This window comes from Rhipicephalus sanguineus, chromosome 6, assembly GCF_013339695.2.
Source record: "Rhipicephalus sanguineus isolate Rsan-2018 chromosome 6, BIME_Rsan_1.4, whole genome shotgun sequence".
Classification (NCBI taxonomy): domain Eukaryota; kingdom Metazoa; phylum Arthropoda; class Arachnida; order Ixodida; family Ixodidae; genus Rhipicephalus; species Rhipicephalus sanguineus.
Window position 1 is genome coordinate 143,273,139 of NC_051181.1, and position 252,909 is coordinate 143,526,047.

General features: G+C 45.5%; 5 protein-coding genes and 1 long non-coding RNA gene across 6 annotated transcripts; 1 reads left to right on the plus strand and 5 right to left on the minus strand.

Moving 5' to 3' along the window:
• Positions 1-6,144: 6,144 nt before the first annotated feature.
• Positions 6,145-19,606, minus strand: LOC119396608 (SEC14-like protein 2). Its single transcript, XM_037663893.2, has 8 exons — positions 19,538-19,606; positions 15,657-15,751; positions 14,513-14,591; positions 11,494-11,574; positions 10,532-10,618; positions 7,870-7,979; positions 6,990-7,275; positions 6,145-6,262 (listed from the first exon to the last, which is right to left on the minus strand). The coding sequence occupies exons 1-8, from the start codon at positions 19,554-19,556 to the stop codon at positions 6,171-6,173; spliced, it is 849 nt and encodes a 282-aa protein (XP_037519821.2). The 5' UTR covers positions 19,557-19,606; the 3' UTR covers positions 6,145-6,170.
• Positions 19,607-29,662: 10,056 nt separating this feature from the next.
• LOC119396607 (SEC14-like protein 2) lies at positions 29,663-50,469 on the minus strand. Its single transcript, XM_037663892.2, has 12 exons — positions 50,247-50,469; positions 47,979-48,048; positions 43,077-43,120; positions 42,242-42,304; positions 40,969-41,059; positions 37,950-38,044; positions 37,093-37,171; positions 36,863-36,943; positions 36,331-36,417; positions 34,421-34,530; positions 32,103-32,391; positions 29,663-29,812 (listed from the first exon to the last, which is right to left on the minus strand). Exons 1-12 carry the CDS (start codon positions 50,298-50,300, stop codon positions 29,721-29,723), a joined length of 1,155 nt encoding a protein of 384 aa, XP_037519820.1. The 5' UTR covers positions 50,301-50,469; the 3' UTR covers positions 29,663-29,720.
• A 5,388-nt stretch (positions 50,470-55,857) lies between these two features.
• On the minus strand, positions 55,858-180,425 carry LOC119397613 (uncharacterized). The gene is made up of 40 exons (XM_049416613.1): positions 180,201-180,425; positions 164,299-164,368; positions 161,149-161,192; positions 158,046-158,108; positions 157,354-157,447; positions 156,454-156,548; positions 155,711-155,789; positions 154,451-154,531; positions 153,290-153,376; positions 152,904-153,010; positions 151,548-151,863; positions 150,180-150,282; positions 142,219-143,189; positions 133,137-133,180; positions 132,410-132,472; positions 126,678-126,771; positions 125,307-125,401; positions 124,512-124,593; positions 122,331-122,411; positions 119,895-119,981; positions 118,840-118,946; positions 117,587-117,691; positions 116,850-117,051; positions 115,903-116,026; positions 105,123-105,241; positions 100,403-100,497; positions 99,496-99,574; positions 94,171-94,280; positions 92,074-92,359; positions 86,541-86,599; positions 70,880-70,942; positions 70,478-70,568; positions 70,010-70,104; positions 69,626-69,704; positions 68,507-68,587; positions 65,450-65,536; positions 63,792-63,898; positions 62,633-62,921; positions 61,811-61,937; positions 55,858-56,145 (listed from the first exon to the last, which is right to left on the minus strand). Exons 1-39 carry the CDS (start codon positions 180,252-180,254, stop codon positions 61,846-61,848), a joined length of 4,980 nt encoding a protein of 1,659 aa, XP_049272570.1. The 5' UTR covers positions 180,255-180,425; the 3' UTR covers positions 55,858-56,145; positions 61,811-61,845.
• LOC125759039 (uncharacterized) lies at positions 72,615-79,809 on the minus strand. The gene is made up of 3 exons (XR_007416636.1): positions 79,651-79,809; positions 75,503-75,572; positions 72,615-72,659 (listed from the first exon to the last, which is right to left on the minus strand). It is a non-coding gene; the product is annotated as an uncharacterized LOC125759039 (long non-coding RNA).
• A 6,175-nt stretch (positions 180,426-186,600) lies between the features above and the next one.
• Positions 186,601-223,717, minus strand: LOC119396606 (SEC14-like protein 2). Its single transcript, XM_037663890.1, has 11 exons — positions 223,537-223,717; positions 207,128-207,197; positions 206,394-206,437; positions 206,267-206,329; positions 205,086-205,179; positions 200,117-200,211; positions 198,379-198,457; positions 198,219-198,299; positions 195,744-195,830; positions 192,818-193,243; positions 186,601-186,947 (listed from the first exon to the last, which is right to left on the minus strand). Exons 1-11 carry the CDS (start codon positions 223,588-223,590, stop codon positions 186,853-186,855), a joined length of 1,188 nt encoding a protein of 395 aa, XP_037519818.1. The 5' UTR covers positions 223,591-223,717; the 3' UTR covers positions 186,601-186,852.
• A 13,689-nt stretch (positions 223,718-237,406) lies between these two features.
• LOC119396610 (cAMP-responsive element-binding protein-like 2) lies at positions 237,407-248,987 on the plus strand. The gene is made up of 3 exons (XM_037663895.2): positions 237,407-237,548; positions 240,762-241,034; positions 248,859-248,987. The coding sequence occupies exons 1-3, from the start codon at positions 237,504-237,506 to the stop codon at positions 248,967-248,969; spliced, it is 429 nt and encodes a 142-aa protein (XP_037519823.1). The 5' UTR covers positions 237,407-237,503; the 3' UTR covers positions 248,970-248,987.
• Positions 248,988-252,909: the final 3,922 nt, after the last annotated feature.

Below are 252,909 nucleotides of genomic sequence, written 5' to 3' on the forward strand. Positions count from 1 at the left end.
ACATGCGTCCCGAAGATTACAAATTAAATTAGGACGTTTTCAATTCACTAACTACATTGCGGCTTATCGTACAAGTTATGTCTGACTTTGCAGATTATCTAGGTGATTTGACAGAATTGCGCTTTCTGCTACAGGAGGCTTTACATAGATCTGTCTATTTAAATAATCCCTTAATACATCCGGAAAATTAAACAAAATAATACTACCACGCACACAATGGTTTCGGAAATTCTGAGGTGTTAGTATACTTGGATTATGTAAACATTTCTGCTCAACACTCGTCTGGGATTATGTGGCCGTATACCCCGATTTGCATGAACTGCTGGTCCGATCAACCGCCGGGTCACGAGCGGTAATGTTAAATTCTCGTGGGAGCACTGTTGATAACAATCGTGTGCAAAACAAACGCCTGAAAATCGAAATGAGCGTTTTGAACTGTTTCGATGGCACTCTCAGTGACGTGGCCCACGTATTAATTGAACGTCCTTCGCCTTAATGAGTCAATAAATGGTCTCGCACGTCATGTCCACATAAAGGTTCATGATGCTCAGGGGTATATCAAATGCAAAAAAAATTATGAGCTGGCTATTTAAACTAGTACTTATACAAGTGTAACAGCACCGTTGCTACCATGCTGCATGAAGACACAATCTGACAGCAATAAGAAATTTCCGCAATTAACCTCATCTTGTTTTTGTAGTAAGTGAAGCTCCGAAATTATTGCGAGGAAAACGTGAAACTAAACAACATGATGACTGAGCGAGTACACAAGAAAAACAAATACAACAACTGCGGCAGTATTCTCGGGCGAGCGCTTTCGAGATATTTTGCGAAGCTCAATACCGCATGCGCTTTCGTAATCGTGCGCGGGGCTTGGCACACCGGCAAGAACGCTGTCCGCCGATCGCGGATGCGTCCGATGCAAATAACACTTATGGAAGCGAAGCCATCATATCTTTTAAAGGAATCGCGCGTGAACAACGCAGCCTAATAATGTGAATAAGGTGTCTTGCGTGTCAATTAATACCACAACATGATTGTGAGACACACTGCAGATTATTTTGACCGCATCGAATTCTTTAACATGCTCCTGTATCCAAGCAGAGGAATGTTGCTTTTAAAACCCGTCGGAATGCGGCTGCTGTGGTCGGGAACCGGACCCATCTCCGAAGTTAGCAGCGCGACACAACAACAAACCTGATCACCCCTTTCAAAGTGTGCTCGACGGGCGCGGGCACCGTCGGGGACAGTGAAGAACAAATGCATATAACTTTCTGTCGTTTTACTAGGAACATTATCGATGCTGTTTTCTTCATTCATCTGAAGCTTGAGACAGGCAAAAAGCGAACGTAAACAGAGGAACAGCGCACGAAGCAAGCGCGTGATATGCCGGCGCATCACTGCGAGCGTCGAAGAGTCCTTGCCGTGACGTCATCCACGCCTCCCGCCAGGCGGCGCCACCTCAACTTCTCGGGGCTAATGGTGATATTGACGCGCCGATTAACCGAAACCTGTGCATTGCTGGATTCCTTGTCAGTGTCTCACCCGTTATGCAGATATATGTATCTCTGGGTATGAGCAAATGAAGGGGAATGTTCTCCGATGGGCTAATTTCTTTTGTTAGATACGAGGAAGAAAGGAAGGAGAGAACACGGGACAAAGGAAAGGCAGGGTTGTTAACCAGTCTAAAAGGGCTGGTATGCTGCCCTACACTGGGGAAACGGATAGGGGAGTTTTAAAGATAGAGATAGAGAGAAAGGGAGGGAGAGAGAAAGAGCATGCACGCACAAAGTCATACACCTCACAGCCATGATAACGTCATTAGTCCATAACCGCCGGTGTAGGTCTGGTGTCTTCAAGAATCTGAGCACTGCCTTCGTCGCCTTCACCCGCGATGACCTCTCAGAACGACATTCCAGAATAGTTTCTGCAGTCATCGATCTGTGATCTATGCGAGCTAGAGCGACCGCGATTGATTTTCGCTGCTCATTATAGCGACGACAGTCACAGAAGATGTGCTGTAATGTCTCCTCGCTACCACAGTTATCCCAAAAAGGGTTGTCAGCCATTTCCATTCCGAAGGAGAATGACTTCGTGAAAGCCACTCTTAACATAAACGGCAAAACAGACTGGCATCTTTTCGGCGTAGTCCAGTGTCTGAAGACGTAAAATGTTCGGGCAGTGGTGGTGCTGCTTGTGCAGTCTACTTGCTGTATTCAAAGTGGAGAGAGCGATTTCTTGTGCGGTCACTCGAAGCTGGCTAGCAGCATCAGTCCTTGATAGGGGTACTGTCTCGAGCCTGTCGCCTTGAAGAGCTGATCGAGCAGCACTGTCGGCGTGTTCATTGCCTATCACACCGCAGTGACTTGGCCACCACTGAAATGTCACGTGGTGTGCTTTCGTGAATGAAGTATGGAGGGGATACCTAGTATCGAAGATCAATTGTTCGTATGGTACATGACGCAAAGATTGCAGGGCTGCCTTCGAATCGCTGAAGATTGACCACCGTTGAGGCTGTTCGCGATGGACTTCCCAAAGTGCAGCGCGAAGAGCGGCAAGTTACGCAGCCGTCGATGTCATTGGGTGGTCTGTCTTGAAACTGACGGTAATAGCTTTCGCTGGGACGACGACTGCTCAGGAAGAACACTGGAGAGTACTTGATCCATCAGTATAAACATGTACGTATTCGGAGCACCTCTCGTGCAAAAAGAATCGGAGATGGCTATTTCAGCACTGGTGATGAGAGCTCAGATTTTTTTTTCTGATTGCCGATACGCTGAGGTTGTTGGCTTAGATGCGGGGATGAAGCCTGACGGAAGGTGCGCGGATTAGTTTGAGGAATCGTACAGACAATTAAGCCATAGAAAGGATAGGACACATTATTTGTCTTTTTTTTTTTACTGTAGTGTAATAATTATGACATAAATTGAAAGGCCCCTATACTTTCCTTGGTTTAGTCTCTGGGTGTGTATTGGTGTTTGCGACGTCGTTTCTGCGTGCATCGCTTATAAGTGACACCTGACGATCAGTGAAAAAAAAATTTTTTTTAAGTTTCAGGCAGCGTCCTATCAGGTAGCGTTCCAAGTTCATAACCATTAGTGTTGAACTTTTCTGTTTGTCGAGGCACACCGAAAAAAGACAAATTACTGCATCCCGGTGACTCCATTTTAAAAGGTGACTTTGCGCGAGCTCCTTCTCAAGTATTGCGGGCCATCAGCGCAGGAGCTCTTTTCGAATACCTTACTGCAAGTCGTTAAGATCTAGTTCTTCTCCAAGGTGCAAGTAATTGTAGTTGTGGTGACGAACCTTAAAAATTGATGAGGACGTTTACGAACAGTGTCTTCGGGAGAGTTTACGTCCCCGAAACTCCAAACTTCTTTTTGTATTTTGTGCTATTTAGGGCTCGTGTCGCCTTAATTTATGTACGTCTTATAACTCATTTGGCTACGGATATCTCTAAATTACCCCTGTAAAAGTAGAAGAAAGTTGTGCTATTGTCGTTGAATTCGTGCAACAACTCTCCCCCCCACCCCCAATTCTTCCTTTCCCTGCCCATTCGAGCGCGTTTTAGAATGACAGCAGCGTAGACATTTGGGCGTGTTGGTGTAGTTCCATGTTGGGCTGAATTCGCAGCGCAATAGAGACGGGAAGCTAGAACAGATAATGACAAGCGCATACTCGAAAGTTGAGCAGTATAGGATCAAGCGGACTCCGGTTATACTGGAACGAAAAAAAAAAGATGTTTGGTATTCACTCACATTTACCTGCTGCCCACGTAATGACAACAACCGGAGCCCGAAGGCAATAAACGTCCTTGTGGACAGGGAAAGAACGAAGTCAAACATAAATGTTCCTCCATACAGGCTAGCATTTGCCTTTCAGTATATTGTGGCCCGGCGGCTCATAAACGGAGAAAGCAACATCAATCTGTTTTGCATTCTGTTTTGCTAGCTTCAAACGGTCGGGAATGTTGTGTTCGGCCATCACGTTCTCCGCTTGAGAGCGTCGTTGATGTGGATTACGCAATATCGTGGCATGGGCACTCACCTGTTCTAGTGCTGCTTGTTGGCTTGCGCTCAAGTTTCCAAGGTAGCCGCTCATAGTGACTTGGCGCTTGTGAGGGAGAACCGCGAGCTCCGCCTTCGACTGTAGCTTTCCATCGACTGACTTTCGATGCGATCGGAGAGCCTGCTCCGCTCTTGCCAAGGTGTGCCAGCAGCACCGCGAAGCCGTTACGTCACAGCGTCGTCGCATCTTTCCTTCCAAAAGACTCGCTAATGCCTCGTTACTTCAGTTCCCCCGCGTCCCGTGTTTTGACGTCATATAGGTACGCTGACGCTCCCCTACATAGATCTTTCTTTGCATTCGATGAGCTCTCTTTACATTTGTTTTGTCATTCTATGTCCGTTTAGCAAATATCATAAGTGTTCTCCCTAAACTTTAATACATTTATAAGTAATTGAAGCCAGCGTGTTGACGCTAAGACGTTCATCCTTCTTTGTTTGTTTGTTTGACTTATTTAGCATACCTTGTCTCCCTCATTTTGTTTGCTCATATGGTTATGAAATGTATCGGTGAAGCTGATATAAGAAATGTATTTCGTATACTGTAGATATGAAATACATTCCAATTGATGAATGCACTGTAGTCGCCGACGTTTCGCATTGAATGCATGTGCGCTTAACCCTGACTCCACCAACGTTAGTGACGTCATTGCTTTCTCAAAATGTACGTTCGGTAGAACTGAAGCTCTTTTGAAAGCCAGAAAAGCTAAGTTGAATCGGTGCGGCTTGTGACAGGGGGGGAGAGGCCATTTGTGCTCTTCGTGAGTGTTATTGGAGCAGAAATAGTAAGGCCTCATGGTGCATCATCATCATCATCATAATCATCATCAGCCTGTCTACGCCCACTGCAGGGCAAAGGGCTCTCCCATGTTCGGCCAATCAACCCGGTCCTGTGCTTTCTGCTGCCACGTTATACCTACAAACTTCTTAATCTCATCTACCCACCTAATTTTCTGTCTCCCCCTCACGCGTTTGCCATCTCTTGGAATCTTGTCAGTTACCCTTAATGACCACCGGTTATCCTGCCGACGTGCTACGTGCCCGGCCCATATCCATTTCTTCTTCTTGACTTCAACTATGATATCCTTAAACCCCGTTTGTTCCCTGAGCCACTCTGCTCTCTTCCTGTCTCTTAACGTTACACCTATCATACCTTTCCATCGCTAGCTGCGTAGTCCTCAATTTAAGTTGAACCCTCTTTGTAAGTCTCCAGGTTTCTGCTCCGTAGGTAAGTACCGGTAAGATGCATGCTGCAGCTGTTATATACCTTCCTCTTGAGGGATAGTGGTAGACTGCCATTCATGATTTGATAATGCTTGCCGAATGAGCCCCATCCCATCCTTATTCTTCTAGTTATTTCACTCTCATGGTTCGGCTCCACGGTTACTACCTGTCCTAAGTAGACGTACTCTTTTACAACTTCCAGTGTCTCGCCCCCTATCGCAAAGCGCTGTTCTCTGCCAAGATTGTTCCACATTACTTTAGTTTTATGCATATTAATTTTCAGACCTACTTGCAGTTGGTCCCAAACAAACAAACAAACAAACAAACAAACAAACCTTCATGTTTGTTCATTACTTGCACTATGCAATGAATACTGAGCTGAGGACGCCAGAGCAAGCATTTCACAACTGAAGAGTTATTTCTGATGAAGAAAAACTTAAGATTTCTCTTTGTCTACCTCTACTTAATTGGTACCAGTGCGGTTTCAGCAACGCTTGTAGCCGCCGTCGAAGGCAACTCGGACGTGTCCGCGCCAATTAAGGAGTTCTGTAATAACATACCGTAATAATTGCTGGGGTCTTACAAGCCAAAACCACGATATGATTATGAGGGACGCCGTAGTGGAGGGCTCCGGAAATTTGTAGCACGTGGGGTTCTTTAACGTGCACCTAAATTTAAGTACACGGGCCTCTGGCATGTCGCCTCCATCGAAATACGATTGCCGTAGCCGGAATCGAGTCCGCGCTCCTCGGGTCAACAGCCGAGCGCCGTAATCAGTGTACCACCGTGGCGGCAATCAAGGCGTTCTAACAGAACTGATTATCACGATAAGTTTCCATTATAAAAGAGACCATGAAAAGTTCTACCATAATTTATTGTCAGTCATAGAAACTGCTCAGGGCTGTGCACGTTCACGATGTACGCCAGGGTCTTGTGGTTAAGCCAGCTGTAGGTGTTGTCGAACTCGAGCACATCTGCGCAGTATTTATAGAAAAAAAATCAATAAACCATTTTAATGAAGTAATACCGGGGCTATTAAAGAAAACCTCAAGACTTATTCCGTGAATGACTATTCCTCTGAAGCTATGAAACTTAGTTTCGATGACATAAATGAATCTGCAACAACCGTGTTAAATCAAAATAAGAGGCGCGCAATGAACGTAACCAATTATACCAATTAACCCATTACTTGACAGTTGATTATCGTTGATATGCGCTTTTCTGACTTCGTCCGTGTACTCAATCTTTACGATACGATACGATACGATGCGATGCGATGCGATGCGATAAGATAGATAGATAGATAGATAGATAGATAGATAGATAGATAGATAGATAGATAGATAGATAGATAGATAGATAGATAGATAGATAGATAGATAGATAGATAGATAGATAGATAGATAGATAGATAGATAGATAGATAGATAGATAGATAGATAGATAGATAGATAATGTTAGCCTGGCTGACCGTCTGGTTTGCATCATGACAAAATAGTACAGGCTAAGGGACAACATATACCTTCAATTTTGTTATCTCTCGTACCATTGTCTGCGCTGTTCGTTATGTTGAACGTACACCAACTACGAATGGTTGGAACCGCCGCGCACGACTTGTATGACTACTCGTAGTGACGTTTATCTCGGATGATATTGATAAAACTTTTTTCTTCGTATGAAGCAACGTAATACTTTCCGTACACGTTCCAGGAATGTCGCATTGCCAGCCTCCCTCCTGCGGTACAAGGCTGCATGCGTCGAGTCGTTGAAGGGGAATCAGACACTCCCCGCACGGACTGCGCAGACCGAATGCCAAGTCGCCGGCGGCCGTTTGAAACCGCCAGCTGAGATGAGCGCCTGCCTGTGTAACGTCGACCGGCAGTTCCCAACGCTCCCGACGGCCGATGGTCTTCTGCTGTACGTCGTCGAAGACTGATTCGTATGATCCCGGCATAATCCCTTCTTCAAACCGGCCTCCGTAGTTCACCTGCGCACCAACCGACGGTTGCTTAACTCTGGACTGTACTTTTAACAAGTCCATCTATAGGTTGACAGACAGCTCTCCTGCACTAAGGATGAGGAGTAAAGAGGAGGGGGAAGGGTGTGCTGCAGTTTCAGGAATTAGATGTGTGTTTTGGCACCGAGTTATGGCTTTGTAAAGTTAATGTTTCGGTGTTTGCGAAATGTTTACATTCTTGCATACATTTTATGACATCTCTGAAATTCTAATTCAAAAATATCCTCCATTGGAGTTCTTAAACAGTAGCTTCCTCTCTCAAATGCAACGAATTTTATTTCGGTCGATAAGTATCTACTTACAAAGCAGTTCTGCATCTGACATGCACTTCAGCCATGATAATTAGACTCGGCCTCGAGATTACCTCCTTTAATTGATGCAAATCATCAAAGCATCATGGATACAAGAACATAGCATTTCGTAGTGCGTCTGCGCTTGTAAACCGGTCACACGTGACAAATCACAAATTTCCGAGGCTTCAAAAGCCGATTTCGTTGAGACTGATCAAGTCACCGGTGCTGCCGTAGGCAGAGTAATTCAACGGACTCGACAAAACTGACCTACCTTGTGCCGGCACATCGTGTCTCCGTCGGGTCCCACCATGTTCCCACCATAGTAGGCGGGAAGAATGTCTCCACCCACGATGTCCAGGAGGCGCTCCTTCCAACAGTCACCTGTGAGACATGAACGGATGCAGTCAACTCGACAACGTGCAACAACTGCGGACAAAAGTTAGTTGGAACACGGGGGATGGTGGGCGAACTAAGGTAGGGAGGAAACAGAAAAACAAAAGGCGGCAACGTTAACGAGAAAAGAACCTTTTAAGGTGCCTTACGAAGGAGGTAGGGGAACAAAAGACGAGAGAAAGAAGAGGGATGGGAAAAAACTGACAGGGTGACTTATGCATTCGCCTAAGACGACTCGAAGGCGAAGTCCATTTTTTACCACGAAAGTGTTTTAAGCCGGGGTCCACCAGACGTGACGCATTTCCGTCACGGAAATGCGTCAGCAAAATGAACGCGATCAGATGTAAAAAAACTGAGAAGTAGTTCCATCGACAGGAGTCGAACCCACAACCTCTCGGTTCGCGACTACGGCTGCGGGCGTTTAACCCACTGCGCTACCGTCAAACACACGAAGGAGGCTGCACGAAAGCGCCTTTTATCTCTCACACTTTCCTCTCAAGTGATTTTTGTTCGCGAGGTGGTGTCGCAGTCTGAAAGCGGTAGAGTGAAGAATGTGTGGCCTCCACGATTAACTCCGGCAATGCGCCGTTGCTACGACCGTCCCATTATGGGCGCGTTTCCAATAAAATGTAATTTTGTCAACCTTTTAACATACCGCGATATGACGCCTTTCGCCCAAGCCTCGCTCATAGCATTCATCCATATATACACAGCTCACCGACGCTCACCTGGTTATCGCAACGCGTTCCCCGCTCGTTCTGTGAGAATCATGGCCAGGCTAGAGGGGAGACACGACGCGCGTCGCGTTTCTCTCCGCGTTTCACAAAGCCTTGAAGGAATGCATATCAAGTACCAGTGTTTTTTTATGTGCTTGTTGATGTCATCTTAGGGCGGGATTCACATATTGGTGTTCAGGCATATGTTAACAACTTCAGCAACCGCAAAGGCTAAATCATGATCATGAGCGTTATTCGTCGGGACGGAGACGTGCCACTAGGCGTCAACGTGGGTGCGTCTACGTGAAACGGTGCTATATCTGCCAAACACCGATAGACATCCTACAAGCTCTCATATATCAATGCAAAATAAATAGTCAACTACTTCTGCGAAGACACGTTTCACTTTCGTGTTATACCGACGTGTTATACCGATTACTGTGACGGAGGGATCAGCCATTTTTTTTTTCATCTCAGTCGATGTGTTGATCCTCCCGCGCCCCCCTCCGAAAGCTTTCTGCATCTAACATAGTTTTGCACTGCCTCCAGGATCGGAGGCATTGCAAGCTTTCTGCACCTTACCTGGTTTTGCCCTGCCTCCGTGATCGGCACACCTTTGACCAAGCGACGATGTCACGTGAATACGGCATCAAGTGATGTCACGTTATGTGACGTCACGATGACATCACAAATTTAGGCCATCTGTGGCGTCATCACGTGATGACATTTTGCATCGCTCGTGTTGACGCCGCCGACGGTTAATTTTCGCGTTTGGTGAGGCATCTAAGGCTTTCGCCTTAAAAAGAAATTAGCAGTGTACTCATTAACGCGTATAGCATTTCACTAGTACTCAATGGCTTTCGCAAAGCCTGTCGTCCTCAATATGCACAAAAGTACCTTCACAGCCTTGTGGGTCGACGAGCAATTAGGATGGCGTTCTAGCACCACCTACACGAAAAGCGGCCGGTCGTTTAGCTACCGCGACGCGTTAGAAAGTGTTTGCTTTTATGAAGTAAACCGAGAACGTACCAAGGTTCCTAGGATAAGTTGTTAAGTAACACCTTTCCAGTGCTTTTTCCAATCTAATACTCCTCTCACACGAGTACAATCGTGATACTGCGTGGTTGAATAAAATATTACCCAGCGAAGAGGCATACACAGTAACTTTGTGCAACGTTATCAGCGTTATAACGCTGGTGAGTCAATTAAAATTTGCGTCCCAATTTGTGATTCCTGTTGTCAGTGAAAGGATGAGGCACTGAAAATGTATGGTTTTGTCACCATGCACGGTGCTTTTTTGTAATAGTTAGAGTTTACAAAGACAAATTCGGCTAAGACTGTCATGTATCAAAATTTTAAAACATGAGCAAACATGTTACGCGAAGATAACGTCATACAAATTATTCCCGCTGTGTAACTTTTTGGTTAATGACATTACTTAAGTCCGTTAAACTCCCTGACAGGCCGTTCGAGGGCGTTACTTTCTGTCATGCGTTGCAGAGTTGCAGTGAAATAACACGCTATTTATCGTATTTCGCAGGGTTTCCTTACCAGCTCGTAAAAATTACCCTGCAGATAGTACGTTGCTGAAAACACTGCAGGTAGGTGCCCCTCACATATGCCTGCAAACAAATCTTTCACCCTTTCAAAGTTAGGACTACTTCCCGATATTTAAACGAAAAATTTACTGGCTGATGTCCAGCTGCACCGAGAGGAATGTTTGCTACGTTGTCTCCGCGTAAGGTGATTCATCTTTTTTAAAACCTTGGCGCAGGATAGCTGGGACACATGGCGTATGGTATGCCATCCTACGGATATACTCACCTTTTCCGTAGACTTCGAATTTGTCGGCTGTCCTCTGGGTCATTAGAGTGCGCAAGAATCTCCACAGAATAGGAAAAAAGCTTGGAGCTGCAAAGGTCGCAAAGTATGTCGGTCAGTAACGAAATCATCCCGCACAAATCCTGCACACATTCTCAGATGATCCCCGTGACGATACGACGACAAAGACTGGCAGAAATACAGCTTGACTTAAACGAAAAAAATATACACTATATTTAACAAAAGCGATTTATTGATGGCAACGAATTAATCGCAGTATTTTGAAACATGAGCGATCTTATAAAGACGGATGCTACGTAACTGAACGCTAACCCCTCCTTTCTAGTAGAAACACCAATGCGAACAAAAAAAAAAGTCAGATCTCTTCTTACCATTAATAACAATTGGTGGGGTTTTACGCCTCGAAACCACGACACAATTATGAGGGATACCGCAGTGGAGGGCTCCGGAAATTTTGACCATCTGGTGTTATTTAACGTGCACCTAAAACATTGGGGACATAGGCGTGCGCAGGGTTTGTCTTCAGGGGGGGGGGGGGGTGGGAGGAGGTCCATCGCAACTCCATCCCCCCTACTAAGTTAAAGTATGGGGCAGACTTAGCGCCCCCTCCCCCTCTTAGGGGACTAGGAGAGGGGGGGGCGCTCTGTTATAGACGTCATGACGAAATCGAGCTCTGGTGTAGCACAATGCAGAAACCCTGTGCTAAATTTTTCGGTGGATAACTGCAGCGCTACAAAAGAGTACGTGACAATTGGTGGAAGCTGGATGACAAGGGGGGGGGGGTCACGATATTATTTAGCTGTGACACCTCTGATGGCTTATCAAGTGGTGTACCAATTGTTCGATTATCACTGGTTCATTGCCCTGTTGTTCTTCTAAGGTGCACATAAATTATTTAGAATAAATAATAAAAAGTGGTATAAACAAGACGGCGTGAGACTTACCGTTGATGACAATGAACTTTTCGATGCACTCAGGATACTGGTCCTCCATTACCCTTAAAGTGTAGCCTGCAGCTTTTAGGACTGCGTGGACATGGCGAAGAAACGACCATGTCAGTTTCTGTGCCAAGTGTTTCTTCGAGCTTCAAGGTTAACAACGAAAACAGAATGTTTCTTCAAAAGTAAACTGTGAGGTGATGCGGAAGTCCGTAAACGTTAAGATCGCGCTTATTAATGGTTGGTAACTGAGATTACGAAATCGCAAGTTTTGCTAAAAATTTTATGACAGGCATTCCGATTGACGAATTTTAGCCCTCGGAGAGATCGTTAGACATTTTCTCCTGGAATGGAATCTGGAGGTGGCGCGGTGTAGAGATCACTATCATGCACTATCATGCTTGGAATAAAAACGCACCGTTGTTTCAGTAACCCTTTTTTTAACGAAACACCGCTTCTGGCATCGAAGATCGAGACTTACATATAACACCCATGTATTTCGTAGCACAAATTGGTAATTATTATTACGAAACTGGCATCACTGGAAATTTTTTGCAAAATGGCTACGCCTCGTGAATTGACCCATAATATTCCCTTATTTGCAATGTGTGCCGTAGAATTATTAATTAGAAAAGTCAACTAGTGAATTTTATTTAGCCAACAACTAATTCACGGGGTTTCAGCTCTTATCGACGTCCACCGCGCATAACCGTTTACTTCTTAACACAATTAATTTCTTCCCCTTAGAAAATCTACTTTTATATATTTATGTTTTCGTAGAAACAACCGGTGTGTGTTTACTGAACATATCTCGTGAGATTGTATCATCTGCAGAAGCAGGCTTACGCAGCGTACAAGTCGACCTCATGAGCTGTTCTAAGAATGCTAGCTAATAGACAGTTTGCTGGCTCAAAAAAATAATGCACCTACCAGCCCAACCCAGCACATTTATGCAGTTAAGAAAGATCAAATGCGAGGATAGAAAAAATTTTTGGAGGACTCTTGAGCTTCGTCTTCAAGAGCAGAACGCGATAGCATATCGGGCTCCGTTCGCATCGCATTCTCAATCGCTATCCTGTCTTCGGTTCTCGTTGAAGACCTAAACCGTACTGCAAGGAAAGCCAGAGTGCGGACGCCCTCCGGCTCCTATCTTTATTTGCATCTACCTCGAATTTTCGCTCACGGACAACGCTGATTTTTCGCTCAGAACGAAAGACGCCGCCGCCGCCGACACCGGAGTTTCTGCGAAACGAGCTCTTTAACGCTAACGCCTTCAAACACACCCGAGAAAAACCATACGTAAGCTAAAACCAATATAAGGGACGAATGGACGAAATAATCTGCACTGCGTTGGTTGTAGTAAAGAGTTGTAGGCAGTGAAACGAACTTCGAAAGTAGGAGCCCAAGCACAGTACAAGAATGTTCTAATAGTCGTTTCTCAGTCATAATTTAACTGGAATTTTCATATTCTCAAAAGTACGACTTACGGCGTAAGCGTAAACTAGGAAATTACTTCAAACCTCTTCGAACTTGCAAAACGGCACGGTGAGAAACATTGTGCTTACATTGCGGCCTGAAAACCAGGGGGCCGAATTTACAAAGCTCTCCGTAAGTGTTCTTTGATATTGGTCAGCTGTTTTAACTAATGATGCGCCTAACATCAGGTTTCGTTGAAATGTTTTTTGTCACGAACAGTTCAACAGTGTGAGACGTTTTTGTGAATAGGAGTCCTACTCTGTTCCGCCGATACCCGAGGCAATAAATAATAATAATAATGGTAAGACGTGCGATTCACGCTTTTGTTTATATATCGTGGATCGGAGGTGCCTCGCGATAACCACCACTGGCAAAACATAGGCGTGCACAACAAGGTTCTCCATTAGAGCAAAAGGGGGGTTCACCGTAGCCCCTCCCCCCCCGCCCCCCGTAGATAATAAGCTTCGCATCGCAATGGATGCGAAAGTGAAAATGGAGCGATGAGGCGCTCCTCACAGTGACCTGCCTTTGGTACCCGGCTTTCCGACGATAACGGTGGGAAGTATAAACAATCCTCGCAATGCAAAATTAAGGATCCTCGGTCGCCAGTATTGTCAGAAACCTTCATGGCCATAACCCTGCTCTCTAATGAGTAACGGGACAGTTCCGATCGAGTAGACGTGTGGCGCGGACTTGGCGCCCGAACTTCGATTATTAGGAGGGGGGGGGCAAGGAGGGTCGCCCCCCTGAGCCTCTCGTAAGCACGCCTATGCTTGCTACTTTTGTAGGTTTGAGAAGTGCGCCAAGATACGACGGGTCTTCGAACTGGTTTTGTTGCAGGCCCACGTTATCGTACGTTTCACCTAAGTTTAAGTTTTATTTTGATGAAATTGGTATCTCTGGCCAACTTACTCAGACGCGAATAACCTTTTCAAGCGCGCAGCACTTTAGTGGCCCGCACTGTCATTCATCCAGTGTCTCATGCCGCATAGTCACGCAGTGGTCAATACAGGCCTAAAACAAGCAGACTAAACCTGCTCTAAACCAGTGAAAAATAAACTAACAAGGTCTGAAATAATGTAAACTACAGAAATAACCAAGAATTAAGCGCAATAATTTACCTAAATTGCGAAAAACGATTCTGAACCATCCAGCTGATACCCGCTCCGCGCAAGAGAGGGCGCCACCGCCTCGGAAAGCGCGCCATTGTTGAGGCGGTGGCAAGAGCGCATTTGCAAAGGGAATCGCTGGGTTGCCCGTGCTACGCACTTCCTCGGGTTTCACGGTGGTGGAGCTGCATTAAGCGCAGGATTTAGAACTACACGAAGACTTACACAAGAATGCCATTCGCGCAGGACTTAACGCGGGATTTAAAACTACACCAAGGCTTACATAAGAACGACATTTTTGTTCGGTTTTTTGTTCTTATGCGAGTGGCTGTACGTCTACTAGCGCCAACGCGGACGCAACTGTCAACACATCATTCCGATTTGCGCCCGTGTGCTTGAGCGCGACGCAACAGGCCGCTCCTTTTTATTTTTTTGATTACCTTGCCAAGAGTATACCTGCCGCAAGCCTAGCTTGTCCAGGTCAGCCACAAAATAGTGACTGTGTATTTCCTTGCCCGTCTGGAAAGGAGAGAGCGCAATTAAGAGACGTAAGAACGCACATCTTCAACTTTCTTTCGTGTCAGAGCGAAATGATGAAAAACAATGAAAGGAAAAGAGGTTAATGAGGTTTCAGCTTGCCTCCTTCCCTCTATTAGGGCAGGGGAAAGCATCTACAAAACGGAATAAAAATAATAAACGGCAAACTGATTACAGGGAATGCGCACGGACACAAAACAGTGTTCCCTGGCGCACAGGCTCTCGTGAAGCTGAAACGTCTTCCAAAATGGCGAGGTCCGTATTGCCACAAACGTCTTACGCTGAAAACGTTAGTATAGAAAGTATTTCAGCCAATCCTGATAGCAGACATATAATTAGCGAAGCCGGTCGGCCAATCAGAAAAGGCGCATACGAGCATGAAGTTTCGGAAGGTCTCAGAAATGCTGTGTGGTGTATTGCCGCTGCTAAGATTGAATCTTCGTAGTGCGTTTTTTTTTTCTTTTCTTCTGTGAGTGAGTGCTCTATGGTCAAACTGGCTTAAATGCAAGTACTTAAGCAGCGGATCTAAGCACCTAAAACTCTGGATGTCAGCCTGTTATTTCACCGGTGTGACGTCATTGCACAAGATAAATAAGTAGAAGATCTCATTGTAGCGGCCTTTTTTGGAAAAGTAACATCTGTACGCTACCCCCACCCCCTCACCTACCTCCCCCCCCCCCCCAAGAAAAAAGATTAAATTTTTTTTGTAGCTGCCGGATATAACCAGTGGCCATTGAACGTGTGGGGAGGATGTTCAACTAATTTTGCTAGCAACTGATGACCAATAAGAAAGCAAAAAATCGAATCAGACAAACAGATCGAATAGTAGAAATTCGCGTACATGCACTTCCGCATTAACGATGGCGTAGCATTATTAGTGCAAGCTAATATGAGAAGGAAGAAAACCAACGAAGTCACATAAACATTTAGCTGCGCTTTGTTTTTTAGTTTATGGTGTTCGGCGATTAATAAGTGCCGCATAAAGTTCACTACACAGGACAAGATCGAAAAATTTACAATTCAATCAATAAATAGTTCAATATTTACCTGTTTTGACGAATCCATCTTCATACGCTCGGATAGCTCCATCAGGTAAACAATGTGACGCCTTATGACGGCGGGAGTCACTGCCTGTAAGAAAGCTGTAGAAGATATCCACAAGACAAAATGAACACAATGTTAAACATAAGAAGTGAGCACCACTCGCGTTAACCACGGCCCCAATTCAGGCTCTTTTAATCACATGCAAGACAAATATTCGCACTCTGCAGGCTGTACAAGCTCAGGCTCTCAGTGTTTGCCTTGGCTTGTTAAAATGCGCGTCGACAGAAGCGACTATTTACATTGCACGGTACCAACTTATGCAAACGTACATTGCGATGGAAGCCTTGAGAGCTCATATCCGGCATTTTTCCCGGGCCCATTGCCACCACCTTGCAACATTGCCTTCAGAAAGACCACGGGCATCGTACTGTGCATTGATTGCAAACCATTCCGCGCACCTTCGGTCAGGCTTCAGCCCCGCATCTAAAACAGCGATACGTTCTTTGTGCTTCATTCGACCTGATGTGCATCTCAGCGCACCGGGAATCAGAAAAAAATCTGAGCTCTCATCACCAGTGCTGAAACATCTATCTCTGATTCTGTTTCACGAGAAGTACGCTGATCATGTACATGTTTATACTGATGGATCAACTACCCTCCAGTGTTCGTCCGGAGCAGTGCTCGTCCCAGCGAAAGCTATTACCGCCACTTTTAAGACAGACCACCCAACGACATCGACGGTAGCAGAACTTGCCGCTCTTCGCGCTGCACTTTGTGTAGTCAACCGCGAACAGCCTCAACGATGGTCAATCTTCAGCGGTTCAAAGGCAGTCCTGCAATGTTTGCTATCATCCCTGCGGCACGGACCATACAAGTAGTTGGTCTTCGAGGTTAGGTATCTCCTCCATACTTCGTTAGAGAAAGGATACCACGTGACAATTCAGTGGCTGCCAAGTCACTGCGGCGTGATAGGCAATTAACACGCCGACAATGCTGCTCGATCAGCTCTTCAAGGCGACAGGCTCGAGACAATACCCATATCAAGAACCGATGCTGCTAGCCCACTTCGAGTGGCCGCCCAAGAAATCACTTCCTCCACTTGGAATACAGCAAGCAGACTGCACAGCCACCACCACCACTGCCCGACCACTTTACATCTTCAGACACCAACTGGACTACGCCGTAATGATGCCACTCTGCTTTGGCCTTTATGGCTAAGGGTGACTTTCACGAAGTCATTCTCCTTTCGAATCGAAATGGCTGACAACCCGTTTTGTGACAACTGTGGCAGCGAGGAGACAGTACAGAACATCATCTGCCACTGTCCTCGCAACAATGCACAGAAAAAATCATTCGCAGTCGCTCTTGCTCGTACAGATCACAGACCGATGACGGCAGAAACCATTCTGGAATGTCGTCCTGAGAGGTCCATTGCAGGAGGATCGAAAGGTGGGCCAGTTGGTAATTCATTTTCTTCGTTCAGCGAACTGGGAGCTCGCTTGTGGTTCCTCGCTTCGTCCTTTGTGTTTTTTCTGCGCTCCCAGTTCGCTGAACGAAGGTCCTGAGAAGTCATCGCGGGTGAAGGCGACGAAGGCAGTGCTTAACTTCTTGAAGACATCAGACTTGCACCGGCGGTTATAGACTAACGACGTTATCCTGAATCTGAGATGTGTGTGACTTTGTGCGTGCGTGCTCTCCTTCTCTCTCTCTATCAACCTTTCTCTGTCTATCTAGCTCCCCCATCCCTTCCCCCGTTGTAGGGTAGCATACCGGTCCTTCTAGACTGGTTAACATCCCTGCGTTTCCTCTCTCTCCTTTTTCTTCCTTTTGTGATTTGTGATTTAATCACAAATATCTATCTATCTATCTATCTATCTATCTATCTATCTATCTATCTATCTATCTATCTATCTATCTATCTATCTATCTATCTATCTATCTATCTATCTATCTATCTATCTATCTATCTATCTATCTATCTATCTATCTATCTATCTATCTATCTATCTATCTATCTATCTATCTATCTATCTATCTATCTATCTACTATCTATCTATCTATCTATCTATCTATCTATCTATCTATCTATCTATCTATCTATTAGAAGAAATGTTGACAAACGTGAGAAACACAAGTTTGTTTCACTCGTTTATCGACATCTTTTTCTACCGTATTTTCCACCGGATCCATTGAATTTCACCCTACCATATATATATATATATATATATATATATATATATATATATATATATATATATATATATATATATATATATATATATATATATATATGATGAAGACGACTGTCAGGTTGAAATAAACACTTTATTGTTACTGTGCTTACGGAGGATCTGCCTCACTATATATATATGCGCCAATGAAAGTGGAAATCGGCGCCATAGCTACATGTGGCGTTGGCTAACACTCCCAGGAATACTCACGGAAATGCTCAGTGTGAACAGGGGAGCGACAGCCTTCGTAGCTCAACAGGTACAGTATCGGACGCGTTATCCGAAGGTTGTAGGTTCGATCTCTACCGACGGCGAATTCAGTTTTTGCGCCCCCTTTAATTCCTTTTCGTTGATGTCACAATTAGAACATTATAGTTAAAACGTGACCTCCGCGGTTCACTGCGCAGTTCAGAGCAACGGTGCGCTTCCGGAGCTAATCGCGGAGGCTAATCGCGGAGGCCACGACTTGAAACTACTGTAAAAGCGTTTATTGAACGCTGACGTAAGGGTCGACCAGTAGCTCAACCAAGGGCTCGATTCATGGACCCCGAGCACGAGCGGCGCCCACGAGCAATGCACGGTGAGACAGTCCCACTGGACAGTGGAGAGGATGCCCCACTATAAAGCGTTCCTCTTCGCTACAGTACAAATGATTCATTCATTCACAAAACTTTATTAAGAGTCCTGAAGTCCGGTCTTTTCAGACCAAGGCGGGCCGCATCCATGTCAGCACCGTCAGGCCGAGCCTTATGGCGCCATTGTGGACCCTCTGGACAGTCTGTAGTTGATCATGATATGAACAGCTGGATATCATATTCTGCCATTGAAGCCATTTACCTCCAGAGGTCGGCGGGAGTCGCGGCACAGCCCGCCAGCATGTGTCTGATTTCAATGATGCCATCGCATGCGTCACATTCTGTTCTAATTTTTGCTTTCGGGGTGAATTTTATCTGCAAAATACGGTGTGGGGTACGCCCCGGTATGCAGTAAACGTAGCGTGACTGCCAGAGCCCTGTTCAACTCTGCGTGTGGCAGTGGGAATTGCCTACGCCCCAAGTAGTAGTATTTAGTGATGTCGTTGTAGGTAAGTAATTGATCTTTATGGCCCCCGGAATGGTATTGGGCATCGGTTCGGTTCTGACCGGCACGGCAAGCGAATCCTCGTGCCAGGTCATTCGTCACCTCGTTGACGTTGACCCGAGTCTTGTCCACTTGTCCCATATGTGCAGGAAACCATTGGATTTCAGTTTCGGTAGTTTCGACCTTGTCGATTAGTTTAACCGCAGCCCCAGCGACATAGCCCTTGTCAAAACTGCTAATTGATGTTTTTTAATCGCTATAAATATAAGACCATTTTCGGTTCCTGATAGCTAAAGCAATCGCGACTTGCTCCGCCACCGTTGATTCCTTAGTGAAGATGGTGACGGCGTCCCGTACCGCGCCCTGGCTGTCGACCACGATGTCCCCTATATGCTTTGTATGGCTTCATTGTCTGTGGGTTTCTTGGCGCTGTGTCTGACCAAAGAGACGAGCCCTTCGATGTACATTTCCATTCATTTGTTGCTGAAAGGGTTAGGCATAATAAGACTACGCAGTGTATATGCTATCTTCCGCGTTTTGCACATGCGCGGAATGATGGAACAATTGCTTACCGTGCATGTCTACTCCCATTGGAGATAACCACACAGGGCGACCATCTTTTCCCGGGGGCAGTAATGCGCCAGGGAAGTTTTCTTTCACAATCTGTGGGAAGGAAAACGGGACAATCGACATCCCTGGTATCTTAATATCGGCACAGTGAGACGCGTCGTACTGAGACCAGTAAATTATCGATTTAAAGGAGACACGCATATAAAATAAGACTAAAGCGATGGTTAATGCTGCTAATGCACCTATATGAGCCCTAAGTTTACAATAATGAGCTTCGTTACATTGTTGTCGTGCAAAGCCATTCTTTTTTTTTTTCAGCATAGGGCTAATATTCGCATTGCGCTGAGCCACCTCAACCCTTTCATGTAAACGTGTATCCTTGTGTGGTGCTATGGCAGCGCTACGCAAACGAAGCCACAAAAGCACGAAAAGAAAGACCTGTACAATTCATTTACTGATGATATCACGTATATTACTATTGAATTTGTTTGTTTTTTTTCTAGCTTGAACGGTTAGTACCCACTATGATCGATTGGTCGAGACTTCGATGGAATTAGGAGATCTCATTTAGCTTTGCATAAAGAAAACAAATTCATAAATAAAGCTTAGTAAAGAAGAAGTGAAAATCTATAGTATCGCCGATTTCAGGATTGTTTTTCTCTAGTGTTCACTTCCTTTTCCTTTATTACGCGACAAGAAGTGCCAGATGCTGTAAAGCGAAAGTCACGAAGTACTTTCTATTTTACACTTATGCAGCCATTTTACGGCGCGACAAAACTGCGGTCAGCACAGTGTACTTACCTCAGGCGCATTATAACTGTGAAGCATGTCGTCCACTCCATTCTCTTTCCTCCACTCTAGGTGCTGTCATTAAAAAAAAAAGAAAAGATGACAGCTTCAAAATTGCTGAAAGAGCTCGTGCGCTTTTCACCTGGTTATAGAAAATATATAATCGTCAGCTGATAGTCGCTCAATGCCATTTATTGTACGCATCCAGTGATGAGCCTCCATCACCATTCCTTTCTTTCATCTCTATGGTGCATTTGCTTCACTGCTGGTGGGAGCATGCTAAAACGTTCACTGGTGTTACATGCCTTCTTGGCCACTTGCAAGTAGTAAATTTGATTCCACAGTGAATTTATTTCTCTTCCATGAGCATGCCAAAAGTATATGTATTAAGCAAATGATCTCTTCTATTACATTTGATCTGTCTTGTTTGGTGAGTTCTTCAAAGAAAGAAAGAAAGCGACGTTTAGACGAGATCACATTTCGCTTAAATTACCATGCGTTCATCATCAAAACAACGTTGTACAGCTTTTTTTTTTTAAAAGCGAAGCTATTTAAGCTGTCGGTAACGTGCTCCATCTTAAATAACTATCACCATCATGAACGGGCACGCGCTCTCTTCATTCTATTTACAGTAAAGCTGTTTGTTAAGCTATCGGTAACTTGTGCCAACGTTGCTTGTGCTCCGTAGTGCAAAACTCCTCAGGTGGGCATGCGCCACAGGAATCGAGCAAGCCCCGCTATACCGTGTACAGTAGGTGCGAGTATCAAACGAGAAGGAACACGTGAAAAAAAAAAGAGAGAGAAAGAAAGAGATAGAAAATAGAGAGAAATAGACAAAGAGAGAGAGAGAGAGAGAAAGTGACAGAAGGCAAGAGGAAGAGAGAAATAGAGAGAAGTAAAGGGAATAAAGACATAAAAAGATAAAAAGACAGAAAAACTTAGACAGAAAGAGATAGCGAGAAAGAGGAAGCAATAAATAGAGAAAGAGTGAGAGATAGAAAGAGAAAGAAATGAAAAGAAGCAGATAGGAAAAAGAGATACAAGAAACAGAGAGAGAGAGAGAGAGAAGAAGAAAGAAAAAGAAACATAAAGAGAAACAAGGAAGACGGCCCAGCTCCGCTCTTCCTTCAGGCTTGGCACCCATAGCGCGAAGCTGCCATAGCTTCTTTATACACTTACTTTCCAGCGGTTGCTCTCGCCAGATGGTATAGCGCCAACAAAACGAAAGGAGAGGTAGCAGTCAATGCAGCAGTTGTCAGATTGCCGTTATGAATAGCGAGTGACGCTAGTTGGGGTTACTCACGTGACGGTACATTGCCTCCGCTTTGGTCACATGGAAGTCCTGCGCTGCGTTCCGGTCATCACATGCGAGTGACGTGACAGTTACAACCACTGGTTATGTCTCCGGGGCTTCACTATTTATGCACTACGCTGTTAAAAGCGCGGTACTGGCGTAGTTTCATGCGCGCGTTGAATTTGACTACTAATTGAGAGCGATAGTGTACAGAGACGGCCATTGCCAACTGCGCCGTCCGGTATCCAGAAAGCACGAGCGACAACATACCAGAGGACACAGGTAACTCCGCTCTGCTTTTCAAACTCTCATTATTGTTAAGATGTTTATGTGCGTCCAGCAGAAGTTCACCATTTCCAACGCAAGAATAATTTAACAAGGGATTAATAGAAGAAGAGCGCGTGAACACTGTCGTCCAGGCGGCGTTTATAACGGAATGATAACTGAGACTGCTGCGTCCACGTGTTTTATGTGATTCTAGTGAAAAAGGTCGTTATGATAGAAAAGTAAGCACCCGATATATCCTAGCAGCACCCGAGTACCATCCTTTTGGTAGTCCTTTGTCACTTAGCACAAATAATCATTTGCGCATCACGAAGATGCACCGTGCAGTTCTTCCAGGCGGACACTACACTCGAGACAATTTATCGAAGGCACGTTGAACTGCACGAATTATTTCCGAACGTTCACGGATGGTGATGCCTATTTACAATGACAAGTCAACACAATTAAAGCGAAACGGTAAGACGTCACCAAAGTAAGCTTCAACACCTGCTCTTCAGTCATTTGCTTAGCTTCTCCATGTTTCGATAGTGACAGAAGAGCGCGAAACTGAAGCTACAATAATTAAATCTCTCCCACAATATGATTTTGTAGTTGGAATATTCATACTCTTTCGTTACCTTTTGATCTATGTGGAGCTGCCTGAAATTGCAACATAAAAAATTAGGGAAGTTTGCAGTAAGTCGCGAAAAGCGTGGCACAGCGAAGCGCGGGCCCCTCGCCGCTCGCCGGGCAACCTATTTCTGTATATTTCTTATATAGCTGGGAGGCCTTCTTTCTTCTCTGTGTTCTTTCTGTCTCTTTCTACTATAATATACAACCTTTCTATATACTATAATATAAAAGGTTCTGCTGTGCTCCGCCACCGTGCCTGGATAGCCGAGTGATTACGATGCTCGCCTTCAGATAGTGGGTACCCAGGTTCGAATCTTACCTCGAAAATCATTTTTTTTCTCCAATAATTTCTCTCTTTCTAGATCTTTATTTCTATTTATTCCCCTTTCTTTCTTTCTTTCTTTCTTTCTTTCTTTCTTTCTTTCTTTCTTTCTTTCTTTCTTTCTTTCTTTCTTTCTTTCTTTCTTTCTTTCTTTCTTTCTTTCTTTCTTTCTTTCTTTCTTTCTTTCTTTCATTCTCCCTCTCTTTGTACTCGTTGCATCCCGCCCGATAAATCAGCACACGTGTTCTGAGCGAAGCAGATGATGAAGAAGAGGACGAAAAGAGAGCGTGCCGGTTTCTGATTATGATAATTTCTGTTCGCTCTGCACGGACTAGCGGTCGGTTTAAACAGCTAAACGACTTGTGTGAAACAAGCAGAAACCCTTTCGCGGGGATGAACGATTGCTCAACGTCCGAACCGGTTGCTAGGCATGCAACTAGACCGAGAGGACTTTTTGTGCGAGGCTTGTTGAGCCACTCTTTCTCCTTACGACTATTCACGGCTGCGTAACGAGCAGCTGACTATTTCTTTTAGCGTTTCTTGATTTCGTAAGCGTACACCTTGCTGTAGAATACTGGGCACGTTCTGTAGCGGTTGACCGGTTAGTGGCGTAACGTGGAAAACAGGACCGCAGTGAGATCAAGCCTTCGGGCTGACAAAATCGATAAAGAGAAAACATAAACTTGGTATGGTGAAGAAAGACCCCACAGCCAAACGACGTTTTATTGGAGGCGTTAGTGATCCGAAGCTTGAGCGTTCGATGAGCCTTGTACATTCTTTTTGTGCATTTTTTTCACCACTTTGTTTCATGGTAATCGATATTGTTCTGGCAAAGATGGCCAATAATGACACTTTGTGAAGCCCATTTAAGTCACCATCGTCCATTCGCAAAGTCTTTTTAACTAGTCAATCCATAGAAACCTGTTTTTCTAATTGAAGTAAAAATAAATTAAGCATTTCTCGCCATTTTTTGGCGAAGGCTATCCTTTTCACTTGGCTTTTAGGATAAAAAAAAAACGCTTATTTAATACCGACAAGCGCTTAGAAACAGAGAAGATACATCGGCTAGCCTTGACGTGCTTTTTTTTTAGGGCCTCTAACTTGATTTTCTCAATTAGATTGCTATTTTCAGTTTTATTCAATTAACATTCCTGCCCTTTTCGTTTTCCTTCATCTCTCAGTCATGACGCAGATTGTTTTGCTCGCCAGTTCAAAAGCGCACCATATGCTCCATGACGTCAATGGCTTGGAGGCTTGGTGCCTCAACGGCGTTTTACCGAATAATGTCTTCACTTTTTAGCCACAGCGGCAGTACTTTGGACATGTAATTGCAAAAGTTTTCTGTGCTTAGAGAAAGGTGCGCCTGCTAGTGAAGCGATACATTCTCCTCTCTAACCGGAGCACTTGAACGTCATGAACTTAATTCAGCACTGCAGAAAAGTTCGCTCCCCTCACAGTACGTGAACTGTGCTCAAGGTGTCGTTGGTGGTCATTTTCTCATTCCTTGCTGCTTCTTTCGGAACATTGTCATCGGCACAGCTCATCCGACACAGTATTCAACATTTACACAAGGGCACACTGACACAAAACTGCTGAGTGTGTGTGTTTGTCCGTCACTCTTTCGTCCTGTGTCAAACGCGCCACGCCAATTGCACTTATTGTGACGTATGAAGAAAACCAGCGTGCAGCCATAGTGGAGTTATCGCGAAAGTTCTCTAACGTGTGGACACAAATTTGTCACGTCATGAACATATATTTAATTCTGAGGTCATTTTATGCTTAACTGTTCTTTGCTTTTATGAAACAAATTGCTTGTGACGCAACTGCGCCTAAATGAACTTTTTAAAAGGTAAGTATTTAGCGGGAAACTTGTCACTATAGTGTCTGACCTATGCATTTCGTCCAGCGCTCTCGCGCTATGATTGCTTTTTTTTTAAATATAAATCGTGCCGAAACCACAATATGGTAGCCTAGGACGCTATAGTGGAGAAGTTCAGATTATCCTTAACACATGGTGTTTGTCCACGTGCGCCTACATATACGCAAACGAGCGTTCCTGAATTCTCCTCTCATTGTAATGTGGCCACCACTTCATAAATGCATCCTGCGACCTCGAGCTCTGCATCGCAACGCCGTGGCCCCAGGGAAACCGATGGAAGTGTTTCCCATTGAACCACTTATATCCAAACGGAAGATATTGCTTCTGCACGTTACCCGCCCTACAAACTCGCACAGGTATACAAATGTGCCTCAAAAAGTGCACTAGCGCTATTACCTGCTTTCCATAAATGACCTGACGCGCTGTTATACTTTTGTAAACCTATACCGGTGCGATCAATGACGCAGCTTACCTCTCAGCCATCGAAGCAGGAATGCGTCCGTGTCCGTGGCCCTTCTCACATCCTCCACCACTTTGCGAAACTGCAGTGCGAAGAAAGAATAGTGAGACACCTGTGAGACGTATGGTGTGCCATTTCGATACAGAACTTTGACGCACGCCTTACTGTCGAGGACCACCTAAGCCAGTTGCTCGTTCATTTCAGAAAATCTGCCTTAACAGTCCATACCCCTGATTGGTCGTTCCAGCATGACTGGCTCACTCGCTAGACCTACCAACTTGAGCCTGAATTAGGTTTCTATGCGTTGAAATCAATGTCCAATAATATTAGTGAAAAGTTAAATAAATTTTGTCTGGTCAGGTAACATGATGGAGTTTCAGTCAATGACCAAAGGAAGATGAAAAGAAAACAGACCCGCACATGTATTTCAGGACATATACAGTTTCCTTGATCCCAATCGTACCATGGATCAAGGGTAAACTCGGCAAACCAAAAGTACATCGGTCCTATATATTGTCTGTAGCTAAATAGAAACGCTATTCTTTCCATCTTTCTTTCCCTTTCCCATCCCCCTAGTGTAGGGTAGCAAACAGAATGTTATAATTCTGGTTGCCATCCCTGCCTCTTCCTCTTTTTTTCTCTCTCTCTCCGTCCATCTCAATAATGGCAAGTCTCTTTCATTGTTTGGCACAGGGTTAGCGAAAGACCGCGTTCACAGTATTAATAGGAGAGGCTAATTCCCATTTCGTCGAACTGCCGTCCACCGCACGCGAATGCTGTAAGCACCACGTTCTTCGCATGCAAATCACCGTCGTCTGAAGGCGAGTTAGAACAGTTGAAACGCTCACCTGATCTAATGCAGCTTGCTGGCAGTCGCTCAAGTTTCCCAGGTAACCGCTCATAGCGCGTCGCAGCTACACTGAAGATCACGAACACTGGCCTGCACGCTCGCCTCGGCAATCAGCCACCCGACTGACAGTCGACACCCTGCGTTCGTTCTCGCTCGGAGTGGAGGGATCTCCCTTCTGTCGTTTGGGTGACGTCACGGCGCAGTTCTCGTCGCACGTGTTGCACGAAACGACCGGCCGCAGCATTTTACGCTGCAGTCGGCCAGTTACTGAACTAGAGGGTGCTGTATCAGATGTTATCGTTGGGAAACGTCATGGTCGGCGCGATAACTCTGACACGAAACAAAAACAGAGAAGGGAAAGGCAAGGAAGTCAACAGGGCAAAAAGAAACAAAAACATAAAAAACAAACGGTAGGCTAAGCTACGCAGAAGGGCAAAGGAGAGGGTAGCGGTATATACGGGAATACAGATAGGGAGGGATAAATAGGAGTCAAAGACACATCGCACCGTTGCCGCTGACGGTCACTGCGTCCTGTTAATATTTATTAGCATATTTATTAACTGTTAATATTTATTAGCATATTTATAACTGTTAATATTTATTAGCATATTCATTAACTATTAATATTTATTAACATATTTATGAACAGTTAATATTTATTAACACCTGTGGAATGCGGGTATGCGCCGCATGCGACTTCTGATACCATTCATGTTGTCGAAAGCAGCAGATATACCTCATCAAACGCGAAAAGTGAGCGTCGGCGTCGCCGGCGTCAACACGAGTGTTGCAAAAATCATCATCACGTGATGACGTCACAATATGGCGTCATCATGATGCAACTATGACGTCACATAACTTGACCACACGTGATGACGCCATCGCAAGACATCGTCGCTTGGTCAAAGGTGGGCCGATCATGGAGGCAGTGCAAAACCAGGCGAGTATCGATACATCGACTGAGAAGAAAGCGGAGATACACTTTGGAGACATGCATAAGGGACCCTGTGATTTTACCTGCTTATTTATTTATTTATTTATTTATTTATTATAAATGCGAAGCGTTTCTTAGCGAACCTTTGGCACTTTGAGCGTTTCTATCTACGTATCTATCTATCTATCTATCTATCTATCTATCTATCTAGCCGCCTACGTCTGGGTGCTCTCATGATCGCCTCCTTAACTTGGTGTAGACCAAAATTGGAATTGGAGGGTAAGAAGGTTTGACGAATATGACTGTCTGGTCATTACATCAATAACGTGAAAATCCTGCCGCGTACGTCGTCAAACCCTTTCCTCCGGACACATGTGGCACATACCCGTATACGGTAAGCGGGTATGCGCCACAGGAGACTGACAGTTTATATCTTCCCAAGAACGGCGAGAGCAGACATTGGTAATTTACATTCGTCAGTGTAAAGAAAAACTGACATCGGCAGCGTTGACCCGATGAATGGAAAATATAAGGATCACGGTCCCAACAGGTATCGAACCCAAGCATTTTGCGTGGCAGTCAGGTATTCTACCGCAGAGCCACACCACGTCTTGAGGCTGCTTTAGAAAAAGACCCTATGCAGGCGTAATATCGGTGCAGCGTCAATTGTTGTTGCAGTGCTGGCTACTTAATTTTATAACAAAGCAGTAAACATTACATATGTACTCCTATGATAAAGGCGTCATGCCGGGTTGACGTAAATTGTGTTTCCAGTGTTAGACTTTCATAAAAGTCTAATAAACATTACACGTGTATTCCTATGATTCATCAAGCTATATACAAGCGTTGCTCGACCGCGGAAAATACGTTAACGAAAGTTACGTATGATATTCACATCGTCGCACCGTAAAGTGCACTTCATTTCGGTAATACTCGCGTCTGTGCCCTAAAGCGAGTGCTGACGTTACGTCAGACCATCAGTTACCCTTTAAACGCCAGTGTAGTCGACGTGCGTGGTAAGGCCCCGATGTGCACCCAACTACTACGCTTACAAAAACACGTCGATCCACCTCCTAACGCTGGCTCAAAGCCAAACATGCAGCCTAGACAACTACTCGCGGACTGCTTCGCATAACACCGATTCCCACAAGACGTGGGATCTGCCGAATTTATTTATTTATTTATTTATTTATTTATTTATTTATTTATTTATTTATTTATTTATTTATTTATTTATTTATTTATTTATTTATCTACCGAAACTCTGCAGACACGTGGCCCAATCAGGAGCACCCGATAACCATAAGCAACACCAATTGTCCAGGTCTGTTCTTAAAACCACTACAGTGCATTCGTCACCCTCAGCTGCAATAACTCATGAGGCCGACGTTCCAAATTGATTATCTCTTTTCATAGTCCTGGATCTATCGCATACAACTTCTTATCGTAAGTAGGACAATAACTGGCGAAAAGTGTATTCTTTTAGTCAGGTTGTCTGTCTATAAAAACACTTTTATCGGCTGGACATGTGGCACCGACGAATTTTTCATTTATTGTCACCTAGGTGATGTTTGGGAAACCAGAAAAGACACAATGCAACGTTTATTTTATTGATATAGCACTTGTAAAGACACTGTAAGCGAAAATCCAGCGCCGCCGTGAGTGTGCTGTATACCCCCGAAGTGCGATAACATCCCATCGTGCACCGCGCGCTGTAACACTGTGTGCAAGTGGCTGTACGACTTGTGATGAAAAATAGTTCGAAGATTTCTATTACTCGTGCTTTCTGAAATAGCGTACGTTTAAAGCGTAACATAAAGCTAATGAAAGATATAATGAAACTTTTGTTAGTCCTGGCTTGACAAGGCAACAAAAAGACCAGGAAAAAAATTGACAGCACCGTAATTTAATAGTTCACTATGAAAGAATGAACCTTTATTTTTTTCCAAGTACGAAACACAAGTTCACAACAATGTCGTTTAATGCCCTGTAATGTCCCTGCGCCAACACTCAACCTCCAGTATATACGCTCTGCAAAATGAATCAGGTTTAGACTCCGAACAAACTTGCAATCCTAATATAAAGTTATACGAAGTGAATGCAAAGGCAGAGAGGTTATTCGGAAGACACCTCCCGTTTGCTGCCCTTTAACATGAACAAAGGTAAAAGGTGTATAATTAATTAGAAAGAATACAATACAGATGCACACGTGAACAGTGGAAGACGGTGCGCACACTGTCACAGTCTATTAAGACTCCATGCACGTGGTCACGCGTGGCGTCAGTTACACAACGAGACATCACGCAATCTGCCATTCGTTAATTTTCCCCCTCAGTAGCGGTGCCTTTGGGCCAGTGTGTCGTCATCGATATTAAAGTTTATTTATTTTTCTGAAATTCCGGCAGCATTCACAGAATAAAACAGTAGTCCGCAAATTGAAAGACAGCGTCTTTGTTTACCTTAAGACTAATTTCTTTAACGATATGCTATTTCTTATAGGATATAGACGCTGTAAAAATTGATCACGTCGCAAACTGGTACGGCTGTTTGGAGGTGGTGGCGTTGTCACCTTTCTTCGTTTCTTTTCTGGCTTTTCGCTCTTTCTATCTCACTCTCCCTATCTCTCCTTTGTACTTGAGAAGCGTGGTTGACTAGTACGGCCTAACTTCCCACTTCGAGGTCCTTCTGAACAGTGTGAAGCTGTAGATGTCTTTATTTGGTACATCATAAGGTACGTAGCTCGATGAAGTGAAATGATGGCTAGGTACTCTCGTCCGGTGCTTGCAATTTCACGACGTAGGCCAACTTCTTTTCCATCAGCCAGCTGTAGGAGTTGTCGAACTCCAGCACATCTGCACGAAACACACCGCACAAAAAAAAGGCAACCTGAAATTGTAACATAATTCTAAATTGCAACAGAACTGCACGCTATAGATATAAATTCATGGCCGACTCACCTATATATACCTTTTGCGAGATGTAGAGCGTGTGAAGCTATAAGCGTTATTCTACGAAGTTAACTAGACTGTTTCTCAGTGGTGTTGGGTATAAACGACGTCATCACATAAACGCCCACCTTACATCACGCCATCACCTTCACGCACGTCACAGCGCAACAGCCATCAACCTCGACTTACCCGTCCTCGAACACGAACCGTAACATTTCAAGCCTCATTTTTTTCCTCGGACTGCGGCCGACTGCCAGAGTCTAGAACAACGTGTCCTACCATGCTGCTGCAGTAACAAGTCATTCCGCATTTCCGGACATTATGCGGACATGTATCATACCATAACATCTGCTTTTATTGTGTAAACGTGCTAACAACCCCTTATGTAATACCACAAACGGCGTCTTTAATGTATTAAACATGAAATAAAAGGAAACAAGCTCTATTTGTTTGGTGTTTATGCGCTGGCGTGCTTATCCTATGTGATCATTTTACTACAGATTATTGTACCGTGTCTAATGTGACAGGTAGGACGCCAACTTCCTCATAGAAGCTTTCAAGGTCTTGAATCAACTTGTTCGCGAACCTACTCCAATACCGCAAACATATCTGCCGGAAATGTCGGCGTTGATTGCTGGCAACAATAGACCCTATTCTTGCGCAATGTTGTTGTTGTCCATGGGAGAGTATAAGAATGTCACAAGAAAAAGAAGCCGTGTAGCAATTGTCTCCCGGCACAACGCCCAACCTCTTTGGAAAGCAAGAAAAAATAAGAGATACACTACTGAAGGGAAGAAGAGGAAAACACGGAAATAAAAAATGCAGAGGAAGATACACAGCACTATTTCACGCACACGATCCATCATGGACGAAAGTCCAGCCCAGTATTTTATAGAAATTCCAGCACAGCCTTAAAAGTATCATATATATGGCTGATGCACTGCGATTCGAAAAGAATACATCATTATGTATTGTTAACGAAAATTACCCAACGCAAATCCTTCGGTGTTCTTGGCATTCCCAATAAGAATGGGCGGTGGAAAATAACTGTTTATCTTTTTCTAGATGAAGAATTTGTTTCGAAAGGATTTTTTTCATGTCTAGCAAAAGATAAATAAATAAAGGACATAAATGTGTATTTGGTTTCCCGCGTTTTAATAAGTATTTTTGTGCATTGAACTCCATGTGCGGGAATTGAAATGGTGGTAATTATGGGATCAATAGTCGCACATTCGTGTGCACGACGCGTGGTAAATGAATTCCACTTCGAATAACTCGAACCCGTAAAATTTTGTACGACGATGCATTCAAAGCACTTCCTCCACGAACCGATTAGAATATGGTCGTACAAGAAATGCCGCTTGACCCAATGTTTAGAGAGGGGAATTTTTCGCCAGGTCGTAGACTAGGACCCTTGTAGGAACTTTGATTCCAGTGACATTCGTTTATCGACGACCTGCTATCACATCAAGGCTCCAAGTTCCCCTGAACTTCTATCTTATTTGGATTCCGCTTTTACCTTCCGAGCAAGCTTTAGTACATTGGACAACGCGCCACCTTATGGATATATGAGATCTTTTGTGGTTGCGGATTTATACAAAAGTGTGAATTGCTGGGCCTGTTGGTTCATGTTTGAAGAGAAAAAAAAATACAGCGAAAATGAGGACATAGGACAAAATAAAGGGAATACACATACAGTCACCGACGACTGTTTGTGTGTGCCCTCTATTTTTTCCTGTGTGTAAAGGCATTTATTGCACGCTGGCGTAAGGGTCGACCAGTAGCTCAACCAACGGCTGAATTCACGGTCTCCGAGCACGAGCGGCGTCCACGAGCAATGCACAACAGCGACAGGCCCATTAGATAGCGCTTGGGAGGATGCCCCACTGTATTAGCGTTACTCTTCGCTACATGTGTCTTGATTTTCACTGGTTTTCTTCGCTTCAAACGGGTTCACGCACGCGAGACCATTGGCCGTCTCAGCACCACCCCCTCCCCCTCCCCCTTCCCTCAGAAACGGCAGAGCTTTGCTGATAATTATACCGGGCTAGTCGCTGGCACCGATTCACAGCAGTAGAAAGCACAAACATGAGACAAAGACGCGAACCGACTTGCCGTTTTTTGTTCCCGTCTCTGTTGTCAATTCACGCTGCGTACTATAACGGGACATTGTATAGTGCGTAAAAGGCCGTACATGTTCCAGCCTTGGCGCAGCGCCAGCTGCCTTCCTGAGGTATTTGGCTGCTAGCGTCCACGCGTCGCAGGGGCAGCAGGGATTCTCCGTCGCGCATGCGCAGGCCGAAGCCCACGTCGCCCGCCGCAGTCTGGAAACACCAGTTAAGCTGCACGCCCTCGTGCGACACGTTCACCTCGAACTCCCAGCGGTCTCGCCGACCTATGGTCTGCTTCTGGACGCCTGGCTCGTCGAATAGCGTCAACCCCCTCGTTTCGGGGCCCTCTTCGAAGCGACCACCGTAGTTTATCTGCACACGAGAAGAATTAAAATAAGACGACAGAACTTAAGCTTCATGCATGACGCACTACTATGGAAAGAAATTCGGGCGAAAACTCAATTAGATTGACATCGATTGAAGACGGTGATACTGCTATAACCACAGGCGTACGCAGGGTTGTCTATTTGCTATAACTATAGGCTTTGCTGAGTTTCACTGCAGTCCCCTCCCCCTCCCGCATATTGGTTGAGTCTGGAAGAATTAAGGTTTGCAACAGATGCAAGAAGTGAAAATGAAGCGATGGATGACGGGGTGCTCACAACGGCCTGCCTTTGTCTTCCGCTTTCAGGGATTAGAGGTGGGAAGTAAGAACATCAGGGGTCCTCGGGTGCCATTATAGTCAAAAACCTGCATAGTCATAACCCTGTACTTCAAACAATGACGGGACAATTACATCTGACTGAGTAAGGGAATGTCGCAGGCTCAGCACCCTCCTTAGGTGGAGGACTTCGAGTTCGTGGCCTATCACCGGTAGTGGATGGAGCCACAACATCAGCAAACCAACAAAGGTACACTCGCGGACAACTTTTTTTTTGGCAATGAAGAAAAGGCTACGGGGGTGAAGCTACTGCACATGTAGTGCTCCGCGAAGTAGTCCGGTTTGGCGCGCGTTTCGAACTTAGTTTTGGTTTGTGAACCTTCCGTATCTTCTGTGACGGCCGTTTGATTTTTCGAGCGGCCGTCACAGGGTTAGACAGCCATTTGTTGGTGAAATTCGTCACAAGCTTCTTCAGCGAGTCGTCGGAAAAGCTGGAGGCTCACCTGAAGACAAAGACGCCATTTTGACTGTGAGGCGCACGTAAAGTGTGACGTTTTTACGGGCTCAAAAACGCGAAATGAAACTGCATAAAGTAAAACAAATATAAATATCTCCTTGGTGCGCGCTGACCCTTTTTTCAAACAGCGTCCGGTAGAAAATGAAGCAATGTCTTTTTTTTTTATCCTCACGCAGAAAACATGGACGCAATTGTGGGACTGTGTTATTCAGCGGTAGCACGTGCGTGGTTCGGCTCTGTAGGCAAGAAAAGTAGTCCGCGAAAAAGTTCGCGAAAAGTTCATTGACAAGAAAAGTTGTCCGCGAGTATAGCTTCGATGTGTGGTCGTGGCAAAGCCAGAGCTAAAATCAACCAACTACCTCAACTGAAGCGAGGCGAGGGGTGTGACCGGGCTAGTCGGCATTCCATAGCTACGTGAACGACGCGGGAGAGGCACAAACACAAGGGACGGACGATCGACTGGCGCTGACTTCCAAGTAAAATTTATTAACACAATACATGAAAAACGAAAACAAAAGAGCACGCATGATCACAGCTCATTAATCTCTGCATGAATACGGGAAGTGAAACAGGAACCGAGATAGCAGCAAAAACAGCAAAAAACACCAAGAAAGCCAACCGGACTTACGTCTGTGTTATATGTGTAGAACTAAGGTAATCTACTTCTTTTTCAGTTAGAGCGGTGGAAGGTTTACTGATGCAATTTCCTTTAGCGATAGCCGCAGCCTCAATGATGATGAGCCTTTTATCCTGGTGAGGCCTAGCTAAAATCTGTGTCTCGTCGAATACTGGAGCATATCCGCATTGGGAACAATGAATTGCGAGAAAACATTCAGTTCTTTTCTTTGTACTATGCTGTTTTGTTTTCGTTTTTCGTGTATCTTGCGAATAAATTTTAGTTGGAAGTCGGCGCCAGTCCGCGTCGGTCTCTTGTCTTTGTGCCTCTCGCGCGCTGTCCACGTAGCACTTTAATTTTGCGGAAAACTATAACATGTGCAACTAGAACCGACGCATCCGACAATCCGTTTTTCCGGTTAGTAAAACGGGAATGGAGGAGAGAAAAAAGCAGAAGGCAGGGTAGCCAACCAGAAAAACGTACGGTCTGTTACCTGGCACTGAGTGAATGAAAAGGGGGAGTTGGAAGATGAAAGAAAGATAGGGGGAAGGAAACAAAGATAGTTCAGGCATGCTGGCCTTGGAAGCAGGTAGCCAGGAGTACCGACCTTGTGCCGGCACCGTGGGTCTCCGTCCGGGCCGATCATATCTCCACCCCAGTGGACGGGCAGGGAAGCTGCGCCAACAATGCCCACAAGGCGCTCCTTCCAGGGTTCAGCTGCATTGAAATCGACAAAGCATTTACCACTCTCAAGGACGAAAACACTAAGGAGCAATTACACCTACTGCCACATTACTACATGATTGTTCAAAGAAACCATGAAGTTCTCGCCCAGCATGAGGAAGGATGAATGGCGGAGGCCAGGTTAATGTTCAATAAACTGTATTAGAGTTTGTTGTTAAATCAGTCATATCATATTTGTACAAGAGTTGCAAGACTATACATGTTTTTTTTTTTGCAGATTTATGTGAGCCGATTGAATGTGCTTATTGGATTGCGTAGAGCCTCAGTTGATGGCACAATTAAATATATCGCGAAGTAATCGCAGTGAACCTTGTGCAAATTATTACAAAGGATTAAGTGTGCACTTCAGTAACGTTTGTTGGCAGGCCAGTTGGTGATGCATAGTTCATAAGTATAACAGCACAAACACGTAGCAAGAACACTGAGAAGACGCAGCACTCTGTCCTGTGTTTTCTCAGTGTTGTTACGTGTTTGTGCTACGAACATACTATGTGTACTCACTATGAACTAATTGTGTACGATATCGATTTGACACCATAGCTTGAGTACGGATGGAGGGTATATAGCGTAGACAACAACCCGTGGTAAGCCATCGGATTACCCTTCTGTCACTTTCCACCTTCTGGAATATGTAGTGGGCTCCTTCCAGAGCCCAGACGGTGGCCGTAATTGTCATACGTACTTGCGTCTCTGTAGTAACTGGTAACTTCCTTTAAAAAAGCCATTGAACCCTGTAAAGCTAATAGTTATACAAACAAGGGCAAGGTGTTGCCGTTACTGTAATGGTCAGGCCCGTGATGATGATGATGAATTAACTTTATTGATTGCCCTGCGAATTGGTTGGATGGGCCTGGATCCCGCCTAGGCTTCGGCCAAGGGTTGCTGGCCCTTGGCGGCTTCCTCGGCTCGCTGGACGGCCCAGAGTTGTTGCTCCAGGTCCGAGCTGAGCAACGCAGACTCCCAGCGCGCGCGGAGGCTGTCGCTGTTTAAGGCTGCATCACAGCTATTGTTTATTATGTCTGGACATCCCCATAGTATGTGCTCTAGGGTGGCTGTAGAGTCACAATGTCTACACTTGTCTGTCGTGTATAAGTCTGGGTGTATTACATGCATGATAGCTGGACTCGGGTAGGATCGGGTTTGTAACTGCCGCCGTTCGACAGACTGTTTCTTGCTTAATTTCGGGTGAGGCGGTGGGAATGTACGCCTCTGCAATCTATGGTGTACTGTAATTTCGTGAAATGTGGTCATTCTATCTTCCCACTCCCACTCATCGGTATTCCCTGAGACGGCACTAATCGATGCTCGGTCTGTAAGCCCTCGAGCCATGCGGTGCGCCGCCTCATTACTACCTTCTGATAGTGTGTGAGCGGGTGTCCAAATCAGATGGACACTTTTTTCTTGATTATTACCGAGTTTTAGAATTTGAAGTGCCTCTGGGGAGATTCGGCCGTTTGCAAAGTTTCGTATCGCCATTAGCCATAGCACAAACACAAGCGGACGTGATCGTCAGGCCCGTAGCCAGAAATATTTTTCGAGGGTGGGTGGTGGTGGGGGGGGGGGGGTGGAACTTGCTGAAGGCCCTCACTATTCGAGGAAAACAGCTATTTTCATTACTTATTTGCGGTAGAACACCCCACTCCGCCAAAATTTCAGGGCGAAGATGGCAACCCCCAGTCCTCCCTCCCCGCTCCCCCCCCCCCCCCCGGCTACGGGCCTGGTAATGATACTACAGGCCTGGAGAGAAGCCAAATTTTATATGTTTCTACTCACCCTTTGTGAAGACTTCAACCTTGTCGGTCGTCCTCTGTGTCAAGAAGGGCTTGATCAGCTTCCACATGACGGGGAAGAAGTAGGGCGCTGCGTGAGTCAGTACACTTATTTATTGCCTGCAGATTTCATTATCATTAGAACGTTATCTCACAACTAATCGGTCACTTGCACGTTTCACAACTTTCTCGGCGTTCTACTCGTATGCTGAACGGCAGGGAGAATCCAAACTTGAATTGAACAGCAAGGTTTCGTTTCATGAGCAGGTCGCCCCTCGAGGTCATTTGATGACGGCACATTAATCAAGAGTCAACTTAACAAGTTGGCAAGAGGTAACTTAACAAGTAAGCAACGCAGCCAATGAGGTTTGCGTAGCCTGCAGCTGATATTCCGATAGCGGGACATCTAGCCGCAACTCTAGCCGCAACTCTACCATCACGTCGGGAACTATGAAGCTGCTCTTCAATTAACCTAAAGAAAGATAACAGAACAAATGCCTGCGTGCGAAACATGCCACTTTTTGGCGTACACTCACCGTTTATGATGATGCACTTCTCGAGGCACTCAGGAAAGTGGTCCTCCATCATTTGCAGCATGTCCGTGATGGTCTTTACGGCTGCACTGCCAACGAGATATTGTCAACACAGCGTAGAACACTTCGCGCCCAAAACAGCAACAACAACAACATTGGCAGTATTTCGAAAGGTCCGCTGAACATTTAGTGAGGATTTCACTCCAAATGGCAACACTCGTCGCGCTGCTTACCCTGCCAGCTGTAGACCTGACGCAGGCTAAAATATTCGACGTCAATGACCAGGTAGTGGGTTTCCAATTCCGCAACTGCCTAAAAAAATGAAGTAAAGAAGACAAACAGAAACAAGTAGAATTAGGAAGACAGAGCAGTGACACGTGAGCGTTCGAGTAATGTTACGAATAATAAGAAAAGGGAGAGACAAAATGAGTAAAAAGAAGCCCCAGCATGACTCATACATTGTACTTGTATTTATGAGACTTAAAGAAAACAGATGCTGTGAAGCATAATTCCAAAACGTTTAAGTATATATTCGCAACGATGAACGCTTTCGTAAATTTTTAGTGAACCTCGGAGGTTCACTGTAACCCACGATGATATTTTGATAGTATTATTGCTAAGTAATTTGTGTTTGCTTGACTTATGACATTGACATTGTGAATGTGCTGTGCTCCCTGTATTTCGACACATTCTTTATAAACAGAGTGAAAGTGTAATCGCTATTTGGCAATAGTGAAAACCTTATCTTTTCGTTTGCTAAATGTTTTGTAAACCATTCTTTCTGCACCGCTTACTTTAATTTTGAAGTAGGATAGGTGAGTTCCATACCCATACATCCTGTTTTCTTGTGTCTTCAATGTATTTACGCAATCGCGTTATTATAGAGGTGGGTTTGTGGTGATAACTCGCGAAGAATGGAACAAGGCAACATTTTTTTTTTCTATGAACTCCTTATATACTTCAAACAAAAAATAAGTTCATGAACTATATTGTACTGAAATGTTATGGGCCTTATAGACATCTGCCGTTGTGCACACCTATGGCACGCAATAACTTCAAGGAGTTGCGCGTTCGATAAGACTTGGCTCACCTCTATTGAAGCTGACCGCTTCAATGATTCCGCGTATTCGAGCATATAGACGCAGTGTTTCTGTACGACGGCAGGGGTTAGGGCCGCCACGAACGCTGCACAACACAAGGAACGTCGTAATTAAAAAAAAAAAATCCAGCCAGCTCCACTTCGCTAACACTGCCGAAATAGCGAAGCTTATGCCCGTCATTCATCAGGCTATATCGTACTTCTATGTTTTTCAAGTCTACCCTTCGCTGGCGTTTAACTTCGGCCTCCCTTGCGCGAACATCGCGGTTGGCTCGGCGACGACATGCCCGTTCTCGAGTCAGCGAGAGGCTTCTTCATCGGAAGAACGAGAAATGTTCGCCATTCTGAATGCGCCAACTCCTGAACAGTAGAGAGTTTTAGCAAGTTACGGAAATACTTCTTCTTCTGTGGTTATTAAGGAAAGGAAAAAGGCACCTAATTTCTGTCTGCCTATAGGCGACACGGCGCAGTGCCTTGTAGGGGTGGGGGTAAGGCGGGAATAAAAGAATAGTAGGAAAATAGAGAGAAAAGTGATAGGAGCACATCCATCCAACGAAGAGAAAAGGGGACAGGAAAGATGGGGAAACGGTCACGGGAGTTCAGGGACGGGTCCGCGAAACACAGCTAGAGGCACAGTGCACAACATCGGCGAAGCGGCGAAGGCCCCGTCGATGAGCGGCGCACGGCATAGCGGGCGAGGAGTCCGTCACGGGGCGCCGATCAGCGAGAGGTACGAGGAGTAATCCAGGACATCGCGGCCGGCACGTCCATCTTGCTTGAAATCCAGCGAGCGAAAAACCACGGAAATACCGTACGCAAATACGGTAAAGTGGTACGGTAGCGCTCCTCCTTTCCCGCTGGTTGTGCTTTTGCCGCTCCGCGTGCCAGTGACAATGCATACCCCAAACGACAGGTGTCTCGTGAGCAATGCATGGGCTCACGGGCAACAATGATGCGTGACAACACCACAGTAATTTTTGAAAAAAGCTTTTGTGGTGTTGGGGTGCCTTCACTGGCAAAGGGTCGACGACCTGGAAAGGAGGAGCGGTACCGTCATACGGTAGCGTATTTGCGTACCGTATTTCCGTGACTAGCTAAAACGTTTTTTTTTTTTTTGAATAAACCGCGCAAAAGATCGAGGACGAACAGAAGAAACAACAGACCACAGCGCTGACGAACAGAAGAAACAACAGACCACAGCGCTGTGATTTTTTTCGTGTGATTTAAAAAAAAAAATCACACCAACTTGCCCAGTTAAACGTTCTAATGCAATACTAGCTAAAACTCTCTAGTAGAGAGTTTTAGCTAGTTACACTACACTGCGCCTCACCGTCACCCCATCTTGGCGCGTTTCTCGAAGGTTCACCCCTCGACATCCTCCGCCCTCGCCTCTCGCAGCACGGCGCAGCCCTCCCCTTCCTAGCAAGCCTGACTCTCGCCACTCTGCAAGGCCAAAGGCCACGTGATCATTTGTACGCCGACCCCGGACATGAAAGCTTCAACTGAGAACAGCTTCTATGTTAAAAAGGAAGCACTGAATTTGATTTGGCTCAACGTTCTGAAGTGAAGTTCAGCTTCGTGTCTTGTTGGCGCGATTACGGAAAAGATCGTACTAACGATGACACGAGGTGTAACGCGCACGCATTGATTGGTGTATCGTTGTCTTTTTGTGGTCTAATTCATGTCATTTTGTCTACATCTTGGACAACCAAGTCACCAAGTTAAGTGGCACTGTTCACTCAAACATTTAAATTTGTTACTTCAGCGTAACATGATGTAAATGAGCTTGCCCTGCGTTACAGTCACAAGAGGCGCCGTTTTAAAAGCGCGCGAATTTCTTTCTTTCGAGGTAATTTTTTGGTCATAAAAAGGCACAGAATGTTTAAGAAGATTTATGAAAGTTTCGATTATATAATGCAGCACTGGGACGCACTATGTATCCCTATACTACTTAAAAATGTGCAAGCAAAGTAGAATACGTGTGGGGTAGCGACGCAACAAGAGGAATCTATAATTAACATCTACGTCAAATTATCAAATTAGCTTGAGATCTTGCTACCTACCAAAAGAGGTAGAAACATTCTTTAATATCATTGTTAGGGTAAAAGCATTAAAACTCTAAGCCCTGTGTAATTCCTGTGTAAACCATTGCCACGGATTCGACACGGTCAAGGTAGAGAGTCACCTTCAAGGTTGCACGTAACGCGTCACAAGTAATCAATTACATTTTCTTGTAATTTTGTAATGTAATCGATTTTTTTTTCGAAACTGTAACGTTCTGGGTAATTCAATTACACTTTCTTGTAAATCATTACCAGTAATCAATTACTTTTCCAAAATCAAGTTGTAACCAGTCTTCTGCGGCAGTTCTCATTCCGAAAATTATGCGACCGCTCTGTAAGGACTCCCCGTCCTCTCAGACGGCGGATCCCTACAGAGCCTATTTTTTCACTTTTTCCTTGGCCTTATCTGCAACGCCTTACCCGAGTGCCAGCAACAACGAAGCGCGATGCTTTATAGAGGACATGGGCACTATAGCATCGAATCACTCCGCAACTATACGAGCTGGTGCGCAAGGTGTACCAGCTCGTTATAACACCCTCCTTCACTCCACCGCATGAATTGAGAGAGTGTTCAGTGTAGCAGCGGACGTCTTAATGAGGAAACGTGGAAGAATCAGCGACGACAACTTTGAAAAAGAACTCCTGATGAAAGTTAACGTGTAACACTATATCGCAGAAGCCACAATAAGCCTCGCAGATTTCCCGCAAGCCTCCGGCCCCTCTCTACCATGCAATCCACAGTAATTCGTAGTAGTTTGAGTAAACGTGCGTTATTGTTTTACGGTGGTAAAATTTTGAAGAAAAGTAACGCAAAAGTAATCGATTACATTTCTGTAATTGCTCACTTACTTTTTGAGGGCAGTAATTGATCACTGTAATCAATTACATTTTAAAGGAAGTAATTGCAATCGATTACTTATTTTCTGTAGTGTGTACAAGTCTGTCACCTTTCATGTCGATTCCCGCAGGAATAATCCACATAGGCCGTCCATCTTTGCACGGGTGGAGTATTGCGCCTGGGAAATTCTCCTTGACCAGCTGCGAGAAAGTGCGTTGACAGTATCCACACATTCGACAGACAGCCGTAGCTAAGTAATGGCCATATAAAGTATTTAACGTCACTTATTTCCCGTTGAGGAGCAGAACCCTGCTGAAGCGTTCCGTATACCATTACAGTAAATACGTATGCTTCCGTAGAACCTTTACGTAAATATATCGAATCTATAGGGTAAACGTATATGGTCTCTATATGGATTCCGTAAGGACACTAACTGGATTATCGGAATGTCATGCGGAAAGTTTCAGCAGGGAGCGCTGTCTTATGGGTAGGGAGTTTACTATTTTCTGCATTTTTTCACACGCTAAGTGAAAATAGAATCATCACGCGAAAGGAATGAAGTTGAGCGTCATACACAAGGTGCAACGTTACACGTCATTTAACCATAGTCAAGTCATGTTGCAGATATATAAAAAAATCTGTACCATGGTCTCGTAAAATTTTTGTGAAACGCAACGCAGGTTGCACGAACACGGGGGTACGGGGACAGTTTTGTAATCTAATGAAATAAACAGCATTGCTGGCAACAACGCCAACAGCGCCAAGTCGGTTCCATATATTTACTCAGTCGGACCTGCCCCATTCCAGTTTAATGTGCAAGGTTATGATCATTTCAGGTTTCTGGTGACAATGCCGGCCGAGGGCCCCTAATGATGCATTTTAAGCACTGCTTACTTCTCATTCTTGCCCCCGAAAATACGGGGACCAAAAGCAAGCCGCCGGGAGCAGTTCGTCATGGCTGCATTTCTCATTTTTGTATCCATTCCGAAGCTTTTTTTTTTTGGACACGTCCAGGGGGGGGGGGGGTGAAGGGGAAAGAGGACGCTGCAGTAAAACTTTGCCTCCCTCCACCCCCCCCCCCCCCTTCCAATGGAGTACCCAACGCACGCATATGCTAACAACGGAGTGTTTTATCGCTCGTGATCACCCATAAAGACATCACCGCGCAAAGAAAAGCAGAGGGGCATGCGCAGTTGCGATTGCGTATTTTCATTATAGCTTACACAGATGCGGCTTAGAGATATGAGCAAAATGGTTGCAAGCGTGTAGACAGAAATGGTTCACTCATGTCATCGTCATCTGCTATAATGAACTCTGCTATAGCTGTCACACGTGCGGTGACAGCTATCTATAACGAAAAGACAAAAAAAAAAAAAGCGCACCTCCGGGATCTTGTAGCGTTCTAATATCTCATCAACGCTGTTTTCCTTTCGCCATTCGAGGTCCTGTGAGTAAAGAAAGATGGTGTGCAGGGAAACGTGAAGAAAAGAAACGACGATAATGAAAACATTTACCTCTGAATATTCTAGTAAAGGGAATTTAGTGCCATCTGTTTCAATTCATAATCTATTTGAGATAAAAAGGAAAGCTGTTAACGTAACACGTTATTGGATCTTAAGCAGCGAGAAGGAATGAGGGAGGTTTCCGACGTATAGGTTGTCCGTTGTAATGTGTTGTCCAGTATGCCTGCAGCGCACGACTCGTGGTAAAATATCTGTCATAATCCGCTAGCAACATGAATATTTGTTTAGAGATTAAATTTAGTAGAAGTTAGTATTATGCTGACCTTCTTTATGCATGCCCTGAGAAACTGCTAAAAGGAATGCCCAACGATTTTCGACACATCCATGTCGAGGCCTAATACGCTGAAAATTGTGTCTTACGGTTTCTGATAAGCAAGCATAGATTTAGTGCTACACTGGTCTTTAATTGATAAATGACAGCCGCTGCGCCATGGTTAATTTGCGTGTACTTAACTTAGTGGCTGTTTTGATTCCATGTTTCGACATTGCTGTCTCTCATTCGGATAAGCTTGCCTCTGCGCAGAACATTTGTCTGAAGGAGGAAACACTACAGCCTGCCAAAGGACACTAAAACAAAATCACACATATTTTAAATAATAAAGGCTAAGAGGTGAATGCAAGTTATTTGATTTGGAGTGGGTGCCTCTTGACTTGAATTACACATTCCGGCTTTTGTAGAAAGGTTGGTACTCACGTGTCGGTACATGCGTTCCGCCTTGGGCACGTCAAACTCCCGGGCTAGTTATGCCGTGGAATGTAAGAACAAAAAAAAATCATTGTTGACATGTTTTTGCGGTTCCGAAATTCCGGCAAGATATAATCTAACAGCGCTGTCAAACGGTCACGTTTGATCGCAATCGGGCCTGATCCGAATCGAATTTCTGCATCATGATTGGGTTCTTTACACAAGCTGCGGAAGGGTGCCAATAACTGTTGAGCAATTTTATTACGATCGTGCTTAATCGCGATCATCAGTGCACCGTGTGACATCGGTATAATACAAGGCATCATGGTAACATACAATGATTGTTAGATATAATGGGACGATAAGATATTCATATTTGTACTTTGTACTTATTATGATTAATTTAGTATGTAAGTTTGAAATCAAAACATAGTGCAGTGTTTTCGATGAGTTAAATGCAGCATAGGTTGGTTTTGGAGTCGCTTCGAAGCAAACATCTCGTGGATAGACGACTTGTCACGTCTGTGGGCCAGGATATTAGGTACGCGGTTAATTTGCAGCGCAACAGAATATGCGGGTCATGTTTCAATAATACTCTTTTTTTGCCATGAATTATACAAACTGCGTTGCCTCGAAAAATGTTACGTGTATTGTAATTTCATATCCGTTATTTATCTTTAAAAATTGGACATCACTGACTTCTAACATGATTGATGTGATTGGCCAAACCAATTAACTTCTGCCGATGATCCTGGTCCTGCATGAGTAGCATGGGTCGTAATATTGTGACGAAGTTTCATTGACCCGGTTCCATAAGTTGTACGCGCAGTAGACGAGCTTGAACCAATGAAACGAAAGCAAAATTTCTGCAAAACGCCCTGCACACCACAACTCGCATAACGATGTCTCTCGCCAAAGAAAAGATAAATACATGTTGACTTTTTTTTTGTGGTTACTTAACTTTTGATGGTGAGTACAGCTGTTGCCGCCTTCGCAATGTTAGCCTTAGGACGCTTAGTGAACGCACGAAACTGGCAGCTAGTACAGATGGGATTGCACGACCCATCCATCTACCCGGATCACATGCCGTAGCAGTCATTTTTTTTTTCTTTTATAAGCTCATTTCCTGGGACGCTACCGTTCTAGTTCACGATAGCCTGAATTCGGCGTAACTACGCGAGCAATCCCATGCTACCCTGCGACTCAGTGCATCTACGCTGTTTGTGTTCATGTCTACGGTCCATCCACCTGTTCTATTCGCTACGTTGAATGTTAATGCGTTGATTTATGTAGGACAGGGCAGTTTGTTTCGACGCCAACGTATTATCGTTGTTCTGCATAGAATTCCAGCGCTCGCACGCAGCCGTTAATACTGAATAAGGTTTTCAACAAAACAGAGACTCCATGGCTGCATGTCAAATTTTAATCGAAGAGATTCTCTTCAACTGCTCCGGTGACAGAACTCCCAACCAAGCACTGCCAAATGTCCGCTGGCAGACGAATACAATCAGGCATTCAAAAACTGTGCTTTGCGTGGCAGAAAATCGAAGCGGCAGTAAAAAGACAAGACGTGTTATGCGTTTAGCGTTCCGAATTTCCCCGGTGTAGCTGTTTTACGTGCTAATTTATATATTGGTAAATTTATTAGGACACCCATTTGTCATTACTCTCGTGACAAGCTTAAATAAAACTTAGAGAATTAAAAACACCAAAAATATTTTCGACCACTTTTGTATTATAGCGCTAATATAATGTTCAGTGTTATACAAAATAATCTGATCACAGTTAAGTTGAGCTAGTAAATTAACAATACAACAAACATACAAGTTTACCAATAAGTGGTTGGACCGTAGCCAAAGGCTATAGTTGCAGATCCAATGAAAAAAAAAAAAACAGCAATAATTTCGATTACATAGGAAGATATGTAGTGTACCTGCATATTTTCACTATACAATAGAATTCGTTCGACAATACAACAATGACATGGTTACAGTATGCAACAAACAATACCTAACTATTGTTGCGATGGTCTCCGCTTCAGAACAACAACAAAAGAAAAGGTAACGAGATTGTTGTCTTCATTGTAAACCAATGGCAGCTACAAAAACATTTAAGCCGCCTTAGTTTATGCACCACAAGCATGGGCATCTAGAAGTGATTTCTGCATGTGTTGTCTACGCTTCATTGTTCTGTTTTCTATACGCTCGAAACTCCACGAGCATCCCTTTAAGTGTGTTACGTTCATCAGCTATTTTTCTACGAATCTCACTCATCTACAGTCTCGCATGCGGACCTGCAGGTATATATCTCTGATACATATTTTGATGTTCTCAGCGCAGTCGTTTTAAAGGGCACTTCAACGGTCATTGCATGGGGCGGTATGCACAGTCGTCTGCTCGACAGTTAAATGAAGAGGCTTTGGATCCATTGCAGCAATGAACAATGAGGGAAGGTATGACGTGATGTACATTGTTCTGATGAATGCAACGACGGAAGCACTCTGAGTGCTATCGTTTTTCACGCTCCATCGAGCACTTGTGACCTTGCCTTGAACAACACGCTCGCACCGTTTTAATTGGCACCTTCATTGTATAGGCGAAGAGTATGCCGAAGTTCCGATGCAGTTGCAGAAAATAAAGCGACAAGCCGCTAATTTCGCTCATGATAAGACGTGTTCGCCGTTTCGACGCGACCTTGATCAAGGCGGAGAACTATTACCCCCACAAAGAGGTATTTGTTGCCGGAAAAGCTCGAAGAAAACATGGGATCGAAGACTGGTACAAGTAGTTGGTTACTGGCGGTGGTGATGTTGCCACTGGCGGGGTTAGCCTGGCAGACCTGGCCGGCAATTGCTCCGCCTGAGCGGCTCATTGCATGCATTATGTTTCAACATACGTAAACCGGTCTCCCACAGAAAACGTAAAAGAAAATTTGGCAGATCCCCCGCGTTGTGGGAATCGGTTTCATGCGAACCAGTCAGCGAGTACTTCTATGCTGCATTTTATGGCTTTGAGCAAAGCGTTACGAGGGAAATCGACGTGTTTTTGTAAGTGTTGTAGCTGTGTGCACACCGTGGGCTTACCAGGCATTTCGACAACACTGGCGTTTAGAGGGTAGCTTATCGTGCGACGTAACGTCAGCCCTCACGTTAGAGTACATACGTCAGTATTACCGAAAAGAATCGCACTTTATGGTCCAATCATGTGAACATCATACGTAACTTTCGTTAATGTATTCCTCTGGGTTCGAGCAACGCTTCAAGTTTAATATAGCTTGCTGAATCATAGGAATACAAATGTAATATTTATTAGACTGCTACAAAAGCGGAGCCAACACTGGAACCGTGCACAGACGTTAATATGATATGACGCCTTGTATCGTAGAATACATATGCAGTGTTTATAGCTTTCTTGTAAAATTACAAAGCCAGCACCATAACCACAATTGACGTTGCACCGACACTACGCCTGCACAGGCTCTTTTTTTCTTTTTTCCAAACCAGTTCATAGACCTGGCAAGGCTCTGTGGTAGAATACCTGACTACCACGCAGAATGCTTGGGTTCGATTCCTGCTGGAATCCTAATTTTTATTCTTTCCATGCGTCGGGTTTTTCTTAACGCTCTCGCATTTAAATTACCAATGTCTGTTCTCGCCGTTCCGGGGTAGATATAAACTGTCAATCACCTGTGGCGCATACCCGTACACCGCGGCCCGTGGTAAACGGGTATGTGCCACGCGTGTCTGGAGGAAAGGGTTTGACGACGTACGCGACAGGATTTTCGCGTTATTCATGTCATGACCCGACAGTCATATTCGTGAAATCCTCTTATCCTTCCATGCCAATTTTGGTCTACACCAAGTTAAGGAGGCGTCCATGAGAGCACCCAGATGTAGGAGGATAGATAGATAGATAGATAGATAGATAGATAGATAGATAGATAGATAGATAGATAGATAGATAGATAGATAGATAGATAGATAGATAGATAGATAGATAGATAGATAGATAGATAGATAGATAGATAGATAGATAGATAGATAGATAGATAGATAGATAGATAGATAGATAGATAGATAGATAGATAGATAGATAGATAGATAGATAGATAGATAGATAGATAGATAGATAGATAGATAGATAGATAGAAACGCTCAAAGTGCCAAATGTTCGCTAAGAAATGCTTCGCATTTAATAGCAGCCACTTCATTACGAATCATCCGCACACCTCCCGGAAACACAACCTCTTCACAGCATCCGTGAGGAAACACTCTTTTCTTCATTTGTCCGTTAGTCTCGCCCTTTCGGAGCAAAATCGCTTACAGGACCAAATGTAGTCTGTATGCCCAACTTCATTTCACTCAGCACAAAATGGGGAAGGAGCGCCCCTTACTTTAAACAACCATGCAGGTTTGCAGGCCGATCGTGTTCTTACTCTATACAGTAGGGTTGATCTGCATTATGCCGGTGCCGTACGGGCACTTTTGATCACGATTAGGCCGATCCGGTCGGGTGCTGCTACACGATCACTTTTAATCGTGATCATGCCTGATCGGAATCAAGGCAATCCCAGAAAGCGACTTGGCTGACGTCTTTGCCAAACTCTATCCGGAATTAGTTTTGACCGTGTCAAGAAAACACGGGCCCGCAGCGATAAACGGGATTTATTGGATGGATCTCATAGATACACTGATGGACGTTCATATCACTAACAACTAGCTCCCGTCGAAGCCCTTCCGAACATTGCGCAAAGTCTCGATACCACGTATAGGCTTTCTAGGGATACGCATTGATAAAGCTGAAGTGATGTTGAGGTACGTAGAAACTTATCACAGCCCAGAACGCCTTTCGACTGAGTTGGTGGCATGAAACTCGCGATGAGAACGCCTGTTGAGATGTTTCGCCGGCTCACCTCGTAGCCAGCGCAGCAGGAAAGCATCTGTGTGAGAAGGCTTCCTTACGTCGGCCACGGCTTCGCGGAACTGCACAGCCAAGAATCCGCATTTGTTGATCTGTTCAAAAGTACACTGGCAGACTTATCAAGACGAAAGCCTTAAAAGCCCCATCAAACGCGAAAAGACGATGTCCTGTTACTTCGTCACATGATGACGTCGTCGCAGGGCATTGTCGATCACGGAGGCTGTGCAAAACCATGTGAGATGTAGAAAGCTTGCAATGCCTCCGATGCTGGAGGCAGTGCAAAATCACGTTAGGTACAGCGCACGTCCTGTCCTCTTCCTTGAATCTGTGTTTTCAGCGCTGGGTCTTCACTAAATGTACCGAACCAACTAGCCCAAAATTCTGTTCTCTTAGGTTCAGAAAGCTATCATAGGCAAGGGGGGCGGGAGGGGGGGAGAGGGGAGAGGATTGATACATCAATACATCGGCTGAAAAGAAAAGAAGACTTTTGCCTCCTAGCCGTCTTATGCGATTGAATAAGGGATCCCGTGAGTTTTTGACTAACTGATCGACTAGTATGAAATTGGAAAGTGCGGAGAGGTTCGGCAAGAGCTTATGTATTGCACTAAGTTGCGTGATATTTAAAGAAGGTTGATCGAAGCGATGACAGCGTAAAATTGCTAGGTTGTCTGATACAGTTCCCTGCTTACAAACGGATGCCTTCCAGCACATCAGCTTTATTGCGTAACTGAAATGTTTAGTAAGCAAGTAGCTGCTAGCATTGCTGCATCAATAAATAAAATTAGAAAAACTAAACAGAAATAAACAAAAAGATAGAAAGTACGATATTTGTACTCAGGTACGTATGAGTTTTATGTATTAAATAGCCTTATGAGTGAATTACTTGTCCAGTACATACATTGTCACAAACAATGAACGCCATGTACACGCCCATGTAATACTGAAACGAACGTCATGAAATAATTTAGTGAACTATTCAGCAACCGTCTGCAGTATCCGTCGCGCGAGGCATGCTGCTTCTTGCATTCCGAAAGGCGGCTTTGAGACGTCAACATGTTTTCTTCTGTCTCTTTCGAGTAGCTACAGTGTCGACCGATATTTTTACTAATTGAACTGAGGGAAATTCCAGGAACTTCGTGTTGCAAGTCAGCGCTGTGTGTGCGTCGCCCTTCCTTGTCCCCGTGTTTCACTGTTCCGTGTTCCTTCCACTAACTTCCCTCTCCCAAGTTCATGCCGTTATTATTATTATAGGATTTAACTTAAAGCTGTCTTCTTCCTCCCGTGCCATGCAGAGAAGAGTAGCACATTCCTATTCCCAACGGAGGCCACACGTGCGTTCGTAATGTATGCGCAGCTAGAGGAAAAACTGGTCTAACACCACAAGTGCCTTGCTATGCGAGAAGCCCTCCAGCTCACAACAACACTGCCGAACGACGCCAATACTGCTGTATGCAGTCGAAAGAAACGCAGTCATACTAGGTGAAGCCTCGCCTAGTTAGTTGCTCATATTCAAACTCGAAATAGTTTTTTTTTTTCATTGAATATCTCGATCTTGGGTGTTTTTACTTGCGAATTTTGATTGCGCATTTATAGCTTGTCACGCGACCCATGGGCTTCAGGTGTCCTCTTCAGTCATTTAATGAGTTATTCTCGGAGTGTTCTTCCTTGTATGGCACGTATAGGAGCGAAGCAGCAGCCGGGGCCTCAGCAACGCACGAACACCTCCTCAAACGCATTAAAAACAAAGAAATGAAACAAATAGAATAGTTCGTATTTTACGTTGTTTCCAGTTTCAATGGAAACTTAAGGACCCTTCATGGCCATCGTGAAGCATTTCGCTGAAAATAAAACAAAGGGTGGCAGTACACACACGCGCTCGCACGCATACATGACAGACAGAAGACTTTAACCTCGAAAAATACGGGCAGTGTATAGTTAAAGCTACAGCGGAAAACGCAGAACCTAGTACATGATTTCCTTTGCAGCGCATTTTAGTCGAATTTTTGTTCATCTGAATGATGCATATGAAGAAATTATACGGACGTCGCATTTTTATGGTTGTTAAACGCAAAAAAAGAGAGCAACACCCGTGCACATATATTTAAGCGATGTTAGAAACCCTGGCAGTCAAAAGCAATACGTAGTCCTGCTCGTAGTCCTACACGTCCAACGCGTGCACTATAGTCAAATCGTGGGACTAACGCGTGAAACTTAGGAAATTATTTGGAGTAATTTGTCGCCGGTCAGTGCTGAGACCTACCTTATCGAGCGCAGCCTGCTGGCGTGCGCTCAAGTCGCCCAGGTATCCGCTCATCGTTCCTGCTGTGGAGAGTCCGCGCTCCACCGTGCCAGCCGACCGACTGGCTGCGAACGGCGCTCGTTTGTATCCGGCGCTTAAACACTCGCCAAGGCTGCGGCGTGCCCTTTCCGCGTGGGCGTGCTTACACAACAAGTGAGCTATGACGGTAGCTGCTTTGTGGTGGCGCGGCTATGTCAGCCGTCCACGCAGCTCTAGCCGATAAGTCCAGCCGAGGCTGATAAGTTCACTATCGCCTCCTCAGGCTCCCTCCCAACTTTTGCTTCGAGTCTGACGTCGTGACCGAGCCGTGCTCCCGACTAGGGCTGCAGAAATAATGTCTTTTCCTCTTATCACCCTCTCTCTCTCTCTCGGACAAGACTCACTGATGAAAGGGAACTGATGTCCATGCACTTCATGGTATGATCGGCGTCAGAACCTTATACTTACCAGAGGATACGAAGGAAAAAAAGGCGTTTTAATACGAATAACTTTTCTTTAGCTATAGCACTACTGGTTCAGTTCAGGATTGATGGACGACTCAGCTTCTCCTCTGATGTCACACACACACACATGCGCGGGCGAGTGACGTCAGCACAGCCCATGCGTAAACAGGGCAAACATAAAGGGTGTGATTTCAAATCTGGACCTGTAGTACCTAAGCCCGACGCTATAGTCGCTACGCCACAGGCGCATTCCTCAAGAGGTTGCATATATGGCCTTTAACCATAGGTCGGCAAACTCACTCATAAGTCGACTCACTCAGACTCACATCGAGCCCTGAGCCTGAGTCAGAGTGAGTCCAGGTGTGTAATATTTGGGTGAGCTTGAGTCGGAGTGAGTCCGGCTGAGAAAAATTTTAGTGAGTTTGAGCCCGAGCGAGTCCGGTAGAGGGAAATTCTAGTGAGTCTGAATCCGAGTGAGCCCTAAGCACAAAATATTTTTTTTAGTGAGTCTGAGTGAGCCTACATATGCCTTTCATTTTTTGCCGACCTATGCCTTTAACAAATAAATGCAAAGCATTTCTGAGCGAACCTTAGGCACTTTGGTCGTTTCTATCTACGCATGTATCTAGCCGCCTACGTCTGGGCGCTGTCCTGGTCGTCTCCATAACTTGTAATATACTAAAATCGGCATAGCAGGGGATCAATGTATAACTAACACGCTTCACTGGTCATGACATGAATAACGGAAAACGCCTGTCGCGTACGTCATGAAATCCTTTCCCTCAGCCACGTGTGGCACACGCTCGTGTACCACAGTTCAGGTGATTCACACTCTCAATCAACACATTAAGGGCGAACATACGCATTGAAACGCAAGGCAAGTGAGGGAGCTGAAGACAAAACACCCCTGGTACACGCTGGACTGCCATCCACTCGTCCACGTGGTCCGCCAGAATGACGTTCTCTTCAAATCATATGAGGCTGGGCGATGAGCTCATGCTGACCGAGCATGATGTCAGATTGATTGAGAGCCGCTTTGTGACACGCGAAGAAGCCGCCGCTAAGTGCCCTGACGGCATACGGCTATACTACAGTAATGCGTACGTCGACCGCTATAACGCACGTTGCCTCGACGCTGAGGACAACGTATTATGTCATCCCATATGCGATAACATGACTGGCTGTAAGAACGAGCAGGTACGTGCTACACAGGGATGTCCTGGCCAAGGTGGCCAACATGAATGCAAGTGATATGGGTAGCCTGCCGGTCTCAATTTACCTGAGCATCGGCAAGCCGTGCATGATCACGGCCAACATCGACGTAAGCGACGGCCTCGTTAATGGAAACGTGGACACCTTTTGGTACATCGAGCGTGACGAACACGGCAGCCTCTTGCCAATGCGGAAAGAAAACAGCGCTAAAGACGGAGCACAAGAAAAATTAACCGCAAACAACAGCACTGCTGTTTGTGGTTCCTTTTTCTTGAGCTCCGTCTTTTGCGATGTTTTCTTTCCGCTATGTCATACCAAAACGCCCAAGCATCCACTTTAGCTCTTGCCACTGTGGCTTGAATTTACAGCGTCCACGGTAAGCATTGTCGTCCCTGCCAGGACGATGCACATCACTACCGCACATCCTCAATAGAATTGAAATGAGTGCCCGTGGGACTGCGAGCCGCCACAACCACGACATACGCAAGAAAAACATCTCGTGTAATAGGGCACAGTTTCGCCATGCGCAAGCAAACGCCATAACTATATATGTCACAAAGGGCCACATACGCCCAGGTAGTCTTCGGATACGATAAGCGCCATCCACAGAAGTTGGTCCACGTAGCATTTTCCAGGGCTACAAGCCTCGACGGCTTATATCTCACCAAGGCAAAAGGTGACTTGAGGTTCCGACATGTCGCCGGCTCTATCGACACATTCTGTTGACGACACGACCGGGCTAACAAACAGGCCTCTAGACATCGTCTTGGACCGGGCTACCACCTTCATTTGATGCCACAACCACAACAATCATCCCACGCTCGCCGCTCTTAACGTACAGTCTGTGCACGCGCACGTGCATGACCTCGAAAGCTACGCTCTGCTCACAGAAATTGGCATGTTAGCACTTTCCGAAGCCTGGAGCGATGAGGCCACTGTAATCACGGGATTGCAATGTGTGGTCCACAGCAAGCGCCTTCGTTGCAGGTGCGGCGGCGTGGGCACATATAAGAACACGGCGACGCACAACTTCAACGTAGGCCGCATCGCACTTCGCCGGCCGCCAGACACCGAACATGCACAGACAAGAAGCGGAGTCGGCGAGGTCTGCGTTGCGCACATCAATCACAATAACAAGGACATTGCGCTCGTCGCCATCTACGTGAGAACTGCCAAGAACCTCTCCCACACATGCACACGGGTTCGTGAAACGTGCGTGCATTCTCCATCATAACGAACAAGTATGAGCACTACATATCGGCTTACCACGTCTGGTGTTAGTACCTAATACCTATGTTGCTGTTGGCATCATTACGCAGCTGTAAACAACTGGTTATATAACACATGTGCGACTCTTCAACCTATGTGTGTGCGTATACCATTTGCGCGTATCTTTAGCGCCATTTCGTAACGTTTCGCTCAATGCAAAAAATTACGCCCCAGTCAGCTTCCCGCCGCATGCTTCGCATCACATCGATTCCTGCGGTACGTAGGATCTGCTAAATTTTTCTTGATTGAAAGCAGGCGCGTCAGAGACGCTTGCACGCGTGACATTGAGAGATAGAAAGAGCGGGAGAACACAGGAAAGGCAGGGAAATTAGGCAGACCAAGTCCACTTTGCTACCATGCACGTGACGAGAGAAATGAGGCAGGCAAGAGAAAGAGAAAGATATAAAACGTGTGACATTGAGACGTAGCGGTATGGCCTGCAACGAATGGCTGAGATATCGTTTTTGTAGTGCTGCTTCAGGGTTTCCTTGTAAAAGTGTGGCTCGTCCGCTATGGGCGGGCATGCAGGGATTGCAGTAACCGTTCCCTATTAATACTTCGCCTTGCACTTCAGGCTGTGAGCTACTGTAAGTACTGCCTAATATCGCTCCATTACAACAGCTAATAATAACGCATTTCTCGAAAGCAGACGTTCTTCTCGACGGCCACCTTCATGTAGCACGTATATAAAAAAAAAGCCTCATCGATCCAGGCGATTCGCTGAACTATACTCGCGGACAACTTTTGTCGGCAGTGAAGCGAAGGCTACAGAGCCAAACTGCGCGAATGCTACGGCTAATGAATGTGGTCCCACAGTTGCATCCGGGTTTTCTACCACTTAGACAAGCCACGAAAGGTTGTCTAAGCAGACAAATCAAATGGTATGAAACGCTTATGCCACGCAGCCCCCACTTGTCAAAGCGGTACAAAACGCGCGCCGAGGCGGACTACTTCACGTAGGAGTACATGCGCAGAAGATCCGTCCCCGTAGCTCTCCTTTCATTGCCAAGATAAGTTGTCTTCGAGTGTAGCCTACATGGCGCAATCTTCGATGCGACCGACTCCGGGTGAATCTGTAGATAAGATCACCACTTGTCCAAGAATGTCTTATCAGAACAGGACAATGGCATGATTGTGGGCATACGTCTCCTGCTCGAGAATCAGAAGTAGCTACTCGAACAGTATGTATCGATGAAAGACTCACAGCGATAACTCCTAACTGTCGCAGTTTCCATCTTTGACCAACTGTTTGTCTATGACTAGGGAGGAGCGGGGGGCACGCAGATAAGGACGTGATAGTTCGCAAGGTTAGCTTGCAAAAACAAGCTCACCGCAACGCTGCAAAAGGTAGTTTCGTCATTGCCCCAATGAACGGATATTTATTGCTCAGCTGTAAGTTACGTCACTGTAAGGCCACTATATCGTGTATCACCCTTAGCATAAGCAAGGCAATACTGTACCCATCAGAGTTTTGGACAAGGATCACTAGAGGGAACTATGGCGCTAGTTTCTGTGGAAGCTCCTCGTATGGCTTTTCGGCCAACCTGGGTATTGCGCTTTGCGTTCTTATTCAGAGGATACTTACCTTAATACTGGCCCGTCGTTCTTTGTGGATTGTTGCATTGCCATTGGGATGAATAGCGATTATGTTGTGTTTGGCTGCAAGAATTACACAAAAAACGCCGATTCTTCTCGTTCGGCCCAGGCATAGAGAGAGAGAAAGAGGTTTAGAATGTCATGAAGGTGAGGTAAGATGGTTCTACCCTAACAGATCTGCATGAGCTCATTGAAGCGTCCGGAGGGTGTCGCTGTTAGCGTTACCGACCGTAGGGAACAATTTCTCGTCGTCAATTTTGACCCATTTCTTTCTCTATACGTCGTATGGGAACTCTCTGTATGCTTCACTTGCATCAGGTTTCATTCTTTAGCGGTTACCTTTGTTTCTTGTAGTCTTTTTTAACAGAGAAGCTATTTAAGCTATCGGCAACTCGTACTCCGTCGTGCAAAACTCCACAGGTGGGTGTGCGCCACAGGAATTACGCAAGCCTCACTACCGAGGGTACAGCAGGTGCGAGCGTTAAACGAAAACTCTGCTCGGCGAAGTGGAGCACGTGGAACACGTGAAAGAGATAGAGAGAAAGAGAATATAGAGAGAGAGAGAAAGAAAGAAAGCGACAGAAGAAAATAGAAAATGGAGAGAAATCAAGGGAATAAGGAGATAAAAAGACAGAAAGAGAAAGACACAGAAAAAGAGAGGAAGAGATAGAAAGGAGCAGACACGGAAAAGAGATAGAAAAAACAGAGAGCAAGACAGAAAGAGAAAGGAAGAGAGAAATAGAAACAAAGACAGAGAGTAAGAAAGAGATATAAATAAAGATAGAAAGACATAGAAAGAGAGAGAAAGATATAGAAAGAAACCGACACGAAAAAGACATACAAGAAACAGAGACAAATATAAAAAAAGAGAAGAAAGAAAAAATAATAAAGAGAAGCAAGAAAGGCTATCCAGCAGCGCTCTTCCTTCAGGCTCGGCACCACCAGCGCGAAGCTGCCACAAAATTTTTTTTATGGACCTTGTTAATCACAGTGTGACCGAACTCCCCTCGTGGGTTTGAGCCAGTTATTGAGGCAACGAAAACAACACGCCTTTTACTCAATGCCGACCGCCTCTACACAGTTGTACCAAAACTAGAGCAGCCAGAACGGTGAGCATACAGGCAGATAGTCACACACCTGTGTCGCAATGTGTGTCGCTCTGCCTGTGTCCCCGTTTTTCGCGCTGTGCTCGTATTGTCACGTATGATCAGCGTGGCTAAACCACTTCTCCCATATGCTTCCGTGCATTAGTCTGTCAAGGTATATTATCTTCAAGTCCACCATGTAGGTTAGTCTCTTGCCGCTCAGCCAGCTGTGGGTGTTGTCGAACTCGAGCACGTCTGCAGCAAACGCAAGAAAACGCCTTTCAGAAACGCGCTGGTAGCACCAACGATTGCCTTTGGTCTACGAAGTCTGTTCGATATAGTAGCCACAAAACTACCAAGCTGTCAAGACTATTCGATATAGTAGGCACACGACAACCACCTGCGACACATAAGGATTTTCTCTAACAGCTTATGTCAGCCGTGCTCACCATAAAATCGTTATTTTCAGTAGTGGTCACCTACGTGAGGTTCTTTTTACAGACAAGTACAACGATACTATTTTCTGCAATCCTAGAGAGACCAGTGCGCAGCGTGTATTTTGAGTTTTCATTTTCTAGGCACAAGTTCGCCCGAATAAAGAGCTCCGTATTTCCCAGCCTTGCTACAGCCTTCTTCACCGTCACAACCACGGGACAATACTATCGATAGTGGTGTGAATAATGATGCTGTTACTGGCCGGCCATATTGCCAAAATAGTTGCGATAGCCTACTATCAGCTTCGCTTAATTTATGAGCAATTTTTGGCGAGAGAAATAAATTATTTCCATAGTGTAAATGGGGCAATATGTCCACCAAGAAATTCATACCCAAAAGCTACCAGTCACAGATTTACAATTAACAAACTTAGTTTTGATATTTCTTTTGTTTTGAAATCATAAAATGCAATATAAATTTGAAGGCGCGCAGTTCCACCACGTCTGACGGCTTCCTTTCCGCTACAGCCGAACAGTTTGACTTTATGATCATGTGTCAGCAAAGCACTCTGGTGAAGAGCACAAGCATATTAACTTTCTTGCCCTTCAGCCTCTTCCTCCGGCTTCACTATGTACCATGCGCGCGGGGAACCAAGTTTATTCTGCAATGAGTTCACGCTGTCGATTTTATGCTATCTATAATACCATTGACTTTATTATCGATAGTATTTTTTACCATCGATAGTTCGATAGTGACTCAGCTATTGATAGCATCGATAGTACTATCGATAGTTCTGCATCACTACTAACCAGGCATGCTGGCACATTATGCATAGCCTTGTATAGTATTGTATAGCAAGGGGGTAGGAAAGGGAAGTGAACGTGAGGTGGAGAGATCTGCGGGTGAGATGAAGGAGGGAAAGGAGGAGGGGAGAGAGTACAGAGAGGTAGAGGAAGGAAGAAATAGAAAGAAAGAGAAAATAGATGGAACGAAAGGGAAGAAAGAAAAATATAGGCGAGAGAACGGCCACAGAGAGAGAGAGAGAGAAAGGAAGGAAGACATAGAAAGAAAGACAAAGACAAAAAGAGAGAAAGAAAGGGAAGAGAGAAAAAAAGATAGAAAGACAAAGAAAGAGAAAGAAAAAAGAGATAGAAAAAAAGAGATACACAAAAAGATAGCAAAAAGAGAGAGCAAGCATAGGGGTGGAAAAAAGAGAGAGGTGAGAGGGTAAAAGCCTAGCCAAGCCAGGACCAGCTATGTGCCCACCAGCTCTCCGACAATCGGACAATCTGGGTAATTAACAAAGATTGCTTAATTAACTACTTAATTAGGGAATCGAGTGGAAAATCTCTAGAGAAAAGTTGTAGCACTTGTTCCGAAACGTCGGAATGTTTCATCCATTCTAAGATAACTGCCAATCCGATAAGCGGGCTAATTAACAGGGATTGCTTAATTAACGTTTGAAATAGCAATTCTAACTGATGCTCAATAGAAAAGTTATTACATTTCTTCAGAAGCGCCGCATTATTTCATCTATGCTAGGATAGATTCCCTGTTTAAATTTTTTCCGGTTTTTCTTTAGAATGCGCGAAATTTGAAAAAAAAAAATATGTATATCTGGCGCAAGTTAGCTGAAACACCCTGTATGTGCTGCAAGGCCTGTGTCACGTACGGAATGAAGCGGTGCCTCGTGGCATCCGTAGAAGTGTATCAACGGTGATTGTTTTTCACGCACGCTCTTTACGTGTTAGGCCATAACAAAAAAAGTAGCGTTCAGACACGTACGCTTGCCCCTCGCCGCAGCTGCGGAGACCTAAAAATACGAACCCACCTTTTCGAGGGCCTCTCGCTGACGGTCGCTCAGATCTCCGATGCAGCCGCTCATGGTCGGCATCATTCGTTCGTAACACCGACACTGGCATTCACCGTTATTTGCCAAAGCCGCACGGCCGACCTATCTCCTCCGATGGCCTCGCACGGCCATCGGGGGGACGCCAGTGCACGTGCGTGCAAGGTCGCGCTGACGTTCCGTCACGTCACACCGCTAGCGCCCGTCGCGTGTTTCCGTACCCTAAAGAGCGCGGCAGCTGAACTTCCAGTCCCCGTGACCTGAGTATGACATCATACTACCGCCAATATTTAACCCTTTGAGACGCTTTGTACACACTTGTGAACATCACTTGCTTTTGCTAAGAAAGAGTAAGATGCGTTGAGTTTTCAATGAATTGAACCTCCTGCGTAGTAATTGTGTGTTCATTTTGCAGTGTACCGTTGCATATAATTACTTTTCTGAAGACCCTACCATGTTCGTCGAGTCGTTCGACGTGCCGCTTTCCGCGAACAACGTAGAAAGTATAACTTCTTTTCATTCCATATGAACATAACCGAAAACGAATTTGCAATGTATTTCTAGCCTGAAATTTGATTGTATTTATGCAAAAATAGATCGTTAATTGCTTCAGGATAAATATATATTTATTATAATTTAATTAAGGTTATTTAACATAAAACACATAGATCAATGTATTAAGACAATATTTTTGTTGCGTTAGAATAGTGAGCGCCTTGAAATAATGTGTAAATTGGACGCACTTACAGACGCTTTTTAATAGGTCGCGTCTGAAAGGTTTACGAAAGAAGGGTAATTGTTCGAGGGGCTCGGTTCTTTGCTAGACACGACTAATGAAACCAAAAGACAGTTAGGCCAAGGAAAGCATAGGGGACATTTTTTGTTGTTTTTTTAACTGTATAGTGTAATGATTGTGACCGCAGTTGAAAGGAATTAAAGTGGACGACAAAGCACCCTTTCCGTCGGCGGGATCTGAAACCACAACCTTCGAATTACGTGTCCAACGCTCTACCAATTGAGCTACGATGGAAGGCGCTCCCTCGTCCACTTTATAAGCACTTAGTGTGTTCAATACCAGGGAGTGTTAGCCAGCGCCACTCGTAGCCAAGGTGGTGAGTGTGGAAGACTCTTTTTGGACGAGTAATTCGAAGGGTGTGGGTTCAGATCCAACCGACGGAAAGGGTGATTTTTTCTTCCGCTTTAATTCATTTCACTTTAAGACAGAATCATTAGGCTATACGGTTAAAGGAATAACAAATAATGTCATCTACACTTTCCTTGGCTTAACGGTCTGTAGGTTTCATTAGTACCGCCAGTATTTGAATGAAAGGGAAAGGTTGTGGCTGGCATTGCATTAGTATCGCTATTTTGCCAGGGTCAGTCGTTGGCCTGTGTCACTGTAGGGCCCACGCCGTGCCGCTTCGCGGCTCTCGCTGCTTTTCGAGCGTCGCTACTGCCAGAACCAGAGCCGACAGCGACGTCCCTCTCTACCAGTTACGTCATACGTGATGTTGCTTTTCAGGTCACGTGACTCTTTCGCATGTGACGGAAACCGGAAGTTCCGCTTCTGCATTCATTAGTGTACAGAAATACGCTGCGCGCGGCGGCAGCCTCGGTGAGATTAGAATCGGAGAGCTTCATTTTTTTCCTAGAATTCCATTTCACTCTCCGTTGTTTGCACGCGTCGCGCCTATATACTATAGATAAGCTTCACGTTTTCTGAACGAGAAACGTATGACGTGGCTGGCGCGAAGGCCCTTTTGTGCGGAACAAAAACAAAACCCTATTTGTGATTCCATGTAGAGCCAGTTGGAAAAATGTAGCTGTACTTTGCGGCGTAGCTTTCTTTCTTTTCAAACGCGATAAAAGGCTGAGCACCAGTAGAATGACGCATGCCTCCCATTACCATCAGGGTCGAGGTAGGCAACGGTTGGCCTGGGATATGTATGTCGTCATGGCTTGGAACTCATTCTGAAATCAATAGCGGCTAGTTCCAGCGATGACAGTGGCGCGGTGTCATGCCAACTACAAGGCATCCAAACAAACCATGGTCACAATGAATGCACAAAAGATATATGTTGTTAGACAATATGTTCACAGGGGCGCTTCTTTCGTATCTGCTAAGACAATCAAAAAATGAATACTACCATAAGTCTCAAGAGCAGACAACCGCTTGCACAAATCGCTAGCTTTAGCATTCCTATTCGTGCATTCACCTGCACTGCATATATATATATATATATATATATATATATATATATATATATATAATAAGTACCGTCTGTGCGCACCGGTGGTATTGTGGTTACGCTGCTCGGCTGCTGACCCGAAGGTCACGGGTTTGATCGTGGCCGCTCGGAGCCCTCCCCCACGGCGTGCCTCGCAGAATCATATCGTGTCTTTGGCACGTCAAACCCCAGATATTATTATTATTATTATTATTATTATTATTATTATTATTATTATTATTATTATTATTATTATTATTATTATTATTATTGCTGTTATATTAATTATTATTATTAGTAGTAGTAGTAGTAGCAGCAGCACACAGCACCTGAAAAAGAATGCTATGCTATCATTCAGGCAACCATGTCCAGCATATTATCAATGCTTGTGTCGCCTTCACCCGACAAAGCGCCACGTAATCACAAAACGCCATAGTGCAAAACAGCTGGATTTATCTGGGAGTGGTTGCAACGTAGATACGTGCTTATCTGCTCCTCGCTTGCCAAGAAGACAAGCATCCGTGGAGGATCAAAGCAAGCACAGCGACGATTGGGACCAAAGCAGCTGTTGACACACGCACGCGTCGGTTAATGTTCAAAACGCCATGCCATTTTCGTGACCTCCGTACCACACTGTATCAGAGGCCGCTATGTCTCCCCGCACACTCGCAAACTCCTATCGGCCAACGCTAGATCCCCACTGCCTGGCCCATAGCCCTTTCTGCTATGCATCCTATATTCCTCTTTCTGGCTCCCTCATTCTTTCTCTCTCCTCTGTCTTTCTCTGTTCCAAATATAGAAGTGCTCGACGAGACGAAACGTCATGCTGGGGAACTCCCTCGGACATGTCAGTGTCGCAGGAGGCAACGTTTCGGCAAGCGGTCTTGTCTTCTTCAAGGAAGCAAGCGCGTACGTTAGCGTGTGAATGTATATGCTTTGTACCCTCTTCCCCAACCAGAACAGAAGAGGAGGAGAGGAGAGTTTTCGTTGGGGGAGAGGGTACGAAGCATACGCATACACGCGCTAAGGTAAGCAGCGGCTTCCCTGAAGAAGAGACCGCTCGCCGAAACGTTGCCTCCAGCGACTCCCCGTGTTCAAGAATATTCCAGCTCTTCAAGATTCCATCTTGCCCTGAACTTCAGCCTTAGTTGCAATTCGTCCCCAGTACCACGACAAGAATACACCACCTCAAGCTCAGAAACCAACCTCTACAAAACCTCAGTGAATAACTGCGACGTCAGTATGCACTTTCGGTTGAAGCGGTAACCTGTCTTCTCTCGTTCTTTTTGTCCTTTAACAACCTTCCCGTTTCTTAGGGTACCAAGCTACACGAGCGTCTACGTTAACCCTTATAATGCTCGTTTCCACGCTGTGCTCGTTTTAACCTGTATAACGAACACACCCGCACCTCTACTCTGTTGTCTCTTAGAGTGCGTCAGGCTGTCAAGAGGTCTCTTCAGGTGCGCGTATGTCCACCATGTAGGCCAGTGTCTTGCTGCTCAGCCAGCTGTGGGTGTTGTCGAACTCGAGCACGTCTGCAGCAAAAGGAAGAAAACACGTTTCAGAAGCGCACTAGTAGCACCGACATTTGCCCACGATATACTGTCGTATGCTAGCTCTATACCACGGCGGAAATAACATCACCTATACGGACCTGCGCACTGAGCACAGCATGCGCGTGTCTTCGAAAATTCATCTGAGATTTACGGATGGGCTCAACCCAATAAATCCAGATGGAATATGTACGGTGGCGAAGGAAGACCAGTGCTTCCCACCATCACCATACAGGCCTCCCGCCCAGTGGCGCCGGGCATGTCCACCGGTTTCTGTAATGAGAAGATAGGTACCGCGAGCAGTGCATGGGTTGTGTGGGTGCCCATATATCGCGAAAGTTGCCTCTCCTTTCCGTTCTCTTCTTTCATTACCTTTTCCCTCCCCGCAAGGACGCTGCGCCGTGCTTCCTTATGGGTTGCAGAAATGAGCACCTTTCGCCACATCAATGACACTGTCGCTCAATGGAAGGCAGTGTTTTCCCTGACTAAGACAAGTGCACTTGCCAAAAGGCTCCAGCGACATTTCTCTTTCACTTCAAGCCAACCTCTTCCCCTTAACTTTGGATTTTTACACACAACAATCTTGATCACGGGGTGTCGCTAGAGACGTTTCGGCAAGTGGTCTTGTCTTCTTCGAGGCAGCAACACGTTGCTGCCTCGAAGTCATCAATACGTACACGTTCCCGGTGCATCGCACTGCCAGCTGCCTTCTTGAGGGATATAGCTGCATGCCTCGATGCGTTCCAGTGGCACAAGGGACTTTCCGTCGTTCATGCGCAGCCCGAAGGCTAAGTCCCCAGCTGCCGTCTGGAAGCGCCAGCTGAGGAGAGCGCCCACCTTGGACACCCTGACCGGAAGTTCCCACCTATCACGGCGACCGATGATCTGTCGCTGGACACCGTCCTCGCAGAAAAGAGAATGTGCCTCGCGATCGAAGCCTTCCTCGAACCGTCCGCCATAGTTAACCTGAAAGAAAACGAAAGCTGGCTGTAATGCGCTGCCTTCTCTTGCGATGGCCTCAAAGCAGATCGTTTAGCTGTGCTCTCACTGCTAGCTGCGTACCTGCAATACGATGCTAAGCTTTTGACAAAGCGCACACATCTATTTGTGGCCAATATGTAAACGTAATCGTTGAAGGCAAGTCTGTGAGACATGTTTTATCCCCTCCGTCTTTTCTAACAAGCGTTATGACGACACGGGTCAGACACGCACGTCGAGATGAAGGTCCGAACTGTGTTCACCAAGGACTGTAGCTGTTCCGAAGCCATATCATTGTACTCTCCAGTAGCTATAGTCTCAATGCTGCGTTTACAGGAAATACATTATGCATGTGTGGTTTTGAAGAGCGAAAACTTGACGATGAAACTACATCGATGAAAGCGAGTAGTACTCGATTTCGTCGATGTAGTTCCATCTTCAAGTTTTCGCTCTTCAAAACCGCGCATGTCTCACAAACTAGCCAAAAGTCCACGCTTCTACGGCACATCACGCATAAACTGCCGCTGACGCGACCGTCACCGTGTGTGTATATGTACGTACACGTGCATGTCATGGCTTACCCAATCTCGTGCGTCTTCAAGCGCTTCACTTCAGTACGACCACGAGAGCACTCTACAAATATGCTTTAACTTTGCGTGGCAGCTCCTTAGAGATACTATGCCCGATTATTTCAAATGTCATCTCAAGTAGCCCGCTAGTGGTTTGATCAGTTGAACATACTAACCATGTCTCTGCCGCCGATATACGCAAAAGCAAATGATGGGACGGTCAGTCGTTTAATACAAGAAATTCGTATTTTAGTTCACGGTGTGCGCCACTGGCTTCCCCTGAACCAACCTTATGTCTGCACCGTGGATCTCCGTCAGTCCCTGTCATGTTTCCTCCCCAGATGGCGGGAAGGGAACCGGCATCGACGATGCTAAGGAGCCGCTCCTTCCATCCTTCTATAGTTGGATGGAAAAAAAAGAGTACTGTGTAAACACATTACGTCGCTATAGTGCATGCTTTAATACATTCTGCACATTCGCAATGTCTCGCAAATGGTGCGAAAACGTACGCAATGGCGCAGATATTTCGACCCGCTTTCTTAAGGAGTGAGGGCGCCACAGCGGCACATTGGGCACAGATTTACTGCAGCGGTGGAATTCGTCGCGATGTTATACTCTGAAAACGCCTTAGAGGCCTCATAAAACGCGAAAGTTGACCGTCAGCATCAGCTTCTTCGATATTTGGCGAGACCTGACGACACTTGGCGAGACCGGCGTCGGCGTCAACACGAATGATGCAAATAAAAGTAAAAATTTGGGGGATGGTTAAGCTTCGCCTTTAAGAGTGCACGCGATAGCGATATCCGGCTCCATCCTCATCGCGCTCTGTTTCGCTTGTCATTAGACTCATTACGTTCAGTCGCCCACTAAGTGTACCCACTACGGGTGGCTAAGAGAATGCGCGCACTATAATGTGTGTGGCCTTTGTAATGGGTGGCATGCTTTAAACCAGCAGCACTTACGCGGGTGATACTTTTTCGAAGTTGCGATGCACACACTACGTGTTCGTAAGAGATACGCGTAGTAATGTGCGTGCCTTTTATAATGGGCGGCCGGCTTTAAACCACCAACTCGTTATGCAATTCACATGCTGTGACACCCGATGGCAATGTACACGTGTATCACGTTTTACTGCGATAATACATCTCGCACTGTGACACCTGTACACAGGACGCGTATGTTTGTGGAGTATGAAAGTTAGTTTCAGTGCAGTTCGAAGCACTGGCATGGCTCTGTGGTAGAACACCTCCTTGCCACGCCGAAGGGCTGGGTTCCATTCCACCTCGTGTGCATCATTTTCTATTATTTGCATGCATGGCGATTTCTTGGCTTCAAACATTGATTTTTTCACTCAACGCCGACGACGACACAGAAATTTCTGCGACACGGGCTCTTTAACGCTATCGCGTTAATTACGGTCGGTCAAAAGTCTCGTGAAGTGATTGTGTGTGCGCAGTCGCCGTACCAAACGTCACATGACCTCTGTGTAATATGACGTGGACCTGTGACGTCTAGCATGGCGTCACAGGTCACCAGATTCATGACGTAATAGTGACGTCTGTATGAAGGGGGAGGATCAATACATCGACTGAGAAAGAAGATGTCTTTCGCCTTCGAGTCGTCTTAGGTGAACGCATAAGGGACCCTGTGAATTTTTAAGATGCGCGTGGTGTGGTATGTTGGAGGGAGAGTTGATACCTCCGCCCCCTCTTGGCTACGCCAGTGTCTCGAATCCTGCCTAGGCTGCAGACCGCATCTATGGTCCGGTTACTTCGCATTGTAGTAGCCAGACCACAGATGCACTTCTGTAAAATCTTCATCTTCAAGTGATCGTGCACACTCACAGGAGGCGAGATATTGGTCACCTACTTTACTTCAGCCGCCCAGATTAACAGCCATCATTTCCACTGCTTGTTCAGAAGAGGCAGCGAGCTGGTGCGCACTCACCCCTGCCATACACTTCCACCTTTTCCACTGTCCTTTGGCTCAGGAATGGCCGAACCAGTTGCCAGAATATTGGGAAGAAGTACGGCGCTGCAAGAAGCATTTAGTTACTTATGCAATGTGAATTAAGGGGCACTGCAAGATTTTTTCAGCATGGTCAGAAAACGCTGCCGATCGGTAGTCTAGGCTTCTGAGAACACTCAAGTCAAACATTATAGCGCAGCACGCGGCCTGGAATTTACAACTAAATCTAAAGGTCAGCTAGCAATCGTTCCCTCTTATTCCTACAGAGGATGCCATATACCCAAATGACCGCGCCGAATACCCAAATTCACAGCCATTGGCTTATTTGAGCATCGTGAGCTGCATAGTAACCGAAACCGCCGCGGGAGGCGCCACGTGCTCGCACGTGCGCTCGCGATAACACTGAAAGTAAGCGGCGCGTTCGAAGAAGAAAAAAGAAAAGGTACTCAAGGTCACCCGCGCGTGATATAACTTCTTTCCCCCGTGCCATCCCTCCTTGCTTAGCTTCCAGCGCGCTCGTCGGAACCAGAGAAGAGAGAAAGCAATTACATTGTGCGTCAAATCTCTAACTTCACTCGTACTTGACGGATTCTAAAAACTTTTGCAGTGGTTGATTCATGAGGCAATACACTCCTTTAATGAAGACACGTGATGGTTACTTCGAAAAGTGTTGCAGGGACCTTTTAATAGTTCTAGACCGGAAATCAGTTTCAAAGAAATGGATCAAGAGAGTTGAGTAGATAAAAAAAGTTGGGCTATTTGAAAACACGACATCGTTGAGAACCTTCCAGCGCTTAATGCAAAATGGAAAAGGTGGCCACACGAAAGAACATGTCACTAATGAAGGAATGGCGATCTTCCGCGCATCTTTACTACAAAAAGGAACATCACAACCCGCGTCACGACGGACAGGAGTACATCCCCTTCACGTGCCCCTCAAGCCTGTATGTTAATGAAAGCCAACAGACAATGTGGCCAAGGAAGGTATAAGGTACGTTATTTGCAGTCTTTTAACTGTATTGTAGTAATTATGATATAAATGTGAGGAAATTAAAGTGGGCGAAAAGAAAACTTACCGCCGACACGGACAGAACCTGCAACCTTCGGATAACGCGCCCGATAGTTTGTGAGCAAGGTAATAATTATAGACCTCACTAACAAACTTACTTTTGGTGAATGTCAGAATTTCTCAATCCACGAATGATGAGCAGCAGCGATTACGAGAACCTTCATTTCACCAAGCATCGGGCGCGTTATCCGAAGGTTGCAGGTTGGGTCCCTTCCGGCGGCAAGTCGTCTTTTCGTCCACTTTAATTTCTTCGCATTTATATCATAATTACTACAATACATTTAAGAGACTGCAAATGAGGTCCCCTGGTGTATTCATGTGGGAGGTAGTGGCCAAGTACTACACCAGGGTGGCCAATCCTGCTCTGGTGAGGGAGTGCATTGCTAGCTGTGGTCGCCAGTGAGGCTGCACCCCAGGCCTTTTTACACAATTCCATCATCACGCGGATCTTTTTTTTATTAATCCGGTTGGGAATACAACCAACCCCTATACATAGCCTTCATAGATTACGAGAAGGCATTTGATTCGGTGGAGACATCAGCAGTCATGCAAGCACTGCGGAATCAAGGCATCGACGAAGCCTATATAAACATAATGGAAGAAATCTACAGCGGATCCACAGCCACTATAGCCCTCCATAAAGAAAGCGACAGAATCCCAATAAAGAAGGGCGTACAGCAGGGAGACACGATCTCTCCAATGTTATTCACCGCGTGTTTACAGGAGGTTTTCAGGGCCCTAGATTGGGAAGAGTTAGGGATAAGAGTTAATGGAGAGTATCTCAGTAACCTACGATTCGCTGATGACATTGCATTGATGAGTAACGCGGGAGACGAATTGCAGCTCATGATTACTGAACTGGATACGGAAAGTAGAAGAGTAGGTCTGAAAATTAATATGCATAAAACTAAAGTAATGTGGAACAATCTTGGCAGAGAACAGCACTTTGCGATAGGTGGCGAGACACTGGAAGTTGTAAAGGAGTACGTCTACTTAGGACAGGTAGTAACCGCGGAGCCGAACCATGAGAGTGAAATAACTAGAAGAATAAGGATGGGTTGGGGCTCATTCGGCAAGCATTATCAAATCATGAATGGTAATCTACCACTATCCCTCAAGAGGAAGGTATATAACATCTGCATCTTACCGGTACTTACCTACGGAGCAGAAACCTGGAGACTTACAAAGAGGGTTCAACTTAAATTGAGGACGACGCAGCGAGCGATGGAAAGGAAAATGATAGGTGTAACCTTAAGAGACAGGAAGAGAGCAGAGTGGGTCAGGCAACAAACGGGTGTTAAGGACATCATAGTTGAAATCAAGAAGAAGAAATGGATATGGGCCGGACACGTAGCACGTCGGCAGGATAACCGGTGGTCATTAAGGGTAACTGACTGGATTCCAAGAGATGACAAACGCGTGAGGGGGAGACAGAAAATTAGGTGGGTAGATGAGATTAAGAAGTTTGCAGGTATTACGTGGCAGCAGAAAGCACAGGACCGGGTTGATTGGCGGAACATGGGAGAGGCCTTTGCCCTGCAGTGGGCGTAGACAGGCTGATGATGATGAAATGAGGTCCCCTATACCTTATTTGGCTTCATTTTCTGTTGGTTTTCTGAACATTTTGTCTATCAGTGATTATGCCTAACAAAAAAACCAGCCCTTAAATTTCCTTCTTTCGTTGATTCAAGCCTGAATGTGGAACACGCGGCTACTGACAAAGTAAAATCAGATTCTTTGACAGCGCGATTGACGCTGTGCTCACTCAGGTTCGCCATGTACACACTGTCCAAATTCATGAGAAATGATGTGAAGGACGGCAGAAGACTAGGTCAATGACCTATCCCGGCTATATGCTATTTGCTATGTGCCGATGACATTCTTGGTACTGGTCTGAGCGATCACAGATGATTGAGGATTTGGGTTTATGAAACCTCGAGAGTTGCATTTTTGTAACAGAAACTCACCGTTGATTGGTATGCACTTTTCCAAACACTCAGGGTAGTGTTCTTCTATCGTCTTCAGCATGTCAGTGACAATCTTCATAGCTGCATTGTCAGAAAGCAAAAAGTCAGAACGACGCAGCTGCCCTACACACAAAACAGTGTGGCACCGTCACACCTGGAAATGAGTCCTGCATGCAACCTGAATTTGCAATTGGTATTTAGTTGTATTTTTACATCTCATTATCTCCCAACATTGAGATCTTAACCCTCGTAAACGGAGTCTCTATTCGTGGGCAAGAAACCTAAGAACAACTGTGGCGTATTTTAATGACGTGCGAGAGGACGGCAATATGGTCACACCAAAACTAAGGTCTCGTGACTGAATTTCATGCTGTATTGCAGCGAGCATACAACCGAGCATATTATATATATGCTTCGTTTTTGCTTGACTTTTCGCATTCGTTGAGCATTATGTTCCTAATGAAGAAAAATTCCTTCGTTTTTACCGTCCACGCACTCACTAATGCTCCTTAGACAAGTTAGCACATGCCACCAGACGAAGTGAATGTGAATTTACGGTTGCAGACTGGAAATCACTGTCGGAAAAATTGATCAAGAGAAATTACAATCTAGGAGCTTTACTTCCTAATACTTGCGGCTTGGCTCTAGTTGGCTTATTGGGAAAATATAGTCGCAGCTGTGTGCACTTCATTATTGCACGTGTTTTCCTTCCCCTCTTGCTGTCATGCGCGTGTCCTTTCTGTAATGTTGACCGACACGTGATTTACTCATATACTCCCTCACTTATGGGGTTGCCAGTAAAAATAGTCAACGTATCTTCGTGACCAAGGACGCTACTAATGGCTGCTGCATTCAGAACTCGACAGTTACCGGACGAGTTCTGCGTCGACAAGAATCTAGCGATATTAGCACTAAAAGTAAGCTACGCACGCTTACGGTTATCTACACCGGCGTCTGTTCGCGCTGTGAAATGGCGCTGTTGTTTTTCCGTGCTACGCGCAGTTAAGGAAATTACGTATAATGATGTTAGGAAGCATTCTATGAACAGTCGCCCAATTCGGTCTATGTACATGTATTTTAAAGAAGAAAGCAAGAAAAACAGACATAGATGCTGCTTACCTTGCAAGCTGTACACCTGAAGCAGGCTAAACCTGTCGAAATCTAGCACCAGGTACTGGGACTCCAATTCTTTGTCCATCTAGTAGAGCAAGAATGAAGAAAAGTAAAGTCTATACCATTTGATCATTAAGCTTTCGCGAACGAGAGAGAGAGGGGGGAGGGGGGAAGCTTCTTAATGAAACATGAACCTGTGTATAGTGTATAGTGTGAAGTAGTACACTAGTAAAATACCAACACGACAGCACTTAAATTGTTTGAACGCTTGAGGTTTTAGCGCACTCTTACAAGAAAGTGCAGTGTACTTTGGTGCCTCCTCGTTGATTAAATTTAGAAGCGAAAGACTGGTGTGTATTGCCACACATACACCAGTTGCGCTCGTCTCACCTCTTGCGAGGAGGATCTCTTCAGTGACTCCAAGTACTCCAGCATGTACACGATGTGGCGCAGCACCACGGCTGGTGATATAGCTGCCACTAGTGCTGCGCCAGAAGGAAAGCCATGAGAAAACAAACTTAAAATGTTGCATTGCAGTCGTGTATAGTGAAGCTCAGTAAGGATTCTTTAGCAGCTTGCGATCTTCCTTGCTCAGTTGTTTCTCCTTCTTTGAAAAGGCTCCCAGACACAACGTACCCACGTGCGCGTACAGCGCTAAGACACAGCGATAAGTTCACTATAAAAATTTATGTGCATGCGTGGAGAATGTCTGTCCGCGTGCGATAGGAAACAGAGCTGAATGCGCGCCATGACTGCACAGTTTTCTAGGGGTTACTTGTAACGCGTTACCGCCAGCACTGCTATCATGCAATGAATGTGTCACCGTGCGATTAAGAGCATAAACTGAGTACAGCTTACATTTGATATCGACGCATGACGGAATTATCCAAATAGGGCGCCGGTCCTTGCACGGGTGGATGACAACGCCGGGAAAGTTCTCCTTTATTTCCTGCAATAGTGGACAATGTCGCTTGCACACTGGACAATTTTGCGATGTCGGAATGTTGCGTGGCTCTGAGTGCTTTGTGGGCACTTTTGCATCTGTGGCCAATCGATAGCTTGTATGGCCAAGTTTACACGAGGATTATCAATAAGTGTCTTAGTAATCTTGACAGTTATCTTGGCCCATGAACGCGAAATTAAATCCCGATCCCAGGTCAAAGTTATGACTGTTGAATCAGGAAGACATTGAGAAGTCAAGATGTGAGGCGGCTGTGAAATATATAGCAGCTATCAGTTTGATATCAGTTGTGTACGTACATCAGGTATCTTGTAGCTGTGAAGCAAGTCGTCGACACCGTTATCTTTGCGCCACTGGAGGTCCTGCGTGTGTTGAACAGAGAAAATTAGAACAAAGTAAGTAAAATTACGTTGTGCTGTATATGAGCATTTCCAAGCTCATATAATCATAATAGTTGGGGTTTAACGTCCCGAAACCACGATATGATTATGAGGGACGCCGCAGTAGAAGAAGGTTCCGAAAATTTCGACCACCTGGAGTTCTTTAACGTTTACCTAAATCTAAGTACACAGGCCTCTAGCACTTCCGCCTCCATCGAAAATGTGGCCGCCGCAGCCGGCATTCTATCCCGCGACCTTCAGGTCAGCAGTCGAGCACCATAACTACTGAACCACCGTGGCGGGTCCCAAATTCATATGGACAGCTCATTGAGCAGCACGGGAAGTTGTAGTACAAGCTGCCTACATTGGGGTCCGGCAGTATCAGCGCAGGATCACTCCTTATATTGAATCTAGTTGTTGTTCATGTTCCCAACTTTAGTCAGTTCTTCAGTGAGCAAATGATGGTGTCGCTCTATTTGGTCGTAGACACTGTTTTTGTTTTAAGAAACAAGCTACCACACAATTGCCGGATGAGCTCGTCTGTCCCTACGCTTTGCATGAATCCGTTGCTGCCGACTGTTCTTAGTGAAGTCAGGATTAAGAAATGCGCCACGAACAGAAACAAAACACAGGTTAGGAAAAGTGCGCTTCTGCTTAAAGATAAATACAAGGTATGTTGCACCAAAAAGAGGAACAATGATTAACACCTCTCACAAAGACAACGTGGCAACAGTACGCAGGCCTGAGTCAGTTACATCTACGGAACAAACAAAAATAACACTGCTATATCATCGTAGAAGGTCACGCTACTTATATGATAATGTAAGAATGTAAGTTATTACTTCAGTAGGCTTAGGAAGGGAACAAAACGCCATAGAATATAGTACACAGCGATCCTGTATAACCTTCTCCAACTCCTGCAAACAGGTGCTATTAACAAAGGATGATTAGACCAACTAAATTGAGGTACTGTAGTGAAGAAAGGAAGATGCCGTGTTTACTCGATTGTAACGCGACCACGATTGTAACGCGAGGGGTGACTTTTCATTCGGTCCAGCAAGAAAAAATAGAATTACGGTATTCAATTGCAACGCAAAAATACCAAAAATTTGAAAAAAAGCTCGCGTTACATTTGAGTAAATACGTTAGGAGAAGTCGCGAAAAAGAAAAGAAAATGAAAGCTTGTCAGCTCCGAAAAAAAAAGTACAGCTCTTTCTTTGGAGGTTGGTTGACAAGACTTTCTGAAGTGTCGACTCCTTAGATAAATATAACGGTTCTTGAGGCTCGCAATAAGAAAAGAAGGTACTACGATCACCTTCTTTTGAGGGGACGAAAGATAGGCGTGTGTGAAATAGCTCGAAAGAAAGACGAAGACAAGCAGCCACTTGATACGGTTGAGAATCTGATAAATAGTGAGAAACAGAGATAGACAAGGGAAGGCAAGGAGGCTAACTACAGTGGTCACAAATGTGCGATGGTGACGTTAGTGTGCATCGCTGATCGATCATGCTATTCAGCAATGGCGCGTAAGTAACATGCTTGTGATTCATTCTGTCCATATAGTACAGGTGTCGTCCGTCAGGCTATATAGTCCACATGGAGAGAAACGGTGTGAAAGGCATCTTCGCCAAGGGGCGTTCATAATGGATACTCGCCTTTCGGTACATGATTTCCGCCTTGGCCACGTCGAAGTCCCGCGCTGATTCAGGGGCGCCACATGCGAGGTGGGAAATCAATTAACACGTGCACCTATTGAGGTCTTGCACATGTAGATATTCTTAAGTATAGCTACGCAATCCCCCTTGCATACTGTTTGTCCGAGATAAGTTGTCCGAGATGCGCATGCGCTGGACGCTGCGATGGGCTTTACCGGTTTACCGATGCTGTCTATCTCGCTCGCTTTGAACTTTGGTAACCCTCCGAATGGAAGCCGCTGCAAACGGTACCACATTAAAATATGTCTTGTGGTCCTGTGCAAAGTCATTATTTCTTTATCACTAGTGAAGCGACGCTTCCTTAAAGATCGACCCCTAAAAATGACGCCATATACAACCGCGCATTTTTCTAGCCTGTCACCGTAAGCTGTGGGATCATGTCTGATCTGTCTGCTGCTTCAAAACAATAATGCAGCTTGTAACGTTAATGTTTTAGTACCTTTAATGCGTGGTTTAGTTCCAAATGCAAGCGTATGACTGTCGGTACTGACCTAATCTAGCCGGTAAAGCTGGTAAAGAACTGGCTTTAAAGAAAATAGGGAACGCACTGTTTCGTCATTCTTGCTTTACCACCAACAAGGCAGCATTGAAACAGCTCACGTCAACCAAGAGATGGCAGTAGATTCTCTGCGTGTACTTTATTTTTGCAGTATTCTAGACATTTTTAGATGAACAGGTGCGACCATGTAATGAGTCTTCACTGACAACACAGCTGCATCGCGTTCAGCGGCGACTTGCAGCATGCGTCTGAACGAGAGCCGACGAGCCGACAACAGGCGCGTTGCTATACGCTTAAAAATGGGTAAACTTTTATAAAAGCGGATATTCTTCTTAATTTAATAAGCAATGCTCGTTGCGGTGACCGGCAAGCTTTCAGTGGAGTTAGGTCTATTAATTATTTTTTGTTAAATCCGAACGTGGCGTTATTCAAATTTGCAAGGACAGTTTGCGCACCTAATTATAACAGTACCTGGCGCTACACTTACATTTTTCAGCTTATGTAAATTTTGCTGAACCTGCTGTAAACTTCGAGCTTTCTTTAGCAACACCGCCACCTATACCATCAGTAACACGACTGCCGACAAAGAACATACAGATGTGTTCGGAACGTCGTACAAACGCACAAAAGAAGTCTCCGAGCGAACTACAAACAACATGTTTACTGCTCGCAAGTAAATGTGTAATTCAGTCAACCAGTAGTCGTGCCTTATGCGTAGAAATATACAACAGTACCATACTTCCGCTACAGTTGCGTGCATCAGTGCCACAAAGCATGAATGTGACAAAATAAACGAAGACAAACAATACGCGTCATTAGCAACCCATTGTCTTTTAATCCGAGTTTATAGACACCGTCATACCTATGGCCAAGTGTTTTTTCGTTATGCAATCAGATTGCAACACAAAGTCGTGAGTGGCATTGCAAATAGGCTTCTTCCGCTCTCTGTGCCTTGAGGTTGTTTGTATACATTCGAAGGTGCTGAAGCATAACTAAGAGGGACGCGCAATCATCGAAGGGCTGGATCAACAATAGAGTCAAGACGAGTAACTATATATAGTTCGTGCAGTTAGATTGTTACAGCTGTTTCCAATATTGTTTCGTATGCCTCGTTGTGCTCTTGGCTGTCGTTGTAAGAGAACGCACCTCAACGTTTTTCCTCATTCGAAGGGTAATAATGTAATACTTTAGCTGGGGTGCGCAGAAAGAACTCGAAATTGCCCTTCGCGACGAGTAATTACTGCTGCGCTCAGCGTACGCAGATGTGAAATTATTTCGCACCATACATTCTCATGCGTATGTTGTAGTGACACCCTGAAACGTCTTTACCTTCTATATCATTTTTACCCCGATCCCACGACGTTATTTAGCGTTTAAGAAGCTTGCACATCACAAGTCCTATTGCGTCTAGTTCTTATGTGTAAATGGAACATTATACTTGGCAGACGCATTGGTTCGTCAAGCATGTTGCGTCGAGAAAAAGGCTCAAAAGCGCATTCTTTTTTTTAAATCTCGCAAAGCAACAACACCACTTAAAATCCATTTTCTTCTTTTTCTTCTCAGTCGATGCATTAACCCTGCCTCACCCCATCCGAAAAGCTGTTTGCACCCAACGTGGCTTTGCACTGCCTCCAGGATCGGAGGCATTGCAAGCGTTCTTCACCTCATCTGGTTTGGCACTGGTTCCATGATCGGCCCAACTTTGACCAAACGACGATGTAATGTGATGACGTCACAGTGACGTCACAAAATTTTGGCAATTCGTGACGTCATGTGGAGACGTCATCACGTGATGATTTTTTTTTTGCGTCACTCGTGTTGACGCCGACGGTCGCTTTTCGCGTTTGACGAGGCATCTAAGGCTTGCGCCTTAATAAAATATCATCAGTGTGACACGATCGTAGTAATAATATCTGGAGTTTAACATCCCAAAACCACGATATGATTATGAGAGACGCCGTGGTGGAGGGCCCCGGAAATTTCGACCACCAGGGGTTCTTTAACGTGCACCTAAATTCAAGTACACGGGCCTCAAACATTTTCGCCTCCATCGCAAATCGAGCCGCCGCGGCCGGGATTCGATCCCGCGACCTCCGGGTCAGCAGTCGAGCGCCATAACAAATAGACCACCTTGGCGGGGCTGTGACACGATCGTGTGTATGCGAATCGTTAACGTGCAGGTTCTTCTTTCGTGTAAATGAGCACTTCCGCTTTTTACGCTAGCTAAGATGACCCATTCTTAGGTGTCACTGAGGACTGCTGTACATTGCTCGCGTGCTCATACGTGACACGCGCTCGCATGCTGACACGTGATACACTCGCACTTACCTCGCAGCCAGCGCAGCAAGAATGCGTCCGTGTGCGAAGGCTTCCTGACATCTTTCACAGCATGACGAAACTGCGAAGAACAAAACAACCACCAATAGAACGACTATATAGTACAAGTTTTGTAAATAATGTGCAGTGTCATTATCGGCAAGATCAAGAGCCTGACGTCACGATTACAATAAGATGCGTATTTGGGCCGGTTGGTACATGTTCAACGATACGAGAAACAGCGCGACACACGGGACAGTGAAAGAGACGGACCAAGCGCTGACTTACAACCAAGGTTTTATTCCGTACATGGGGGTATATATAGCACATGCACCGTGAAAGGAAGGAGAGGAGAACAGTGACGTGGAACTTTGTTCACGAATTCTATGAAAGCTTCTGAAAAAAATAATAAAACCATCATCCACTAGACAGATAGGCAATTTCCCTGGTGAGGAGCGCTAACGAAGGCACGCTCACGCACATATCACCTTTTTTGTCAATGCAAAATGCCTCATAAATCTCACGTGCTCGTTGATCCCTGTATCGCCGAAGTATCTTACATTGATCGAACATTGCATGACAGCCGCATACGGAGCTGTGCGCAGCTAGGTGGCTGCCCACAGAACCCCGCATTAGATTGCGATGTTCCCTGAGGCGGTCATTAACACACCGACCAGTTTGGCCGATGTAGCAGCGACCGCATGAGAGGGGGATTTCGTACACCGCGTTATGACAGCATTCAACAAACTTTTTGGCGTGTTTCTTATCACACACGCGAGGCCCTCTGTCTTCTCTGTTCACCTTATTGCACATACCAGAGAACTTACTTTTTGCTGAAAAGACAACTCTGATGCCTGCTTTTTGTGCTACTTTTTTTAAACAATGAGACACCCTATGCAAATATGGAATTACCGCTGTTTTTGAAAGTGGGCTCTTTTCCTGACGACTAATCAGTTTTTTTGGCTGTTTTAAGCCTTCTAGAAGACCTTCGGCAATGGAACACAGTAGGTTGTCCGGGTAGCCTGCCATGCGCAGTCTGCGCACCTGTGAGTCAAAGCTAGTGCACATAGTGTGATGGCATGATCGCGTCAACGCTGCCCCTAGACAAGATTTTGCAATCGCTCGCTTGACAAATTTAGAATGCGCAGAACTGTAAGGCAACAAGCTTTTCTTTCAGCAGCGCCACCACGATTACGTGGTGGCGCTGCTGTCGTATTCCGCGTGGCCTTACTTTCAAGATACTACTGGAGCAGATTTTCTTGGTAAAAAAAAGGAAAAAGAAGGTTATTCATGTATTTACTTGTTTCACAAGACATATCGCAAGACTTGCACCCGCCGCAGTGTTCCAGAGGCTTTGGAGTGTTGCCGCTGAGAACTAAGATAGCTGGTGTTCTTTCATGTTGTGATTATCTCTAGAACTCTGAAAAGCAGACGAAGGTCTTCAGAAAACATGCCTTTGTGTTTGTGCTATTCATTCCAGTCCTATCTATTTGTTTGTTCATACGAGATAGGAATCAAGCTTATAGCCAATGACACGAGGCAACAGCATGAATACAGTGTACAGTGCACCACTTAATCGTCAATAAATTGAAAATCATTTGTAAATTGAAAACGTAGTTGGTCTCTGATTTTATTACGCCTTCAGCTGTCACGTACTGACAGTTAAAGTTAATCCGAGATCTTCATTCTCTGATAAATACATGAAAACACATCACAGAGAGAAATAGATACGCTTATATGGTCAATAATATTGGCAGAACACTAAAGAAAAATAATAAATCAAATCAGACTGATAAAATATTGCTTCAAAAATCGGTTTTCTTCAATCTCGGGTCGATTGATAAATGGAAGACAAAATCAAAGTCATCGATAAATTTTTCAAATTTGTGCCGAAACATCAGCGCCGGTTTATGCCAGAGTGACGTCATGGATTCTAAGTCCTATATATTTAAAGATAAAAATAATTGACCTGGCGCTAGCGATCAAATGCCATCAAAAAGAAGTGACATCATAGAAAGCTGGTGCGGGTATTTTGACGCGGCTTGTCCGTCGATCTATTCAACTTGCCTTTTTACTTGCTTGTGGACCGTTCTGTAACTGTGAAACTGCTCTTGCTCGTATTTCATAATGATAATTCAATAATACAGCTTTAGATATATCTCGTGTTCTATCTTATCTATCCTTTCGTACAGTTTATTTCATTTCAATTGATGTCGTAATTATTACACTATATATATAGGCTTAAAAACTATAAATAATGTCCCCTATGCTTTCCTTGGCTTAATTGTCTGTTGGTTTCATTTGGCTGTGTCTGACAGAGAAACGAGCCCCTCGTACAATTCCCTTCTTTCTTTGTGCCCGTTGAGTCTCTTTGATGGTTGTTTCTTAATTTGCTTTTTTTTTTTTGACGTCGCGGTGATTTTCGCTTGCAAGTGTGCCTGGAAACGCCACTTCTGAAATGACTGACAACGCAGGGGCGCGCAATGTAGTAATTACGATGTAAACGTGAAGAAAGTAAAGTGGACGAAAAGATAACTTGCCTCCGGCAGGGACCGAACCTGCGACCTTCGAATAACGCGTCCGATGCTCTGCCACTGAGCTACGGCGGCGTTCGCTTCCTGAGGTATATATGTGCTTTTCGTCCACTTCCTTCACATTTACGTCATAATTACTACAAATAACATCCCCTATACTTTCCTTGGCTTTGTTGTCTGTTAGTTCTAATCTGCCATATCGTATAGGGACATGTTATACAGCAAGGTGCATTGTTACTTGCAGATTTTTTTTTCCTTTTTTTTTTTGCGGTGCAGACTTGCCCTGGATGCGTAATTCTTGGTGTGCCCGTGCGTATTGTGTACTTGCCGCAAGGCCTGTGTCGCGTACTAAATGAAGCTGCGTTTCGTGGCATCTGTTGACGCGTATCAGATAATCATAGATTGCACGTTAAAGAACCCCAGGTGGTCGAAATTTCCGGAGCCCTCCACTACGGCGTCTCTCATAATCAAATCATGGTTTTGGGACGTAAAATCCCACATATTATTATTCATCATAGATTTTCGGACGCGTTCTTTTTTTTTTTTTTTTCGTGTTCTAGGTCACTACCGGAATGCAGCGTTCAGAAGCGGACGCTTGCTCCTCGTTGCGGCTGCGGGGCTGCAAAAACATTGGGAGCTCTTCGTCTACCGGGAAAATGGGGACAAGCGAAGCTTGGCGTGGGCGTGCCTGACTTACTGTTTTTTTTTTTTTTTTTAAACAGCGAAGCGCTTTCAGCAAGCCGTAATTTGTGCGGCCTATCAGAAAACTATCATCATCATCGTGAACGGGTATGTGCCAAAGAAATTTGGCAAATCCCACTACTCACCACTAATTCACTAATAGAGAGGGAGAGAAAGCTATAGAAATAAAGAGAGAGAGAGAAAAAATATAGGGAAATAATGGGAATAGAGACATAAAATGATAGAAAGACACAGAAATATATAGAAAGAGATAGAAATAGGAAGAAAAAGAAACACAGAAAGAGAGAGAAAGAGAGAGAGAAAAACGCAGAGATAAAGAAAGGGTCGTTCTATGAGAGGTGCTAGCCTTCAGTTCTGGAGTTTGGAGATCCGTGTCGTGACTAACCTAGCTAAAGAGCAGCAACAACTTAGAAGCAATCAGATTAGACTTCAGAATCGTCCAGCGTCGCTGTTTCAAGCCTTGCGCGACTTAGTTCAAGCTTCGCCAATTTTTTTTTCTTTCTTTCTCTCTGTCGCCTTGTGCAATGCTCCCTTCTAACTGTTTCCTTCCTCCATTGCGGGGAATTGGACCCTCAGCCACGTGCTTAGGAGCGCGCAACAATTCTGTTGCTACAGGCAACAACAACGGTCATGCGCGAAACAATGAAATGTAACAATGAACCGTGGCAACGGGAATTGACAAGTCACCTCGATCAAAGGTCAGATTTCCACATCAGAAACGGCTGGTCGTCGACAAGCTCCCGATCGAGATATTATCACCATCATCAGTTATTGGAAAACGGCGCATACATATACGCAAGTGACCGGCGCACTTTCGCATTTCCGTATAACGCTCGCCGGTGCCGTGTTTTGTCGCGAAATGTGCCCTCCGCCGCCGCCGCTGAAACCTGTAATTCATAGAAGCTTCGGTTAATATCCACACACCTTTTCGAGGGCCTCCTGCTGACGCTCGCTCAAGTCCCCGAGGTAGCCGCTCATGGTCGGTGTATATACCTTCGCTCTCGACGTCGCCGCCGACGCTAGCATCCAACGTTATTGCCCGGGACTCGCGAGCGGTCTATACCTCCTCGGTCTGTCTCGTTCGGGGAGTCGCGCGTACGTGCGCTGAGGTCGCCCGGCCGTTGAGTGACGTCACGCCGTTTACGCCGCCGCGGCCGCCGCAGGCGCCGCTTGATTGGCCAGTGGCAGCACCGGCAAGATTGAAATCGAAGGGCCCCTTGTTTTGCTGGCACTCCATTTCACTTTTCATTCTCTTCACCCTTCGCACCTATATAGAGGCGTCGTGTTTGTAAACGAGAAACCAATGACGTCAATAGTGTGCAGACTCGCTTGGGCCAACAAGAGCTTTACAGACGTGCGACTTTAAGAACATTAAAATTTTTGTTAAAGACAACGACACTGTCGGCCGCTGTATACGAATTTTATGTTCGCATAATTTTGACGTATCTGCGTGTATGTCATTATTGGTTACTTTGCGTTGACTGTTGTGTCTATACGTGATAATTGATCTACATCATATAGCCTACGTACCACCCAGTGAATACAAAACTTCTTACTAGGTGACATTATTAACGCTATTTTTGAAACTTTACATCGCAGTATCATGGTGTTCTTCAAACTGTATATTCTACGTGCCCCGTATATACTTTTTTTTCTGGTGCTACTGTAAGAACGCTTTTTAACATGGTCTTTTTAAACATTCTGGGGTTAGTGCGGGGACGTTGCTTTTTGCGTAATTTGAAGCCCTGTATGTCGTACGCTCGGTACATTCGAGAGCTGAGGAGAAGCCAGCGCCTCATTTGTGCGCCAACGTTCAGGCTACCATGTCCAGTATATATCATTAATGTTTGCATCTCCATTAACCCTATAGTACGCTCTGCGTAATCACGAAGCGCCATGACATAAAAGAGCTGTATTCATCTGGAAGCGACGGCGACGTGAAGAGACGCATCTCTGTTCAACTTCGCAAAACGTTTTGTTGGGCTAGTTGCTTCATGACTTCTTCAAGAAAAATTGTAGTTTGATACAACACGAGGACAGGCAGCACCAGTCCCGTATACCTGAGTGCCCTTGTGTTGTTTTGCGCTACAATTTTTCTTCAAGAACTCTGTTCGACGCTTGCCTAGCAAACAAACGCCGGTGAAGGGCCAATGCAAGCGTAGTAACAAATAAGACCAAAGCAGCTGTTGACAGAGGCGAGCGCCACTTGACGTTCAAAACAGCGTGCCACTTTCTTGATCTCAGCGCAGTACGGTATCAGCTGTCGCTATATCTCGCCGCACACTCGAACTTCTTATGTCCAGCAGTGCATCCCCACAGCCTGGCTCGTAGCCTCTCTTTCTATGCATCCCCTCTCTCTCTCTCTCTGTTCCAAGTATAGAAGCGCTCTGCGAGACGAAATGTCACGCTGGAAGACTATAACCTCGGCATACTTTTGCATATTTAGGGCTCGCGTGGGTATCGACACGTCTTAGGTAAACAACGCCTGAAAGTAATTTCGCCTTTCCCTATAATATTTACCACTTGTGAGATTACGGAAGGAAGGAAGGAAGGAAGGAAGGAAGGAAGGAAGGAAGGAAGGAAGGAAGGAAGGAAGGAAGGAAGGAAGGAAGGAAGGAAGGAAGGAAGGAAGGAAGGAAGGAAGGAAGGAAGGAAGGAAAATAGAACGGCAGAAGGCTGGGAGGTTAACCAGGAAAGCTTCCAGTTGACTACCCTACATGGGGGATTAGGGAAGGGGAGTCCGAAGATGAGAAAAAGAGAGAGGAGGGCAGGGGAAGAGAAGGCAGTAAATTCAGTGACGCGTGCGGGACTGCACAAGTCAGAGGCTTCTTCGGGTAAACGTGCAGCGCGGCACAGAAAAAGGACGAAGCGCTGCACGTTTACCCGATGATGTTAATATATCAACTCGCCCAGATCGCCGTATTAAGTCAGAGGCATTCGCACAAGCCCGTCGTCCTCCAGAAGCACAAGAGTGCCTTCTCTGCCTTGTGGGCCTACGAGAGACGGGGACGGTGTCCTAGTAGCAGCTGTACGGAAAGTGGCAGGTCGTCCGGTCGCCGCAGCGCGCTAAAAAGGACTTTTCTCTCCTAGGCAAATCGAGGACAATGGTGATGATGATGATGGTGACCTTTATAAATGGCTCACACCCACTCTGGGGGATTGGCCAAGAAACGGATAATTTATAGGTAAAAGTGGTCACATGTGAAAATGAATTATAGAAGGTTAGAATATATTATTAATGCTAATTAAAAAAATCCGAATCAAAATCGCCCTGATTCAATTAAGGACAATGGAATAGCACGAGGTTATTGTTTTCTTCGGCACCGCAAAAATTGCAGTGCGGCTTGAGATTACTGATATCTCAAGTAACATATTGCTACATGTAGGCTGCCGGAATCCATATTGTCGACGCGCGTGTGCGCTCGACGAAGAGGACGAAGGTCGCTAGCTGCTCGAGCTCGGAGCCGGATTGCTCAGTGCTGCAGCCATTCTTGCAAATATATCTTGTGAATAGCGACTTGTAAAAGCGACTGTCACTCACGTAACATATTTGGTGGAGGTGCTGGGTTTCCTTGTCGCCCACCCGATACCACAAGCCTCGAAGCCTCACCTTCGGACCGATCTCATAGCTCGTTCGTACTCCAGAATGGTACGCTATACCGCCACAACTTTCATCCAGACGGACCATCCCTGCTGCTTGTTGTACCCAAACACCTCCGCTCCGCTGTACTCCACGAACTTCACGACGTTCCAACTGCCGGTCACCTTGGTGTGTCCCGCACATACAACCGAATCCGCCGTCGCTTCTATTGGCCAGGTATCGCACGCTCCGTCAGACGATACGTCGCGGCGTGTGAGAAATGTCAACGCCGCAAAACACCATCGACGCTTCCGGCTGGGTGCCTTCAACCCCTCGACATTTCGTCCGAACCCTTCTTTCGCGTCGGCTTGGACCTACTCGGCCCTTTTCCCCTGTCTTCTGCTGGCAACAGGTGGATAGCTGTGGCCACAGACTACGCCACACGCTACGCCATCACTAGAGCTCTTCCAACAAGCTGCGCCACAGATGTCGCCGATTTCCTTCTGCGCGACGTGATCTTGCAACACGGTGCTCCACGCCAGCTGCTCACGGACCGTGGCCGCACATTTCTATCGAGAGTCATAGCGGACATCCTGCGTTCATGTGAAACGCGGCATAAGCTCACTATGTCGTACCATCCGCAAACGAATGGCCTCACGGAGCGTCTGAACCGAACCCTAACCGACATGCTTTCCTCATGTTTCCTCAGACCACTCCGACTGGGACCTTGCTCTACCGTACGTGACATTTGCCTACAACTCCTCGCGCCATGACACGGCTGGTCACTCCCCATTTTTCCTGCTGTTCGGCCGCGAACCCACATTGCCCCTTGATACAGTCATTCCGTTGCCAGCAGCTCCGACCACTGAATACGCCCTGGACGCTATCAGCCGGGCCGCTCATGCACGCGAAGCCGCTCGTACTCGCCTTCTGACCTCCCAAGAGAACCAACGCCGTCGGTATGATCAACGACACCGCGACGTACACTTTTCGCCCGGTTCTTTGGTTCTGCTGTGGTCTCCGACCCGGCACGTTGGCCTGTCCGACAAACTGCTCTCTCGGTACACAGGGCCATACCGAGTGCTTCGTGCGGTGACTCCCGTCACCTGTGAAATCGCTCCTGCTGACTCGTCGTCTTCATCCACCCCGCATGCCAGCGACATCGTACACGTCGCACGCCTGAAGCAGTACCACTCGCCCAATGACGTTGACGTCTAGATGCGCCGAGACGGCGCCTTTGGGCCGGGGGTTATGCTACATGTAGGCTGCCGGAATCCATATTGTCGACACGCGTGTGCGCTCGACGAAGAGGACGAAGGTCGCTAGCTGCTCGAGCTCGGAGCCGGATTGCTCAGTGCTGCAGCCATTCTTGCAAATATATCTTGTGAATAGCGACTTGTAAAAGCGACTGTCACTCACGTAACAATATTATACGTGACCTGTATGTATCCTGAATTGCGCCATGTGGTATAGTTTCTGATATTTAGTCACTTAGTTGTGACTGTAACTGGCATCCCCCGCGCCCCCTTTTTTTTAAAGAGCGGAGATCTTTAAGCTTTTCGTTGCGCCGGGTAGTGCGCATAGAAACTATCATCATCGTGAATCGGCTCGCGCCCTCTTCTTCCTCTAAGTCCTCCTCTTCTTCTTCTGCTTCTCTCCCAAAACACGTGCGCCGATTTCTCCGGCGTGGAATGAAAGAGAGAAATTCTTGGCAAAAAAGTAATTCCCCGTGATGCGGCGGGATTCGAACCCGCGTACCCACGATCCGAAGGCGAGCGTCCTAACCACTCGGTTATCCAGGCACGCTAGCAGAGCATAGCCTAGCCTTGTATAGTATAGCAAGCTGGTGGGAAAGGGAAGTGAGAGTGAGAAGTAGGGAAAGGGTGTGGGAAGAAAGTGAAGCATAGCATTGAAAGAAAGAGAAAGAGAGAAATGGAGAGAAAGAAAGGGAAGAAAGAGAGAAAGAGAGAGTGAGAGAGAGAGAAATAAAGAGAGAGAGAGAGTGAAAGAGCTATAAATAAAAAGGAAGCGAGAAATAGAAAGAAAGAAGGGCAAGAAAGAGAAAGATAGAAAGAGCGAAAAACACAAAGAAATACATAGAGACAGAAAGAAAGAAATGGAAATAAACAAAGACAAAAAAGACAGAAAAAATCACAGCATATCCACGGAGTGAATGATGATGAGTGGGCGAAGCTGCGGAGGTTCATCGGTAAACCGTGAATCTTCCGTGAATTCTGCCCAGTACATCATCACCGACGTGAGATCGGGCGCGTTTATACTAAAGGTTCGATGAGTTATGACGACTTGCAGCTCACTTTAATTTGACATGTACGCTGTGAATTTTCATTGTTTAGAAAACCATTGCTTTAGAAAACACCTTGCGTCTTTCGTTAAGCAGCTGGCGTCTTTTTCGTTTTGCTTTAGAAACATCTGGCGTTCTTTCGTTTTGTTTTTACAAAACATCTGGCGTCTTTCGTTGGTTTATTTCATCAATCAACGGCGTTTTGAACAAAATTTTTATTGTTTAATCACGCACAGGAGAAATCTCACCAGGCACTACCTTGGAGGTAAACAATGGCTGCTAATGGGAATGAGAGACAGAAGAAGTCGGCTTTTAGCTAACACTTACACTTCTACAGAGACAGAAGAATTCGGCTTTTAGTTAACGCGCACGCTGCGAATTTTTTATTGTTCAACAACGCACAGGAGAAATCTCCCACCGGCACCACCTTGGAGGTCAAAGGGTAAGACTTGTTACTCACTACTACGAGCACGACGAGGGACGAACCGGTGCCGCCTTAAGGAGCTTCGCCCCTAAAACTGAGAGATGCGAGGGAAAGAGAAAGAAAGAGAAAAATAAAGAGAAACAAAGAAGGCCGCCCAGCTCAGCACTTCATTCAGGCTTGGCCGCGCTAGTGGGAAGCTACCTTAAATTTCTTTTTTTGCTTCTGCTTACTTACAAATATATATGTGCAAGCGCTGTGCAACGTCATCGTACTTTATCAGTTGGTCTACAAGTCGCCGTTTTCGCCGTCTGTCAAAAGACATAACTAACGGTTGGCGGCTCCCAGCATTTTCATGCACGCTGAAAAACTATTAAATACCCTATAGAACTAGTAAGGTTGCCTATGTTGGCGGAATGTTTCGGGACAGGCGCAGTGCGGCATTCCTATTGCCGAAATGTTTCCAAGAAGTATGTTTTAACAAGACTGTTTGTTGGCCTAGTTGGTACTTGCTTAGTGACATCTTTTAGCCGCGAAAGAGCACATACACAAAGGTCGTTGTGTGTTTCTTTCTTTTGTGTTGTGCTCTTTCGCGGCTAAAAGATGTCACTTTCCAAGAAGACGGCGCTGGATCCCTTCCTGGCCTTGGTGTTCGTCGTGCCAACCGTCTGTTGAGATCAAAACGTTCAAGGTGGCGCTGTACTTTCCGACGAGAAGTTACGCGAGCCTCTTTCATTGATGGGTATTGCTGGTTGCGCGATAACACCACCTCATTGTTCCTGTGACTCAATCGTTGGTTGGTTGGTTGTTCCTCAGTAACCTGGCGCAACTCACCGCGGGGGATCGGCCATGAAACTGACGGTACCTTGAAAGAGCGGTTGCTTGGGCTAGTTGGTGATTTAGCGTCAACATTTTTGCAGCGCTTGTGTTGTGTACTCTCTCCGCCCTCGTTCTTTTTTGCGCTGTGCAAATATGTCAATGACGGTACCTTGTTCTAGAAATTAAACTGGTCGCTTTATATCACTATCAGTGGCGTAGCCGCGGGAGGGGGGCAGGGATTTTCCCCGGCATTTTTTTTTAATTTTGCGCGTGTATATATACAGGCACACATACAAACACATGTACGAACGTAGGAAAGTATGGTCAGACTCTCCTCCCCCCCCCCCCACCCCTCTCCTAAAGAAATTTCTGGCTACCTCCCTGACAACCATCATCTTCATCTTCGTAGTCATTAACTTGTAGGTAACATAATTTTCTTTTCTGTACATAAGTCTGAAGATGGAGAAGAATCCCTAACACACATCGCTGTAAAATAACCAGAATGACGAGGTAAACGTCCTTTATTTGCTCTGTGATCGTAAGTTTGTGAGGGAAGTGAACAGGCCGTGAAGAAAGTGAGGGAAGGTATCACTATAGCGAGGGGATGGGCGGGCGCGCGGATGTTCATACAGGCCACGTTTCGACGCAGTGACTTGCGCTCAGTGAGTACCGTCCGGCATGTGTACGTTCACCTCGTAGGCCAAAGTCTTGCTGGTGAACCAGCTGTGGGTGTTGTCGAACTCTAGCACATCTGCGTCCAAGAGAGCGAAAGAAACAGTGAGGACAGGATTCGTGATTACGAAACGGCGCCACGAAATAGGACAAAATCACTTAGGAACACACAAAACGCAACGATAGGACGATATTACAAGGGTAGGACGCTGCAGCCAGAAATGCGCCTGCTCCCTTCCTGGACGTCCTGTGTACGGCATCGTCTTTCCTTGATCCTCCGGGAAGCGCGTCAGGCTTAGGACGTATATACGAATAAGAATTCGTCCATGTCTGTCTTTCCCTCTGTAACATTTCAGAGCAACTGTCTAGAATAATGCGCCTCGCGTTCACAGCTCCGAGTTTCAGATTATGAATCTGTATTTCACTGTATACGCATGCCTTCGACTTCTTTTTGAGCAGTAGAGTTTTGGCCTTGTCTGTTCTTAAGAGAGGATATGGGGCGGCTTGTCTAATCAAAATAAGACTAAGAGGAGGGCACGGGTTAGGCAATAATTATTGTTGGTGTTTTACGTACCAAAAGCCATGATATGATTATGAGAGATGCCGTAGTGGAGGGCTCCGGAAATTTCGACCACCTGGGTGGCTTTAACAGGCACCTAAATCTAAGTACACGGGCCCTTGTCACTTCGCCTCCATCGAAATGCGACCGAAGCAGCCAAGATCGAACCCGCGTCTTTCGGGTCAGTGACCGTACACAGCAGCGCGGTTGTTTTGCGGGTTAAAATGAAGGCTGCGACTCCTAGTGTCGCTAGGCGGGTTTATATTGTTATAAAGTACTAAGTAGGTGCATCACTGGGAGCCCTGTGAGCGGGAAAAGCACGTCTTTAGGCTGTGAGGTATGCAGACTCGGCTGAGTACATCCGTCACTTTTCAAGCCGTAAACGAGTACGTTTTCAACGTCGATATCTAGCTTTTCATCGTACGCTTGGCGAGAACTTTCCCCATACTAGTCGTATACGACTGGGCCGCTCGCACGGCCAAATAGCGGAGCCGCGTATTTCTGTGACCTTCGCTATCGACCCTGTTTGTTTGTTTGTCTTTTATTCATGTTTATGACCGTAACTACGCAGCTAGCTCTAAGATTACTTCGTAAAGGATAGATCCCCCGCTCCGACTTTCAAGGTGTTTGCCTTGGACACGACGAAGAGATTGCGAAGACACGTACGTAGCTCTTCTTCAACAACAACAAAAGAAAAAGAAAAACGACAAATAAAAACGCGACAGTGGTCGTTAACTGCCGCGACTGCCAGCAAGCCACTATCACCCAACAACTCGACATCTGTTCAGAATTTTTTTGGAAATCGCATAGTAGCAAGACTTCGCGTAACTTCGCAGACCATTTATTGCAGCGCATTATTTCGACCACCGTCGGTCGCATTCACGGTTGGTGACCGCGCCTGCTGTGGGGCTTTGTTGCCGTCGCTGTGGTGGCCCTCGACGTTAAAACTGCACCGATCCAGTTAGCTTTTACTCTTTCATTTAGCTTAGCATGCACATAGTAACAGTGAAAAACCACTCACTCTTTGCTACCTAAGCAGCAATAGTACGCGCATCCGATGTCACAACGGTGCAATGACTGCGGCGAAAGTTGACCTTACCTTCTTTGTGCAATCTACGTTTTCATCTTTCACTAAAAACCGTCGCCCCGCGAAGGGCACGCCACCCTTGAATAACAACGATCGCGCGGACCGGTTTCCATTTGCTCCGGAGATACATATTGACCTGGGTAAACAAACAAACAAACAAAAAAAGAGAGACGATAACAAGGACTGCCGACGTAGTGCTTGTCACAGTGAGAATGTGGCGTGAGTTTCTTGATCCGTAAAGCTTTAGCTTCACTGAAATCTTCGAATGCAGGGCTTCGTCTTTTTCCTAGTCACCCGCTACGGTAGTCTAGTGGTTATGGTACTGACTGCTGACCCGAAGGTCGCGGGATCGAATCCAGGCCGTGGCGGCCGCATTTTCGGTGTGGAAGCGAAAATGTTTGAGGTCCGTGTACTTAGATTTAGGTTGCACGTTACAGAACCCCAGGCGGTCGAAATTTCCGGAGCCCTCCAATACGGCGTCCCTCGTAATCATATCGTGGTATTGGGACGCAAAACTCCAATTATTATTTTTTTCCTTGTCATCTTTCAGTTATTTGTTTGGTGTTAAATTTTCGAAAGTTGCGAGAGAGACTATGATAGATCCCAATGAACGGCTGCCCATGCATTTTTGATTATATATATATATATATATATATATATATATATATATATATATATATATATATATATATATATATATATATATATATATATATATATATATATATATATATATATATGTGTGTGTGTGTGTGTGTGTGTGTGTGTGTGTGTGTGTGTGTGTGTGTGTGTGTGTGTGTGTGTGTGTGTGTGTGTGTGTTTAGGGGTAAAAAAATCACCGCCTGAGCACTCCGTACAGATGCTTAACCAGCGAAGCTGAAACGTGCAGCCCCGGTGTTGATCACTGGGTTCATCCCGACGGTTCATTAAAGTTGTAGGACCGCCGTCAAAACCGGACGCACGGTTCTCTTTTTTGTTTACTTGGTGCGGCCAACTTGGGGGGTCACGCCGGCGGGGTGCTTCGAAGTGCCTGTGCATCGCCCCAAAAAGTACTTAAGACTCCGGAGATGGGTGAGCCCATCGGATTCCTTGTCGCGGCCAGGACAAAGGTGCCCGGCCCCGCTCGCGGGCGGCGGCAGGAAGGATTGGAAACGTTGTCGTAATGACCTCCCTGTTTGCTCAGCGATGCCTTTTTGGCGACGTATGAATGGGCCGCCTCCGGGCCCACCGTTTGCCGTTCGCGCGCTTCGCCGGCGCCACCCATGAAGGTAGCAGACCAAGCGGCCTGCTTTTTGTGCATCGCGCGGCCGCCGGAGGCTTTCAGGTGTCTCTAACGGCGGACAGGCCCTTGACACTCGGAGACGTGATCGACGAGGAGCGGGCCCACGTCGTGGGGCATCGAGCGCTCGGTCGGCACCTTTGACAATTGTTTGTGCGCTCGCCCCCTTCGGCGTGGCATCCATTTCCACACTTTGCTTACAGTCTGGTTCGGCAGACTAGCTGGAGCGGGAACTGAGGTAAAGAGCTTGTAAGTGGTGTCGCGTGTAACGTTGTGCGCGGAGGGGGGAGAAGCTAAGTGGCCCGAGGGTGGTCGAAGTGTAGTGTCCCTTCGGCAAATGTGTTTGACATACCACCAGGGTCGTTTTTCTCAGGCACGTTTTTTCTTTTCTTTTCTCGTCACTGCACGCGTACACTCAACTCTAGACACGTGTAGCGTCAGCTGAGCCTGCCCTGGCCACAACAACTTTAGTTTACGTTGTTTTTATTTGCCTCTTGTTTGTGTGTTGCTCGGGGCGAGGGGCATGAGCCCGCATAGGTGTAAGGAGGTGGTGACCTTGTCGCGAGTTTGTTGATTTGCTGCATGCACCGCCCAATTACAGGGCAAACAGGTGGCTATTCGCCGACAGTAATGTAAAGGCGGAGCATCAGGGTAATAAAAAGCTGCCCCGGTGCTCCGTCTGGTGTTCTGAACCGGGCTTAAGGTGTTCGGCACCGTCGGCTCTGCCGAATTCGTAGGGTCGCCCTACAGACGGTTCATTTCCAGTACTTCTTTTTCTTTATTTCTTTGTAACATTTATGCTTGTAACTCTTCTTGTAAGTCTGTAAATATAAGTTGTCTTGATTTTCCTCTAAACTTCTCCAGCGTATCTCATTCTTCAAGCGACCAGCGAATCCAACGTTAATTTCTCCCACTTCGTTTATACCACCTCGGGTGGTGCGCCTCGGGCGCCGAGTGTGGAGCGTTGTTTTTTTTTCTTCAAACTTAATTTCACCTCCCACTTCGTTTATATCACCTCGAGTGGTGCGTCTCGGGCGCCGAGTGTGGAGTGTGGTTTCTCATCTTCAAAAGAACCTGAACTTTACTAAAGTTTTGGCAAATTATTGATTACGTGTGCGCAGTATTCTTAATAGGTGTTTGCCACCCGTGTGTTCCCTTCTTCATTTTTAGCGGACCCGTATGATTTGCCCAAATTCTTTGGCACATACGCGCTAGGAGTTTTTGCGCACACTGGACGGACGAACTTTAGCTTCGCCTAACCACGTACAGCTTCAGTGTAAAGGATGGATGGGCAAAGATAGCAAGCAAGTTAGCATGCTTGTGCAAGTATCCAGTTTGCCATCCTGCACAAAAAGAGGTTTATAAACACAAAAAAAGGGGGAAAAAAGGAATAAGAAATAGAAGTGTGCTCCAGTGTAAGAATTTTACCGGGCCTTTCGCTAACGCTAGGAAGAGCACAGGCCTCCTTTCCCTTGGTCGTAGGAGCACAGGTGCTCCTTTCCCTTGGTCGTTCGGTTTATTACATTGACCTTGTGCGACGATTGCGCACTATAGTTAATTACACAGTCAGGCGTCGTATAGCGTCGTTGCTGTAAGCTAATGTGCAGCACTTTCAACGCTTCGTGTGCTGGTATGACCCAATTTTGATTAAATCGCGTTTTCTTGTTTCTTTATAACTGCTAGATGATGCAATTGACTGGTGGCATTTGCTTTCCCTAAACACCTATGGCGCCTCGTGCTTGTTTCAATCCACCGTCGCCAATATGATGGGCAAACGAGTGTTTGCAATTCGTGCGACTTTATGTATCCCGTCTGTTCCCGATAAATGGACGAATTAACATAAGAGACTGTCGTTATGATTACCTCACTCGTGAGCCCTGTTCGGTCGCTCCTGAGTTAGAGAGAACAAATTCTAGATGTCGTTTGCAAATAGTGGATATGCCATTAATAACGTTATCGCACGCCTTCAGAAGCATAGCGCTTGAAAACTCAAAACAGCAGCACCATGGCTCGTCAGCAATAACAAAAATTGTTCCGGGATTATGTCAGAAGCGCTTCCGTACTCCACCGGAATGTGGAAGGGCACATGAACAGCTACTACGTCGGCAGAATAACGATGATTATGATAATGGTGATAATGCGTCTGAGATGATTGGCAAATGCCCTTTTTAGGGAAATCCATCAAGGGTCGGGCGGATCATACGATCTTAAATTTTTCAAATTCTGCGAGGGGTTATGGCGTTAATTTGGAAAAAGAGTTATTCTTAATGAATCCTAATTCTAGGCTGAGCAGTGGTACCTCCCCTTCTTCTTTCTTCCCATTGCAAGATAACCAAGTGGGCTCAGTCCCGGTTAACCTTGGTGCCTTTAATTTATTCTTCCCTTTAAAACTATCTCTAAGCGTTTAGCCTATGTAATTAATGCATTATTGTTTTTTTTTCTTTGTGATGCTTCATAATTGGATATATAATTATATCTTTCAAAATGTTCTCATATATTTCTGTTTCTCACTGCGACACCAACAGATGTTGCCGGAGTAGCAGGTACTGCCTCTTGGTGCTGCAGTGTGTTTTTCATTTAGCCATGTCCATCAAATCCAGAGAGCGTTACAATTACACTGGTTCATACATGTTCCAGGTGCATCGCAGCACCAGCTTCCTTCCTGGGGTGCTTGACTGCAAGCCTCGACGTGCCGGAGGGGTAGCAAAGGATCTCCCGTGAGTAAACGCAATCCAAATGCCAGGTCTCCTCCGACCACCTGGTAGCGCCAGCAGATTCGCGCGCCCGCCTCCGTTACGCGCACGTGCAGTTCCCACCGGTCACGGCGACTGATAGTGCGCTTTTCGACTCCAGCTTCTGCGAACAGAGATCCACCTCGTTCCAAACCTTCCTCAAACCGGCCACCGTAATTCACCTGCGAGCGCAAGCAATTACATGAAGCAATACCCGAACAAACATTTCGGGAGCGTATCCTGTTCTTCATTTTACACGAAAACAGCGCAGCAAACCGAATAAGACAAAAATTTGAGAGTTTTGGTTTGGCGGTAGACTTGTAACACTTTGCTTATTAGTGGTTAATATAATAATATCTGGTGTTTAACGTCCCAAAATCACGATATGATTATGAGGGACGCCATAGTGGAGGGCTCCGGAAATTTCGACCGCCTGGGGTTCTTTAACGTGCACCTAAATCTAAGTACACGGGCCTCAAACATTTTCGCCTCCATCGAAAATGCGGCCGCCGCGGCCGGGATTCGATCCCGCGACCTTCGGGTCAGCAGTCGAGCGCCGTAACCACTAGACCACCGTGGCGGGGCATTAGTGGTTACCGTAGAAGTATACGGGAACTACCACGCTGGTGGTGACATCTGATGATGCAGCTGGAGCCCAACATATTGCAGTGGCTTGTATGTTTTGGCAGTAAGATAATCGTTAACTCGCAAAACTCTTTTTTTTTGACGACAGCACTGATTATTTAATGACGACATATTTTTCATTGTATTGCAGTTCGACAAAACGCCATATATGTTCTGCTAGCTTTTGCTATATACTGCCGCCGAAGGCTTTGGTAACCTGGTGTCCGCAAACGCGTCCAGAAGTTTACAGACAAATCAAAACTCTCTAAGCCAATCTTTGCTTTGTCCATTTCCTATGTGTCCCTGTTCGAAAACCATTTGAGATATACGAAACCACCTTATACGGATTAATGGCCAAAATACAGTCCACCAAGCCAGTCTATTGATTGCCGTGCGTAGGGTATAAGGGAGCACTAGCTGCCACTATACGGCCACCGCTGCCGTAGGAAAAGTTCTTAAAGAGCTTATGTGGGCCGGAAGACACGTGTATTAGTGGGTGGCTTGTACACGGAATGCAATTAAATTGGACGGAAGGCTTAACAAATAAAATGTCCACGAAACATGCTGTTTAGTCATCGCAAACATGACATGTCTGATCATTGCAAAGTTTACGTCATATATAACATATTAAGACTTGACTCCCGCAATAGATTACGTGTAGGGCATACTTGCACTGCCATTCAATCTGGTCACTTCGCTGACTGTATGTGAATTGCCGGGAGAACGAAACAGCAAGCCCGTAAACTAGGAACAATAATATCCATGGCAGCCTATTTCTACAAACTCGCTTTCGCAACTTGACGTCAACACTTCCGCAAAGTTTCGAACAAAAATAGCAAGAGGCAGCGGTGAGTATGAGAACACGAGACTTCAGAGACTGCAGCGTTTAATGTCAAACGTTCTAAACATTTCGCATTAATAACAGTTAGAATTGGCTTCGTTAGTATAGTTTTTTTTTGCGACATAGACTTGCCCTTAAGGCATAATAGTTGTTATGTATATTTGTGTTAAATGTGCGCCGTTAGGCCAGTGTTGTGTAAGAAGTGAAGAAGTGTCTTGTGGAATGTGTTGTCATGTATCCACCGGTCATAACTGTTTGTGTCACTGTAGCGAAGACCAGCTTGCAGGAGATGACGGGTGCGTTCGGACTGTAATCCTTGGCATGTCCATATAAGGTGGTATGCATCTGCTTGCATCACATAGTTGCTCTCGTGACAATCAAAAGCGTACACACAGCAATAAGTTCCAACAAAAAGCACTGACATCCGTTACATCCGCATTGCCAGCCATGATAATCACAATATTTTGCGAGTCACTCATGTCGCGAGATCAAGTACATGTCGTACGTGCTAACTAATTCAGAACCAACCTTGTGTCTGCATCGCGGGTCGTTGCCCGGCCCCACCATGCTCCCGCCCCAGTGGGCCGGCAGAGATGCAGCGTCTACGATGCTCAGCAGAACCTCCCTCCAGCCGTCCGCTGAGAAGGACATGAACAGCTGTAATCAGCTTCCTTCCATTGAACTCGGCCAACATTCCCCAACGTGGAAGATGGCTTATACCGGTGTCACACGGTGCACTGCTGATTGCGATTAAGCCTGATCGGGATTAAGTTTCTGTACTGTGATCGGCTAACTTGCGCAGCTTGCGTAAAGAGGCCAATCACGATCATTAAATTGGATCTGGATCAGGCCTGATCGCGATCAAAAGTGTCCGTGTTACACCGGTGCTACTTTCCTTCTTTAAGTGACCTTGAAATATGCAACACAACCGAATGAATCCAACAGATAATTACGCCAGGGAAAGAATAAGGGCCATTAACTGTTGTTTTTAACTGTAGTGTAATAATTAAAGGGACCGACAACTGCTTTTTCTCGACCCATTTTTTTTTTACGCCGCGCCAGAAAGCTCACCCTTCGCAGTGTTTGTAGCTGCAGTCGTTAATCCCAACAGCACGTAGTTATTTTACAAGCAGTATTTTTCGATCTGAAAGGCTCTAAACACGGATGGAGTTTTCCTCCAGCAACGCTGAGAATTCATAGCGATGCCGCCAGCCCTTCTCGCGATTTGTGAAAGCTATCGTTGTTCTGCTTTCACAGGAGTTCCTGTAACTATGCTTAACCACCTTTATTTAGAGCTTTTCAACTATTTTTCAAGATAACAAGCTGTCACAATAAGATGATGTGACATTATACACCTTCCCTGTATCTATACCGCGTTGTGTGCGCATGCGTCCAAGATGCCTGCGCCTGTGTCATGGGTGGCTTGTCCCGGCGTCGCTACTCTCTCGATGCACGAGCCAAGCCAAGTCATCGAAAACGTTACTACGCATATGCGTGACCGCGCCGAGTAGCAGCGCGCATCATTTCTGAGACGAAGTGTAGGTAGCAAAACTATGTCGCTCCAAAATCTTAGCGACCTGGAAACTGCGTGCAAGGTTGCATGAGCACGCTGAAAAGTTGCTCAAGACGCGCTGACGAGCATGGGATCATTACGTCACGCGAAGGCAGCGCCACTTTAATGCATACTACTAACGCAAGCATATATGTACATTTTAATGGAGTAATGCCTTTTAATATAAAGAAACGAACAATATTTCAGTACTAACAAAAAAATCGCCGACCGCGTACACCTATCAACGGTCACGTGGCCGGTTTCATCAGATCGTTCATGTTTTTGCCGCCAGAGGCGCCACAGGTCATTTTTCGCGACTTTCAATTAACAAATAAAAATATAAATCCACCTCTCACGAAAAAGACAGGGTTGGTTTGAGTCAATGCGACGGATAATCTTTCCATCAGTGGAGTCATTTCATTTCATGTTCTGGGCAGTTGTCGGTCCCTTTAAGTCCTAAATTGAAACGAAATAAAATGGACGAAATATCACCCTTTCCGTCAGTGGGATCTCCACCCACAATCTTTGAATTCAGCTCCCACCTACTGAAAGGGTGATTTTTTCGTCCACTTTAATTCATTTCAATTTACGTCATAATTGTTACAGCTACAGTTACAGACAACAGTTAATGTCCGCTATGGTTATCGTGGCCTAATTGTCTGTTGAAAATATTTGGTTGCTTCTGTCATAGAAACGAGCCCCTCGAAAAATTACCCTTGTTTCCTTGAAATATGCAAACGTCTTTACACAGTTTCTTTTCTTTGTGCTTTCTGCACTTGGTGTTATCGTAGCCTTGTTTTATGCAGCAGTACAGAGTAGGTTCAGTAGGTATGATCACTTATCGAAGTTATCATAATATTTGCTGGGGTTTAACGTCCCATACCCACGATATGTTTATGAGGCACGCCGTAGTGGAGGGCTCCGGAAATTTCGACCACCTGGGGTTCAGAAAACGGCTGGTCATCGATGCGTGCTAGCGTTGCTGAGAGCTGTTGTCTTTGGGAGCTGTAGTGAGGACAATGACACAGGACGTGCGCAATGGTCTCCTCGCTGCCACAGCGAGCACAGGCAGCACAGTCTGCCATTCCGATTCGGTAAACAAAGCTGTTCGTGAAAGACACTCAAAGCCACAGGCGGCAGAGCACTGTTGTTTCGGATCGGGATAGTCCGGATAGAATTTGAAGTTGAAAAGAGCAGATAATATTGCACGTGAACCCAGAAGCAAGCGAAAAAATCACCGCCATATCCACGAAGTGAATGATGTTAGAGGAGCTTGCTCGGAGATGATCGGGTAACCCGCGAATGCTCCGTACACATTCCTCTACAATCATATATAGACGTGACAACGTTGTTATATATACATTAGCCCTCTTCGCTTCGGCCTGCGGGGCTCTCACCGCAGAGTGCTGGCGGCGAGCCCGAGCTGCTGCTGCGCTGCGAGCCCGCCGCGCTGCTGCCTTGGCTGGGGTGTTCATGCTGCGGAGCGACAACAATGTTTTCACTGAGTGAGCTCCCGGCGAAGAGAAAGGAAGCGCGCCAAACGCGAGCGCCACACGAGACGCGCGGCCCTGTCTTCACTGAGTGAGCATTCTTGAAATAACCGGAGAGAGCACAGCTGCGCTCATGGCGGGACTAATGAGAACTAGTGTACACGCCGCCGATAACGGACAAGGTGCGAGCATAAGGAGCAAGCTCCTAAAATTATAAGATGTGATAGCTTCGTGCAATGTCCCCAAGAATTCTAAGTTTTTGTGTGAACTTAGTTCATCCGCGAAATATTGTCCTCTCCACCGACGAACTTCCGCCCCCGTGACTGTGCCAAGCGGTACCCGGCGTTGTGGTCTAGTGGTTATGGTGCTCGACTGCTGACCCGAAGGTCGCGGGATGGAATCACGACCGCGGCGGCCGCATTTCGATGGAAGCGAAGCGCAGAAGGCCCGTGTGTTTGTATTTAGGCGCACGTTAAGGAACCCCAGGTGGTCAAAATTTCCGGAGCCCATCACTACAACGTCTCCCGTAATCGTTTCGTGGTTTTGGGACGTAAAACCCCTACAATTATTATTAAACTGTGTTGAGTGTTTTGTACAACGAAGCGTTAATATTCAGAGTTCTAGACAAGGCGTACTTAGCATCCTTCAATCAAATCTTGACGGCATCCACGACTCCGGGTGACAGAGAAAAAAAGTCCAACTCAGCTTTACGTGCTTCAGAGAAAAATAGATTAATATTCAAGAGCAACGCTGGGGTCATTTCAGGGTTTACGCTTGATACGAGTGTCTTGTTTGTGTTTAGAACAAAAAGTGAATGAATCAGAGTACCATATGCGTGTTTAGAAAAAAATGGTCGATGAGCAAGCCTCGTATCTTCTTACTAACGTGAACCTTTCGAACAAGGGCTCACCATTTATTACCACCAAGCAGCTAAGAGCATATAAAACGACAAGCGTTACTCGACCACAAACTGGAGATCACGGACGTTAAAAATGACCTGCGTAAAGGTATTTCACAGGCTTTTGACCACCTTACCAGCCACTCTACTCGTGCATAGAACCGCTAACAACAGCCCGGCAAGTGGCCAAGTGTTGGATTCTCACCTTTACCGTAGACTTCTACTTTGTCCGCTGTTCTCTGGGTCAGGAACGGCCGTATCAATCGCCACAGGATCGGGAAAAAGCTAGGCGCTGCGCCAGCCGATAAGTATGTGGTTCAATCAGCGTGCGTTGCGTAATGCATATATATACACACATACTGTACGGTGAAGACTGAACAAAATGTCAGCTAAACGAGGCTTTTCCTTTATGTCATATATGGGTCATTTTTGAAGGGTAATTGCCGTCAGGATTCGAGAAACATAGCGATGCCGATCTCCCGAATGACTAAAATCTGGACGCCGATTCTGAAATGTAGAGCTTTTGTTCCAAGGTTATGTTTCAACGTATGGCGGCCGCATGTCGTGCTTCACAAAAACAAAATGCTCGAGATCCGTATGGTCGGTGTAACTTACCCAAACAAAGCGTTTTTAATCGCAATCAGCGAGAAAATAATGCGAGTACCTCTTTGCAAAGTTGACGCTCATGAACATACTTATTAAGAAAAAAAAAACATATCGAACGAAGACAGTCATGCGCGGGCCGGGCCATGTGTTTGAGACCCCTGGCATAAACTGTCTGGAATAATAAGCGAAGTATAACCTGTCGCTAACAAACAATAAATATATAAAAAACATGTCGCGCCATCCCTAGGTCACTTATGGCCCTCCTGCAAGTTAAAAACTGTTATATACTATGTATTGAGTAGGTTAAATGCGATGAAATTCGTGAAGCGATGAAATTAATTAATTGAACGAAGTTAGTGATGAAAGTGGATCAAATGATTGCATGTAGGCAGTTGTACCATAGAATTCAGACTAAAACAAAGAAAACTTGTTCGCGACAGGTAGGACAGTTTCGATATATATAACGAAGCATGTAGGTCGCCCACTTGGCCAATTAAAATTATAATTGATCATGAAAGAACGCCTTGTTACAGTTGCGCCTTTACTTTTAAAAACCTTTAATTGTCGCTAGGCGCTTGATTTAATTTTATTCGGACTTAAGGGTACAGCGAAATTTTCGTGCCGTCAATTGAATAACAGAAATCCATCAAAAAATATTTCACCGACTGGAAGGGAACTTACCGTTTATAGCAACACATTTTTCAAGGCATTCAGGGAAGTGGTCCTCCATCACTTGAAACACGTCCGTAATTGCCTTGACGACTGCGCTGCCGAACAAACAAACAAAAAAAAATACCGCTTGGCAGTACAACTTCTCTCCATTTAAATTGCCTCTTTGGGTGTTTTACGAATTCCCTGCTATCAGACCCATAACCAGGAATTTTTTTTTCGAAGACCGGAGGCCCACTTTCTGAATTCCTTGACTATTTGAGAAAAACACCTAATTTTATTATTCATTTTTGGTAAAACACCCTCCCCCCTCCTCTCCTGACTACAGACCTGCCTGCTATACAGCTGAAAAGTGTGTTAAAATGGATGTATTGGACTGCACAGGAAAAGTATGGGATTCTAAAAACGAGACAAAAGAATAATTTTATCTGTTAGTAAACAGATCAAAATTAAGTTTATCAAAATAGCAAGCAAGAAATGCTCCTTTTTCTACTTTAGTGATGATAAATTGCTCAGGATTTCCTGGCAGCAAACGTGTACCTGCCTAATACGAAATATTACGACCGAGCGTAGCAAGAATGAACCTGAACCATGCCGCACGCAAATCTCGCACAAGAACATGTGTGGCGGGGACTTACCCTGCCAGCTGTAGACGTTGCGTATGCTAAAATTCTCGAAGTCGACCACCATGTAATGTGTCTCTACTTCATGACCTGTCTGAGAATAAAACAACGATCTGATGAAGGCAGAAGACAAATTACCTTTTTAAAAAAAAAGATGCAGATGGCATATCTTTTACCAGCGCTACTGGTCTCAGATGTGCGATGTATCCGGTATCTAGCCGATGTATCTGTCACACAGATACATAATGTGTCTGGTATCTCACACACACGCACGCACGCACGCGTTTGCGCCAGTCCTCATTGTCTTGCATGTGTAATCATGGGAACCGCAATTGAACTTTGCAGCCAGATATCTCGGAGCATGGACATTCTAGAATTCTGCCAATTGAAACCGTGCAGAAACACAACAGCCTTTAACTTTTCAATACAAACACGTCCGCTTACTGCAGTCACTATAACGGTATTTATTCAATCTTTTTTAGTTGGGTGACTGGCAGCAATAATTATAATCTCACTTCGTGTGTCCCTGGATACATAACTTGTCTGCAGAGGTGGTCTTCATGGACCTACCAGAGCTGAATACCGAGAAAAGCATGAATGTTAATTTAGATCACCCTGTATAATTTTACACTCGAATGAAAATATGATGCTCATCAATTTTTTACTACCCTCCGGTTACTCGGCCAATACTTAAAGGAGCCAACCCATTGTTCAAGCAACCAAATACTCTGAACCCTTTGAATATCTTTAAGGCTTTTGAAGAAACATCTGTAAATTGCCATAACCCTGCCTTTTACATCTTTATTTTGATCCGCCATTTCCTCGCCCCCGTAAAACGACAGTCACCTATCAAATTGTTCTTTAGAACCCTCTGTCTCCCTTTCTTTGATTTGACGCCGGACACATGGACTGCACCGCTCACCTCTTTTGACGACGATCTCTTCAATGACTCCAGGTACTCCAGCTGGTAGACGCAGTGACGTTGTACGACCTCAGGCGTCAACGCCGCAAGGAACGCTGCACCCCAAGAATACGAAGCAAGCATTTAGAAGGACTTCCCGAAGAGAAAGTACAGAACTGATTAGCAGTACACGTCACTGAAAATTGTAAGAAAAACAATAGGGCGTTCCCGGATCTGTGCAGATCATTCGTTCAGAACGTGTTTTGACATGGGTCAGCGAACTCTTCTGTTAACCGTGTTATTGCCTGACCAGGTGTTCCGTCGAACAATGTTGTGTTATGTGAGCTATGTTAAAGATATATGTGCTTGTTACGCGCATTTTTACGAGTACTTGTTGCAACCAACGTGCAGGAAATGAGAATTGAATGTCGTAACTTGTGAGGCCTAGTTGGAATTGAGCTTGCAGAGCACAAGATATAAAGAAACGGGTGCATCAAAGCAAGATGGCGTTTCTATAGTGTTTCATTCGCCCTGTAGCGTCGACTGCGGCGTTGGCCTAGTTGAATGTTGGCCTTGTTGGCATAGTTGAGATGCATGTCTCATAATGTGAGACATTAACGCGACGCCTGATGCGATATTGAGCCCAGTAAATTCTGCACTGTACTGTATGGTATCGGTTGAAGTAAGCCTACGCTGTTGTGCCGGAATAGTTTACCTTCGAGAAGACGAATACTCAAGGTTGTGGCATTTCTGTTGACTAAATGTGTTTTCAGCGCACTTCGCTTTACTTTCACATTGTCACACGTCGCCGTATTATCACAATCTGCAATATGAAGACGTTTTCAACCTTTATATGTGCCCCTGTGAGTTTATATATGGCAAGGCATATGTTATTCAACCTGGAATACCAAAGCTCACCTTTTACGTTGATGCCTGCTGAGGCTATCCACATTGGGCGGCCATCTTTACATGGATGCAGGATCGCGCCGGGAAAGTTTTCCTTCACGATCTGAACTTGACGAGAAACATTTAAGAACGTTTGTTCCTGTTGCAGCTTCTTTGTGAAAAAGTTCATCTGACGCAGCGCGAAGCGACTTGGTCGGAAATAAATGACAATAAATCATTATCCGTGGCCAGTTCATAGCAATGCCAACAGCGCCAACATTTCTAAGCAGCGCTGATTTTCGCAGCCGCAGGAAATTATACTCGATCTGAAGTTAAATATTGAACGGCTAGCGTCTCCTCGGCAGCGACAAGGAAACGATTGAATTTGCGGTTTCTTAGTCAAATGGCACCGAAATAAGAACGTCTATGTCAATTCACAACGTCTAATGGACTAAGTGGTGTACGAGGTTCAAAATTTCGCTGGTCACTGCAAGCCATGACGGCTACGTAACTATCTTAAAAGTATGAATTTCTCTAAGTATTGCTAAAGGGAAGGTCAAGCGAAACAATAAATTATTTTAGCCTGATAAATTATACTCTGAAAATTCTAGTGCTGTTAATTTCATGATCATGTGTTCATTAATAGAATAGAAAATCAATGTCAAACGTTTCACTTTTATATTTACTGCCCAAGCCCCTGATGGTGACGTCCCCGATTTAAAAGTGTTCTTTTTTTCATATTTCGGCCACATATGCTCAACGAAATCTCCTATTTACTTCACTTATACCGATTATGAACTACGTAGGCCTCAGAATACGCCATCAAAATCTATGACGTCATGGCTACTGTTGCGGGAACATTAACGTGGCGTCGCCACCCACATTTTCTTTTTGGGTGTTTTTCTCGCTTCCCAAGCGTCGTCTCGCAGCAAGCATGGTATTTTCGGTATCGCCAAAGAGTAATTTACTAATGCGAGATTAAGCATTTTTCTTTTTAGTGGCCCTTTAAACATTTGGAAACCTTTTCAGTGATGCGTAAATCGTAAGCTCGACAGTTACCGGTACGAATTCATGCTTATTTTTTATCACCATAGACGTCAGGCCTACTTATCTATTATACGACACTACGAGGTTGGAAATCATACCTGTGGAACCTGGTAGCTTTCCAGCATGTCGTCTACACCGTTTTCCTTTCGCCACTCGATATCCTGCGTACCGGTCAAGAAGGAAAGAAAGGAAGTGCCACCTTAACTATCCGCAAATGCTGTAGTGGTTATAGTGCTTACAGTGGTTATAGTGATTATAGTGCCATATTGTGTTTCTACAGAATTGCTACTCACATGACGGTACATGCTCTCAGCCCGGCCCAAATCGAAATCCCGCGCTGCATTTCGGGATACCGACCATGCGCGACAGAAAAGTAATTATATTTGGCGTGTGAATGAATTATTTGTTCAAATTTGACCGGCACATTTGTTATTAGGACGCGAGTTAAGAGCGTGGGGTAAAAATCCGTATATTATTTAGTCGATTTTCCCGGTCGCGCTACATGCACTTTTTGTGATCAGTGCCATAGTTTTGCACACTTCTGATTTCTCCTGGCGTAGTCTACATTGGATTGTCATCGCGGCTAGTGTAACGAGCCTGTTTTTTCTGTATGTTTTTTTGCTAAAATGGTCAACATCGTACGTTTCCCATGTTGTGCCTGCACTCTTTGAAGGATTCCAGTCTTACTGATCATCATTTTCGATCGAATATTGTAACGCGAGTGCCACGCTGTCATCGGCACATCAGCACTCAACATGATGGCTGCCACTACGGTGCACACGCACCCTATGCATTCAACCACGACGCCAACGATGCGACAAGATAAGACCACATCTTCTGAAACATTTCTGACGGTATATTTCCGTACCCGCAGCTCCAGAAGAGCGCTTAGAATAGGATAATCTCTAAAGAAGATCACAGATCGTTTGGCATACTATTGCTTGGCACGCCGTTGCTTGGCATACTATTCGTGAAGGCTGCCAGCGAATGGAAAACGAAAATTTGCGAACGGAGAGCACTAGCAGCGGCCCACTGTTTTTTTGTCTATTTTACAGACGAAAAATGCTGGTCACTATATGGGCTTTTCCTTGCAAATCAGCGAATGTAGTCTTGGGTTGTAATGCTGCACTTACTAATTCAGCTCTGTTTGTATGGTACCAAATGCGCGTGATTTTAATTTGCACAATTGGGTAATTGGTCTGCTTTGCTATCCCTCCACTCTCATCGCCCTTCGTAGCTTTCAAGATCCGGAGGGCAAAACTCAGCGGATGTTTCTTTAATACTATTTATTTTGCTGAATCAGTTTGTACGAATGCATCGCCCACATCGGTATTGCCTTCCTTGTTTAGGTTGTCGGGATTTTATTACCAAATCGCAAATGACAAATTGTTCCACATACGCGTTCTAAAAAAAAAGTCATATGCCAAGCGGCCGTGACAGCTGGACAAACGAACCATAATGGCGTCCACCTGACCATACAACATAGCCCGTGTCCGATTCTAAACTACAAAGCAATTGCAGATTTTGACGAGGGGTCTATGCTTGCAGCTGCGCAAGCGGTGCTGGTGACTCGTATGGTTTTCAGCATACCACGGTCACAGGCTTTTGTTGCCTTGATGCCCATTAGGTCATTCGTTATATTAACAAATATAATATCTAAGTTTTAATTAAAAGTACCAGGACGTATTGCACGCCATGTATGATTAACATTCTTGATAGTTTCTCACAGCTTTATAAAACAATATAGTGATATGCCAAAAGAGGTATAGTAGAGTAAATGTTTTCCAAACAACTTAGCCACTTGTGACTTGAACGCCTGCCTTACTATATTCGTCAAATAACAACTTCGTAACGAGAAAAAAAAATACGCAATATCAGATTGTAAAACATGCTTTTGGAGCCAGATACATATCGTTCAGTGACACATTAAACGCCTGTTCCATGTATCGCTTTCAAGCGCTAACGGCGCGGTCTCCATAAGTTTTTTTTCCCGGAATGCAAGAAAGCTTGGGATATCTGATAGCTTCGTTATTGAGTTAAGTGAAATTAAGTGCACTAACCAAATATTTCTTGTGTTTTATTGCAGAGATATTCTTCTTCGGGAGGTCACCATGTTCACTGTGACAGTCTGTTTGTTGCTGTTGCGGTAAATGAGTTATTATCCGGGTGAACCAGGTTTTTTAAAGCTAGTACTCGTCGTTTAATTATCTTTTGTAAAAGTAAAGAGTGACATTGTTCGCTTAAGCAAACGCTGCCCCAGCCGTCGTGTCGTGCATGTGACACACTGGAGTCAAAGGTGCTAATAAATTGCGGCAGCGAAATTCTACTCTCACCTATACTTGCTATAATGAAACAGAATTGTAAACTATAGCTCAGTACACTGTTATTTCTTTCGCATAAGCCCGTTCAACCGATTTATTACACTATCTAGCACCGACATGGTGGTTTAGAGAATGGCGTTGCGCTGCGAAACGTCAGGAGGGCGTGGTTTCGACTCCCGGCCTCGACGGCAATATTTCCTTGGGGGCGGGATAAGAAAAAAAAATGAATACCTGTGACATGTAGGTTCACTATGCATAGTATAGAAGCAAAAGAAAGCACCAACTTGACCGAGAATTATTGTTTTGGAATAGTTTAGATATACAAGTGCACGTTAAAAAACCGCATGTAGTCAGAATTAATCTGCTGTCACTCACTGCGCCATTACTCACAATGATATCTTCGCTTTGACATGCAAAACCACGCATTTTCTTTAAATTTTGTACTATTTCGTAACAACCAAATAGTATTTGCACCTCGTACCACTCACCCCGTAACCAGCGGAGCAGGGAGGCGTCCGTGTCCGAGGGTCTCTTGATGTCTGACACTGCATCGCGGAACTGCGTGACCAATCGCGTAGTCTGCTGAGAATCTTGGCATTTGGCGAATCTGTGCGTAGTGCGTTTGCTCATTCCAAATACAGTTGAAACTCGATTGTACGAATTCATGACTGCAGTCTGATTGTTTCGTTAAATTGGGAAGTTCGTAAAATCGGGAAAGGGGCTTGTCGGTCCTTAAAACTCTAAAATTGTAACGTAGCGACTCCCGAAAGCTATCGTGGCATTTTATTTGCCACTAACAAACCCCTGCGCGTATGTAAAGTGCGCGAGGGCAGCCCGTACTCGGAACATCTTGTGCCCGGGCGATACAGGTGATGTAAACGGTCACGTGAAGCTATGACAAGCAACTGATGTGCAAATTCAGGGAGAACGAACGCTGTGTTTATGCCAGCAGGCAGAGCAAGGAAGTTCTGATATGCCGACCAGTACCATCTGACGCATGAATTTTCTATATAACGAAAGGAACTACCATGTTCCTGTGCTAAGAGAATTTACAGGGGTGACAAACCATTTACCGCCTTTAACGCCACTTGGTACATAAAAGCACTAACGACCGTTATGGTCATTGTTCCTTGCATGGGCGCGGCGTGCAGCCTAGTGAAAACTAGGGTCATGACTAGGGCTATAGCCTAGATGTTTTAACGGGATAGCCTTATAGCGCACTCCCTTAGGAAAATTCGTATGCGTCAAAATTACGAAGAAATTACTCAATTTTCTTGCTCATTTATTTCCGGAAAGGCTTCGTTAAGTGGGGTTAAGTGCCATGATAACTGCCGGGCAATAAAAGTTTTTTCGTTAGATCGGGAAATTCGTAAAACCGGCTTTCGTTAGATCGAGTTTTGTCTGTAATTTACCCGCCGCGGTGGCCTTGTTGTTCTGATACTAGACTGCTGTTCCGAAGGTCGCGGGATCGAATACCGGCCGCGGCAGCCGCATTTCGGTGGAGGCGAATTGCTAGAGGTTCGTGTACCTATATTTAGGTGCACGTTAAAGAAACCGAGGTCGTCCAAATTTCTGGAGCCCCCCACGACGGCGTCTCTCCTAATCATATCGTGGTCTTGGGACGTAAAACCCCAACAATGAAAAGAAAAGTTGATTGAAAATAATTTATCCTGATTTGCGCAAGTGTGTACAACATTGTGCGTTCTACAACCTATTCTGCAAATACGTTCTGTCATTTTGCTCACTGGGTAAAGGTCTTTAGGCGTGTGCATGGAAGCTAGAACTTCACCAGGAATACACACACACACACACACACACACACACACACACACACACACACACACACACACACACACACACACACACACGCACACGCACACAGGCAAGCACACGCACGCTCGGTACTCTATCTGATCAACGCACACAGTGTTGCTCTAAAACCATCTCTATGTGATTGACACACGGAATATTGCACTTTCAGACAACTACCTGATCCAAAGCGACCTGCTGACGGGAGTTTAGGCCACCCAGGTATCCGGTCATATCCGCGCTGTGGCAACCAACCGACTACCAGCGTCTGTTGGTCGCCTTGGCTGTAGAAACGACGTCACGTCGTTGATGACGTCAGGCCATCGGGGGAAACATTAACGACGTCAAAGAGCGAGAGGCGCTCTCCACCTGACAACCGAACACACAGGTGTCGCCTGAGAATTTTGTTTGTTTTAACTTCATAAATTCTTACATATTTTGTTAGCCTTCGCCTTTTTTTCAAATAATTAGATTGTCATGTCGTTTTGAGTTCACTCATAGGACATCTACTCGTGAACCTATTAAGATTGCTATTTTTGAATAAACAGATAAAGAGTCACATGTCTGGCCGATGGAACCAAGGCATTCAGATATACGAGCACTTCTTTAATTATTCGAAATGCGTAACCTACCGGCTCTGTTTCTATGAGCGGCTAAACCAGCGGACAGCGATTCTCGTTCAAAATGTATAAAGCTAACCCGAGTTTAACAGAGAAGCACAAGCGACGCTTTAGTATTTCATTGCTCGTCAACGTCACATTTACTTTTTTTTGTTTCTGTCACAGGTCAAACAGATGCGCTGTTTCCTCTCTCTCTCTCTCTCTCACACACACAAACACACACACACGCACACCAGTATTTTTCAGCAGTGCACATATTATACAACCGCGACTAGACGCAGTTGCTGCTTGTACCAGACAGCTATATACTAGGAAAAACGCGCATACCATGTGGTTTGTATTTTTTTAATTTTTCAAACAAAAATCTTCGTCTAACTGGGGTGCCTCTTGTTCAATTAACAGTGCGATCCGGGTACTTTCAGTTCGAGCACAGCGCGAACTGCCACCTGTAAGCGGCAGATGTCAGCGTGACATGTGTCCCTGACCAGAAAGCAGTGGGCTCCAATCGTTGACAGAACTTTCGCGCAGGGCCGATGGCGAATATGGCTTGAAGGCGCGATAAAGACCGAAATCTGCCAAATTTCTTTCGATGGCAGCATGGGAACTCTCTTGGGGAAAATATAGTATACGCTGTGAGGCTTTGTATTTCACTGTGCTCTGAAATTTGTAACGCTTCATCGGCACATATTATATATATTTTTTATTCTGTCATTGTCGTCGTTATCATCATCATCATCATAATCATCATCTTGATAATAATCTAGGCGAGCGGTTAGGAGAGTCTAAGAGAGGCGCTAAAACCGATCTGATTTCACTGCCTGCAAGAGGGAAACGCATGGGGTCACTAAATAACAACCAACTCAGCGTATCCGCTCTGATAACAACTTTTTCCAACATTTTTTGCTGATTATTCCCATCCCAACATCCTCATGTGTTTATTACTACAATGGAACATCGTTATAACGAAGTTGTGTCGGAACCATAAATTAGTTCATTGTATTCGATATTCGTTATAACTGTTCTAACAAATCTGCTCTAACAAATCGGCACTCTGGTTTGTGCAGCAATTCTAGATACAAGAATGCATTATTCTATAGGCTTCAAATCCGCTACAAACGAGGTAATCCTTACCTGTCTCCTTGTGGTTGCGCTTGCCTTTCTTCAACGCTGGACAAGTGGCGCCACCCATCGCCGTCACATGGGCTTCCAAAGTTTGCCCGTTCTGTTCATACGGTGGCGCAACCAGTCAAATTGCTAATGTGCTTTTTATGCGCTGGCTTGCCGAAATTTCCGCAACTTTATCAGCGCTACGCCCTGTGTTCTTTCTGAGTCTTCGTGCAAGTAGCGCTTTTTTCATCGCGAAATTTATCAAACTATTGAATAAGAATGTGGTTGGGAATTGCCTTTCGTGTTTTCAGCCTCGCGCGAACCAAATATTTCTTCCTTACAGTCGATATCACGGCGGCTGTCATGGTTTCAGTTTCGTTGTAAAGAGAATGTCACCGAAATGAAGCGTGACCAATCATAATTGGTACTTAGTTCGCTATAACCCATAATTCGCTATATCAGTGTTCGTTATAACGAGATTCAGCTGTATCACGTTTTCTGTACGGAAGTAAATAGTGCGGAAGGAACGAACGCAGCGACACAGAATGTGACAAATCAGCACTGCGCAAGCTCGCAAGAGTCATGCATATTTATTTTTGTATTCTGAGTTGCCACATAGTATAGGTATTTGTTTCACCCATTCTCAACTTTGTTTGTTTGTTTGTTTTTGTTTGTTTGTTTGTTTGTTTGTTTGTTTGTTTGTTTGTTTGTTTGTTTGTTTGTTTGTTTGTTTGTTTGTTTGTTTGTTTGTTTGTTTGTTTGTTTGTTTGTTTGTTTGTTTGTTTGTTTGAGCCATGAGTAAGCGTACGCGTTCGTCCAGAAGCGCATGAACCGCATTCGCCATTTTTTTGTTTATGTTTTTACGTGAGGTAAAGTGAGGTTTACGCGTTGATGCAGCACCTGGCTGCGTCTCACTTGTGACAAAAAGTTCTAACGAAATTTGTCACAGGAATTGTCACACTGGGTATCAAGAAAAACAATGTCATTGAGTACAAACACAAAGTTACGTGCTTCAGTCGAGAAGCGCGGAAAATATGAACACTGTGTTAATACATGTACGTATAACATATACACATAAAAGATACATAAACACACACTTCTAATTAACCAGGAATAACCAGGAATACACACAGAAGCACAGTTTTGTAGGCCGAATACTAAGGTAGATATACAGAATATAACTCATAACAACTCGACAACATAACAGACTTAGGTGGTAGAGGTTTCCGACACTTTGCAGACTAAAATAACTAAGTTGCGAAGGAAAGTGGGGCGTGGGAGTGCATTCCGAACAGGGCAGCGATGCAATCGTAATGCTTTCACCCCCTCCCAGACCAGCGCGTTCACAGAGCAAGTGATCCGCATAGCTTCACGATTTTCTAATGACTTTGGAAGATATAGGCCGTCCACTACAGGAACAACAAGACAGACTTAATTAGGCAAGTCTGAAGCAGAAGTGGTACACGCAAATCGTTTTTTTTTTTAAAGCCAATTTCGCTTAGATCAAGCACAAACAACACTATCGCTAATCTAAGCACCCGCCTCACAGACTTAGAAAATCATTGCCAAAATCTTCTAGCTCTCCGAACAGAAGTAGTCGCCCTTAACTCTAAAACAGGCCAACTAACCCATCGCATGTGTGATATTGAAGAGCGCCTTGACGACCTCGAGAACCGTTCCCGACGCAACAACTTGATATTCTACGGTTTTCCTGACACCAACCCGAAGGAAACATACGCTCAATCGGAACAAATAATCATTAACCACTGTCTTAAAAGCTTTGGTCTTACAGTCGGGACTCAAGATATAGAGCGCGCGCATCGTCTAGGACGTTACAGCACTAACCGGAAACGACCCATTATCGTTAAGCTTTCATCTTTCAAAACTAAAGAATCTATCCTTTCGAACGGCCCAAAACTAAAAGGCACAAACCTCAGCATTGGCGAAGACTTCACGCGTCCAGTTCGAACTGCACGAAAACAACTTGTTACCTTTGCTAGGAGCAAATCTGTGCCATTTTCATTACGCTTCAAAACCCTGCACATTGGAGAACAGCGATATATCTTTGACAGTGTGGCAGGAATTGTCAGAGCCGTATCGTAGGGATTATGTCGCCGTCAGCAAGCACGCCATCAGCCCCGTACAAACGCAAGAGCAAACCTTTCATTTTCTGTACTTTACACTAACATACGTAGTTTTCTTCCCAAGCGCGTGCTCCTGTCTAATCAAATGCAATCGTCCGGCAGTAGTATACTGATACTAACAGAAACATGGCTCAGTGACGACATTTTAGATACAGAAGTATACTGGCCGATTTGCCAAATTTTAACGTCTTTCGTCACGACCGCAAAAACGCACGTGGCGGAGGCGTACTCATTGCCACTAAAAAAGAACTATCATGCTCTCTAATCAACACATCTTCGCCACTAGAATCACTATGGGTAATATGCCGTGCCCCCCCCCCCCCCCCCGAAGCAATAATACTTGGCGTATGCTATAGGCCCCCTCGAACTGATCCAGATTTCGCCCGCAAACTTAACGAAATATTATCTCAGCTTTCAAATAAACACCCTAACGCACATATTCTGCTTTATGGGGATTTCAACTTTCCCACCATTAATTGGCTCAATCAGACTTCACCAACTTCAGGAAATACTGAAGCAAGGGAATTTGTCGATGTTTGCCTCAACTTTAACCTTATCCAACAGGTAACCAAACCAACGCGCGTCACTAGTGAATCCTCAAACATTTTAGACCTAATACTAACAAATAGCCCCGAAAGCTTAAAATCTATTGCATACCTACGCGAAATCAGCGATCACAAAGTCATTCATACCACATTTAACTTCACCCCAAAAACACGCCCCATCTTCCGCAAAACAATTCGCTTATATGATAAGGGTAACTATGAAATAATTAATCATGAATTAAGAGATTTCCTGCCGTATTTCGAATTCAATCTCGGTTCCTGTTTCATTTCATTTCATTTCATTTTATTACCTTAAAAGCCCAACATGGGCATTACATAAGGGGTGGGTTTACATATGTTCATTATACAATAATTAGAATAACATGTGTATAAGCATTATTAAACACGGTATGAGTAATATGGGTACATGATTCTGCAATGTATACAAGCAGCCCGAATGATGAAAATGACATCCAGTAGTTTTATTCTGCAAAATGATCGGATATTTTTTGTATGAATGTGGGTGCGCTGGTTAGGGCGGCGATTTCGTGGGGCAGGCCGTTCCAATCTGTGGCTGTGCGGAAAAAGAAAGAACCTGAAAAAGTGGCAGTATGAGTACGGGGGCGGCCCACTTGGTTTATGTGCCGAGTTCGATGTGACGTTCGGCCAGCGGGAATAATGTACGGTGGTTGATTAAGCGAACAATGATAGAACTTATGAAAAAGAGATAGGGATGATACACGGCGACGAGTAGCAAGTGTTGGTAGTCCTAATTCATTTCGCAAAGCCGACACGCTGACATGATATGAATATTGAGAATGTATGAACCTTGTAGCACGGTTTTGTACAGATTCGAGAGCGTTGATTAAATATGTTTGGTGGGGGCTCCATACTGCGCATGCGTATTCGAGCTTAGGGCGAATTATGGTTTGGTAGGCTAGTAATTTTACATGCTTTGGAGCTTGTTTTAGGTGGCGTTTAAAGAAACCGAGTGCCTTATTAGAAGATGAGATGACGTTAGTAATATGTGCGTTCCAAGACAAATCATTAGTTATGGTAACACCAAGATATTTGTAAGAGGGCGCAGCTTCTAATGGTATGTTATTGATTGCGTATGAATAAGCCAGAGGGTTACGTCGGCGGGAGAAGGTCACAACTTTGCATTTATTTGGGTTTAGTGTCACTAGCCAGCAATCACACCATTGTTGCAGACGGTTAATATTTTCCTGAAGAGAATTTTGGTGAGATGTGTTATTAATTGTTTTGTAAATGACACAATCATCCGCAAACATGCGAATATTACAGGTTACATGAGCAGGCAGATCATTAATATATATTAAGAAGAGAAGAGGCCCGAGAACAGATCCTTGTGGAACTCCGGAAGTTACTTGCAGGGAATCAGATGAGCTGTTGTTAATAAAGACAAACTGTGAGCGATTATTAAGGAATGCTTCGATCCATCGTAAGATGTCGGGGTGTACATTAGCCAAAGACAGTTTTAGTAGCAATCGTTGATGTGGTACCTTATCGAATGCTTTCGCGAAGTCTAAAAATATAGCGTCTGTCTGTAGGTTAGTATCTAGATTAGTGTGAAGATCATGTAGAAATGTTGCTAATTGGGTTTCGCAGGAAAACCCTTTCCGAAATCCATGCTGTGAAGGATGAAAAAAGTTATTAGAGTCTAAGAATTTCATGATTTCTGTATAAATGACATGTTCCATGATTTTGCAGGGTACGCTTGTTAATGAGATGGGGCGATAGTTAAGTGGGGAGTTCTTATTTCCTGATTTATAGATTGGAACAACCTTTCCCAACGTCCAATCATGGGGTTCTCTCAATGACAGCTGGCTAATGCTTAAGGACAAGATAACTGACTTGACTAATAAATTCATTACCATGGTGAGCTTTATTGCCAATAAAAATAAACCATGGTTTTCCAAAAGCTTGAAAACACTCGAAAATAAAAAAAGCGCCTCTTCCGAGCTGCGAAATATGATGGAAATGCATGCGCATGGGACAAGTACTATGCTGCGGAAGATGCTTATTATGCTGCAATTAGAAAAGCGAAACAGACATTCTATCACAATGATTTATCTAAAATTCTAAAATCTAACCCTAGAAAATTCTGGGAAGTCATAAACCCGCAACTAACACAGGACATCACACTTACAAACGATAAAGGTGAAGATGTAAGCGACGCTGATTGTGTCGATACCTTTAACATCGCGTTCTCATCCGTGTTCACTAAAGAAGCCAACGTACCGCTTCCTACGCCACCTACTATGACATTACCAGTGATGGCCCCTGTTGCATTTTCCGTTGGTGGCATTTCATCACTCATTGACAAAATAAAACTTTCATCATCGGCTGGCGTAGACGATATTAACTCCAAATTGTTAAAAAATACTAAAGAAATTATTGCAGTGTACTTTTCGATGCTGTTCTCACTGTCACTCGAAACAGGAATTTTACCAGACGACTGGAAGGAGGGAAAGGTCATTCCAGTCCACAAATCAGGTAACAGACAGTCCCCCCTAAATTATCGACCCATTTCCCTAACAAGCGTCCCTTGCAAAATCATGGAACATGTCATATACTCTCACATAATGCACTTCCTTGACACTAACAAATTTTTTTCATTTCTCCCAGCACGGATTTCGTAAATCATTATCTTGTGAAACCCAACTTGCTATATTTGTTCATGATCTACATTCTAACCTCGACTGTCACTTTCAGACCGATGCAATCTTTCTCGACTTCGCAAAAGCCTTCGATAAAGTGCCACATAAACGCCTACTACTAAAACTTCCCCAGTTGAACCTGCACCCGAACATTCTTGCATGGATCACTCAATTTCTTAAAAACCGCTCCCAGTTTGTCTCAATTAAAAATACCCGCTCTAGCTCCCTCCCAGTAACATCCGGCGTCCCCCAAGGATCTGTACTCGCACCCCTCTTGTTCCTAATATACATTAATGACCTTCCCGCCCATGTATCTTCCCATATCCGTTTATTTGCCGACGACTGCGTCATCTACCGCACAGTTACTAACATTTCTGATCAAGCTGCACTCCAACAGGATCTTAACCTCGTGCAACAGTGGTGCGATCTTTGGTTAATGAAGCTTAATCCCACTAAATGCAAACTCGTTTCATTTCAACGCCAGCGTAATCCTTTATCATCCTCATACCTAATTTCTAATTCCACTATTGAACATGTTCAATCATATAAATACCTAGGCGTCACCTTATCATCCGACCTTTCCTGGAACGCACACATCAACAACATCATATCATCCGCGAACAGATCCCTCGGTTTCCTAAAGCGTCATTTGCGTCACGCACCACTAGATATAAAACTTCTGGCATACAAATCACTCATCAGACCCAAACTAGAATATGCAGCGCCCATCTGGAGCCCGCACCAGATATACCTAATAAACGAACTAGAATCTGTACAAAATCGTGCCACTAGGTTCATTCATTCTTCATATTCATACGACATAAGCATATCATCCCTAAAACGTGACATTCACGTCGCTAATCTTTCTGTGCGTCGCCGCATCGCCAGTCTGTGTTTGCTTCACAAATTTTTCCACAGTTCCCTCAATCAAGCACCTTACATCATCCCACCGACGCGCATATCTCACCGCACAACCCATGGTTATTCAATCGCACGCGCACATGCTCGCACTACTACTTTTGCTGCCTCATTTTTTCTTCGCACAGCAGTGGACTGGAATGGCCTTCCCCGTGACATTGCAGCCATCACGTGTTCATCATCTTTTGCGCACAACATAAACGCATATTGTTCGCCATGAAGATCACTCGCTGTAACCTCCATTTGTTAACCCACCCCTTATGTAATACCCCCTCACCGGGGTCTTTAAGGTAATAAAGTGAAGTGAAGTGAAGTGAAGTCAGCAGTGTCTTTTCTTCAGGCACTTTCAAGGATATTTACTTTAGAGCACGTGAAACTTTTTCGAAGTCTTTGGAGATTCATTGTAATGCACGCAATTTAGTTTTGGAAGCTGAAGACATGCTGAAATAGAAAAGTGAAGTAAGTCGTAGTTAATTAATACGACAAAACAAAAATAAGATGAGAACGAGATAATGCTTAAAAAGGACATTTTGAGCATTACTTCCAGGTACAGTACCGCAAGAGTCAGAGTACGGTAATTGCATATGCGGCAGCCTCTTAAAAGGACTGCAAAGTCGTAAAGATAACGGACAGTGAGTCATTGTATTCTATTGTATTTATTTATTTATTTATTTATTTATTTATTTATTATTTATTTATTTATTTATTTATTTATTTATTTATTTATTTATTTATTTATTTCGCGTCATGGATTCCACAGGTTCAACACCTTACCGCGAAAGGAACGTGATAGCGTGGAGCTACATAATTTTGTTGAGACCATATTCACAGATGGATCACACCAAACTCAGGAATTAGTTCTTTTGTATAATCTTATTAGGCAAACTTCCTCGTATTCAGATCATATAAGATCTGAACATCGGCATCCCTTTTTTTTTCTTGTGGCCAGCTGTACTTTTCATCAGAAAAGTAAGCCTGCCTCCGTGCATGATACTGTATATGTTACACTACTCGACTTTGTTTTCTTTATTGTGTTGAAATCAAATTATTCTCGCAGAGCGCCCCATTCCCATACGTTCAGTCAAAGCATGTTGACTGTAGAGTCCATGCATGCGTAATGCAGTTTCTATTTCACGTGACATCTAGATGTAATGAGAGAGTCCTACAACACAAGTTTTCTATATTTCAGCTGTCATCGAAAGGAACTAATCAATGAACGAGAAAGGCGACCACGTGCATTGGTGTGCACCAAGTAATCGACGTGAGTATCTTCAAATGAGTGTGTGCACACAGCTTCTAGAAAACTGCGTGGAATAGTGCCGCTAGGTGTATAGACATTCTAACATTAATCGAGCATTTAGCGTGCGTGCATAGTAATTACAATGGCGCTCGTAAACCCTCTACCTATATACAACGCGCACATTCGACGACGTGGCAGTCTCATTCCGTGACTTCTCTCACGGTGTCCTCTGGCTCGTTTCGCTGCGATTCTGGAGGAAGTAGTTCCACGCTGTAGCTGAGTTCCTTGCGAGTCAGCCAGCTGAAGGAATTGTCGAAGACGAGTTCATCTGCGCAGGTTTCGCAAAGATGCCAGAAAAGAGATTGGTTTGTGCTTTACGTAAAAAAGTAAAAGACAATAGAGCAAGAGGACGGGGAGAATTCGTCATTTCATCCCAACTATCAATAGTACAACAGTAACGATGGATCCAATAAAAAGCGAACAAAAGCTCGCAGGGTCGCTTATGCGTTCGCCTAAACTCACTCGAAGGCGAAAGCCATCGTATTTTTTTTTCTTTTTCTTCTCGTTTGATTACATTGGTCTCCCAGCACCCAAAAGCTTTCTGCGGCTAGCGTGGTTTTACACTGTCTTCGGGATCGGAGGCATTGCGAGGTTTCTGTACCTCACGTGCCTCTGGGATCGGTCCACCTACGACCAAGCAACGCATGACGTCACGACGTGGCGTTACAGGGACGTCATGATGACGTCACATTGACGTCATACATTATGGTGATACGTGACGTCACGATGACGTCATCCCATGATTATTTCTTGCATCTGACGGGTTGACGCTACCGACTGAGACGGTCATTATTCGTGTTTGATGAGGCATCTAAGGCATCGCCTTAAAAATTAGACACGAGTACAAGTACAAAAGTTGTCATGAACCTGGAAATCGCATTCCTTTTGCCTGTATTTCACCCGTAAGTACCTCTATTGGTGAAGGGTATGTTACTGGGGTAGTTGGTGCTGAAGGACATACTGTTTGCTGCGGCCGCAACTTCCTCAGAAGTTCTGATATTCTTGGCATATTCTTAGTTCGAACGTTCAGACACACAGAATATAGACAAGCACATGTCGCATTTCTACTGATCCTGCTCGCAAGCACTCACAAGTCCCGGGTTCGATACAACAGAGGCTGCCGCTGTGGGGCTCACGAGTGGAGGAGGGAAGCCTCTTGGCTGCCACCAAGTCACGTGTCTCCTCTCCATCCCCGGCACTCCCGAGAGGCCGGAACCGCACAGAGAACGCCAAGTCGCCAGACGCCGTGCTGAACTTCCATCGCAGCTCGGATCCAGCGTGATCCACGGAAACCTGAACGAACAGCGACAGTCAGTCCTTCTGAATACGAAGAAGACCAGCGAAACGGAGTGGCCTCGAATACCTAGCACCTCATCCTTAGCGCCCTCGGCGTGGGAAATCAGAATGATTCCCTCTTCCACTGAAATTCGGTGCGTGTTGTTTTATTTCTTCTCTACGTCGTCTTGCGAACCAATGTTCGTCGACCGACTTAGGGATGCAGATCAATCTTTCGAGGAAGGTAGACGCGTTTATCGAATGGCATCTTCATCAGATCGCACCGGTGCGCACCTGGGCGTCCTGGTGCTCCGTTTCGTCCAATAGTCGTAGCGTCTGGATGCCCTCTGCTCACCGGTGCGATTTGTCGAAGATGGCATTAGTGTACCCTCGGGATAGTTGGCCCGAAAGTGAAGGACAATGGGCATTAAAACGTCGCCTTTCTTTAAGCAAAACACGCAAGCAGCCCTCTTTTCTTCGACGTCGGGACACAACATTGGAGAGCACTTGCGCGTGAGCTTCCAGACGATAGACCACAGAAGAGGCATCGTACCGGCAGTGACCAGCAGCATCCGGCTCCAATGGTACATGACCGAGTACCTTCAGTTCCACACCATTTTCTTCGGTACTCCTCTGGAACGGGGCCTCCTGGACAGATCTGCGATCGAGAGCCGGAGGAGTCTGTCACCACACCTTTGTACGCTAGTTTAAGCCGGCTTCAGAAGGATACTACAGAGGAAACCGATTGTACTCGCGGCATTAAATTACTCTTACACAGCACCAAGAACTTCAAGCTTGCCGAGACAAGACGCTTTGTGAGCCAGAAAACACACGAAAAGAAAATAGAATTATAGCGACGCCACCCTCAACTTCCCGCACTAACTCGCCGTGACATCATAGAGTCTGATGACGTCTGCATGGCCCTAGTGACTCTTAATTGCGAAAAATCAATCGCACTGTGTTAATTCGATGCCTTAGCATTGCAAACTTCATGAAATATTATTGAGCTTATGTGACCAAGATACGAAAAGAGACTGAAACCTTCGACGTCACACTGATCTTCAGGTGCTTCGGTTTCGGCGCGATATTTAAAAATAAAATTCTGACCTTCGTTATTTTCTAATAATGAACCTAGCTATGATCACAAGGTTAGCGACAAAATATTTGTAGAAGAATAATTTATCAGTCTAAAGTGATTTATTGTTTCCATTTAGCGACCCTTTATATTTCTGAAACCCGAGAAACAGATGCCATTAGAAAATACAAATAAACTTTAAATGTAAGCTTCAATAAGAACCTGATGAGGGGAACATTTGGCATCATCCACCCGGCAATCGATTATACAAGTGGCTCAAACAACGAAATTTGAAACCTTGGAAAATTACGAATATTTGTTGCGAATTTATCATCGGTTTTTACGATTCTTTCCCTATCACTTACAATATGACTGTAGCATCCGAAAAGTCAAAACAGGGATTAATTTCTCAAATATTGAAATGCAGGGAGAGCGAGAGAGAAAGTTAAGGGTGGAAAGACAACTCTACATCAATGGCTTACTACCCTAGAAGTAAGGAAGGAGAAAGAATGGCATTGACTACAGATGTTTAGAATACGCGAGTGATGTGGAGGGGTCATAGTGCTTGTTTGATCGGGTACTCGAGTCTGTTTGCTTGTGGAATTCAATGCACGCACCTTACAGGGCTTATTAAGAGAGGTGAGGCCATACATTGTAAGGTAGCTGCAGGTATACTGCGGGCTCACCCCGCATTGTGATCAACGTGGCTTACATAGCCAGGACTCGCGCACCAGATTCGGGCAGCGTCCATCGCCGTCGGGTCCCCTCAGCCGGCCGCCCCAGTGAGCGGGAAGACGCTCCACGTCGAAACGAGCGGCCAGTACATCTTGCCAACCGTCTGCGAACCGAACAAATTGCACTCACTGAATCACCCTTGAAGTTATTCATTTATCGCATCTTTTTTCCCCACATGTTACTTTCAAACACTTAAACGAATGCGTAATCAAATTACTGGGGCTTATGTCCTTTAGCAAAACATGGGGTATGAGGGGCTTCAGCTGTCAACATATGACGAATTTTGCCACGCTATCAATTCCTACAATGGCGGCACCTTGAACGAATAATAGAGACCCCGGGATCCGTCTGAGTACACGATAGAGAGAGAGAAAGTAAATAAGAGATGAATGGCTCAGTGCGTGAGGTTCTGGGTTCGTACTCCCGCGTTGGAGGGCTCCATTCCCAGTTCCGCCGGCCACTCACCGGTGTTATGATGGTGAGAGAGGTACTCCGACCTTGCGCGCGGTGTTGTGGCTACTCGAGAAGGTGGATCTCTCCTTTCGGCTCTCTACTTTCACCCCCCCTCCCCCCAACGACGCTAAGGTTCCCTTATGGTTTCCAGAAATAAGCGTCTTTCCTATCCTCAATGTTAATAACAGAAAACATAGCGCGCGCTAGAAGAAGAGGGAGACGAGAAACGGCGTGTGGCACGCGGAGCTTTGGTTTTTTCACTGGAATAAACAGCAGCGTTGGGACGCGCTGCTCTATATCTTCAGGCGTATATATTAGAACGAAGTCTTCGGATTTTACACTCAAACCTATTGTCCATTAGGCTGCTCTGATTTGGGGGAAAAACACGAGGTCTTTAGCACTTGACCTTCATCCAAGGTTCGTGACATGAAGCTAAAGCAGAAAGCCAAAACTAGTATCAGTTTGGCCCTCGAGTTTAGACTTTCGACTGCATGGAACGAGCTATACCGAGCCGATTGTCGCACACAGTCTCTTTCCTTTTTTTTTATATTTCGGTTGAAGCGCGTTTATCGTTCAATCCTGCATAAACAATGCTCACCCTTTCCGAAGATGTTAACCTTGCTTATAGTCCTCTGAGACAGCAATGGCTTGATGATGTTCCACAGCATGGGAAACAAGCTCGGGGCTGAAATACAGAACATAATATATCATCCACGTACCAGTGATCTTAAGCTTACGCAGATACAAGTGGTTGTCATAGCAACATAACTGCCCTTTGGCAAATTCAACGGACAGAACTTAAATTAACCGCAGCCTCCATGGATCAACCTTCTTGGGAAATAACATTGTGCAGCTTTGTTGCACTGTGGCTTTACAGCATACCGTCGTTCCTAATCTGCGGGTTCATGACTTAGCTCAGTTTTACTCTTTCCAAGTAGCTATTTTAACTTTGTTTACGCTTTCATCATTCTTCACAAAAGTCGTCCGAAATACAACGAAAGCAAGGGACCTGTCCTCAGTTTGCTGAATGCTAGTAGCTTCTGCAGGCTATATTCTCATATGTATACGTGCGGTCACGTTTATGCACATTGAACGCAAAACTTTCTGCTTAGCTTCAACGGACGGCTTTAAAGACATAAGTAGCGGTAGTCCGCACTTAAGAAGAACTGATATAGAGTGGTAATGCGGGCTTTTTCGTACATACTGAACTTCGTAAAAACAGCGCCAAGACGGGACAAAGAAAGAAGCGACAAGACCAGGCGCTGACGAACCACAATGAAGCAGACTCACACGTGCAGTGACTCATCCATAAGCATGGCTTCCGTAGACGTGCTCAAAAAAGAGCATGACTAGCTTGATCATTGAATAATCTTTGCGCATGTGCCGTTAGGAGTGCTTGTCTTCATATCATTTTTGTTCTTGTTTTTTCGAGAGTATATATTCCGCTACGGTGAAATAAAACTTGTTAGTCAGCGCCTGGTCTTGTCGCTTCTTTCTTTCTTTCTTCCGTCTTAACGCTGTTTTTCCGAAGTCAAGAAGAACATGCAAGTCAAAACTATCCGCCTTAGAGCCGGCAAGAAAAATTTTAATTGCTTACGATATCAGCCTGCGCCGGCCTAATGATAAGTGGCAGAAGTCGTATCCTTGTTGACAAATTAAACAAATGAAGAACAAACGTTGAGAGAAATACAGAAAAACACGAGCTCATTTAAAAAGATGACTTTGCACATAAACAGGCCACTGCCAGCCGGATATAAGAAGAGGTATTTTTTTCAAATCTAATTTAAACGCTACAGTGGAACCCGCATATATCGAACTCGCTAAAAAACGGGAACTGGTTCGATATATCGTATAATTCGACATAAATATGATAAAGAATTTACCGTATTTTCGATGCGTATTTCGGTGTGGGCTTCAGGGAACTGCTTCATGATAATGCAACGAACGACAATACGCGGGGATTCCCCCCCTCTCCCCCCCCCCCCCCCCACTCCCCGGGTTATATGCAGGTTATATGCAGGGGCGGGGTTCTGGGCGAGAAAGTACAGTATCGATGTAAACAGCGACTCAAGATCTTTGTACGCCCCTGCGCGCACTCGTCGGGCGCCGGGAGCCCTAGTCTGCATTGGCCCCAATGTTGGCGCTGTTTTTCAATCATACTCACCGTACTTCTTGGGATGCTCTACGCAGCGGCGACGTCAGACTTCTTTTCTCTGCGTTCGTGTGTTGATTATCGCCAGCTTTCCGGAGAGCAGTGAGAACAGCTTTTACAGCGGCCATTGCGTTAACAAAGGGAGTTGAGATGTGAACGGCGACCCCGCAAGACGGCCGCGACGACGAGGAATCATGGGAGAAAGCACGCGATGGCAAGCGGTAGTTTCTACTAGCTCTGCGCGGCGCCCTCCTAATGACACCGCTTGCTCTCCCAAATGCATGCTGGAAAGCCCCGTCCGTGAAGAAAAGCCAACTCATTGGGGCGTTTCACTCGGCCCGATGTTCGATATAGCAACTGTCCTAGCTGTCTTTGTTCGATGTAGCCATAAATGTTCCAATGCATTGACGTTAAAGCATTGTCGTGTTCGAAATACTTCGATATAAACGATAATTCTATTCACCGAGTTCGATACAGTCGGGTGTTTGACTGTACGTTTTAATGTCCGAGCAATTTTAAATTTTAATTCGAGTGATTCCTGATCAGTTTCTCTTTGTGTTGCAAAATGTGCACTTATTCGTAATCGCGGTCACCACTTAACCACGTGCCTTCCTCACGAAACGACACAGCAGGCACGTTCATAGTTGCTATCTAATCGATTTCCTAGCTAGGCTGCGTAACCAAAGCAATCTCACATGCGAGCTAAATAATAACCTCTGCATTGTCAAGAACGTCGAAGTGAAAACTGTTCTGCTGGTTGTCGACAGCCAGCAATTATGTGCCCGACAGGTTGCTGTACTTTCTTGCGAATTGCGATCCTCACTCTGCAAACACGCCGTCCACGGTATGTTTACGCTGATTTCAACAAAGCACACATCTCACCGTTGATGACGTAGGCGCTTTCGAGAATCTCCGGGTAGTTGGCCTCGTATAACCGCACGGCTTCAGTGATCGTAGACACCACTGCATATTTCAGTGAAAACGAAAGCACCTGTCTCACGCCAACGCTCTCTGTATGCCGTATTATCTTCCAAATTAACGCCTTATGGCTCTACCTCGTAAACTGCTTGAATAAGCCAGAGGGAATAGATAGCAAGCTGTTTTTAGTCGGTACTTAACTGTAAATTAAAAAAAAAACTCGTGTTGTTGCCACGGATAGAATAAAGATTCATGAAGTTTATGATTGGCCTAGAGATTTTCCATGTCTAAATATCCGAACATTTAAAGGATACTTCAGGTTCATTCGGCAATGGTCTGACTGACCGAGATCAGGCTGACCATAGAGGAGAGGCGGATAGACACACACTTCAAATGCAACATCGTCCCTCCTCTGTCGTGCTTATATCCTTCCCCCCAACCCCCAACCCTCGTGCGCGAACTCAGAATGCTTTGTCGCATGCTTTTTTTCTCGATTCCACTGCGTGCTGCACGCTTGGCGCGCTAGGACATTATCGCACTTGAAGCTAAAACGGACCACTACACTAACGACGAAGCCGACGGCGAATCTTCCCTTGGTGTGTCCCTGTAATTGCTATCGCAATAAAATTAAACAAATGAGCGCATGGTGAAACAATTTTGCGATCTTAGCGATGAAAACATGGCAATAATGAGTACATGAGGTACGATTTAATGTGACTATTGTTTGCTATTCTTAAGTCACTTGATTCGCTTTTGGTTTACATCAAATGAAAAGTAAACATGTGCTGAGACGTGTAAAAAATATTCATAGCAGCGATATCGACTTCTGAGCGACCAACTGCATTTCTCAGACGGCTGCAAACGCATTTTTTTTAATATATAAGGAAAGTAGCGTCAGTCGATCTTTGTTTTAGCAGCTGCTTGCCTCCATGGCCGACAGCGCGGCTGGAAGAGCCAGATCGATTCTTCATTTTTTGAAACGAGCTTCCTGAACCGCCAAAAAAAGAAAAGAAAAGGGAAGCTGGAGGAGCACAACCTTGGCCAGATCACTCAGTTTGCTCACTTGATAACACGGATAATGTACTTAGCTTCTATGCTCTCCTGTGCAAATGGTGAACAGCGTATATACCCGAGAGGCGTACGGCGGGCGCACAGACACTACTGGCAGCTTGAACAGTCGTCGAAGAATAAACGACATCGCGAAGGCTGCACGCGCACCCATGAGCTTAGTCGGAAAACTTTTCACGACCTTGTTTTAAGTGTCCCCAACTTCGCGACCACTTTCACGAGGACTCGACTCCAGTAAACGAAAAAGAGAGGAACTAGCTGGCGTCATTACGAGTGATCCTGCTCCGCGAAGCTCAGGGCAATTCCGCTTACACGTTCGCTTCACCAGGCCACCAATACAGTGTTACGCCGTAATTTAGGTGTATTCTTGCCACCTCACTATCTTCTAACCGTCAGCTTCCCGGGCTTGCAGTAAAGTGGGAAAATAAGCGTATGGTTTCTTTGCATTGAAGAGGGACATAACTGTCGGTTGGCAGTGGTGACATTAAATTTGCATCTTTTCTTTAAAAAAAAATTATGACCAAGTGCAATAGAGTGAAACCACGGGGCTTTACTTTGCATTAGTTACTTCACATGAAGCCAACAAAACAAATCAGGGAAACCATAAGGGAAATGAAACGTTCCCTATAATTAATATGGATACTTAATACGAAACAGGACAATAATGTGGACCGAGAGACAATAGCTTCCCGTGTTGGCCAAGCAAGAAAGCGATCCTAAATTTCTGCATGCTACACATGTGCACGTGAATTAGCGAGGAGCTAGGGACAGCCCCGAAAATACATGAGTCGAGTGTGTCCCACGATACGAGCCACGTGACAACGCAATACAACATCTCGCTAACGTGTGAAGTAACCTTTTTATACTACTGCGAAGATTTATGCACTCGTGAGTTTGGATGAGCATAAGTGCAAGCGTGCGCGTAAATTTTTTTTATTTGGAGGCGGCAGACAACTACCCCACTGCCGTTGTGATCTGATAACAGCTTTCGCTGTACAAGGTATATATACATAGACAGAGGGCTGCTTTATAATCAGGTGAAAGGCATGAAATAGTAAACGTCGACGACACGCTCACCTTCAATCGATGAAAGTTGCCAGAAGGAGAACCCTTCCATGTCTGCCACAACGTACATTGTCTCTACACGGCGGCCCCCGTTCTGCGTGGAGGTTTATTGTTAATCATGGCTGGCCAACTCACGATCAGACCAATTGCTTTGTGAACGTTGGCGCAAGTAGTCATTGGTTGCCCTATCATTATAGTAAACGGTCGAGCAGTTGTCTTCTATATCAAGTGTGACACGATGCCCGCGAAGAAAAAAAACACTAAAAGACAGCGCACGCACGCACAGCGAGAGAGAGAGAGAGCGCGCGAAGTTAGAGAAGTGAGCACCTTTTCCATTGCCGCTATTTACTAAACCAATATTTCTTTTGTCGGCGTCTCTACTCTCTCTTGGGCCTCTTCTTCGACCACAGGCGCCGTGTTGCAGCTCACATAGAACGCGAATGAACATTCGGGCTTCATTATCGTGCAATGCGCCTACATTCTGCAGTGCGTATCTGACGGTATCTCTCAAATAGGACACCGAAGACCATCAATGCGTGTACCGCGTCATATACCAGGGGCATAGAGTGAAGGAAGGAGGAGGGAACTTGCACATAGAATAAACGCATCAACGCTACAGCAGCTCCTCCTAGCACATTAAAGATGCTTCAAGCCTACATCGCCTTACATGACACTTCATCGACATTCGGGTTATAGGCTGGCACAGTGTACGGGCTTGCGTAAGACGCCCCCCCCCCCCCCCCCCCCCCCCCACACACACAAGATCACTTTCCGGTCATTCATAACCGACCTCCCTATGAAACTGACCTGCAGTGAAATTTGTCTCTTCAGCTCCTCTTGCGTCTCAAGTATGTAAATGAGGTGACGTATAAAGTCGCTGCGCGTTGCTGCCTCGAGCAAACCTGCGTATTACAGTGAACAATCGCGTACCCAGATAAGCAAGGATACCGCAGGCAAAAAGCTGAGTCAGGACGAGTATGTTTCAAGAAAAAATGTCTAGGCGAAATATTTCTTTTTTTGTTGTGGGGAGGAGCATAACCTGCTAAGAGGTTATTTTAAAGAAGGATTTGTGTAAGCGAGCAAGGGGTGTTAATTGTCCTCAACATGTCACTAACGCTTTCTGTGAATGTCACTGTGTGTGGGCCTCCTTCTGGTCCTGCGTCTTGGTAGTCACTGTGTTTTTCTTTTTCCGCTTAAAACATGAACCAACTGGCCCCTCAATTCACGCTTTTAACTCTTTTTACGTGGGTTTGTACACGCTTGAATGACAACTTTATGGGCGAGCGCAATGCACGTTTTAAGCTCAAATGTTCTATTCTACGTGGGATAGTCTTTGGAAGCAGAGTAAAGTGTGGGCAACGATGGGCAACGTAGACGATGACTAGTTTGTCGGGTTCGAAGAGCTATTGGAACAAGTTATTTGCGCTTCCTTTTTGTTTTTGTGTTATTTTGTTTCTTTTGCCTGTAGGCCTGCGAATTTATACATTCTACTGCTTTCCCATTCTCTATTCTACTATTCATTAGCGTCCAAATAACGTATCAATTAGCTGAGCTCCGTACACTTACGGGCACGAAATGGTCTTGTACTAAAGTTGCTCACAAGAGAAAACTTCTGCCAACCTTGACCCCTTAGATATAATTAGCGTAATCGAGCAATCAATAGCAGAGAGTGCGCACGAGCAAGAAAGATTTGGCTGCTGCACATCTTTTGTTCACTGCAATCTAATCTGTCCGCCACAGCGGTGTAGCGGTTACGGTGGTTGGCTGCTGACCAGAAAGTCGCGGGTTAGATTCCGGCCGCGGCGGTCGCGTTTCGATGGACGCGTTACGCCAGAGGCTCGTGTACTGTGCGATGTCAGTGCACATTAAAGAACACCAGGTGTCCAAAATTTCCGGAGCCCTCCACGACGGCCTCCCTCATAATCGTGGTTCTGGGCCTGCAGTAAAACCCCAACAACTATTACACTTTCAAATAATCTTTACTTATGAATGCCTACCACTTAGCTCAGCTTGCCATCTCGTTGCTGCTTGTTATTTGTTATTAGGCGTTATTCGCTATTTGCTATTAGGCGTCAGGAATGTCCTCACGTTATTATAGACAAAATTGAACGGAATGAAAGGAGAAGGGTCTGTGGAGCACCAGATGTCATATGAGTTGTGGCGTAATTGCACGCATACCTTTGATGTCCGTGTTTCCAGTGTGTGCGATGTACATAGGCTGACCACCAGGCGCGCACTCTACGAAGCCGCCTGGGCAGTACTTCCGAAAAAGCTGCGCCAAAGCAGTAAACACAGATCAGATCGAATGTTTTACTTTTCTTTCTTCCGCCAACTGACTTAAGCACAACTGCAGCACGTCAACAACGATGCGCAAGGAGCATTGAAATGTGTATTCAAACGGGATGGGACAGCCCTTTCTTCTGCGGTATATTATACAGATACATTGCAGCATCAGCGCGAACAAAAAACGGTGCAAGCTACTGCACATAACTCTTTACCTTTATTAAATATTGTTACGTAAAATGACACGAGGCGTGACTATTTACAAGTGTATTTGCACTGATGTGCACAGCATCGGTCAAGATGGAGGACAGCACCCACAGCAGACCGACAGGCCAGTCCTCTTTGTCGTCTTCTGTATGCAGAATATCTGGCTCTTGGTGGGTTAGCTACGTAGCATTACCCCCGGCGGTAAAAGCGCCGTCTCGGTGCACTTTAAACATGTTCTTCAGAAGGAGGGCGGTATTGTTTGAGCCGACTGACGTGCACTACGTCACTGGGCGTGTTTGCAGGCGGGTTAGTCTCTGAGACGGGAACGATCTCGTAGGTGACGTCCGTTACCTGGCGGACGATACGGTATGGACCCATGTAGCGGGATAACAACTTCTCGGACAGGCCAACACGACGAACTGGGCACCACAGGAGAACGAGGGAACCAGGCGAGAAATGAACGTCGACATGCCTGCTGTCGTAGAGGGTCTTCTGGGTTGCTTGTGAGGCCGACAGCCTAGAGCGGGCGATCTGACGCGCGTAATCTGCACGAGCGATAGCATCCCGTGCGTATTCGCTCGGCGGAGATGTATCCGGAAGTAGGGTGTCCAGTGGTAACGTCGGATCACGGCCATAGAGCATATAAAAAGGTGAGTAACCGGCGGTATCATGACGCGATGAATTGTAAGCGAAGGTCACGTGAGGTAGCGCCAGGTCCCAGTCATGGTGGTCAGATGAGACATACATGGAGAGCATGTCCGTGAGAGTGCGATTTAGGCGCTCGGTGGGGCCATTTGTTTGGGGATGGTAGGAAGTAGTCAACTTGTGCTGCGTTGAGGATGAGCGTAAAAGATCGTCAATTACTCGTGACAAAAATGCGCGGCCACGATCGGTGAGCAGTTGACGAGGAGCGCCATGGTGTAGAATGACGTCGTGGAGCAAAAAGTCGGCAACGTCAGTAGCAGTGCTGGTGGGGAGCGCTCGAGTGATGGCGTACCTGGTCGCATGGTCTATAGCAACGGCGACCCACTTGTTGCCAGAGTTGGACTGAGGAAAAGGGCCGAGAAGGTCTACACCAACACGGAAGAAAGGTTCGGTAGGGATGGAGATCGGGTGGAGGAGTCCAGCAGGGGGTGCGGCAGGTCGCTTCCGACGTTGGCATTTATCGCAGGAGGCCACGTAACGTCGAACGGACCGGGCGAGACCGCGCCAAAAGAAGCGGCGCCGGACACGGTCGTACGTGCGAGATATACCCAGGTGGCCGGCAGTGGGCTCGTCGTGAAGCTCATGCAGGACCGTTGAACGCAGATGTTTAGGCACGACGAGAAGTAACTCAGGGCCATCGGGCAGAACGCTACGACGGTACAGCGTGCCATTCAAGAGGACGAACATGCGGAGTGACGCGTCGTTAGGGGCAGATTCGAGACGGCCAATGAGTGATCGCAAGGAAGCATCGCGACGTTGTTCGTCACCAATCTGAAGAAACTGAGACATGGACATGACGCTGGCGCTAGGCTCGATGACTGATCCGTCTGGCTGTTCAACAGGGTAACGGGACAAGCAATCGGCGTCCAGATGGAGACGTCCAGACTTGTAGGCAACTGAGTAGGAGTACTCCTGAAGACGCAGCGCCCACCGACCAAGTCGTCCAGTAGGGTCCTTCAGTGAAGAAAGCCAACAGAGCGCGTGATGATCTGTCACGACACGGAATGGGCGGCCATACAAGTAAGGGCGGAATTTTGAAACCGCCCAGACAAGGGCAAGGCATTCTCGTTCTGTTATAGAGTAGTTGCGTTCAGACTTCGAGAGGAGCCGACTTGCGTACGCAATAACACGATCAGTGCCCCGCTGCGTTTGGGCCAATACTGCGCCGATGCCGTGACCGCTAGCGTCTGTGCGCACTTCTGTAGGAGCATCGGGGTCAAAATGTGCAAGAATGGGTGGTGTCGTTAGAGCGGTGATTAGCTGAGAAAAGGCGTCAGCTTGGAGAGGACCCCAACAAAACGGGACGTCTTGTTTGAGAAGGTCAGTGAGTGGGCGTGCGAGTGCCGCGAAGTTTTTCACGAAACGGCGAAAGTACGAGCACAGGCCCACGAAACTGCGAACATCATGGACAGAGCGAGGAACGGGGAAGTTCGTTACAGCGCGGACTTTGGCCGGGTCTGGTCGTACACCAGAAGCGTCAACGAGGTGGCCCAACACAGTAATTTGACGAAGACCGAAGTGGCACTTCGAGGAATTGAGCTGGAGGCCAGCTTGTCGGAATATTGATAGAATGGTCGAAAGGCGTTCAAGGTGTGTTGCGAAGGTGGGTGAGAAGATGATCACGTCGTCCAAGTAACACAAGCACGTCGACCATTTAAATCCTTGAAGCAGCGTGTCCATCATTCTCTCGAAGGTTGCTGGAGCGTTGCAAAGACCGAAGGGCATGACCTTGAATTGGTAAAGGCCGTCAGGGGTAACGAATGCGGTCTTCTCACGATCCATGTCGTCTACAGAAATTTGCCAGTAGCCAGATCGGAGGTCGAGAGATGAAAAGAAGGTGGCGCCATGGAGACAGTCGAGTGCGTCGTCGATACGTGGAAGAGGATACACGTCTTTCTTGGTAATTTTGTTGAGGTGCCGATAATCAATGCAGAAACGCCAGGAGCCGTCTTTCTTCTTTACTAATACCACGGGGGAGGCCCAAGGGCTAGAGGATGGCTCGATGATATCTTTCGCTAGCATTTTGGCCACTTCTTTTTGAATCACTGCTCGCTCTGATGCAGACACGCGGTAAGGCCGACGGTGGATGGGTGCAGAGTCACCGGTGTTAATTCGGTGAGTGACAATCTTAGTCTGGCCCAAGGGACGATCATGGATGTCGAAAATGTCACTATACGAGGCTAAGACCTGGGAGAGAGCGTCGGCCTGATCAGGAGAAAGGTCTGATCCAATCATGTTTCGAAAAATGGCGGCGTCAGAACCGGGCAACCGTGAGACTTCAGCTTGGTCCGGAGCAGTTACGGCGACAACGTTGATGTCATCGTCGGTTATAGCTGTGAGTTGGGCGAGCGACATCTGGTAGGGCAACACTTGGGGGATGAGGTCGAAATTGAGGAGCGGAAGGAAGACGGAGTTATCCACTATGGTGGCGATGGTATGCGGCACAGTAATATTGCGCGTAAGCCGTGCGTCTGTTATAGGTGTAACGATGTAGTCGCCGTCGGGAACTGGAGGGGTCGATGACAAACAGACGTACGTCACTGCTCGAGGTGGCAGGCGAACAAAAGTGGTTGGGCTCAAGCGGCTGACGGGCTTTTCACAGTTATCGGCGAGAAGAGGAAGATCGAGGCTGAGTGTACCAGAAGAACAGTCAATTAAGGCCGAGTGTGCCGAAAGGAAATCAAGGCCAAGTATGAGGTCATGAGGGCAACGAGCTAGAACGGCGAAAAGGACGACGGTGTGACGACCGGCAATGCTGACACGAGCAGTGCACATTCCGATTACTTCTACAGTACCGCCATCGGCAACACGTATTGCCTGTGTCGTGGACGGCGTCATAATCTTCTGCAAACGGCGGCGTAGAGGGGCGCTCATAATAGACAGGTGCGCGCCTGTGTCAACGAGGGCGGTCACAGGAACATGGTCGACTTTTACTTCAAGCAGGCTGTGGTGTGTGGGCAGCGTCAGTAGAGGATTTGTAGGCGTCGACGGTATTGCAGCTTCACCTCCATAAGCTGCAACATCTAGTTTTCCTGCTGCGAGCGTCCAGAGAAGGTCGGCGAGGGAAAGCGTCGACGCTGCGGAGAGCGGGATTGGCGGCGTTGCGGCGACGGCGAGCGGGAGTAGCGGCGAACGGGCGAAGTAGCGTCATTGGTGAGAGGTACGTGAGAGGACGAGTAGAAATTGGAGGGTGCAGCGGCTGAACGTGTAGCAGTGGTAGGGCGCATGTAGGTAGGGTAGGTCTGGCGTGGTGGGTTTGACCAGCGGCGACGGCAATAGCGAGAAACGTGCCCTGGCTGGTGACAGGAAAAGCAGATAGGCTGGTCATCGGGTGTTCGCCATTCCGTAGGGTGGCGGAAGGGCACTGTAGGAGAGGATCGGCGAGCGTTCCCTGGGGAGTAAGGCGGTACTACAGGGCGAGTCAGGGGACATGCTGAAGGAAGGCCGAGGTTTGCAAACTCCTGCCTGACCACAGCTTGAATGAGGGCCACCGATGGCTGTGAAGGGTCAGTGGTGTGTGCCGTAAAAACGGGTGGTTGAATGGGAGCAGGACAGGCAGCTTCAATCTCCCGACGAACAATGCGTGTGACATTGTCATAGGTGGGCGGCTGGGGAGCGGCTTCACAAGATGAGGATGAGGCTACGTAGCTATATTTCTTTATTACTACGAAGCTTTGCAACGCGGATTCTTACGGGTCATCTTGTGAATGTTCTCTGCAAAGTGGGGAGATGGAGATGAGAATGTGGCGCTCGTTAACTCACGTTTTTGAAACCTCGGTTATCCCCATATTTTTCCCAGGTTGTTATACCGTGATCATTCATTAGTGCTGCACCCTTTCAACTATAAATGGTTATCGTACACGTCATAAGTATGCAAGTTTCTGCCTTGCAGGCAAATGAATGTGTTGACTGCTTGCGCAAATGGATGTCATTTATAAAGCAGTTGAAGATTGCATGTCAAGGTATATCTCTATAACTTAACGCATCTGAGAAGAAGACGAAGAAAATAAGAATAAGGAAAGTGTTGAATGACTTGGGCAGTTAGAACTAATTCTTTTCTTTTTCTTTTTTTCAAGACATGCGTGTGCGTTGCACGTTGAGCCATCTATTAGAACAGCGAAGCGTTCGTGTGGTACGACTTATACTGTCCCGGCAACGGGCAGTGGGGAGACACTTTCGATTATTTGATTAACTAATAAGCAGTACATCCCGTTTCTGGGTGATTTATAAACTGATGTGAGCGTCACTGAGGACTACTCATTTTTTTTTACTAACGTGGAAATAGGGACATAAACTCTTTGAATGAGCGTTTCCGCGTTTCGGTATGTGCCACTAGTGCGAAAACTAAAGTGACGTGAAGGCCACTCGCTTCCGTTAAACACGCGAGCGGTGTGAGGGGCTCGAACAGTACGCCGAAACTACCCCTGAGGCTTCTTGTCAAGGGAGACACGCGAGCGTTTCCTTAAAACTCGCAAGCTTGAAGCTATCAAAATTGACAGCTATATCACGATGTGATGGAGCTATGAACGCAGTGTGCCGGACAAGCTTGCGTGGTCAGTGCTCGTCAGTAATAGTAAATGGATATCCGATCGCAAGTAGCAGTTTTGTATTTTAAAAAAGAAGCCTCAATAATAGCAGGCTAACTGCTGTTTTCTGGGCACTTCGCAGACATTAGAAGTAATTAAGGTTATCGAGTAAAATGAATAGACACTCACTTCAGGGACTTCGTAGTCCTCCAGAAAAGTGTCCACTTGGTACTTCTTCCGCCAAGCGATGTGCTGCACAAAGCCACGTCGAGAACAACTCTTATCCAACTACTTGCACTAAATATATCGGGGTGTGGGAAAGCTCATGCAAACTTATAGTTTCGTTTTGTTTCCTTTTTTTTTCCTCGCGCGCGTTTCCTTTCTACTTGTAACATGTCATTTATGCTATGCATAACCTTACTGGAAAATCTGTAGGCACAGCACCGTGTTCTGGGGTCAACGAGTATCTTCATGGTTTATAACACTTCACTGTTTAAAAGCAAACCTGAAGTGCGCCTGGTTAACTTTCCTGCCTGTCCCTTCCTCCCTACGTCGCTCTATTTCTCTCGTATTGATTTACTAAACAACAGTACACATTTCATTCTTGAGCGTGTGTCGTGACTCTGTATCTTGGCAGCTCAACTCCGACAGCTAGTTTATCATCACTGACAGTCGTAGTCACAACCACGTACGACTCACTAGTGCCAACTTCGTGGATTGACACACCCGTGTACCCGGGTGCACGCTAAGGAACCCCAGGTGGACGAAATTTACGGAGCCCTCCACTACGGCGTCCCTTATAATCAAACCGTGGTTTTGCGACGTAAAACCCCAACAATTATTAATTATATCGAGCACAGGAAAGGACAGGTTGCTCGACCTTGTGATAAAAGTCACCTCCTTAAATACCACTCACCTCGCGCAGCATTTTCTTGGCATCGTCCAGGTCAAACTTCCGGGCTGTCAAAATGAAATTGTGCATCATGAAAGAGGTTTAAACCAGCTCCGTTGCGAATAATAAAGAGATCCGTAAAGCGAAGGAAAGGTTACCACTAGTTCAATTAAAGCATGGCGCGTTTGTTGTAGTTTATGTTATTTACGTACGGAAATACTTCCGCTTGCTGTAAGCAGCTAGGATGGGACCCATTTTAAACCACAAGCCCGCACCCCTGTCGGTCGCGTATTACATGACATCTGTTATATGGCACGGCACACAGACCACGACACACAGCTCTCTATATAGGCATGTTCTCTGTCATGGTCATCATTGAAGCAGTAAGTTTGTGGCAGGCAGTCTTGGAAAAGTACGACATATTTCAGACACTTCGCCCGACCCAACACAAAATGTTAAAGTGTCCCAGACTATACAGGTAGCGTTACCTTGCAGATGTGTTACAGCGCGAACTACACAACACCCCAACGGTGCTGCCATTCATGAAGGCAGCAAGTCCTTGTGTAACCTTTTGGCCGCATGTGTTTAGTGTCTCAGTGCGTATCTTTTCTCTTCCTCCATCTCATTGTAGGGCTGTTGAGCCGTGGTTAACTTAGGTTGCTTTCGGTGCATTGCTCTTTTTGCGATAGCGAACGCCTGCTGCATTAGGCAAACGAAATAAATAAACAGAAACCGCATTCAATTAAGCACCTACCTCGTAGCCACTTGAGTAGGTACCAGTCTTCTCTACATGGCGGCGATAAATCGGCCACCGCGGCTCGGAACTGCAGTGTTCGTTTCGGCATGAATATTACCCATGTACTATACATGATAAGGAGAACAACACACAGCTGATGTAGTAAAAAGACAGCTCTTTTTCTTAACGCAGGAGATGGTGCATAGCTGCTTTTCGCATTAGCTTTGCTTATTACATTGATTTGCTCGGCAACAATTTTCGTGTTTATCTCTGTCTAAGTAAGCAGACCTCGTATACACAATATACATTGTTATCCTTAACAACATCTGAAAGCTCGCGCAGTGATCGAATTCCTGATTTCACTAAAATGTGACACTGAAAACTCTTTTGATAGCTACAGAACGCATGTACGGGACATTGTGCAATGTGTTCATAGCTATGGTAGGCTATAGCATATAGCATGTGCATCAAGCAATCGGATACGTGAAGGCTGCATTATACAGCCAGCGCTGTCATGTCGCGCGACACAGTTTTTGCGCACAAAGTAAGTCAGCGAAGTTGTCTGTTAGCCCATCATCATAAAGAACTCGTGTAGAAGGCAGGAACCAGCTGGCTTAACGTCTGTACGAACAACGGATATCCTGTTTGATTCTCCGGAAAATTACTCGTCGCAAAAAGCACACCTGGAGGAGATGTTATTAAACACTCCCTTTTCAAACTCCCAACAATCTTCGCCGCTGTATAACTCAGTAGCCAAACGGTTCAATATTCGTTTGACACTTAGCGGTGCACCTTCGGCTTTCTAGTGTGTGTACGTGTGCGTACGCTACTGTACGCCTTTCGCGTAGGAGTGAGCACGTCTCCCTCAATCGCTACACAACTATCACAAAGTAGTTAGGCTGCTTTGAAGCAGGCCAGAAGGCGCTTAAGGCGCAGGATGAAGGCTAAGAATAGACACAGATATATACTTTCAAATGAGTGAAATTCTTCGATGCTCCAGCCCCTCTATAGTCGGGTACAACTTAAGAAAGCAGGAGAGGCGCCGCCCTCCTCCAGCAGATTAGTTAGTTTGGGTTTATTGGCGCAAAAGTGACTTGGGCTATGCTGCGCCAAAAGCAAGGTGTCAGAAGAGTCAAAGGTAAAACAGCAAAACCGGCATTATTCACGAGGAATAGTCCATCTCATGCTCTCGGCCACGTTTCCCGACGGTAGGTTCACCAGCCGCCCGGCTTATGACGTAACTCCAGAGTCGGCGTCTATTGGTACAGGCCCGTATTCATCCGCCTTTGAAGTGGAATTGCCACTGCCTTCTAAATGTGTACGCGACTACAGTAAAATCTGCGAATTCGCTCAAAAAAAAAGAGAGGTTACTGTGCTTTGAAACAAAGGCAAGTGCATGATATGTGCCTCTAATCAGAACAGCAAAGCCGCAAGAAAGGGCTGAAGAGAGGCTACGCGCTTATCGCAAGAATTACCGCGGAGGCAGCAAGACGTAAGAAAGAGGCGTTGATTGAGAGCGGTGGGAATAACAACGCAGATAGCGCTCTATTGTGTGCTACCTCTGTCGACATCAGATACGCTAGCGAGTCGCGTACTTATCAAATTTTGCGCAACAAACGATTGAGCTCCACTGATAATTCGGACCTGTTAGCACCCTTATCTTCTATGCTTGTACTGCGCATCAGTACGACTCACAATGAAGACTCGCCCATTGACGAAATAGCCTTTTTTCTATCATACAGTTACTTGTGTTGATTGAGTTATTGACGAACGGCTGCTGTCTGTACTGGTAACAAGGTGAATGTTTGGGTTCGCTGATTTTGCATACTTGACAAGGAAAACATTTTTCAGTGCGCAGAATGCTTGAATGGAAAAAAGTGACAAGATAGAGCACTCTGTCCTATCTTCTCATTTCTTTTCTTCGTGCATTCTGCGCACTGAAACAGGCTTTCCCTGTCAAGCATGCTGTACTTGTATAAAGTCACCCCTCTTAAGAATGACATAGTTGCCATAACAATTCCCCGTAAAAATAAAAGCTGGATTTGAGAGTGTGGTGTTGGACTGTTTCTCGAAGCGTAGTTTAAGTTACATAAAAATGTTTTTTTTTCCTGAAGTAGCTCACATTGGAAAAGATGGATTATAATTTTTATGAGTCGTTACAGCCGTTCGTCATTATCTTGTTTGATTTTACTTGTTTTCTTTCTCTAGCTAAAACAAACAGTTGTATCACTATGGGGTCAAATCTGCATACCCAATTCGTCCAAAGTATTAACTTTATTTGTTTGCTTTTGTAAAATGTCCGAATAGTACGATGTCAACCAGCGTGACTTCTTTATATATACGAACAACGACTTCGTAACAAAGCAGTCCATTCGCCATTATCGTGTAGCAGGCAATTTTTTTGTCCGTGCCACAAATTTCGCGCACGTATTTTTTAAGCTAATGACGTGAACGTCCTACATACCTCCAGGACCATCATTCAGTTCCACCCTAAAGCTGCGTTCAGACTTTTCTCGATTTTTCACATAGACGTTTACCAAAACTCACGAAAAAAAGACTCAAAAAAGAAAAATCACTGCCTTAAATGTCAACGTGTTTGACAGAAATTTGTTTGGCTGGATTTTGACGGCTTAGATCACGCAAGCCAAAATTTAAGTCAGTCCAGACGTTTCGGGACCTGTTTGGTACTTTCATCAGGAAAGAATCACCCGCCGCTGTGGTCTAGTGGTTATGATGCTTGGCCGCTGACCCGAAGGTCGCGGAATCGAATCCCGGCAGCATTCCTATGGAGGCGAAGTGCCAGAGGCCCGTGTGCTTATATTTATGTGCACGTTAAACTCCGGGTGGTGGAAATTTCTGAAGCCCTCTGCTATGGTGTCTCTCATGATCATACCGTAGTTTTGGGACGTAAAAACCCAATAATTATAATATATTATTATATCAGTAAATAATCCACGAAAACCCTGAGGAACCAAATTGATAGTGACACTTCGGAACTACCTCAAACATTGACTGGTCAGTTCAGCCTTCAAAAGTAATTGTATAGTTGAATTTAATTTTATTTCTTTTTTTTCTTTACAAAAAAGTTTACAAACACTGTGTAGACCTATAACCATAGGCTAGTTTGGGCCCAAAAAAGTAACAATTTTATAATGGCACTTCGGAAAAGCACAACTAAACAAAGTTTTTAACGTCGAATATCGAATAAATAATCAGTAAACACACACATGAAATAACCGTCAGACACATCATATAAAATAACCGTCAAAAAATAAAAAAAAATGTTATAACACAGGAAAGGACAAAAAAAAAGCTATATACATACTACAGATACCACTTGGTCGTAAGTCTTAAACGTTGACATTACATTCAGAGATCTGTTATTTCTTCTAAATAGTGTTCTTCTAGTGCTTTCGTAAAAATGGATGACATTTTTATTTCGAAAAGAATAACACTCCAGAACGTAATACCAGTGAACTGTTACAGACGTTCACATATGCGTTATTAGTCCGTGGAATATTCCAGTTAAAAAAGGTTACTTGTCTAGTAAAATGACAAGGTGCACGAAACAATGACACATTAAAAGGGTGGTTATAAGTTAACGCTTATTAATTCTTTTCATTTTCACTATTGGATGGATACGAATACAGATCAAGCCAGACACATCGTGATCGAGTGCACGGTCAAGCGAATAGAAAACGTCACAATGAAAGATCTGCGCACTCGCGTTCGCCTGCTGCTAATACAAACGCGCGACAATTAAAAATCGCGCCGCTGTTTCTCACCTGGTTAAGCGCGGCGCGCTCGCTGGCACTCAGCTGATCGGCGGCGACAGCGTCCTCGGCGTTCATGGCGGCTTCCGGAGCCTACACTGTGCCAAGGCCAGCATAGCGTGCCGTCCGTATCACCGTCGTCTCGCGTTGCTCTAGCGCGCCGCAGCGGCGCTGTGAGTCGCCGTCAAATGAGACACACATGCCCGCGCAGCGGGGAGCCCGTTAATCGCATCTATCCTTCACAACGACATCATGTCATCGTGGGCCTGGACATCCTAACAGCCGCTCGAGCGTTAGTTTACGTACTTTTAGCCGTCAAATATGTTACGTTTACTTTGTGTTATTACATAATAATTGTTGACGCTTAACGTCCCAAAACAAGAATATGATTTAGGAACGCCGTAGTGGAGGTACACACGGCGGGTCTAGCTATGCAACGTTATGGACTCTTCTGGTGGGATGGTTGGCCCATACCTTGTGTTATAATATAACACGAGTGCTAAGTTTATGACGAACAGCACACATTACTCGGAAAAGGTTCCTTAATGTCTCACTGTTTCGGCATGTTGTTGTTGTTGTTGTTGTTGTTGTTCACCTATTAACTGCGGCTCACACCCAGTGTGGGGGATCGGCCAAGAATTGAGTGGTTTTATAAAATGCTATAAAACTTAAGAATTGGGCAGTTTATAGAACAGAAACGTTACAAGCGCGTGTGAGATCGTTGTGTCGCGTGTAAGGCTGTTGTTGTTGTTGTTGTTCTGTGAGCATTGCGCATGCCCAATTCAGGGGTTTGGCCCAGTAGTGGGTGAATTGTTCCATTTTTTTTGTGTAGTGTATTATTCCTAGATGATGTAGTTAATTAATCTATTGATTTGGGGTGCTAGCTATCACATTTAAGACTGTCAGGCATTCTTGTGTGGTATGCGCCTTCCTTCTTCGTCGTATAGTACAATAAAAGTAGTGAGACATTCTGAAATGAAAAAGCGCGTGAAAATAGCGCGAAAACCGAAATCGCTGTTTGTTTCACGCATTCTTCCTTAATTTTTAGCTGTGAGCAAAATTACGTAATGCTGGGAATATTTTTTTCTTTACCTTACTGTGTATTTTCCTTATTCTATAATTTGCACTATCCGCCGGCTTCTTGGCTCATACCCCGTCGCGGGCAAGCGCCATTCACCGAGGGACGAACGCACGAGCAAACAAATAATCGCGCTGATGTGAATCGCCACATCAGTGTATTTGATACAACGCGGTATTCTTAACAACGGAGACTATAGCGCATTAATCCCGCGAGAGCAGTAAATGACAGCCCGGAAATCTTTATTTTGCCCCCCCCAAAAACAATAATAAGTATTATATAATTGGGAAATAGACCGGGATAAGCAAAGATAACGGAAATAGAAGAAGAACTGGACTTCTCGGCTTTATCTTGAATCTCTGACAATCCAGACAACGGTTTCCGATGGAGGCAAACATGCTGGAGGCCCGTGTACTTAGATTTAGGTGCACGTTGAAGAACCCCAGGACACAGGTGGTCAAAATTTCCGGAGCCCTCCACTACAACGTTTCTCATAATCATATCGTAGTTTTGGGACGTTGAACTGAAACAATTATATTATATTAATCCAGACAACGGCACACACGCTTAATCGTAATGACGGCAACTTCCCGCACGTGTACGCACGTTGCCTACTTCATATTTTAAGACATACATAACCGGACTGTTTGCGCATTATTTCTTTCATTGTGAACACGGCTCCCGCGCTGGGGCCGAAAAGTCTCGCTTTTATGTGAAGACTCGTGGTCTGTGTACATTTGAATTGACCTCATATGTATACAACAGTAGGTACATTTTGTCACTTGATCCCATAGTCTCATTATATGGGTGATACTAAACGAAATGCTATCCGATAGGATTACTTTAACCTCACTTACACGAATCACAAAGCTTTAATGTATGCACCCTAAATATAGGTATGTACAACAGAGCTGTGTTTACACCAACGTCATTTAACGCTTGTAGTGTCAATGTAGGAAACAAAAAAAGAAAGCAAACTAGATACTAATTGTGGAATAAACGCACTAAACCGCATTATGTTCTTGCGACTATTGCCTTACCGAACCCAATGATTTCTTAGTTTGGTATAGGATCAAGAGATTATCAGCCGAGTGGCAGCGGCCTGACTTCGCTTGCATATTCGCTTCTGTCATGTTGCACTACTAAAAAAAAAAAAAGTTTGGTTTAGGCTGGCGAGATCATTTAAAATTATAAGAGATAACAAATCGCAAACCTTGCGTCCGCTCCTCATAGTTTCTGAGAGATAAGAGAAAATGATCGTTAGTGCATAGACAACCAGAACGTTGATCAAAAGTCAATAGTCACTTCAGTTGTACGAAGGACAATTCTATAGCGAAAATAGTTCCGACTCTTTATATGTCAATCATTGCTACGAAGGGTGAACGCACCCAAGGCAGGCCAGCGAGTAACCGTTCTCGTATAATAAGTTTTCTATACTTATTTTTTATGCGGCGTCGTGTTTTCGGTTAAAAGGTATTTGCAATTGCACAATGACACATAGGAGTCTGAACAGATGTACCGTGCTTCTCACACGTGACTTCTATAGAAATTGAAATTCTATAGAAATGAATCGGCCGGCTTCAGCATTGCTGCAGCGTGAGCGACTGCAGAGTCAATGTCCGAGGAAGAGCGAACAGTGTCAGTGCAGTTCGGGCGAAGGGATAATGCTGAGCGCTGTCTTATTTTATTTATTTATATTATTTAGCACATACTGCAGACTACATTTTGGTCCTTGCCGGACGGGCATGTATAATTGTTAATAAAGCCAAACGTATATATACATAACTGCATGTTCATACATACGCATGCATTGATATTCGAAGACCGTAACAGAACTAAAATAATTAAAAGACAAAAAAAAAGTTATTGACACTGCTCCGCGCAGCTGCATGCGCGATAGGACGCTAGGAAATGGGATCGCGCTTTTGATATTTTTTTACCTTTTTGCCCTTCTCGAAAATAAAGTTTTTCACCACCACCAAGAGGCTACAATTCTTAACACTTGGAACGCAGATGTCATGGGCTCAGAAACCGAACACATGCAAAACATTTCCGTATGTATCGAAATTGAATCGTGAGTTGTGTCAATCCAGCACGGCGTGAACCACATGCAACGAAGTCCTGTGATTTGAACAGTCATGTCATGTGTTCCACAGCAAATTCCGTGTAAAAGTAACGTACTCGTTTGATATAACAGCATCGGCGTACTTGACATCATAGTTCAAGTTAGTGGAACATTTGGGGCGCAAAAAAATGAGTGAGTACAAAAAGAAAAGAAGAAGGAACACAGGGAATGAAGTGTATATCACCAGCACGTGTGTGCCATGTGTGTACACCCGGCAGCAAGAGTTTACGGGACATGGGCTCCATTCCAAATAGGAAGTTCTACTCTGTTAGTGAATGACGCTTCTAGTGTAGCGGGTAAATGTATGGGTGGCAATGACTATGCATTTGATAGGATGTTATGTTCCCAGACAAAGCGGGAATATAGGTTTTTTCTAAAGTTTCGCGTCCCGCAAACTATTTCTCTTGGGTGTACGTTCGCAATGTGCCCCTGTGGATTATACTTTCCTCTCCAAGTTATTACGCGGCTCCAAGGCGAGATTTTCTGCGGTTCCAACAAGTAAAGAAGTCGTTTCTTGTTCCTCATGACGTAGGCCGGAGCTGCGTCGTAGCCGTTCACGCTGACGGTCCCCTGCCGCTCGTCGAAGAACTTTCCATCCCTCCTGAGAGTCTCGATGTAGGACAAGTCCGTGTTCTGTGCCATGTCGCCCTACCGTACGCCGTCGTCCCGCTGAGCCGACATGAGCTTGCGCTGCAGTATAACAACACAAATCATAATCTGTCGCAGTCGTCGTCGCAATCGTCGTCGCGAATGTCGTCGCGGTCGTGATAAATAACTGTCATCCGGAAAAGTAACGACAACAAGGCTTCCACGAAAAATGATACTGCCACGCGCCCTTATCTCTTTATTTTTGTGTGATCGGGTTTCACCCACAAAAAACAGTTACACCGTCCGGCGTAGGCCACGCAGCAATGCTGCGGAAGCTTCGCAATTGTTTTAGATTGTTCCATTAAGATTACGCGCAGAACGGGACTAGTCAAGATTATTCGAGAGCTTACGCGAGCACCAGTGCTGGAAAGTTCGATCACGGATGCATAAAAGACGACTCTTTCCGCCGATAATCATATTACAGATGGCCGAAAATTGTGACTGCCACTGTCAGTGTAGCGTGTATTGCTTGTACTTTGACTTTTCATTTCGTGGGCACAAGTTCGCCCAATAAAGAGATTTCTCTTTAACAGCTCGACTGCCGCCTTCTTCATCGTCACGACCAAGTGATAATACCAAAGTGACCTAGTGTTGCTCTTTAGTATTCCTTCTGAGCCACAACGGAACGAACAGCCACCGTAGAATCTGATTAATGTAAACGTTATTCAGAATAAATGTGAAGACGCGACGTGCCACAGCAACCGGTTGCATCACCTGTATGCCTGTGGCGTTGAAACACCACGAACAGTGCCAGCCGGCGAAGCGCGGCCGCGCTCCTTCGACCATCCACGCCTCGGCCACCGTCCCAGTGCCTGTAGCCATCGTCTCGGCTGTGGCACGTCTGCCTTGACGTAGCTTCCCGACGTTGTTCGTGTAGACGGTGCGCAAGAAAGCGACGGTGCACGCGGCGAACACGCGCGTAGCCCTCCTGTGCTCCCAGAAGAAGCCGTAGAGGAACGAGCGCAGAGTCAGGCCGATCGGTTCTCCGTAGCCGTCGTGGTACTTCAGGAAGAGCACGACGTCACGGTTCGGTAGCTCGTCGACGTCGGTCAACAAGAACAGGTCATCGTCCGCGACATTTCCGAGCCGCCGCTGGCCCTCGTGCCAGGTGAAGTTGCGGGAGCGATACTCGGGACAAAACGGATCGCGGCGGTCGCACTCGAACGGTCCCAACGTCAGCGGCACGATCTTGCGGGCGTGTTCACCCAGGTAGCCGCCAAACCTCAGGTTCGATTGCAGGTACAACGGCTTGGCCGCGCCGAAGAAGGTAATATTGGACTCGACGACCACGTAGCGGTCTACCACGTCGCCCAGCTCGGCCACGTGTATCTCGAGCAGGTCGAGCTCGTGGTTCAAAGTGATGCCGTTGAAGACCGCACGCGGCCGTGACCGACGCCTTACGAGACCCTCCGAGTACCACTTGCGGAACGCCGGCGTCGACCAGACAGCGCTGGGGACGGCGCAGTCGGCGCCGTGCCAGCCGTCCCGGCAGACGCACATCTTTGTCCCGAGCCCGGGAACCATTCCAGGTTTGAAGCACTCGATGGATGACGTCACGGAGTTACTCGAAGCGTTCACGTCGCAGGCTAGTCGTGACGTGCCCGACGCCGCGTCCACTCTGTAGGATGGATTGGTCTCGATAACTTTCTCGAACAGCTGTGGGTGCTGGACTGGCTTGTACGTGACGCAAGAGAGAAATATTGCGCCAGGAACAAGGCTGATTGCAGTGCACAGCAGAAATAATGTCAATACTTTCTTCGGTTTGAACGTGGGAACTGAGAGTGAAGACGGCGACGATGAGCTAACCGGCTCTTTCGTGGTCGGCCACGAAGCGCTGGTCATGCTACACGTACAGCGCTGGCCCGCCAGGTAGCAGATCGTTCTTGCAAAGCGAGACAATCTCACGGAGGAGCACTGCCGCATTGTGTCTCGGCTGCACGGACACGTGAACGTCGCGAAGATTATGTGAAGCGAAAATAAAATTACTTGTACATGGTGCACATGTACAACGTGCACATGCAATACTTGTACATGGTGCACAAACAACGTGCACATGCAGTACAAACAAACGACTTCGTTCACCTCAGAATGATCGAATCCACTGTCTGGTTTGGTTTGGTTTAGTTCCTCAACACTATGGCACCTACCCGCTCCGAATTGGCCAAGAATTTGTAATCTTAGCATTTCGACGATAATTTCAAGAATGCACGATGATATTTAAGAAAAATAAAATAAAATAGAATATAACCACCCTTGAATTACTTCTTAATAATATTCTGAATACTGTGCTGTAATGTAGACGTAAACCCTTCATTCTATTGGCTCAAGCCCACTCTGTGGGAATGGCCAAGAATGGGGTAGTTCGAAATAAAATAACTCAAGTAAAAACGAATATTTTTGTTTGTTTATTGATAATGTTTTCGTTGGCTATGGGCGTACAATCGACGCTTTCTCCTGAATATTATTCATGTGGAAAGTACTCACAGTTGTGACGATGTTGATAACAATGGCCACAATTATGATCGGTGATGAGGATAATGACCTTATAAAACCGTCCCACGAGTCTAGGATGAAGTAGGGGCTAAACGTTGTTCTACTCTCGTTGCTGTTGTATGCCCCTCTGAAACGGGGTGTATACAGTTTTTTTTTCATAATGAACATCGAAAAATGCATCACATGCGTATTTTGCTTCAAGGCGCAATATCACTCTTTATTGTACCCCTCACTAGTTATAACTCCTGTTTCTTGCGTAAGAGGCTACATATATACGCACGAACTCCAAGCACGCTAGAAAGATTTCTGTGCTTGCTCACATTCACCAGCACAAAGAGAATGTGTGCTCTAAGTTACTAAAATGTGTGTTACTAAAATGTGTGCTCTAAGTTACTAAAATGAGTTATATGTGTGTGGCATATCCACAAACTTACATATAAGTTTGTCATATTTTATGTTGCAAATTTTGACGTAAGTTTACCGCTGAAGGCGTTGCACCTATCGGAGTAGAGACATTTTTTTATTGTCATGGCAACGTCGGGCCTACAGAGAACAGCTCACGCTCGCGCACAAAACAAACAGTAAGTCGTTTACTGGAAGCACAACGGTGCACAAATCGCTGAAAATAGTCTCATATCATAAATAAATGCTCTGGTAAGCTCGCGAGATGATGGGCCTCTAGTTTTATCAAATTTGAATAGAAAAATTGTCTGCGATTTATAATATTGTTTAGAACAACAGATGAATGATCCGAAGTACTGTGCACTCTACTAGCTGGTGGCGGCACTCGCACATCGGCGTTCGCGTGCCCTGGGGTTAACCTCGCGTTTCGTCGCGCTGCCAAAGCCGATCTCGGAGGCCACGTAGAATGAAGCGAGTGGTTGAGATCTGCTCCGCCAGGTGCCCCAACGTTCGCAGCTTCTCGCAAGAAAACCGTCTGCTGTTTGAATGAACTCCTTCATGATCCCGACACTTAATTGGCCCTTATCTTCTTAAGTAAACATATGCTCCGATATCATATGTATCCAATATAACTTTTAACTTGAACCAGAATCATCCATTTCATGCCAGTTTTATTATTCGCGAGACTATTTTCTGGATATTAGGAAAGGCGGAAGGAAGTGCTTGGGAGAGAAAGAAGAGTGTCATTCGATGCTCGTGCTTATTAAAGAAGTGTTGATGCTTTAGAGTAATTTTTACACTACTGCAGGACAGTTGCATGCAGTTGTTCCGGCAAATTCAAAACAAAGAATTGTGTTGAGAACAAATGGTAGACGATTCAGAGTACTCCGTACTCTCATTATGGGACAGCCCCACGCAGCTGCCCCGATGCTTCAATGTAACGTGTGTACAGACATTGAACTAGGGGACCACACATTGAATTGTGTTCAGAACAAATTGTGAACGCTCTAGAGTACTATATGCACTCTACTATGGGAGGGCCATAAGCTGACGCGGTTGCTTTGAATTGTTTGGAAAAATACTTCGATTAATAAGCGAAGTGGGTGGTCAAAGCAGTGTGTTTAGAAGAAACAGAAGACGATTCGGAGTACTCTGTACTCCACTATCAACTTAACAATGAACGTCTAGCGAAGAAGAGTACGCCGGCCCTTGTTTCTTGCTTGGTTCTTAAATTTAGTATGACCTACCAACATGACCAAGCCTCTACTCTTCCTCCTACCTAGACTGTCTCTCTCGCTCTCGTGCTTTCGTGTTCTTTTTTTGACTACTCCCTTCCCTGTTGTGCTGAGCAGTACTCCCTTATGGTCTATAGAAAATAGTGATACTTTTCCTTATGCTAACTGCTAAACCCCACGAAACCTTTATGAACGCGCTCCGTTAATAATCTTCCCGACGTTGACTTAAGAAACATGGCGTACAACAATAGCACTTCAAGCAGTGGCGTAGACAGGATTTCAATTAATAGTGGTGTGGGCACGGGTGTGGGCAAGGGGTGTGGGTAAGGGGAGTCCCGACTCCTTTGTATCTATGTGCATGTGTGGGTTTGTACGTATACCTGCATATGTTGTTACGCGACACTTTGTAATAATATACACATAAAAATACCAGTACAAAGTGAAAAATTTCCGGGTGGTTTGACTACCCCCCCCCCCCCTACACCTCTGGCTGCGCCTGTTTACGAACAGTATCACTACGCTGAGCCAGATCCACGTATAGCCTTCGCTAAGGAAGACCTCGTAGCATATACAGGGACACTACTTTACGCCGAGCGGTGAACGAGCGCCGCCGCGATATCGGTGAAAGAGACGTAGCGTTGCCTACGAGATTACCGACGCAACTGTCACAGAATCTCAGAGGCCATGGAGGCCCTCGGGGCTGTTGACGGCCTTGGCACAGTCGGCTCTGCTCCTTGCTTTGCCTTCGGTATAAGGTCCGCAATGACGATGGCGGCAAGTTAGTTGCGAAACATGCGAGGCTGCTGAGGCGAAACGTATATATAGCGTCACGGCCACTGCACTAGAATGCCCTAGCAGCGTTCTTTGTGCCGACCTTGCCGCTGAAGTTTACAGTTGTTTCGCTCCCATGCGCGCGATTGAGCTCGCATGTTTAATTACAGGCAGTGGCGGTCTCATTTCTGCTGAAGTCGGCATACGAGAACCAAGAATACGTCGTATCAGTTCTGGGGAAGTCCGCAAGGTGGGGCAAAGTTCGCAAATGAGAAAACTGTCGTAGCCTACGAAGGAAATTCGCACGAACTTCTCAAGACGAAAGTGAATACCTAGTTTCGAAAGAACTCATCCTAATCCAGAAACTGGAGCGAGCTCTTTTCGACTACGAAGCTTTATTTCTCTCTGGGAAAGCCGTGCATGTTAACTTTTGTAGCATAGTGCGACGAACAAAAGGATGATAATTGTCCTGTTTATACGACAACCATGAACGAGGAATTCGGATTAACTTAGTGCATTAGGTGCACGTAATAATAATCACTCAAGTCTGCCTGCTCCACGCATTCACTAACGACCGTCTCTCTTTTAAGATAAAATATCACACCTGTTGTATTGAAGAAGACAATGTTCGCGTGGGTTTTATGTGAAATATCGTAAAATGTCACTCCCGATTACCGGTAACATGGGATAAGTGGCAGATAGTTTGACCTCTTCAAACAGCTCCATTCGAAATGAACTACAGTGCTGCAACGCATATCTAACCCTCGTACGAGGATCAGGACATACTTGTATCCGTCAGAGCTTTCGAGTAGTTCTCTGGCAGTCACTGGCATAGCCAGGGAGGTAGTTCAACCCCCCCCCCCCCCCAAAAAAAAAAAGAAAGATTTTTGGCCTGGCATGTGCGCATATGCAGGCACACATATATAATAAATGTTGGGGTTTAACGTCCCAAAACCACGATATGATCAAGAGAGACGCCGTGGTGGAGAACTCCGGAAATTTCGACCACCTGGGGTTCTTTAACGTGCACCTAAATCAAAGCACACGGGCCTCAAGCATTTTCGCTTCCATCGAAAATGCGGCCGCTGCAGCCGGGAATCGATCCCGCAACCTTCGCATCAACAGTCGAGCGCGATAACCACTAGACCGCCGTGGCGGGTGCACGCATGCACGAACATGCATAAGGGGTAGTTCACACCTCCCCCCCCCCCCCCCCACCCCGTCCCGAAAACTATTTCTGGCTACGCTCGATCCTGCTGGCAGTCAAGCTTTATCCCTCACTTTTGCAATAAAGAGTGTGACAAACTCACGTACTTTGCCAAGATAACTGCTTTAACACACAACTCCATTTTCACGAGTTTCCACACAAAGCGAAGAAACTCGTTTATTCCGCTTGCGCTCGAGGAGAGTACGAGAAATCGTATCGGTGCGCTCGAATCATTCGTGCAAATGAAGTTACAGTAACGCACTGACTCGTCATTCTTACCTTTGCCCTGCATGTGAGTACGGTCCTGTTTTTTTTTCTTGTATGCTACGTTCGTATATTGCATTTGCATTCACTTACGCTTATTTAATCCCCCATATTTTATTGCAGCGTTAACTTTCTACCGACAATTAATAACACCAAGACAGAAGATACCCAGAAAAGATGTACAACATCCGGTTCCTCGCGTGTCCAGCTAATATTCGTTTGTGTGCGGAATGGTAACTAGCCCAGCATTCTGTACGACAAAGTCAGCTTTCCACTTAATAAGCGCTGTTTCCAACATCGACGTATGTATAATGGACGTCAACATGAGGATCCCGTACAGGCTCCGCCAAAAAAACCACACTACAGCTGCACTACGTGCCTTCGGGCATCAAAACTGTTGTGCTGAAGAGGGCAGCACTTTTGAACACGGACTACAGGAAGGCACACGGACACGCAGACAGTGCGCCTTCCTGTAGTCCGCGTTCACAAGCGCTACCCTTTTCATTATGCATTTCCAACTCGCCCAAGAAAGAGCACTCAAAACTTGTGGTTCTCGCGACACGCTTCTTTTGAAAGGACTTTGCCTCCTGCGTAACGTGACATTGCGAGGATGAAGAACCATGGTTCGCTGGGTATTCTACTTCAATCTTTTTTTTTTTCTTTAACTGAATTATGAGGCTCTACGTACCGACATTCTGTTACAACGCGACAAAGACGACGAAAACGCTAGGGCACACCAACGACGGGACACAGCTTTTTAATCGTCCTTGTCGTGCTGTAACAAAATGAACCAGTACCAACTTGCCCAGTTCACTGTACCAAAATGGCGATCTGAATATGAGACACGTCGCACATAGTGGGGACGCCCAAATAGTCTTATCCATCCAGGGTTTCTGTGCTCCTTATGCACGATATACAATCCTTTATTGCTTTCAGCCCTCCTTGATACGCCGCAGCTGCGAGCGATATCGAACTCGTGACCTCAAGCTTAACAACGCAATGGTATATACACAGTAAGCTACTGTATATGAGGTAGTGGTGGTCCCACTAAAGCAGTCGTTATGCTAAGCCCGAATGACTTGTTGGATTCCCCGCCGCGGCGTCCATGTTTTGATATATTAAAGCAAAAAAAAATCCTCATTTACTACTCATATACAGGTGTGGTTAAAACGTTTAGAGGGCTCAACTGCAAGCTCGTAACAAGCTCTGCATTACACAGTCTCCGGACATTGTATCCTATTACGTTACATATATTCAAATATTCTTCAAGTTGGGCAGTGGTTTGTATCGCAACGTATTCCGACGTTGTCACCGACTACAGAAATACAGCTTCCGTGCAAAGCATTGGCTTTGCCAGCGTGCACTTCTCAAAAAACAACTGATGCACCCAGGAGTTTGCGCAACCTATTTACTGAGGCTATGTGAGGCTGTGTGAGGCTGTGTGACTCCTAACGTCAGCTCCTTTATGGCGAATGCTTCGAATACTGCTTGAAATGTAATGACTGTGAGAGCTCCCCGTACATCTCATTCAAAGATTTACTCGCATGTCTACGATGTAAGGTATTTTGAAGCACGGCTGTGCACCAGGAATAAAAACTCACAGGGTCTCTTATGCATTGGCCTAAGACGACTCGAAGGCGAAAGCCATGTTCTTTCGCCTTTTCTTCTCAGTCAGTGTATTGATGCTCCCCCGCCCCCATGATCGAAGGTATTGCAAGCTTTCTGCACCTTACCTGGTTTCTCACTGCCTCCGTGGTCGACCCACCTTTGACAAACTGATGTCTGGCGATGACGTCGTGATGACGTCATCAAGACGTCACTGATTGACAAATTTTGGCAATCTGGGACGTCATCATGACGTCATGTCGTGACATCATCACGTTATGATTTCTTGCATCACTCGTGTTGACGCAGACGCCGCGAGACGCCGACGGTCAATTTTGGTATTTGATGAGGCATCTAAAGCTTTCACCTTAAAATGAAAGAGCTCATTGGTAAGTAATGGTTGTGCGTGACCATCAGTGCAGACTCAATGTTTTATAAGTTCATACTCCATATCGGAACTGTGGTTTCTTGGAATATGAGGCACCCTTCGAATGCTGGTAATGTAACCCTGTATACGTCAGTAGTCCGGGACAGTAAAAATAATGATTAAAACACCTGTCGTGTCGCAAGGTGGTTCGAACGCATCAGTTCTCTATAGTGCAGCTCCGCCTTGCATTTCAGGTGTAACCTGGAGGACTAGCGGCCACAGAATGCTTCGGGCGATCGTCCATGGACGCCGTGTTCGTAAAGGTGACTAAATTTTGTTCTATGGAGCAACAATTAAAGCGACGCCGAATTATTTTCTTTCTCGTCTTCTGGAGGTAGGAGGTCGACGATGTAGGCCAAGGTCTTGCTGTTGACCCAACTGTAAGAGTTGTCGAACTCCAGGACGTCTGCGAAAAGGTGGACGGCAACATGCTCACTTAGGCACCAAGGTGAGGTTGCACATTCGTTTCTAATCACGTCACTTGAATAGACATTTGAGAATATTCAACTGATCAATAGGTCAATTGAATAGCTCCGTGTCATCACTGTGAGTTATACGAGAGTTTTAATTTTTGCTAGCCTATGGCCTATGTAACGTTATTTATTTGTGCTCTTCCGAATATCTTATTTATTTTTACTACATAATTAAAATTCAACGCACCTTACTCAGGCGTGCGACACGCTTTAGGAATCCTTATTTTCATTAATGTTTCCGCAATAGACGAGTTGCGAAAAGTACAAGGCAACTTTTCAGCACACCAGGAATTCATGCAGAACGGTGGTGCCTCCCGTTCTCGCTACACTTGTTATGTGCAGCGTAGCGTTTCCCGTGTTTGGCTATGGCTGGGCTGCATGGCGTCTCCCCACCCCTCATTGCGCATTCATGCACAATGGCGGTGCCTCCCGTACTCGCTAGACCGCACGTAACAGTTCTAGCGAGGACGGGAGGCACCGCCGTTGTGTATGCACTTTTGTTCTGCAGGTAAGCTGCCTTGTGTAGTCGGTTACAATCTCAAAATAAATACTAGCTCCGCCCCCTAAACTGCGGTGAGCCTACCATTCATCTGCGCAAGAGAGTCCTTATAGGTGGTTTCCATTCAAGCCGTAGGTACTTTTTATCTGCTAGTGTAAACAGTACGCATAATATAATTTGAAAGTTCTTCGTCTACTTAAATTATTACGCTTGGCTAAGCAGTGATGTCGTAATATTTGCTGAAATTTGCCAGGAAATTCAAGTTTCGATTGGTATAACCAGCGACACGAGCATGGGTCTAAATGGGAAAGTGTCCAACCTTACACAAGCGGAAGGTGTTTGACGTCATCGAAATGAGCAAATGCAATTGGATGGGGCACCTGTGCAAATTCTCTATAGGTGGGACAGCAACAGCTGTGGGCGGAGCTTGCACTTATTCTTAGGTTGTAACCAACTGTACATAGTTTTTGCAACTCGTGTGTTGATGTGCTATTTGTTAGTGTATTACTGGTCAAACAGCTACCTGAAGATCTTACATCGTCTTATATTTACCACTATTCCTCATCACCTCAGATATGGTTATAAAACCTGCCTGCCTTTCTTTAACCTTTTCCTTCTCCTACATTTCTTCCACACGACTTCACTTAAAAGTGGTACAGTAAATATTTCATTTAATAAACAAGTTTTTCATCATCTCACATGTTCCGGGTTTATCACAGACGAGGCGTCCCCGTTCGGGCACAAGACAGCAGGAGGGCAACCGCTGCTGCTCGATCAGGTACTCGCTGCCCGATCTGCCCCCTAACGGAGGCTCATAGCGTATGCCGAAGGACAGGTCCCCCGTGGCCGTCTGGAAGCTCCAGGACAGCTGCTCGCCGGGCCGCGCCACGCGCATAGGCAACTCCCATCGGGAGCGACGCTCGATGCGCTGCACTGACACGCCCGCCTCGCGGGATAACCTTCGCTTGGCCAGTTCTTCCCTGAACGAGGCTGGAACATCACCGCCAGGGCAAATCTGGGGAGGCAACACGCGTAAAGTCAGCCGCGTGCATCACTGGCACCGAGGCAGACACTCGTTCTACACTCGTTTGAAAAGGAGGAGGAGTATAAAACTTTATTATCAGAATCCGGTGGCCTCGGTGGTGCAGGTCCTTCACGTCAGCCAGGAGTCCTTGTGTCCTGGAGGCGTCCTCGGCTCGTCGGATTGCCCAGAGTTGTTCCTCTGGATGTGAGCTGAGTAGCAGTGTCTCCCGCTGCTTAGCATTAACTTTTGCGCGACCCTGTCGGACCGCCTTTGGGCTGGCCCACAGGATGTGAGGTAAGTCCACCCAATCCTTGCTTAATTTACACATGTCAGGACACTAGAACGGGTAGTAGTGACCGTGAGCTTTGGGTACGAAAAAAATATGGCAGAAAATAGTTGGATTGAGATTAAACAGAAACAATTTTGCATCCTTTAGTGTTTTTTTTGTAATATTGGCTTCAGTCACGTGAACGTCGAAAGCACACAGTTTCAAAATTTCCATTAGATTGTAAAAGAGCAGCAACATTGAGGCGGAGTGACCGCTTCATTTCAAAAAGTAGCGCTGGTATCTTCTCTAGATCCCTTTAAGTTAAATATACATAGTGAACGGGAACGCCATCGGCACCTTAGTGTAAAAAACAAAAACTGGCTAGATGGCTACAGGTCGTCGCCCCGTTCTAAAGGAGATGGAAATACAGACCATCAACATCCTTGTAACGCCAAGTATATTATGTCCATTGGAGAAGCATTTTAGAATACACTGATGATACTATTGTGGCGGTGAGATTTGCCACACACAGATCCTACAATGGTCTCTTTATAGGGAGCATTCACGTGACGTCAACGCGCGCCATTTTGTTGTACCGCTCGCAGCTCCCACTGTGCTTCTATAAATAAACATATATAGATAAAGCACAGCCTTTCACTGTGCTAACTGTACAACGAAATGGCAGCCACGATGATGTCAGTACATGACCGGTATAACGTGCCGAAACGGGGTCACAATTCTTGCGTAAAAGTATTCGACTTACTATATGAGGACATCGAGGATCTCCGTCCGGTCCCACCATGTTCCCGCCCCAGTGCTGTGGCATGAAGTCAGGATCGAACCGCTCCATCAGGCCCTTCTTCCAGTCGTCTGCATGGAAGAGGCAGTAATCTATAGATTATCGAATGTTGCGTCAATAAGAAAGCCACGAATAGATTACCCGGCTCCCTGGCACAGGGAGTGGAGCTCTGAACAAACTCACGTGACTACCACTGCTGTTAATAGAAGTTCATTCAAGATATTCTGCTTGAATGCACCAGTAGTAACTACGGCTGCGCTCGTATTAACAGCCGTGGCACGCAGTGTTCTACACCTGCAATTGGTCGAAATAGTTTGGATTCCTTAGTCCTTCCAGATCGGGCTGCTCACCTGTGCCATAGATGGCCACCTTTTCCACCGTGCGCTGTGTCAGGAACGGTCGAATGAACTTCCAGAGTAGCGGGAAGAAGCGTGGCGCTGCAATAGTAAAGGGTAAATCGTAAATTTTAAGTACGCCTTGCCGAGAATGTGAACATTTGCCATGACGACTACCGCAAGTAACGTCATATATGTTCTCATTGTCGTGATAGTATCAGTCTGTCGATTGTGTGTATACCTAAGGCAATTCGACAAACTGGGGAAGCGATGGAAAAAAAAAAAAAAAGCAATGAGCGCACCCAACTGATATGATCGACATTTGTATGCTTAGTCCTGTCTGCAAGGAACTTGTAGTTTATTGTATTAATATTAGAAAATGGGAAGAGGGTGTGCTTTTTATACAGCGGAAACATGTAATTGACCAACATCTAATGAGAAAGAAAATAATTAAAATCGGGCTTGCTCCTGTCCTCTAGTACACTGTCGTGCACAGCATGGGCGTGCACACGGCGGTGGCAATGGCAGAGGGCGAAGGGGGTTGGGGGGGGGGGGGGGCGGGGGGGACCTGTCCCGTTATTCTTTAAGGGGCAGGGCTATGGCAATGCGTGTTTTTGAAGAGAATGGCGGCCGACGACCCCTGATGCTGCATTCCAAAACTATTTACTTTTCACCTTTACCCTCGAAAAGCCAGGGACCAAAGGCAGGCTGTCGTGAGAAACAAGTCACCTCCTTTTTCTTTTCTTTTTTTTTTGCATTGATTGCGCAGTTTTTTTTTTCTTTCGGTCTCGACGAGTAGGACGGGCGGAGGGGAGGGGGCGCTGCGGGGCAACTTGGCTTGGAGAACATGGCACACGCATACATGGTATATTATCAGAATGAATGGAATAAGGGAATCATAATGACTGCTTATGCTGAACACGATAGCGTTCAGCATAAGCCGCGATTATATTACTGATTCTAATACATGTAATCATATACTGGCCCCGGTGAGGAACTTCAATATGTGGGCACTGCTGAATTTTTCGGTTCGCTTGTATTTAACAAAGCCGTACAGACACTGACCTTGCCTGTGCATAGTTTATACATTGTCAAGTCGCTAGTGATACGCCACTGTATTTAATCTAAACGATATATACGGGGTATAAGTGAGGAGTGAAGGTGCGTGGGACCTACCGTTGATGACGTAAGCTTTTTCGAGGATCTCCGGATAGTTGTCCTCGTAGGCTTTGAGCATGTCCGTCAGCAAGTTGACGACTGCAATACAGAGAATTCTTAGCTGTTTTAACTGTGAGCTAAGTCAATGTGAAAATAAGCTTTAAGCGTCCCTTTACCAGCAGTCGCTAGTTTGCGAGACAGCGTTTTTCAGTTCCTGAAATGGAAGGGATCGTTGGCTCCAGCGACACGCCCGGTTCGTCAACTTCACAGTCAACTACGTGAAGTGCTTCAGACAAAAAAATAAAAAAAATCAGGCAGCATCGCACTAGGGGTGCCAAGCTTGAAGGAAGAGCGGGAGCTGGGCGGCCTTCTTTGTTTCTCTTTATTATTTTTCTCTTTCTTTCTTCCTCCGTTTCTTTCTTTTTCTCTCATCTCTCTGTTTTTTTTTCCTCTGTTTATTTCTATTTATTTATTTCTCTCTCTGTGCATTTCTTTGTCTTTCTCGCTATTTCTAACATTCTCTTTCTTGCCCTTCCTTCTCTCTATTTCTTGCTTCCTCTCCCTTTCTCTCTTTCTCTTTCTTTAGATGATATTCTTTACTCTCTCTCCTTCTTCTTTCCATCCTCCTCACCCTCACTTTCCTTTCCTGCACCTTACTATACTATACTATACTATACTATACTATACTATACTATACTATACTATACTATACTATACTATACTATACTATACTATACTATACTATACTATACTATACTATACTATACAAGGCTATGATATGCTCTGCTAGCGTGCCTGGATAGCCGAGTGATTACGGCGCTCGCCTTCGGATCGTGGGCAAGAGTTCAAATCCCGCCTCACCATGAATTTCTCTCTTTCTCTTTCTTTCTCTCTCTCTGTACTTGTTCTTTCACCCATCAAGGTTAATCCATCCCTCGCCGAAGAAATCGGCGCATGCGTATTGGGAGCAAAAGCAGAAGATAAAGAAGACGACTGAGAGCAAGAAGAGGACTAAGAGAGCGCATGCCGATTCATGATGATGATAGTTTCTGTTCGCACCACCCGGCGCAACGAAAGGCTTACAAGAAGCTCCGCTCTTAAAAATTCTTCTCAGCCACTGTAGAAAACTACGCGCTTTTAACCGCTTTTAACCTCCGCAAGTGCTTTGCGCGCTGTGTAAAGTGAAGACGCATTTCCTTCGCCGCTGTTTGCGGTTATCTCTTCCTTCAAGGTAAGCAACCTGGCACAGCAAAGCGAGAAGCCTTCTGGCGACCGTACCTTGCCACGAGTAAATCTGCCGCATCGTGAAGTTCTCAAAGTCGGCGATGAAGAAGACGGTCTCGATCACCTTGTTATTCTGAAAAGTCAAGTCCACGCACAAACAGTTACAAGGAAGGTCAGTAGTGAGCACGGCACTCTCCCATTGCTCTTTTAGCCTCCCTGTGTTTGGGTATATGGCGCAGTCATTGGGGTATACGGCATCATATGTAGAAAGAAGGGGGAACTATTTCTAGCTGACTGAGAATTAGTTGTAAATTCCAGACCTCGCGCTGCGCTGTAATGTTTTGCTAGTGTGTTCTCAGGAGCCTTTCTTAGGAGCCTTTCAGCGTTTTCTGGCCATGCTGAAAAAGTGTTGCAGGCCCCTTTAAAGTAACACTAAAGAGAAAAGTTAAGGAATCACTCCACTCTGTGAAGGTACATCAGTAGCGAAGCTTTTCAGCATACGACACTGAGGTGACACAGAATCTCGAACCTTAGCCGACGACACGCCTTTCAACTAAATCTGAAAATATCTGTCCAGAAAGTCCTTGTTGAGTTTATCGTATGCTCCTTTAAAGTTATCCACTTGAGTATAGCATTCATACTCGCGTCTTCTTGCCGCATTATCCGTATCTGGCGTGCCGCGTGCGCTTGGTGTTTCGTGCACGATATGTACAAGTAAAATAAACGGAGCCCTATCCATATACGACTTCGCTGTAAAACGATCTTTTTTTCTCTTTAGTACAGAAGCCAGAATTCACCTGCGTCGAAGCGCGCTTGAGGCGATCCATGATACTCTCGAGTAAGTACAGGGCGTGTCGCTTGATGTCGTCCGCCGGGACCAACTCCAGAAAGCCTGCAAGCGATAGTAGTGGTTGTTGTAGTAATAGGGTGGTGTTCATAGTAGTAGTAGGAGGAGTAGGGGTCGCAGTATTAGAGTAAGTAGTAACGAGTTGTAGAAGTAGTAGTAATGGTAGTATTGTTATTGATTGCAATAGTAGTAGTAGGGGTGGTGGTAGTAGTGTTAGTATTGATTGTAGTAGTAGTTGTGAAATAGTCGTAGCGGTTTGTTCAATTATTAAAAAGAAGTAAACTCCAGAAAAAGACACGGAGGACGAAATTCCCCAGCCCTGAATAAAAGCAACGTATCAGTAAAGCCACTGCATCGCTAGTCAAGGTGACTTGTGGCACCCACTTGCGTCACAAAGTTTATCGCGGACGAGTAAGGGCAGTCATATAACTGCAAAAAGCCCGCAAGCAAATACATACGCTTCTAGCTACGCACGTCTCGTGTTAAAACGACAAAAAAAAACGCACGCTAACTCATAACGGTTGCGAAAAATGTAGGAATGAAAAGGAATAAAAAAGTCAGTTCCTTTCGAAAGGCAGCGTTATAATAGCGCGGGGTTAGCAGGAGCTGGGCGGCGGCTTGTCGCTTAATTTTCTATGCAACTCTATCTAAACGTGATGTGCGTCATGCCTCTGAAATGTATTGAAACATTGCGATTCCAGTATTGACAGTGCATGTAGCTTGACATGAAGTGTGAAAGGCGTAAGCAAGCAACTAGTGTATATCTAGTCAGAGATCGCGACTTTCTAGCTTTCTGCTATGTCACGGGTGCGCACCGTAGGCGCTAGTTTGTAAGAAAGTAAAAGGTCACCTTTGATGTCGATGCTTCCAATAGGCAGGAGGTAACAGGCATGTCCCTCTGGCGAGCATTCCAGGAAGCCGCCTGGGAAGAGCTTCAGGAAGAGCTGCGCCAGTCGAAAGCACGGAGGGGAAATAAACAAAAGTAGACTAGGTTAATTATAAAATAAAATATCGTTGTTCTCGGCAAAAGTAGCATATAGAGATGAGTACTGATGATTTGATACCCTGTAAAGTTTGCCAAGAACTTGAGTCTTCTTAAGGAAGTCGCTAATGCAAAGACGCACGCTGAGAAGCACCTGTCCTAAAAATTTTGTCATATTAAGCTCTCATGCTGTGAAAGGACACCAGTCCCTTTTCTTCGCTGGACGTCTTATCATGTCCCTGCTAACGTGGCGGCGGCGGCCGCCATCTTGGGGGGGGGGGGGGGGCAAGGCTTCACTCTTTGGACATAAGTTCCACTCCAGCAATTCTTCTTAAACCTCTTCGGTCGAAACCCATTTCTCAATCTTTCACAGTTCGAACATATACATGAATACTTCAACACTCAGCACGAAACAGATAATTATTCACTTTCTTTCAATCTCAATTGTCTTCGTTTTACTTAATTTATTACCGCAGACGTGCAACGGTAGAGCCACGTATGTTTCACGCTAACGTGGGCAGTGCTTTTCATGGTGCAACCGCGCATGAGCGTGGACTCACCTCAGAGGGCTGGTAATCGGTGAGGATGGTATCGGCGCCCACTTTCTGCCTCCAGGCCATGCTCTGTGCCCATCAGGAATAGGTTGGTTGAGTTTAGGTGAAGCATAATTGGCTTGGAAATTGTACATACATGCATACATACATACATACATACATACATACATACATACATACATACATACATACATACATACATACATACATACATACATACATACATACATACATACATACATACATACATACATACATACATACATACATACATACATACATACATACATACATACATACATACATACATACATACATACATACATACATACATATCGATCTCACACGTTGTAAAGTTACTAGTACAGATTCCATTGCATGTTCTCCTCCTCTCCCCGTTTATAACCTGTGCCATTTGCTGCCCGCTAACCAAACGAGTTTTCTGCCGTTCATCGAACTATCATTCTCCTTTCGTTTTCTTGGTGATCTCTTCCGGGCAGGTGGTCTTCGCGTAACCGGCATTCTGTTTGCAAACGAAATCACCTAGTTTCCGCGGGCGTATTACGCGATCAAAGGACGACGCACAAACCGAGGGAGGAGGAGGAGGAGGAGGAGGAGGAGGAGGAGGAGGAGGAGGAGGAGGAGGAGGAGGAGGAGGGGAAGCTGGTTCTCCTAATTCACCTCCCCGGAGGGCACTAAAGAAAGCCGCGATCGACGCCAGGCACGCAGATGGTGCCAAGGGCGCTCCTCAGCGGCAACGAATTCGTGCCCCGCAGCAACTCCCGATCACTTACTTATTCGTGGAAGGCCGTTTTTACGCAATCGTATACCCAGTGAGGGTATGGAGCGATTAAGCGCGGTCTACACGTCACGGATAGCCTTCAAAGTATTCGGCGAGGAAAAGTCACCGAGCACGTGCGAGGCTCTTGTCTCGTTGAAGCGTCCGACAGATCGGAGATGCTGTCCAGGCACGACCGCCTCCAAACGCTGGCCACACAGTTTGCAATGAGATCGCAGTGAAAAGGAGCAATAGTTATAATCACTTTGTCTCTGTATGCGTGTCTTGGACCACACCATGATCGCACGCACCTTTTCAGCTCTCTTTGTTACCTATAGCGCTTCCCAAGCGCACCTTTACAGCGAAGCAGCGTATGGCCACAGGCGAAACCAATATTCGTCCGTCCTATGCACGCAAACACTCGTAGCGCCCCCTATTCCCTATCCATTTACCCAGTGTAGGTTTGCATGAATGTGTGGTTGAAGGAAAGGAAGAAGGCACTATTTTCTGCAGCCCTTGCGGGAGCACGGCTCAGCGCCTTGGTTTGCATACCAGTTCTTCTAGACTGGTTAAAATCCCTGCCTGTTCTCTCTCTCTCTTGCTAATTTCTAGCCTATCTAGCGCACATGTGCCACACAAATTTGACCAGCCCCACTACACACCACTAGTCCGCTAAAAATGAAGAAGTCGTCCGCGGGCAAAAACGCATGTAGCACAGAAATTGGTCAAATCCCACTACTCACCACTGGTCCGCTAAAACACGAGTAACGGAACACGTACACGGCGGACACCAATCAAGATGTCTGGACAGACGTAACCAATAATTGACAAAGACCTTAATGAACCGTCGAGATTGACCTATTGATAAACACCGGGGCCGAACGTTTCAGCTTCGCTAGTCAACCATCTCTGCAGTGTTTGAGCGGTGATTTTTACACACCCCAGGAGGACCCCGATACACCCAAACCCTACTTTTCCTGAAGACCGCCGAGGTAGAGCTCTCCCTCTGCTAGTGCCCACGGTTTAAATAAAGTAGTCATAAATATTCCAAGAAGCCACAAGCTGCTATAGTTCCCACCTCGCCGCTCCTGAAAACCATTAAACGAGCAGGGGTAGTGGTTTGTAACCGTTGTTTTTTACTAAAGGCGTTAAGGCTGTCTTTCGAATCCGTTAAGCGAAGGAAAGGCTGCAAGCAGGTCGCCTTAGAAACAAGGACTCATAGAAAACAAGTATGAAATATTCTCACTGCGCTCTGTGGGAATATATTTTCAATGTCCTTGTCATTCCTGCACCCGTACTGATGGTCATAAAAGCTGTAGTCTTCTTTGGACGCAGCTTTGATCGCGAGAAGCGCATTACATTTTGAAGCGGTATCTTCTTTACTCCCTCGGCCACCTTCAGCCATCGTTTCACTCTTTTGTAATGAAGTTTCGTACGGAAAGCTACCAAGTTGGTTAGGAATGATTGGCATGCCACAGTTATTAAGTATTTTTTTACAACATACAACTATAATTCTTGCCTAATTGATGGTTCCTAGCTAAAAATTCCTTTCATTGAACGGCGTTCATGGAGCGAGCAAGACGTTATTTTACTTCCTTGTCACGGCGTAAAACCTGCTTTCGCGACCATTACGCATTCTTAGCACGCCGCTACTGGGCAAGGACAATGGATGTACTCATAAACGTCGCCGCAGTACCATACCACTATTTTATCCACAAGAATAACGTTAAAGAAATAGAATTCCGAAAGCGTGCTAGACTCGTTCGGCTGGTGCAACTGAATGTCAATAAGTCGACAGAGGAAAATTCAAGGCTAAAGATGTATATCAGCGACAGAAAATCTTTAAAAGTTCATGAATTTTCCGCACTGCCTGGAGCATGCTCTGTCATTTAAGCGTGATAGACTGCGCATCGAACCCACCTCAACATCAGTGCAGGTCTTCTTATCTACACTTCATGTCCGTCTCAACATTCTGCCCAGATCGTTTTTAAAGAACGCGAAGTGATACACAAAAGATGAAGTCGTATCACTGTGTCATATCATCCAGGACTAACCATACACCGCGCACATACTGAACATGCTCAATTCATTTTGGCAAAGATAATAGTCCTTCTCAAGTTCCTTTCTTTTCTCTTTCTCTTTTTTTTTCACCGAAGTAGGGATCGATATTTCTGCAACTTCTAAAAAACCTACACCGTCAGAACAGATTTATGCAGAAGGTCTAACCGACGCTATCTTCCGCCACGGCAAGCTCGAGCTGGCATAATTGCAATAGCTCGCCCAACAAGGAAGCTTCGCTAAATGCACCTAATATAAACATGGATAACTCACCTCTCGAAGCATGTGCTCCGCCTTGACTTCATCGAACTCCCGCGCTGCAAAGAGAACCAAATTCACCACGAAGGTAATTCCCACCTGATACACAGAGTTGACAACAGCTCTATACGTTTGGAGGATTACATCTACACATCTAAATGTTACACATATTTACCGTCGTGAACTTTCCGCCTCGTGTGACAGCTCGTCGCTGAGACTGGCCGTGTGCTTGGACCTTTCTTTCTTCTTTTCTTTGTAATTGTTTTAGTTTTCCACGAAGGAGGGGATGCACTGTTCGGGGCGTGAGCTATGAATACGTAGCACTTTATTTTTACTTTCTCATTATTTTCTTTGACTTTGTTTATCTCCTCTTCGATCGAGTGACCGTGGTGTACCTCTCAGGAAGCAATCGCTGGCCCACCTTTTTTAATCAATCTGGTGTTCATTTACGCTTACATACAATTGTCTCTATATCTGCTGATAGCAGAGAGGGCGGCCCTAGAGCAATAAGGTCATGGAAACATTTAACTGTGTGTAATCCCGCATCATTCATGAACATCAGGAAGGCCCTGTAGCTGAGTCGTCTCGAATCTACCAGCCGTAATAAACATCCTCGATAAAAGTATGTTCTGGATAGTATAAGTCTGTGTCCTGGATATATGTATGCACTTGGACATAAATATGCCCAAGTACTGACGATTAGCCGGAACCTTCCAACAACGCGTTTTTCCAAGTCTGCTGGTCGTCCAGTGTAACAGGTCCGCTGACGTCAAATTTACTTGCTGGTACAAACAGGATCGGCCACTTTGCTCATCAGTGTCAATGGACCCTACGAGTTTTGGCTACGCTTTCGGTGGCTCTATTCTCAGCTGAAGATCTGAAAACATTTACGCGCGGGCATAAGCGTGCGCAGGGTTGCCCTTCAGGGGGGGCGAAGGTTCGTCGCAGCGCCCCCCCTCCCTATTATGTCAATGTATGCGGCTGCCTTTGCGCCCCCCCTATCGCCCCCCCTACAATGTATAAGGCTGACTTTGCGCCCCCCCTTCTCGCCCCCTTTGCCCCCCCCTGCGCACGCCTATGCGCGCGGGCATCGACTTCATCCGTTCCTCGTGTTCTCTGTCCTCACGCTTTCTTTTTATATCTCGTCTACACGTGGGCACATTTTCGATGCAAATGTATTCATTGGCTACCCGCACTCTAAAGCGTGCACGTAGACAAGTAGTTAGCGTGTTTCTTTAAACATTAGTTATTGTAGGAGCCGTTTTCTTGGATCTTTTTTTCTTTAATCGCGTGCTGAAATGTGCTGGTAACTGACGGCTCCTAGAGATAATTTCAATGCACACTACGAGGCATATAGTTACTTACTGCACTTTAGCTCTTGCATTTCGAATCCCCGCATAGGATGGACTGCTAAGCAGCTGGGAGCACATGTCTCATACAATCAGCTTCTGTTTGCACGGACGCACGGTGCTGTGAAGTTTTCCTTAAATCATAGAGTTACTACACCGTTTGTTTTAGATGCGAAGCAGCTTTTGCTCGGGGCTGTGTCCGGCATCGGTGTTGGCGTCCGCGCACCACTGCGCATGCGCCTTCTCTCTCTCCCACTTTCCTCCATTTACGCAGATGTTCGGTCGCCTTCTCTGCTCTCCTCACCCGCGCTGCAGCCGCGGCGCAGCCTCTCCTCCCACGTGATGCAGCCGCGCCACAGTCAAATACAGCCTGTAACCCACTCTCTCCTCTCCCTCCCCCATTTCATGTGTATATAAGCGCGTGCGCTCGGTCGGCTTCCGTCATTCTCGCTTCGCTCCCGCTCAGATGGGTTGTAACGTCAACATCGGCGTCACTCGTTCACTCGGTGCTAACGGAAAGCAACGCGCAAACAGAACGTAATGATAACACAAACACTAAATACAAACCTCACACACTAACGGAAACGCCTAGTGAATGTAACGGAAACTTGGTGTGCGCCCCCAATGCTGCTTCGCATCCCCTCATGGTTCCCTTGAGTGGGAGATGGTGTAATTTTTTGAATGAGAAAGCCTTGTGTAACTCATCATGCGATGATCCCGAGCGTGACCTTGTAAGGGATACGGTGAGCCATAGCGAAGCAGCGAAAGTTCCGAGCGGCGTTCCGCTCAAGCGTGACTCGAGGAGCGCGAGTTAGGCTCTCGCGTGACTAAAAAAATGTAACGAAAGAAAGAAGGGGTGTTCGCGTGATGGAAAGTGTACAGTAAAATAGCCACACAGGATGTATTTCACCTTCGAGCCGTCTTAGGCGACTGCATAGAGAATCCTGTTCTTTTGCACGCATGACATCACAAACGAAATAGTTTGGCATAAACTGTCTAGCGCCAATTTACAATTCAGTTTCGTTCGCTTTTCTTTTTTTTTAATTCTAGAGGATTTTCTGTAAGTTTATGTGATACACCACAAAGCCGTCAAGCGGTACACTGAACCACTACAGACTCTGCTTGTCGTACTCGCAGTTGCCGAGTTTATTGTTGTTTTCTTTTCTTTGGTGAGACCGCATATTACAGGAGTGAATGGCATCTTGTTTGCATCTTGCATCCGTATCATCATCCCTGCGCTTACTGCCTTACCAATGTCATTTGCCAGGCTAACCCCCACCAGTTGTAAACGCTCTAACCAACCAACTATCGCGCTAATGCACTCTGTGAGGTTTGGACGAGCTGTGCATGTGGAGTTGCCAGAAATAGACTGTCTAGCTACCATTCGTATAGTTATTGATCGAACTGTATGTATCAAGATTAAAGAAGAAAGCCTGTCGGGCGGCCTTGCTGGTTCATCAACTAGCAGAGCGAGACAACCGAACTGTGTGTGTGTGTGTGTGTGTGTGTGTGTGTGTGTGTGTGTGTGTGTGTGTGTGTGTGTGTGTGTGTGTGTGTGTGTGTGTGTGTGTGTGTGTGTGTGTGTGTGTGTGTGTGTGTGTGTGTGTGTGTGTGTGTGTGTGTGTGTGTGTGTGTGTGTGTGTGTGTGTGTGTGTGTGCGTGCGTGCGTGCGTGCGTGCGCGTTTAGTTGCCGTGGACGCCGTAATTTACTGCATAAGTATCTTAGTAGCCTCGCAGTGACTTCACCTGCAAACGACAGTCACTCGGGTGAATGGGCGACGTGACGTGCGTTCTACCGCTTAAGCAGTGCACTCACCTCGCAGCCACCTGAGCAGGAAGTGGTCCGTGTGCTCCGGCTTGGTGACATCGGACACCCTTTTCCGGAACTGCATGAGGGATACGATATCGATCAGTCCGTGTGCTCGCAGTTACCGCAATTATTAACGTAAAATTAGTTCACTTAATCACGTTTTCTCGCTGTCTCGTTTAATGTAGCAAAGTTAATAAGTGCTCTGTACTATTGGCTATTGTAGCTGAGGGAGAGTGACTGGTGTTTCAGCTTCGAAATAAGCGACCAAGCCAGAAACCTGGTGATAAGATTAAGCCCAAGTACGAGCTGTGCGAGACATCATGGTTGAGGGGACAAAATTGATGTTGAACGCCTGTGATTCTTCAACGTGTATCTACATCTGAGAACATGAAGGTTCTTGCGTCAAGGCCCTATCGGCCAGAGTTCATCCTGCAACTTCGAGCACGCCAGTACAATGCCGTGACCACCAGAAATTGTAACGACGCCGTTGTGCTTAGCAAACGACAAGAAAAAAAAACTAGAACCATTAAACCACCTCTAGTGAGGATGTAAGCTCTTTTTCGTACGAAAATTCGTTGATATTCGCCAGCCTGCGTTTGGCAATTCAAGGAAGGCATACGATGTCGCTTAAGGTTTAAAGGAGAGATGCAGTGAGAATTAAAGATGACCACATGGTCTGTACTACACATATGACAGTCCAGACTACAACCACACAGGGGGTACAACCACTCGTTTGTTTGCATGAGGCCCCCTTGCTGTGTGTTCGACAAACATGCAATTGTAACCGGACTCCTGCTAAGACCGAAACATGTCTCCATGCTCTCATATAGTTATCTGCTATTATGTTGCGCCTTTTCCTTTTTTCTATTGTTTCCAATGCAAGCTGTCTGTACCTGTCATGGTTACACGCCTAATACGCGTACCTAACCAGACAGCCAGACTAAACACTTAGCGCAATCCTACAAAATGGCGAGTGCCGCGGCGCCGTTCCCGTTTTATGCAAAGAAGCCAAGGTCGAAGCTGTTCGCCGGCGCTCGCTGAATATCTTTCAACCACCAAACCATAACCACGTACACTCCTTGGAGAACCTTCAGCCCGGGCGCGCGTCCCACTTTCAGCTGCTAGGTGCGCAGGGGCCGACGCCGATCCTGTGGCGCGTTTGGATGCAGAGTATCGGACGAGGATACATTGTGTAAGTAGCTCGAGTGGTTCACCATGATAGTATACTTGGCAACGCTGAACGTTTATAGATTATGTTATATGAATAATAACAGTTATTTATGGGCCTTAACGTGGTAACCAATAACTGACTGTTCAAGAACTAAGCTGACCAAACTTGGCGATACCCCTTTTATTGTGTCCCGTTCCTATTTTAGCTCTAGTGGGCCTCTACGCGTCGTTCTTTTTTTTTATTATTTCTTCTGGCGACGTTTCGGTGGCTGAATATTGAGCCAGGCGTTCGAAATGAAGCGCGTAACACCATTTCGCCGGAGAATAAAGGTTGATGCGATATGCGCAAAACGCACTGAGATCGCCCACGAATTGTCGCGATTCCGAATTGTCACAATCTTCCTTCCTGCCTTCCCCCTCTCTCCAGACGTCAAGGTCTCCCTCCCTCCCTCTCACTCACTCACTCACTCACTCACTCACTCACTCACTCACTCACTCACTCACTCACTCACTCACTCACTCACTCACTCACTCACTCACTCACTCACTCACTCACTCACTCACTCACTCACTCACTTTCCGCCGCGCTTTAAATAAACTCGAGAACGTAATCACCTCGGCTGCTCTTCATGGGTGCGTAAGCGAGTAGTGACCTTGGTGGCGTAAGATGCGTCCTGACTCAGAGGCAGTTTTTTTCGCTCCAGTGTTAGTGACGCACACACGCTAGCGTTAAGCTCTCCAAGCGCGCCAGTCTAATGCCTCGCAAACCGCAAGGCTAGACAATGGGAAAGGTGTGAGCCTTTTTCTTTCCTCGTGCCCGGAACGTGCTAGAAGCAAGCGCGTGCAGGATGTGCCTGCTTGAGCATGATGAAGCGGTTTCCCTTTGTTTTTCGGTCCTCGCGAAAGCGGGAATTACGCGCAGGCGAGGTATTTACCGCGCCATCCACCGTTTTTCGAGGGCAGAAATGCGTATGATACCGACTGTATATTCCTGCCATTTCACCACGTGAAGGAATTCCTCTTTCGTGAAGGCCCGCCCCTGTCTGAGCCGTCTTTTATTAGAAATGCCGCCTAATCAAACAAAAAAAAACAGAGCCCTTCTATTACTGTGAAGACGGAAACAAGCGAAGCTGTGACTATGATGCGTCTGTTATATATAGCGAATATTTCTGTAGTGAATTTTTATATTATTTTTATTCACTATATTGAGCGAATAAAGAATCATTCACTCAAAGGTCCCGGTGCTTCTTTTGAGCGTGACACATATTATTACATCAACGCCGCCCAATGGCCGTCTCAAAATGAAGTCTCGTAGTACGTAAGAAACCCCGTTGTTAGCATGCCGTTCGTCGATACTTCGAGAAACACGTTTGTGAACACGCAATCCTATCCTCATCATCACGCTCCACACCACTCGCTCTCTGCAATACCCTTCTCCTCTAAGCTGAGTAGCGGTCAATAGTACATTCGACACATGGGAGCCACCATCTTGGGCTCTTAAACGAATATTTACTTATATTTGTATGTCGCGACGTGAAATTGACAAGGTCATGAAACGGTTGGCACTAAGCCAACCGTGTTCACGCGTATATGCGTCTACCATAGTACTGACCGTTTAGTTGTTAAGTATACAAAACGGCTAAGTTAACAGCTCAACATGCGGGCACCGACACCCATCCGTAAAATAGTCTATATGCCATTACCCTAAATCGACCCCTCTGCGTGTCCTCAGTGAGTTTTCCTCTTTATATCCATCTAGAGAATGACGACCCCTTAAGTCATCGATTGTGTAAGTATATACAGAACAATGGAAACACGAAGCGGCAATCTCGTGGGCGAGCATCACACGTATCGTTGCATGTCGATCACAACCTAGGATTATAGCGTGTTTTTCTACGTGGTTTCCGGTGTGTTAAACGACGCGTAGAGAAGTCCCCGAACAGCGAGAAGAGAAGAAGTCAAACACGCTGTGCTGGCTCATCGCCAATTCACCCCATCTCTCGGCGTTTGTTTCCGGTAGTCCGAGACGAGCGAAGCTGTACTCATTCACAGACTTGCACCAACCGCGAAGGTCCGCATCGCAAACATCCGTGAGCTGACTGGCCCTAAATTTGTGTCTAATAGTGTAACGTCACCTGCTTGCTCGATTCAGATAGTGTCTTAATACTCATCCAAGGGTAGCACGTGATTTTCATCCTTAAGGATATGTCAAGGGCAAGAACGCAGCCAGGATTTCCTTGAATACATAGAAACCACATTCTTGCCCATGATCGTATCTTTCAATGGAGCCCCATTTGAGCTTGACCATTTCCTGCTACTTTATCATAGAAACGCGTTCTTTTCGCATGTATCTCACTATATTAAGGCGAAAGCCTTAGATGCCTCATCAAACGCGACAATTGACCGTTGGCGTCGACCGGCGTCCCGCGGCGTAGGCGTCAACATAAGTGATGCGAAAGATTATGGTGTCGTCATATATCGCCAAAATTTGTTACGTCATGGTGACGTCATCACAGGACGTCGTCGCTTGGTCAATGGTGGGCCGATCACGGAGGCAACGCAAAACCAGGTTAGGTTAGAAAAGCTTGCAATGCCTCCGATCCCGGAGGCAGTGCCAAACCACGTTAGGTGCAGAAAGCTTTCGTAGGGGAGGAGTATCAATACATCTACTGAGAAGAAAAAGAAGTTGGCTATCGCCTTCGAGTCGTCCTAGGCGATTGCATAAGGGAGTCTGTGAGTTCTTTTTGCTGCATATTGCTGAGGTGTCGGTCACCTGTATTATACACTTCGCTCTCTCTCTCTCTCTCTCTCTCTCTCTCTCTCTGTCACTCACTACGTAAAAACGACGTCTCCTCACTTGTTGCGCATTTTATTACGCCTGTCCTATATATTTGGGCCCGGAGATCGTATTACAGCTCACGTAAGTGATTTATCTCGCTTAGCGATCGGGTCGCTTCTTTCTGTTACATTGCGATAAGTGATGCTCAACTTACATGCACGAGTGAAGAAACAGCAAGCAAACAAAACACGTGTACGTATATCCAAGCACTAGGCGTTCACTTGTGATTTTGGCTCTGCGACAAAAAGATAGTATTCAGTAAATATTGTCTGCGAAAACAACGCTTTCTTTGTCACCTACCATGGAAAGCGAGAGGTGAGCGATTCTCACATAATTCAGGGCTACTGCGCTAGTAAAACACGCACGAAAAAAGAACACACCAGGAGGGGCACTGTCCTCGTGTGTTCCTTTTCTCGCGTGTGTTTTAGTAGCGCTGTCTTTTTTTCTTTTTTTTTTGAGTTCGATTCATACCAACGAGCTCGCCTTCAAAGACCCTTAAGTGCTCATGCTTCATTGTTGCCGAGCTTTTTTTCTTGTTTAATTTTTGGTAATAATTGTCCGAACTTACGCTTTTCTTTAGTTCTTTGGGGTCATTACGTCATCGTTTCGTTATTCTTTTGCCTTGAGAACATGATGTGGGATTGTACTGCATTTTCTTTATTTTCTTATCATGTTCTACGGCCTAACTCTTTCTTGCCTGGTATGGTCAGTAAACTGTATTTTATTTGCAGCCGTGTGGCGCCCATTAAGCGTACGTACAAATACACGCCTGCGAAAGGTGTGTATTTGTACTCGGGCTTGTATGTGTAAGTTCAAGTCCAGAACAGAGACTCAGTCGCAATTCTGTATAAACGAGAAGACGTTCATAAGTGAGTCAAACCTGCCGGCTTCATGCAGATACTTTAGTGACGCACTGCGATGGTTATCATTTAAACCCATGTGCCACATAAACAACATCGAATAGCGCAAAAAGTGAACATTGCCTGTTCCTGTGTACACTTCGTTTCAGTATCCAATTTCTTTACAAGATATCGCTCTGTTCATAAGTAATTAAGTTCACACTTGGACAACACAGGAGAGGACCACATTTACTTAATACAAGTATTCCTAGGAACATTTCTGAGTTACGAAATCCCGTATGACTGAAGATATAACCGTATACTTTTTTTTTCTTTTTTCAATTGCGTTTTTTCTTATGAAGGTAACGTTACGTGTTCCCTTCCGGTGGTTACTTGCTCACTCCACATGCCGTAACGGTTACTCGTGTAACAGATTCAATCTGTGCTGCAATAATGCCCCTGAGCCCTCTACAGTTACAAATAGTTATTGAATTCACATAGTTATGGAAACAAGCGAGTAGATCAGACATCGTTGTCGCACTCTGTCATCCGAAGGGCCATGGATGAGACTGGAGGCTTGCCAGTCGGCTCAACGCCAGCGTATGAAGCAATACGCGCCAGGTCACGTGCGCTTGTATGTTTTGACCGTGATTTCATTGATTGCTTAAAGGAAAAAATTGTAATCACCTTGATACGTTCGTCAAAAAAAAAAAAAGGAAGCTCCGTCAAGAAAAGCGATCCCGGAGCGCCGCATGTCTTGCCATGGAGGCAAGACACGTGGCGCTCCGGCCTATTCCCCATGCACCGAAGCTCAATGATCGAGCGTTATTTCAGAGAATACCGCTGATACAACACCGCCGCCTTCGCAAAAGAAAAACATACTTTCTACCAACACGAGCTATCTCGGTCAACGCTTGACGACTGGCTTCCCGTAACTCCGCCATATTTGGCCAGGACAGGAAGCCACCGTGGTGCGCGTACTGCAGCGCACAGCTGCGCAAATAATGAACTCGCCGCTATTGTCTCCGACGACGGCCGGTCACGCCAGCGAAGATTGCGCTGTACAGTTACAGCAACGCGTTATGAAACCAAAGCCGCGTGACAGCTAAGTCCACCTGTGCCGGTGTGCGAACCTCCGCAGCAGCCTCCGCAATGTAGCTCATTTTATATAGAAAACGTGGACAACAAGGAGAAACAAGTGGCTCAATTTTAAAGATAAGCTGTAATTAGGGTTCCAACAGCGTTTTCGTTCAGCGGTGAAGTTTGATAGGCAGCGGTGTGCGCACTATCTGATATTTAAAAACTACATAATGGGGTTTTACTTGCAAAACCCTCAATTTTGTTATGAGACACGTCGTAGTGGAGGACATCAGATTAATTTTGAACACCTGTTTTTCTTCCAAGTACAGCTGAACCTATAGGTACACGGTTGTTTCTTGCATTGCGCCCTCCTTTGAAATCCGGCCGCAGCGGCCGGGAATTGAACCCGCACCCTCGAACCTAGCAGCGCTGCACATTATCCTCTAAGCTACCACCGCAGGTGATCTTGGCTATAAAGGTTATATAAGTTAACCACGGGTAATTAAGAGTAATGCCAACATGTTTCTTTCGCATACGCCGTTAAATCGTCCCGCCCTTTTTTTCTCTTTTTTTTTTAATGCCGGAGGCCATCTGTAGGCGTTTGTATTGCTGCGGAGGTAAAGGGATGATGATGACGTGCTCCAACGCACCCTGCATGGGGTCTGAGTCAGACCCACAGAATGTGAAACAGTTGTGGAGACTCGCTTATAAAGCAGCTTTACGGTCTTTAACGCATTAGTTGCTGAAGGTGATATGTAAGCCTGCCAAGTGCCAACGACATGGCGCCATGGCAGACAGCGGAGCCAGCAAACGACATCATAAATTGACTCTGCTTTTTTTTTTTAATTGAACCGCAGAAGCAGCGCCGAAGAGGGAAATGGAAGTGAGAGAAAACGCAAATTGTCCCGCCGTTCGGAGCCCACTCAAAAAGCCTCGACATGGCACACGTAAGGATTAGCTAAGGCGGTGGGTGTGACGTCACTTGGACCGCGACAACAGATGCCGGGCACGCTATCCACTGCGCCACGGTCACTTTTTTCTTTTATTTTATCTCTTTCTCTCTGTCCTCTTTCCGAACCCTATTTCCTCACCCCTGTGCAGGGTAGCAAACCGGTTATTACTACCAGGTTAACCTCCCTGCCTCTTCCTTTTCATCTATTTCCCCCTTGTTCATGTATGTGTTTATGCACGGCCGATCTATGACAGCTAAACAAATTAATTGTGGGACAGTCATTTGATCGAGCGGCCACTGTTTATGCAAAATAGTTTTAACGACAAGAAACATAAGCGGGCGGGTAATATAGGCGCGGTACTTTCAACTGGGTTATTTAAACAAAAATAAAAATTAGCCTTTCGCATTAATGTAACGGTCGGTACACATATTAACGACCTACTTAGAAGGCGGTTATGTCACTGAGCTTTGGAGGAAACTCGACACTGTTACGATCGTCTTTCGAGTCTTGGCGTCGTTCTGAGGGAAAGCTTCTCCAGCGCACCTGGACGAAGCTCAAGTGGCCTTGGAATTGTGTTCTTGGAATTGGCGTTTGTGATCGGCCTTCGAGCTCTGGATACGCCGTTGCTAACAGCGTTTCCAAGCAAACCATGGCGGCCCTTTTTTTTCTTTTTTAAAGAACCATGTAGTGGGAAGAGATGCAAGGATCTTTTACGAACGGCTTGCCTGATTCGAGCACTTGTAGGTGGAACATGCCCGAACCTATATACAGGGTGTTTCAAGAAATGTGTCCAACCTTATCAAAAAATCTGGAAAATGCGATATTTGATTGCTGCCTTCAGAATTGGCTTTTCTTTAATAGCAGGGATTTTAAGATGGTTAAAGGAATTATTTGGGACTCTAATTAAAAAAGTTAAATTAATTAACTTTTTAATTGGTGGAGTTAGGTGGTTGTGTCAAATGGGAGAATTGAAGTTCTTCATGCTAGAAACCCAACCCAACTTTAAGATTTCGAAAAAGTGGCATCTAGTAATAATTACGAAGTAATGAAATTCGACCAAATTCAATGGCGAAACCTAAACAGAAGCATGGACGAACGCAACTGCCATATTCTTCTGAGACGTCCAAAATAAGTGAATGACATTTTCTGTAGCGCTAGGCATCTTAAGATGGTTAGAGACATCACTTGAGACACTAATTAAGAAAGTTAAATTAATTAACTTTTTAATTAGTGGAGTTAGGTGACTGTGTCAAATTCGTGAATTGAAGTTCTTCGTGCCAGAAAGCCATCCCAGCAATGAGATTTCGAAAAAGCGGCCTCTAGCAATAATTACGAAGTAATGAAATTCAACCGAATTCGATGGCTTTCGCTGTTGAAAGCCGCTGCATTTCGTTGAATTTCATTACGCCACAACAATTACTAGAGGACACTTTCGAATTCTCAAAGCTCGGATGGGTTCCTCGCATGAAGAACTTCAATTCTCCCATTTGACACAATCATCTAACTCAGTTAATTAAAAAGTTAATTAATGTAACTTTCTTAATTACTGTCCTAAAGGATGTCGTTACCTACCTTAAGATTCATGCCGCTACAGAAAAGCAATTCTGAAAGCCCCGAGCAAATATCGCAATTTCCTGATTTTTTGAGAAGGTTGGACGCATTTCTTGAAACACCCTGTATAGTGATTGTTGGAGGAAGAATAAGGCACTTATTTCTGTCTCCCAGTTGGGGACACGTAGTTGCCTCGTCGCGGAAGTAGCATGTATTTGCAGAAATTTACGCAGAAAGAAGGACGAATAAGGAAACCATTTACTGATGACAAAACTGTGTCTGGCGTGGACAAGTGACGCCTGAACGGAGGCCGACAGGAGGACCAATGACCTCTTAGTAATCACTTGACCCACGTCCCCAAACAGAGCGCGACCTCGTATTCCGGGAACGACTGTAATACGGGGGGGAAGAAAAGTCCCCTTCTTCCGCCTGATGTTCTCTGGCGAAAAGGAAAGGGCAAGAGCACTTCCTGGTCATCGGGACACCTCCCGCAGATGCAGCACTGGGGAGGCCATAATGGACTTGCGCTGGGAAGTGGTTGTCTAATTGAGGAAATACATACAAAAAGAGGAAACGAATAGGAAAACTTGTACAGATGCCCGCAGTGTGATAGCTCGAGCAACTAACACCTGAACGGCGGTCGGGCGCCCACCGGTTTTTGTAAGAGGTTGTCCAGACCTGGAGATTAGCACGGCGCTTTCTTCTACAACCCTCGCGTGCGCACGACTCAGGGCCATTGTGGGTGTGGACGTTCATCTTGAGCATGTGTCCTCTCTAAGGAGGTTAAAAAAAGCAATTCTTTTTAAACCTCCTTGGTCCTCTCCTCCTTCCTCCTCTCGACAATACTGCATCCCGTTCCTTCGTAGATTGCAGAGATAAGCGTCTTTCCAAACCTCAATCCTGTTTTATAATAAAGCTGGGTCTATCGGAGAGGCATTTGGTTGTACATGCGTCAAATCAGAATATATATATATATATATATATATATATATATATATATATATACAATATTAATGAGAACTAACAGACAATAACGCCAAGGAAAGTACAGGGGGTGTTATCTGTAGTATTTAGAATATAAATGTGAAGAAAGTAAAGTGGACGAAAAGATGACTTGCCGCCGGCAGGGACCGAACCTGCGACCTTCGAATAACGCGTCCGATGCTCTACCACTGAGCTACGGCGGCGGTCATCCTCCCGTCCACTTTCTGGGGTATATATGTTGATTTAAACCTAGGAGTGTTAGTCAGCGCCAATCGCAGCCATGGCGGCGAGTGTGGAACACTTTTTTTGCCTGTTGGCGTCACGTAGCACGTGATCTTTTTACGAGCTGGCAGCTGACCAATAATCCCTCGCATAGTACCTGAAGGCATTAAGTCTGCCAGGACGAGACCCTCGCTATGAATGAAGGAAAGCAGATGATTTTTCAAGGGCTCGTTTTATCTTTGTTAGACACAATATTAATGAGAACTAACAGACAATAACGCCAAGGAAAGTACAGGGGGTGTTATCTGTAGTATTTAGAATATAAATGTGAAGAAAGTAAAGTGGACGAAAAGATGACTTGCCGCCGGCAGGGACCGAACCTGCGACCTTCGAATAACGCGTCCGATGCTCTACCACTGAGCTACAGCGGCGGTCATCCTCCCGTCCACTTTCTGGGTATATATGTTGATTTAAACCTAGGAGTGTTAGTCAGCGCCAATCGCAGCCATGGCGGCGAGTGTGGAACACTTTTTTTGCCTGTTGGCGTCACGTAGCACGTGATCTTTTTACGAGCTGGCAGCTGACCAATAATCCCTCGCATAGTACCTGAAGGCATTAAGTCTGCCAGGACGAGACCCTCGCTATGAATGAAGGAAAGCAGATGATTTTTCAAGGGCTCGTTTTATCTTTGTTAGACACAATATTAATGAGAACTAACAGACAATAACGCCAAGGAAAGTACAGGGGGTGTTATCTGTAGTATTTAGAATATAAATGTGAAGAAAGTAAAGTGGACGAAAAGATGACTTGCCGCCGGCAGGGACCGAACCTGCGACCTTCGAATAACGCGTCCGATGCTCTACCACTGAGCTACGGCGGCGGTCATCCTCCCGTCCACTTTCTGGGGTATATATGTTGATTTAAACCTAGGAGTGTTAGTCAGCGCCAATCGCAGCCATGGCGGCGAGTGTGGAACACTTTTTTTGCCTGTTGGCGTCACGTAGCACGTGATCTTTTTACGAGCTGGCAGCTGACCAATAATCCCTCGCATAGTACCTGAAGGCATTAAGTCTGCCAGGACGAGACCCTCGCTATGAATGAAGGAAAGCAGATGATTTTCAAGGGCTCGTTTTATCTTTGTTAGACACAATATTAATGAGAACTAACAGACAATAACGCCAAGGAAAGTACAGGGGGTGTTATCTGTAGTATTTAGAATATAAATGTGAAGAAAGTAAAGTGGACGAAAAGATGACTTGCCGCCGGCAGGGACCGAACCTGCGACCTTCGAATAACGCGTCCGATGCTCTACCACTGAGCTACGGCGGCGGTCATCCTCCCGTCCACTTTCTGGGGTATATATGTTGATTTAAACCTAGGAGTGTTAGTCAGCGCCAATCGCTGACTAACACTCCGAGCCCTTGAAAAATCATCTGCTTTCCTTCATTCATAGCGAGGGTCTCGTCCTGGCAGACTTAATGCCTTCAGGTACTATGCGAGGGATTATTGGTCAGCTGCCAGCTCGTAAAAAGATCACGTGCTACGTGACGCCAACAGGCAAAAAAAGTGTTCCACACTCGCCGCCATGGCTGCGATTGGCGCTGACTAACACTCCTAGTTTAAATCAACATATATACCCCAGAAAGTGGACGGGAGGATGACCGCCGCCGTAGCTCAGTGGTAGAGCATCGGACGCGTTATTCGAAGGTCGCAGGTTCGGTCCCTGCCGGCGGCAAGTCATCTTTTCGTCCACTTACTTTCTTCACATTTATATTCTAAATACTACAGATAACACCCCCTGTACTTTCCTTGGCGTTATTGTCTGTTAGTTCTCATTAATATTGTGTCTAACAAAGATAAAACGAGCCCTTGAAAAATCATCTGCTTTCCTTCATTCATAGCGAGGGTCTCGTCCTGGCAGACTTAATGCCTTCAGGTACTATGCGAGGGATTATTGGTCAGCTGCCAGCTCGTAAAAAGATCACGTGCTACGTGACGCCAACAGGCAAAAAAAGTGTTCCACACTCGCCGCCATGGCTGCGATTGGCGCTGACTAACACTCCTAGGTTTAAATCAACATATATACCCCAGAAAGTGGACGGGAGGATGACCGCCGCCGTAGCTCAGTGGTAGAGCATCGGACGCGTTATTCGAAGGTCGCAGGTTCGGTCCCTGCCGGCGGCAAGTCATCTTTTCGTCCACTTTACTTTCTTCACATTTATATTCTAAATACTACAGATAACACCCCCTGTACTTTCCTTGGCGTTATTGTCTGTTAGTTCTCATTAATATTGTGTCTAACAAAGATAAAACGAGCCCTTGAAAAATCATCTGCTTTCCTTCATTCATAGCGAGGGTCTCGTCCTGGCAGACTTAATGCCTTCAGGTACTATGCGAGGGATTATTGGTCAGCTGCCAGCTCGTAAAAAGATCACGTGCTACGTGACGCCAACAGGCAAAAAAAGTGTTCCACACTCGCCGCCATGGCTGCGATTGGCGCTGACTAACACTCCTAGGTTTAAATCAACATATATACCCCAGAAAGTGGACGGGAGGATGACCGCCGCTGTAGCTCAGTGGTAGAGCATCGGACGCGTTATTCGAAGGTCGCAGGTTCGGTCCCTGCCGGCGGCAAGTCATCTTTTCGTCCACTTTACTTTCTTCACATTTATATTCTAAATACTACAGATAACACCCCCTGTACTTTCCTTGGCGTTATTGTCTGTTAGTTCTCATTAATATTGTGTCTAACAAAGATAAAACGAGCCCTTGAAAAATCATCTGCTTTCCTTCATTCATAGCGAGGGTCTCGTCCTGGCAGACTTAATGCCTTCAGGTACTATGCGAGGGATTATTGGTCAGCTGCCAGCTCGTAAAAAGATCACGTGCTACGTGACGCCAACAGGCAAAAAAAGTGTTCCACACTCGCCGCCATGGCTGCGATTGGCGCTGACTAACACTCCTAGGTTTAAATCAACATATATACCCCAGAAAGTGGACGGGAGGATGACCGCCGCCGTAGCTCAGTGGTAGAGCATCGGACGCGTTATTCGAAGGTCGCAGGTTCGGTCCCTGCCGGCGGCAAGTCATCTTTTCGTCCACTTTACTTTCTTCACATTTATATTCTAAATACTACAGATAACACCCCCTGTACTTTCCTTGGCGTTATTGTCTGTTAGTTCTCATTAATATTGTGTCTAACAAAGATAAAACGAGCCCTTGAAAAATCATCTGCTTTCCTTCATTCATAGCGAGGGTCTCGTCCTGGCAGACTTAATGCCTTCAGGTACTATGCGAGGGATTATTGGTCAGCTGCCAGCTCGTAAAAAGATCACGTGCTACGTGACGCCAACAGGCAAAAAAAGTGTTCCACACTCGCCGCCATGGCTGCGATTGGCGCTGACTAACACTCCTAGGTTTAAATCAACATATATACCCCAGAAAGTGGACGGGAGGATGACCGCCGCCGTAGCTCAGTGGTAGAGCATCGGACGCGTTATTCGAAGGTCGCAGGTTCGGTCCCTGCCGGCGGCAAGTCATCTTTTCGTCCACTTTACTTTCTTCACATTTATATTCTAAATACTACAGATAACACCCCCTGTACTTTCCTTGGCGTTATTGTCTGTTAGTTCTCATTAATATTGTGTCTAACAAAGATAAAACGAGCCCTTGAAAAATCATCTGCTTTCCTTCATTCATAGCGAGGGTCTCGTCCTGGCAGACTTAATGCCTTCAGGTACTATGCGAGGGATTATTGGTCAGCTGCCAGCTCGTAAAAAGATCACGTGCTACGTGACGCCAACAGGCAAAAAAGTGTTCCACACTCGCCGCCATGGCTGCGATTGGCGCTGACTAACACTCCTAGGTTTAAATCAACATATATACCCCAGAAAGTGGACGGGAGGATGACCGCCGCCGTAGCTCAGTGGTAGAGCATCGGACGCGTTATTCGAAGGTCGCAGGTTCGGTCCCTGCCGGCGGCAAGTCATCTTTTCGTCCACTTTACTTTCTTCACATTATATTCTAAATACTACAGATAACACCCCCTGTACTTTCCTTGGCGTTATTGTCTGTTAGTTCTCATTAATATTGTGTCTAACAAAGATAAAACGAGCCCTTGAAAAATCATCTGCTTTCCTTCATTCATAGCGAGGGTCTCGTCCTGGCAGACTTAATGCCTTCAGGTACTATGCGAGGGATTATTGGTCAGCTGCCAGCTCTTAAAAAGATCACGTGCTACGTGACGCCAACAGGCAAAAAAGTGTTCCACACTCGCCGCCATGGCTGCGATTGGCGCTGACTAACACTCCTAGGTTTAAATCAACATATATACCCCAGAAAGTGGACGGGAGGATGACCGCCGCCGTAGCTCAGTGGTAGAGCATCGGACGCGTTATTCGAAGGTCGCAGGTTCGGTCCCTGCCGGCGGCAAGTCATCTTTTCGTCCACTTTACTTTCTTCACATTTATATTCTAAATACTACAGATAACACCCCCTGTACTTTCCTTGGCGTTATTGTCTGTTAGTTCTCATTAATATTGTGTCTAACAAAGATAAAACGAGCCCTTGAAAAATCATCTGCTTTCCTTCATATATATATATATATATATATATATATATATATATATATATATATATATATATAATATATATATATATATATTCTGATTTGACGCATGTACAACCAAATGCCTCCTTCCTAATCACAAGTTCCTACTCATTGCGGCTGTAATGCAGTTGCCAGAGCTCGTGAACGAGCTCCAGTAACATTCCACGAAGAATACAATGCCGGCATGTGTGTTTACAAACTGAATAAAAGCAATGTTTAAAGAGCTTTTAATATTATCTGAGGTTTTTACGTGTCAAAACATATCATCATATCCTGCTTTTGGCACGTGCAACCCCCAGAAAATAACTAATCACCCCATTTCCCGCGATATCTTTCCGCAAGCACTATATATATGCGAAGTGGCCATCTCCGCGGCCGTGGTCGCTGTTATCGTCCCTTTATCGCACCGATCGATATCAAGTGGGGCCGATAACAATAAGAGATGATTAACTCAGAAATCAGCTAATCTTATCGTTTACTGTAAAACAATTCGATGACCCGCTGGTCATAGAGCGCTTCCCTCCCAAAAACGAATTCGCGGGCAACAGTCAGCGTTTTGACGACATTGCGCCGTATGCCATGGGGACGTGGAATACTATCGCGAGCATAAATTTTAATTACACGCAAAATAAACTAATATGGACAAAACTAAACGACGGAGACCTCGGCAAAATCGACTCAGATACCCCAGCAAAACCACACGAGGACATATGTTTTTTTTTCCTTGATTCGAGAATCACACATCCGGATCTTTCATGCTTCCGTCGTTATCTCCCCAGTTCTGCAAGCCATCAAACCAAAGTGACGTGGCTACGCTATCTTCAGAAGCGATTTCGTAGGAAATGGCCCGCCGTGGAGGATAGATACATTGTGTTCTGCTTGCCGTGAGCGAAGTCTAGCGTTAGATCTGTGGCGTTAGTGACGACATGCTATCGAGGTAGCGAGGGAAGAAAACATGAGAGAGAGGACAGGACTGGAGACGCTTCAGCGCCGAGCTGCTGGGAGGGTACGATAAGTAAGCCTAAATTTTTAAAGTTTAACGGGTAGCCGTCCATATATCACTTGTCCAATTGATTTTAAGCTTACAGCTAAAGGAAATATCGCGAAACCTTGTGAACTATGAAAACAACAACAAAGGGTAACGGTCTGCGACAAAGGATAACTCGCGCACCGATAACTCCCTGACAGCATTGCGCATGTGCAAAAGGTGCAGCCGTGCTTTCGCACAAGTCATCTCACCCGACACCACCACGGTGGTCTAGTGGTTATGCTGCTCGACTGTTGACCCGCAGTTGAGGGATCGAATCCCGGCCGCGGCGGCCGCATTTCGATGGAGGCGAAAATGCTAGAGGCCTGTGTGACTTGGCTCGCATTAAAGAAACCCAGATGGTCCACATTTCGGGAGCCCTCCACTACGGCCTTTTTCATAACCCTATCGTTGTTTTGGGACGTTAAACCCCACATTTATTATTATTCCAATAAATAATCGGTGGGCAGTCAGCACGCGTCCACGTGTTCTCTTTCCTTCATCCCGTGTTTGCGCTGTTAATTCCTTCACCCACATATTAATCCCACATGATAACTCGCATAACGATAACTGCCGGACAGTATCGTGCATGTACAAAAGGTGCAGCCGTGCTTTCACTTCTAAGGTCACTCACCCGATCAAGTGCGGCTTGCTGCGCGGCCGAGAGATCACCGACGTAGCCGCTCATGGCTGCTCGCTCGACTCGCGGCCTGCTGCCACGCGCACTCCCCGTCCGAGAAGTGACACCGCCACCGGCACCCGGCGATTCCGGGCGGTGTTGACGGCCTTCGAAGCGCGCTAGCTCTGAGCCAGTGAGCGCGGAACCGCGTACACGCGAATCGCGTACACCCGAGTCGCTGCTCCTGCTGCTTCGAGCCAAGGTCGGGGGGGGGGGGGGGGGAACCGCTTGCCACTCGCGCTTTCCCGACTACCCTCCTTCGTACGCTTGTTTTCTCTTCTCCTTCGTCGAGCGCGCTATTGTTTCGCGCCTTTTCTGCGACGCCGCAAGAACGCGACGCCGATTTACGGAACCGGGAAACTAGAAGACTCAGACCACCACTGTTGTTACAACTTACAAAAGCCGTTATGCTATTTCGGCAGTAAAGAGAGCTAGGAAGAAGTGAAGATTATTAAGCGGAGTATAGCTTCAATTGACTGCCCTGTACTTAGGAAGGGCAAAGGATGTACGAAGGAATGCCAGAGGAGATTATAGTGTATGACGACACTTCAAGGTCGTTGTGACTATGGCAATGTCCAACTCATAAACCAAAAACGTTATCAACGCGCAGTCACAATGTATCGTTCAGTCCGGTTTCTGTAGGGAACAGGGCAGGCGCCAGGATTTTTTCACGCTGAGGTGTGTGTGTGGGGGGAGGGGGGGGGGGTGAGGGGTGCAGGCAAAACATTGGGGGATTGCACGCCGCCTCTGGTAAGAAACTGCAGCCCCGCTTTTGTAGCCGCTGGTGTTGAAGTCTGCCTAGGCCAAAAGAATCTGCAGAAAACTGAGACTCAAGACACGAACAACCGACATCGTGTGCGCAGCGTGTTAGTTGTCGCGCGTGTGTGCGCGGGTATGAGTGAGCAGCACGCATATATGTAACGTGCATAGTGGTATTCTTGGTGGTGTTGCTGCAGATGGGGTTAGCCTGGCATACAGAACATGCTGAGCATCCCATGCGTTGATATCGGGGGTTTATCACTAGGCGTTAATCAGTCTCGTGTTTTGCAGGAAGGCAATCAGTCGTTGAAACTCTGTTCCTGATTGCCGCGGTTCCTTCTTTCGAAGAGGAGTGGACGGGAAGGAGGGTACACGAAGTCTTCGAATGTCTATAGAGTGTAAGGCGTAGGCATTGTTTCCGCAGGGCACGTGCTTTCGCGTGCCTCTGCACTATCAAACATTCCGTGCATTATTTTGCGTGTATGTCTCCGTAAGGCTCAGTAAAGCGTAGGAGCACGCAACACAGCTACTGTATCAAACCGCATTTAAGCATCCGCTTTGTCCCAGGTATTGGTATTGGTTCGTTTGCTGCTGTTGTTGTTCTTGACTTTATTGTTCTTGTTTCCTGAAGCGATTGTCGGAAGGCAGTGAAGGAAGGGGTTTATCACCCGATTTCACGCTAAAACAGGTATTCTCTTTCCTCTCCCCCTCACCCCTTTCTTAAATTTCTCGCATGCTAGTAAAATTAGAAAAAAAATAGCAAAAGTGGGTCATCCGACAGTAGTATCCCAGTTTCAACGCTCTGCTATGCTCTTTGATTGCGGTATTTATTTATTTACTAAGTACGGAGCACTTTAGGGGCCCGGGCTGTCGTATGCTGTCGTACGCTGTCGTCTTCTCATGTAGCCTGGCGTAACGCAGGCAAAACCACGTATAGCATAGCCACCTGTAGCATACTGAGCGCGCACTCTAGCGCCAAGAAGTCTTCTTCCTCTTGTTCTTCGAGCGCCCTGATGATGATACTGTTGAGTGCGGAGCACTTTAGGGGCCCGGGCTGTCGTACGCTGTCGTCGCTTGGCGTAACGCCGGCAAAACCACGTATAAAAAGAGAAATAAAAGAGGAAGTAAATGAGAAATAGAAATAGAGAGAAAGAAAGAAAAAATACGAAGAAAATGAGGAACGAATAGAAATAAAGAGAGAAAGAAAGACAGAAAAAAACGGAAAAAGAGAAAAAGAAAGAGAGGAGGAAAGAAAGAAGGCTGCCCGGCTCTGCACTTCCTTAAGGCTTGGCACCACTAGGGCGAAGCTGCTTTTATTTATTTATTTATTTATTTATTTATTTATTTATTTATTTATTTATTTATTTGCGCTATGGATAGAGAGGCGCGTCGACAATAACGTGCCGCTCTACCAATGACATCATATGTGGCGTTTCTGCTAAGGTCACGTGGCTCTTCTGCATGTGACGGCGATTGCAAGTTCCACTCATCATCATCATCATCATCATCATCATCATCATCATCATCATCAGCCTGACTGCGCCCATTGCAGGGCAAAGGCCTCTCCCGTGTGCCGCTAATCAACCCGGTCCTGTGCTTAGTGCGGCCACTTCATACCCACCACTGCGATCTTTAGGATACGGAAGCACGCGTTTCAGCCCTCCAGATCGGCTCGGTTTAACTGTTCGCGATTGGCTCAGACGCTGAGCACGTCAGAGGTCCTGTTCGATTCGCGCCCGCTAATCGCAGAGGTGTGCTCTAAGAAATAAACAAAGAAGTCCTTCTGGCTCTTTTTTTTTTCATAATCTTTACCAGCCACGCAAACGACTCTTTTTAAAGAGACCCGTGAACTCCATTTGGAGATCATTGTACTCACGTTGGAGAGTCATGGAATCCAAAAGAGAGTAAACGTGTCTCTTTAAAGGGAGTCATATACGTAAGAAATCAGTACTCAGCGAAAAGAGTGACGCATACCCTTTTTTTTTCCTATATTGTGCAGAATCAGCTCTCGTTTAACGAGAATCAGAGCGGCTCATAAACGAGATCAGACGATTAAAATATGTTGCAGAATTTCTGATCTCGTGTCTTGCCTTTTAAGCGTTAAATTTTACGTACGACCGACAACTACAGCATCCGATCTAATCTCACTGCAAATTGCCTCACATTTTTGTTTGAGTGCCAACAAGAAGCAAATGAAGAGGGCAGACTTTTGGGCTAGTTGGTTTGGTACATTCAATGGAGCCATGGCGCTGGAAACACAAAGACCAAAGAAGAGCGTAGGACGTGCGCTTTTAGCGCACGTCCCTGCACGTTTCTTCCTTGGTCCCTGTATTTCCACCTCTGTGGCTCCACTGAATGTACCAAAGGTTCATACGTTTCGGTAGTCACACTCGGACTCCCTTTGGTTACCATCTGCACATTCTTTTAAAAGTGTGTTGTTGTCGTCGTCATTGTCTCCACCATGTTGTGTGTATAATCTGCCTAGTTCTTTTATTTGTTTTTTTTTCTTTCTTTCCTCTAGTTTTAATCCTGCGTAGTCTCTCTCCCTTTCCCCCCCTGTAGAATGAAGAACAAAACCGTTCACCTTTCGCCTGAAGGACGTGCAAACGTCAACAAGTGAAACGCTGTAAGGGAGAAAGGTGTTTCACTTTCAGGCTCAACTGCGCGTTTCCTTCTCTTTGGCGAGCAACGCACTGTAGCATCGGTAAACACACTGGAGGAAAGAAACTCACGCAGGCGCACACTGTTTTACGCATCAAAGAAACGCGTTAGCGCCAACTGCAAGGACACGAGGAGTATAATGCGCGGCGGCACCTATAATCACCCAGCAGTTCCACGCAGTGCCTTCGGTCTACACACCTGTGTTCACAAAGGAAACTGAACTCCCCGCGCTCTCTTGTCGATTAACCGTCGTAAATCGCGCACGCAGTTGCCCACGCTACACACTCCGCGTACAGTCGGAATCACACTTGTCCACAGCGGCCAGTCGGCCGCTTCAGCCGCCATTTTTTTTTTCAAAAATATCCAGACCGACGCCTTAACGATATCAAAGAGTCACAACGCGTGCTAGTTCTTTGGGCTATAATTTAAAAATGAGCGGAAGCTTGTAGCTAACTGGAGATAGCAGCTGCGGGTGGTGCCAGCGTTCGCAGCAGCCACGCGCTCGACCGCTCTAGACAGGTGTGATTCCGACTGTACTAGGCTACGCTTTGATCAGTGTACGCCAGCGTCACCGTTTCGGTTATTCTTGATATCCGAGATTGGTTTCCAAGCAATCCAGTAATGCCGAAATGCGGGAAGAAATTGGGCAAACAGTTAAGTATTCCTCGCCGGTGTCCACGCTGCGACTGCTTTTCAGTTGTCATTGAACGAGCTCTGCGCCACAAGTTACGCATTTTGTTCTTATTGTAGGTTCGCTTACTATGCGATTTGATGGTGATGTAGCGCCAGCGAAAGAAGAGAAATCAAAGCGTTCGATATTTTAATTTCCTCCCGAAATCGGTTCCTGCGCCGACTGCAGCGTCGTACATAATCTATTTACGGCAGCGGATGTTACGCAAAAGGAAGTACCTTAATGTAGATGTTGGTTGGTTGGGAATGACATGGTATAACGCGCATGCTTGCCACGTACTTACCTTCACGACATTAAAAATGGCATATCCGGGAGCCCTTGCTCAGACTGTCTGGCCTTTGCAATGACCATGAGGCTGAAAACAGCGCGTGGAGTCGAGGTCATTGTCTTTTCGGAGTCCCATACGTGTGTCCCACGGGCACTTCTGATCGCGATTAAGCCCCGATCGCGAATGGCTTCGTTCCGCATATTGCGCAAACGAGCCAATCGCGATCTAGAAACTCGATCCCATCCGGTTCGATCCGCGCGGCACCTATTTTATTGCACCTTCATCACGGTGGCCGGGTTTACATACATTTCCGTAAGGCATGTGTCCTTGAAAAAAAGAAACGCTGTCCTTCTGTATTTATTTTTGTTCTTTCTCTTGCTGTCCACCAGGGTGTTCTGCTACTGGTCTGGCTCCCACTATTTTTAATAGCCAAGGCAAATATTACAGCACCAACAGACGTCATTCAGAGAAAATGAACAGCCCACTTTCGGAACATAAGAACCAATCGCAAAATAAAACGTTTATTGATATGGCCTTCAGTGTAGGAACTAGTGCATTGTCCCAATTTTCTTTGAATTTATTGCGCCTGGAGAACTTATCCGCCCCTGTAGCACTGAACCCCCCCCCCCCCCCTCAGCGTAGCCAAGGGGGGGGGGGGGGTTCAACCCCCCCCCCTCGAAATTTTTCAATTTTGCTTGCGTATATATACACGCACACATACAAACGCACGCACGAACATACATAAAGTATGGTTGAACCCCCCCTCCCCGAAAAAAATTTCTGGCTACGCCCCTGCTGTAGCTAACAAGTACACACTGAAATAAATGCTGCTCGTAGCGGCTATACGTCTTAAAATACCGTCAGGAAACCGCACATTCTCAACTATGAAAACAGGAGTGTCTCATACGCCCAGCACCCTCCCCCCTTCTCCCTGATCTGCTTGTGGTGAGTTATGAGGTAAAAAAATTCATGAATGTACAATGGTCTATTTATGATTGGTTTGTTATAATGTGTTATAATGTTGTACCACATTCAGCGTCCTTAACTTTTGCTCGTAGCAAACATTTTTTGTACGAGCAACTCAAGTTTTAAATACTACAGCATGGAGATCGGCCTTTGGACTGGGAAGACGTAACGTATTGCATTGACTGTGTGGTAAAAAAGAGAAGAATCTGAAGTGTGCTTGCGAGAGATACTTGGCTTCAAAGTTTAGTAACAGCCAGGGGCGTTGCCAGATATTTATTGCGGGGGGAGAGGGGGTCCAAACCTTCCCCCTTTTTTTCTCATGTATATTCGTGCGTGTGTTTGTATTTTTAGGCGTGCGTGCATATATACAAATACAAAATGTAAAAATATCGGGCTACGCTAATGGTAACAGCCCTCAAGGAAAAAACAATGTTTAATTTCTCATTGTATGCTTATGTTATGTTATGTGAAACGAAGATTTCGGGCATACAGTAATGGTGAGCACATCGAGAATTGAGTCTTTTGTAAAGACGACTTCATTACAAACAACTCAATCGCATCCCCATTTTGATTTCTCACTTTCTCGCGGTTGTCTTTCGTGACAGATTCAGCTGCTCACTGGAATGGTTATTTGTCGTAAGAAAAATTAGACATACTAACACGTGAATGCTGAATTTCGAATATTATAAACAAAAACGTCAGTGCCGATATGGCGGTAGGTGCGACAAAAATGCGTTACGTTGCCCTCGATTACCTCTCATCACCTTCGACTGCCTTGACCCCTAACGCTGGCCAACACTGTTGGTACTGTGCGTGTAAACGCGGTAGGCTTCACGTACACTCATACGCTTTTTGTTTTACTTTGAAACTCCCATGCGATAAACGCGGAGAAAATGCGTTAGCGTCCCTCTGACTTACCCCTAATTACCTTCAATTATATCGGTAGCTAACGCTAAGCAACAGTGTGAGTATATACAGACTTTGTTGTGCATTGCGTGAGACTTTGCTGGCATTGTGTGAGCATATACAAACTTTGTTCACTTTCTTCCCCATTAACATTTCTTATGCCAGCGCACTTGATGAGGTAAGACGTGCGGTCGGGATAAAATTCGTGGGTAAATCAAGAAAAGGTCGTTTACGCTTTGTGGATGTACTTCCAGTGGCTGAAAGGTATATGAGCGAGTCGATGCCTTCCAGCAATATCTGTACAAAGTTCAGCTCTGGGCGTGCGTTATTTTTTGACATCCACGTCAGTGCGCACATCAACTGGCAGGTGGCGGTGGCGGCACAACCTGGATCTCGTACGCCACGTCCTTGCTACTCATCCAGCTGAAGGAATTGTCGAACTGCAGCACGTCTGCGAAGAAGAAGAACAGGCCAAAGAAAAAAATTACACCATTTCCCACTAAAGGGAACCATGTGGGGATGCGAAGCAGCGCTGGGTGTTCACTTGTGTTTCCATTGCTGTTCCATTTGTATGTTTGATTTGTGTGTGGAGTTGTGTATATGTTGTGCACCGCTTATGTTACCACCCCCCCCCCCCCCCCCCAGCTCAATGTTTCCGTTGCGCTTCGGCTTCGCGTTGCCTCGCAGCTTCGAGATTCTCTTGCCGGCGTTGTCGTTTACGTTCAGCTTCGCGAGCGTCCATAGCGCCGTTGCGAAGGAGAGTGCAACGGGAGCGAGCGCGCGCCGCATTATATACGAGCGCACAGCTGTGGCGGAGAGAGAGCAACAGGAGGAGAGAAACGAAGCGGAGGCAGCGCTCACGCCACCTCATCCACCCCACCTCCTCCCACCTCCTCGCGCTCACACAAGGAGAGGGGGGAGAGTTGGCGCATGCGCAGTGGGGAGCGGACGCGTGGGGGAAGGACGGACACTGCCCCGAACAAAAGCTGCTTCGCATCTAAAAGAAATCAACAGTGTTTTACAATATTGCGCATCATCCCGATCATAGTATATACAATCAATTCAATAAGTGACCATCCGTTTGCTTGAAATTCTTCACTCGAAGAACAGCTAACTACAGGGAACCACCTTCCCAATCTCCCTCACCGCCACAACCAGGCGGCAGCTTGGCACGTAAGGTGTCACGCTGGTGTGTTCAGGAAAGGCAGAGAGGTTAACTAGACTGCGTCTTGTTTGCTACCCTACACATTGGGAGAGAAATTAGGAAGTAAAAGAGGGAGAGAAAGAGGTAGAAAGAGAAAATCATAAGTGCGCAAGTTTCACAGCGCATTCACAGTGCAGCGTTTCTACAGTTGGTCACTCAATTCAGTTGTCTCCAAGAACTGCAGGATGGCTCGTGTGGCTTTCTGGACTGATGAGCAGCGAGGCCAGGCACCCAAGATCTTTCCTTCGGTAAAAGGCCGATCACCAAGTCTCCACAGGCCACATCGGCGAAACGGTGCTTTAACTTGCATTCCGATCTAGGATGTGTAGTAACGTCAGTGGTGTATTATCTCCTCCAACCGAATTCGGCCATCGAACGTGATGGGCGCAGCAGTAAATCAGCGTCCGTGTACACGTCACTGCTGACTCTAACATATTATATGGCCGACCTTTTCATCTTCTCGGCAGAGATCACGTGTTGCGATGTCGGCGGTTTCTGGGAGTGAGGCATAGATATTACGTGAGCGCCGCTTATAGCCTGTACAGAAGGATCACTTCTCGTCGGGGCAGTCGTGGATGTATTAACTACTTAAGACTTAAGTTACGGTACGGGGAACGCGGTGTATGAAAAGAGTGCTTTCCCAATCAGATAGCGTGCGCCGGCATGTAAATGTGCCAGGCCTGTTTGCGCATAATCCGTCCTTGAAAGAGGGAGTCTATAAACACGAGGCTTCCACGTAGGCTAATAGACATGCTTGTACACGTTACAGAAAATAAGTAACCGATTACGATTACAATTACTTCCCTTAAAATGTAATTGATTACAGTTGTCGATTACTGCCTCAGAAAAGTAACTGAGCAATTACAGAAATGTAATAGATTACTTGTGCGTTACTTTCCTTCAAAATTTTATTGCCGTAACACAATAATACAAGTTTACTTAAACTACAACGAACTACTGTGGCTTGCACGGTAGACGGAAGGCTGGAGGCTTGCGTGAAGGCTGGGAGGCTTATACTGTGGCTTCTGTCATATAGTTTTACACGTTGTTAACTTTCAAAAGAAGTTATTTATCAAAGTTGCCGTCGCTGATTCTTCCACGTTTCGTCGTTAAGAGGTCAGCTGCTACACTGAACAGCGCCGTGCTTCGATGATAGGTGTCCGTGTCCTCTATGAAGCGTCGCGATTCGCTGTTACTGGCGCTGGGGTAAGGCGTTACGGGTAAGGCCAAGGAAAAGGTGGGAAAATAGGCTCTGTAGGGACCCCCCCCCCACTTTCCCGCCTGTGAGGACTTACAGAGCGGTCGCATATTTGAGGGACGAGAACTGTGCCGTAGAAGACTGGTTGCAACTTGAGTTTGGAAAAAAAAGTAATTGAATACGGTAATCAGTTATGAGAAAATACAATTGAATTACCCGGAACGTTACAGTTTCGAAAAAGTAATCGATTACATTACAAAGTTCTAGAAAATGTAATTGATTACACGTAATCGATTACTTATTACGCGTTACGTAACTCTGCTTATAGAGCCTCTTCATCGTCACGTGTATCACCTATAATGTCACAGCGACTTCACAACCACTGGAAAAGGACGCGACGTCCCTTCTCAACCAAGCAGCCTATCGTGTTCGCAATCTCCAAATAATAATTATTCATGTCGACCGCGACACAAAGCTAACGATTAACGTTGCAGATATATGTTTCGAGTAGCAGAAAATTTGCCGTTTGAGTGGCTGCACGCCTCAGAGCGAATCAGCACAGATTAAGTGTGACACGAAGGGGTGCCTCCAGCGGAAGATTTCGAAATTGATAGTGACGTGTTTCGCTTGAACGAAAACAGGTGCGGATGAACTGCTCGGAAGTTGAATTTGCACGTGCGTGCACTCTCTGTATATACCGTTCGTGTAAGAGGAAGAGGAACGCGTTATGCTGCCTGAAAAGCTGATAATAATAACAATTCCTTTAGTCCTACGTGCCAAACCACGATATGGCTGAGACACGCCCTATAGTGGGGGACTCCTAATCATCTTACACTACTTGGGTTTCTTCAATGTGCACCCAATATAAGCACGCGGGTGTTCTTTTCATTTAGTCCACATCGAAATGCGGCCGCCGTGACCGGGAATCAAACCCGCGCTCTCGAGCCTAATAGCACGATATTTTATGTGCTGAGTCACTATGGCGGATTGCCCTAAGGAGCTGACGATGACGAGTTCGCCTTCTTCTGAACACCAGCTATATTTAGGACCTTCTTTTCAAGCCTGCAACGGCATTCAGGTGCGTTAGTTATCACTCGACTGAATGGGTAGTTGTTTAGCCCATTTTGTATAGAATGACGTATCTGTGACGTCAGCGCAACTCAGAATGAGTAATGCGAAAGAAACAGATGACGCGGGAGCGCTAACCCCTGCCTTGTTTTTTCTCGTTTGTCGCGTATACACACTCCTCATTGTGTGTACGAGTAAATAAAGCAGAGACGACGTGATTACCGCTAAACAAAGGCCGAGACAAAGAAAGAAAATGCGAACGACGACTGCGCAGGGAGCGTGGTTTCGTCCTTCGCGCTTTCTTTCTTTGCCCTTGTCTTTCAATGGCGATAAACAGGTCATGCGGTAAATAGCAACCAGGCCGAATTCAAGTCCATCTCAAGAGAGAAGCGGGTACACAGGTACCAATAGTAAGACTCGACGATTCGCGTACTGTAGACTTTATTGAGCGTCCGCAATAACTGTTTGCGGTAGCGGTCGTGCGTAGAAAGCAGCAATGAAATATTAAGGCGAAAGCCTTAGATGCCTCATAAAACGCAAAAAAGTGATCGTCGGCGGCGTTGGCATCAACACGGGTGATGCAAAAGACCATAATCACGTGATGACCTCACAGGTCGCCAAAATATGTGACGGCATCATGACGTCACGTGACGTCACCGCGTGACATCGTCGCTTGGTCAAAGGTGAGCGGATCCCGGAGGCACTGCAAAACCACTTGAGGCGCAGAAAGCCTGCAGTGCCTCTAATCCCGGAAGCATTCCAAGACCACGTTAGGTGCAAAAGCTTCTGAGGGGGGGGGGAGGAGTACGATAATTACAGTCGACTGAAAAGAGAAGGTGGCTTTCTCCTTCGAATCGTCTTAGGCAAATGCAGAAAGGATTGTGTGACTTTGTTTTGTTTGTTCTTTTTTGTTTCTTATGTCTGTTTTTTTTTTTGGTGGGGGGGGGGGGTACCAGCCCGACCAAGATGCCAGGTGTAGCTCTGCGATAATGCTTTTAAGTTCCGTTTTCATATTCTTGGCGCCCAAGGGAATGTTTACGCCTTGGACACTCGGTTGGACGGCGAGCGGAAGTTTTTATTTGCCGTCGTTTTGTATCCGCAACACAATACACAAGAGGAGGCTTCAGAGCTCAATGCTTATCTCATTCTCTTTCTCGTGTTTTGAGCAATGCATGCCTCTATCCCGTCTTAGAGCAAATACAGCAGCCGATCACCGATGTTATTCAACATCTGCGCTTTCGGAACGTCGACGTCCAAGCCATTTGTTGGTGCTCGTCCATAGAATACGCATGCCATGAATATGCATGTCATGATGCCATGTGAACAGTGGCGTAGGCAGAAATCTATTTCGGGGTGGGGGGTGGGGGTGGGGAATCACTTCCTTGATCCGACATTGGGCCTGGGGCTCTGTATCCCATGGGGAAAAAATTTCGGAGGGGGGGGGGGAGGTGCACGGGCCCGGTGTGCCCCTCCCTGCCCCTGGCTACGCCACTGCGTGCGAATGCGTGTTGCATTCGATGAAGAAGGATTCACGTGTATACCAGAGAACTATGTGTGTCTCTGAGGGCCAGATTAGATGGATGTTTCCGTTATAAGCGCGTTCTGCTGTCTACTGGGGCCGCCGTTGCCTCGTTGATGCCGAACCTTGCTGTGTTACTCAAAACTTGTTGGAGCGTCGCCTACTGTATAAAAAGGTCCGCGTCTCTTTGGGGAAAACGTTGCAGATAATCGCGCACTCATTTGTTGCGATTATACGGCACCATTGGCTATCGTACTAGCAGCCTCAAATTCAAAGCCAAGGACCTAGACGAACGGCGAAAGCAGCGCTAGGCGTAACATTAAACAGAACAATAGAGAGGGAGAGACAGTGCTGTCGTGTGTATGCCCTGTGCATTGCGCTGTTGAGATCGTACTATCGGAAGCCTAGTCCGGCTCAGTAAGTTAGTTTACTTTCGTCACCTAATTAATTAATTAACGTTGTGAGTGAGTGAGTGAGTGAGTGAGTGAGTGAGTGAGTGAGTGAGTGAGTGAGTGAGTGAGTGAGTGAGTGAGTGAGTGAGTGAGTGAGTGAGTGAGTGAGTGAGTGAGTGAGTGAGTGAGTGAGTGAGTGAGTGAGTGAGTGAGTGAAACAGCATCCGCGAAACACTGAAACAATGAGAGACGCTGTCCTACGTGACTCCTTATCAATGTTCACCACTGCGTAATATTTATCAGTGTTATCAAAGGCTGATCATCAGGACTGTTATCAATGTTATCAATGGGTTTTTCACGTTCTGTTCTCATCAGAGCTTGACCACTGTGGCCGATAATCTAAACATCTACCTATGCTACTGAAGCAGCTAAATGTCGTGGTCACTGTAAGCCGTAGCGAAAATTCCGCGCGCATTTTTCCGCGATACAGGGCTTACGCCGAGTTAATATCAAGGACGAAATACAAGTGGGCACTGCTCGTGAGTACACTTTCCGTTCCATGCCGCGATCAGACGCTGAACACTGTCGCGTTATTCCCCTTACATGCCCAGCACTACGAAGCCCAAGATCTTAAATTTACTGGATAGCGCGGCCGCGGATTCAACACAAGACAGAGAGAGAACACCGATGCACAGCACAAGCGCTACTCGCAACTCGAGTAGCGCTTGTCCTGTACATCGGTGTTCTCTCTCTGTCCTGTGTTGAATCCGCACTATCCAGTATTTAAGGTTATGAATCAACTAGACCAGCAACGAATTTTACGAAGCCCAAGTCTGTGAAGTCTGTGAGTGAGAAAAACAGTCCATTCCAACACCTGGACACCTTGCGGTAAGCATGTTGTACGCTAAGATATGCCGTCGCTCATAATGTAGCAACTTACACGTTCCGCGCTTCGTACAGACGTGTGATCCATGCTCTGGCACCAGGCTGCACGAGGGCACCCGGTGTACCTCGAGCAACTGCTCTTCCACGCCTCCTCCACCACCGGATGGAGGCTGGTAGCGGACTCCAAAGCCGAGGTCTCCCTTGGCCGTCTGGAAGGTCCATCGGATCCGGCTGTCGGGCTGGTCCACGGTCACGGGCATCTCGAAGCGACCGCGCCGCTCCACGGTGAAGTGCTGCACGCCTTCGCGGCCGTAGAGCTTCTTAGAGGCGAGCTCGTCGCGGTACTCGTCCGGCACCTCGCCGCCGGGACACACCAGATGCGGGCAGCGTGGGTCGCCGTCCGGTCCCTTCAGGGTGCCTCCCCACTGGGCCGGTAGCTTGGACAAATCCATGCACTCGGCTATGGCGGCTTTCCAACCTTCTGCAATAGCGGATGTGATAGGTATCAGAGCAGGATCGTCAAAAAGTGCTCTGTATAGGTAATGAACCGTTACATCGGACGTAGCTGTCGCGCTTACACATGAAGAATCTCTATCCTGCGCTCCCTTCTCAAATAAATAAATAAATAAATAGAGTGTCAAAGAGGTATCCCGGGGATGCACACGCCCTTCGACCCCTCAGGCCATAACCTTCGGCAGCTCCAATTAGCTAAACTGCAGAACATATGCCCGCGTGTAATTGATCATGCTTAAACGACCCAACATTTACGCGTGAACATTGTGTTACATCATTTACGCAACGTAAATGATCCAACAATGCGTCAGTGTGACGTGACACCTGACATTACGACCTGATTGATTGATTGATTGATTGATTGATTGATTGATTGATTGATTGATTGATTGATTGATTGATTGATTGATTGATTGATTGATTGATTGATTGATTGATTGATTGATTGATTGTCAGTACGTTTCGTCGAGGGGCATCGAACGCAAAACACGCCTCATAGGAAACGAAACTGTCTTAGGAATGTCGAAGGTTAGAGACTTAGAGTTGTTTCTGCTGCATTTACATCCGTCCTTGGCTTCCGACAATTACCGCGGTATCCTTGCGAATACTAGGCACGTGTGAATTCCTTACCACAACAATAACAAAAGAGAACTCTTGCGTTCAAGAGGGTTATTCGAACAAGCCAGGGCGCACAAAAGCTCGTTGCACGGACGTTTCATATATGCTCCCCCGCCTCCCCCTCTTTTACCAGCGCCACAGTGGTAAAACTAAATTCACAGAGCTGTTGCGTTGCGGAGTGCTGCCCTCTGACGATAGTGACCTATAGCTAAGCGTCGTCAGTTGCGGCCTTCGAGACTGCCAGTCGAGCGGCGGACTTCCTATGCCGCACCGATAGCCTCGGATGCCAACGCATGGCATCCGAGGTCACCGCTATTAATATTGTTGTTTTTGCACAAGAGAAAGGAACAAACAACCCCACGTGATGACCACGACATTGGCGTTATATCTAATGCTGCTCCATGAAATATTCCGCCGACTACTTGAAACTCGGTCTGAGGCGCGTCGATCAGGGGGCTTTAACATGCCGCAAGAGGTGCGCGTCTGCTGCTAGAAAACTCCAGGAAACTTCTGAAACAGATTGTATTGGAATGGAATGCCAGCATATTAACCCAGAAAGACCCGCGGAAGTATTGATCACGATAGGTTCATTAACAGTGGTCTTCATGGGCCTCAAGTTTACCTCTTTTACACAAGGAGGTAACTGTGGCTACAAGGTTTTCTCTCGTATAAGCCGCTCCTACAAATAACTCAGATCCCCAGAGAAGAACCGCGCAAAAGTAGATTTTTTTTTATATCTCCGCGCATTGTCGTGAAGTCACCTTATTCGCATGACCGCAAGGTTATGCTGTGAAGCCAACTCGTGCAGCAAAATTCGCGTGTAACTTGCATCTCGACTTTAGCTTCGAAATTTCTGTAAATTTTGTGTGGCTTATAGGTTGAAAAATACGATATATTTCAGCAGACGCCGCGACGATGCTACTTTTGGCTACTGGCTGCCTTGCAATAAAATTTGATTTAAAACCACGCACACGTTTAGAAAGGCTTCATCACCGCAATTTTTTCTGAAACCTGCAATGTTGCTTCAATGTTGCTTCGATCTGTGTGTGTGTGTATGTATGTATGTATGTATGTATGTATGTATGTATGTATGTATGTATGTATGTATGTATGTATGTATGTATGTATGTATGTATGTATGTATGTATGTATGTATGTATGTATGTATGTGTAAGACATAGTAGAACGCACTTAGTTATTTTTTTAAATCATAGTGAGAGCGGATAGCCAGCATTAGCCAATAGCTAGCAAACACAAACCAACGCTTGTTTTATGCGAATAGATGCAGTAGGCTTGACACAATATACGCCCTTTTTTTAACTAATAATTTTCTAGTGCTTATTTCGTCTTGATTACAGTTTTAGATGTTAGTTTGTGCATTCTACTTTGCACCACTAGATATTGATTTCCAAAGTTTCGCTCACGAAGTTTCTTCTTTTTTTTTCTGACCTAAGGACTCTTTCTTAAATATCAGCTCACATCCCATTTATAAAATGCATCGCGATAATAAGCGTTTCATCCACATCGCTTTTGTACAAGCCAGCGAACAAATAGACTTTCTTCTTTTTTTTCTGCTTAAAAAGTGCGTTGTTTTTCCTCTAAGTTCATTACACAAAATGGGGCGGACCCCTAGCATTTCTCTCACGTGCAAATGCTAAGGCGCCTAGTGAACCTAGTGCACCCACGTGCACTAGTGTATGATCGCTATGATGCACCTTGTGTATGATGGATTCGGCACACCGTCCTTTTCACTAGACTGGACATTTCCGAAACGTGTTAGATAGCAAAAACATAAGTGCAAGAAGCTATTAAAAAAAATCAAACTTTTCAAAGACTTTTTTTTCTTTTACCTTTGCCGTAGATGCCAACCTTGTCCACCGTCCTCTGCGTCAAAAGTGGCCGCATGATTTTCCACAGTATCGGGAAGAAACTGGGCACTGCGGCGAGATGTATGCGTAAATCACGTGGTTAGGCCAGCAGCCATCGCAAGCTTTTCAGCAACATGAATTGTAAGACCCTGCGCAGGTCGTTTGTTTCACATTGAGGAAACAATGTGAGCGGTCTGCCTACTGTCGCGCCACCTGTGCGCAAAAAAAAAAACTATTAAAAAATTAGTAGAACAACACGATAACATGGATGAAGATTAGCTTTACCTTTTCGATCATTTGTGGTACATCGGTCAAATAACTTGATCCGGAAGGTACACTAATGCAGGAAGGAATAAAATTGATCCGGAGATGTCTAAAATTTTAGGCGGGAGTTTCGAAAATTGGTGTGATTGAAGAAATAATAAGGGGTCGTCAAGGGGGTAAGAGAAATTATTTTCCTTCAGGCAAGTATACACGAAATATATTTTGTCATTGTGAACCAAGCTTCTCAAAAAAGAGTAGACCTTGTTTTCATTTGTCGACACTCAAAAGTACAGTTCACTTTTTACATCTCACGTTTGTACAAACGTGACAAGAGCTCACATGCAAAACTAACAACCTGGCGATCTCCTTCCTATTCGAAACCTTCGAAACCTTCGAAATGAGGTTGCGAATGTTATGCAATTTTTTTGCCAATATTGAAGGCTTTTTATCTTCGGTGTCCTTGACCCAGTGTTCGAAGTGCCCTTCGTACAGCTCCCGCGGCTTTAATCTTGCGATACCCATCATACTCTTCGTTTGAAGGTCGGTGAGCTTAGCCACTAGGCGACCTAGCTCTGTAAGGATGCCTATCTCTCAATAGCAGGGGATGCGAATTGAGTGCAACGAGTGGGCTGCGCGGTGAAACAGAGCAAAACGGAGGTGAAATGTGCAATTGGACCCAATCAAAATAAGGTTTATCTCTGGACGTACCGTCTAATAGCGTGCCCTAGCAGAGAGAGAGAAAGAGGGGGGAGGTAGTTAAAGGAAAACATGAAGGAAAGGTATATAGAGGTCGTTATGTTCTCAGGCTTCACAAGCGCGCAGCTTTGGTCAGGAAACTGAAGACGCAGCACGACCGCAAAACGCGTTGCTGATACTTACTAACGTAGTTAACATGTCGTGAGCATCTGGCTTGCCACTCAACCCTGGGGTTGTGAGAAAGAGTGATTGAAAGATGGGAGAGAGCCAACACTGCGCTCACATCGAACGATGCAGATGAGGACTGCGATTAGTCACTAAGGCCTGTAGTCTTCGGAAACTGTGGTAGCGTGTAGGAATGCATTCGCGCACTAGCGAAAGATATGGCCACAGTTCAAGAGCTTTCATCTCAGAAAATATTCACTCGGCTCGCAACGGTTTTTAAAGTGACGCGTTCAGCAGAGCACTGCACGTCCACGTAGCCTCACTATACAAATGCAATTGTATGTACATCACAATATCAATTTCATGAAGAGTCTGACCGATGAAGCGGTCCGTTACCGCAATGCAGACGTAATATCATCCTCCGCGTACGCAGGTATACTCGTTTGGTTGCGCCAGTGGTTGCATTATGATAAAAGGTATTATTATAGGTATCGGTTCACTTCACGTTTGTACAAGCACTAAGTTATCTTCTGGGTCGCCAAAACCTCCTTCACTTATTCTTTTTGTATCCATACTATAGAAAAGTCGACTCTGTAAACGCAGGTCAAAGTGTACCAAAATTTCGCTTCGTTTGGGCGATGCACTAAAGACCAAGTGGCCCGTTCAGCGCAATTATATTTAAGCCCTGTTGTAACCGTACCGATGAGACAGCAAATGAACCAGGGATGCCCCTTTAGGACCTGAAGAAGTGTTGCGGTCGGAACAAGACTTTGAAGCAAAGCCTTCGAGCACAGTTAGTCGACGCTCTAGCGTCACCTGACACGTCACGTGATCAAAAAGTCGCGTGAGAGGGTAGTTCGCATTCTATGCCTCGAGAGCAAAGCGAAGCTGCATTTGAATAGCCAGGACTATTCGCAATACCTATGAAAAATACATATGAAAAATGCGGTTCACAGACCACCACGATTCCTTTCATTAACTTTCTTTTTTTTCTATATTTTGACCTCGTGTATTTCACGCGCTGAGCAAAGGTCACCAGGCTGACATCATTTACACCTATCCATGGTTTGTGTAATGATATAGTCGAGTTGTTTGAATGTCCTTGGTTCTCTTACCAGCACTAGCTACAGCAACGTTTTTAACGAGAAAAGTGACAGTGTGACAGTTTTTTTTTTCGCGATCTCCGTTCTTCTAACTGAAGGTCTACGATTTCCGGCGCGCGCTTCCTTTTTCCTGTTCCTTGTTTATTTTCAGAGTGGCTAGACATTATTGCAGGCAGTTAGGGCCTGTGTCTTGAACGTCTGTTTTATAATTCACGTATAATGCGCTTACCATTGATGACGAATGCCTTTTCAAGGGACTCCGGAAAGTTTGTCTCGTACATCTTGAGCAAATCGGTCAGAAGGTTGAGCACTACGAACAATGAAGAGCAAGAGCGGTTAGCAAAACGACCCGACAGTCCGACGGATGAAACATTGCTAACAGCACACACCTTGCCAGGAGTATAGCTGGCGCACTGAAAAGCCGTCGTAGTCCATGATCACGTACTGGGTCTCGACCTCCCGTCCCAACTGCAATGGGGAGAAGAAGGCTTAAAAGGGGCAGTGATAATGAGTGTGCTCAGCCGATATGCATATCTGCACGGTCTGCATGAAGCGTTGTGCAAAAGAGGTAAGCCTTGCAGACACGAACGCAAGAAGAAAAGCGAGAACCAGATGGCGTTTGTGTCGTCTGATTCCCTTCTCTTGTGTCCAGCGTTTACACGCCTTGCCTTCTTCCATGATGAGTTCCTGTTAGTTAATTCTAAGTTCAACTTTCAGTCACTTTATGAAGCAGTCACTTTATGAAGCCGAAACGTCTGTTTCCCAGAAACGCTTTCATTTGTATGTTTTGAACACATCAACGCTCGTAAACTGTGGACCCTTATTGTGACGTTTACGACTACTGCAGACTTCAAACGGAGCATTCCTGCGAGCAAAGAGTGCTGATACGAATATTGTGTGCGCTGCATACGGGTATGAGCACCAGCTTGTTAAAAGCGTTCCTTTCATCTATATGTCAAAGTGTAGACTTGTAGTGCGCTCAACAGCTCGTTTACATTACCGACACTTAGGTGAAACTGCGCGGATTCTGGTAAGGTACGTAGATGCTCATGACTAAGAAACATGTTCGGAATATGTGCTCTTTCTACAGCCTGCAACCGTTATTTATTTATTAGATGCGAAGTATCTTATGGCGGAGTTCAATGAGGTGGTGGTGTGCGGCGTGACCACCCTTACTGCGCATGCGCATACCCTCTCCACTTTACCCCTCTCCACTTCCCCTCTCCCTTCCCCCTTTCCACTCTTGCTCTGAAACGCGGGCTAGACATGCCGAAATTCTCTCCTGCGCAACGCCGCGATGAGCACCAGCGCATGCGCGTCCCCTCCCCCTCTCTCTCCTCTCCTTCGCTGCCCCCCTCTCGCACGCCTGTCGACCGCGTTCCCCGCTCGCCCTGTGAGAATTAACGGCCAGGCTAGAGGGAAGACAAGACGCGCGTAGCGTTCCTCTTCGCGTTCCACGACGCGAGGTCGGTAGCATGCCCAACGAACGCCAACGGAACGCGATCTTGCAAGTACTCCGGCTTCGCATCGCCTCATGGTCCACTTTAGCGAGAAATGGTGTAATTTTTATTTATTTATTCATTCATTCATTCATTCATTCACGATACAGTTGGCCATAAGGCAGCCATACAGGGTCATGATGGTTATCACGATGGTTGCATCAACATGTGGTATCTAAATTGGCACGTATGCCTCAACTTCACAGGCGTGCTCAAGGTTCTTGGGGAGCGAAAGGGGGGGGAGGGGGCAAATTTCCATCGAACCCCCCTCCCCCTTCCCATTGAACGAATCCGAAAGAAAAAGCAAGCTTTGCAATGCATGCAAAAATGAAAATGAGGCAATGGCGTGGTGCTCACCACGGTCTGTCTTCGTTCCCCTGCTTTCCGGGATTAAAGGTGAGGAGTAACCTGTTCTACGAATGCTACATCGGGAATCCTCGACCGCCACTATCGTCAAAAACCTGCATTTCCATAACCCTGCACACACTGAACAATGACGGGGCAGATCAGTCTGGGTAAGGAGATAGGGCTGACCTGGCATCCCCCTCAGATTATTAGGGGCGGGGGAGGCGGGGGAGGCGGGGGGGAGGGCTTCCCCCTTCCCCCCTTTGCGCTCGCCTATGCTCACCTTGCGCGAGGTGTCCTTCTTGATTTTTTCCTGCAGTTCGAGCAGGTACATGCAGTGGCGGTAAATGTCCGCCTGGGGCAGCACCTGTAGAAAACCTGCAAGGACAATCGCGAAGGTGTGACCGTCAAGCTCGCAGTATAGCGTTCTGACCACTTCGTTGACGTCGTGTATCTTTAGGTTATCTCCTAAATCACACATATCAGCACGCTGGTGTCGTCATCATCAGAGTAATGAGCTGACGCGTGTCAGAGACATCTGTAGGGCAATGTTATGTTAATATCACCAACAACAATATATGCTTTGTGTAAATTAGGTGCACTGTATACCCGCAATCTTTCTGTTCTCATCGCCTCATCTGAGTAGTTTTCGAAATTGGATGCGTTACTCTCTTTTAAAGGGACACTAAAGAGCAAAACGATTTTTCTCACATTAGTAAAGTGGTCTTCCACGATACCAAAAACACCACGCTTTCCGCGAGAAGATGCTTAATAAGCGAGAAAACGCGCAAAAAGAAAATACAGGTGGCGACGCCACCTTGGAATTCCCGCACCATTTGCCGTGACGTCACATATTTTTGACGGCGCCTGCTTGGGCCTACGTAGTTCCTAATCGGTTAAATCGAAGTACATTGTCCTCTGAGGGGGCCAGAGACTTGATAAAACGAGTTTGTGGAAATTTCGTCGAGCCAGTGGCGCCAAAATACGTTAAATGATCTTTGAAATGTTTTACGTCACGAATTACAAAGTTCGGCGCGAAATTTAAAAATGAATCTTTTAAGTTGGTTTTCTCCGCTAATAATAAACCTATGGTGGTGAAATAAACTACACGAGAGTTCTCCGAGCACACTTTATCAATCTAAACCAATTCACTGTTTCTCTTTAGTGTCCCTTTAACGAAAAAAAAAGCATCAAAAGAAACTAAAATTAAGCACGAAACAAGCGATGGTAATAAAGGTGGCTCGTGGAATGTTATTATAAATCTCGCGCTTGTGCGCGTGTCGTGTGCGTGTGTGTGTCCTTTTCACATATATCGATTTTTTTTTTTTTTTCGTACGGCTTACCGCTTTTCCATGGTGCAGAACATGTACTGTAAATCGACAACCGCTTTTTCTATAAACGAGTGTATAATCAATCGCATAATCAAATTTGTGTATCTAAGTTTTCCACTAATTACTTTAAGGTTCATACTACGTGTGACGAATGTGAGATGTGAGAGGCAGCATTACATTTTCTCTGTTTTAATGTCCTCTCCTTTTACCTTACTCTGCATGCGCTGTCAAAGTATATGCTCACCTGCAAGACAACTAGGTTATGCAAAAAAGCTAGCTCTTCAGGTCAACACAGAGTTAATTTGGTCTTGCGCGAAACTAGATGAAACATAAACTAAATAAAATAAGTAGAAATATTAACTGCCCCATTACCAGAGCTACTCTCTTTCAGATACTTTTACAAAATAACGCTAACAAAATGAGTTCAAACTGAAACAGAAACGAAGCAAGAACAGATCACTCGATCGTTGGCTACAGCCGCGCTGTTTCCCTCCAGATTCAATTAAGTAATTAATTAATTAACATATCCATGACTAAATTGTCACTCTTTTTCAAATGATCATTTCGGAACCATTCTGCCCAGTATGAGACAATTTCTCACGAAAATGCCTGAAGATGCCTGATTTGTACAGCTGCTTTTAATACATGCCACAGTGACGTTCATGCCTTTTGCGATTTTGCAAACTTTATGTCCCGCCGCCATCAGTCCCATGCATTTAGGTAGTGTTGCTGTGCCGAGTTGTTTACCGGTCACGCTATAACTAAACTAGCTATAACGATGTTGTTGTTGTGGTTGATGATGATGATGATACTGCCGCTGTTCCAGTACTACATTTACAAACTCTACGGTCACTCAGCAGAGATTTCCCTGGACAAACATGCGTCACCACGTCTACATACAGCTCGAAACATGAGATTTCAACTTGTTGAGCAGTGCTTACACAAGTTAAAGCACGCTACAAACAACCCTGCAGCGACATAACGTGACTCAAAGCTTTTCTTTTTTTTAGTTTTTAGATATGACCATCTTCGGGTAAACGTGCAGCGCGGCACAGACAAGGGACGGGGACACCAACTCGCCCAGATCGCCGTATTAGTTTAGATATGACCACGCACACGTAATTTTCTCGACGAAATGGCAGCATGCAATTCTATGACAGTTATGGAGCAAACACCGTGGAGGTCACCTTAAAAAAAAAAAAACATAGCATAGTATCGTGTGCCCGTAATAATTGTACCGCAATATTTCGTGTAATATTGGCGCTCATATCTTTCTTTCACTGCTATCAACAATCTAAACTGTGAATGACTATTTTATCGGTCGGTTAAGTACCAGCGTAACCCATTCTGCACATCTGACCTTGGTTCGCGGGCAACTGAGCCGGCCTCGAATGCGCGAAGGTCCATCTGATTGCTGGCGAAATGTTTGCGGTTAAGAGGATCAGACCACGCTACAAATTATCTCCCCCGTAACCTTCACAAACGTGAGACTAATTGTAGCAACACCACTGAGCAGTGCTAAGCTTGAGTGCAAAAGTGGACTCGGAAAGAAAAAGTAAGAGAGATAAATAATATGGAAAAGGTAGCGAGGTCAAACGAAAGCTTGGTCTCATGCTTGCTACCTTACAATACGGGAATAGAAAGGCAAGGCGTAAAGAAAGATGGCGGAAAATATTGCGGAGAAATAAGCAAGCATGCTATAGTCGGGTGAAACCTGGGAATAAATTCAAGCTCCTCCCACAAAACCGAGCCGCGTTTGTCAATCACCTGTGTGTCAGCGAGGAGTCATGCGAAGTGGTTTCCTTTCGAACCGTAAGCCATTTTTTCTGTGCTCATGTAAGCACCAGCATATAGAAACGTAAAAGTTCATCGTTCCTACCTGAAATATGACCTTTGACTAAGCAGTAATGATAGAATGTTTGACGAAATTTGCCATGAATTTCAAGTTTTCGACTTAAAACCAGCGACAAGAACATGTGTCTCTATGAGACCACCAATAACGAGGTTTGACATTAGCGTAGTTGAGCTCATTACTCGTCCTCCTGTGTGAAAACTTTTCTCGTGTTCCTACGTTGTATTTAAGGCGAAAGCCTTAGATGCCTCATCAAGCGCGAATGTTGACCGTCGGCGGCGTCGGCGTTAACACGAGTGATGATAAAAATAATCACCACGCGATGACGTCACTATGCTGTCATACACCGAGGTCATCACATGACACCGTCGCTTGGTCAAATGTTGGCCGATCACGGAGGCCGTGCAAAACCACGTTAGGTGCCGAAAGCTTTCGGACGGGGGCGGGGGGGATCAATACATTGACTGAGAAGGAGGAGGAAAACACGGCTTTCGCCTTCGAATCGTCTTAGGCGAATGCATGAGGGATCCCTGTGAGTTTTTTATCTGTGTTTTGAGTAAATTGTTTACGTCTCTCCTCCTACTCCCTCTTGTCGTAAAACGAGGCAGGCATTGTGCCCTTCTCAGTGGCAGTTAGTTGTCAGTCTGTCCCCTCTCTAGTTCCTCTTTGTCATTTGTGTATTTATTATGTACTAGCGCATCAAAATATAATTATGCTGATGGCTTCATGAACTTTAGCAAACCGCTGCTTTGTCTTCTCCCTTTCTTACGGGCAGGATCAGAGGCTAGAGGATGTTTAGCTTCCAAGATCAGGCGGAAATATGACAATCGGTTCTGGTCGAGCGACGATAAAGGGTTCGAAAGCAGCGTGTATACAAACGTCTGGCAAAGATCGAGACAGGATATTCAACCAGGAAGACGAGAGAGAGGGAGGGAGCGGAACATGTCCTGTGTTCACGGCCAGCGACCACGGTCCTTTAGCGCCTGTGATTCCGTCATACCTGACGCAAGGTGTGTATCGTCCTTGTCCTCAGGGCCAGCACGTGGTGAGATCTCGCTTCGTACCGCTCTCGTGACCGGCGCGCGAGACGTTATCGAAACGGAGGGTTTACCTCCGATAAAACTGGCTCCGCTGGGGCGCCCGACTATCAAGAATTGTCGCCCGCCGCACCCCCCTCATAACGGGACCATTTATGCTTTTGCTCAATGGGGGTTTCTTATGTGGCCTCGCTTACGTGTAGATGTATTCCGTCGTTGCATCTTTGAGGTACTCGCGCGTTTCTTCTCTCTCTCTCTCTCTCTCTCCTATTTTTTTTTCTTTTTTTTTCAGAAATGACGGGATGCTATCGACTAAGTCTGAAGGATAAATATATTCCGCGAAATATTTGTTCAGACAAGCGACTCGCTCTCCTAGGCTGCAAGTCGAGTCGCATTCACTCGTGAATCGAAAGGGGCGTGAAGGTTCTACCCGGACTTGTTTAAATAATAGTCGCGGAAGGTTAGTAAACCACATGATTTCGGGATTAAGCGTATTCATATTCAATGCGGAGTGAGCACACCGCTACAGACGCACGTAAATAATGCAAAATGATGTTTCTTGCTAACGCCACGTTAAAAAGATTAGTGTCATGGGTGTTCTTGATCGCGAGCAGTTAGCAGTGCGTGTTCAATATTCTAAAGTTATTTGAGAAATAGTTACGCGAATAGTAACTATGTCATTTGGGGAGCGAGTAGAAGATAACTGTATGCTGAGTATTCTCACATCGTGAATTAATTTAATTAGGTAACGCTTTCAATTCGATTACACGCTAGCATGAGAGGTTCATCTTTTTTCTTCAGCTAGATTAATGTGTCAGCCATGTGGCTAGACTAACCTCTCTAGGTACCATTGAATTTCTCCCTTGTTTAAGACACGAGAGCAGACGGCATAAAAAGGTAAAGAAGTGTCAAGCTGGCTGACACTAACAGCAAACCCGTTTCAAAGGTGACGCTTGTAAATTCCATCAATTCATTCAACCCCGCATACAACAGTGTACATCTCATCCTCCGCTCCTTACAGATGTGACTTACCCTTAATGTCCACGCTGCCGATGTTTATGAGCCAGACGGGGTGTCCTTTCAAGCTGCAGTCCAGGATGCCGCCCGGAAAGTGATCGCGCATCACCTGTAGGGTGAAGAAACGGCCGAGGTGATGAGTTTTATTTTATTTTCTTTTAATTTTTTGCTGGTCACGTCGGCTGTATATGAAGGCCAGAAAAATACTGCGCAGTAACAGTAGATGTATGATCACATAAACATAACACCATATGACCTGTTTTAACATCTTACGTGCCCTCACATTGCATTCATTACTGTTACTCTTTGCACCAAAAATGCCGGCCTTCAGTATTAGCGGACGAAGGTGGTCCGCACGAACCCTCACGCTTGCCAAAATATTTAGGCCTGTGGCCATCAATGATACCAGGGGCGTAGCCAAGGGGGGGGTTGGGGGGGTTGAACCCCCCCCCCCCCCAGAAATTTTTCAGTTTTGCTTGCGTATATATACACGCACACATACAAACGCACGCACGAACATACGTAAAGTATGGTTGATCCCCCCCCCCCGAAAAAAATTTCTGGCTACGCCCCTGAATGATACATCACAAAGCAGTGAAAATCGTTCGACGCTTATTTGAGGAGGCTGTCATTTTTGATGAGTATTGACTAAACCTTGTGCGTGTAAAACATTAGCGGGCTCTGTTGGAACGACAACTTTTGATCACTCCGCACGCAAAGAATTATATAAATACATACTAAGTCGTCTTAGGACTTCACGGAATATCAGGAACTCAGCCACTGCGTCATATGGCCGTAATATTGAGGTGGCTCTCACTCTCAACTGTCTCGCAAGTAGACATACAAAATGGCAAGTACAGTAATACTTAAAGGTTATCACGCCCACTGCAAAAGTGATTTGCTCGTATATGTTGGATCATCGTGTACCTGGCCCCCATATACATCATATATGTAGGTCCCTGTATTAAGGATCATTGCAGAAAGTGCCACGTCACAATACCCTCACCCCCACCCCTTTCTTTAGTATCACAATGCGAGCTGTACCAAAGGAGCCCTTCAGAGGAGCTCAATCAGTTATTTATAAACTGACGAGCTGCCTCAAAAATTCTGAAAAATAAGTGTTTTAAACTGCACAGTTTTGTAAACGGACACGCGCCTACAAACAGCACTAGAGGTGCGAAAGCCGGATGACTCACCTTAGGCACCTTGTAGTCCGTGAGCAGGGTATCCACGTGGTTCTGCTGGCGCCACTGCAGGTGCTGTTTGGGAAGCAAGGCTCAGCAAGGCTGCGCAACAATCGTCAAGGGCACCAACGCGTCTCACCTGTCGATACATTTGCTCTGCCCGGTCCAGGTCGAATTCGCGTGCTGAAAAAAAAAAAACACCCGTTAGCAAAGTTTACGTTTTATTGCGTTAGCAAAGGCTGGCCACTCATCTGTAAAGTCCTTCGCAATAAGGGAATGGGAATGGGGCTTTGAGGGTTGGGTACATAGGTGGCAGGCAAGGGCGCAGTCAGAAATCTTTTTGCGGGAAGGGGTAGGGTGGGATATTTCGAACCGTCCATTATGTGTGTATGCGCGTGCGTTTGTATGTGCGCATGTGCACATGCAAAACTGAAAAATTTCTAGAGCCTTCATTCCCTCACCCCCCCTTCCCCCTGGCTACGCCAGTATTAACAAGAGTTTGGATTCTCTAGCCTTGACCTGATAGTAATTGGGCTGCCTGAAATCCAAGAAGTAATGATGGGAATCGGGTTCCTCTATTTTTTATTTAAATTCGAATCATGTATACTACATGAGAACGACCAATATGGGTTTGGGGGTTTGAACTTCCACCAAACCCCTTCGTTAAGACACGTGGTGGCACCTGGCCTGTTGTCAGCACTACTACAGCCGTACTGCAAGTTGAAAATATCGGGAGCATGCTTGTATCAAGTTGGCAGTATACTGTGGATTCGCTTATGGTTAGATATTCTGGTGGCACTGTGTGTTCGCCCAGCACAAGCCTTGCACCGCTTGCCCCTTCGATGCTCAAATAGAGATCGCAACCACACTCACCTCGAAGAAATCGCAGTAGGTTGGCGTCCGTGTGCTCTGGTCTCCGTACATCCGCCACCGCTTCGCGGAACTGCGTAAAGCAGGACAAGATCAGCAGCGTATCTCAAACGTATCTCAAATTTTTACTCTTCCACTTGCATGGCCTCTCGGTAGTGGCATGCACATAGCGATAGAGAACGGATCTTTCTTCAAGTGAAAGCTACTTATTATTCTAAGTGAACGCTACTTATTAACCTCATTATCGGCTTGCCGGGTGGATGGAAACAACTTTATTGAAAGTCCGGCGATGTTTAATAACCCGGGCTCAGGTCTCCCATGTGGGGACTTCGAGGCCTTGCCTCAACACCACCTCGCGGGCCCGCTGGACTGCCCATTCTTGTGTCTTGAAGTTGGAGCTGAGCAGAGCGGCTGCCCACTTCGACGCGAGAGCCTCCGGAGCTACCGCCATCTTAGCTGCTCTGACAGGGCACTCCCATAACATGTGTGACAGCGTCGCTCTAGTTGCCTGACATAATATACAAGTAGCATTCGGGTACTGGGCAGGGAAAATGTGCCGCAATCGCACCGGACTGGGGAAGGTGTGTGTATCTGCAGTTGTCGTCAGACGACTGCCTGGCGTCGTTTTAGCTTGGCATGAGGTGGTGGCAATATCCGCCTGCCTAACTGGTAGTGCTTGGTGATGTCGTTGTACGTGACCAGGCGTTCTCGCATGTTTTGAACCAGGAGTATTTATTTATTTATTTATTTATTTATTTATTTATTTATTCATTCATTCATTTATTTATTTATTTATTTATTTATTTTGTTTACTAGGCTTACTTTTCCTGTAATGTCCCGCGCAGAGATGTGTCAATATGGATGCATGATTGACCATTAAATGCAATATACACCGTTTACTTTCGCTGCTTGGCCTTAGTCCTTACCACTTTTTCTTTTCTATATTAGAGATGTTGAAACATGGAGATAGGCTGCGTCAGAGTTGGTTATCACAAAATCTCGAATTCCCAATCAAAATAAAAGAAAGAAAAAGAAGACGAAAATATCAATGAACACATGCCGTCATCAGTGGGCACGCACATCAACCAATGTGACGTGTTTTTATGATTATTGAAAATGCTGTTCGCCTTTTCAGGCTGTTACAGGGGCCCCACCATGGTGGCCTAGTGGTTATGGCGCTCGACCGCTCTCCCGAAGGTCGCGGGATCGAATCCCGGCAGCGGCGGTTGCATTTTCGATGGAGGTGTAAATGTTTAAGGCCCGTGTACTTAGATTTCGGTGCACGTTAAAGAACCCCAGGTGGTGGAAATTTCCAGAGCCCTCCACTGCGGCGTCTCTCATAATCATATCGTTGTTTTGGGACGTTTAATCCCAGATACTATTATTAGGCTGTTACAGGGTGGGTAAAAAATAACTTGAGTAAGGTTGATATTTGGGCAAGTTGGTAAATCTTCATCTTAACACAGCGCACACACACGAACACAGAAGAATAAGGAAACGACGACACAAGCGCTTTACACTAAACAGGTTTTACACTAAACGCCGGTTGTGTCCTGAAAGCATTCCAAGAATGTGGATATGGGTTAAAGTTCACGATGGAGAACCCGCAGCAAAACAAGTTACAATTTCTGGACCTGCAATTAAAGTTTGAACGCAACCATTTATGCTGTATGTATAAGCCCAGGACAGCGAAGCCGTTACTAGACTATGGTTCAGGGCATTCCAAACTAATCAAAAATGGGGTGGCCTTCACGTCTTTGCGTGCCGCTCTAACTCGCTCGTGTCATCACGCAGTAGCAGAAAGTTTTTTAGAGCAGATAAACAGATTGAAAGTGGCAAATTACCCTAACTCGGTCCTTAGAATGACAGCAACAAAGCTATTGAAATGGATAAAGTTCCAAAACAAGAAACCTGAAAAAGACGGGGATGATAGCAGGAATAAGAAGCATTTAGCACTTATTCCGTATGTGCACAAAATGTCTCACGGTATAAAGAAAATAGGAAGGCGGTTTGGAGTGAACGTCGTGTTCTCAGCGCCCTTAAAGACGAGTAGCATGTGCGCAGCGGTGCAAAGAAGGTGTGACGGCAAGGGTAACAAAGGGAAAGGAGGGTATGGAATTAGTCATGTAGATGATAAGTGCTTTGTTTCTTGTGCCACGAATGTTGTGTATAAAATACCGTTGTCCTGTGGCGCGTCTTACATCGGTCAAACGGGCAGATGCGTTAACATAAGGCTCAGAGAGCACAGAACGACGCTAAAGAAAAATGAGCATGCCCACTTGGCTGCCCATTGTAGTAAGTACAATTGCTATCCCGTCCTCAAAGACACAAGCGTCATATACAGACATCAAGATCGCACAGTCAGAGAAATCATCGAAGCTTTCCACATCAAGAAGGGGGGAGAGAAAAAAAAACAGCGCTTGTGTCGTCGTTTCCTCATTCTTCTGTGTTCGTGTGTGTGCGCTGTGTTAAGATAAAAAATAACATAAAGCTTTTACAAAACAGTATTTCTAATCTTGACTTCTAATCTGTCTTTAAGTATGTCTACAGAATTAAAGTGAACAAACACACGAGGATCAAGTCTCTTCCAGTTGCGGGAAAAAATGCGAATCCAAGAAGGCAAAACAGCGTTCAAATGGTTGGTTCTCGTTGACGCTTTACCAGACGGTTGCAAATACTGCGTGGGATACAATCTTAAAAGCAAGTAAAAAAAAAGGAACTTCCAGCGCGCTGTCTTTCTTCGGGCAGCCAATGACTGTAGCCATTTCAGCCTTGTCACCGCGAGCGCATCTGAAAGATTCGATGAAGCTTGTGCAAAAGCGGCCACACGCAAGCGGGAGCTCTTACCGCTGTCCGCCTCGGCGGCATAGTGGTTACGGTGCTCGGCAGCTGACCCAAAGGTCGCGGGTTTGATCCCGGCCGCGGCAGTCGCGTTTTGATGGAGGCGAAATGCTAGAGGCCCGTGTACTGTTCGATGTCAGGGCAAGTTAAAGAACACCAAATGGTCGAAATTTCCGGAGGCCTCCACTAAGGCGCGCTTCATAACGATATCGTAATTTTGGCACTTAAAACCCCAGATATCATTATTACCGAGTATGGTGGCGCTTTGTGCTAGCTATCGCTGATGCAGTGTTTTAGTTTCAATAGCGCACTCACCCAATTAACTCTTTTACAATTTATTAGTTGCGTCTGCGTGCCTGCCTGCTTGCCTGCACACTTGTCCACCTGCTGCTTAACTTAGTGTTGTTATCCCAACGTGACGTGCCAAATTCCAGCGCACATCAGGGATGTCGCAATAGTTACGGTACGCACCTGGCAGTTCTGTACCTTTATATTTTACGCAGCTGAACGTGGGACGGCCAATGTCGCCTCGCGGTATTATAAAACAGGCGTTTGGTCGCTTTTGACGCCACGATGTGATGGTGAAATCTTGTTCCTTAAACTGTAGGGGTTGGCGCCCGTTCAACATTTGGCAGTAGGTCGATTATATAACAGTATACCTTCGTTATGTGTGCCCACAGAGTTGTCAAGCTATCAAAAGATAGGTTTTACTTCTAGCTCCTCGGCTATCATGTATTATTCTGATGGCGAAAATAAATTGAAATTGAAATAACGCTCAACTTTAATTCGATACGCCCCCCTTTTTTTTCTCACCGCTCAAGGAGATGTAGCCGGCGGTGAATATAAAACGAACACTGACGCCCAAGCGCATACGCCGGTTAGAACAGTTTCGTTCGACATGATATACTATACTTGGGCTAGTGCTCATTCTTCTTTCTGACCATGTGTACTGACGCCACCCCACTCACCTTGTTGAGCAACAATCAGACAGTACAAACATGGTGAATGGAGCAAAAGAACGGCAGAATTTGCCTCTTGTATTTGCCAGACATACCTCACTCGACAATGAATTCAACCAGCAAAAGTGCGCATTAAAATCGTTGAAAAAATTATTGAAAACTGTGGCCGCATTTTTGTTGGAGGAGAAAATGCTTGAGCCCAACGTACTTATATGTAGGTGCATGTTAAAGAGCCCCACGAGGCCGAAATTTCGGGAGCTTTCCACTGTACGGTGTTCGTCATAATCGTATCGTGGTTTTGGGACGTTAAACCCAAACAACTATGACTATATCATGTTCTGTTATATCTGTGTGTGATAACGCAACTGCGTGTTGCACATGCCGCCCGCTGAAGTCAGAGCATCTTGTTATGTGACATTATTATTTGCGCTTTCTTCTGCACTGTCTCAGAGTTATTTATCCTGCAGTGTATACGATACCAAGAATGTACGCTGTATGTACCCCACACTATCGCCCTAATGTTACTTTGGGAATATTATTTCACATGTTATTTTGAACCCTCCTTGTTGTATGGTCCACCTGTACTTATGAGTCAAGAAGTATATAGCCGGCGCCTTTGCGCCGACATCTTCTTATATCGCATGAATAAAAACTCACAGGGTCCCTTATACATTCACCTAAGACGACTCGAAGGCGTCTTTGACGTCACGTTATGTGACGTCACAGTGGCGTCATGATGATGTCACAAGCTTTAGCGACCTGTGGCGTCATGATGACGTCATGTGGGGACGTCATGAAGTGTTCTTGCGTCACTCGTGTTGACGCCGCCTACGGGGGAGGCCGACGCGGGAAGCCGGTCAACTTTTGCGTTTGATGGGGCATCGAAGGCTTTCGCCTTAAAAATTAAACTACAGGAGTAGTATTATTTTCTCGTCTCTCTTGAATGTCTTGCATTCATCGCATGCCTTTGTATATCTATACTGCTTTTTATATAATTTGGCGTCATTAAAATTTTTACTCTTGAGTACTGCAGCCGCGTGTGTGACGTTTCACTCGTTAGGCTGTTCCTTTAGGCATTTTAGTCCTGCGTTTCTTTCACACTGTTTTCGTTTCTACGGCGCCATAACCCGGCAACTCTCCGTAGAGGCCGTTTTGATTAGACCAGCGATAACTCCCAGGCCGTGAGGGTGTTTTCGCACAGAAGAAACCTTGAATAACCTCTCGTGTGACTGCCCGTCGCACGAATACCAAAGGCTCGCCCTTCGCACCGCTTTAGGCAAATTAGATGCTGCAGAACAGTGTATACGTATGGGACAATGACCTTGCGCGGTCCGTGATGTGCAAACTCTGTGGCCGTTTCTTGATGTCCACCGCTAAAATGACCGCTAGTAATTGACTGAATGTAGAACACGAGTTTGTGTGCGTGTGTGTGTGTGTGTGTGTTTGTGTGTGTGTGTGTGTGTGTGTGTGTGTGTGTGTGTGTGTGTGTGTGTGTGTGTGTGTGTGCGTGTGTGTGTGTGTGTGCGTGTGTGTGTGTGTGCGCGTGTGTGTGCGTGTGCGTGTGTGTGCGTGCGTGCGTGCGCTTTACAAACAACGTCCGCGTATAGGCATTACAAACACATTTTGTAACGTAACGTGCCATGATGATATACGATACCAATAGGTTCTCACCTAATATAATTACCCGATTTGCTCGTGTACAACCAGAACCTGCTGATGATGGCTAACTGTTGGCTACTGTTGGCTAAGGTCAGCTCACATCGGCTATCCGTCGTGATAACTTTTTTTTCCTTGACCGTTTCTGAACATAGTTTTCAAGCGAAGCTTGTTATGTGTTACAGGTTTTGGTGGCGGCGTTGTCGTACGCAAAAAAACCCGGCGCAGAATACGCCTCGAAGTTGTGCCGGTGGCATGCGTATTTGTATGCTCCGTTTTCCTATAAATAATGCTCTCTCGATAATGTGCTTGTCTGCGACCAGCCGTCTCCGATATCGCAATCTGATCTTTTATTGAGGTCGCTTGTCATTCCACATTGCCACATTTCATTCTTGCACTCTTTGTCTTCTTTCAAAGCGCGCGGTAGCCCGACCTGGCATGCAGCCTGGTCGATATCTCTTTGTTCTCTCCCATCACTTCTCTTTCTTCGTCCCTATCGCAGCACCTTCACATACACGACGACGCAACTTCGGGACCTTTCGAAAGAGGCAAAATATTGCGAGCTATATATCGTTATCAACTTCGGCGCGTCACACTCGTTTGTACCTCGATTCGGTTCATTCAAGGTAGGCATAACGACAGATTGCTAGAGTGCGTAGGCTAACACCGGATCGGTCCTTCTGTAAACGCATCGGGCTACGCTCACCCAATCTCCTGAGTATGGGACAGAAAAGGGATGACAAAAGCTGAGATACGAGGCCAACATTAAAAAAAAAGAAGAAAAGATGGGGCAGCTACGCACTAGTGGTGCAAAGTCTAGGAAGCAGCGGGGCTGGTGACATTGCCCTCCTCTTCAGTTTCCTTTCCCACCACTTGAAATACTATACTATACTATACTATACTATACTATACTATACTATACTATACTATACTATACTATACTATACTATACTATACTATACTATACTATACTATACATGTCTAGGGTAAGCACGACCAAGCATATTCTATGTGTTGGTTATTGATCGATTATCGATTAGCTATTGATTGGCTATCGATTGGTTATCGCAAGGTATCATGCATTTAGGTCAGGCTATGGTGACCCAAGCATTTTCTAGAATTGATTGGTTATTGATCTATTATTGATCGGCTATCCAATAGCTATTGATTGGTTATCGATTGGGTATCACTAGGCATCGACGACTATTCTGTAGAGAGAGAGAGATAATAAAACGAGAGAAAGGCAGGGAGGTTAACCAGAATTGTAGCATCCGGTTTGCTACCCTACACTAAGGGGAGGGGGAAAGGGAAAGAAAGATGGAAAGGACAGCGGAGAGAAGAGCAGGCGCGCGATAAAAAAAAGGATATAAACAAAAGGAAGCTGTAGAGCGGGAGTACTAAAGCCTATTCAATAGGCTTTTCTGTAGACTATTCTGTAGGAGCTGCTTGGAACATATCCGCTGTCAGTGGCGCATACCCGCCAAACTCGGGCCGAGTTTTTTGCAAACGCCGCACGGACCAACGGCGAGCTTAAAGGGATACTGAACAAAATTTTCGCCGCCGAGATAAATGGCCCAATTGAAAGATTGGGTGCTGAAATTTGTTGAAACAACCTTCATTTCAGCAAGAGACTAGCAGAATATAATGAATTTAATGCATTTTTCGCAAATTGGCGCGTCTAGCGGCTGCGCCGCGAACTAGAGAGGAAGTGACGCGAAACTGCACGGAGACCGACTCGCCAACCGTGCTCGCTGCAAAATCGCTTACCAATCGACATCGCAAGCCGCGCTCCGCACGAGCGTTTCTTTTCTCACAGACTCCATCCGGGTAACTTGCATCTGGGGATATTTTCCCCGTTTGCTTCTTGAAGATCTCCCTATGTCTGGGTACTACCTAGGAACACGTGCAATGCTCTTTTTATCCCTGCTCGTCGTTTGTTTGCGGGCTGGCGGCGCGCGCGAGGTTTTTGTTGTTGACGTTGGTGGCGGACGGCGCGTCCGTGCTCGCCGGGTGTGCATGATCTACAGTGTTCTAGTATGATCCCATGTAGCCCTGTCGCGCTATTGTAGCCACCATAGTCGCGCTGTCACTTGCCGTCCGTCCTTGTCTTTAATCCCGTCGAACGCCTCGAGATGAGTTTTCTTTGCCATTATCAGTGTAGCTGAGAATATTGTGCGTTTTTGGAAATTGGCATGAACGAAAGCACTTCGCTGATCGTTATACCGGTTTCACACGGGCAATTGATCGCGATCACGACCGATCGGGATTGGGCTCGATCTGGATCAGGTGTACCTACACGGTCATTTTTAATTGTTTAATTGCGATCTGCGCATCGATATCTGGCTCCTAGATCGCGATTTGACTGATGTCTGCGTCAAACTCGATCCGGATTAGTCGGGACCGAGCAGCAGCAATGATTGATGATCGCGATCAAGAAATCCGGTCCGGGTCAACCTTGACTGCGATCAAAAGTGCCTGCGTGTCACCGGTATTACTTGCAATAGCTATTCTGCCCGCGCATGTGATTGAGTTTTAATATAGTTGATGCTAAAAATCTAGGGCACGTGCACTCAAAGTAATGAAAGTGTCCATGCTTCTATAAAAAAAGAGCCGAGCAGGATCCTTAGACGTCAGGTGGTAATAAGAAATAATTGCAACTGCTGGTTACATCACATGGCTAGTGTTCAATATTTGGACATACAATGACAAGGATACGTCTACATGGTGAGTAAATAAAGAGAAGCGAAATGTTTTGAGAAGCAGCATGACTGCTTTCATTCATGTTGTCGCACGGGTGTATCAGTGGTGTGAATGCACCTGCAACTTTGTTTCTACAGTTGGTGGTTGGTAAAGGTGCACCTTTTTAAGACAAGTTTTCCGTTGGTCATGAGACTTTATAACTGGCTTAATGCAAAATGTGAAGTTAAATGCACCATTATTAGATTAGATGGTACATTTAACTTCTAGATGGGTGACACACTTCTATAGGCATGGGATACTTCATTTGGTTCAGTTCAGCCCAGCACTGGAACTTTAACCATTCCACGAATGCACCCCTTCAATTGCTACTGCAGTTTCTTCTACCTACAACTGTCATTTGCAGACTAGAGCAGATGCACACAACCAACATTTGTAGCTGCAAATGCTTGCTCCTTTGTTATACTGAAATTAGTTTTTTTTTCGTGTGTTGCTCTTGTACTTGACATCAAAACAACAGAAATGGGAATGTCACTTGTGTTGTTTGGTTTGTTTCCTGACTGAGAACCTGTGACCTTTGACTATTGTGTTGCTTCATCCCTTGACCTTTGCTTTTGCGATGCTCTGTCGCAAGAGTGTACCTGCCTGTCTGTTGCCGATTCCGCATATGCTGCTTAATGGTTGACAAGTGACACACATGAATGGTTTACCGTGTACTTTCAGCATTTTTTTGACATTCACACAAGTGGGAAAATGTAGTTGTTTTCAAATTGCAGCTGCCCACCTACCAACAAAGCCACATATACCTGTACCCTCTAAACAAGGAAGCATGACGTTTCAGTTAATAAGGCAAGGACCAATGTTAATGGAGTGTGGAAATTTTTTCTCACCATGTCTCCTTTCTTGTTGATTTCTCTTGTCATAAATGCTTGCATCTTAGCTGTTCTCACTTTATGTGTGCTTACTGGTATGAAGTTTATTTTGTGCCATTGAGAGCTGTTTTCACTGAATTTTACCCGTTTTAAGACAGTTGCTAATATTTTCCTGTGATAGCCAGCCCGAATGAGAAGTAGGAAACCATGCAGGACATGTGGTTCTTTTTCATTTGACACTGCAGTGAGCTTCTACAGCTTTTGGGAACCCAACAGCGGTGACTGCAATAACGATTTGTGTGCAGGAGGATCACCATTTGTTTTTGACTGCCTGCACGGGAAGGTAGGACGTAGTATATGATGTCACAAACACAGGGTGGTACGCATTCAAAGGTGTAATACGGGTCTCGCTAAAGAATGTTTAACCCTTTGAGGTGCGAAGCATGAGTTGGCAGTAAGCATTCCATCTTCGTCGTCTGTGTGTACCCTGTCCTCTTCGTGCTGCACCACCTTAATGAAAAATTTTGGCCGCTGTTCAGCCGCACATTAAAAAACATGCCCGACAAGCAATTTTTGATCGGCAACGGGAAGGATATAATTACAGAGCTCGTGCAGAAGTACAAGGAATCGATCGAAAAAAAAAAAAAGATCGGACACAGTGTCACTGACAAAGTACTTCAGAGAAGCACCCTTTTAGTGCGAGGTAAGGAGGCACGAAGGTTGCCCTAGTGCTACCTTAACTCAAGAGAGCACCAAGGAAGGCTTCAGTGAGGGAACCTTGGTAAGAAGCGTTATAGAATACATGGCAAGGCGTCCTGAAGCAGTTATGGCCTCCTCGCTGAGGCAAGGAGCATTTCAGAATACGGGCCTTACTTCAACATTAAAGGCTTGCTAATCTGAAACACTGAATCAGTTTTTATTGATAAAGTAATCAAGGACTTTTACTCGCCTTGGTTTCATGGCAGTATGTTATTAAGAGGGAAAAGAATGGTACGAATTGCTTTTTTTTAACTTTGCACCAAAAACTATAAGTTCTTCAGTGTTCTCAAAACCATGTGGCCTGAATAGAAATTGCCACGAGCTCATAAATTATCTTGTTTAATGGTGTAACAAGTGATGCACTCATTCAGTTTACCATTAATATTGCCATGCTTATCTTTCACTGCATGCATTTCGGTCTTTCCTATAGAGTTGCCTGGTAGCTGTTTCGATGCCATCACCTTTTTCACTGCTCTTTGATATCATAATTCCATATGTCACTGGGCTTATATTTATTGATAGCTTTAATAGCTAAGCAAATTCTATTTATCTATGCCCACCCACTTATCTGTTGTTGTTTCTTTATCCAGTCTTTTGTGGTTCAAGAGATGTTGCTTACTTCTTGCATTGATGCTTTACCTCCAACTTCGACTACAGATTCAGAAATCGGTCTAGTTGTGGTTTCCTCTATGTCTTTTGTTTCTTGTTCTAAGGTGTCGTATTTGTTTTCTAGGGAAATTCTAAAGTATTCTGTTTTTTTTCCTGGCTATACCTGGTTGGCCTGTGCATTAGTGGTTATTTTTTTGTGTGTGTTCTTCAAACTGGGGGCAAGGATTGCACTCACTAGCCTATGATCGCTGCATTTTACATATCTATACCCTGTAGCTATCAGATGAATGAGATCACTAAGACATTTAAACACTTTTTTTTTTCAACGATCAAATGACTGGGACGAACTACCACCAGTCCACAAAGAGAATGAGAACTATGAATCTTGAACTGTAATACACCTGTATGGTTCCATGTCGTACATTTGTTTATGATGTTGGTGCATGTGAATGATATGTTTTTATTGATCATTGTTTAATTCTTATTGTGTATTCGTTAGCCTTGTGCTTCATGTGTTTATTAAACCAACTATTTTTTTTCTATGTTCATTACTTATTTACACACACACAACACACATGCACACACATCCACATATACCGAACAGAATGGCTGATTGGGTGAGTTGGCAATTCATGATACTTGAAATAGGGCGTTACTACACAGGAACTTAAGTATCATATATAACTACTTCTGTTCATTTGCCCTGCTGTTCTGGGCTCAAGGCATGCAGTAACAGATAAAACAAAACTTCTACTCCATTTTGTGATGTGTTTATATCTGCTTACCTATTGCGAAGCAAGTTTTTACGAACTCACTGGAAAGGTAAAGAGCATGCTTGATACTGGCTGTTGGGTGTGTGCCCAATTCTTGCAGATTTATATGTTGCGTTCCCCAAAGCAACTCTGCCTACGCAAAGCCCCAAACCTTGCTTGTGCTTGTATGTAATGTCGTTTGGGTTTTTCAGTACTCCCTGCAAGTCTGCATGGGCAACTTTTACGTTACACTAATATGAAAAGGTCAGTTCTAAAAGAATGACCATGCACATTTGAATACATGTCTAGCTGGCATGACTTCACTGCCACGGCAATAGCAGCTTTGCTGGATGCATTAGGCAGCGTTTTGAGAATATGACACCGATTTCCTCACTCAGCCTTTTCAGACAAGCGGTGAAAAACATAATACCGGTGTCACACAACCCCTTTCGATCACAATCGGGCCTGATCCACATCGAATTTCTTGATCATGATTGGGTCTTTTACTCAAGCTGAAGAAGGCGGCCATCGCTGTTCGTAAATTCAATACCCATAGGGCTCAAACGCGATCGATGTAAAGGCGGTGTCTAGCGTTACGCCCAGACGTAACGATTAACAGTTGCTAAAGTACCGTCCAGGGTGTCGCTCACGGAGCGCACTTGACTCTCACTTTGCCAGCATACGTGGATTGTCACTCAGTATCGCTGAGCCCGCAGCGCATTCACTGTGAACACGCGTCCCGGACGCAACACGTGCGCTCCGCCTCTTTCAGCTACGCTACTATAAGTACAAATGCGTACCCACATGCAAAAAGTTCGTCGTCTACAAGACCGACATCTTCAGAAATTGCGAGGCCCTTTAACTAAAGCAGGGGGCAATCTCGAAGCGTTCGATGGGTGTAAAACTGGAACGGACGGAAAGTAAACACACCTCGGCCGCAGATCACCATCCGCGCGCACACAAACTTCGTATTCGTAGCACGCACCATCAACAAGCAGCCGAGTGGGTGGGTCTCTTAGGGATAAACAGTTGCCTAGGTAGTACCCAGACGTAGAGGGATTTTCAAGGAGCAAGCGGACGAAAAGTCTCCAGATCTCAAGTTACCCGGATGGAGTCTGTGAGAAAAGAAACGCTCTTGCGCTCCGCTGCTGCGCGTCTCTCTCATAACGTGTTTTCACGGTCGGGAAGGTGTTCTCCGTGCGTGTGCTCAACCGGCAGCTAACGACGCCATTGCCGCGCTATCGGCCGTATGTTTGTTTTCGCAAGTGGAGCTTGCGCCCGCGTCTACGAATTTGCCGTTTGTGTTGTGTGCTGGTAAGCAATGTGAACGGTGAAGCACCTGACACAACGCAGAATGCCTCAACGCTGTTCTGCGCTAGGGTGTGCGAGAAGCAGCGTCGGGAGCGACAAGCCCTGTCATACCTTTCCGACAGAGCCGAAGCTTCGAAGGATATGGATTCGCGCTGCGCGCCCATCGCAGCCAACGTGGGTGCCTTCAAAGCGGGACTTTTTGTGCTCCGAACACTTCGAGGATAGTGACTATGAGACGAGCCCTGCTTTGTTGCTGCGCTTCGGCATGTCAGCGAAATGGCAGCACCTAAAGCCTGGTATCAAATTCCAGCCCGTCTGGTGCCACTGTTTGACCGACCACATAAATTCAGCTACATAACTTAGACACCTCACAGAGGTACTGCCTTTTAAAGGTCATCATAAATAACGTTAGCAGCACGTCACAGCCCCTTTTTACAGACCCATCGCCAACGAGCTAAGCAAATAAGCAATAACCTAACTAAACTATTTAATTGAAACACAACAGGACTACGCTGTGCTGCTGTACGCATGTAGGTTGCTGTGGGGACGTCTACGTAATGAGCTGGTCGGCTATTCCTTATCGATATGCCGTGTGACATGAATGATTGAATGAATGTCTAAATTAATTAGTTAATAGGAAGATGAAACAAATAAGGAAAACAATATGACAATGAAAAGTTCACAAAGAGAACGCGAAAAATCTCTAATACAAGTTTGCGAGTTGAAGCTTGTTAATTTGTTGACATGATATCAAACGGCGAGTCGTCATGCGATCACCGTTCGCCTTCACAAGTGGCGTATCTTGCGTAACAGAACGTCTCAAACACACGCGATTCTGACCAAAGGACGTTGCTTAACACATCAGCCTCATGACAATTACTTAGCAGTGCTCAGAGACAACCGCGTCATTGTTCTCCTTTACCACGCTCTTGTTCTTATCGATATCCGGCTCTGAAAGCCACTTTCGGAGCCCTATACAAGGAACCCCGAAGCCAACGAACTTGCATGGTCGCACGTGGAAATCGTGGCATGTTTTTAGAGCACACAAAGGGGGCGGACCCCAAGCGTTATCAAGTGCTTCGGCATAAGACGAGCAATGATAATGTTTTCAGTCACGATGTATCTACACGTAAGAGTGCGCCAGTTGTTCCTTTTACTTCTTTGAAATGATGACAGTCAAAAACCAAGTGCACTGAGCTTCGAGTAAACAGAGAGAAAGAGAGAGGGAGAGGGAGGGGTTAATGGAAGCTCATGATGCTATACTTGCTATGTGCGATGCTTGTGACCCTTTATACTCTTGCTGGATCCCCTAGTATAATTATGTGAATTAAACTTGCAGCTTGCTCCTTCGGATGAGGTGGTTACGATGACATGGTGGTGAATATTATTACAAAGATGATGATGATGATGAGGGGAAGAGAAGGAGGAGACAGAAACGCACTAATAAATAAATTGAGCCTAGATTACTACAGAAAGCTCATAGAACGTCCTCAGCTGACGTACTGTAAGGCCCAAATAAATAAATAAATAAATAAATAAATACAGAAAACAACGCGATAATGTAAAAAGACATTGTTCACGGGATGGTCACCCTTCAAAAAAGTACAGATTTCTCTTCAACTGTAAATATTATTTATTTCTGAGAAATGCATGTAAGCTCACTTTATATTTTTATTAGCGTTGAATAGCAATTTATATTTCACGAAATATTTTCGACCTCTACGACTTCTACAGAACTCGCATTCACAAAGATCGTTGCGCACCTGAGCAATCACTGACTAGATCCGCGGAAGATGATGGATATCTACTGCAACGTTGCAGCGGGAGGATAGAGATGAGCAAACACGCACCCAGTCTTGTTTGATTAAGTCCACGCTGGCTGTGAGAAAAATCGTGCGCGCGAGCTGTGGAGAATGCAGGTGCTCCAACATTTCGGGTACTTTCGAGCGAGCAGCAAATACACCGAAGCGTACGCCGGCGCCCAGAGACCGTTCGTTAGAAAGATGTATAGATTGCACGCTTCCATGAAATGTCATTTTATGGAATCGAGGCTTTTTTTTTCTTTTTTGTTTTTTTTTTATTATTATTATTTCTCAGGAACAAGGTCACGGGTGCTCATAAAATCCTACCAAGAACGAAGGTCGTGCAAAAAAAAAAAAAAAAGATGTTTTGTAGTCTGTACCTTGTTTCGTGTAAATTTGAGTGACACGCGCAAGGTAAGTTTATGAGACTCGTCTGATTAGACCTTTTCCAAGAAATGCTACTGTTCACATCTCCAGAACTTCCTTGGTGTTTCAAATTCGGGGGAAGTTTCTCGTCGCTAACGCGCGTGGTTCATAGATAATGCGGGCGTCGCGCCGAAAGTGCGGGAAAAGGAATTTCGACAAATTCCAAACGCCTATCAATACCAGTTAACGAAATCCCAATGTAGACGAGCATCACGCGTAATCATATCTTAATAACACGGTAATGATTGGTAGCACAGTCAGAAGTATGCAAATAACTGATGCATCGCGAATTATGAAAAGCTGCACAAAACATTACATTTATTCATATCTGCGGCACGTATATATATATATATATATATGTAGGCATCTAGAAAGTTCACATCTTCAGTAAAGCTCTGTATACTGCTTTCAGAGAATTTCAGTTTCGGCTGACGTACAAGAAGCACTCTCAGAACATCGCCAACCGTTAGTATTAAGATTGCATTTTTTTTATTTCCCTCAGTCTGAACCATGATCCGTAAACGTACGCGGTCTGCTGCGATGTGTCAATAAATAATAACATCTGGGCTTTTACGTGCCAAAAAATCACAGTTTCACCGCAAGCGCGAAGCAATGAATGCGATAGCAACATATTGTAATGTTATACGAAGTAAGGCTGGCAGCTAAAACTTTTGGATCCGATCTCGCGTAACCCTACAAACACTGGTGTAAGAGAATACGGCCGCTCCAGGCAGAGAAGTCTCGTCGCCTTCAGAGCGCAGCGCCTAGAGGAGTATGCAAGCCGTACGCTGATGGCTGCCGAAATATAGCGCGCATAGCGATCGCGACTGCGTCCTTAAAATCAAAGTTCACAGTTACTGCTCAAACGACTCCCCCCCTTCCCCTTGAGTCCTTTCATGCTCCTTCAAGACGGGCGGGGCGTTTGGGACGTTATCGCATGCGCCTTCCGAGTGACGGTGATGGACCGACTCATTTGATCTATGCTTCTGCCGCGTCCTTCGCGTCTCCGCTCGCACGCTTTTACCCGCGGTAGAATACGGTGAGCGGAGGGATGCTCTCAATTCGGACTTCATATGGGACATGACGGCAAATACCCGTCGAGAGTGTCCATACGATTGCTATCGCAATAACATCACGATATGACTATGAGGCGCGTCGTAGTGGAGAGTTCCGGAAATTTCGACCGTCTGGTGTTCTTTAGCGTGCACTTACATCACACGAGCCTCTAGCATTTCGCCTCCATCTAAATGCGACCGCCGCGGCTGGGATTGAACCTGCCACCTTTGGGTCAGCAGCCGAGGCGATGTGTTAAGTAAGACGAGTTTGATGGGTATCCAATTATTCAAAACTGCTGCCTCCACGGTCTCAGTGTCCGAAGAGAAAGAAAGAGAATAGTAGAGATGATACAGCAAATTGAATGTGACTCCGCTTTTTCGAAACGGTTAGGGGGCGCCATTCAATCTAGTTAGTAAAGCTGTAGCTAAACACCGACGACTGCATTCGGTATTCAAGATTTTGCCCTAGTAAGATTAAAGCGTGCGCGAGCAAGTTTTTATTTTTCTGCATCGCTTACAAACAGAATAAACGGAAGCGCGGACGTCTGCGCGATGACTTAAATGGACGCCGAAGAGAACCATTGTCAGCTAAAAGTGATGGATGGATGGATGAATGGTTATTGATAAAATATTATTGGAGAACAGTACTCTGTGATAGGCGAGCAAGGCTCACCTGTTCCAGCACAGTTCGTTGGCGCTCGTCGAGGTCTTGCAAGTAGCCGCTCATGTTGTCGAATGACGGCTCGGGCCGGCGGTTCCGCGCGTAGTAGTCCCTCCGCGTGGCTCTACGGACCGGCGCTGCTCTCTCGTGAGAGCGCAAGGCCGCAGCCTTGGTTGAGAGCCGCGCCTCCTCCTTTCCCACATCACTGGGCACGAGCGATACGCGCTTAGTAGAAGGAGGAGGGAAATAGGTGGAGAAGAGAGTAGAGAGAGAGAGAGAAATACGATAGAGAGAAAGAGGGAGAAAGACCACGTAGTACAACGGCACATGTAACAACGTTAATTGCCCGTCGTAGTGTGTACAAATTCAACGTGGGCTTCGGCGAACGATTACGGTGCCCCGATATTTACACATATATTTTCCTTGTCCTTCTATATGTGCTTGTTAAGACACTCGGTGTGCGCACGTGGAGAGATTGCAGTGTGTTCAGTTCAAATCTTTATTTATCTTTCATTGAACAGTGAAAGAAAGGAGCAGTCACAAAAAGCTACTACAGATAGTAGCTTGACTAGGTGACTGCCCCCTTAGAACGACAGCAATTAACGGACGCTGCATAGAACGTAAGTCACTAAATACACATTCCCACAAAAAACGAGGTACACAAGATAAAAATGTTACGTTGGTGGCAGATTCTTCAACGGTGGATTAAAAAGAAGCCTTTGCTTTAAACAGCTTTAACGAGATGAAACAAATCTGTAAAAAAAGTGTAAAAGTATATATAATGTAAGTATATAAAAAAGTAGAATTATTTTAAAAATCTGTAAAACAAAAGGTACGGATAATTATGTCCGTTCGAAAGAAATAATTGTTCTGTCCGAATAAATGCAGTACACATTCAGTGCAGTCACCGCAACAGCAGCCCAGACTTTTCTATTATGCGTACACGGCTGATAAGGCCAAGCAGCTTTACTTAAAAACTAAAAAAAACTATTTGCAATGGGAATGTTACAGCTGCGCTTGACGTTGCCACATGCGGTATACCGCAAGGGGTTCGCACGATTTGTACTATTTGCAGTACGCACGATTTGCTTTGAAACAGCCAATCGGGGGTACTGGACGCTACGCGATAGTCGCACCGTGTACAAGAAACCAATAGTGCCAGTAAAAATAAAACCAATCGCAAATGAATGACAGGTCTGGCCGCTCCCACTTAAGTTTTTTTTTCTTTTTTTTTTTTGCAAATCAGCAAATGTGCACACCTTTCTTGCAGAGATGTCTTTCTCTGTCGAAGACCATGCAAAACTTGAAATTTGGGGGGGGGGGGGGGGCGTTGGGTCGCCTCCAACCCCCCCCCCCCCTGGCTACGCCCATTCTTCACATTCTTCGAGCAAGAGACAAGCGAGAGTCTGTGTCTTGCTTGTTACAGACAGTAACTCACTCACACACTGATTTTTCCCCCTTTTTTGCCATTGATCATACCAATGGAACGACTTATAGCTTTTTAGCGTTCTATATTCCACTCCCTCTATCCCCATCTCACAGTCAGCAACCTTCGGTCCCCCCTTTCCCGAATAAAAATAATTTTCTATGTATCTATATTCTTCAATTCAATATGTAAGCCACGAAGTTAGAGGTATCCGAATGAGGAAAAAGTCGGTGGTCCATTTCGCACTTGCTAGCATATAGCTCCGTGATGGCATGTGTTTCTTAGGTATTCAGTGTAAAAATGATCACGTAGCTCTTTCTCTTTACTCGTAAATACTGGGACAATAATTCGAAGAAATAAGATAGTCTAGAAATCGATATACTTTCTAAAGAATGTTTATTCAAATATACGTGATCTGAAATGAAAGATTTTGGAATGCATGACCAGAAATTTTAAAAAAGAAAAAAAGTGAGGAGGAACTCTAAAATACTGCGTATATAAAAAGACGATTTACTCTTCAAACGATTACGATCGCTGTATAATCCAAATAACGTCTTAACAATGCCTCGCCAACACTGCAGCGCCTTCATTATAATATGTATGCATAGCCTCGAAGGTGTTCGTTACCTGCCCTATTGTTATATTGCATTGCTCGAATTACAAGCGGGTTATATACTTACCGGGAGCTCTTTACTGAGCATAACAGTAGCAACAACTATCTTTCGGAGCCTTCACTATGGATAGCATTACGGCGCGTCGTCTGCTAAGGTACTTCCGGCTCGAGGCCTATTTCTTCGCTGCTTCAAGGTGCCTGCTGCTCAGTGTAATCGGGAAGGAAACAAGTGCACTTCTGCGACTCGTTTGTTACCGGTTGTCCAGTGACTGTGTTCTTGAAATATTTTGCGATTGGTTAGAAGATATTTCGCAGTTTAGAGAACGAAGTGAGAAGTAGAAATGGGCAAACACGAGGAACGGTGTGAGGTGGGTCTCGAGCGCAGCATGCGAGTGTAGGCATATGGTTATGCTTTAAAATACGCAGTAATATATTGAAGAATTAGCTTGATTTAGTATTTTCGAGAGCTAACGGTGGCTACCTCAGAGTGGCTCACACATTATGAACACATGGTGCCAAATGTCAACATACGTACGTTCCTTAGTCACTTAAAGACTTCCGACAAAAGTATGTGTACTCTGCCCCATCGTGTATGCCGATACAGTACACTTACATTGCATATACTGCATTGCCTGCTTTTTGTCAAATTTATAAATAATGCCGAGCGTGTAAAAGGCCAACGGAACAAAACAGCCTCTCAGTTACTGGTATCGTAGGACGTAAAACGACCGAAGTCGCTCTTGAAACAACGAGTTGCATGGTATGGCGTCTCTAGTATTTCAGGGACTTGCAAGCGGGAAGTGTCAATACTTTTCAGTAGGACTTGAAAGACATATGTACGTTAAGTGCGGAGAATTTCACATGCATTGAAACACATTGCCCGAGTGCGCGAGGGAACGACATCTCACGTAAAGGAAGGTTCGGAGGACAAAAAGAAAAGCCAGAAAACTGAGAGAAGTTCATTGTTCGCTTTTAGAGTATGAAACATGTCACAATTGCCATTCACTATATCGAACCCGAGATGGTATCTTTGCCACACAAAAGTAAGTAAATAATTTCACGAATTCGCAACATGAAAACAGATTGGGTGGATATTTCATGGCACTATGATGTGCAACAAATCTTTACAGGTCACAAAACATGCGTGAAAACACCCTTTGCTGCGAAACAACATGCATGTGTGCGGAGGTGCGTGTGACTTGAATGAAGAAATGACCGTTCGCACCTTTACAACAATCTCGTAGTGATCGAATTTGTTATTCAACTAAGCTGCACAGCAGTCCAAAGTACTATGCACTAATTTGTGAGAAAGGGGGACCGCGACTGCTATAGATGGAACGTACAGGAAGCGACGGCACTAGCAACAGTACCTGTTCGGCGGCACGACGTCTCGAGCCGTAAGTCGATGCAGACGGGCGCCGTAGCCCACAATCCTTTGCGAGAGCCACGATTTTGCTATCCACCCGGTCAAATGTGTTACGAGGTTGTACTCTGTGTCTTCGAAAAATTTTTCACAATATTTTCCTGGCATCTCGGCGGAATGCTTACCGAAGGCAACTAAGAGTCGGTTGAAAAAAAAAAACGAAAATTTTCTACAACGACGTTTGTAAAGGGTCCAGAAATTGACGTAACCGTAATTGTAGCTGCTGGCGTTACTAGAAACGAGCTGTGAAAAAATAAATGTGAAAACGAACACTTCTGAGTGGTTTGTGCAAACGAAAAATGTAGTAGCGATTAAGCGGTAAACGCGGGAGAAATGTGTTAGCGTTACCCTTAATTGCCTTTAATTATCTTGACAGCCAACGAGTATCCAGCATTACCCTACAATGCTGCTATTACGCGAGTATGTGCGGGAGCCATATCAGCGCTGCTTTTGTGCTTGTCAACACGATGGGTTCACACGTGCAGTCAGCTTGCGCACAATTCGTCTCGCGACTTTGTTTTGTCCCTCCTATAGTGCTAACCTAAAAAAAAAGAAAAAAGCCCTCCGAGCTACCATACACCGAAGCTCGCCTGAACTTGCGATTAGTCTTTCCGTCGCAAAATACACAGAATGTTCGGGGCAGAGTCCGATGTGTGTGTCTATCGCACTGCAGATCCAGCGACGTCTGTGCCAGGGCTAAACCTCTGTAAGGCGAAGAACGCGTGCTGCTTAGCATCTAAGAAAGGTTGTCTGAGACAGGTTTCAAGATAAGCCGGACGAGGATGCGGTATCAGACAAGTCTTCTGTGCCTGCGTCACCATGAAGACCAGACAACGACTGCTCCAAGATGAATAGAATGTGAATAGCGTTTTTGTGAAAGCGTCCACACCCGAGGAACGAATGAAAGTTAGCAGATCTTGACATAATTCATTCATATTCCTTTCGTTCTCTATCTCCGAAAATCAACTACACTATCTTATGCGGAAACGCCAGCGCTCACATATCTGTTTCGTAATCTCGCATCCGAAACCTGGACGAGGGCCACGTGAGAAGATGGGAAGCGGACGACCGCGCAAGCTCCCCACCATGTTGACGAACAGCACCATACGTGCTGTTCGTCATTTATCTCGGAGACCGCAAGCTCGGATTCGGTCAGCGCCTAACACTCGCGCCCTGATAACACGCGCGATTCGCGCTGATCTTGTGACCCCCAAAACCGTGGCCGCGAACATGACTGCCGCGGAGTCTGTTTCTACGTGGGGATAGCCCGACGTAGCGCTTGAGTCGAATTTGTAGGCGCAAAGAAGACACGGACGAGAAGGGAGACACACACACACAGGGCGCCCTGTGTGTGTGTCTCCCTTCTCGTCCGTGTCTTCTTTGCGCCTACAAATTCGAATCATGCATTACCAACACGCCCAGTTGCTCACTCTCACATAGCGCTTGAGATGCCTGCAAGAAGCGTAGCCTGATACGATCTCGCGATGCTTAGAAAAGATAGATAGGTATAGTATACGGTTAAATCACTGAACTGAGATTGAGTGAAGACATGTGTTGCTGTTATACAGCGGATAGCCAACAGTTAGCCATTATTAGAAAACGGTTACGATCGTTGGACAGTCATAATTTTGTAACACTAGCCGACATTTGCCAGAGTTAGCCATCTTTAGCCAGCATTTAGCCAACACCAACTTGCATTAGCCTACATTAACTGGCACTAACGTAGTACCCGAATAAGTACGGTAGTTGAATTTTGTCGGAAATAGCCGTCGCACCATGTTACGGAGTCTGGGTGGAAGAGGCCCAGCAAGCGATTGTTTTCAAAAGTGCAATTTTTATCCCGGCGCTTCACTGCTTAATGGATACCTAATGTATCTCTGTTTCAATGAGATTTGATTGATTCCTTCGGCTCCGAGCTCATAGCTACCTTGGCATAAACCCGATAAGGTCGCAAGTCGAGTTGAGTCGGCCTGCCGGACCAAAAAAAGTAATCAGGTTCGCGTGAACCGTGAAGGAAGAAAAAAAAAGTAACTTCACAAAGTGTTTTTATGCATTCGCCTAAGGCGAGTCGAAGGCGAAAACCATCTTCTTCTTCTTCTTTTATTATTATTATTATTATTATTATTATTATTATTATTATTATTATTATTATTATTATTATTATTATTATTATTATTATTATTATTATTATTATTATTATTATTATTCTCAGTCGATTGTATTGTAGTAAGGCGGAAAGGCGGGCTAGAGTTGGTTTCAGTTCATGAATGGACGGATGAATAAACTTTATTTTGGTCCCTCGGAATGCGCCCTAGCACCTTGCGGGCCGCTCCCACGTCGGGACAGAAAGACCAATTTTCTCTCGTGCGTCGCGGGCCCGTTGGACTGGCCATTGCTGTGCCTCGAGTCCGGAGCTGGTAATAGCAGCCTCCCATTTTGCGGCGTGATGACTTCTCCGCCACGTAACGCGGTGCACCGCCAGAGCATATGTTCTAGATTCGCTATATCCGCGCATAATGAACATGCATTAGTTGGCTGTATTTCTGGATAAATCTTGTACAATAGCGCGGGGTTAGGGTACAACCCCGACCTGAAGTAGCCTGAGTGTCAGAGCCTGTGGTCTGCTTAATTTTCTGTGTGGTGGAGGGTTCATTTTTCATTTAAAAGCGCACACTAAACGTTGACAAATGAAGAAGAGCCTGCGTTGGTCTTTGGGTCTTCTTCGTTTTGTCATCGCTTAGTGTGCGCTTTTAAATCGAGACTAGATTGTATTGCCCGCACTCAACGCGCGCTATGACCTGAGCGTCACGTGGTGGAGAGACGCTCGGTTATTGGCTTCAGTTCTGTGGCGCGACGCTCCCTCCTGTTTTTTTTTAAAGATGATAGTCTTTCTTGGGGAACTTAAACGCAGAAATTTTGGTCTGTCTGTCTATCTTTCTATTTGTCTGTCTGTCACCCGATTCAGCCACCCGGCCAAAGTTGAACCACTTGCTTACCGCCCAACCCATCTTGAACTGGTACGGCTGTTCATACTTGTGAACGTTGTCGATCAAAAAGTAAGTATTACGCATATCTGAGGCGCAACATCAATAGGTAGTATTAAGTGGTGTGTTCCTTTAATAGAAAATACATAGATACGTAATACTAAAGACCCTAGTTTCTTAAGCTGCGCTGAAAATGCGGCTGCGCTGAAAATTCCATGCTATTCGCGCCGACGAACGCCCTCTGCCACGGAGGAAGGAAACCCTCTGCACAAGCTCATGTTTCCCGACGTATTGCCAGATGGCGTCCATATCTCACGCAGCGCCTCCTCTATCGTCTTTAGACGGCATTTGCAGTGGAGCACGCAGATACGTGGCCAATTTTTTTTTTTTTTCCTTCCTCCAAATGTGTAAAGGTTGACGGGTCGGGGCAAGGAAGCGTCGAAGGTGAATTTTATCAACCCGCCTGCAAGTAAATGGCCGCTTGAGCCGCCCAACTCGCTAAACAGGATGCATTCGCGTTTGTATTTCTTGCCCACGTTAATTAAGCACATCCTCAGAGCCTCGCAGGCCTGCCATTCCATCTCTAAATATTTAAATGTTACTCTCGTTCTCTCTCTCTCTCTCTCTCCATTTCCTGACAGGATATGGTTGTAATTAAAGATCAAGCCCTTGAGTTCCTCAGGTTATATCTGTTTGGCAGTATGCCGTCGTTTTGAGCGCCAATCCGATACGAACTTGGAGTACTTATACGCCGTATGATGGAAATAAACAGAGTCATCGCCTGTTACGCGTACCGGTTCGTATTGGATTGCTTCATTAACAAAAGACTAACGCAGTTGCGTCAGTGCGAGATCGCGATAGTTGGACGTTGCGGCCATGGCAGCTAAGTATGCCAATGCCAGTCCTTCATGCATAGAAGTTATGACCCGCCTAGGTCAAGTGATCGTTAAAACACGCGCAGACAAACACTTACACACACACTCACAAACACACACATATGCACGCACACACGCTCACACACACGCATACCCGCACGTATATATGTACATAAAACAAAGTAGTTTGTCAGATTATACAGATATAAACCTCTCGGGCAGGCTCCATGCATAAGGAGATATCCTTGGAGTGACCTTCCTACAAAGTCAAGTTGCCGAACACTGCATGCTGGCACTGTAAATGATCGAGGCTATAGACTAAAGAAGGAATATAGTGCAGCGCGGTGCACGGAGTCGCAATCAGGGCGTGCATCTAAGATAACGAGGCGTGATAACTGCGGCGCTCAATGCGTGCCAAGTTCAAAGTTTCATTTAGGATCTGATATCGCCCGATCGACGTCGATAATATGTAATCGGTCTTGATTTCATAACGGCACTTGCTATATATATATATATATATATATATATATATATATATATATATATATATATATATATATATATATATATATATATATATATATATATATATGCAGTTTCCGGGTGTCCTAAAGTGTTGTGCCGGTACACTGCTGCGCACATCTGGACGTCGACATAAAAGGCGGGACAACGTCTCCTCCATTGACGTCTCTGTGCCTCTTGTCCCGCAAGTGCGCATGATGCCCGTATATATATATATATATATATATATATATATATATACAATATTAATGAGAACTAACAGACAATAATGCCAAGGAAAGTATAGGGGATGTTTTATTAATAAATGTAAGGTAATTGTGAAGAAAGAAAAGTGGACGAAAAGACAGCTTGCCGCGGGCTTCACAATTACCTTACATTTATTACTAAAACCCCTATACTTTCCTTGGCATAATTTATTGTCTGTTAGTTCTCATTAATATTGTGTATAACAAAGAAAACGAGCCCTTGAAATTAACACTTCTTTCCTTCATACATACATATATATATATATATATATATATATATATATATATATATATATATATATATATATATATATATATATATATATATATATATATATATATATATATATATATGTGTGTGTGTGTGTGTGTGTGTGTGTGTGTGTGTGTGTGTGTGTGTGTGTGTGTGTGGTGTGTGTGTGTGTGTGTTTGCAGAAATTGCGCGGCAAATCCCTTATATGACCTTAGCGGGATGCTGCAGCTCTTGTTTTGCACTAAATGCAGTCTTCCGAGTTTGCGGCAAAAATTGGTGGTGCCGGATCGGCTCCGTGGGGAGTCGGAGAAGAATAAGGTTGTCATAGGTTGTATCGTTATATTTTATGACAACGAGGACGATGACCACAACAGCTACAACTACTGCTATACTATACAACAAAATTGATATCATCGGTGTATATGTTGGTCAGGCCTCCTCTAATACTACCAGTAACGGTAGGAAAAACCACACATTCGCGTAGAAATTCACGTGTGACGAACATAAAGGCGGCTTTCATTCTCATACATTGCCTTAAATTCTCAATAGCGCAGTGCGAGCATTCGAAAATATCTATTAACGAGCGACAGTTCGAAATATTGCATCATATGTAGGCGCTATATAATAAAAGAATTAGAATATAATTTTTCGATATTTTCCGAATCATTCACTCGGCGCATAGCCTCGAAATTTAAACAGCAGTGAGACAGCTTTCGTTGCTTCTACCATGAATATATTGTAAGCTAATAGCACTCTGCGTCGTCACACATTGCCCAGTAAACTCGCTCTTACTGGCTCCGCAAGGTTATATTTATAAAAATAAACATTTGGCGAATGGCATTGTTTGGTGCTATTTATAAAGGCGACACCTGTGTTCTCTCATGGTAATAAATCGGAATACCATTGCTACATATCTGATACAATAGTTGCACCATATGCTATTCGGCTATAGAAAGAATACTGATTTCTCTCTCTCTCTCTCGCTCTCACTCTCTTTGTCATCGTCGCATACGACACGCATGTTTGGTATGGCCGCGAAGGTAAGCTGATATTTGTCGTCTGCCCCCTGATATTGTGGATATCAGGATTACAAAGCTGTCTTATGTTAGCAGCGAGAATGGCTAATGTACATTATTTGCCAACTATAGAAGAAAAAAAAATATTCCATTCCATTCGGCCCCGGTGTGTACTATTCGCATACCCGTTCACTTAATCCCTTTGTTTGTTGGGTGTTGCGGTAGGCTTCGTGTATGTTCCGAACCTGTCCTGTGGGGCATCGGTGAATTAGTTCATTCATCATACCCATCTGCTATGGGCGCACTGCAGAGAAAGCATCTCCGTTACTCAATCAATAACCTCTTTCTTTCCGAAGCTGTTGTGTCAGCGACGGTCCCGTTGCTCATTCGACACCAAAAGCGTAAGCGTGCGCACAGGGGGGCCGGGGTGGCAGCCTCCCCCCCCCCCCAAACCTCATCTTTGCACTGAATTCTGATCGCAGTGTCCAGTTTGGTCACGTCGTCATGACCAAGCAGTGATTATGACACGTTCTAAGTGTGATAATAACAATAATAAAGTTGTGGTGTTCATTTACACAAGCTATTTTTATCAAGACATGGTGTGATGGGGCCACGCTTACAAAGGAACACTGAGTTTGCGCAAGTGATGCATTTTTATTATAACCGGCCAGTGATCCGCATCCTTCTTAATCATTACATATTATATTTAGTTGTAAATAAAAGAAACACGGCGTATTGCTTGTTTGAGAATAGAGTAAGAAGGAACTTTAATATCTATAGGGAACCGTGTCTTGTACCATTGCTAAATTCAGCAAGGTGAAAACGGTGTTACCTTATCAAGCTCAACTTGTCACCACTTTTTGCTGCCTCCTCTTTTTAAAGCGTGTAATGGATGCGAAGGCTACGTCTGGAAGTTTTCTAAGAGGTGCCATCTAGCACTGGGATGGCCAAGGAGTGGGGGAGGGGGGGAATTCAGCCCCCCCCCCCCACCCTCTTAGAAATTTTGCAAATTTGCTTGTGTGTATATATACACGCACACATACAAACACACGCACGAACGTAGGTATAACATGGTTGAACCCCCCACCCACACCGAAAAAAAAAACAAAAAATTACACTATCTGCAGCGCGGTGGACGGCCGCGCTGCGCAGCTCAAACCTGCAAGATCAATTGTGGGCCATCCAGCAAGCCCGTGAGGCGGCGAGGAGACAAGGTCTCCGGTCCTCCTCGGGGGCGGCCTAGGCCCAAGCCACGAATTTGCCGGAGTTCTTCATAAAGTTGCTACCACCACCACTATCTCCCACTAAAGGTAACCATGTGGGGATGCGAAGCAGCGCATGTGTCGACTTAAAGTTCCGTTCATCACGGGCACATTGCTCGATGTTAACGCGCCCTTGATAGGGGAGCACATCACGAATTCACTCTAGTTGCTGTTGCTGTTACTCGTCCCGAACTCTTGTTGGAGCATGGCACGCGGGTTCATCGCCACGCCACGCGGGAGCACGTGGGTTTATCGCGCGTCTGCAGAATATCGTTCCCCGACGTCATCACGTGATTTCTGTGAGAGTGTGAAAGGGAGAGGCCACAGCGTCTTACCCAGCCCCTTACTCAGGCTCGAACGCGCTAGCGCGTGCCAGCGCGTTATGACTGGGATACAACAAGTTAGTTCATCGCGCGTCTGTAGAATCTCGTTCCCCGATGCCGTCACATGATTGCTGAGAGAGTGTAAGGGGGAGAGGCCACAGCGTCTTGCCCAGCCCCTTACACAGGCCCGAATGCGCTAGCGCGTGCCAGCACACATGGTTCCCGAGCGGACGGTCGCCAGTGGAAGGACGGACACAGCCCCGAGCAAAAGCTGCTTCGCATCTAAAAATGTCTGGCTAGGCCCCTACCGTCTAGTTTTCTTTTGCCTTCATCTTTGTGGAACTCTTTTGCCTTCTTGGGCCGCTCTGGTGGGACTTGCCTCAGGAAGTACGTATGGACAACTGTTGAGGCTAGGACGTCAAATAAATGCATGCAGACCTGTTCGACGCAGGGGCAGCCGCAACAAGTTCGCGAATTCAATGACCGTTATCCAGTATGTAAATTCACCTGAAGCAATTGGTTGTAGTTTGGGCTCACTGGGTATCGTCTACTAATATCCTTAGTATCGGGACAGAGCCATGAAAGGTGACGAATGTCCGCCGTAGACGCAGGCGATGGGCACTCGGGAGACGTTGCAGGGGTGTAACTTGCAGATCCACGGTTACACGTGACAGCAGGTGCCATAACGGGCCACTGAATCCCGAAGCTTCCGCTGACAAATTTCCTCCTCAATCCGAATAAGGTTGCGGGCAGGGGCGTAGCCAGGGGGGGGGGGGGGGGTTGGGGGGGGTTGAGCTTCCCCCCCCCGAAATTTTTCAGTTTTGCCTGCATATATACACACGCACACATACAAACACACGCACGAACATACATAAAGTATGGTTGAACCCCCCCCCCCCCCCGAAAAAAATTTCTGGCTACGCCCCTGGTTGCGAGGAAGGGCGCAGGCAGACGGGATTATAATTTGCGCATGTTTTTCGTCGGAGGGCGAACTTCCGGTCTTGGAAAAGATCCCAGGGTAGGTGCAATGAAGGAGATGAAGCAAGTTATTGACCCATTTAAGACTGCCAACAAGTCATCATCGTCATAATCATCATCAGCCTGTCTTATGTCCACCAACCCTGTGCTGCGCGAGTTCATTTCATTTTATGCCTGAAATTTCCTTAATTTAGTCGCTCCAGCTCCATCCACGTATTGTAACATTGTTTGCCTATTCAGAAGTCAACATAATATAGTTCTAAAAAAAAGAAAGAAAACAGAGGTAACCAGCTATTCTCTTGGTAAAAAAATAAATAAACGCCATCCATTTGGGACGTAAATCACCAACAATTATAATATTACCTGGGGTTTTACGACCCAAAACCACGATATGATTATGAGAGACGCCGTAGTGGAGGGCTCCAGAAATTTCGACCACCTGGAGTTCTTTAACGTGCACCTAAATCTAAGCACACGGCCTCAAACATTTTCGCCTCCATCGAAAACACAGCCGCCGCGGCCGGGATTCGATCCCGCGACCTTCGGGTCAGCAGTCGAGCGCCATAACCATTAGACCACCATGGCAAAGCTCCCCAGCAATTATTACCTTTAAGTGTCGTTCACGGCCAGAAGTCAGCTCTCGTACTCAGGTTAAGATCTCCAGTCTTTCGGAACAGACACTGCGTAATTTTCGCTGCTTCGAAGGCGCAGAATTTACGCTCATGATGCAAGCACGTAACCACTGACGTTCATTTTTCGCTCTATAGTTGAGTGATCGGTATAACTGGAGGGATGAATTACTTCGCGTTTTTATGGGCACAAGATAGAAATTAGTAGAAAATTGCGTGAGAGTTTTGGTGACTGACGAAAAATATGTAGTATCTTCGAAGTTGCTGAATTTACGCTTATAAAATCCAAAATAATAATAATAATAATAATAATAATAATAATAATAATAATAATAATAATAATAATAATAATAATAATAATAATAATAATAATAATAATAATAATAATAATAATAATAATCGCGGTACGATGTCCATAAGGCCGGCCAATGATGGCCTTTCTTAGGTGCGGAGCGGCAACCGGCTCAGTGTCTAAAAAACCGGCTGGGCCGGTCTAAAACCGGGCAGGTGGCAACCCTACCAGCGGCGCTATCCGAAGTGATCCTATGGCAGCGTGGCCTGGGAACTGCTGACCACCCCTGTACATGGGCTGAACATGTTTCCCTTCTCCGTTGCAGTGCACTATGGGTTCAGGAAAGCAGGGGAGTGCGTACATCAATCTGGCCAGAAAGAGAGGAGAACAGGAAAAGTAAGAGTGCGAAATATTCAAAACAGAGAGAAAAGGATGGGGTTCGAGATGCGATTTCCAGTTGAATAGCTGAAGGTCCCGCGACCTCTACTCACGCCTCTGTGGGAGAATAAATTGACCAAATTTCAATTACACATTGCTCTGAAACAGAGATAGGATGGCCTAGTGTGGGTGGAACCGGGATTTTTTATTTAGGCGCTGAGGAACAAAAGGTTTTTTTTTTTTTTTTTCAAAGTATGCTCGCTCGTTCTCAGTTTCCCCGTGTAGACATAGTCCGCGAATCAAACCGTATCTAATGCTAATTCATGGACAGACTCGTAGAAAAGTCATACTGCAATTATGCCTTAAAACTTCTGATTTGCCTTAACAAAGCTGCAGAATCACTTGAAAATGTCACACCGTTCTATGGAACTCTAATGTGTGTTCAAAATCCGCGCGCAAATTTAGAGGTGCCAAGATGGCGGAGATCACAAGCTTACGCACAGATACGCCAAGAAGCAATAAGTTATACATTTTATTGAGCCATGATTTGGCAAAACATAAAAGTTCGGAGGAAGTGTATGCCGTATAAAGCTGCTTGATTAAACCGACCTTGAATGTTTTGTTATTGTTGAGTACCAAACTTCCTCGCGCATTGAGCGGCTGAAACACTTCCAAACATATGACGAGGTAAACAGATACACGTTGGCTGCAGAGATGTGACTGCTTAAATGCAGTTGCTACGAAATATGTCACTCGGATAATGCAGATGGAAACGGACGAATACGAGTTCCACTACGTTAAAAAGGTAAGCATCTCAAGCTTCGATTGTTCTAAATGTGACTTCGACAACCATCTTTTTTATATATGTTATGGTACACCTTCGGTTCATCAACGTTGTTCGCACGAATAGTTCTTTTCTGTCTTCCTTGCACAACTGAGCGCTTCCAAGCACTGAATACTGCGGCTCATTCACGTTTCGTTATCGAGTCACTCTATTGATGAAATTTGCGGTCATTTTTTTATCTCCAGCAGCTGTGAAAGGACGTTGTCATGTTGTCATAGTAGAATGGCGGATCTCCTTGCAAAGCGTGTCGTGACATGCTCGCGCTGCCATTTTGAATGACCACTCGATATTTTCTGGTCTGAAAAATCAGCCGTGCGTGCTACACATTTCAGGTTTTCGTTTGTCCCGTGTTATGCTGTTCTCTGTGAGATGTATGCATGTGCCCTCGTGGATCGTGAACTTTCGCGCGCGTCCCTAGATCCGTTTTTTTTCTTGGCCATCTCGCGTTACGCCAAATTATTGCCCACATACACCCGCGTTTACGTTGGCTATTTTATTTTACCGCGACAGGGGTTGCATATGGACGCATTTGGTCGGTGTCAATCGTACATTCTTGTTATGCAATCCATTCAAAAGGCCTTGTTTTTCTCTGTCGAATCCGACTCCCACGTTTCTCTAGCGCCTAGGTACTTTGTTGCGGATCCGGTCGATCCGGTTGCGCCGTGCTGTGTTACGTACTAGAGTGCGTGTGGAGGTCGTGGTGGTGTTGAGAGACCGCGTGCACTCTTCTCAAGCCTTCCCGAACAAAGTTCTTATCGTCATCACTTTCTATCGAAAGTGGTTGCTGTATTCCCTGTCTCCGTTTACCTTTACACGTTAGATAGAGCCCGTGGCGTTATTTTGCTTTTGCAAAAGACAGCGTCACAGCTGCCCCCAGCTGTTCAGAATACCGCTGGTAGAGTTCCACGTATCGCGCAGCTGTCTTAGCTGAGCTTAGCTTAGCTTAGCTTAGTTTTCCGTCGAGTCACGAGAAGCAACTAGGCACCTGGTGACAAGAGCCTGACGTCGAAGTCGTATTTATCCCTAGTGGCAACTGCCTCTCTCCCCTCTCTTCTCTACCACCACTCCGTGACGGTCAGCTGCAAGTAAGTTCATGCGCGGCGCTCACCGCTGTCCTTTGACGTCGTGATCAGCACAGTTGTACTACTACCGCTATCTTTAGGGCGAACAGACGGCTCACAGGGCAACGTCCTCGAACGAAAGAGGTTCGACACTGAAACAACCGAAACACGTATGTATAGCGTATCGCAATGCACCCAGCGACGCGGCTTTCCTTGCTTCTCGATCCCCGAGACGCCGCTTGTGCTTGTTTTTGCGGTTTCGTTCTACGACGCATGTCGCCAAAACCACCGCGCGAGGTCGTAGGTTCGACGCCGACGGCAGTTCTGTTGGTATACTGTGCTCGATCGCTGGCCTTTGTGGGGTGTACGCCAGCCGGTTGTGTACTACAGCCGGTGACTTTATAATCCGAAGTAAACGATGACGCGCCGTCTCGCATCTGCGTCATACGGTCATACTGCGCGTGGCGCTGCGTAGGCTCCGCTGCCGTAGGTAGTTCAGTGGGCAGATCGGCTAGTGCTGTCGAAGGTCCAACTCCGGCTTATTCTAGCTGCTTCGTCGTCACGTTGCGATAGGCGACTATTAAGTTTCGTACCGATCGATCTCGTGATGATCGGAACACGTTCACATGTAAAAAATCTGCTGCGTATTTGCCTGTTTGTCAAACGCGGTTTTTTTCAGCGGACGCCTATTGTTTATCCCCTGTAAAAACCTTCATTGTCAACGTTCCCAGTTGCTTGTCACAATATCCGATGTGCTTCGAGTAAATTTCTGGCTTTATAAATGTAGCGCATATTTTGTGAGCTGCTTAATCTCTTCGCGACCCAGGGAACTAATTGGCTTATCAGACTCTCAGTGGTGAGATAAAGTGTGCACTTTTGCAGCTAGAATAACTGCAATGATCCTTACTGGAAATACATCAGAAGCTACTGACTTGAAGCCCATATAACCTGGAAACTTGCATTTTCTCTGTGTGTGTTGTGCTGAGATTTTTCAACAAATTTCATAAGGCTATACGAACTGTAGAAAGCAGGGACTATTAAGAAAGCAACTGTATGAATCACCTTCTCGCAGATATGTTTGTGTTGAAACACTTTATTTTCTTTACATACATAACTTATGTCCATGATGCCCTAGCCATACCACAGCACATGTCAGAACTTCCTAATTGCCCCTGCAGTGATCTGTTTAATGTGTTGCATGAAGTGGACTGCTCTAGCTTCATCCTGTTCATCTTAAATGAAGGTCGTCTTTAGTAAATCGAATTTCTGGACATAAAAAATAAATACGTAATGATTCTTGCCAACATGAGTGTGCAAAAGATGTATGCTTATTACAAACATATGACAGTATAATGAAAAGTATTTTCATGTAGGGTGAATATACCTTAATTATAATCAAGTTAGTTACTAACTACATTACTCGCGTTTCATCCCTGATGCATGTTGTCATACTTGAAAACATGAATGTTACTGCAAACATTTTTCGCTTTGTAGTATTCAACATCGGGGTCCCTTCGGTGCAATTTGCTTGTCTGTATAACCGAAGGTTTCGGGATCGAATCCCAGCCGCGGCAGTCACATTTTGATGGAGGTGAAATAAATTCTACGGGCTTGTGTACTTCGATCTAGATGCACGTTGCAGAACCGTATGTTGTCAAAATTTCCGGAGCCTTCTTGGCGTCTCTCATAATCATATAGTGCTTTTGGGATGTACAACCCCAACAACTAAGTATTGTTTGTCTGTACAAGACATTAACAGCACGAAAAAAAAACTAGATGAAGGACTAAGCGAGGGGCCACAGACAGGCGCTTGTCTATGTTGACGTCTTGTGCAATGTAGTGCAAACCTTCTCATTAATTGTTTGCCAGCACACTTCACAGATAACATCAAGTATGGCTTCCTTGACATTAGCTGAGAAAGAGATAGTTTTTGAGTGCCCAGTAATTTGTAAAGCCTTGTGTCATGTGCTTCAGCGTATCTATCTGATGCTCCCCTTGTTTTTTGGATAAACAAGTTGAAAGTTGCGCTGTGTGTGTCCCGTCCCATCTCTGTCCATGTCTTCAAAGCGCATCCACATTGACGTCATTAATTGTTTGTGTTTGTCACATGCAGGAGAGTGCAGAGGAGGAGGGCCGCGGCGGAAGACGGGGTCGGCGCAGTTCGGGCAGCTCCGTTGGCACTTCGGCGTCAGGCGGAGGAGGGCGCAGCAGCAGCGGCGGCAGTGGCAGTGGAAGCAAGCGGTGTGATATGCGAGCCAAGCTAGAGCGCAGCCGACAGAGTGCGCGCGAGTGCCGGGCACGCAAGAAGCTGCGCTACCAGTACCTTGAGGAATTGGTGGCCGATCGAGAGAAGGCCGTGCTGGTGCTGCGCCACGAGCTCGACATGGTGAGTGGTGGCCACCCCGGGTAACACACATTCTGGCTTGCCACAACAAATAATTGCCCCTTGGAATGATCAGATATACAGCTGAACCTTGTTATAACAAACACTGATATAACACATTATCAGTTATAGCAAACTAAATAGGAATTTTGGTTGGTCACACTGGCTTTCTGGCCACATTTATGGCCTCTCGTGTAATGTCCCTTGGGACCCTTGAGGTATCAATAAGTGAATAAAAAATAAACAAATTTAAACTCTTTATACAGGGTGCCTCAGCTAACTTGCATCTAGTCTAAAAGAAACAAACATATGCGCTGCGTGTGTTGAATTGGCGCAGCGTTTTTCTGACCTGTATGTAGTACGTCAGGATATTCTTCCTATCCACAAAGCTGGGTAATGAACAAAGATTGCCTAGTGACCTTTTTAGTTCGTTACTCTGGCAAAAAATCTTTAATACAAAAGTTGCGGCACTTGTTCTGAAACGTCGGAATATTTCATCCATGCTGAGATAAGCGCCAATCCAATAAGCGTGGTGATTAACAAAGATTGCTTGATTAACCTTTAATATAGTAACTCTAACAAAAAATATTGAATGGGAAAGTTGTAACATTTGTTCAGCAACATCAAATAATTTTGTCTGTGCTAAGATAGCTGCCCTGTTTAATTTTCTTTTTCAGCTTTTCTTTAGAGTGCGCGAAACTATAAAAATATACTTCGTGCAAGTTAACTGAAACACCCTGTATAATGAAACCGAAAAAAAGGAGAGCCACTGCAATATCTCCTGTTGCAAAGAAACATTTGGCTCTCATGAGGCTCAAAACGCGAAAGGTAGCATAAAAAGCACTATAACTATCGAAAGACCATTCACAAGAACATTCTTTTTAATTGTTTGAAAAAAAGTCCGTAAATTTTGATCATCCAGCATACAAAAAAAAGTGCACTTAATTGATTTCGCCATTTAAATTGAAGTTTGAAATGCCACAAGGATACAGGTAAGGATTACTTTGTTAATAGTGGGCTTGAAGCCCAGGTATCCAATTTGTCAGAGCAGATTTTTATCGCTATTGTTAGAATGGATATCACATATAACTAGAGCTGTGCGAATAGCAAAATTTTGGGTGCGAATCGAATAATTTTTGAATAATTTTCGAATATTTCACAAACATTTTTTGGATAATTCGAAGTGAAATTACAGAAAAAGTTGCAGAGAATCCCTAAGTATGTTCTTGTGAGATAGCATCATGAAAGTGTTTCTTTTCGCTAGGTTGATGAAGCGCTGGTGGGGTCATATTTAATAGTTCTCTTTCTTATCAAGAATGAGGCAATGTAGAGGCCGTATTGTATTTATGTACATGATTTGGTGCAACCAAAGTGTTGCCGACAACACTTTACACGTGATAGGCAGAGATGCCATTTCCTCAGCCTCTCCTCCTCTTTCAACTTCTGTGGAAGCCCAACTGATGTGGCAGAGAAGGGTGTGCTCCCTTCAAGTCCGGAGTTCCAAATCTGCCTTGTAGACGTCGATATATAAGAACATCTGAAATTTTGGATGATAAAAAGCTTCGGCGTCCGATTTTTCGGACTTCCTGCCCAAATTCCAGGTCCAATACAGCATTAATTGAGCCCCCAACTCTGCCACATGTTTTATCTCCATATTGGAACCAGCGTTTTCTTGAGTTAATACATTTGCGACCGTAGCGGAGCTTGAAAGGCAGCTTTGCCGCAATACGGGGTTGTGATGAGGTGAAGCATATTGAAAATCTAGGGACCACTTTCAATCTGACGTTGACTGTCTTTTGCCTAAGTTCGACCGTAGCGGAGCTTGAAAGGCAGCTTTGCCGCAATACGGGGGTGTGATGAGGTGAAGCATATTGAAAATCTAGGGACCACTTTCAAGCGGACTTTGTCTCTTGGCGAAGTTCGACCGTAACGGAGTTTGAAAGGCAGCTTTGCCGCAATACGAGAGTGTAATGAGGTGAAGCATATTGAAAATTTGAAGGGATCACTTTCAACCATACGTTGACTGCATTTGTCTTTGGGAAGTTCAAATAGTAAAATTTCAGTGCGAATCGAATCGAATAGCAAACACTATTCGAAAAATATTCGAAATTTCGAATATTCGCACACCCCTACATATAACAAACTAATTTATGGTCCCGATGCTACTTTGTAATAGCAAGGTTCGTCTGTATACAAGGACATTGTTGGGAAGCAGTGTGTCAATGATGATCTTTCAAACTGAATTGAATATAAACAGAATAGTGCCAGTAGTGAATACTGTCTAATAGTTCTTCAGTATTAAGTTTTAACCCTTTCCCTCCCGTTGACAAGTACAGTCATGAGATTTTGTACCAAAATGTCTGATGACGACTGTACTCGTCGTCAACAAAAATTGGCCCCACATGTAACCAATGACAACTATACTCATCGTAGTTGTGTTTCTTCACACTAGATGGCCACACTTGTCCATGTTCTCTCGGCTTTCATTGTATTGCTATGCGGTGAAGCCATCTTCGGGGTTCCTTACACAATTATTGAAATAAAGGAACCCCACTGAATTGAAATAATGGTAACATTTTATTCAGAAAAAAGAAAGCTCTACATGTCGAGCTAAAAATATATCTCCAGTAAATTTGGTACAATTTCCTCCTTTTTTCACGATAGGGCAAGGGTTAAACATAAATTTTTGAAAGTAATATAATATGATGCTCACAGCCTAGAAATCGTGTAGCATCGAAATTCAAACGGAATGTCAGGAACAAACAAGCAAATTCACAGTGTGTGCGAAATTTGTTAGTGTGAAAGATCATTCTCTAGTCACTAAAGTTTGGCTCCTAATGTGCTGCTGTACTATGTGAGCTGTCATGTTTTACGGCTATAGTATGCCTCTGGGGGTTAAATGTATCATACTTTTGCACCAGCTTGGTGCATTTGATTCTGTGAATTATTAATAAACTATATGAGAAATATCTGTATTTACAAGTAAAAACACTTTGATTCAATATAAAAAAATATTAGAATATTTGCACACTTTTAGTATGGAGAAACACTAAATTTAGGATCATAAACTAGTCTTTCTGAACACTGCCTTCATTAATTTTGGGCTAATAAATTGCTTGTAGGAGAGGAAAACAAGGCCATACTTCCATTCATTGAATTTTTACTGGAAGTTGGTGAGGCAACTGTATTGGTGTGGTGTCGTGGATTTCCAACTACATTTGCCTATTTTACCGCTTCTTTGCTATTACGGGTATACTTAAGTTTGCCAAGTGTGATCTATTTTTCATTCAATGTTTAGCCCTCAAAAAAAAAAATCCAGCCAGCTCCACTTCACGAACACTGTCGAAACAGCGAAGCTTACGCCCGTCCTTCATCAGGCTATGTCGTACTTCTATATTTGTCAAGTCTTTCGTTCGTTGGTGCTTAGCTTCGGCTGCTCTTGCACGAACATCGCGGTTGGCTCGGCGATGACATGGCAGTTCTCGCGTCAGCTCTCGCTGATGCTCACGTCGGGCTGCTTCTTAATCGGAAGAATGTGAAATGTTCGCCATCTTGAAAGCACAGACTTCTGAACACTGACACTGACACGCTATTTTACACTACACTGCACTGCACTGTCACCCCATCTTGGCGCATTTCTTGTAGGCTCACCCCTTGACATCCTCCGCCCTTGCCCTCACCTCTCTCAGCACACGCAGCCCTCACCTTCCTACCGAGCCTCACTCTCGCCGCACTGCAAGGCCACGTGATCACCGCTACCACAACCCCGGACACGAAAGCCTCGACTGAAAACAGCTTCGCTGTTAAAAAGAGTGTTCCACACTCGCTATCATGCCTGCGAGCGGCGTTGACTAACACGCCCTGGTTTGCGTGCACACAAATATCCGATAAAGTGAACGAGGGAACGAGCACCGCAGTAGCTCTATTGGTAGAGCATCGGGCACGTTATCCGAAGGCTGCAGGTTCGGTCCCTGCCGGTGGCAAGTTGTCTTTTTGTCCACTTTACTTTCTTCACATCTGTATCATAATTACTGCTATACACTTAAAACAGTACAATTAACGTCCGCTATATGTTCCTTGGCTTCATTATCTTTTGGTTTCACGAAGGTTAAAACAAAAGTTTGAATGCGAAATAACTTGTGAGACAGATTTATGTGAACACGTGTATATCACCTATGAAATAATGACGGCAAATACAGTAAAACCTGGTCAATTCGACCCTCGTTAGTTAGGATGATTCGGACGTGTTCCCTGGTACCGGCCACCACGTGCATTGTTTAATGGCATCGCACTCTCGTTAAGGGGAGATGCTACTTGAAGACACTTTTTTTTTTTAATATTCACCCTAGAGCAATGAAACTTGAGCTGCTTATAGAACTTTTTACGCTGATTTCAAATATATAATTAGTTTTCTTGCAAGTTGCATACTTTTAGTTCTGCAACATGACAAAGTGAAAAACTTAAGCCTTTTGCCCCCCCTCTTTTCAGACCTAAACTTCAATAATTTTTTACAATTGATAGTTCATAATGTTTCAAATAAAGTGTGGAATGCAAATAACTAATTAGGAAGTCCATACAAAATATGTACTAGACGTGAAAAATTTTAACGTGGGAAGTTCATATTTCTCCTACCCTAGTAAAAGTTTACATAACTTTTTTTTATTACATAATAAGAATATTGAAACTTAAACAAGATAATTGCATTTCTCGTACTTTGGAAAAAAGTTGGGAAAAATTTCATGCAGATCTGAGCACCAGAAGTACCCGAAAAAGGAGGGGCACATTGACAAAAATTGCAAAATTTGTGTTTTGAGAAAAACGAGTTTTAAAGTCAAAATTGCATGTTTATTTATCAATGATGTCATTGAATGTGACGAAATTTGTACACAATAAAGAACAATCCTCCTTGTAGTGGCCACTGCGCCAGCACCATTGGTTTGGCCCTCACGGCTCTTTCGAGCTGACTCCTCGACAAGAGATTTTTTCTTCAGCGCACGCCGACGAGCCCTTGCTTCTCCTGTTAGTTTTTGAGACATTTTTTTCTGGCGTGTGCTGTCCCGTGATGTGCCAAGAGCAATCAGATCATGAGGCGGGAGCACGCCAAGCTCTTCCAGAACACGTTCAAAACTGGAGTGCCCTTGATTAAACCAGAGAACAGCCATGGCAGTGGCCATTTCGACAACATGTCTTGAGGCAAATCGTGTCTTTGACCAGAGGGGCCAAATTTTAGTGTTTAGCGGCTCGGCTGCATTCTGAGTTTTGCCTTGAAAGGGGTACTGACACAAAATTTCGCGTCCGAGATAGCCTGCTGGATCGATTCCCGTGTACGTGCGTGTACCATCTGCAAAATATCGACAGCAAATAAAGCTTGGAAGGTATTTTATATGAATATTGAAGTTTGCGAGCGCGATCCAGCATTATAGGCCGCACCTGATGCATTGACACCCTCGGAGGTGACCCGAGGTGACCCCCCACTTCCTACGTAACCGATGCAGCCGGTACAAGTTATGATGACGTCGTAGCCGCCATTTCTGTTTTGACACGCTTCCCGACGAATCGCTCCTCGCCAGCGGGTCAAACCTGAAGTGATTCGCCACGTCGAAAATTTCTTCCATCCCTGCCGCAAGAAAATCATCGCCATCAGACGACGATGAGCCCGGCGACGACATACCGCGCGGAAATGCGTCGCTGTTCTGTGTGCTCACGTGACCGAGCGTATCACTCGCTAGATGGTGATAGTTGCACCCGGCGGCTTGTCGTTTTTGGAGCTCTGTCAAACCGAAACTGAGGCTGTGTCGGTAATGAGGAGCTTGTAATTAATTATCTGTAGCACGCTGCAGCAAACGATGTGCCGTGTTATGACTAACTGGCCCCCAGCAACACATTGCAGCAAAAAAACGCGGGGCGAAAATTTTTGTGTCGGGACTCCTTGAATACAGCGGGTCAGTAGCTCGTCACTGCCACTATGCCTTGCGGCAGCAGACAATCTTTTCGTGGTTTCAGTGTTCGGCTTTGATTTGCCCCGTTGTCCTCAAAATTTGTGTGCCGCGTGAAACTTCACAGGCCGCTGACCGCGCTTCCTACGGCTTTCTCCATCCATAACGGATAAGCACTCGAGAAAAGCGTTGTTCAGCTGGGCTGCTCAACGAGACGCGGATCCTGCAAGTAGGCTTCACAGCACACACAGGCGCGCAGCGGCCAATGGTGGCTCCCGATCCGTACCACGTGATTTAAAGCCAGTCGCGGTGCTCGAAAAAGGCGGCAAAAGCGTGCTTCTCTTTATTATTCCTTGCACTGCAGCAGCGCGGGAAACCATCGTTATTTGAAGAGTGAGGCTCGGCTCTTCGCCTCATGTGGTCGACAATGGCAAGCGGCGGCGCTTTATCAGCGGCAAGGTGCTCGAAGATGACACACTTTCGGCCTTTTGACAGCCACCTTGTGCTCTTTAGACGCAATTTTAAAACACTTCCAGTTGAGTCTCGACATAGATTTTTTTTTTTTTTTTTCAGAACAATAGAGGTACTAATCTTAACAAAACAGGTGAAAACAAAAAAATCGATAATATTTTAGAAAACTCGCGTTTTTCGACCCGCATCTCCCCTTAATTCGGTCATATTTGGCTGCAGCCCGGTTAATTCGGATAACCCCCGGTGCACGCCGAGTGCAAATCGATGAAAAAGAGTGAAAACGGCGTTCGCAGACAATCGGAACGATGCAGTGCTTTCTGCATCGCTATCTTCATCATTTAGTGACGACGCTTTTGTCCACATGCGGATCCGGCACTGTGCAGCTATGTTTTAACTTGATGAAATGTGCACACAATATCACAAAACTCAAAACATGGCAGAAGCTGTTGAAAATGAAGAGCTTTAAGCCGCGGCCGGTATGCTGGCATAAAACATTTTGCTACATCGTGATGAACGAACAATCAGTTGCTGGCCACTTTACCTGCAAAAGAACCATCGTCATGTATGCGTGGTGGTTGTGGCAGTACGTAATAAGGGAGGTCTGCAGAGCACGTTTCAGGCTAATTAAACATGGCAGTCCGGCACCATGGTCTCATTGAGAGTGAAGTCGCAGGATGACGAAAGTTGCAGCTTTTTCACTGCTCTTATGCAAAAGAAGTACAGGATTTACGTATTCATCAAGAAAATGAAAGTGTGTTGATTTAACAGACATTTGTTTATGTTTTTCTTGATACTTTCAATAATTTGGCATTCGGTTAATTCGGACATTGCTTTCGGTCCCGTGAACTCCGAATTAACGAGTTTCTACTGCACATCATATAACACATTTAAAGTCAATTTTAAAGTGTATACACACGTCTGAGCACTAAACCTCACGACATTTACAGAAACTTGGCTTTGATGTAAACAAGCAGCAACAATCTCATGAGTTTGTGTTGGCTGCCATGCTCCATGCATGCGCTGTCTGCCACAGTTGTCATTGTGGCACTCGCATGCATGCAGAAGCCGCACATGGCGTTTTATGTGGCAATTTGCCAGCTGTGTTTACAAAACTTGGTCCAACCTCTCTCCGCGCTCCCTGAAACCGAAACTTCATCTGGGCACTATGAAAACTTCTCCAAATCATTAACCATAGTGTGCTCAAGCAAAGAAGGCTTCCATCTGTGGTAATTGGGTCATTAGCGACTTAGTGCAACAGAAAATACGAGTTGCAAAATTTCTGTGTCAGTGCTTTTCTTTGGTTTAGACTAGTTGCACATACACAGTATGCACATTTAATGTCTTCCAATTTTTTGCTTGTGAGGAACAACAGCTGGACATTGTAAAAAAAATAAAATTGCCTTTTCAATGCTCGTTTCAGTACCGACAGTACTTCAAGGAGATGGACCAGGGCAACATTCCTGAGGCTGTGCTCGAAATCCTAGAGAAGGAGCAAGAAGAGCGCGAGCAGCAAATCCCTCAACAAGAGTGATGCAGCAAAGCCTTGTGGCAACAGGCTGGTGTGACAGTGTTGGTTTATTTGAGCGAATTGCAGCAGCACAGGGTGTGTGTGTCGGGGCAGAGGTGAGTTGCGGTTCATTACTGTCCCCTGGCGCGTCTTACTGGCATTGAATCTATTCGCCTGGAGTCTCATACCGATCAGTGCAATGGACGCGTAGAAAAGAAGGAAAAAAGCCAAGGATTATACACATCATTGCGCTGCCGGTATGGCAGCACCATTCCTTGTTTATCAAGTTGTTCTTTCCTTCGCAGGCTCTAGCACAATAGTATACCAACCCAACAAAAATGTTTGTCGCGCGTTTTTTCGTTTCTCTCCCTTTTTTGTTAAGCATTTAGTGCCCCGATTTGCCCAGTTCCAAAAACGCAATGTGGGTTTATTAGAATTCTTGTCTAGTGTGTGGTGATGCGACCACGAAGGCCTCATGGTGTGAAATTATGAAGATGACCTGTGAAGTTATGATAACTGCAAGTATTCATCGAAAAAAACGGAGTCGCTGGAAACTTCACTGTCGCAGGGTTCTGGCTGCGTTGCATTGTGCCTCTCAGGTTCGCAGTTCCACGAACATCTGAAAAGTATCGTTGATGGTTCACGTATAGCTGTCTGGAATACTGAAAAACACGGATGCCAACTATTTTAATGTGATTGTTGCAGATTTGAAGCTTACTTATTTGTGTTGCTGAGTTGGAAAAAAAAGAAAAGTCACGATGTCTTTTGTGCCTAATTCCTTAATGGCAAAGTCATGCTCCGCACTGCTTTTTTTTTCTGCTTTGCGCTTCATTACGGCTGGCAGCACATATTTTGTAACAACAAAAGGGGCTTGCACAGCAGTATTTTTTTAACTTAAGAGAAGACTATTTACTCATAGTCACGGCATCACATTTACTTTTGTTATACATTTTATACATTTTTTAGTTCATTACGGCATTCTGTTGTCTCCTTGGAACAATTTGGAACGGGCATGAATGTGTCTCATGTGATAATGTAAAACTGTTGTCATGTTGAAGTCACATGCACAGCGATGTGTGATAGTACCATGCCTTGAGAACCGGTGTATATGAACAGCGAATGTGATCACATGTTGTGCAGCGCATGACACCTCTGTTATTCTCACAAAACACAGTTGTTTTCATACGTCACGTTTTTGCAAGAATCGTGTTAGTTCTGCACTTGTAGTGTTGCATTGAAACTTGTTTGTAGTATTCAAGATTTTAGCGTTGCATTGTTATGTTTTGTTGACGCATGTGTTGCTTTCTTCGTTAATTCATTGGCCACAGCTCTCTAAAGAGGAGCTGTGATTTGTTACTGGTGATGTGTTTAGTAGGTTGTTATTTTGATGCAATTTGTTCGTGGAGTCTTGTAGTTACGCCGGCAGATTTATGGAGTTAATCGAGCAGTACCACGAGACAGGCACTGCTTGCTTTTCTTTTTCTTTGTTTCCGCTGGTGGCTTGACTTTACCACATAGCCTGTCAACGTTCTTGACGGTGGTGTGCGTAATTGTTTTCGTACAAGTCACAGTTTGCTTTGTGCCAGCAGTGTCGCAGATTATGCTTTGCTGCTCTTTATTTTCTGGGCTGGACGATTGCCAAGAGGCGTTATCATGAGGTTTTGTAAACCAAAGACAAATGTGTCGTACAAGTGGCACATAAAATTATGTAACACTTCCAGTGCAATGTTGTTATTTGGCACCTGTTGCTGCTGTTGCGTGAATGGAAAGATTTATTATGTTGGATTAAAACCTGAATGGAATACCACTTGTCTTCACGTCTTATTTTCATCTCTCTTGGACCCACCACTGTTCTGGACGAGTGCAGCTCGTCCGTGCCGGACTGTTCCCAAACTGTTTTGGACGAGTGTAGCGTGTCTACTTGAGATGTTATCTCCCCATGAGGGTCTTAAACAAGATACACTCGTTCGCAGGCTAGTTCGTATGTCCCTTCAGATGCCAGCACTGGCGTGGCAATTTATTTTTCTTTCAGTCACTGCTTGACTTCTCTGGCACAACTTGTGTTTCAAAAATGGTGTTCAAAGGAGCTGGCGTGTTGTTGTTGGTCCGTCATTGCAGAGAAGCTTTTCATCATTTTCAGAGGCCGATTTACTTAGATTTAGGTGCATGTTAAAGAACCCCAGGTGGTCGAAATTTCTGGAGCCCTCCACTATGGCGTCCCTCATAATCATATCGTGGTTGTGGGACGTTAAACCACAGATATTATTATTATTATTATTATTCATTTGCAGAATGACTCAAATTCTTGGAATGTTGAAAGCATTGTCCGAATGCTGAAAATTTCCAAACAGCGCTCTTTTTGTTTTTTAATTGTTGACTGCCAATAGGTAGCTCACCTTCTCCCATGAGCAATTAACAATAAACATTATTAGGCTAATTTGACTTGGCATGTGCTTGAATATTTTTTAAACAATATAAGCTGGCTCGTTAGAAAGATTAAATTCAATATCCCTTTAAAAAACATATTAGGGTGAAAATTTCTCAGAATATCAAGACAGCTAATGGGTTAATTTCATGACGTTAGTTTGTCAAATGCATAACCGGTTAATGCTGTTTGTTCCCAACTTTGCTAGCTCCATTCAACACACAAGATTGGGAACCATGGATGGGTCAAAAAGATTTTTCTAGGCATGAGCAACCAGTGCGAAATCTAATCCTGTGCTCATACACTTAGCTTCATATAAGGCTTTCTCATTCGAGAGCATGTGCACAAAGAAAGGGGGAAGTTGCTGCAATTAGGTCCTCCAAATTTCTGTCCTTGAGTGTATGTGCAGCCTGGCTTCTGATTTACACAATGTTTGCTGCTGATGTGGTTCCTTTGGAATGTACCAACTGATCATTTTAACTCTGGGTGGTCGTTTGTATTTTGTTGTACAGATTCAAGCAATTAAAAGCAGGGATGTGCGAATATTCAAGTTTTGAATTCGAATCTAATAATACCTGATCGAATAATTCGATACGACTTTCGAATAGCTAGTATTCGAAGTTATGAATAATTCGACAGGATGAATATCTAAAACGCGACAAAGGCCAATAGTGCAACTTGGTTAGGGTGGGGTGGCTAAATGTAACGCTAACGTCATTACAGTAGGCCTTTCGTTAAAACTTTCACCAATATCCTGGTTCATGGTTCACCGGCATCCTGGTTCAAAGGGAGCCCATGTTTATTTTAAAGAAGATTGTGTCCTTTCCGAACGTAAAAAAAAAACTTTGCAACTTCACTTCCGAAACTAAGGCGTGGACTTCTCGCGTAGTTTGGCCGTGCATGCCACAAGCACCGTACAAGGGCGTCCGCAGAAATTTTTCCAGGGGGGTGCATCCATGGGGGGGGGGGGGGGGGGGGGGATTCACTACCGTGACTTGACCGGCAAGGTTAGTCAATAATATGTAATAACGTGCAAAGTTGGCTGGCAATCCTGAAGGATATGCGGGCCTTTTGTGTGCTAATGAACGTGTGCAGCTTATTGCTACTGCATAGAAAGATATCCAAAATTCCAGGGGGGGCGGCCGCCCCCCCTTGCACCCCCCTCCGGATGCCCATGGCGCCGTAAAACGTCTCGACTGTGGTCCGCGATACCGTTGGTGATTGGCTTCACACGTGAAAATTTGTTCACTCTGTGCAGTCGCCACTGCTGCACGCACAACTCATTCAGAGTTCCGGCGCACAGTTAGAATGCTGCTGTGAACGGGCGCCCGATGATTTTGGAGCCGGAGCACTCATGACAACGAAGCACAGCATACAGTTGTAGATGAGCTGATTGGGCGACCATATAGGGCGAAAAAAAAACAAAAAAAAAAAATAGCTCTGTAGGCCCCTCTGCGAGCCACTAGGAGGTTAGGAGGCAGCTGCTGACTGGAATGGCGGGCTTCTGTCAACTACCTGTGACCCATAAAAGCTGAAAAA

Bases quoted from the DNA above. Each gene is read 5' to 3' on its own strand.
- LOC119396607 (XM_037663892.2), bottom strand. From the start codon at position 50,300: ATGAGCGGATACCTGGGCGACTTGAGCGCACGCCAGCAGGCTGCGCTC. The intron at 48,049-50,246 runs GTAGGTCTCAGC...TTGGCTGTGCAG, and splicing joins AGCAGGCTGCGCTCGATAAG to TTCCGCGAAGCCGTGGCCGA. The intron at 38,045-40,968 runs GTGACAGACTTG...TGTGTTGTGCAG, and splicing joins TGCGGGAATCGACATGAAAG to CGTTCGTGGCGGCCCTAACC.
- LOC119396608 (XM_037663893.2), bottom strand. The intron at 14,592-15,656 runs GTAAATATTGAA...TCTCCTTTCCAG, and splicing joins AGATGGATTCGTCAAAACAG to ACGGGCAAGGAAATACACAG. The intron at 7,276-7,869 runs GTAGGTCAGTTT...GTTGGTGCGCAG, and splicing joins ACACGATGTGCCGGCACAAG to GTGAACTACGGAGGCCGGTT.
- LOC119397613 (XM_049416613.1), bottom strand. From the start codon at position 180,254: ATGAGCGGCTACGTCGGTGATCTCTCGGCCGCGCAGCAAGCCGCACTT. The intron at 156,549-157,353 runs GTGACCTTTTAC...TATCGCTTGCAG, and splicing joins TGGAAGCATCGACATCAAAG to GCTTTCTGGAGTTGGTCCCG. The intron at 70,943-86,540 runs GTGAACGTACAC...CAACACACGCAG, and splicing joins GCAAGACTTTGGCCTACGAG to GACCTCCAGTGGCGCAAAGA.
- LOC119396610 (XM_037663895.2), top strand. From the start codon at position 237,504: ATGCAGATGGAAACGGACGAATACGAGTTCCACTACGTTAAAAAG. The intron at 237,549-240,761 runs GTAAGCATCTCA...TGTCACATGCAG, and splicing joins AGTTCCACTACGTTAAAAAG to GAGAGTGCAGAGGAGGAGGG. The intron at 241,035-248,858 runs GTGAGTGGTGGC...TGCTCGTTTCAG, and splicing joins TGCGCCACGAGCTCGACATG to TACCGACAGTACTTCAAGGA.
- LOC119396606 (XM_037663890.1), bottom strand. From the start codon at position 223,590: ATGAGCGGCTACTTGCAAGACCTCGACGAGCGCCAACGAACTGTGCTG. The intron at 207,198-223,536 runs GTGAGCCTTGCT...TGCTTTACGCAG, and splicing joins AACGAACTGTGCTGGAACAG to TTCCGCGAAGCGGTGGCGGA. The intron at 193,244-195,743 runs GTAAAAGAAAAA...CCGCTATTGCAG, and splicing joins GGTTGGCATCTACGGCAAAG to AAGGTTGGAAAGCCGCCATA.